The 235,869-nt window shown below is 33.9% G+C and overlaps 12 protein-coding genes across 20 annotated transcripts; 6 read left to right on the top strand and 6 right to left on the bottom strand.

The window, feature by feature from the left end:
- Positions 1 to 11,125: 11,125 nt before the first annotated feature.
- LOC126776083 (uncharacterized) lies at positions 11,126 to 21,940 on the bottom strand. The gene is made up of 8 exons (XM_050498357.1): positions 21,637 to 21,940; positions 21,030 to 21,314; positions 20,648 to 20,845; positions 15,865 to 20,560; positions 15,583 to 15,706; positions 13,109 to 13,287; positions 12,642 to 12,758; positions 11,126 to 11,878 (listed from the first exon to the last, which is right to left on the bottom strand). Exons 1-8 carry the CDS (start codon positions 21,814 to 21,816, stop codon positions 11,733 to 11,735), a joined length of 5,925 nt encoding a protein of 1,974 aa, XP_050354314.1. The 5' UTR covers positions 21,817 to 21,940; the 3' UTR covers positions 11,126 to 11,732.
- A 949-nt stretch (positions 21,941 to 22,889) lies between these two features.
- On the top strand, positions 22,890 to 31,721 carry LOC126776095 (protein O-mannosyl-transferase 2). 2 transcript variants are annotated; one of them, XM_050498380.1, is made up of 16 exons: positions 22,890 to 23,048; positions 23,142 to 23,222; positions 23,353 to 23,437; positions 23,693 to 23,797; positions 24,582 to 24,690; positions 25,463 to 25,551; positions 25,699 to 25,887; positions 26,186 to 26,292; positions 26,916 to 27,108; positions 27,286 to 27,486; positions 27,893 to 28,003; positions 28,500 to 28,629; positions 29,389 to 29,537; positions 30,524 to 30,680; positions 30,798 to 30,941; positions 31,383 to 31,721. In XM_050498380.1, exons 1-16 carry the CDS (start codon positions 22,999 to 23,001, stop codon positions 31,598 to 31,600), a joined length of 2,118 nt encoding a protein of 705 aa, XP_050354337.1. In that variant the 5' UTR covers positions 22,890 to 22,998; the 3' UTR covers positions 31,601 to 31,721. The 2 variants fall into 2 exon arrangements, with proteins under 2 accessions (XP_050354337.1, XP_050354338.1); XM_050498381.1 differs by lacking the exons at positions 22,890 to 23,048; positions 23,142 to 23,222; positions 23,353 to 23,437 and adding an exon at positions 23,516 to 23,612.
- Positions 31,722 to 38,672: 6,951 nt separating this feature from the next.
- On the top strand, positions 38,673 to 72,325 carry LOC126776082 (baculoviral IAP repeat-containing protein 6). Its single transcript, XM_050498356.1, has 59 exons — positions 38,673 to 38,875; positions 39,111 to 39,295; positions 40,995 to 41,123; positions 41,199 to 41,434; positions 41,658 to 41,859; positions 44,900 to 45,137; positions 45,279 to 48,003; positions 48,310 to 48,764; positions 49,139 to 49,323; positions 49,419 to 49,553; positions 49,802 to 49,951; positions 50,293 to 50,451; positions 51,033 to 51,181; positions 51,497 to 51,845; positions 52,103 to 52,299; positions 52,418 to 52,636; positions 52,761 to 52,938; positions 53,067 to 53,300; positions 53,494 to 53,622; positions 53,978 to 54,122; positions 54,510 to 54,596; positions 54,878 to 55,019; positions 55,104 to 55,368; positions 55,446 to 55,609; positions 55,681 to 55,756; positions 55,836 to 55,964; positions 56,078 to 56,342; positions 56,720 to 56,982; positions 57,689 to 57,836; positions 57,929 to 58,012; positions 58,270 to 58,395; positions 58,640 to 58,779; positions 59,097 to 59,259; positions 59,789 to 60,007; positions 60,088 to 60,340; positions 60,708 to 60,943; positions 61,289 to 61,497; positions 61,622 to 61,757; positions 61,844 to 61,928; positions 62,076 to 62,254; positions 62,375 to 62,476; positions 62,756 to 62,906; positions 63,262 to 63,404; positions 63,545 to 63,757; positions 63,870 to 64,133; positions 64,327 to 64,473; positions 64,681 to 64,895; positions 65,536 to 65,752; positions 66,660 to 66,877; positions 67,041 to 67,205; positions 67,482 to 67,662; positions 67,777 to 67,939; positions 68,027 to 68,144; positions 68,231 to 68,348; positions 68,670 to 68,887; positions 69,390 to 69,629; positions 69,990 to 70,178; positions 70,763 to 70,897; positions 70,987 to 72,325. Exons 1-59 carry the CDS (start codon positions 38,698 to 38,700, stop codon positions 71,224 to 71,226), a joined length of 13,383 nt encoding a protein of 4,460 aa, XP_050354313.1. The 5' UTR covers positions 38,673 to 38,697; the 3' UTR covers positions 71,227 to 72,325.
- Positions 72,326 to 72,940: 615 nt separating this feature from the next.
- On the bottom strand, positions 72,941 to 158,425 carry LOC126775924 (papilin). 6 transcript variants are annotated; one of them, XM_050498096.1, is made up of 55 exons: positions 158,197 to 158,425; positions 104,998 to 105,073; positions 100,269 to 100,447; positions 99,901 to 100,044; positions 99,409 to 99,559; positions 99,025 to 99,148; positions 98,602 to 98,682; positions 98,114 to 98,289; positions 97,578 to 97,710; positions 97,203 to 97,425; positions 96,639 to 96,759; positions 96,343 to 96,522; positions 95,967 to 96,143; positions 95,243 to 95,428; positions 94,918 to 95,053; positions 94,540 to 94,682; positions 94,065 to 94,083; positions 93,922 to 93,972; positions 93,663 to 93,848; positions 92,870 to 93,550; positions 92,018 to 92,371; positions 91,786 to 91,854; positions 91,568 to 91,711; positions 91,279 to 91,489; positions 91,129 to 91,196; positions 90,816 to 90,980; positions 90,490 to 90,663; positions 90,293 to 90,410; positions 89,664 to 89,950; positions 89,274 to 89,450; positions 88,973 to 89,149; positions 88,476 to 88,655; positions 87,584 to 87,754; positions 87,064 to 87,148; positions 86,451 to 86,611; positions 85,245 to 85,481; positions 84,917 to 85,040; positions 84,409 to 84,508; positions 84,109 to 84,307; positions 83,289 to 83,459; positions 82,652 to 82,775; positions 82,372 to 82,492; positions 82,001 to 82,184; positions 81,725 to 81,898; positions 81,376 to 81,558; positions 80,675 to 80,918; positions 80,458 to 80,579; positions 80,192 to 80,383; positions 79,811 to 79,950; positions 78,962 to 79,109; positions 75,943 to 76,368; positions 75,236 to 75,391; positions 74,886 to 74,996; positions 74,368 to 74,464; positions 72,941 to 73,858 (listed from the first exon to the last, which is right to left on the bottom strand). In XM_050498096.1, the coding sequence occupies exons 1-55, from the start codon at positions 158,214 to 158,216 to the stop codon at positions 73,771 to 73,773; spliced, it is 9,069 nt and encodes a 3,022-aa protein (XP_050354053.1). In that variant the 5' UTR covers positions 158,217 to 158,425; the 3' UTR covers positions 72,941 to 73,770. The 6 variants fall into 6 exon arrangements, with proteins under 6 accessions (XP_050354053.1, XP_050354054.1, XP_050354057.1 ...); XM_050498097.1 differs by having other exon boundaries at positions 90,816 to 90,974; XM_050498100.1 differs by lacking the exon at positions 75,943 to 76,368.
- A 5,052-nt stretch (positions 158,426 to 163,477) lies between these two features.
- Positions 163,478 to 169,655, top strand: LOC126776185 (uncharacterized). Its single transcript, XM_050498486.1, has 5 exons — positions 163,478 to 163,625; positions 164,355 to 164,482; positions 164,655 to 164,810; positions 168,346 to 168,421; positions 169,540 to 169,655. Exons 1-5 carry the CDS (start codon positions 163,478 to 163,480, stop codon positions 169,653 to 169,655), a joined length of 624 nt encoding a protein of 207 aa, XP_050354443.1.
- A 502-nt stretch (positions 169,656 to 170,157) lies between these two features.
- Positions 170,158 to 171,922, bottom strand: LOC126776023 (achaete-scute complex protein T3). Its single transcript, XM_050498276.1, has 4 exons — positions 171,646 to 171,922; positions 170,936 to 171,106; positions 170,610 to 170,742; positions 170,158 to 170,275 (listed from the first exon to the last, which is right to left on the bottom strand). Exons 1-4 carry the CDS (start codon positions 171,920 to 171,922, stop codon positions 170,158 to 170,160), a joined length of 699 nt encoding a protein of 232 aa, XP_050354233.1.
- A 613-nt stretch (positions 171,923 to 172,535) lies between these two features.
- LOC126775986 (tryptophan--tRNA ligase, cytoplasmic) lies at positions 172,536 to 177,273 on the bottom strand. Its single transcript, XM_050498233.1, has 9 exons — positions 177,149 to 177,273; positions 176,876 to 176,990; positions 176,540 to 176,608; positions 176,251 to 176,410; positions 175,812 to 175,994; positions 175,355 to 175,532; positions 174,832 to 175,038; positions 174,151 to 174,282; positions 172,536 to 173,926 (listed from the first exon to the last, which is right to left on the bottom strand). Exons 2-9 carry the CDS (start codon positions 176,982 to 176,984, stop codon positions 173,759 to 173,761), a joined length of 1,206 nt encoding a protein of 401 aa, XP_050354190.1. The 5' UTR covers positions 176,985 to 176,990; positions 177,149 to 177,273; the 3' UTR covers positions 172,536 to 173,758.
- Positions 177,274 to 177,922: 649 nt separating this feature from the next.
- On the top strand, positions 177,923 to 204,138 carry LOC126775958 (spastin). 3 transcript variants are annotated; one of them, XM_050498185.1, is made up of 11 exons: positions 177,923 to 178,489; positions 178,681 to 178,851; positions 179,081 to 179,248; positions 193,066 to 193,253; positions 194,969 to 195,160; positions 195,397 to 195,511; positions 195,868 to 196,010; positions 196,796 to 196,986; positions 197,787 to 197,986; positions 198,124 to 198,300; positions 198,734 to 204,138. In XM_050498185.1, exons 1-10 carry the CDS (start codon positions 178,027 to 178,029, stop codon positions 198,285 to 198,287), a joined length of 1,995 nt encoding a protein of 664 aa, XP_050354142.1. In that variant the 5' UTR covers positions 177,923 to 178,026; the 3' UTR covers positions 198,288 to 198,300; positions 198,734 to 204,138. The 3 variants fall into 3 exon arrangements, with proteins under 3 accessions (XP_050354142.1, XP_050354140.1, XP_050354143.1); XM_050498183.1 differs by having other exon boundaries at positions 194,957 to 195,160; XM_050498186.1 differs by lacking the exon at positions 179,081 to 179,248 and having other exon boundaries at positions 194,957 to 195,160.
- Positions 204,139 to 204,175: 37 nt separating this feature from the next.
- On the bottom strand, positions 204,176 to 215,087 carry LOC126776007 (odorant receptor Or1-like). Its single transcript, XM_050498258.1, has 9 exons — positions 215,016 to 215,087; positions 214,747 to 214,931; positions 214,286 to 214,423; positions 213,545 to 213,713; positions 213,165 to 213,277; positions 212,755 to 212,854; positions 212,121 to 212,225; positions 211,511 to 211,666; positions 204,176 to 204,396 (listed from the first exon to the last, which is right to left on the bottom strand). The coding sequence occupies exons 1-9, from the start codon at positions 215,085 to 215,087 to the stop codon at positions 204,340 to 204,342; spliced, it is 1,095 nt and encodes a 364-aa protein (XP_050354215.1). The 3' UTR covers positions 204,176 to 204,339.
- A 620-nt stretch (positions 215,088 to 215,707) lies between these two features.
- On the top strand, positions 215,708 to 218,533 carry LOC126775957 (conserved oligomeric Golgi complex subunit 2). The gene is made up of 6 exons (XM_050498182.1): positions 215,708 to 215,889; positions 215,976 to 216,203; positions 216,332 to 217,178; positions 217,303 to 217,508; positions 217,715 to 218,160; positions 218,244 to 218,533. The coding sequence occupies exons 1-6, from the start codon at positions 215,806 to 215,808 to the stop codon at positions 218,515 to 218,517; spliced, it is 2,085 nt and encodes a 694-aa protein (XP_050354139.1). The 5' UTR covers positions 215,708 to 215,805; the 3' UTR covers positions 218,518 to 218,533.
- Positions 218,534 to 218,565: 32 nt separating this feature from the next.
- LOC126775965 (DNA polymerase iota) lies at positions 218,566 to 220,764 on the bottom strand. Its single transcript, XM_050498200.1, has 2 exons — positions 220,609 to 220,764; positions 218,566 to 220,511 (listed from the first exon to the last, which is right to left on the bottom strand). Exons 1-2 carry the CDS (start codon positions 220,617 to 220,619, stop codon positions 218,696 to 218,698), a joined length of 1,827 nt encoding a protein of 608 aa, XP_050354157.1. The 5' UTR covers positions 220,620 to 220,764; the 3' UTR covers positions 218,566 to 218,695.
- Positions 220,765 to 221,303: 539 nt separating this feature from the next.
- On the top strand, positions 221,304 to 231,028 carry LOC126775981 (protein phosphatase 1 regulatory subunit 21). The gene is made up of 9 exons (XM_050498226.1): positions 221,304 to 221,466; positions 221,537 to 221,731; positions 222,365 to 222,502; positions 222,956 to 223,198; positions 224,065 to 224,148; positions 224,413 to 224,566; positions 225,839 to 226,011; positions 226,326 to 226,421; positions 226,948 to 231,028. The coding sequence occupies exons 1-9, from the start codon at positions 221,401 to 221,403 to the stop codon at positions 227,089 to 227,091; spliced, it is 1,293 nt and encodes a 430-aa protein (XP_050354183.1). The 5' UTR covers positions 221,304 to 221,400; the 3' UTR covers positions 227,092 to 231,028.
- The last annotated feature ends 4,841 nt before the right edge of the window (positions 231,029 to 235,869 follow it).

Below are 235,869 nucleotides of genomic sequence, written 5' to 3'. Positions count from 1 at the left end.
ATTGAAATTTTAAATAAAAATTACAACGCTATAACTTAATATTAAAGTAACGAGTTATTATAATGTCTTGTAATCTTTGTTTTAGTTATAATAGCAGTAGTAGTAGAAACAAATTAATTATTTAGATTACATTATTCTCAAACGTCTCACGATATGCAATGTTACTCGTATTTTTTGGACAATCAAACTTTTAAAGCTCAGAGCATCGAGTAATTTTTCAATTTACGTTTCGTAGCTTGAAATGTGTACTCCTTTCCACTCATTGACTTATTATTAAGAAATTGAACAAATTTGTCATGGTTTTATTCTGTTGGTTTCTGAAATGATTTGCTCACTTCCGTCGAATTATTTGGACATCTCTTCGTGTTTATTGCACGTGTATATTAAAACAAATATTATAAATGTAATAACAGGCTGTAAAGGACTCGCTGCTGGGTAAAAGTCTCCTCCTCTCTTAAAGAGAAGGAGATTTCACCATGCCGCTCCAGTGCAAGTTGATGGATTTTCTTTTCTTTCGATGTTTTCTAACACAACTGAACAGAGCTTGCGCAAGCAAGAGACACGAAACATTATTTAACATACTTATACGACTAGATATGAAGATAAATTAAATTTTTATATGATGATAGATGAAGTAAAATAAATTTTAATAATAAAATTAAAAAATATAATAATAATAATAATATAAATATCCTGGGACATTATTCACACACGGCCGTCTGATCCCAAATTAAGCAGAGCTTGTACTATGGAAACCAGACAACTGGTATACTACATATACTACTTTTCTTTTGTATATACATACTTATATAGATAATTACACCCAGACTCAGGACAAACAGATATGTTCATGCACACAAATGTCTGTCCTGTGTGGGAATCGAACCTACAACCTTCGGCGTGAAAGGCAACCACGCCAACCGGCTCTTAAATAAATGTAATAAGAACCAACTATAGTTTAAAATATAACTACAGTCTAAATAAGTTAACATTTCAAAACAAAATTCAATAGCAAATGTATACTTTTTTGAATACCAGGAATAAATATTTAACAACCTGTTAACTACAGGTATGAGCCGAGATGGCCCAGTGGTAAGAACGCGTGAATCTTAACCGATGATCGGTTCAAACCCGGGCAAGCACCACTGAATTTTCATGTGCTTAATTTGTGATTATAATTCATCTCGTGCTTTACGGTGAAGGAAAACATCGTGAGGAAACCTGCATGTGTCTAATTTCACTGAAATTCTGCCACATGTGTATTCCACCAACCCGCATTGGAGCAGCGTGGTGGAATAAGCTCCAAACCTTCTCCTCAAAAAGAGGAGAGGAGGCCTTTAGCCCAGCAGTGGGACATTCACAGGCTGTTACGGTAACTACAGGTAGTGGGTAGGTCTCACTGTTTTTTTCCACGTTGCAGTGCGCGTGAGTGTAATATCAAATTATAATATCAGGGGAGCAACTTTATAATACAATATATTAAAGTTAAACGATATAATTATCATTAAATTACTTTTTTCACAAATTGAAAGTGATATAATAATTTTAGTAGTAGAAAATACATTATTTTTAAAAGTATGCCGTTATTATAGACACATACTATAAAAATAATACCTAAACCTCACACACATGTAACTTATTTCTTTTATAATGCGTTCAAGAAATATTACTTACACTCTTGTGCGAAATATTTCTTAGCCTTGATAGACAGGAGCATGGTTACAACCGGGCGTGTCTCGCGTAAACGGGTGACCGGGGTGCAATGTGACCGCGTGACCCGGTCACCATATGACCCGGTTTGCAGCCGGGTATGCACCGCCCGGATTCGCACTCATTGATTTAAGATTTGGGGAATCGGACCAATCTGTCTCGGTGTTATCCTATTGATTTCTTATTCTGATACGATTATTCAGTACCATATAAAACATACTGATACTTTCTATCACAGTAATTTATTATAGCTTTGTAATGAAAATGTTTTAAATAAAATTAATTACAACATATACTCATAATACTTAGACTATATAAATTAGTTAGTAAATAACAACTGTTAAACATCAGGTAAGTTTCAATATTCAAAAAGAATTAACATTACTAAATTATATTAAAGTGTAATAATACATTCCCTATTTGTACTTCGCATGATTTTTGTACTGTTTAAATTTTGCTCGACATTGTAGTTTCATTAGTGACATTATCATCACCTGGAACATATTGCTTCGGCGACACCCTTAGACCATTTACAAATCCAGCATAATCTGATTCCGACTGTACACTTCCATTAAAATGGGGAACACATCGAATGCTTTTATTTACAAACTTAATAATTCGTCTCATACCGAGTAATTCCTTGCTCAATTTCACTAGTGAGTTTGTCTTCAACTCCAATATGCTGTTTAATTTTTCTTTCTCTAATTGCAGGAGCAGATTTCTTGTTTGTGTTTTCAGCTCTCTTTGATTTGCCGCTTCTAATTGCTTACCCATCTCAAACAGTACTAGTCTGAAACATTTTTTTACCTCTTCCAAGTTTTTGTTTACTTTATTTAATTCGTTTCTTGTATGTTCCATCTCCTGGTGAAGTTTTGTAACGTTTGTGTCTTGGAAGGTATTCGGGGCTTGTATTTTTTTATTTTTGACTCGTTTGACGATGATTTCAACAGCTGTTGTATCATTTCTAAATACTTCGTGAGACTGATAATGATCACCTATATTACTGCTTTGTTTTATATTTTTATTTGCGGGACAATATATTTCGGATATTGAAGTTTTTAATTTTAATTCTTGTGACATTTTGTGTTTAATATATTTTGCTCTATCAGGGTTAAAAATTTTGCTAAAAACACTTATATTCAACTAAAATATTTCAAAAGTAAGTAGACCAAAACAGATTATTTTTATTTTAATATAAAAATTTTAATATGTCAAACTATAAACGTTTTAAATATAATACATATGGCCGCCTAGTGAGCGTCTCATTGAATAATTGAAATTGTCGATGACAAATATCATAACGTCATAGGATATAATTTTGCCTTTATTCTCTGCATTATATCAATGGAAATATTTCTCATAATTTGAATTATTTCAATTCAGATAAAAAAAGGAAGGAAGAAAAACATTTTCATTTTCTCATTGAAAAATCAGTCTTCAGCGAGCTCTTTCAATTACGTGCCTCCTCGGTGTATTAAACATAAAATGTAGAACGTTCGCGCGAGCGAGTGCACCTCTTCCGGTCAGATGCGGCTACTGAGGCGCGGTATTGCTGGTAGCATAAAGAGCAGTGCTTAGTATAATGGGGAAATATTTTAAATTGGCAATAGTTACATTTTAAATTTTAAGATGCAATGTATAACTTACGTTCAATGTCTATATTCAATAAAAAAAATTAATTATCTAAAAGCTAAGATTAATAAGATAATGGGTTACAAAGCGACTTTAATATTATTTATAAATTACAGTTCCATCAGCAACAGTGCAAAGCGTGACTCAATCAGATGAATGATGCGTGAAGGCATAAATTTACATATTCCATATATACCATGTTCCATCTCATCAATAAATATCTTAATTTTTATACTTTATCCCACCCGTAGGTTTCCTAGTTGTTTAACTTCAATAAAAGCGGTTTAGTTTTTAAGTCGTGAGAAGGTAATAAACAAACAGTTAAAGTAACTTTAGCATTAATAAAACAAAATAGTTACATAATCATAATATTTAATATAAGTAATATTAGGAAATATTTTTTATTTAAAAGCGAACAAACATGCAGGAAGCTTATCTTATGGAAAATTACTACCACCGCTCATGGATATCGGCCACACCGAAAAGCTTGCAAGTATGTTGCCGGCCTTTAATATAAGTACACTCTTGAACCTTCTTTTAAGACCGTCCAATTGAATTAAGTTATCACTTAATTAAAGACTGGTTAACATAAACTTGTACTTGTACAAAAAGAAAATTTAGCAAGTTTTCAAAATCAAAACCAAAATATACTTTATTCAATAAGACTCATTTTAGAAGATTAAATTCAATACGACAAAGAAGTCAGTCGGTACTCTTTCTCATCATTCATATTCATAATATTAATCATTTGTGTAACAAAAGTTTCAGTAATTATATTAAGTTGTCGACAAAAGTTTACGCAATTGTATAATACTCGCTGAATAATTGCAAAAATACAGAAATTCATTGAACACGATGAAAATGGAAATATTAAGATACAAAAATATTGCACTTTTATCCCTATTATTCATTATAAACAAAGATTAACACTATTAATGTAAAACATATATTTTGTAATACGATATTCTAATTTTTCGATAACTGATCACTTTTCTAATAATCGAGATAAGAAAAGAGAAGACGAAATCAATATTACGACACAAACTTCGCCTTCCCAAATCGATTATATATTGAAACTTTGCTATCAATTCTATCAAATGGTACACAGTAATCCTTTTAAACATGCTTCAAATTATTGGAAACTGGAATGAAATCTGAATAGGTCCAGCTTGAACACTGGTCGGTAAGCGGTCTGTGGAATTTAAATGTAAATACGAATTTAAATTGGATGGATTGTGCGGTCATATAAATGGACTAAGATTCTTTTTGCATGCATTTTTACATAAAATTACAATGAAATCCAGGGTTCAATCATCAATGAAAAAATCATTCATATCCTAATTTTTACACTAATAGTAGTTTCCCTTCAAAACGTATAAAGCTTTCGTCTCTTACGCTACTAGCTACCCGTTCAAGCTTCGCATTAGTTGTATAGAGCTCTACATAAAACGTTTTGATTAAAAGAAAAATACGTATAGAAACATTCATTCTTATTTACTAAGAAAAAAAGTAATAATAAATCCCTTCGGCTGCATCAATAAAATTAAAAATGTATATCTTAAGATTAACAGTGTAAAACGCGGTTAGACGATTAACTTTATTTCTTTGTATCTATAACAATGACAATATTTTATAAAAAGAAGATATTTATTAAAAGAAAGATATCCAGATAAGCTATCTATCTAAATTATCAATCTATAAACTCATCCAGTGATACTGGTGGTAGGGCTTTGTGCAAGCTCGTCTGGGTAGGTACTCATCAGATATTCTACCGCAAAACAGCAATACTTGATATTGTTGTGTTCCGGTTTGTAGGGTGAGTGAGCCAGTGTAATTACAGGCACAAGGGACATAAAATCTTAGTTCCCAAGGTTGGTGGCGCATTGGCTATAAGCGATGGTTGACATTTCTTACAATGCCAATGTCTATGGGCGTTTGGTGACCACTTACCATCAGGTGGCCCACATGCTCGTCCACCTTCCTATTCTATAAAAAAAAAAAAAAGTAAAAGAGAATTATAAAAATATACAAAAACAAAAAATATATATTTATGAACAAATAAAATTACAACATTTGAACCATATCGTACGTAAGTAATTCGTATAACTAATTCGATTAGGATAACTGTTGGAGATCCGTTTTAACCTGTGTGCCAATCTTGAAACGACAGGCTGAGCATAAGGCGTAAACAGGACCATAAGGCGTAAATATAAACGTTTATGACTAATCTACATCAGACAGGTCAGTCAGTCAGTCTATATCAGTAAAACAGTCAGTCAGGCTTGGATTTTAATACTGAGAGGACGTGCAACTAAGTGAAAGGCTTCAAATATTTTTTTAAAGTAGACAAGTAAAAGTATGTTTGCTTCAAAATTGATAACGTCAAAAACATAATTGGCCGTTACGAAACACTCGACAGATGAGATACAATTAATTAGTAGATATTGAAAGAATTTATAATCAAAAAAAAGCGATGAATAAATATGGTGTAATACAAATAAAAATATACAACTTTCATTAATAAAATAAACATATCATTCCTTGCATTACAATAATATCCATGACTATCTCGTTGGTCTGGTGACTGGGGGTATAAGGCCACAGATACCGAGGTCCTGGGAAGCTCGTTCGCCCAGGAACTTATTATTAATCACAAACATCTGAGGAGATCCATCTCTGCTTTCGCCATCTCTAGATCCGACCCAGTCTATAATATATATACCATTTACTAATCAATTGAGTCGAACGGTGCACGGCTTGGTTGGCAGCTATTAATCAATTTTGCGATTTGAACGGTTAGCATCAGCACATATACACAAATGTAACATACATTGTGTATATGTGCTCTCAGAAATCCCCTCGTAATAAAGCCAGTGGAAAGCCCTTTATTCTAAATAATATATTCTACACAACATATCACATTTTTTTTGTTGATAATGACTACTAGTCCTTATCAAATTCCTATTTTCCTTAAATATCTATTAGTTTTCACACGCCCTATGCACACAATGTCGAGAATCTTATTAGTCGACTTTTAGACACAACATCTGAGAAACTTACTAAAAAAAATTACAAGAACTTACTTTACCTGATGAAATAATAATAATTTAAAAGAAGATTCTTTTAAAATGACTATTTCGGTTTTATTATTGTTAAATAACTCCAGGTTTCACATATCTTATTACTACGTTCTTAATGTTTAACTTCAAGTATAATAAAATTATTATAATCAACCCCTTAGTATGGACCTGATTTTATGCAGATGTATATTCTTCTTTATTTTCCCATACAGTACATGTATTACTTAGCTATTCATTTCCATTCTGACACTTGATTTATTTATTACGTATATAAAAAAAAAAAACATAAAAATGCCGACAGGCAATCAAACCTAATTTTAACTAGCTTAATTTTAAGTACTACCTAAAAATTCAGTTAAAAAGTTCTTTACAAATTTTATCTGCATATATATTTATGCAGCTAACCCCATTTCGCGAGTACATTCGACGTCCCACTTTCTCGGCCTCGGCTGCACAATACCTAGACATCTACTTGTATACTATACTAGATATTCAGTGCTTTCTCAGTCTAGGCGTTCTATTGAATTACAAGCTACACGAACTATTATTGAATTACGTCATAGATACTAACTTGATAAAATAGATCGATTTGTAACGATCTTGTTTTCGACTCCAGTGTAGGATGTTGACTATTCTCTATTCGGGTCATGTTAATATATATGTACAAAAAAATGTTTTCATATTACCATTAAAACTAAATACATATACAAATATAAATAGGCAAAGACCAGTACAGAACAAAATGGAAATAATAGTGGAAAAAATCAACCAATGCAAATTTTTCTATTTTTCTCAAATTTCAATGATGATGATTATGAACCACTGAAGGAACACTAGTTATAAAGACGAAAGGAATATGATTATATTGAAAACTTCTTTTGAACCATCTACCTCATTTGAGGTAGATGGTTGGAAAAGAAATGAAATGAATCAAAGACACTGATGCAAATTATGGCATTTCTAAGTTTGTAATGATTTAAAATTCATGCTTTGAGTTGCAGATTAAAAATCAACATAGTGTTTACGTGCTTAGAAGATAACCAACCTTGAGTAAAGTACATAAACATTTTTCACACATTATGGAACCTTAATAGTACCTATTATGTCTTCATTATAATAAGTGTGTCACACTTACCTACTATAATCTCAGATGGAATACAAATATAGCGATCCTATCGCTAAAAGTTTTCAAAATCAAGTTCTTTTTTTGTTTAAACTATTTTACAAATATTGAATTTTAACTAATTGGTGGTTTTGTTCAAGCCCGCCTGGGTAGTTTACCACCCATACATTACATATTCCACAGCCAAGCAACAATTTTTAGTAGGGACTCATAATTGTTGTAACCGGTTTAAAGAGCGAGTGAGCCAGTGTAACTACAGGCACAAAGGACCCAAAGTTAACGGCGTATTGACGATGTGAGAGTGGTTAATTTCTTACAGTGCCCGGATACTAATGTCAATAATACCAACTTCGATTAATTATTTATTATAAGTTTGACGTTTAAACGATTGCGGATTTGATGCATTGATTGATGTAATTAAATCTTGTATTAAATTACGTACAGGTATATCAGTTTGGAGACGTTTTTACCATTTGTAGTAGCGTAATACAGACAGTGACTAAAGCCTAAATACGAAGCGCTTTGAATCTACATTCATCATTCGCACTGCGAAACTGGAACCGTATTTCCTGATAGGTACAACGTTGGTGTCTTCAAATCCAGAGTAAGCAGGTTTCTCATAGGCAAGCGTGCTACATCCTAGACTGTGCCGATGCTTAACATCAGGCAAATCAACGGTCAAACGCTGGCCTATTAAGTGTAAAAAATAAATAAACCAGCTTGCATTAGCTACCATGTGCCTCGAATTCTTGCACAATTAGCGTTAGAAGTGTCATTTATTATATTCTTTTGTTAGTAATTAGTTATTTACATATTAAAATATATGGGAGAAAGTGAAAACTTACGTCTCAAAAAAGCTAAAACTATTTATAAACCAATGATACAATAATAATTAAACGTCATATTAGCTGAGGAAAGATTTAATTTGCCATAACGGTAGAGGAATGGAGAAATATTTGTCTACGTGCAAATTATAATAATCAAAGACATGTATAAAAAATATTACATATCATTTTTGAGAGATAGCGAGATAAAACCGAACAACTTAAAAAAATAGTTTTAGCTTTGAGCATTAAATATATTTAAATCAATATTTTACATTAATTAAATTCTGCTTATGTTCTGGACTACATTTTTTTATTTAATCTGTTAGAGTACTAAGTATGTGTATACTATATGCCGCCTCAGGGTTTCTTTAATAAGATAATAAACGCTAAAATACGCTAATGAACCTCTCACTTTAACAATAGACGAGATGTAAAGCCCCTTAACATTGAGTGGGAAAATGACACCGTGTAAGCGTCGCTAGCTAAGTGTAACACGATATACTATTTCACAGGTACCACGTCGTTTAATTCATTACTTAATATTTCCTATTATGTTAAGAACCTTGCACGGGGATTTTAAGATATACCTTATCGAATACGCAGAATGTATAATAATTTTAGTGTTTTATTCATTTTGTTATCAACTTTGAAAAACCGGTAAATGTCTCACTGCTTGGCTAAGCCCTCGTCTCCCTTTTGTGGAAGGATATAAGGAAGACTTTTGTCCGAAACATGTAGGTTTCATGTTATTTTCAATTACCACCAAGCGCAATGTAAATTATAAACACATATTGCGCATAATAATTTAGTGATGCTTGCCCGGTTTAGTTTAGAACTCGCATTCCTCGGGTTACTTCGGCTCATTAATATATCACAAAAACCTTAATCGGAACTTCCAAAATTTACATTCGCAAAAAATATGAGAGATTTAAACGCTTAAATACTCGAGTGATAGATGGTGTTTACCCAAAAATTCCCTTAGTCGTCTCTTATGGTGTTCACGGATAGAGATAGTGGTAGTTATAAATAAAATAGGGACATCGCACTCTTTTGCATTGAATCGGTGGGAACATAGAACTTTAGCGTAGTGGCGCGAGGATCGGTACCAGCGCAAACGTATCGTTGGACCGATCCTGCCGGCCCTCAAGTTCTGGATAAGACGACGTTCACAAGTAATGCCCGATCATGGTAGTTTTTGAAAATACCTGGGGAAGATTAAACACGAAGCGACGTACATATGTCACCAATGTAGTGCGAACCTGGACACTGCCCAGCATACGCTAGAGGCGTTGCCGTGGATGGTTAAGGTGGGGGTACCTCGCGTGTCTTATTTCAGACGACCATGAGGGATGTAGCCGGGGTGGGTCGCACTACCGTAGGTACTAGCGAGTGAAATTGCGCCCCCTGAGGAGAGCTCTGCCGAGGGAACGCAGATACGTTATATAGACTTGATCCCGTTATAGTTCTATCCTTCTATGGTGAAATCGTATCGGAGGGTGGCAGTTTCATTATTAAGCTCGCAGTAAGACTTAAAAAACATATCGACACTTCGGACTACAAAGGACGTGATATTTATATCACCTGATATTGGCGAAAATGACTTTTTAGTCCTTCACGGAGGCCATGGAGTCCTATTTGTATCTAACGGGTACGTTTCACAAATATTCAATAATTTTATAGATTTATAAATTTATTTAAGTCACTTGATAATTAAAAAACTAAACTATAGCCGTAGCTACCCCCCTCCCCATTTCGAAATACATACATATATATTATAAGACATTATTTGATAATTTATGTGTTATATTTGGGGTACAATGAAATTAAAACAAAAATTATCTTATGAAACTTTATTAACTTTTGATGAAGTATAAAAATCGTTGACTTAAATTCTAAGTTATTATACAATGTATACGTAGGATAAAAATCAACAGGTTGAAATAGTTTAAAGCCGGTAATCACACATAAATATTGCACCTAGAGATATTACTTGTTATTATTTAAACTTTGCTAAAAATATTTTATCTTTTTAGTAATTTTAAGTAACATTATAAAAATTTCAACATTAGAAAATTTGTTTTAAATTAATTAAACTTTTTTTTATCGCTAAAATCTAAATGACGCCTGTCATTATGACATTAAAGAAACGAAAAATTATTAATGAGTGAAAAAAGTCAAACATTACAATTTTAAGACTAGCAACATGAACACGAGTAATTTTTTTCTTCAATGACGCAAATAAAATAACGCAAACGTATTAAAATGTTATAAACAAATATATTCGATATATAAAAGAATGGCACGAAAATTATTACGTATAAAAAAGTATTATTTAAAAATGTAAAAGAAAAAAAATAAGGCATAAGAGAATTCATAAGAGTATTCGATATTTTTAATGTCATAATCAATTTTTTCTACATTATAAATAATTGAAAAACTTCCATCATCTAAAATTTAACTAAAATAGCCTCAAATTTCGAGATTCTTTTAAATTCGAATTCAATTAATATCATTGGACCAAACAAAGAGACAAAAATAACTTTATTTATTATATACAATAAAATTATTGCAAAAAATTGATTAAAAAATCTGTGTGAATATAAAAATTAACGTTTATTATAAGAGAAAATTAACTATTTATGCCCGGTTACTATATTTAACGAATGGTTATTGTAGATCAATAATAATCGATTATTTATAATGCCCGGTTATTATATTCAAAATACGATTTGTTTTGCTACCGGATACTAGAATTTATGTTATAGGCAAAGCAACTGGTACACCTGATGGTAAGTGGTCACCACCATAGACATTGGCGATGTAAGAAATAATAAAGATTCCTTCCATCGCCAATGCGCCACCAACCTTGGGAACTGAGATGTTATGTCCCTTGTGCTTGTAGTTACACTGGCTCACTCACTCTTCAAGCCGGAACGCAACAATACTAAGCATTGCTGCTTAGCGGCAGACTATCTGATGATTGGATGTTACCCACCGATCCGGGCCTTCACAAAGCCCTACCACAAGGTAACATTTACAATTTCTGAAACACTAGAACACCACATATTCATACCAGACCCTATTATCCCTATTATATTATACGTAGCAATCTGATCCATAGATAGCAAGCCGATGTTAGCTTTTATATATAATCAAATTCTATGAATCAACCAGTAACCAGGGATGTCAGTTTTATAAATGAATATATTGTCTATTTAGTTAACGTGTAATATTTTGCTTAGAAATAATTGATACTACGACACTTATGATAAAAAGATCAATAAAAAAATCGACATTGACACTTATTGTTAAAATAATAAAGAAAAAAAAATAGCTTGATATCAGATCATACATTGTTGTTTACACAACTGCGCTGCTGGCCATCTGGTTGACACCACACGTTCCGTCGCCACGATAAACGCGGTAGTAACCCTGCTCCCCCCACGACTTACCCCACGAATTCTTTACGATCCAGTAGGGAAGAGTTTTGTGGAACAGAGGATAATCTGAAGAGAGCAAAATACATAAAGTTTATAGAACACGAAAGAAAAATATTTTTGATATACAGTAACAGCCTGTAAATTTCCCACTGCTGGGCTAAGGCCTCCTCTCCCTTTTTTTTTTGAGGAGAAGGTTTGGAGCTTATTCCACCACGCTGCTCCAGTGCGGGTTGGTGGAATACACATGTGGCAGAATTTCGATGAAATTAGACACATGCAGGTTTCCTCACGATGTTTTCCTTCACCGAAAAGCACGAGATGAATTATAAACAGAAATTAAGCACATGTAAATTCAGAGGTGCTTGCCCGGGTTTGAACCCACGTTCACGCGTGAATCTTAACCGATGTTAAGATTCACGCGTTCTTACCACTGGGCCATCTCGGCTTTTTGATATGATTTATCCCATATATTATTATAAATATTTAATTACAAAAAGCTTTTCATTTCATTTCTTGTAACTCATCTTAAGGAATATATAAACGTGTATAAGGAATATACATACATAGGCTTGGAATGTTTTTAAAAATCATTGATATTATTATGCAGAAAAACGAAATTTTGTTAACCGGTCCGTTTATATTTTATTAAACTTGTAAATAATTCTAAAATGCTTCCTTCAATACATTGATATTGAAATTTTAGTAATTCGGTTACAAACTAGAATAATATTTAAAGCTCTCAAAAATTTTAAAGAAGAGTTATATGGAGGAAAAGTTTTGAATTTTTTAAATATATTTGGCGATATTAAAACAAATGGTTTTTTTTTACCTTTTACGCCGTATCCCACAATGAGGACACCGTGATCCAAATTCGACGGACTGCAAAGAACCTTCCATGGGTGAGAAACGCCGCCCACATAGAACTGCATCGCGTTCGCATTTATACCTGCAAATATTAATATTAATAATATTTTAGAGTACTATTTTTTTCGTTCTATTTAATGACCGAACACGAATTTGCTGTGCTGAAATTTGGTTCCAATGTTGGTGGGACATTGGCTGTCTGTTATATACTTTTATGAGGATATAAAATAAAAACTTATTCATTGAATAAACGTAAAAAAATGTCTATGCAATTTTAAATCGATTCATTCTTCGTCAAACATTTTTAGCATTACAGTTCGATAAACATTAATTTCACAATTATAACATTAACGAGATTACATAGATAAATAATATTTATTTATAGTAGATTATACTGCGATATACATATAGTAATGTTGGAAATGAACTCACCAATGGAAATAGGGCCGTTCTGAACAAGCCACTTGGCCATGTCAGTCTCGTTGGACGTTATGTTGACTGCGCTCGTGATCCTCACTTTTGATAGTGTTTTGTTGAAGGCACACTTGTCATTTTCACCTTCATATGGATAGTCGTTCTCTGTTTCTAAGCCGCCGAGTTGTTCTATTGCTCTATAAAAAGAATTTTGGTACTTTTCACACGGTCTATATTAGCTTCAATTATACCTCTTATACGCTTCACCTTACGAGAAAATAAACGTCTGTATCTAGTGTACAGTACTCAAGTTGTACCCTTAAATCGTTAACCAACTTCTAATAGCCGTTACGATTTGTAACATGAGATCAGTCCATTCGAAGGCAGGGACATTTTTTTTTATGTTACGAAAGCATAGCCGATCTGCTAAATAGTAAAGTTACTAAAATATATTTTAATACATGAACTAAATATATATATTTATTCATCAAAAGTAAAAAAAAGGTTACGGCAATAATTATATTAGTGTTTTCATTTCATTTCCTTTATAATTAACTAACCGTTGTTCTATAATAAAATCGAAGTGTCAATAACATGCAGGATGCATTTATATATAACTGCCACATTCAGTAACAATCCGCTGCGGATGCCAAGCGGATGTTATCATATTTTAAAACTTCATTCCGACGGACGTAATTGAATTCTTGCAATTAATCAAACAGAATCGTTTGCGAATCTGTAAATAATATTAATCACGTTGTTTTTCCACTCAGCACCGTTCATTGTTTAATAATAGCGTGCGAATTTACGACATTTTTATTGTATTGTTTAATTCAAAAGAGGAAAACAATTGAAAAACTAACTGAATTAACGCAAAAATATAAAAATCTAACGACTTATAAAATCATTTCATCTGTGTCATTAATCATTTTATAACTTATTGTGGGTATGGCTTAGCATGGGTAATGAAATGGTTACTGGAAATTTTAACTTTAAAAGGGGTAAATGGGAATGGAACTTTGTATGGATTATACTCGTACGAAGTCAAATCAGTAAATAGATATAGAGGTTTCCTGTACGGAGGTTCTTTGATTAGGACGGGGAATCCCATGCCTCAGAAAGCAGGTAAATCAATCGGTCCCTTACCTAGTCTCTCTCTCTCTCCGCTCGTATCGAATCATCTTTATCATCATCATCATAAATTTTACGTTTAAAATTGACTGACATGTGTTTAAACACGTCGCTTAAAATATGATAATAAGGATAAACATATTCATAGCAAATTATGCAACAAAAACAAATGAAAATTCATTAAATTAACCTCATAATACGAAAGATAAGCTACCAGTCCTAATAAATGTTACGTAAACATTATTATTTTCCTTGTTATGAATGATTAATTACAAAATTGAGAAGTTAAAAGAACAAGGTCATTTTCAAAATCAATCAAAAAGGGGAAGTCCAAAAATAATCTAGTTTATTAATTAATATTTAAATAACTTTATATACAAATAACTAATGCCGGGTATTTTTTGCAATACCTTCTTTTGTAAAAATTGAAGTGTCAAAAACAGCTGTACAAATATTTAACTCAATCGTATGAATAATATATACACAATGAATTCATTCTTTAATACATTATTGGTAACAAAAATATGGGATATATTTATTCCAAAGATAGGAATAATGATATTCAACTGGACACCTTGTTATTACAATTAAACAACAAAACAAAGGCCAAAAAAACGCCGTAATTGATTTTTAGATTTGACATGATGTGTGACCTTATTAGCAAAATCGTAAACTATGTGTAATTTTATTTATTACAATGTGTTATGTAACACATAGTATGTTATGTACATATTGTAGCTTCTGCGCTGCTTATGTATATAAACTTGTAACTACGCCAAATCTCTCCTCCGTGCTCACAATATCCTTAAAAACGTTTGCAAGACGTTTGCACACCTATACAAAGATTTTCTTTCACGTATTAATATATACATTTACTTGTCTGAGGGAGAGTATTTGATTATGTAAGCAGATGCCACGCTTGCCACGAAGTTATAAGATTAAAGCTTATGTATATTAAAAAAATCATTAATAGACGGCACGTTGTAAAACAGCATTACACGGCAGTATATTAGTGACAGAAAACCATCGAATTAAAAAAAGTGCAATCTAGTTAATACGAGATGTCTATAAATATATGAATGGTAATACTTTTAATAAGAAACTATCTTAGGAATAAAAATGATTTTAAATTTTAGGAAAAAAAAAACCTGCAATAAAAATAATAAGCAAAGCACTAAATGCAAATAGGTCTTATTCTAACAGTATATTAAGCTGATAATAAACTAAGTTGGTGAGAATTTGTAGACTTATAAACAATCACTGTATTGGTCCAAACTGGTATTCTAATCTATACCTCGGAATCTGCAACCGTATTATCTAGCCACTACACCTAGGCTGTGGCAGGTTAGAAATGTTCTTACCGATATGCGTTGTCTGGAAGACCGCCGTTGCACCCTTCGTCTAACTTGTCACAATCGACGAGCTCCTGTTCCGAAAGCGACACCAGCTCGCCCGTTTGAATTTTCCACTGACCTTCTATATTACCTGCAAGTAAAAGTATGACGTTGTCTTTATCTTATATGTCACAGAATAATCTTTAGATTCTGAAAGTTACTTTCAATTAGTATTAAGTTGTTATATTTGCCGCGTGCAACACAAGATGGATCGGTTAAAAACAATAGTAATGTTAAACAGTAATATACCTGTCACACTAAATGCCCAACAACTGCCACATGAACCTTGATCTTTAACTTCAGTGACTGCATTGTACTGCCTCCAATCAAACAAGGCCGGAAGATGCACCTGAGGAATCTCAGCCTTCCTCATCGGTATTTGATTATGGTCTCGAAGACTCGGTTTCAATCCCATATATTTTTGTCCGAACTCCTCGTAGGTTAAATCGGCAAATCTTGTAACGGCATATCTAGCGGTTCCTCTTTCATGAGTGTTGAAATCATGAATTTTCTTCACATTATCTTTAAATATGCTGAACCTTTTGAGCATTTCGTTGTGATCATTTATATAATCGGGCCTGTATGTAGCCAGAAAATCGGAAAACAAATGTTCCGCTTGTATGCTTCGGTATAGTTCAGTCGTAGCGCCATCTTGATAATCGCAAGTCACGCGATAAATAGGCGGCCGGTCAGTCCAAGTTCGCAACCAAACATTTACACGACAAAACTTATTTAAGCCCATATCATTGACCAATTTGCAGTCATCTTTAATGCTTAATGCCAAACAGTCCGTATACCCAACTTCGATCTTCATTCTATAATGAAGACCAGCAATTTCTTGTTTTTCTAATGAATATACTCTTACAACTTTTTGTCTTCTTGGACTTGGGTACTTCGCTTCGATATGCTTTAGAGCCTCGTTTGCCAATTGCATAGCATTCTCGGTACTCTCGAACTCAACATGCGATTCGAGAGGCGTTTCATCGTCCTCACAACTGACGTCAATCTGTCTGCCATTTTCCAACCAAAGTCGCTCCCAAACGTGCGAAATGCAATGTCGCCGGGGTAAGTGTTCTATGAATTCACATGTTGTGATATTATCGACCCATTCGTACTTTAGACAATTTGTGTAACCCACATCGAAATCTATAGTAGTAAGCTTTCCGGTAGTAATTTTGTTTGAAAAGCTATTAATTTGCATAACTCTTTGTTTATATTTATTTATTGAAGACATTTCTAGCTTTTCTAATGACTCTTTTACAAAATGTTGTATAGTTTTATCATCAGACGTTATATTCTTGAATTCTAAAGATCGCTTATCGCGATACTGTTTCTCTTGATTACAATGTGTAGTGATTTTTCCAATTTTTTTACTATTTGATTTCATCCACACATATGAGGTACATATCTTTGGCGTTTTAGATACATCTACATAACACTCGTTAGGGTTTTGCTCAAAATCAACATGTTTCGAACAATTTAATGAAGTAACTACGAAAGACACTTTCATAGGAGTGTTGGAATCTAAGCTAGGTATAACGTGCGGTTCGCCGCTGTGAATCAATTTGTTTTGAATCTTAGGTGACTTTTCCAACTCCTTTAAAGATCGCCTTATAATTTCTGGTATCGATATACCTGTGACTTTTTTGAAATCTGCTTCATCATCACACACTACACTAATGCTTTCCACGACTAATTCATCATCAGGCGATGGTCGCAAGTCAACAAAACATAGTCTATGATACATTCCCGATAACTCTTCACAACCAGCTAAGTGCATTTCATCTTGATGTCGTAAGCAGAAAGTATATGCAGTTTCTATATACATTTTTATCGTATTTACACCTCTATTCATATGGCTTCGAGTAGAATGAATAGTTATAAGCTTTTGTAAATTGTTTGTATCAGACTTATCATTAATTTGATTTATAGCGCGATCCACATAGTAATACATAGTGTCCTCGTCGATATCATTTTCACCTGAATCTATTTGTCTCTTTGTTCTTTTATTATCATATAAATCGTCTCTTTTAACATTTTTTGTATACACTTTTTTACAAGTTACATTTATCTCTTTGTCTGATTTTAACCATGGTCTATTCCATACTTCCGATTCACAGCGTAGTACGGTTTGAGGTTTTAGCAAACTGCAGTCGTCTATTAGATTTGGGCCATCAGTAAGTAAGCACTTTGTTGGTGATATTGAGAATTCTAGCTTTGTAAGAACACCTTCTACCATTTGTTCGGTTACATGATGTATTTTAACAATTTTATGTAAATATTTCGCGTTATTTAATTGCTGGTATTTTTCTAGAGACTGTTCAGCTAATTGTTTATACTCTTTATTATCTATATTTTTTTCTTCTGGAGCTCCCAAGCGGATGCTGCGTTTATTTCTATCATTTTCATATTTATCAGAAACTTGTTCATCACTGAAAATTTCATTACAATGTACATCAATTTCCTTGCTTCCTTTCCAAGGACGATCCCAAATTTTTGAATGACAGTAAAAGGTGTTATCTGTATTGCATTTGGATGTTTTTGTGGTACATGATACAGGTGTAGCCATAAAATCTATTTTATAAATTATTCCTGAAACCAGATGTTCAATTACCTGTTTTACGGTTATATTATGTTTTGCTTTTATTTTATGAACACTTTGATATTTCTTTAATGACTCTTCAGCCAATAATTTGTACTTTTCATTATTAGGATTCTTTTTTTTTGGAGCTCCCGTTAATGCTCGTTTACGTTTAATATGTGGCTTATTTACATCTTCTTTGTTTTGAGTACCAAAATTATCTGTGTCTTGTCTTGGATTCAAAACATCAACCTCAGAAGCTATATACCGTTTTTTTCTGGATTCACTACCTAAACCATCACAATTTACTTTATACTCAGTCTTCTTCAACCAAGGCCGTTGCCATATTTCTGAATGACAGATATGTTTTTGATTTTGGTTATTTTTATTGGTTATTTGAAAATACATTTTTATTAACTCTCCAGCTACCACTTGCTTTGTAACATTTTCAACTTTTACAACTATATACTCATTACCAATACTTTGTGCTTGTAAAAACTTTTCCAATGATTTATCAGCTAGCAATTTATATTGTGGTGCAGTAGGATCTGTTTCTTGAGGTGCCCCTACATACAATGATCTTTTTTTAACAAATTTATGACTGGTTTTTTCTATAGTGTCATCACACTCGACCTTTATTTGTTTACCGTCTTCTAACCAAGGACGATCCCATGTTTGCACTTGACACTTTCGTAATGGTTCATTATCTAATAATTCACAAGTATTCAAATCAACTTTATATACATTAGTACATTTTGTGTAACCCACAGCAAACTTTACTTCAGTCAACAATCCTCCTATAAGCTGAGTTGTCACAGAAATAATCTCTACAACCTTTTGCTTATTGTTCCTATTCGAATTGACATCTAAATATTGCAAGGCATCTTGCACCATGTCAAATACTTTTGGATCATTTAAGCCCTTTATTTCATTTGATTTTTTCTTTTTAGTAAATCTTTCATCAATAGGCCTTTGAGTACATAGATATGTCAATTTTGTCTCTTTTAACCAATGTCTTTCATGTACAGTTATTTCGCATATATTGGAATCCATACTTTGTATTACTGTGCAATTTTTTCTATTCTCATATGGAATTGTTTTATTGCAATCAGTATATACAAGATTTATGATTATTTTCGTTAGCCTACCTGAAGCTTGTTGTGTACTAGCTTCTAATATTTCTTCGATTTTCATTGCATTCGGATGCAATGACTCTTTTTCGATTTTTTTTACTGAGTCCTTAGTAAGTTTTAATAGAACGGGATCATTTAATGGAATACTTTCTGGATTGCTGAGCGGTATTTTTTTCTTTTTCTCATCATGACAAAATGCACTTAAAATTTGAGGTGTACTTTGATCAAAAACTTCAATTACACCATTGCATATTTTAGTTACCTCATTATTACTGTCACAATCTACTTTGTCACAAGGAATTGCAACACGTGCTTGGATATAAAAAAAATGTTGGAAATTTTCATATTCTTCTTCTGCAGTAATAATTTCTTTGAGGATTCTTGTTTTTACTTCTAAATCCATCTCATTAATGTAATCTACCAAATTCTGTGCTAATTTATATAAATATTGTGCATTGTTGACATTATCCTTAATCTTATGGATCTTTTCAGCGAGAGACATAATTTTTAAATCATGGTCGTAACTTCTTTTATTCCTTACAATATCATAGTGATTACCATCGAAACCAGCAGAGTTGAAAAAATTTATCAACTCATCTATTGCTTTTTTCTTATCTTCATTTAAAAGAGTAGTCTTTTCTTGATTCTCGGGTGGTTTCTGTGGAGCTGAATTGTCACTGTATTGCCTCACTGTCTCCATAGTAGAAACATGGTGTGTATTCTCATCACCTGTGTTTGGTGATTTTATTGTTTCACTGAGTTCACTTACAGTTGTGTCATGAAATTTAGAATGAGGAATTATTTGTTCTTCCAAATTTTTCATTTCATTATCAGTTAACGTTTTTTCTTGTTGCGGCTGCATTTGTACATCTGTGTTATGAATTGCTTTAAGAATTTCATCCACGGATCCTGTATTTGCAATATTGTCATTATTATTAGGTTTTGGGGTACCATCATCACTTTCATTTTTATTTACAGGTAGATTAATATCATTATTTCTATTATTGTCATCATTGTTTGGTATATATTCTCCCTCATCTCCAAACAGCCATTCCTCTGTACAGTTATTCGATAAAACAGTTCTATACTTAGAACCATCACGCATTCTTATCCAACTTTTTTCTTTTACTGTTACCTTACATGGTTTAATTTCGACACATTCATTTTTTGGTGGTGAGCATTTATTGAAACTAACTTGAAGTGTTAAGATATATCGGACACCATTGACAACCTGTAATAAAATATAATTATTAATAAATATAGTAAGTTGATTGCTGTAGAACATATATTATAAATATATATCTACTAACTAACTTACTTGCACTTGTCTTTCCACATCGAGCACAGAGTCAAGTGAGTGCTTGACACTAGGCTCATGTTTATCTAATTGCTTGATAGCGAGAGCAGCAAGGTCATTGACTCCAGGTGCTTCAATGTTCACATGACTTGAGCATCCTATACAGGAACCACCAAACTGTTTTCTAGGTATTGCTACAAACTGCTCACCAGATGTAATCTGATAGTAAAAAAAGATAATGGCAATGAGATTTTATTAATTTTTAAATTTATATAAATTTATATCAAGGTATTTCGAATTCAATAATATAAACATTTTATGGCAGCATTTGTAGCAATTTTGACTTGATAACAATACAAAAGGATATTTTTGTCAATTTAATAATTAATTTGAAATATTTTACCCCAATATTCGATTGGACTTCATTATCCAGATGCACAGGTTCATGGGCAGTGGGAAGTTCTATTTGTGTAGTTTGATCAATTTCCTGCTGATCATCTTCAGTGGACTTTTGCTCTGTTATCTGATCAAGGTTTTCACAGTGATATTCATTATTCTGTACACTTATACCAATTTCGTTCAAGTCTTGTATAGTTGCAGAACATTTTAAGTATCTTGAAGAATCAAAGTCATGATTATCTGTGGCTTTCAATTTGATTTCAATATAATAACTTTCACTATCATCATTCTAGAACAAAATAATTTTAATGTTTATAGATATATATATAGTATATAGTTTATTACATAGTTTGTTACAAGTTGTAACAATTTTTCTTGTCTTACAATTTTTTAAAATCAGTTTTAAGGTATTTTTTTTATATTAAGTGCTTCAAGGTTACAAGAAGTTATTTGCCTGATAATGTTGTAAAACATTAACATTTTGATATCATATAAAATAAAATTTTATATTCATAATTATAAGTAACCAATGACCATACGATAATAAAAACAGGGGTCTCCCTTACGATAACCTTAAGCAAAAAAACGTATTCTATTGTTGTTGCACTTACCGTTTTTTGCGCATTAATAATAGCACCATCTTCGTAAGTGTACGGCTGGTTTGGTAAGTTATTTAGGTAATCCACAAAACCATTTAAAAATTTATCCTTTCTTTCGAGGTCTAATTCGGCTAAACAAACAGATAATAGAAAATACACATTTATCGTAAACGCAAATTTTAACCACCGCATGACGTATTATTCAGGCGATATCATAGCTGAACACACAAAAACGGAATGAAGAAAAGACTATGTCACTACGACTTATTTAAAATAGTGAATGATTCAACAAAACCGCAGTGATCACTGATCATAACAATCACCTAACAAGACATTAACAAAATAATATGAATTTTGTATTGACATTGACATAAAACTTTGACTTATAATATCTTTATAATACTTTATTAATAAAAAATGCATGGGATATAATTCTTATTTTACTTTTTAACCTTTATTAATTAATGTTTAATTAATTTAAACATTAATTTAAAGGCTTATATCAATTACGTAAAAAAATTTATGTCATTAGATAAACCGCAAATGTATTCATTATTTAAAACAGTTTAAACAACATTATTATTTAATAAAAGACATATATGTAAGGGTTAAAGACATATATTTACTGGTGGTAGTGCTTTGTGCAAGCTCGTCTGGGTAGGTACCACCCACTCATCAGATATTCTACCGCAAAACAGCAATACTTGATATTGTTGTGTTCCGGTTTGAAGGGTGAGTGAGCCAGTGTAATTATAGGCACAAGGGACATAAAATCTTAGTTCCCAAGGTTGGTGGCGCATTGGATATGTAAGCGATGGTTAACATTTCTTACAATGCCAATGTCTAAGAGCGTTGGTGACCACTTACCATCAGGTGGCCCATATGCTCGTCCGCCTTCCTATTCTATAAAAAAAAGGGTGTAGTCTGGTTTAAAGGTTAGACCAGTATAACTGAAAAAAATATGAAATAAAATTCGAGACAACATTTTTAATGAAAATATTAACTGTGTCATTTTTTTAATATAATCTTAACAACAATCGGCTCCTTCAAATTTCAACACCAGTAGCGCCATCTAAATAGCATACAATTTGATGGACACTTTTGATATACAAAGATACTTCAAACCCCTACCTACACTCCATATTTCAGAACTTGACAAATTCTTGACAATTCACATTTTTGACGATTCACCATTAAAAGACACTGACAATACTGACATTTGACAAGCTGTTGGAATTGACATATAATAAATAAATACCGTTACCTATAGCTTCGTAGTACTGTAGCTTTCACCCCTGATTTTTAATTTATATTGATATGTATACAATATTTTTTATATCTATAGCATACGTTATACTAATGTAAATATACACTATGACTGAGTTAAATAAAAAACGGTCAGCACCTTCGTCGAATAATAAAATGTATGTCATTTGTACTGAAGTTTAAAGTACAAAAAACTTTAATTCATGAAAAAAATGTATAAATATTAAACTTTATTTCTATTGTTTTCTAAGATGGTGGATAACATTCGGCATTCTCTGCGGAGGAACATTCTTAACTCGATTTTACAAAGTTTTAGAACCTGATCATGTTTGGTGAGTTTTGCATTTAACAAATATATTTCTTATATTATTAATACAGAGTATTATTATGTAATTGCGTTTTTTAAATACTAATCTGTAAAAGATTAAATATTAGAAATGAGTCAAAATACTATTGTTACAGTTGGGATGAAACACATTTTGGCAAAATGGCAAGTTGGTATATAAATCGAACACTCTTCTTTGATGTCCATCCTCCGCTTGGAAAGGTACTATTATTCAGCTTATATATATTGTTTAAAATTTAATTATAAATATGCTTTCCAAGCCATGGGAGTGTACACACTTCTTACTTCCATATTCTGGGCGGCTACTGACAATTTTCGACAGAAAAATATTTTATATACTGTCAACAATGGCAATATTATAAATAGTCGATAATATGTAAATAGATTTTCCTTTCATTAAATTCCAGTATTTTGTTTAATTTGTGTGCAATTAACATTAGAGTGATTAAATTTTAGATGCTCATAGCTTTGTCTGGAAAGTTGACTGGATATGATGGAACATTTCCTTTTGAAAAACCCGGTGACAAATATGATGGGGCTAGATATGAAGGCATGAGAATTGTAAGTTAAAATAATAATCCAATTGTACATTAATTAGATCCAGATATAAATAAACTGATCAAGACTAACGAAAAAAAAATTATTGACCATTTCCTAAGTTTATTAGAAAAGAAAAAGTATATATATTATAATAACATATTTTCTTAACTTGTTTATGCAAAAATATATTTCATTAATTTCTAAGATTGTAAAATACCACTGACTTAGTTTAAATGATGTAGAAGATTTAATGAAATTTATTTATTGAAATAACTAAATGTTACACAGACATAGATATACAAGTATATTTTTATGGCAAGTTTGTATTATGTATATTGTAATTACTTTGGGATAATGTTGAAAAAAAATTTATAAGTTCATTCTATTGATTTTAAAAAAACAAAAATTTACTCCATGTAAATAATGTCCAAAACTTGAAACTATATAGTTCGTACAAAGCAAGAGATATAATTAAAGTAACAGCCTCCAGTGGCCCAGTTAAATTCGTCAATCCCATTGATAGTGGCGTCAGCACACCCAGGAACCGCCGTGTACATTGGAGTTCAAATTAACATACAAAATGGTTTTTTTTTTCATCAAAAATGAGCTCCTCATTTTTTTTTACCTCAGCAGTGGGATTTTACTTTTACTGTAAATAATGTGCTTAAATATAAAAGTATCTTAGCAACCAAGCGTCACTCAGTTTTAATAATGAGTTAAAATTTATACTTATAAAAGTATCTTCTTTAAGGTCATTTAACTAATTAAAATTTATTATAAGGTTTAATAAAAACTTTTATTACAGTTTTGCACTACATTAGGAGCTCTAATAATTCCACTCACATTTTTAACAATGTGGGAGATGACTAAATCAATTGACTCCACTTTCATTGGAACATTACTTTTACTATGTGGTAAGCATTATGCCCTTAAATATTTGAATGCTACATTATATATGAGTTGAGATGGCATAGTTTTCAGAACATTTGAATCTTAACCTAAGGTTGTGGGTTTAAACCCAGGCAAGCCCCACTTAATTTGTGATTACAATTTATGTTATACTTTGTGTTAAAGGGAACATGTTGTTGTTAATAGTTGTTGTAAATAGTAATAAATGTAATTTATTATTAAATATTTACTGCACATAATATAACATGGATAAGAAGTTGGGCCTAATTTTCTATGACTGAGGATGTAATTTTTTCTTAACATGAATTTTTTCTTAAATAAAAATAAATGTTCATGCACACTGCATGATCAAGCAAATATTTCAGCATCTATTAATATGAATGAAAATACAAGCATTATTTTATTTTAATTGATCACATATATTTGACCCATGATTGTTTTTAAGAATCGTGCATGAGCACAATGTGCCACTTATCTATAGAGATTCTGCATGAACTAAGAGCAAATTATTTATTTAAGCGTTCGAAATTATTACAACTACCATCTGTGATAATTACAGCACTAGATGTCTGGTTCCTGAATATATTTTAGATGTTTTTGGCTAACAGTCCTAGAGATCACACATTGCACACAAACACAAGAACACACACTCAGCATTTTAAATGATGCTAAATTACAATGTTTAATAAAGATATTTATTAAACATAATATTCTTTGAAATTGTTTTTTCTAGTTTGCTATTCTTTTTGAATTAATAAACTTTTACTATTTTTTTAGATGTCGGCTTTTTGACTCTTAACAGATACATTTTGCTTGACCCAATTCTTTTATTTTTTATGAGCTGTTCAATGTATGGTGTGTTTAAGGTAAGCTTATTAATTTAATTTTAAACATACTAAAAAAAAAACAATTTTTAAAATTAAGATAATGATTTTTAGATAATTTTGTTTCCATTTCTGATGTGTATTAATTTATTTTGGGTAAACTAATTAATTATACTGCCTTCTCTACAGGTTCGATCGCTCACTGATTCTGGTCTAGAGCCATTTTGCACAAGAATGTTATGTTGGCAGTTATACTTGGGCGCTTCACTTGCTTGTACAATGTCTGTTAAATTTGTCGGTCTGTTTGTTGTTCTCTTCGTTGGTCTTCGAACTATTGCTGATTTGTGGAATGTGCTGGGTGACTTAACGAAGCCTGTGGTGAGTTGATTCTACCTAAAATATTGTATATAATAGTTATTAGTGTACGAAAAGTAATTAAATAAATAATACTTGTAATTCACAAAACACAGTCTAAATGTCTGTTTATTAACATTGGTAGAATAAGTGATAAAGATAATCTTATATTGACGAGTTTCCGACTCCGCAGTCATTAAATCTTTCCTTGGACAATGTTTTATTTTCTATAAAAAAAAAAATTAACAGTTAATAAATTTAAATCTTGTTGAAATCAATATCCCAAAAAAACATATTTATTTTAGTTAATGTCCTGTTTCAGAGTTTGACGATAAAGCATCTCATTGGCAGAAGCATTACTCTTATATTATGGCCAATTATACTGTATGTTTTCTTTTTCTGGATTCATCTAACGGTACTCAGTAAAAGGTAAGTGTTACACGATATAAAAAAAATCCACTTACGTTTTTCCGGTTTACATTTGTTACTACATAGTGGTGTAATTGCAATAAAACAAAACGCTCCATAAATGCCAATTCTATATTTGAAGAGTTAGCGCGATTCAGAAACATGCTTTTTATTCATGGAGCTGTTAACAATCACATTCGTTAATGTTAACTTTTTATGTTCAAATAAATATCCGTGTCATCTTCCGTGACAGAAGTTTTTTAGATTTTTATTAAATTAAAATATAGTTAATGATTGTCTTTGTAACACAGACTTGAATTACGTCAACAATGCTGACGTTAAGGAAGGTGGTTTAAAATACACGATGTCCTTCCGAAAAGTGATAACCGAATTTCAAGCTGAAATTGGGTACAAAGCTTAGTTTTGAAAGATAAGTTTCCAAATGTTGTTTGACACGTTTGAATAGTTTTCGAGATATTTAATTTTGCAAGTCATTTTACCGCACGGCTGTACCTTTATATGTATAATATGTAGTATAAGAAAAAAATAATCCACCGAGGCATGGATACAATACAACCATAAAATATCGAGTATAATTTATATTAAAATGTCCGGTATATTATGTATCTTTTTTATTATTCTAGTGGGAACGGGGATGGTTTCTACTCATCTGGTTTCCAAGCGCGTTTGGAAGGTAATAGCCTTCACAACGCTAGCGCACCTCGAGTTCTCGCTTATGGGGCCATCATCACTTTAAAGAACCACCGAACAGGTGGGGGGTATCTACACTCCCACCATCATCTGTACCCAGCCGGCGTAGGCGCGAGACAGCAACAGGTAAAGTATCTCTACCGGGGGACATGTATGGGGATAGGATATCGTCCGAGCAACCGTTTAAACCTGCGAAATTGTAACCGGTAGTCGGTACCCTCACGACAGACTTTCAAAGTTAATCCTCTGTGTTAATTTTATTATTTTAATTTAAAAAAATAAACTGGACGTGTCCGCCCGCAGATAACGACGTACACGCACAAGGACGACAACAACCGCTGGCAGGTGCGGGCGTGGGACGGCGCGGCGCGGGCGGGCGCGGTGCGCGTGCGCAGCGGCGACCTGCTGCGCCTCACGCACGCGCCCAGCGCGCGCAACCTGCACTCGCACCGCGAGCGCGCGCCGCTGTCGCACAAGCTGCTGCAGGTCACCGGCTACGGGGAGGTGAGCGCCCCGGCCGTCGATACACTTATTTATATCACGTTTTTATTATTGTATGTTTTTAATAATAAAGCTTAAACCTTTCGTCTGGTACGGCTTCGCTGGAAGTCCGGCTGGTGCGAAAGTTTGCTATCAATATTATTTATTTATTATATTTTCTTCTGATTCTGATCGGTTACTTTGCCAACGTTCAGAGCAAATATTAGTATATCAACCCTAATGTGTTGTAAACGAATTTTACTGGTGGTAGGGCTTTGTGCAAGCTCGTCTGGGTAGATCCCACCCACTCATCAGATATTCTGCCGCAAAACAGCAGTACTTGGTATTGTTGTGTTCCGGTTTGAAGGAGGAGTAATTTTCAATCAAAGCCGAAGATCGATCGGCAAAACTAACAAAATAATTATTCCAGGACGGCGTCGGCGATGCCAACGATGTGTGGAAGGTCATCATATCCGGTGGCAAAGATGGGGACGAAATTCAAACCGTTCGCAGCAAGATTATGTTTGTGCACTACTTGCAGGTAAGTACCATTTTAATATAGACTTTAACCATTATCGATGTGTATTAATTATATTTAAACATTATCGAGCTTAAAGTGCACTCAAATATTAAATATGTAGGCGTATCAGGTGATCGATGTGAGCGGATGTCCTCACCATCAGACATTACGTGTGGGCGATATGAGGGTACGGGTAACAGATAACAAATTCAGCATTACTCAAACGATTTACTAATAACTTTTAACACAATTATAATAACGAGTCGTAAGACAGTTTCTAGACGTGTTGTCTGTACAGCGACTGGCACTGAAGTGTCGTGGCTGGCACTGAAGTGGACGGTGGACGAGCATATGGGCCAACTGATGGTAAGTGGTCACCAACGCTCTTTTAGACATTGGCATTGTAAGAAATGTCAACCATCGCTTAAATAGCCAATGCGCCACCAACCTTAAATAAATTTACGACACTTAAATAAATTTATTTATCGAATAACTTAAATTTCATTGAAATTTGCAGGCGTGCGCTTTAACGACGACCGGGAAACAACTACCGAAGTGGGGCTTCGAACAGCAAGAGGTCGCGTGTAATCCTAATTTACGAGATAAAAACGCTCTTTGGAACGTCGAGGACAATATATTCGATCAGTGTTAGTATTGTTTTATATACAGCATAAATTAATATGTGGTATTAAGATCAACTATAATATATACGAGCAGGTTGGCGTGGTTGGTAGATACTTGCCTTTCACTTCGATGGTTGTGGGTTCAATTCCCATCCAGGACAGATATTTGTGTGCATGAACATGTCTGTTTGTCCTTAATCTGGGTGTAATTATCTATATAAGTATGTATTTATATAAGAAAAATAGTATATGTATTAAATCAGTTGTCTGGTTTCCATAGCACAAGCTTTGTACAAGCTTAATTTGGGGTCAGATGGCCGTGTGTGAAAAATGTCCCAGGATATTATTATTATTAATTAAATTTTAATGAACATCCTTGCGTCTGTTAAAACCTTGAGGCAACTTACCCACAAGCCGCAGATATAGATAAAGAAAATATTCAAATAACAGTAAACAGGATATCCTTGTTTAAATTTATATCTATTTTTAAATTTAATATCACATTAATTAACAATATTCTAACTCTTGATGTTGCTGAAAAACAAATCCGACTTCAAATAAAATTCGAATACTTACTAATTATTTTTTCACCCTTAGGGGTCGTATTTTTTCAAATTGAAATGGAACACGGAAAAGGCCTTCTTTTTTTGGAATCTGTTAAAAATAATGTTCATGACGACGAAATGTCTTCCCCAATTTAAAATAATGTGCCATTTATGGTCTGGTTTTAATAATTCCATATATAATATATATATATATTATTTATAACTTAATTTATTACAGTGCCAAAAATGAGCTTCGAAGTTTATGCATCGGGTTTCTTGGAACGCTTGTTCGAGTCTCATGCAGTGATGTTGCAGGGAAATGCTGGCCTTAAACCTAAGGAAGGGGAAGTCACCTCTCAACCCTGGCAGTGGCCCATTAATTATAGAGTAAGGAATTATGCGTGACATATTCTATCAATAATGTGGCATATTATGTATTATTTTATTTATAGAATAGAGTAGATAAACTTTATTAACAATATAAACATAAACATACTAATATATTATAGAAAACAACTGTAAGCTACTTCAGTAACAGCCTGTTAATGTCCCACTGCTGGGCTAAGGCCTCCTCTCCCTTTTGAGAAGAAGGTTTGGAGCTTATTCCACCACGCTGCTCCAATGCGGGTTGGTAGAATACACATGTGGCAGAATTTCAATGAAATTAGACACATGCAGGTTTCCTCACGATGTTTTCCTTCACCGTTAAGCACGAGATGAATTATAAACACAAATTAAGCACATGAAAATTCAGTGGTGCTTGCCCGGGTTTGAACCCACGATCATCGGTTAAGATTCACGCGTTCTTACCACTAGGCCATCTCGGCGTAAGCTACTTGAATAAAGTATATTTTGGTATAGCAAAATGAATCTGCAAAGGCGGTCTTCTTGCTTCCGGCTTTCTCAGACAACCTTTGATGAGAGTATTATTGAGCAAAAATGGGACATGTGTAATAAAACTTCTAAATAAACTATAAATACATACACTTACGTAAGATTATATACTGATAATATATACATGGATACCTAACCAGAATATATATTTTAAATATACTATAATAAAATATATTTATATATAATATGTATTTACTTTACTCAAGTGGTTGGAAGAAGTTAGTTCAACCAGGAACTTTTTTACAAATTACAGTTATTATTATAAGTATTAAATAATGATGCCTCTGTACTTAACTGTAGAAAATTTATACGTTTTTATTGTAAACTAGTTTGCGCCCGTGGCTTCATCTGCTTGCTGTGTTTATGTAACCTATATCCTTTCTGTACCCTTAAACTATTGTTGTTTTTTAATAAAAATAGCGTGATTTTTGTATTTGGTTGTTTTAAAACATAATCGCTTATTAGAAAAATTGTTTCAGGGTCAGTTTTTTTCAGGCAGTGCACACAGGATATACTTACTCGGCAATCCAGTCGTATGGTGGACCAATCTAGCATTTCTCGTCATATTCTTTATTGTTTTCATCTACAATTCCGTGAGAGAAAAACGTGCAAAAGCATTTGGAAAAACTATACAAGGTAACCTCATTTATTATATAAAATATAATATTTTTATTATTACGAGTCCCGGTCGAGTAACAGCCTTCGTTTGAAATGGCTATTTAAAAGTAATATTAACATATATTTGGTACCCAGAGAGCGGTGACGGCGCCCTGCTGAACGCGGCGGGCTGGAGCTTCACGGGCTGGGCGCTGCACTACGTGCCGTTCTGGGCCATGGGCCGCGTGCTCTACTTTCACCACTACTTCCCCGCGCTCGTGTTCAGCTCCATGCTCACTGGTACGACTATTTTTTTTTCACGCAGTGGAAACCTTCAGAAAGGTACCCAGCTCCCAAGGGGGGGGGAACTGGGATGAACGGGAACTTATGTGAGATTCTTACCCACTAAAACCACTGCTATGGCCGCCCTCGGCACGGATCGGAGACACTGCGGGATCGTGTTGATATAACGCATCCGCGGCCTATCTTTCGAGCTCCGGGTGTCGAGGCTGATGAGTAACTGACCTGTCCTAACAGGACAGTTAAAGTAAAAATATAAGTATTTTACATAATTTTATTGTTAAGGAAGTGGCATAGGATTCAGATATTGTAGTCATTTCGTTAATTTCGTTAAATCTAAATTTTGTAAACTTAAAGTGTAAGACCAATAAAATGGAACCAGTGCTGTCCTTGGAAAAAGATCACATCACATTAACTTGTATATATTTATTCATTTTCCAGGTATTCTCACAGTGTATTTACTGCGAAGCATTAGAAGTTACTTGAGCCAGGAATTGGGGAGAACGGTATACCAGTGTGCCATGGGTCTGGTGATATCAACTACCATATATAGTTTCTACTTGTTTTCGCCTCTCGCTTACGGTATGAACGGACCTCTGTCTAACGAACCCAACTCGACGATGACTGGATTAAAATGGCTGGAATCGTGGGAATTTTAAATAAAAATAGTATTAAATGTTGCAAGATATAAAATATTACGCATATCTGTATTTAAAGTACATATAATAATATATTTCCGTCCTTAATTTTAAGCAAAACATTGAGTATATTTATAAGATAACAAAAATACGTTAAAAAATATGATTTATGTTTACACTTTTTATACTTTTTTTTAAATAAAATAATAATTATAAACAGACAAAAAGTTTTTATTTCAATAATAAATCGAACGAATTACAAACAGACGCGATACAATTTTTATTATTAACTATCCCATAAACAGTTGGAAGTCCCGATATCGTACGTTACATAATAATGAATTACGAACCGTATAACTTTAAAGAAACGGGATTATATAATAATAATAATAAAGTATTTGTATATTAAGGTTTTGGAGCGCAACGTACATTCATATCTTTTTCATTTAACCATGGTCGTTCCCAAATTTCTGAATAGCTGTTGATAATTTTAGGTGGTTTCGTTATTATACAAGGAGGATTTATTGGTTCCATGTCAGTCGTGAGGAGGCACGTGGTTGGTAAAGCATCAAAATATATTCTTGTCAACGTTCCTGCGACCACTTGGGTTGTGACGTGTAGCAATTGTATTTCATGATGTCGATTGGAACCGATTTCTTGAAGATATTTATTAAGGGATTCCTTAGCCATGTCTTTGAATAATGGGGTGTCTGGATCTGCTACAGTTTCGCCGCCAGTAATTAATTCTATATCAGAAATTACCTATATATTATAATTTTTGGTGACCACTTACCATCAGGTGGCCCATATGCTCGTCCACCTTCCTATTCTATTCTATAAAAAAAAGAAACTTGTGGTCCATTCCTTGTCTATGGAAATAAAATCAATAATAAATAAATGATAATGCAAACTCAATAGAATCCTAAAGGTAAAATATTCCAATTGGGTTGAAGATCTTTGAAATAGTTTTATAAAACAATAAGTTCGTTTCAATAAAATGTGGAAAGCCGAGATGGCCCAGTGGTAAGAACGCGTGAATCTTAACCGATGATCGTGGATTCAAACCTAGGCAAGCACCACTGAATTATCATGTGCTTAATTTGTGATTAAAATTCATCTCGTACTTAACGATGAAGGAAAACATCGTGAGGAAACCTGCATGTGTCTAATGTCACTGAAATTCTGCTACATATGTATTCCACCAACCCACATTGGAGCAGCGTGGTGGAATAAGCTCTAAACCTTGTTAAAGAAAGAGAGAGGAGGCCTTAGCTCAGCAGCGAGACATTCACAGACTGTTTCTGTACTGCTGTGGAAAAAATAGTTCATCCCTTTATGTAGTTTAATACCTTTATTTAATTGTAACTCACCTCGTTGCTGTTAGCGAAACTCAAAATCATTATCACAAAAAAGATATAAACAAAAAAATTGTAATGCCACATATTTTAAAATTAAATTTGATTACAGAACGGTTAAAGATTGAAAACTAAACAAAGCATTTACGAGTGGGTACTTTTTAAACATTAGATTGATTCATTTATATTGATATGCAAGTGATATATATTCTCTTAAAACACTTAATTTGATGAAGTGTCATGATAAGATATAGATATAATTATAATTGTTTATTAATATTTTAAAAAGTTGCATAAAAAACAAACGAATAGATATTGAGGTTCAATACGCCGATTTCCGGTTAGAAGAATTACAGAGACAGAGTCCATTTGCTTGTCTATCTTCCTATTATAAATTTAGAGAGAAAAACAAGAGGCTGTCCAGAAGTACTGTAGGTTAAGTTAATGAGTATTTGTGATAAGATAGGTACCTATTATCGTGACTACCTATCTACCGTGCGACACTTGAATGCCAGAAGTTCATAAAATATATGGCGTGACGTCATTAGAAATCCCCTGTTGACGCCTTCCGATATTTAACCGAAATCAATTACGATTAATTTGTTGGCCTATAAAGTGCAGACTTTTGTTTTTACTATATCATAGAATAACCAAAGCACGCGAATGCGTGTAAAAATAAATAAATGGAACTGAAAGTGACGCATTTATACGTCTGTATTATTGTTACCATTAGTTTTTATACTACATATATAAATCGTATAGCATTAATTGTCACCGAGTTAACTGACATACACATTGCTCACAAGCAGCCTTGAGGCGGACTGTCAATAGACAATTTTAAGTACTTTTTATAGTTTCGACATATTCCTAACGACGTCGATGTTCGAGACTCTGTAGCCGACCAACATATTGTTCTCAATTAGCCTCCTGGCGCGCCTCTCGATCAACTCTAGAGCCTGAAGTTGGTACTTAGCAGAGCCGTCCCAAAGGTGAGAGCGGTACACTCTCTATACATAATCAAACATATAATTAATATGTATAGATTCAATTAGCATTTAACAATAATAAAGAGATAATGGTAATAAGAATAGGTGATTGGCGTAGAATAATAATAACTGGTTTGTAGCTACCCAAGCGGGCTTGCACATAGCTCAACCGCCAAGTAAATCATTTAGGTATTTTATATGATGATGTAAATAATATATGTACATGGGTGTCTGAAAACTTACATACCTACATATTATAATTTTAATGAAGCGTTACAAAGAAACTGATATCCTACTATTTTTATAAATACGAAATCGATGATATATCGATATATTTTTGTTACTTTTTGTTAAATCGATTGATTATTTGTAACATTCTTATTCACACATACACAACCATTCACTATTCTTTTATTTTATAATAATGAAAAAAATAGTTACCAAAATATATAATATAATTTATATTTTCAAAAACTTATATTATATATTTTTGTAACTATTTTTTTTTTACAAATTTGCGAACATATCGCTTTGTCAAAAAGAGCTGGACAGGCATTTCCAATAATTACATCTCAAAAAATTTGAATAAATTTATTTAATTCACCAAGGATGAAATATAATCGAATAATACATACGTATTGTACGTAGAAATAGTAATTTGGTACTAAATTAGTATCGAAAATTCAAGGGGGTTTTCTTCGATGCTGGTAAACTATGTGTAGCAGTTGTTCCTACGTCAACCCATGCGCGTCAATGATTTACACGAGGGTTGTATTTTTCTGATATGCTCCCAAGGTACTACATATATTTCTGAATAGCAGGCTAAGATATCGGCTGGATTTGCTATTACACATGGGGGATTCGCTGGTTTCATGTTCTTGGTAAGAATACAGTTTGTTGATGCGGCAATGAAGTTTATTCTAGTCACTGTTCCAGCAACGATTTGGGTCGTTACCCTATTTACTTGCAACACCTTATAAAGTCGCTGAGTTCCATTATTTTTAAGATACTTCGTAAGCGATTCTTCAGCCATTGCTTTATAAACAGGCTTATTCGGATTCTGTTCCTCCATTCCGCCCACATTATGTGGCTGAAATGTTATGTTATAGGTTTTTTGGTATCATAAAACGGTAACATCTATATTATTAAATAAAACCGCTCTTTTCTTAAGTCATATGTTGTTTAAATAATATAATTCATAATGAATGATAATAACAATGAATAAGTTGACATTTAAAATCTTTATCAAGCTTTTATAAAATGTCTGTACTGAAACGGATAAACTTTATCAACTTTACCTATAAAATATGTTGTTAAAGGAATGTTTTTTTAAGCAATGCTGTCTTTCAAATGTCAAATCAACGATAATAAAAAGAGTAAAATCTGTTTTTAACTAACTATATTCCACAGGCCATAGTTCCTATAATCAACACTATATTTCTACTATAGGCACTAAGCCATAATAAATACCAGCCAGGACCATCAGTGCGTGCACTATATTTCAAAGACCTACGTGAACATCTCGTCATAGAAACAACTACGCTGGGGTGTTCCGCCTCGAAATGGACGCGGTTAGGAGTATATATCTTCTACCGAGACAAATACATAAATTTGAGGACGCGACTACTAAAAACAAGTCACCAAGTTTTGCCGCCTCCTGAAATTTGCCCCCTAGGCCCGGCCCTTATCGGCCAATATCGGAAATCTGTCCTTGGTACATAAGACATCACTACCACAGTAAAACTAAGAACTATTTAATTTTACATTACTTACCTTACTGTTTAAATTGTTATTGTTTCCCAAACAACAATGAATGATGAAAAAAAAATTAATCAATGCAATGAAACCCTTCATTTTAAAATGTATGGTGAATTAAATAGCGTTATTCGGTCAATGTACGTTCTAAGAATAGAAAAAAATTAAAACATCTTCGGTTTATATAGGCGCATAGTAATAAACTTTACAAATGTAGTATGTGTAGAACTAATCATAATATTAATATAAATTTGCGTAAGTGTATATATCATTATAGCAAATTGGTCAGGGTATGATTTGATCTGTTTAGGTACATCTACATTAACGTAATTATTACTTTTTACGGTTTTTACGTCAGCATAAAACATAAACTTAAAATTTAATTGTTTTTGTAAAAAAATATATTTTAATGTAAATTAAAATTTTGATAAATTACAATTTATATGATTACAATGCATAACAGTTAAAAATAAGTAATACTTACTTGATTTCGTAAGGATATGAAAACTTAATCATTACTACAGCCATAAAGCAATACTTATAATTGTTATTCTCGGGTTCGAAGGGTAAGTGAGCATTGTGACTACAAAGACATGAAATCTTTGCACTACAATCCATCAATACAATATTCATTTATAACCAAAACTTGTATAATTTTTAATTACATCGTTCTACAATAAATTATTTCTTTAGTTATACCTGATTAACATAAAATATAACAAACATAAAAAAGTAAATCAATTTTCTATACATAATTTAAGCCTTTATAATTATAAAGCATGACTAAAATAAGAATAATTTTCTCAATTGTTGCATTATATCATAAAAAGGCAATTAATATTATAAGTAGGTTTTTTTTTATAAAATAGGTAAACAGGTGAACGGACAAATCGGCCACCTTATGGTAAGTGCCACCGTCCATAGACAATGGCGACACTCACTCACCCTTCACATCGGAACATAATAATACTAAGGTAAAAAAAGTAAGTAAGTAACAGCCTGTAAATGTCCCACTGCTGGGCTAAGGCCTCCTCTCCCTTTTTGAGGAGAAAGTTTGGAGCTTATTCCACCACGCTGCTCCATTGCGGGTTGGTGGAATACACATGTGGCAGAATTTCGATGAAATTAGACACATGCAGGTTTCCTCACGATGTTTTCCTTCACCGAAAAGCACGAGATGAATTATAAACAGAAATTAAGCACATGAAAATTCAGTGGTGCTTGCCCGGGCTTGAACCCACGGTAAATTAATCATGATAAAAACCCAAAGAGTTTGAGTTTGAGTAAGAAATTACCGTGGAATTCTCAGTAGCACCTGTAGCGATTTATGTTTGCGCACACGTGCACTATAATATGTCCCATGCATTTGGCTACTCGCGTTAGAGAATAGCCGACTTGGTCGCAATGTGTGACAATTTATTTCCGTCAATGGTTAAAATGGCGAAATTTAGACCGGAAAATTTTATTATTCTTCTACTACTACTTCGACATCGATTACTCAAAGAATCGTAGCTGAGGTTGCCTTGGGCTAACCCTCAAGAAGGCACACTTTGAGACTTTTGGGCATAGGCACACTCAATCAAAATACTTTGCACTTAATTAAGATAGGTACCCTTTACGCTTACTATACGTTTACTAAATGAGTTAAAAATGAAAAACGAATTAAGCTGGTTTCACTTGTCTGATTATTAAAACACGAAAGCACGTCAATTTCAAAAATAATTATTTATTATTTAATAAAAAACAGGTACCTGTTATTACTATAGTATAAATGTCGTGAGCGAACTTTACTACGCGTAAACTATTGTTTACCTACTTATGTATTTTCTTTAAGCTAGAAACAATTGAATCTATAGGTTGTTACTTGGTATTTAAAATTTATTTTTTAAGTCGGGTAGAGCTTTTAAAATTATGTAAAATGTGAGGTATTGAACCCCTATCTTCTATATGTAGCAAGCTCTCCGTCTGTATAATCTTTGCTACTAGCATGGATGTGTTGTTTTGCTAATATACATACACAATATAATTATGCATACGAATAAGCTAATAAGGATGCAAAATGTAAAGTGTGCACCTGTAGGTGTTACAAGTTGTTATAAAAAAAACTATTTTTCACTTCACGGCAATTCGTTATATTATTCTAATGATTATAATGAAATCTAAATTGTTTAATTGATAATATAATGGCTCGTCAATAGCTATCAAACAAAAAAAAATTATAAGCTTATGGACTTCGTGGAACAAACATAGTGCGAATAAACGTAATTATTTTATACTCTTTGATTCACCTTTGATTTAGTTATCTCAGTCGGATATATTCATACGGCCGTACCGTACTATACGGATTTAGTCGTCAAAAATTTATTATAGTGTGCGTGATAGTGCGCGCAAGTACGCGCGCCAGTGTATATGTAGGACTACCGATATAATAAAAAATACTCAAATTTATATATATTTAAATGTATTTTTATAAAAAAACAGTAATTAAATGCAATAATGCTTTCATAATTATAAACGATGTTTATCGGTTGATTACAACATACAATGTTTGTCATAGAAATATTTCTATCAAAATAATTAACATCATTATGGATTTACACATGTGGCACAGTATATTTATAACAATATAATATTGTTGGAAATATACTGTGATGCCACCTCAAGTATGCCAATTTTGTTAAAATTAAAACATTTTATTTTATTACATACATTTTTTTCAATTAAATTAAAGTATTTTTTTCTTTTTAAATTATGAGATCTACGGAAATGTACAAAATATTTTAATATAACATGAAAATATTTCTTTTTCGAAACTACTGAATCCTATTTATTATCAAGAATAAATTTTTAATTACTTGAAAAAATTTATTTTTCAAGAATTATTCTTAAAATAGTTGTTTATGGTAGCATAATGTTTTATACAAAATTTTGAGTCTGGCCACTTTGTGTAAAATATCTGACATAAAAAAATATAATTACAAATGGCGTTTACGTAGAATAGACAGATGTGTTCACGGCCACGATGGGCGATGATTCTTTGATATTACGAGAAGATGGTTATATACGTATGATCTTTCCTGTTACTTCATTGACGTATCACAGTAATTTAAACATAATAATAGTGACGACTGATGAAGGCCGTGTACACGTTTTGGATGTTAACTCTGGTGTGATTCTTCAATCCTCTTGTCTATCAGCGGGTAAGCTTTTAATATTTTTTTCTGTAATATAATTTCTCAGTTGGCGTTTTTAAATAATAGTACTCTATAAGAAACATATATATGTAGGGTTTTATGCTTGGTCTACCTTAATTATCCGTGCCCTACATTGTCTTACTTTGACAGCTCTCAGTAAACAATTCTGATTATATTGGATTGTTGCTTATCGCAAAACACCGGCTATCGGTATAATAGTGTATTTCCGTTATGTTTTTAGACGATGGGGGAATTTTGGGTGTGGAATATGCATCAGGAGCCGACAGGGTTTTCGTCTGGGACAATAGTGGGGTCGGCGCTAGAACCGACTACAATGGTGTGTTACTCCTCCACACCGCCTTACAACGACCCTTGTTTTCTTCTCAGCCTGATAGCCATGTTAAAATTGAACTTGTCTTATCTGAGGTTTGTAATCCATTCATTTGAAAGATGCATAAAACACATTTAAAAAATCTTTTAATTATTAGTTAGTAAGTTCATTTCCTATAAATTACATTATATCTTGAATAGTGAATTGTTAAATAATTCTTCATTTTTAGATAATTTTATGTTGGGTCTTTACCCAACATAAAATTATCCTACACACCAAAGCCGCCGGCGGGTTTATGTCGGTGGGTTAGATGACAATTACAATTATCACAAACCACATTGGTGTGCAGAGGGCTTAAGATTTTGCTGCAATGCTTTGCTGTTATGTTACAAATATTAAAATGTAATTTTAATTTATAGAAATTATAAGCAATCGTCTTGGCAATGCGATCACTGCTGAACAAGATTACTTATTACACAAAGTTATTATTTGCATTTACATAAATGGTAAACAATAAGTGAGAATGATGTCATAAAATTAAATGTTGAATTAATTTAGATGTTTGTTTGAAATACGATGTAATAGATAATTTACATTTTAATTGTACATTAAATTTCAAATGCTGAATATGACTGTTACATATTTTATAGCCTACTAAAATATTATAGTATCTTGGTAATGTGAGTGTTTGTTAAATTAAATAAAATTTTATCAGCTCTAGATTAGTATACTGTAAACTGTGAATGGGGTGCATCTATACATGTATTTCTTTAAAAACACTCATCAAGGACAATATTATTAAAAGGAGTCTGTGAAGTTCTTTTGACTTCTAATGGAAGATATGTGATGAATGTCCAATTTTTTAAAATATATACGAAGGCAGAAAAACATGAATGTGTTGTACATTCATGTATTGATGTACTATGTTGAAGGTCTGGTATCTGTATGGTTACCAGACCTTATATTGTGAAAATTCCAAAGGTTATTCCAGTAGTATGTTTAACAGCTAGTCTTAGAGCAAATTCGGGTTTAATAAAAAAATAACTGATCGATTTCTATGTTTATTGTATTTATTGTTATTTCTAAACATGATAAATATTGATAGTATCTATCTACAATTTTAATATTGAAAATCTATCGTCTTTAAAATTAATTTATAATAATTATATATACCTTTTTTTGTATGGAAACTATTACTTATATTTACAATAAATGATGGAGAAATGTAACAATCAATAGTATATTTTATTATGTTTCTGTAACTGTGATGTGCAGTACATTAATCATTTTTTTTGTAAGCATGACATGACAAATTAAAATGACGATTCAAAAGTGCATGTATGTTGTTGTCTCAGAATTTCTCCAGGTAGATGTAGGTTCCCTGATTTTTCCATTGTTTTCATTCATTGTTTAATATGAAATTAATTGTAAACACAATTTAAAGAAGACAGAAACATGAAGTCATTGGTTTTGAATGGCCATTAATATGACAATATGTATTTTATACTAGTTTAATAATATGTGAACCTTTCCCGTACCTTTCAGAATGTCATAGTTGTATTCTTGAAATTTATAATGTTAATAAAACAACTTCATTATTTATTGGTCAAATGTATTGTATGTTAGGAATTATGTATTATGTTCCTATTATAATTTTTATTGTAACATGTGAAATTTAATCCAATTAGGACAATAGTCCTATTGAGATGAATGCCAACTTGAAATACACAGTATGATAATGTGATAATTTTTTAATAAGCAAAAACATAGTTTATGTTGTAATGTTCATTGCAGGCTGTACTCCTCTACCAGTGTGTTCAAAGCTTGGATGCACATTCTATCGAGGGATTAACAGATTTCATAAAGGAACTCAAGAATGCACTAGACTCAAAACCAGTTAGAAAAGGCGTCAAAGCTCAAAAAGTATATTTATATAATCTATACTTTTGAATTGTGAATGTGTCTATTACATATTACTAAATATTAATATTATTGCAGTGGAGCACAGTCACAATTTCTCTTTCACAATCAATACTACGCCTGGTAATGACTGGTGTGGTTCAAGAATTGAAAGGACAGAACCGGCGAGTTCCAGCACTCGCTATTGCATCTGCTGTGGGCCAACGGGCTAATGAGCTCATGCCCTGCACAAGAGATGAGGAGTCTAGAGCCTTGATGTACTCTGAGGCTGAAAGAAAGGAGACCTTTAAGAGGTGGCCACACATGGACTACAAGTTTGTATTATTTATTATTTGTTTGGATTTAACAGACACATAAATTGTGTTACCCCATTTATATTTTCTTAAGGCACATAATCCCTCATATCTAACCTCTTAAAACTGTTTATAATAAACTTTTAGATTATCATATTAATATTTATTTTGATATTAAAATCGACTTCATATTTTATTTTATCAGTTATTTAAGTAAAAATCATAAACAATCCTCTTGATAAAGATGGGCACTACCGGCTCGGATGGCGCAGGCTGGCTTCTACCACCAGCCGTCCCCCAGCGGCGACGACCGCGCCATGTGCTTTACGTGCATGGTGTGCCTCGTGTGCTGGGAGAAATCTGACGAGCCGTGGGTGGAGCACGAGAGGCATTCGCCCAACTGCCCCTTCGTCCGCGGCGAGTACACGCACAACGTGCCGATATCGGTGAGTCGGGATATTGTATAATTTTTTTTATGAATAATAATCATCCTAATTAATATAAATGTGAAAGAATTTGTCAACTAATCAACCGTTCATGAAATATTTCATACAACTAGTCAGGGGTACAGAAAAGGACAAAGAGTACCGAGCAAGGGTACTAGCGGAAGAAGCCGCGGCCGGAAAGTAATAATTCTTTATTTCTCCCCAAAACAAGACCATAAAATTAGACCAAGAAAATAAAATTTAAAACCTATACAGTCAATTTGTTTATGCGATGCTAGTATAGGCCTGTATTACAAATGACCAGATCCTCGCCGTTGGTCTAAAATTTTTAGTTTTAAAACACTCTTACGGGCTCACGAATGCTGACGCGATACTGGAGTTATGGAGTACCGGTTCGCCATTATCATACGGGTTGTTGAGCCGTTTAACGAAAATTCCTCGACGATTCTTACGACACTTACGAATTGGAATAGAAGGGCTCTATTTTATTTTGTAGGAACCACACGCTTTTATAAATAATTCTTTAAGTGTCTACCTATCGAGTATTACATGTGTAAAGTTTCATTGAATAATTTAGTTCCCATGTATACTAATATAGTTGGTTAAATAGTTTTCTGTGCTGTTTGTAATGATTTTAAATTAGTTATAGCAGTTGATCCATATCTCGTTCAAATAGATGCCATTTGATTTAATTACTTTATTTGAGATGATTTACTTTGTTAGTTATCCTAGGACTTGTCTTGTTTTCATGGCAGTTTACCATCAACTATAATGCGACTTAGTTTGCTCCAGTTGAACGCTGATTGATTGATTCGTCATTTATCGTAATTTCTAGTAATCTTTATTGTTTTACAGCGAATATCATAAAATAATGATACTTTCGAACAAATTATATTTTGAATTAATTTCCGTTAGTGTAATCAGGGGGGGGGGCAAGTGTTTATGTGTAGAATAGGTTAGGTTAGCGAGAAATGGACTTTAAAGATTCGATATCTTGTAAAATATTCAAACGCGTCAAAAACCCTTTGAGACGCCTTATTTCAAAACGACGCTCTGTGCCAAATTTCATCAATCAAATTCAGTTACCACATTTCGGAAAAATCTAACCCATAACCCCGAAGTGGAAGGCGGGGCCGGTCTATGGCAACTGCGTTAACGGGCCAGTCAAACAATAATAATTTACATAATAATTATTAATTATTCCTTTGTATTGAATCCTTACACATACAAATATTTTAACGTGTTAATAATTTTAGAGCCATAGTCGTTTTCCTGCTTAATTTTTTTTTTGTTACCGCCTACAATGTTATATTGCCTAATATGCTATAATCTTGAATTTTGTATGTTTTTTAACTGATCAATAGTACAATATACTAGCTTCCCCCTTCCTTCATAAGTCTACGCGTGCTGGCTCTCGATGTCACCGCCTAACTGTGATATAAATTCCATCGCGCACAAAGAAATTTGGCAACTCCTTTCTTTGTCGCACTTCCAAAAAATGAAATTCCTTACCAGATCACGTGTTCCCCTCCTCTTACAACCCGGGTTCCTTCAAGCGAGGTGTGAAGAGGAATCTTGCGGGCGGCTAGTGCAGAACATTCTTCCCGACTGTATTGGCCTGCGTTGCCTTTGGACTCTACTACCACTTACCATCAGGTGGAGTAGAGTCATTTGCACTCCCGGAAAATATATATATATATATATATATATATATATATATATATATATATATATATATATATAAATGATTTGTCGATGTAGAATAGGCATGTATCGTCTGCTTGTAATCTTAAGTAGCCAATATTATATATATAATAGTATCAATTTTATTAGTGCAGTGTATGTAGTAGCGGGCTGATTGAGCCTTGGGGCTCAAGCAGCCAATCAGTATGACATATTTTTTTCGATTTGTAAGTGTGACATGCTATTATTCTATTGAGCGCTGTTCATTTGACAAGTGTATTACTTAGCTTTTGGAAGACTTACTGGGTCAACATTTTTTTTTAATTAAAAATGAAGACCGCAAAAACAATATTTTATTTTTATTTATGATCCAATTGCATATTGTGTTATTTTCTGTGGTAAATCCCGAAGTCGACACAGTTACCTCTTACGTTAATTAGTGCCAAGTCTTTTATCACCTCCGACATTATTTTTTTTGGGTTTGTTGCACTGTTTTTACTTATATTATATTCAATAGCTGTTTTTAATAGTGTTGATGGTTTTTTTAAAGATATATTTTTAAATGGTATCTTTGTATTTAATAAAATGAAAAGCTACTTTTGTCAGTTTTTAAGTTAGTTAGTGTTTTCATTCGTTTAAATTAATCAACAATACTTTTACCGCTTCAAAAATAAAAAAAAATATTTAGATACGTCATATATCATTCTATACAAACATATATATATATGTATATGAAAAATGTAATTATAGGTAACAATTTTCATCCAGGGCATATAAGTTTAGTTAAAAGTACTTACCTGCTAAACTCCAAATTGTCGTAATGAAATTTTCATTCCGTACTAATGTTAGCTTTATGTTGCACCAGCATAATAAACTTGTAAAGTCAGTACAGTATAGTAACAGCCTGTGTATGTCCCACTGCTGGGCTAAGGCCTCCTCTTCCTTTTTGAGGAGAAGGTTTGGAGCTTATTCCACCACGCTGCTCCAATGCGGGTTGGTGGAATACACATGTGGCAGAATTTCAGTGAAATTAGACACATGCAGGTTTCCTCACGATGTTTTCCTTCACCGTCAAGCACGAGATGAATTATAATCACAAATTAAGCACATAAAAATTCAGTTTTGCGTGCCCTGGTTTGAACCCACGATCATGGGTTAAGATTCACGCGTTCTTACCACTGGGCCATCTCGGCTTGTAGAGTCATACTATTTCTAAAAGTACACAAGGCCTTGAATGTTCATTGAAGATTCTGACTAAGTACAAAGCTTTGTTTTTGTCTGGGTTTTATATCATAAAAATGTTGTTATTATTATTATTAATTAATAATTTATTTACCAATAGTGCTCTTTTGTTCAGGTCACAAATGCCACGGCCTGCGCTGTTCCATGCCCTAGAGTCCGCATCGTGTCAAAAGGGAACACAGGCGATTTAATAGCAACGGGAACAGTGGACGGCAAAGTTAGTGTTTGGAAATTCGACTGTGGTCTCAAACTTATTAAGTTCATTCAACTGTCGCCATACGACTCCATCTTCAGTGGCATCTTGACCACAGATTGCAATAAAGTATGGTCAGCGAGCTTAGAAAAGGACACTTGTGAGTAACTTTTATGTTATTATAAATATGATTCTTGTGGTCGATCTGGTGTTGTATTTTATGTGATTTTACTTTAAATCGATACTGATGTATATATTGTTTTTTTATGAATTAAATTTGACGTCTTAACATTTATTTTAGCTAACTACGGAATTGAACTTACGGCTATGGCGTTCGTCGGGATGACTTCACAACAAGAGGTTTACCCCCAAGCACAAAACACAGAAAGCACAGAGAAAGAGACAACTACGAATAAAGCTAATCCCTCTTTAATCTGTGCAGTCACGATCACACGAACAAACACCACACCCACGAACCAACCTATCAAGGAGGACTCGAGTAAAGCACTCTTCGATTCGGGAGCTCCGGATCGGTCCAAAGAAAGTGTTCAGGCTATGAATGATGAGAACGAAGCGAAGAGTAACCTGGCATCTACAAATAAAATGCTATTCTTGTTAACATACGACATGGACAGCTCCTTCGTCAACTCAATAACAACAGTAGTTCACACGTCGAACAGCAGCGGCAATTCGAAACCGGGGGGTAGTAAAAAAGTCTGCCTAGTAAGTAGATCGGATTATGACGATCTTTGCCTTCAGTATTCTGATGAGGACACAGAGCTTCCATCACAATTCACGAACAGCTTAAAATGTATCGATGAACAAATAAGTAATATAATTAATTTAAACGCTTCATCCAGTAAAGAAGATTGTAAGATATGGGATCCGAAGAAAATTCATTTTAGTAAACATTACAAAGTATTACCCCCACCTCCGCCTACAGCCCTTTTACCTGAGATACCAGAATCGGGACAAGCTAGTGTCAAGGACGTAGTGAGTAAAATTTCACAACTTAAAAGTTGGAAAAGTGGACATTTGGAATCTATGGGTACCAAAATCGTTGACCAGACAGATGCCGTTCATGGAGATCCTATAACTCAATACTTAAACATGACAGGAAATGGACCTTTGGAGATATCAGATTTAAAATGGTACGAGGGTGGAGAGGGAACGGAAAAAGTCAAAGTGATGAACTTCGGAGAAGTCAAGGTCGGCGCACAAACCGTCGTCAGTCATAGTAACAATGACGGGTTTGATAGTGATCCACCTCAAGAAGAGCCAGTCATGCATGGAGTAACTGTCCAGTGCTTAAGTCTTCCATCTAAATTGAATCTAAGAGAAGATTGCAAAGTAACTCATCTGTTACCAACAGAAGATAAAGAACATTTATTAGTAATCGTATCCAGTATCGATCCCGTCAAAGTAAAGGGCGAAAAGGAAACGGACTGCGATAGTGACTCTAAGATGGACGTTGACGAGGTTTCCGACCAACAAGATAAGACTGATAAATCAGATATAAAAGCTTATTTTATTCTTTATAAAATAAATAATAAAACCTCTACTTTAACATTAGAAGATAACCCCGTATCATTTAAAGAACTGCCTTTCAATGAGAGTCCAGTTGATCTTTGTCTTCTACCGGTTGACAAACATGATCAGTATTCCATCGCCGTAGTCGGCCTCGACGGCGATTTGAGACTTTACAGCTTACCTGACTTCAACATAGTTGCAGAGAAAAAAGTATCCAAGGGTCAGTTTACGTCGGTCGTATATTGTGCTTCCGTCGAACGTCTCAGTCTCTCGACAAAACATGGCGTTATTTATTTTTATGCATTAAACAATGGCGAGAAAGATTCCGGCAGTGACGGAAACGAAGATGAATTAGCAAATCTAGACTTTGACATGCTGTCGAAAGCGCCGCGAGACGACGTTTCCGGACCCACATCTCCGCCAGTGATTATAGCAAATAAACCTGAGCTAGATATGACCGATTTGGAAACACTTATGTCTCTCACAGGATTTTACGGAATGAATACTACTGTTCCATACAGTGCTGTAGTGCCAGGGTTCTGGTGTGAGCTGTCGCCTGCTCAAAGGTCGCGCTCCGAACACCAGAATAACAGGTCTTGGCGCCTTCAGAATACATCCTCGACGTGGGACGAACACGTCTTAGAATTGACATTACCTTACAGTGTGTCGTTAGCGCACATTGAGTTCAGTTTCACACTGCACTCGGCGAGCTCTATTAACTTGCCAATAATACAAGTGACGCTATTGAAACAAAACTTGCACGGTATAGGTTACAAAAAGGACGCGTCTTTTGGCCAAAGATCGGATTCGCCTGTATGGTTTCCACCTGTAGACGCAGATATGTCCAATCTCGAGAACCCTATTAACAGTGAGGAATATCTGCAGGCGCATAACGCTGAGATTCTTGCAGGGCCACTCTTTCTATCTTCAGGACTAGATACGACGCAACAATCTGGTACGTTGATATTAACCAGCCCTCGTTTGTATCGAGCGAGAGGAAGAACATTCTTGATCCACATAAAAACTTTATTCGATCCGGCTAAAGACATGGCCAAGGGTCCTATAAAATCAGGCGAAAGTACATCGAAGAAGTCTAGCTTTATTGGTTGCGATTGGCTGCATCAAATATCTATAACAGTTCGTTCCTGTCCCCATACTCAAGTACCCCTGGAGAGGCAGCAGAGGATAGCGATGCTCGAGTCGAACAGCTTTTTGAATTCACTCTGCGAAATAGCTGTGAGTAAAGCAGATATAGAAAAACGAAAAATTGCCTTAGATCTCATCAATTGGGTTATTTCAATACGTCTTCAACGTATGCGATTCGCAAAATCCGAAAAGGCTAAAGATAAGGAAGCCCAAAGTCCAATCGAGACTCAGCAGTTAGAATGTATAGCTGTCATCGAGAAGCATACAGATAATTTGATCAAGAACTGCATTTTGTGCGGAAATAGAAGCTTCGCGAAAAAGTGTGTCAAAATAATGCTGATCACGAGCGAGTAAGTGACAATATTGTTTTTACCTTGTTTTTTTTGACATTCCTCTATTATACTACTCTTCTTTACTACTACTACTACTTTATTTTACAAGACTTCTTTAGAGGAGCATAGAGATTTTTTTTAATTGAATATTCACACTAATTTCTAAATCTTAAATATTATATCGAATATAATGTATGATAAAATAGTATTTTTATAAAAACTCAATATGTAACATAATTTTAAGATAGTTAAAATCGCGAAAAGCTTAGCGAAGCAAACCGGTGTGATTCATATTAATATTTAATAATAATATCCTGCGAATAGGGGAGTGAAGGAACTACCGAAACCTTGGAAGTCGATATTCGAGCAGACGCTGATGAGCAGCGTCATAGCTTGCATCCCGCTCGTGGGCGCCTGCGAGTCGCCGGGCGCGCTCAAGTGGCTCATGGCGCTCGCGCAGCACTGCACGTCGCGCGCCTTCGCGCCCGGCCTCGTGGCCAACGCCGTGGCGCTGCTGGAGCGCGCCGCGCGCTGCCTGCGCGCCCGCGCCGACCCCTACCACCACCTGCTGCGCGCCAGGTTCGGCCTGTACGGCCTGCCGCTGGAGCTGCGGCGCTTCGGCGCCGACGTGCCGGAGCTGTGTCGCGGCGCGGGCGCGGCGCACGCGTCGCCCTGGGCGTCGGCCGCCGACGCGCCGCCCGGCGCCGGCCCGCCCGCGCACCAGGGGCCGCCGCACCACTACCACCTCAAGGATCTGCTCAATTTGCCTCCCGACTCGGGTACGTCGTCTGATTTTCGTTGGATGTTTTTTTCGAAGTTAAAACGATGACAATAATAATAAATCTCAATAGGTCAACGGACCCCTCTAGGTTTCGTGGAAACCAATCCTGACCAATCCGACACTTGTTAAACTTCGCCTACTGTTGTTCTGCCCACTTTCCCGTTCTTTATTCATTTCTCTGCGTCAGACAACTTTTTATCAGAAATTTGAAAAATATAACGTTAAAAAGATTGAAGCGAAAAAAGCAAACATGCAATAGTTTGTTAAACTATTATTTACATATGTATTGTAAATTATTATTGTAAGTTATTATGATTTATCAATAATAAAAAGCCCCCTTATTTTAATATATGATGGCTCGCGTCTCCGCAGAGAGCGGCAAGAACGGCGGGTCGTGGAGCGGCGCGGGCGGCGTGGAGGCGGCGGGCGCGGGGCTGGGCGAGGCCACGCCGCTGCACGTGTCGTGCCACCTGGCGTCCGACGGCACCAAGCTGGAGACGGCGACCGCGCGCCCGCCGCCCGCCGTCGTGGGCGCGCACTCGGCCGACCCGCACCAGGTCGGTCTCGTATTAGTGTGGCCTCTGTTTCGGAATATTTTAGAAGGAGTGAACGGCTCTGTCTGACTTTAATACCTTTTATATTATTATTTCAGCTCTGGACTGTGGTTAAGGAGGGTCAATTGAAACAATTCTCTCAGGACCCCGACTCTTTGGACGACGTCGAGAGTTCGTTGATGGAATGTGATCCACAAGATAAACAAGAATGTACAGATGAAAAATTGATGAAGGTAATGCAAATCGATGCAAATAATTTTAATTTCATTTTCAATTGTAATTTCGAAAAATATAAATATGTACATATTTACTATTAAGACAAATACACTAGTTTTATACTGTAATATTTATTTAATTTTCCAGTATGAGTAATGGTGTAAATAATTGATATTTTAATTATCTTTGAGTTATACTGCTAAAATGAATGAAGTGATGTTTGCAAAAAAAAAAGAAATGATTAGTTTTGCCGTCGATCGCGCAGGACGCGTCTTCGTGCGCGCAGTGCGGCGTGCCGTGGGCCACGCTGGTGACGCGCGCGCCGCAGCACACGCTGGTGGTGGAGCGCATGCACTCGGGCGCGCGCCGCTACATCGTGTTCGACTTCGGCCACCTCGTGCGCCTCACCGACCTGGTAACGACCCGCATTGAACCGCCCGACCACCCCTGGTGACACTCCGCCTGACTATCTCCAGTTACTTGTATTGCTCGTAATCACACGGTAGACCAATCCATGTGGGTTAGTATTTAAAATATTCAATCACGGAGCAATAGTACTCTTATACTCTGCTTCTGCTGGAAGTGTCAGAAACAGTATGTATAATTAATTATCATAAGTGCAAGGGAGATAGTGTCAATGTACATCAATCCTATGTATTCTTCGCCTGTTTCTCCATTCAAAGTCTATTATTATGTATCGCCTCGTAATGAACGATATCCTGTATAGAAGTTTCATTGACATGTAATGTTTAACAGATTATCCCAAGTTGTTCGGACCTGGTGACGTTGTGCATCGACATTTGGTCGGTGGGCGAAGAGACTGACTGCGTGAAACTCGCCTTTGCTACTGATATTGCCACCAAGCACCTCGTGCTCACCGACATACAGCCGCCGCCGCTTTGCCGATATATGAAGGTTACACTCTATTTATTCGTATTTATGTGTGTTATGTACTTTTTTATATTTATTTGATATTTTAGCATTTGTCAGACACAATTACATAAACTAATTATGATATATACATTTACATAAACATATACATTATACATAAACTAATTATCATTTATTTATTTAGAAGCCGAGATGGCCTAGTGGTTAGAACGCGTGCACCTTAACCGATGATCGTGGGTTCGGGCAAGCACCACTGAATTTTCATGTGCTTAATTTGTGTTTATAATTCATCTCGTGCTTGACGGTGAAGGAAAACATCGTGAGGAAACCTGCATGTGTCTAATTTGATTGAAATTATGCCACATGTGTATTCTACCAACCCGCATTGGAGCAGCGTGGTGGAATAAGCTCCAAACCTTCTCCTCAAAAGGGAGAGGAGGCCTTAGCCCAGCAGTGGGACATTAACAGGCTGTTACTATAATTATGATTTGTAATGTACCGTTAAGAATATTCATTCAATATAATAATAAATTATAGTAAATAGGTTTATGAGTATAAGGTATATTCAAATGAATAAATGCATTAACCAATAATGGCATCAACAGATAACAACAATAGGACGATATGGCATGTCGGCCATGAAATGCAAAATTCCCCTAGGCTGGTTTTACGGAGAGATTGCGGAATTTGCGAATGTGCAAGCATCGATCAACGCGCTTAAGGCGCTCTACGAAGATTTGTCTTGTAGATTTAGGTAAGAAATTTGCAACATTTCCTTTGTGGTCGTTCTTTAAGAATTATCAATTAGCAAGTGTGTTGCGATTGAAATTGAATAAAGATATTGACTGTGACTTTGGTTATTATGATGTTAGAGGATTTTTCATTTATGAGGTTGTTATAACTTTAGCGACTAATTTTAAAATTGCTTAATACAATGAAACTTAAATGATTACATATATATTATATGTATGTAAGCTACTGTAATAAGTAACTATATTGTTACAACGTTAAGTTTATTTGTAAATTTGAGTTCGGTTATCTGTTTGATTGTAAATTTTGCTTTTCTCAGATTGGCCACTGGTAAGCTGATGGACTTGCTCAACCCATACTTGGACCTTTATAATGGTAACGCAGCTCATATGATGGCTTATCTCAACCAACCTAACGAGTCAGATCCGAAAGTGATAGCAGCATATCAGGAATGTATGGAACTGCAGCAGCAGCTACATAACTGCACCAATATATTGAAACGGTTACAGAACACCCCAGAGTTCAACAATAAAGTGCTGGAGGCAATCAAAAAGGGGGTCGTTTCGTCAGAAATGCTTTTAGAAAGGGCCTCGACTGACAAACTTCGCGTAATCATAGAGAATATGATCGACTTACTACTGTACTTCCTTTTCCAAATGGGTGATGTGGTATGAAAAAAAATATAATATTTTTTTACATTGATAAAAGTATCCACGAAGTATCTATAATTCTTTTACTCTTTTTTAACATTCTTTATTATCTATTACACTACAAATTTTATTCAATATAAAATCATAAATTCCGAATTTAATTTAAATTTTAATAAGAAACTCGAGAACCATTAAAGTTTTAAAACTTTGTGTACCTAGTTGTAGTTACTCGAATTGTATTATATTTCTGTGTCTAAACGACGATGTTATCGCAGCAATACGGCGCAGTCAGCGGCGAGTGGTGCCGCGCCGTGGCGCCGCTGGCGTGGGAGAGCGGCGGCGCGTGCGCGGCGGGCACGGCGGCGCTGCTGGCGCGCGTGTGCGGCGGCTGGCGCTGGTGGGGCGCGCTGCTGGCCGACGCGCTGGCCACCGCCTTCGCGCACCGCGACTCGCCGCCACATCCGTTGGACAGGTGCGGGCTCGCGACTTTAGGCATTGAATTTTTGTTAGCAAGATGAGATCTTTTTCTTCTTGTTCATTTAATTACTAAGAAAAAGAAATATAGAAAGTATTTATTTTTAATTTTGCAGGTGTCTAGTGGCCGTAATGTACATGGCTCGAAAGAGTATGTATGCGCACGGCAATAACGGCGGAGGTGTGACACACGCGCTATGTTCGCGGACACTGGAGCTGCTTCGTGGGTCGCGGCCACAGCCGGCGCTGTTGGCGGCGCTGCTCACCGCTATCGCCTCCGTACTGGACGCCGCCGTAGCCGCTACCACGCCACCGCCCTCGCAAAGAAATAACCGGTAAAGTATCGGCAACTTAGATCTTGGTTACTATTTAAAAGAGAGTGATCTGTTAGGTTAAAACGATTTGAAGGTGTCATTGATTAAAAACATATTTTTTTATATTCTGTTTATGATTCAAAAGGTGGGACTGGGTGGCCGGTGGTAGAGCTCGTCCTACTCCAACAGATAGTACTACACCTTCGCCGCGCGCCGTGGAAGGCAAGCTACATAGGCGCAAGTTGCACAAGAAATTGCTTCATCAGATGCAGGAGCTGGAGGCCTCACGTCGAGGAATTCAAGTGGCGCTCGAGGAACAGCAGGTGAGTTCATTTACATAGGCCTATATGTACATTACGATACAAAGTATGCTTTGAAAGTATTCAAAATTGCGTATTGTTAATGTTGTGTCTTAAAGTACTGATCATACAATGAAGTCATAACACCACAGCGCGCTCGCCTCAGCTTGAAAGCGCGTATGGCGATGATGTGCAAACGCAGCAGCGGGCCGGACGGCGGCTCCGGCGCCGGGTCCGGCCTGGCCAGCGCCTGCAACAGCCGCGCGGACGAGGGCGCGCGCCTGCTGAGCCCGGCGCTGGGCGCCGCGCTGGCGCACGCGCTCGTCACGCACATGCTGGCCATGGACTCCACGCTGCTCGCTGACCATCTGTTGCTGTGCGCCAAGGTACGCCGTCATGTCGGATAGTCGCCCTGCGAATCCTTTTATTGCGTCGCTGGAGACTTGTTGCAAATTTAAAGATGAGAATAATCTTTTGATGTTTCTTTACTGTTAGCGATTTGAAAATGTTAAGTTTAAATATAAGATACATAATTATGTCATTTATTTGGATGTATATTTAAGTTTTTCTGGCTTCCAGGTTGTGGGTCGCCTTTGTGCATTGTGTGGCGGTGCAGCGCTGTTGGAGCCTTCGTGTATTTTGGGCCTCGCGCGTCTCGCCGTGACACTTCCACCATGGCCGCGTCATGCCGTCACCACTCTGCTACAGGTTAATACCGTAGATAGATACATTTTATCATGGATATATATTTTAAACATACAATACTTTGTATTCAATAAGTTTTCATAAATTAGCGTTAAAAGTGGGGTGGGGAATAGAGACCTCATCTCAACCTTCGGATGTTGTAAGATTTTACTAAAGGATATTGTTATTGTATACCTTGGTGTGGATATACCAGCCATCCAGTAAAGACGTATCCAAGGAGATTTGGTCTCAGGCAAGGGGCTATTTTTGAAAAACAACCAAGCATATTTTTTTTAGTATTAGGAGACACATTGTGCCGAGCCCTAAAATATCGTATAATAATAATGATGATAATCGATGGTAAAATGGTCGTGGACAGGATCTAGTGGAGCACGAGTGCGGCGAGCTGCCGCCCACGCCCAACGAGGAGTGGGGCGGCGCGGGCTCGTCGCGCGTCATCCGCGTTGCGCACGACGACGCCAGCTTCGCCAAGACTCCGCCCAAGCGGCTCAGCTCTGTAGCGGGTACCAAGCTCTTTTATAATAATGTACCAATGTATTTACTGCCTCATTGATCTAGTGACTACCTTATGATTATGATAGATTCGATAAGAAGGTATTGAGTTTCTCTGTGAAGATTTTTTCAATCGACTCGTCCATTGGTCTTGTAATTGTGACCTAGTAGGGGTTGGATAGTTATCTACAGTGTATTTTAATGAAGTCGGTACATGGTTTATATAATTTTCTTTTATAAGCTTTAAAGTGAAAAAGCGAGCGGGCTTGTGCATTTTGCTAGTATGCGTTACGAGTTCGACTGAATTCAACTTTACATTTTTGCAATAATTATAATGTTCTTTACTAATTACTATGTATTTTTGCTAATCTACAACATTACGTACATTTTTATTGCAGATGTGTTAGCAGATAGTTTCGGCCTAGCGAAGAGTGCAAACTTCACCAAACCTAAAATTAATACTCGAGCCACGCTCGTAGCCTCAAGTAAGAATAAATTTGTGAATAAAAATATTGTGATGATTAAAGTTAATCATGATTTATCTTAAGCGCGATATAGATTTATTGATGAATGATTTTTTTAACACTTCGTAATATATAATGTAATATATTATATAATGTAATATATAATTATACCTTCTCCTCAAAAATGGAGAGGAGGCCTTAGCCCAGCAGTGGGACATTCACAGGCTGTTACATTACATTACAATATATTAGTAGATATTATGTGGTGTATATATTTTACAAAAGCTTTTTTTGCTCATCAGGCTTCTTTGAGGATATGGAATGTCAATTGACTCAGGTAGTAGAGTCCGATGATTCTGAATCGGAAGAAAAACTCGCCCAATACTTCTTCGAAGCTGTCAAAAAGGAGACGAGATCGAAACCCGTCGCAGACGGTAGCAATTGGTATGTGCCATTTTTAAAACGATTGACACTTGATGTTTTTCCGAGATTCGTTTCTTGAAATGTACAAAACCGAATTCCGTGCAGTCTATCGACGTGCGTGGACGCGCGGCTCGAAAGCGGCGCGGCGGCCGGCGGCGAGGCGTTCGCGCAGCGCGTGCTCGTGGCCACGGCCGCCGCGCTGCCGCTGGCGCTGCGGGCGCCGCCCGTGCGCGGCGCGCCCGAGCCCGCCGGCGCGCTGCTCGACGCCGCGTCGCCGCCCGACGCACACGACGACGCCAGGCAAAACCCGCCTCTCGCGCACACGCTTTATGATGTTTTCAGGCATCTTGCATTGGAATTCCATTCTCAGGTACCGTGTCCTATCCGACTCGATTTTCAAACTAAACATTCATAGCGTCAAGTTTACAAATGTTGTATTTGCATCAGATCGACTGCACGCTCATGGAAAACGTGGTGTCGCTGTGGCTGACGCTGAACGGGTCGGCGTGGGGCGGCGCGTGGTCGCTGGGCTCGCTGATGGTGCCGGCCGACGCGCCGCGCGTGCGCCTCGCCTCCGACACCGTGACCGCGCTGTTGCGCGCTCTCACGCAGTGAGTACCGAGCCGGCCGCCGCTTTCAAAATATGATTGTTGTTGCTCTATTGTTGTATTGTCGTTTCCAGATTAGAAAACATATCGTTGAGGTGTTGGGTGCTCTCGATGCAAGCTTTGGCGTGGGTCGCAAGTTTACCATTACTGGTGAGAATCAATCAATCGTTCGGTTTTTTTTTTGCGTTTATGCTATTATTTTGTTTAATTTTATTATGATCATTTTCAGACGGAAGGCAGCACGCAAACGATGGGACGCGTGATTCTCGAATGCGATTACTTTGTTCCTGCCCTTGTAAAATTTATATCCATTGACGTCACCGCTGACGGTGCTGTTATCTCTTCCGAGCCCTATCTGGTAAGGAAAATAACATAATAAGTTTTATTTTTCTTTCTTTTATTTATTTCTATCTCTTTTTCTGTATATTGATTTTGTATCAGTGAAATAATTATATGAAATACTTCTACCAGGGTGGTGCAAGTATTGGTGCAGGTGCAGGTGCGGCAGCAGCTCTACAGTCGGTTCTCTCTCGAGTAGTAAAAGCACGAGGCGCTGCTGGAGCCCTCGTATCTCTCAAAGTCCTTGCAGCATTGTGGAAACGAGTGCCGAACACTCCGCCCGTATCACATTCAGCGCTGGACTTGCACGCTGCACTGCTGCGCGCCGCTCACTCCTTGCTGCCCGCTCTCGCACCGAAGCACGTCCACCAAGCGCTGCCTCTTATCGAAGCCGTCGGTACGGTTACTTTATAACATTTAATGATGATAAATTTTAATTTGCTTTATACTACTGCATTCGTCTTTTGAAAGGCATCGCTTGTTAAATAAAGTCACGTTAGTATTCTTAGACAGTAATTGATTCTTATATATGACCTTGAGAAAATAATGACTATAAAATATTTGAGAATGACGATAGACGAAAATTTAAATGGCGTCCCCATATAACATATACACATACACACCGTAATTTAATATACAACTTAATCATTGTATTAGTTTGCACTGACCGCTAAGGTCGTCCCAGTTTAGAGTGCCAGAGTAAGTATATTTGCTTGCATGAATAAAAACAATTTTAATGAAGATTTATTATTAAGATGATATTTTCTCGCACAGCGGACCAGTGCGGCTGGTGGGTGCGCGAGAGTAGCGGCTGGCGGGCGGAGAGCGGCGGCGGCGGCGGCGGCGCGGCGGGCGGCGAGGCGCGCCTGTCGGGGCTGCTGGCCGACGTGCTGGCCGGCAGCACGCGCCGCGCGCCGCTGCGCCGCGCGCTGCTGCAGCAGCTGCTGCACTACGCGCGCAAGCTGCTCGCTCTGCCGCTGCCGTCGCCCTCGGCCGCCACTCCTACGCCTGCTGCCACACCCTCCACCAGTCACGCAGTAAGTTTCATTCGATAATAACAAACTGACCACTCATGTGACCATTTTTTTAATAAATCTGTAGTTCATTTTTTAGGAACATTTCTATGACTATTACTAATATTTATAAAATAAAATAGAGTAGTTACTTTAATCCGAGTTTTTAAATGACACTTTAGGCCACTTGCGTAAATATAAACATATTAAAACTAGCTATGAGAAGCAGCGGTAGTCTGGTGTGTAGACCATTGGACTGCAGTGTAAAAGTTCGACCCCTCTGTACGCACTTCTGATTTTAGATGTATGTTTCTTCTTGTATGTCCGTATTCATTAGTAAAATTTACATTTAGTGAATATGAAATTTGGCAAAAATTGGCCAATGGCATGGATTAAGTAATTCAAAGGTTTGTTAATCCTTATTCCTCCTACATTCTGATGGCCTATGGTTATTTAAGCACTTACTAATTATGGAATATATGAATACTTTGATGCAAAAATACTTTAGAAATAAATTATACCTAAGTGCACTATCAAATCATTACCAATAAATTAATTGGACTTCCAAGTATCCATTTTGGATAACATAATTACTTATATATTTTTATTCGTTATCTATTTAGTTAACTTTAAAAAACAATTGAAAATATTAGGTATGCATATAATCCTCCGTTTTCTTTGATCTATTTGTAATTAAATTAAATGAGTTATAAACAATTTTGTCCTACAGCCTTCGACGAGCCCTGGCGGTTCGAACAGCGATATGTCTCAGACGGATGAGAGTAAAGCGCAGAACAGCGCAGCACAGGCGGACTGCACAAACCTTGAAGACGAAAGAAAGCAACAGGTGCCTAGGATGCCCTGTCTTGCGGATACAGGTAAAACTTAACATTGTGTTATATATATAGAATGCATGCAAATTTATACTTAAAAAGATTATCCTAAATGTTATGATTTATTTTGATTTCAGTATTACAACACCACGAAATCATGCAAAAGTTCTACAGGACGTTGTCAATGTGCGACGGAATGAATACGATAATTTTAAACACAGGTCGGTATTCATACTAAGAAAATATCTGTTTGGTATAAAAGATAGCCAAAAAGATACAGGGCGAAAACTTTGAACTTAAACACAGGACATATGTCTTTTATTCATGCAATAAATTATATATATATGATTGTTACAATAGCTTATAACTTTTTATAAAATCATTTGCCTTCAGTCATTTAAACATATTTTGGTATTTTTTGCAACCTTCATGTTTGAATTATCATCTACCATAGTGATATTTTCGTTTTCATATACAGGTGTGAACGGAGAGTGTAGTTCTGAACAGTGGTCGCTAAAAGAGGAAGTGTTTTGGTTGGTGGCGCAGCTGCCGGCGATTGCTGCTAATCCTGTGCTGATTCTACCAAGTCTTATGGACTTCCTTAGTGAGTTTCATGCCTAAACAATTTTTGCCTATATTAATATTAACCTATTGTATGATGAATCTTTGCTGGTAATGAAAAACTAATTCAAAGTCTTGATCATATTAAAAAAAAAATGAAAATTCCTTAAAATATTATTTAAACTTAAAGTCTTGGACAGCTATTAAAAACTTATATTTTTTTAAATTAATAATAATAGTCTCAATATTGCTGCCAGCTTACACAAAAATCTTTATATTCTGTGCAGGAAAAGAAGAGATGGTAAAGTTGTCCCAAGGCATGCAGCAGCTTGTTGTGCGCGTGTTGGACAAACCAGAGGTGCTGGCTGCTTTCGTGGACGCAGGAGGCCTGGAGCTGGCACTCGATAAGCTATCCGCCTGCCATCAGGTGATTCTCCTGACTTGTCATAACAATAAAAGTCAAGATATTTTGACCGACTCGCATGCAGTGAAGACAAACGGCGTGACGCAATCTTATGCCGTCATGTTTTCTTTCCATCGTCTCTATTTCCTCCCTCTCGTATAGGTACTATATATCCTTACCTCGTTGCTTCATCGTGTGTGTGTGCACACGGAACAAAACATAATTATTTAATAACTGAAAACACTTCAGATTTCATTATAAATTCTTTTAATAATATATATTAAATTTATGAATAAAAATATATATATTTAATTATATGTTATAAAAATATTTTTCAATAGGCGGGACCTAGCAGCAACCAAGGATTAGTGTCATCTCTCATGAATCATCTTAAGCTACCACCTCAACTTATCAACCTATCGACTCCAGCTTCGGCCGGTAACAAGAAGTCGCAACCGCCTGTTATAGAAACTACGGATGGATTGATTAATATTGCGCCTCTTTGTGAGTAATGTAGTAGTCGAAAAACGTTTGTATACTTAATTTTCTGATTATATACTTGGGTTCTACATTTAAATAAATGTATGATATTCATGAAGTCTTCTTTACCAACTTTCGGCTATAAAGGTCAATCTTTAGGAGTAGTCAACTGCGCAGATAGTATTATAGTGCACAAGTAATCCGATACGACCGGAGAAAGGACCGAGAAAATCGGTGCTCTTTTCATGCTTTTTGAGTGTCATATATCTGTGTTGCCTCAAAGAATTTCTTGAAAAATACTTTGTTCTGGTCAATTAATGATTTTAGTCCAGGATCACTGGATATGTAGCCTTGGCATACATACATATATCATACGATATCATACGATATTACTATTACATTCTTAATTAATCCGCTATCCCTAGGCCTCGTCGTTTAAACCATACAGTTATACTAAACATGGAATTGTGATCTAAACATGTCAAATATAATTGTAAACCCGAATTAAAATAAGCTAAAATGGATAATTGTTAATGATCGTATACGTCGGCAGGCACGGTGTCGTGCGGCAACCCCACGGCGCAGGCGGCGGACGTGCTGCTGGGCGGCGGCGGCGGCGCGGGCTCGTGCGCGGCGCGGCGCGTGCGCGCGGCGGCGTGGTCCTACCACTTCTTCAGCGCCGACGACGCCTCGCTGGCGCTCACGCTCACGCTGCCCTACGCCGCCACGCTGCACGAGGTGCACCTGCTGCCGCACCTCACTAGCCTCGCCAGTCAGTATCTCGACCCATCTGTCACCGACACCGCCGTCTGCTTATTGTTTCTGTCATTCAATTATTGCTCGGCACCACAGCTTGCCCGGGAGCGGTCGGTGTGGAAGCGGGATGTGGCGGGACGGTGGCTCCGCTCGGCGCGCCACAGAGTACGGCCGGCATGACCTTCATCCGACTGGCTCTGGCGCGGCCCTTGGTAGTGACCACGGTTACACTGCGCCTGTATAAGCCTCGCGACAGTTCGAACATGGGTCTTCTGCAGCTGCGATTACTTGCCGCACCCGCCTTCACCACACCCACTGATGCGCACCTCGCTGCGCAGGACAATCTCGAGTAACTATTTTATCATGTGCATCATTACAATTTTTCTATTTTACATTATTTATTATTGTTTTTCATATTTTGTGATAATATAAGTCTCGGCTTCGCTTCTCTTTGATAAAATTAAGATTTAAAACTGAGATTTTTTTTCTTAATTAATAATATACAAATAGAATAAAATCAGTACCGAGCTAAGTAATCTATTGTTTTTAGCAAATTATAAGAAAATCGAAATAATCGAAAGTAATATATGCTTAACGTTGTGGTGTATACATACCTACTAAGTACTGTATACTTTGATATTTTCTATAATGTATTTACGATTAAGCCGAAAGTAAAATATATGAAAAACATGATTCATGGTATTTATGATGCATAGAAACCGCTGGGCCCGCGTCGTGTGGGCGTGCACGCGCGCTCGCCTGGAGAGCTCCCGCTGGGCGGCGCTGGGCAGCGCGGGCGCCGTGAGCGCGCTGTGCGCCTGCGTGCTGGCGGGCGGCGCGCAGGCGCAGCACGCGCACCGCGCCCTGCTCGCCGCCGCGCGCGCCTCGCCCGCTCTGCGCGCGCCGCTCCTCACCACTCTGCTGCAAATGGACACGCACGCGCACGCGCACGGTATGTGTGTGAAAAGACAAATCCGTCCGTCAGTGTACGTACCAATCATCACATATTCTGCCGTCAAACGGCAATAATTATTGAGTTTCGGTTTGATAGTTACAGTGACTCACTCTCTGGCCCTGAGTGAGCCGATCTTAATCGAATTTTGCGGGCTCTAATCCATAACAAGTACTATTCGGTGTTTTATGTATTTAATTAGTATGTTTAAATGTTCTTTGGGTGTTGAAAGAAATGCTCTCATATGTATACTGCACACAGATCATTTTCCTTATTAGAAAAAGTTTGTCCAGCAATGGATTATTTAATTTTTTTTATATTATTTAATTTGCTCTCACATTGCAGCGTTCCAATCTTCGAGCGCAGCTGGGGGCGGCGTGGGCGGCGTGGGCGGCGGCAGCCTGGGCGGCGTGTGCGCGCTGGCCGTGGCGCTGTGCCGCTGGTGCGCGCCGGGCGGCGTGCACGCCTACGTGCAGTGGCTGAGCGAGGCCGCCGAGCGCGCGCTGCGGGACTGCAGCCCGCCCTCCGCCGCGCTCGTGCACACGCTCGCCACGGTAACGCGGGACACTTGCAAATATCACTTGCTTTGGAAACGTTATACTATAAGTTTGCGAAACTATCGAGTCTGAATCTCGTATATCTGAATGAAGACAAACATTATTCATTTCTGACTCTTAGGTTCTATGGACAGCGAAGGAGGAAAGACTTTTGGACGATCTGGAAGAACTTGTAACGGACGATTTGTTCGAACTCGTGTATACGTGGGTTAAGGACGTGCCAGAAATGAATTTACTTAAGAAATCATTAGACGCGGGTATGTAGTCGAATATAAAAATATTGTTTATAAAAAAAATATTTTTGATGGAAGTAAATAAATTAAATGGTAACTGTTTTTTCCAGTTTTATGCTCAATGTGCTATATAAGGCCGGAGCTGTTCCGGCTTCTGTTGGAACAAATGGAAATTCCAATGGATTCAGATGACTGGTAAAGAAAATATAGAAACGTGTATCGTTTCAAACAATCTTGTCATAAAAGTAATCTTATTTACGATGAAAAAATATACCGCTATCACTGATGTCCTATACTTGAATTATTCGCTGAGATATTCTAAAATAGTTAAAATGTCGATAGCATGGAGAGCCAGACCGACGACACGAAGGTCCAGCGGCCGGCGGCGCGCGCGGCGGCAGGCGCGGCGCGATTGCGCGGCTGGCAGCTGCGAACAGTGGCCGCCGCCGCCATGTCTCCCGCCGCCACGCTGGCGCTGCTCAACTGCCCGCTGCCGACAGCGCTCATGCGTGCCGTTACCGGTAAGTGCGCCCGCTGATTCCATTCGGACCCTTCCTTTCTTTGGGGATATGTGAAATTGGTGATAGTCATAATATAAATAATAATGTTCATATAACGCAACAAAACATTTTTGTTTGCAGAATTCAGTGAAGCTAAATTGGAATCGATAATGGCGCAGAGCGAGTCTCAGGAAGATGTTCACATGATAGATCCGAGTAGCAGTGAAGATAGTCGACTGAAAGGTATTATCATCTAATATATATGAATATACGAACTAAATTTGGTACACTAAAATTTTAATAATTGCAATTTTAAAAACCATTTAAAATATCTAACACTGAGAAACTGACCGAATGGTCATAAGAAGCGCTAAACAAACTTAAACTTTTCAAGATAGACAAATATTGTTTTTATTGTTTTTTTTTTATGAATACTTTATCAAGCCTTATTCAAAGGCGTCTTTGCGATATAAACCATAGCTTTGGAATAATTGTAATAATTACTAAAATTCATTTATACAGATCTGCCGTCGATGCAAAGTATCTGCGAGATGGTAGAGTGGGCGCGGCTGGTGTGTTCGGAACGGCGCGTCAAGGAGTGGCTTGGTGGTGCCGGCTCAGGGTTCTGGCGCCCGCTGCTGAGGCTGCTATGTCATCCGCGATCGTACAATGGGTATGTCATTGATATTAAGCCATATTAATAGATGATATTTGAAAAAATCCAAAGTAACCATTGCTCAAAGTTAATAAATTATTTACGAACAATAATGATTTCTTAAATTGTACAATTTAGTATGATTTGAAAATTATTCTTGTTACATTAAATTATAATTTATGGTGATTCGTATGTTCAATGTATGTTCAAAGTAAAACGATCAAGATGTTTCATTACAATTGGTTAGAGCTTTTAATTGTAAAAAAATACAAACGGCAAATGGAATAAACGGTCTTAAAAGATAGAATAATATACTTGATAAAAATAAAACTAAAAATGTATCCTGATTATCGTTTATTTACATATATTATAGAACTTGGCAAGAGAATGCACAATATGCATTGCTGGAAGAGAACACGATAAGGTTGTTCTCCGAGCTGACGGTGTGTCACACTGCCAATCAAAAGCTGTTCGCTTCTACCCTACACAGTATTCTGGAATCGATGCACTGCACAGGTACGAATAATAACGATAATAGATCGATTACAATGAAATAAAATGTTGATATCATATGTCTTTACAACAAGTTTTAGATAGCCTTATATGATGTTCTGTTAGCCGCCGCATCTAACGCCGCGCCTTTTCGATACCGGCAGGTCCAGAGGGGCTGTCGGGCTTCACGCGCGCCCTGATCCTGCGCCTGGTGCTGTCGGGCGAGCGCGCCACGGTGGCGCTGCGCTGGGCGGGCGGCGCGGGCGCGCCCACACACACGGGCGCGCCCGCGCACCCGGGCGCCGCCGCGCACGCCACGCTGCACCTGCCGCTGCACACCACCGTGCGCGCGCTGCTGCTCGACCACCGCCCGCCCGGTATGCGCATCCATCCCTTATATTTTGCAGCAACTTTGTAACTTAGTATGCTCCGAATTTAATAATCAGTATCGTGATTGATCCCTTACCAAAATGTCTTAATGTTGAATAGTGCCCCTGTTGGAGGAAGTACATCGGCTGGCCAGTAGCGGCTCAAACGCATCGAGCGCGAGTGGTGCTGGGGCAGTGTTACGCAGTGCGTCCGACACGGCCATCCTCACCGTAGCGGAGGCCTGGGAGCTTTCTCTCGCCGCCGCCAGCGCATCCAAAGACAAGCGCGTTAAAGATGTCAAGAACACTACGCTAAAACAACAAAATAACAAAAAAAAGCAGACAAAAGCGAATAATGAGAGCAACCCCGTATCTATCACCGGCGGTCAGTGATTTATTTATTAAGTTACAGCAAATCGAACATGATTTTTTTTATAGTATTTCATAAATATTACTCTAGACTTATCCACACATATTTTTATTTTATTAAATAGTCATACATTCACTTAAATAGTTAATTCACATACATATAAGCTATGTTATAAGAATTAAATAAAAAGGTAGGTTTATTATTTTAGATTTAATGGAGTCAACGGTCCGCGTGCACGTTGATGGGCTGGAAGGCTATATCCCCACGAACACGACACTGGCTCAGCTCACCGCTGCCGTGCCGCACGTCTTCGGGCCACATCTCACGCTCAACTTACACATAGCCAGTAATGGAGGTAAAAGAGTCGATTTAAAAATTATAAACCACCAAAGGCCTGTAAATATAAGTTAAATAATAATAAAAAAGTAATGATGAAGTCACTGGACATTTTGGAAGGTTCTGTATAGTCTACAAGAAATAAAGTATGAAAAGAAAAGCTGGCCCGAGATAAATCGTTACAGTTATAGTTATCGTTATAGTAATTATATCACTATTCGCTCAGATACTTGGACGGGCCCGATGTGGGAGGGCGGCGGCGGCAGCGAGGCGGGCGCGAGCGGCTGCGCGGGCGGCGTGGTGCTGCGCGAGTTCGGCGCGAGCGGCGGGCTGGCGCTGGTGGCGGCGCGCCTGCCGCGCCCGCACGTGGCGCCCGCGCCGCCGCCCGCGCCCGCGCACCACCACGACCTCGACTGGGTCAAGCTGGACGACCCCTACGAGGTTAGCACGACATTAGCTCGTAGTAGACACTACGTCGTGTATGAGACGTAACCTTTATTATTACTTTTCATTTGGATTTTGATCAAACGTCGCTCTTTTTTGCTATGACTTCATATTATAAATTAATAAAAAAAATATATAAGCCCCACGCTTTTAACGTTTTTTATAATTATTGAAGTTCATTCGTTCATTTTAGGAAAATCTTTGGTCGAGGTGCAAATACTCATTAATATTAACAGTTTGGAAAAAAATTCGTCTTGGTTCCGAAGTTTTTGATACTTTGGAAGTAAATTTAATAGATTTGTGTAATGATTGAAATTGTGTTGCATTGTAAATAAATTTAACTCGTTGCTTTATATAATTCCGCAGAACCCGAAGTCCTGGGTCAAATTCAAAGTTAACAGTGTGTAGATTCTCGTGCCTTTAGAATGCACGTGAAGTCGTAGATCCTGTGTCTGAACTCATTCTGGTCATGTCGGATTTATCATTTCATCGAATTATTTGAATCAGATCAGGGAATAGACAGTGCACCTGTGTTTGCGCACACACTTATGCAGTATAACATCTTAGTCTCTTAGCCGAATTTGATTAGGAGGATATCATTATCAAATGTAAGGTTTATTTTGAAATTATTCATCAGGAGATGGTAGAATTGGGTGTGACATCAGCCGGCAACGCTACCACAGGCAACGCTACAGAAGAGAACAGTGGGTGTGCAGGTGTCCCGGCACATGCGCTCGTGGCGCTGGCATTGTTACTGAAGCTGCCCGGGTACGCAGCAGCACTGCTGGACGAAGGCTCCCAGGCGGTGCATCTGTTGAGGCTGCTCCTCGGCGTCGCACACGATGAGGAGGGCCGTAAGTAGAAATACTATTTTCGATTTGTTCCAACTAAATTAAATGTTATTTTATGTATAACCCTAATATAATACGGGGCAATTGCATTGACTGGGTCCCTACACTACCCTGTACACTAGGGTTAGTCTCCGTTTCCAGGAAGTCAGTGTCAATCGATTAGGCCTTTTGCTATCATCACGACTTATATCAGATGCCTCAATAAGAGCAGAAATGTCGATTGTGACAAGAGGCTTGTTGTTTTATTTGTTTATATTAATAAGCTAAATTATATATAATGGGCTAGGTGGCCAGTGATCACCAACACCCATAGACATTGGCATTGTAAGAAATTTTAACCTTATTTACATCGCCAATGCGCCACCAATTAATATAATAATATCCTGGGACATTTTTCACACACGGCCATCTGATCCCAAATTAAGCTTGTACAGAGCTTGTACTGTGGAAACCAGACAACTGATATACTACATATACTACTTTTCTTTTGTAAATAAATACTTATATAGATAAAAACACCCAGACTCAGGACAAACAGACATGTTCATGCACACAAATGTCTGTCCTGGGTGGGAATCGAACCCACAACCTTCGGCGTGAAAGGCAAGTATCTACCAACCACGCCAACCGGCTCGTCAATTACACTTGCTTATTCACTTTTCAAATCGGAACACAACATTACCAAGTCCTGCTGTTTTGCGGTAGAATATCTGATGAATGGGTGGTACCCATCCAGACTAGCTTGCACAAAGCCCTACCACCAGTAATTTTTATTGTGTTAGGTGACTCTCTTACTTAATTATCAGAAATGATTCAATTCATACAAATCAAGCCCAGGAGACGGCGTGAAATTGCGAAGTGAAGTGATTTTATTCTACTCATACTTGTAATTTGAAATGTATCGCTGTAGGCAACATAGTTGTGACCGGCAACAGCAGCGGCAGCGGCGGCAACGGCGCGTCGCTGGGCACGCTGCCGTTCCGCGTGGTGGCGCAGCTGCTGGAGGCGGCGCCGCTGTCGTCGCCGGCGGGCCGCGCGCTGCGCCTGGCGCTGCTGCAGCTGGGCGCCGTGCGCCTCGTGCTGGCCTGCCTCGCCGTCTTCACGCACCACCGCCCCGCCAGCGCACAGGTGCACAACACTACTTTAGGTTCCACGTCACAGTTAGGCTGGACGATGTTTCAGTTGAAAAATGTTGACTACATTTTTCAATTGAAACGCTATTTAGGGAAGGGGACGAAACGGTAGAGATTAATTGTAATTTATTGTGATACAATATTTGTCGTGGAAGCAGAACAGTCAAAACTCAAACGGTTCTGGCGGCAAGGAGGAGAAGTCGCAGCTGTACTGGGCCAAGGGCACCGGCTTCGGTACGGGCTCCACGCAACAGTCGTGGAACGTGGAGCAGGCGCTGGTGCGGCAGCGCATCGAGGAAGAACACGTCACGGTGCTTTTGCAGGTAGCTCATGATGTTTTAATTGAATTGATTAAGACATTGTGCAACGATTTTATTCTTCCTTTTTGCATAATGCGGCAACACCTCTAAATGATTATCAAAAATACTTAAAAAATTAAAGGATTATTGATTAATTGATCATTATTTAAGAATTCATGAGAGTTAGGCGATATCTTTAGCGTTATTATAAGATAATAACGCTAAAGATTAATAAACGAAACAAGTAATAAGGTCTAAGGACCTTAATACTTGTTTCGTCTCATTTCTGTCTCCTTACAGGTACTAGTTTCATACATGAACCCTTGTGAGAAATGGCCCCCCGAAGAGGGTTCCCAAGAGGAGGAGGAACTCGAGGAGAGCGACGAAAGTGAGGCGCATGAACTGCCATCCGAGTTTATCGACATCGTGGCTGCGAGCTCGCTCGTACCAGCTATCTGCTCCTATCTTCGAAACGACTCGGGTAAAGAGCCACACTATAGTATATATACTCAGTTATTGTAAATTAATTAAAAAGTGATTTAATCGGTTTTTTTTAGTAGTTTAGTGTAAGTTTAGTACATTGACTTGATCGTAGTTTTGGACATGTCGCGTCACATCCCGCTGTACGTGTGCGTGCTGCGCGCCGTGCGGGCCCTGCGCGCGCTGCGCTGCCGCCGCCTGGCGCCCGCACTGCGCGCCCTGCCGCGCCTGCTGGCCAGCATGAGCCGCACCACTAACTCCTACGCGACCAAGCTGAGGTGCGCCTGCTGAAATCGCTCTCGGCTTATTCGTTACTATCTATTTCACTATTTTATTAAAATGGAAAAACGATTTTTTTTTTTCAGAATGAGTAAAAAGAATATATTCGGAAAGATGACCTACAGCCAAAGATTTAGCACGTCGAGTAATTCCGAACTATCGGAAGAGGACGAGGGTCTCGCACTACTCATCGCCGATATACAGGTATGCGGAGTTACATATTGGGAGCGCGACTCATCAGTGCTCGTGGGCTCGTGGGAGTGGGCGAGTAACGTGTGGGTGTGTGACAGGCGACGTCGGCGCTGATGTGCCGCGCGGAGGGCGAGGCGGAGAGCCTGGGCGCGCGGCCGCTGCGCGGCGCCACCCGCGAGGCGCGCTACATCGAGCTCATGCGCACCATGCAATTCGGTGAGCTCCGCGACCACCTATACTTTGTACGGCAATTCACTTCTAATCGAGTTGGAAAATATTTACGATTATCAAAAAAAAGCCGTTAAAATTTCCCTTTCGCTAAATCCCCCAATTTTACATTTGGTTATAGTGACTCTCTTCAAACCGGTTGCCGTTTCCCTTAGTAGAATATATTCTTAAATTATATATAATCTTATCGCATCGAATCCCGATCAAAAAATTATGTATCAAGCCTATTAAAAAATATTTCACTCGAATGAAGTATGTTTCGGTCGGTGTGTCGTCGAGTAGTATTGACGATTCCTTGGCTCGGCACAGAGACGTTCGAGATGATGGCGGAGTGCCCCGAGGGCGGGTTCCGGTTCACGGTGCCGTACCACTTCGAGGGCACGGTGCGGGCGGCGGGCGAGCGCGCCCACCCCGCGCGCATGAAGCGCCTGGCGCAGGAGGCCGCCACACTCGCCACCAGCCTGCCGCTCTCCTACTCCTCGTCCGTGTTCGTGCGCACCGACACCGACCGACTCGACGTCATGAAGGTCACTACACCAACTACTAAAGAACTAACTGTACTACCGACTTTGGAATTTACAAGGCCGCTCAACAACCGCTGTTGGTGTTGAGTGTCAACGACTTACTAACAAAAAAAACGTAATTGAGCGCATATCTCACCATTGAACAACTGACGTTAAGTTTATGTATCTATTTGAGGAATATAAGCTAGATGTACTAAGTCCCTACCACCTCGTGCAAATGTGTTTTGAGTGGGTAGATTCCACCAACTCAAAACATATTCGGGCGCCAAGCAGCAGTATTTAGTATTGCTGTGTTCTGGTTTGAAGGGTGAGTGAGCCATTATAACTTCAGGCACAATAACCTTTTAGTTATCAAGGTTGGTGATGCATTGACGATGTAAGGTGTGGTTATATTCTTATAGTGCACATGGTCTATGTGCGGTGGTGACCTTTTACCATTAGATAGCCTATATACCAATCCTACTATCTATTAGAAATTAAAAAAAAAAAACGAATCGTCTTGCAGGTGCTCATCACCGGTCCATCGGACACGCCGTACGCGAACGGCTGTTTCATCCTGGACGTGTACTTCCCAGCGGAGTACCCCGCGGTGCCGATGCTCATCAACCTGGAAACCACGGGCCGGCACTCCGTGCGCTTCAACCCCAACCTGTACAACGACGGCAAGGTGTGCCTCTCCGTACTCAACACGTGGCACGGTCGGCCAGAGGAGAAATGGAATGCGCACACATCTAGCTTCCTGCAGGTATTGTGAACTTAGTTTTCAAGGATATAAATTGATTCCAACCATTATCTTGTAAGGTTTTGTTCAAATAATTATTAAATTTTGTGAATTTTGAATTTATAAACGAGAAGAGGGCCGCAACCGATTTCCGATTGTTTTTGTATACAATATAATTACTTGATAATACATTTCGGAGATTCATGATATTAAGTTTTCTAACCCTTAAAAATTGTTATCTTTGACCTTTAATGGGCTCGAAATAACCTCCTTGACTTTACTATCGTCAACAAACATTATTAATGCCCAGAAACTGAGCTTGAAAATGTTATGTCATACAATATATTTAATTATTGGAAGACTTATAAATGTTTTAAACCCAAGGTACTGGTGTCGATTCAATCCCTGATCCTGGTACCGGAGCCATATTTCAACGAGCCGGGCTACGAGCGCAGTCGCGGCACGCGCGCGGGCAACAGCGCCAGTCTGGAGTACAACTCCAACATCTACCAGGCCTGTGTGCGCTGGGCCATGCTTGACCATCTGCGCTCGCCGGAACCTTGCTTTAAAGAAGTGGGTACAAACGATACCCTATACCAATCGAAGAAAGAAAGATAAAAGAACCTTAGATTAACATATTCCATGCGAAAATTGCTAATAGCTCTGCTGTTATTATACACTATAAAAACTTCTTGATTAATTTACCTTTATTTTTATAATACAACACTTGTCTTGAGACCACTTCAATTTTCGTTCTATAGTTACAATTACAACATCGCGGACATGCAAAGCGCCATATTATTGTCGCCTATCCGTTGTTAATATCATAGATTATTCAAAATCTCGACCAAAATTATCGCGTCGATTCGATGTCAAACGTTTTTATTTGTCTTTACCTTATGTGTGGTTAGAATAGACCTTATTAAATGTTATATATATATATATATTTCGTCAATATTCAAAATTTGTTAATTTATCCTCTTTAAAGGTACGAATACCATAATATATTATGAGAATACTGTCACTATATGAATTTTAGTCCTTATAACTTATATTTATAAATGTATTCTAATGGAACAACAATTTAAATTATTTCATTGCTTATATATAATTTAATGTATAAGTTTCCTTAAAAAAATAAAGTGAAACATTTCTAGGTAATCCAAACGCACTTTTGGATGAAACGAAACGAGATAATGCAGACCGTCGCTAACTGGATTACTGAACTAGAGGGTCAGACTGGTGACGAGCGCACTCAGCGCAGCATACAGCTCAATCTCATGGCACTTAAGGTACCGAGCTGATTGAGTTTATAAAAATATCATTCAATAAAATGTATACATAAAATATATTATAATCAACATGTGTTTGTTCTTTAAAGCGTCACTACATAAAGCTGCAAGAGGAGCTGTCAAGGCTGCCCGTCCCACCCGGTCTCGAGGAACTGGACGAGCCCTTCCAGCTGCCCGCCGCGCCGGCCTCCCCGCCACCAGCGGCCCCCGTGCCCTCTCCCCCCGCTCCTGCGCCCGTCGCACCCGCGCCCCCCTCCCCGCCCGCGCTGCCCTCCTCCGACGAGATAGACCACGACATGGAGAAGATAGTCTCGCAGGTCCTCGACTGAGCTGAAGGAGCGTCTCGGGCCTCTCCGTAGTTCATACGATTACTATGTGTGTAACCATGTACAAATAGCTCTGTGTAGTGTGGCCGTGGACCCGCGCGTGAGGACGCGGGATGCTACGTTGCGTGCGGACGACAACGCATTTAAGCTAGTTTAGACTGTCGGACGTCTCCGGACGTGTTGACTTGTTATTCCGCGCGCTGGACGTGTGTCGCGTCGTTTGATTTGTTTGTAATGGAATTTCAGTTTTCTATAAATATTTTTTTAGATGTATTACATAGAATTTAGTGGGACCTTTGTTTAGTTTAACATATTGTGATACTATAACGGGCTCACGACCCTGTAAGGTATATAAGGTGAATATTTCCGGCCTCGCGGCATTACACGCGCATTGTACAGTGGATGAGGTTGTCTACGGCACGCAGCGTGACGTCTCGCTGGAAGTTTCGAAAGCGAACATAGTTTGGTAGGAAACTTTCCTTGTCACGGGATGATGCTTACTGTGAGTGCACGTATATATATATATTAATATATATATAGTGTCGAGTTAATCGCGCTGCCTGCACACATCTGTGTTACCTCTTAAGTGTAAACCAGCATTGTATTCAGACATTACAACTCTGACCTCACGTCTGGACGTGTGTGGTTTCGCCTAAGTGGCGATGTCTATCTGTATGTATATTAAATTATAATTTGATGTATATAAAAACTTTTATTGCGTTTTAATTTTGTATTTAAGAATATATATACGTATCGCGATATACTCGAACGTGGGCGACGTAGCCTACATAACGATGCGATTGAGCGGAAGTTATTGTACAGGCCTAGCCGAATCGCTTACATCATTTTACTTGATTTTAATTTAGTTAATGAGTTCTGACAATAAAGTTTTATTTTATTGACGTGGTGCTGTGTGCACGCTTGCGACCAGTCAGACAGACGACGGATGAAATTGCGAGGTGTGATTGTATATATGAATCATCAGTTCACGATATTGTCTCACTATTTTCTAATCGTCAGGTAAGTTGAGTAGGAAGTTTACTTGTTATATAATATTTGACTGTGAAATTCGGGATGTAAATAAAAATTTATGTTATTGCAATTTTTTGTTTTCTTTTTTGTTAGTTATTTTTTTAAAGTAATTAAAATAGTAAATGTCTAAACATTAAAGGCTCATTTTAGTCAATAAATAGTATTCGGGTTACGGGTGGTTTCTAAAACACATACCCGCATTATATAAAAAATCCATTCATAAAAGGATTGTCCTGGGTGAGCGACGCGAGCGAGCCGTGCAACATGTTTCCTATTCTGTACTGTAGTCGTCGTGAGTGACGTAACGTCTCTTCGCAGATTAATTAAGGCGACAACGAAAGCCACAAACACGTCGCGTTTCGTTGCTCGCCTGGGACAACTGGTTATTCCAATAGTCTGTAATGATTCGGAGAGTAGAAATTCTCCAATTTGCATTCATATTTTTAGATATGGCGGGTAATATGCCGCTTGCGTATTGTCCTCGCCCACTTTAAATTGAACGGGGTTCCAACCAGCTAATTTCAATAGTGGTTATCCCTCATATCTACGGGGAGTTCCCCCAAAATATATTGGTTGTAGTCTAATAAATATAAGCCATTTTGATTACATAACATAATACTACTTAGGAGTAAGGTTCCAATCATAACCAACGATAAGTTAAGAAGGCTTAGCAAGAAAAATCAAATCACTTGTACACTTTTATTGTAAATATATTTACATTTGTTGATATAAAAATTCACGTACACAAATTATTATGACTCAAATTATACGTAAAAATTACGGTACTATTTAATATTATGTTTATTATTATATTCTGAAATAAATAATTATTTATTTTCCAAACTTGCTGTATCCGATAAATAACACAAAAACAATAATTACGTTATTAACGTTGGTAACGTAAGTTATTACATTTTTTTTTTCGGCAATTTTTTTTTTACTTATATGAAGGAAATAATTGCCGGTGTAAGACAAAAAAGGCATTTTTTATAACAATTACAGTATAAACTATGAGAGAAAACTAAGTAATTACGATGTTAAGCCTCTTAACGACTATGTAATCGTTAATCTTATAATATTTGTATTTCCATCACAGATGGAGTTAACTAATTGTGACATTACAATATTTATTTACACAGATATCATTCTATCTACAAACTATAGTACTTATTTAATCTATTGGTATTTTTTTTATTGATGTGCAAAAAATAAAGTTTTATTTAAAAACCTATGTTTGAAATTTCGATTTTTTTTAAATATGGCACCACCGTTTTTTTTTGTATCCCAACGATAAAATATTATTTTCGGTATAATTGAACAGGCAATATTATAAACTGAAACAAATTCATAAAAATAAATTTAAAAAAAGCAAGCATAAAGAGATTTTTACTTTGAAACTCAGATAAATTGTTCTCAGCTATATAATTTTACATGTTGTTCTATGTAGTAGAATGATTATTTCGACTATCTGTTCCTTTACGCTAAAGTAATCGTTCTAACGAGGCGAGTGGGTAACTACTTCTTCCAAGCCCAGGAGTCTGCTTGCATTATGAGTTCGCTCGGATCGAGTTGACCTGCCTCCACACACGACTTGCAGCAGAAACTACGCAGGAAAAAATATATTACAAAAATATACATATATTTAAAGTAGTACAACAATACCAGTAGTAGTAGCATTTAAATGGTAGATATTAAGTCTCGTTTTAGTGGCTAGCTGATAAGGCGGTAGGTCCTGAGGTCTTGGGTTCAAGCCCTTGGACCAAAAAAAAGTTATTTGGTTTTAACTTCTAGAAAAGGTAGAGGTGAGGAGGACTATATGTGCATGAAAAAGTCTGCCGAAATACGTTATATTAGGGTGGAGCTACAACAGAATCATGGTAAATTAAAAAAAAAAAAACATTTCTAAGATTATTAGAATAGGATACATAAATAAACATAGATAAATATAGACTTTCGCTCCTGTTTAATTTGATATTAATATATACATTATGTATCAGGCTTGTACATGTTCTATACATATAATGTCGATATCATGTTACAAGCATGGCTCGAAAAAAACTGGCTAAAGAAGTCAGAACGTTTTAGGACAAAAATAATGTGGACTTTGCTTACCCAGAGTAATATTTGTGGTGGCAGAAATTGCTCCGGACGATGAGATGGCATGTGGCGAAGTAAGGGTTATCCTTGCAGTTCGGCGGTATGTACAATCCTAGAATTATAAAAAAAACAATAGTTTTTTATATATGAAGACATACAATTTAATTACATTTGAATATTTGTTAATCACAATCTTAAATTTATCAAGAAATTTACATTAAATATATATTATACACATATGTATATAGTATTAAGGTAAGGTTTAATTAATTTGTAAATTATTTCTTATTATTAGTAGTTTTAAATAATATTTCGTATAATGCCATGTTACCAAGAAAAGCTTATCAAAAAGACAAATAATAATACTTAATTACTAGGTAAAAATGTTGCAATTAAACGTGTTATATAAAAGCTGGGTAAGAATACTTATTAAACGTAAATCGACTATTAAATTATAGTTTAAAGACTTGATTGACTCTATGTTATGTATATTGCTCTATTATTAACGATAACGATAAAAATGGAAAATTTACCTTCGACGGTAATAGAGACTGTAGAATAGTGCGAGCTATAATCGTTAGAAGCGTGACAGCCGTATACGCCGCTGTCGTTCGTGTTCGCGTGAAGAACAGTCAGTCGCGCATCTGGAGAATGGGTACATGGTAGGTATTAAACGTAGTTATTACTGTTTACCAGAATAAATCAAATACACATTATATAGCTGTAAATAAACATTTGTATAGATCATTGGAAAAAAATACAAAATATCAACAAAGTATAATTAAAAATAAAATAGTAAAATGTATCTAAATATAAAGCTTTTAGTATGTATACATGGTCAAAAATTATTGTTTAAATTTGGTCTTATGTATATTTGCCTTACCAGTTAGAGTGACGCGTTCGTCAGAGACGATCGTCAAGCCGTCCTTGGTCCAGCGCACGGCTGGCACGGGGTAGCCATCTACGTCACACGGTAGGTTGATCTCCGCACCCGCGGGCACACGTGAGCGCTCCGCAGTCAGTCGAGTGGTCACGGGCACTGTTTTCGTGTATGACAAGATATACAAATGAGTAACACGCCATTTATCCATTGCAAATCCAATCCAAATATTTTAATACCTACTTATTAAAATTTCAGCTATATATTTTATTTCTTTATATATATTTATGTTTGTTTTTGTCAAGAAACGATTTCCCAAATATTGGTCGTTAAACATCAAACAACATTGATAATTCACAATTATAAAAACAATAATCGAGGTTAAATATTTACATTTTTAAATTTACACGCAAAATTATTTTTACGACAATAGTAATTAAGTATTAACGCTATTATACATGTATTTTCAATGTAGATTTCTATATACATTGACAATAAATATATTGGAAATATGTTTAAAGTCATAACACAAATTGAAACACGTTTCTCTGATAAGTCAAAGTTCAAAATCGTTTCCAATCTACGTAAACGCTTAATCTGCTTAAAAGATCATGCAAACAAGCCACATGCGTACCAAACCATGCAATACAAAAATGAAAAAAATAAGTATAGAGGCCATTTGACTCCCTTAAAATAAGGGCCGATCTTACCGGTAAACACGGGTATTTCTATATCAGGTACTGTCGTCGTGGTCGTTGCCAGTTGCGGCTCACGAGGCGTCACCACCACCACGTCATCTTTCCGCGGTACAAAGTACGGATGATCTCCAGAACCTTCGGGCTGGTATGCACGAACCACGAAAGCCCAGTCCGCTGGTTTGCCAATTCCATTGTATGCCTGGCAGACGTACTCTCCGAGAGTCTCGATAGTTAATTTTCGGATTAGGAGCACATATCCTCGGGCCTCGTAGAGCGGACTGCTGTAGGGCACCATGGGACCGTTTCGACCTCGGTACCAATAGATGGCAGGCGCAGGATGTCCATAGGCGAGACAGCGGACGCTCAGCGGTCGGCCGAGCTCGCCCGTGACCGTGGCATCGGGCGTACCCGCTATTGCCGCTGGCCTTTCCACCGGATCTAACCACCCCCTTTGTTAGTAACTACTTCTACTGCGGTTTGTGGATGTTTCGTTTGTTTTAATATAACTTTAGAATATAATGTACGTGTCCTTGGCAATGGCAGTGTCGTTTCGAGTGAACAACTATATAAATAATGGATGTTGGCCGAGATTTTAATAATTTTTTAAATTAAAAATGACAATTTAATTTATTATATTTGCGACTGCCAATGAAATGCACCATAAACATTAGATTATGATAAAAGATTTCATGTAGGCTAGATACCACAAGCTGTCCATCCAAGTGAGTCCAAAGTAACAGCCACACTCAGCGTAATTTCAAGAGCTTTCTATAAAGATGATTCATTTTATCGATAAATAATTTTATAGCTGTATTTTTTATGTGGGTATTTCCTTGTAAGAACTAAGATGAAATCGTATTTGAGTATGATTAAGCAACTTTATTTTACATTGCTGATTCTGTTTCGAAAGACCACCATGAATTGTTGTCATAATGCAATTAGGTAAATTCAGACGAACGGAACAACATAAGCACATCGGTTTTATATTAAATAAAATTTTGTTGTCATTTAATGTCAGTAAAGATGTTACTTACTATAATAATTAAAATTATAAATATTACTAAAGAGATTTAAACTAGCAATTAAATTTGCTGGTGACGTTCGTCACTGCGTGTCGAAAAGATATCAAACTCTATTTTCATACTGTTTATTGAACATGCGGTATATCTAGCCTACGCCAAATATGTGTAGAATATTGTGTAGTTATATGACAAATATGAAATGTACTTTCCACAAACTACACCATTTAATGAATAAAGCCAAAACTAAATTAGATTATAGTAACTAATAATCAAATTATAGATTTCTTAATTAATTATTTTTATTTATTAATATTTTAATGAATCAATAAATATAACAATAAAATTACTTTAATTTCATAGACTAAATTAAGAAATCCATAATTATCAAATGATTAAAACCACTGTTAATAATTTTAAGAAAACCTGTGGTAAATGCGTGCGCGCAAAACACGGCGAAGCCGGCAACCACTGAGAGCTGTGACAGTATCATCTTTCACCGAACGCAAGGACACTTCCACTAACACTGAGCAGTGAAAACAGACCAAACCGACTGTAATTGACTATATAGATAGGGTTGCAAGCTCGGTTTTCTCAAGAATTTTTTTTTTTAATTAAAAAAAAGTATATGTAATAAAAACATTTTTGATAACTCTTCCTATTAATGATGCTTAAGCACTATCATACTTAAAATATTTTAAAAAAATGTAGCATAAATAAAATAAATTAATAATTGTTTACAATTTCTCACTGCCAAGTGGCAGCCCTAACGAGTACGAAGTTATTATACATAACATTTCAAATGTTCGAGGGGCGTTGATACCGATGTTGCTTCGATAAGATAAAAGACTGTTGACTGCGAATACAAGCGTAGGTACTTCCGACACCGCGATGATATAACCAGTACTTAAAAAGGAAATGTATTAACTATTTGGTAATGTCAAACTTATTTATAATTGAGTAGCTATCCGCTAAATATTTGCGTGTAACCTCACCCAATCAAAATCTAACATTTAAGATTCATAGATGAGAGAGATTAAAACAAATGCTGAGGTGTCTTTGATGGGAAATCCTATTGAGTATAAGGCTGAATAGATTTTTATATTTCATTTCAAAATGTTAAGCAGAATGTCAAGATTACTGGTTATAAATAATAGGAAACTTAAGTGTCAGAAGAAAGGTTATCATAATATTATTTGCTTATACAAGTGTATAAGAATATTTACTTATTATATAAAATAAATAGACTAATGAGATCATCAAGAAAAATAAGTACGTATGATAAACAGATTTCGTACATCAGCGGCCTCTAAGTGTTCATTAAAATATCAAAGTGTTTTATATTAAAATGCATCCCATGTTCTACTTTACGACATAATCAATTTCTTAACACCAAATGTCCTTATTGGTCCATCATCAAAGCTTGACTAAACAACAAATATCCAACGACATAAACTTTCATCGTTGTAATATTAATAAAATTTACTAATAATTAATAATATTAATAGATTTTTTAATAAGTTTGTTTACTTTGTTTAGCAGGCTTAAAACATTTAGAATCCAATTATAATTATCAAATTAAATTACATTCAGAAAACAAAACATGGAACATTTCCGTCCAATTTTGTTATCTCATATCAAATTGTGCCAGCAAAAGTGATTGGCACGCGCGTAAATGTCGAAATATTCATATGGTTTACAATCGAATAAAGTTATACCTATATCAATTTACATCGATAAACGTGTCATAGCTCTCATACCAGTGCAACAGTTTCGCCGTTGAAAAACCCAATCCAACAATGTTAAATTAAAACTTCGGAAAAAGTTAGACATTAAGAAAAAGAGAGTAAAGCAGTACAAAAAAAGTATCAACAAACCAACTACTTTTAACTACATTTGAAAATAACCCTTAAGCAACGAGAAAACGCTCGTTAGGAGAATAATGTTCGCAAGTTATTAACGTAAAAGTGTAATTGCGAAAAATTTGATATCCATAAGCAGTCGCTACTCACCGGCCACCTCGAGGCGTATTTCTTGCGTAGCACTTCCGATTCCGTTGTCCGCCACGCAAATGTACACGCCCGAGTCGTTGCGATACAACGACACTATCTCCAACGCTCCATCTGACAGTAGCCGGTACCGACCCATGTCACTCTCAATCTAAGATAATCCGTGTTAAATTTAAATTGTGAAGTTTATTTCACACATTTTACGTTGCTATGAATTAATAAATAATAATTTTAAAACCTAGTCAAAGAAACCATATACATTTTTGAAAATAATAAATTAACAGAATCAAAGTGATTATTACGTAAAGTCGTGATCGCCCAGAACACGTCAAACGAATCATACTTGAAGATTGCGGATGCCACTGAGTTTTTATGTGTTTAATGTGTGTATTTAATTTATCTCGTGCTCAGCTGTGAAATTTGCATGTGTCGAAAAAAAACTCGCATGAATAAAGCAGCATGGTGGGATAAGCCAGATATTCTTAAGGAGCTTTAGTCCAACAAAGGGTCATTTATAAGCTGGTACTTTTTGACTTCTATATATCACTATTGACATTGATCGCGTTTTTTTATGCTGATAGGACTTTGTGTGTCTAGGAAGGTACCAGTTATCATTTATACCGATGCCAAACAGCACTTTACTGCGCTTTTTTGTTTGAGACAAACACGGCACAGACAAGTCACGGAACATAATTTTATAATCTAGTTCCCATGGTTGGCATTTAGGTTTATTGAATATTTAAAACTTTTTTTTCATCCTTCCTATAGTTCCAATGTTTATGGTGACCACTTATCGTTATCAGGTAGTCCATTTGTTAGTCAAGCAAGCAATTGGTTTCGTGTAACACTAACCGTGACGGCTCCTCGTCGCCAGGTGATCTTGGGTGGAGGGTTACCGTGGAACACGCAGCGAAGCGTGGCCTTGTCACCCTCGCTTGCTACCAGCTCAGGTTGCGTTTCTTCAACGTTGGCACTAGGTGCCTGTGGTAGTTCTGTCATACAAACAAACATTTCAATTTCGCGAAGTGTTGTGAATATTCAATACACGTAATGAAGATATATATATATATAGACCGTTCTGTCCATTCTCTCATAAAATTAGAGCAATTTTCTAAATTATATCTACCAATGATATTATACATGTAATATGAGGCTTCTTATTTATAATGTTCTACCAGATAGAGGAAATCAACATGAACTAAATTTCTGTCGTGTTAATGCACTAGTTCTTACCGGGAGCACGCGTGGTATAGCGTGGCGCGGGGCTGGTGGCAGAAAGCGGTTCAAGGCACAGCTGGCTGCATCCACTCGAGCAGCACTTGCCTACGCCGAGACAATCCGCATCGTCGTTACATTCACGTCTGCACTGTCCATCCGCCACTGCAGGTATGACACTTTCCGGTGGACAGGATCCAGTTTTATTCGCTGTAAAAACATTAGAAATTTATTTGATAATATGTAAAATATTTGTATATAATTCGAATTATCAATAGACTTACCGATCCTGCAGTCGGCTGAGTAGCGGGCGTCCTGCGTGATTGGATCTCTGTAAGCTGTCGCTACGCAGCGCTCACCGTCAGGGCAGTCCTTGTTTGCACAAGGGTGGTCGATACATTTACATCTGTTGCAAAAATATATTGAGATTTAATTCAAAATTAAACCAAATTATCATATTTTTTTATTTGTATCTTTTTACCGTTATTAATATCATAATACCTCTCGCAACCCTCGGGACCGGTAGTTCGATGTACGCCGTAGGTGCAAAGTAAGCTTTCGCACTCGTGGCGTAATAGCTCGCAGTTAACATCTACAGGTACGCACGCACAACGCTCGCAACCTCCGGCCGTGCGCGTGCGCTGCACGCCGTACTCGCAACGCAGCGTCGAGCATTCCTCGTTAAAGCGGTCGCAATCTGGCAGCACCTCATTGCCACCCACCTCGGTCTCATGAGTGTCGACCTCTGCGGACAAGCCAAATATCAGTCAACTGATTCCTGAATATAAAACAGTAACCGGCGATTGAATAATTTAAAAAAAATCAATCGTTTTTATGTATCCAAGATGGCTTAGACAATAAAAAAAAAGCGACGCACATATATTATACAAAATTGTGCTAACGTACCTTTTGCTTACGATTTGAATAAACACTTTAATTTTATATTTTCTTTATGTTACATTTTATATAAAAAACAGAATGTGCAATTTCGTGATATAGAAGTAATGTAAGCGTGCAAGCAGTGGAAGATAGCAATAGACGAATACGGCGACGACTTCTCACGGCAGCTCACATGCATATTTTTTTGTATATTAAAACAAAGTTGACAACGAACGATATCACATAAAATTGTTTTTACAATAGCGACAAAATACACAATCGATATGAGGCGAGTGCAAAGCGACGATGAGCGAGCACCGTACCGGCGGGCGTCCTCATGCAGAGGAGTGCACACTCCTCGTACGAGAGGAAGTTGTTGTCGTTGCCACCGCAGCTCGCGTACACGAAGGCCAAGCAGTCCCCGCTGGCGGCGCTGTAGTACCAGCGGCGCGAGGACAGGCCGCAGCCCGCCTCGCCCGACGACACCGCCTGCAGGCACGCCGGCTCTGCGCCGCGCCGCGTACGTACAGATGATGTACTCGACTGACCACTACTTAGATATGCGTCGTGGAAGCCGATTCCGGAAGTCAGTTTGTATTGGTGGGGTCGATTCAGAAAGTGTGAAGAAATATAGACGTGAAAGAATCACAGTGGAGTTATGAATTTTTGTACCTGGACCTGTGCCTCCGCAGACTTCTTCGCACTCATCAACGGTCGAGAAGCGATTGGGTCCTCCGAGGCAGCCACCGTATGCATAGTTCAGGCACCGACCCGATACGGAGTTCCAGTAGACTTTGGTGATTGCGGATATACATGGCCCAGGGTCGAGAGGTGAGCCACATACGTCTAAGACAAATTATGTGATGAAATATTAAAAATAAAAATTGGTATAGAATTACTAAATACATATTATAACTATAAATTATTTCATCGAATAAATAGACTTACCGAGGCCTCTGAATGCACCGCACCTTCTTTCACATTCTTCCTCTGTTCGATAACTGTTCGGGTACCGACAAGCACCGAAGTCGCCAGCTAAGCATGCTTGAGTCTTCGTGTCGTAGTAATAAATTGTAATGTTTTCTCCGCAGGCCTCCAATGAGTGGGGAGTTGCGCATTCCAAGTCCGTTGACTACGAGGAAATAATAAATAGCGTTAAGTTTATTATAAAATTAATTTATTAAAAGCATTTTTTAATAAAGAGTAATTTTATCATTAGCGTATTTAAAACACTTAACTAAATGATAATTGTAAATTGTTTTAAGAATAATAGAACTGTTTTCAGAGCATGCTCAGATCTTAATACTGCTAAGATATACCAGGGGAGTGTTGGTAGGAACGACTTCTGGAATCGTCGGAATTGTAGTCTCCCGGACGGAAGCAACTGTCGTTGTTGAACTCTTTTTGCAACGGCCTTCGCATTCTTCTCGAGTTTCGAACCTTTTAGAAAAGAAAAACAATTACTAGTCAATATTATGTTATTACAAATAAATCATAATGTTTTATTTAGTTGTTCTAAGATTCAAAAATTATGATATATTTATGAATTCCAGCAATGTATTTCCAAAGATACAAAAAAGATCCAATTAAAATCCGTACCTGTTGTCGTTTCCGTTGCAGCCGCCATAAATGAACTGTCCACACTCATCGCGCGCTGCATCGTAGTACCACATGTATAGATTCGCCAGACAGTTACCAGGCTCTGGAGTCTGTCTACATGGATCTGTTGAAACACCATTCATAAAAATCGTAAACACAGAAACACTTGTTTTCATTAAGATGAGATAAATCAATACTTTTTTCTTTTCTTCGTGTTATCATATAAGCCGAGATGGCCCAGTGGTAAGAACGCGTGAATCTTAACCGATAATCGTGGGTTCAACCCGGGCAAGCATCACTGAATTTTCATGTGCTTAATTTGTGACTATAATTCATCTCGTGCTTTACGGTGAAGAAATTCGTCGTGAGGAAACCTGCATGTGTCTAATTTCACTGAAATTCTGCACATGTGTATTCCACCAATCCGCACTGACCAGGGTGGTGGAATAAGCTTCAAAACTTTTCCTCAAAAAGGGAGAGGAGGCCTTTAACCCAGCAGTGGGACATTCACAGGCTATTACGGTGTTATCATATAAAATGAGGTATTGAACGAACACGAATCGAATTTCGTATTGCGCTAGTAGACGTTATTCAAATACCTATTCGCTTGCTATAAAAATAAATATAAAAAAGTTACCAGTGTTGGGTCTGCAGATTTGTTCGCATTCTTCTATGGTGGAGAAGCGATTGGGACCACCGTGACAGCCACCGTACGTAAACTCCTCACAGCGACCTGCCGTGTTGTCGTAGTACACCTTGGTGATGGACGCGCGGCATGGTCCAGGGTCCAGTTCGTACCGACATACATCTGACAGACATAAAATTCGCTGTTATTTCAAATATAACATATATGTATATATTCACATGATTCACAGCTAATCGGTAAATAAAAACTATTGATATTATTTATTTGCCCCATTCAATCAAGCTATTGGTTTTATAAGAGTAATATTTTGTTTTTACCCAGAAATAATAATACGATACGTTCGTACGTTTTGTATTTCATAAATGTTGTACATTTTCTGGTTCAAAAATATTTTATAAAAGGTGGTATTGAAATGAATAAATGTCTACAGTAACAGCCTGTTAATGTCCCACTGCTGGGCTAAGGCCTCCTCTCCCTTTTGAGGAGGAGGTTGTGGAGCTTATTCCGGTGAAGGAAAACATCGTGAGGAAACCTGCATGTGTCTAATTTAATTGAAATTCTGCCACATGTGTATTCTACCAACCCGCATTGGAGCAGCGTGGTGGAATAAGCTCCACAACCTTCTCCTCAATAAATGTCTAACGTTATATAAAAGTAGCGATAATATAGTGATATAAAAAATGTAATATTACTTATATATAAAATAAAATATAATATATATAAGATAAGATTATTACATTTTTTTTAAATAAATTAATATCTGATGGTTTCATTTGGTACTATGTATTATGTACGTAGAAAATGTACCCACCGAGATCTCTAAAAGCTCCACAAGAACGTTCGCAGGCCTCCTCTGAACTGAAGACACCGGTGTGTCTGCACCCTGCACCCGAAGCTTGGTTGTCATGTGCCACACAAGCTCGCTGTCGTAGGTCCAGGAACCAAACCATTCCCTCACCTCTGCACTCCTCGAGCGTTGGGGACACTTGGCATTCGGTTGGAATGTACTCCTATAGGAATAATTTATTAATTATAGGTAAGTAACGTAAGACGTGAGTTGATTATTTTGCCGTAATGTTTGAATAACTATTGATAGTATATCGTATAATACCGCGGCTATGGTGGTGGTCGAAGAAGTGGTCGTCGAGAGAGCTTGTGATTTAGGTGCGCCCGATCTGCACCGTCGCTCGCATTCTTCTTGAGTGTTGAATCTATAAGTAACAGTTAATTTAACCAAATTATCTAACAACAGTTTTTATTTTTTTTTATTTTTTTATAGAATAGGAAGGTGGACGAGCATATGGGCAACCTGATGGTTAGTGGTCATTGGCATTCTAAGAAATGTCAACCATCGCTTATAGCCAATGCGCCACCAACCTTGGGAACTAAGATTTTATGTCCTTTGTGCCTGTAATTACACTGGCTCACTCACCCTTCAAACCGGAACACAACAATATCAAGTATTGCTGTTTTGCGGTAGAATATCTGATGAGTGGGTGGTACCTACCCAGACGAGCTTGCACAAAGCCCTACCACCAGTAAAGTTAAGTTTTAAGTTTTATTTAATTGTTTTTTTATTTATATCTTAGAATAAGGATCGTGTCGAGAGAAAGCCTTACCGATTAGCATTGCCTTCACATCCGCCGTAAGTAAACTGGCTACAAGCATCACTAGTCGCATCGTAGAACCATTGCATTAGTGACTGGTCGCACGGACCCGCCAGCATTGGTTGCTGACAGACATCTGGCAGATCAATGTAGTTATTGGTTAAGAAAAATATATTTAATTTAAATCGTGAATACACAACTTGAACATGCAGTGATTTCATTTAATGAAATAGTGATAGAGATCTGAAAGTGTTCTAAAACGTTGAAGAACAAAAGTTGAGCGATAACCCTAAGGTACCCTAAGGTATGATACCAATATAATATTCCAGATTATGTTTACCCCGCATGTTCTCCGGGCCGAAGCGGTTCTCAAGGGCGGATTGGCGCGTGGTGGTGGTGGCGGATGCGGGTGCGGGCGCACAGTAGGAGATGCAGTAGTTCTCGTTGGGGAAGTTGTTGCGGTTGCCTTCGCAGCCTCCGTACTGGAATTGCGTACACGCGCCCGTCGCCGTGTCGAATGCCCAGCGCGTCTGCCATTGCGTGCATGGTCCCGCATCGATCTCCAGGTAACAGAAGTCTATAAAGAAATAGCAAACGTATTTTTATATAATGTATAAATGAACTGTCTTTAGTATTCACTAAAAAAATATTCGACATTATTTTTGACTCATTTCGAGCCTCATTTCGATAACAGTTACAAATAAACACGTTATATAAAAATATCAATAGATATAAATTATCATTGAACTCGACATACATATGTATAAATGTACATAAAGTACGTCAAATTCTATGAAAATCAAACGTGCGACATTTATTACCTACTTAATCGTATGCAGTTATCAAATAGTAAGTTACTATTCAGAAAGAACAAATACGTAAAAGTCGATTTTTCTTTAAACCGGTTAAGTTTGCTTTGTGAAAGTGTTTCATGTTATATTTTGTTGGGAATCAATTCTTATAATAATAATGTCCTCCAGACCGATTTCGGCCACGGCGGCCAATCTCAAGAAATATTAGCCAACTACGCAGAAGATATTACATTGCAAGTGTGTGCGCAAACATAGGTGCACTCTCTATTCCCTTACTCTCATAATCTGATGGGACGGCAATCCGACACGACCGGAAAGAGTTCAGGCGCAGGACCAACGACTTTTACGTGCTTTCTGAGGCACGGGAGTGAACACAACTCCAACGTCCAGACTCCGGGCTGCTACTGAGAATTTTCTGACAGAAAAACCCAATAACTTTTATTGGCCCGACCTGGGAATTAAACCCAGGACCTACCGGTTTGCGGCCCTACATCAAGCCACTAGACCAACGAGACGTCAATTCTTATAATAATACTAAGTCAACTTTACTCAAAGTTCGTAACAATAAGTCACGTCGATCAATTTTAGTTAATCATCTTATTTATTAAATACAAGAATTTAACTAATATAAAATATCTTCATTTATTGATTACATAAATATAATTTAAATAATAATAAAATAATATACCCAAATTAAAACCAGTGGAAAGTTATCATTGTATTTGTTTTCATACCTGGTCTATCGTGTTCATACGGTGAAGGTTGCGATGTTGTTTGCCTAGGCGGAGAAAGGGTTGTAATGACCACTCGCTCCATACAGCTGTCCTCACATTCACGTTCCGAATCGAAGTTGTTTTCGTTACCACCGCATCCACCGTAATAGAACTGACGACATCTAAAATAATTTTGATACAGATGAGATGCCATCAAATGAGTTGTTGAAAACCTATTTACTTGGTGGTAGACCCTTGTGAAATCCCGTCTAGTTAGGTACCACTCGCTCATTATTTATTTTACCACCAAACAGCAATACTTAGTATGGTCGTATTTCGATTTGAAAAAGGAGAGCCAGTAACTACCACAAGGCACAAGGGATATCACATATTAGTTCCCAAGGTTGGCAGCGCATTATAGATGTAAGGAATGGTAAATATTTACAGCGCCAATGTCTATGGGCGATTGTCATCAGATAGTACATTTGCCGTCCGCTACCCTATTTTATAATTGACATCATATACCTTGAGCTAAAAACACACAACAAAAACATTGAAACATTGAAAAATTACTGATTGATTTTAAAACTGAAATATCTATAAAAATTTCGTTTTTGTACAGAAAGTATCTAACCTCTTGTTTTTGGTGTCGTAAAACCATCTCTGTGTGTAGTCGGCACAGTCGCCCGTCAAAGCAGGCAATGTACATATTTCTTTTTCTGTAACATTTGGGATTATTTTATTATGCAATACAATATTTGTCATTAAAAATTCTTGTTAAGCAACAACATGCAAACATAATTTTGTGACTAAATACGTTTGTTAGTGTTAGACAACCATCACCCATTACAAGATTAAGATGTTACTTGGCTACTTACTATTTATTTTAATTTCTAGAAAAAAAACTAGGTTTGAGGTAAATAAATACACACCTTACTGACGGTAGACCAGCAAAACATTTGGTATGATTGATTTATAAACTTACTTATAAATTATGAACTCATTCTAAAGTGACGGTATTTATAGACGATCATAGTTTCTGATGTATACAGTTTAATATAAAAGTTTGAAGTGTATCCGCGGTAATACTTAATTCAATACGACTTATCTTTATACATCATTATAAAATGTGCATTTTATCAAGACAAACTTACCGTAAGCACTTGGACAAGCGTTAGTACAAGTCCGTTCGTCGTTGAAACGATTATTGTTTCCACCACAGCCAGAATAATAGAAGGGCACGCAGCGATTCTCGGTGGCACTAAATGACCAGGCGGGATGCTTCTCAGTGCAGTTGCCTGCCTCTTGTGGTAGCGAACATGCCTCTGTACCGTGCAACCATGTTAGTTTTTTCCTCATTGACATGACAAAAGATCCTTTGTCTCTTTAAAAATGTCCTGAACTTCAGTCGTATTGAAAGTCATATGTAAATGAATATGGATCGTATGTTTGTCACGTTAATGAAGAATTATAATAAAATTGGTCAGTACTAACTACTTTAACTAAATGCAATACAACTATCACCAGATGTTTCTAAATGATTTATGTTTTAAAGTCTAAATGTTAACTAATTTTTAGCACTACAGGATCTGTCACCATTTTTAGTTTCACACTCCATTTGCAAGCAAATAAATGATACCGAATGGTTTTTCAAGCTTTAAAGTGTTTTCTATAAAATATAATTATTCTAAATCATAGCACTTCACTTGGCTTTGATTCAATATTTGGTGTATTTGCAATTATTACAAACACTCCATTCAAACATGGAATGAACCCCCAAAAAATACACCAAAATGTTTGCTTATTTACATTTCCTCGAATCAATTGCCCCAATGCTGCTGAGTGAACCAAAAATCGATGGATTAATGTAAATAAGAAAACACACTTCGCCAAACGCAGTACTACCGTAAATTATGTGCAAAAACTACAAAGCAGAATAAAAAAGTGTGGTTAATATTTTGATGATTTGTGAGAAATCCGCAAAACTAAATTAAAATAAATATTGTTAATAATATTATTAGCTCGTAAATAAGCGGATGTACTCACGCTGTGGCGCGCCGGGTGGATCGCAACGCAACAAGCAGGCGGCCTCGGAACTGAAGCGGTTGTCGTTGCCGCCACAACCACCCCATACGAACTGCTCGCAACGCCGTCGCTCGCTGTTGAAGCCCCAACGTTGGAAGTTGCCGGCACATGGTCCGCGTTCGATTTCAAGATTGCATTGGTCTTTTTGGAAAAAGACATATTCATAAATAGGTATTCATTTAATTTTTTTTTCAATTATTATCATATCTTATATTGTTATAATTTTACAAATCAAATTAATTAACAATTGTATAAGATTTTTCTGTCGCTTTTTTATTTTATCTATGTGTGTTAGCAACCATAGCACGTATATACCATATCAGCACATAGAGTTCTAAGAATTATAGCATTAGCAAGGATGGTGGTCAAAAAGTACCGAATTCTTTTTTTAGTGTCATAAAATACTACCTAGATATCTTTTGAAACAACTAAATATACCTATTATAAATAATAACTACCTGCGCTCCTCTGTGGTTCGCAGCGTTGTTGACAGAGTTCCCTGGAGTCGAAGTTGTTGGCATTGCCGAGGCATCCACCGTAAACAAACTGGGAGCATTGTTCGCGGGCAGAATCATAGTACCAGCGGACGTGGTAACCAGTACATGCACCTTTCACCTTCGGTAGGTTGCAGGTTTCTGTAGGTGGATCAGAAATTATATTACTGCTATGAGCAAACGTAAGAATAAAATAATGAAAATAATTTTTAAACCGAACCGAAATAGTTTTATCTTTATATTTTTTATTGAAGGAAAGACATACCCTTTGGCGTTGGTCGCACACAAACGTCTTCGCACTCATCTTTGCTAACGAATCTGTTTTCGTTGCCCTCACACCCGCCGTACCAAAACCGAGAACAGCCCCCGTACGTCATATCGTAGTACCAATACACGGAGAAGTTTCGACATGAACCTCGGTCGTTTGCAAATGCACAGGCGGCTATAATTAGAATTATTATTATGTGTTTATTAATATTTACATTTAATTAATACAATTAAATATTTCTATTTCTGTGAATTGTATATAGCTTTTTATTTCTAAAACATCTAAATATATTAACATACTATTTATAACCTTGGTCCGAGCTAAAACTATTGTGTCATATAATATAAATATTTCTCATTAATCGGAGAATATTTTTTATGTATGTACCTTGTCGGTTATCGGGAATGTCAGTGCAGTTTAGGAAGTTCTTGCCCTTCGCCTCAGTGATTCCATCAGGACAACAACCATATTTGCTGTTAGAGCAGTCACAACCGTCCTTATTGGGACCTCTAGCGGCTGTAATCTCGTCTCCGCAACATCCGTACTTGGACTGTTGACATAGACAACCTTGTTGGTTCGGGCCGCTGGCGACTGTGACACCGTCATCACAGCAGCCGAATTGGTATGTGTGACAGCCACAGCCGTCGAAGTCCGGACCCTTAGCTTCTGTGTGCCTGTGGAATTAAGAGCCTTTACAATAAATAATATGTAAGCGATTAATAATTAAAAATAAGGTGAATGCTGAGATTGTCTTAAAGAAAATTTACACTATAGCTAAGCTCGTGACGTGAAGTCGAAAATAATGTTCAGGAATCGTTTGGAATACTTAATATTATAAACATTTACGGTTAGTCGAGTAGTAAGTTCTAGTAGTTAGTAGTGTACAGTAGTATATATATAAATGTACATTTGTATATCAATACATACAGTAAACAGGACATTTACATGTCATCTACTCCTTAATATAGGTGAAATTCAAACAGTTTCTTATTGCTTATTGGTCTTTATAGGCTTACCTATCTGGACAACATCCATATTGAGTGTACTGACACCCACAGCCTTCACTTTTCGGTCCTCGCGCTACAGTGATATTATCCGGGCAGCATCCATAATGGGCATATTCGCAACCACATCCTTTTTGTAGAAACAATAGTTTATTTATCGATGCGTACACACATAACTAAACACTATCTTCGAAAATGATATAGCTCACCTTCCAAATGTGGACCTTCAGCTGGTTTGTAATTATCAGGACAACATCCGAACGCGTACTGTAAACAGCAACCCTCTAGTTCTAGTCCGTGTGCCGGGGTCTCTCCGTCAGGGCAGCAGCCGTAAGCAGACGTATTGCAAGACATTACGCAACCTTCCAAATTAGTACCTCGAGCTGAAAATCACAATGTTTTTTACATATAAATGTATAATATTTTTCGAATAATCATTGATACAAGTATGTAGTAGAGAGAAACAAATCGAAAAATGTTCAGCTCTTTTAGGGTTTACTAAAAGAGATCCTCTAGTTTCAGATATATAATTTACCTGTTGAAACACCATCAGGACAGCAACCGAACTCAGAAATACTGCACGGACATCCTTCTCCATTCGGTCCGGAAGCATCAGTCTCATTGTCATAACAACATCCAAATTCTGAGACGGAGCAATCCTTTTCTGCCGCCGTGATATCAGGTTTTTCAGTCTCTGCAACTTAATTAAATTACGTTTTAATAAAATCATTGGCACAATGTGCAGTTGGCACCTACTACTAGTAAACTTGTGCAAAAAACGATGAAAATGTATTTTTACTTTCGCTGTTACAAGGCTGTTATAAATGACTACGATTTTAGATGCTTACCTGTTTCTGGACAGCCTTCTTTGTGTGGACCCTTTGCCTCTGTTTTGTCATCTTTGCAACAGCCATGTCTGAAATATCACAATTGTATTTAAAAACATAAATATTATATTTTTAATATCTCAATTAATTTACGTAAGCATTATTCCTTACTTGGAATTACGACAGGGTGGTAGAGGTGCAGGACAACCTTGTTGATCGTTACCCTCAGCTGCTGTAATGTTGTCCGACTTACAACATCCATACAAAGTTTCATTACATGGAGTGACTGGACAGCCGGCTCCACGAAGACCACTTGCAGGCGACACACCGTCGGGACAGCAACCAAATTTAGAGTCTCTGCAGGTCTCCGGGTTCGGACAACCTTATCGCCATAAAAAGTAATATTATTAGTTATTATCTAAGAGATTTTACATTTCTCGAAATCAAATTTGCGGCGTACCTTCATCAAATGGCCCAGCAGCAGGCGTTCTTTTATCAGGGCAGCAACCGAATTTGCTGCGAATACACTTAGCTGTCTTCTTTTTGGCTTTGCAGCGTTGTTTTTTAGTTGAGCCAACAACTACCGTCGTCCAAGTCCATGATGCTGAGAAAATATAATGAAGTGACAAAAACACCTTTATGTAATTATTTTATTGCGCTAATTTATTTCACACGTACTCGATTGTTCAGTTGTCGAAAGGTCATCCAGGGACGTCGAACTGCTGACGGTAGTACTTCCCGTGCTCTCTGTAACAACATTACGATCGTAAAGATTTTGATATATTAGTAGATTATTTTTAAGGTTGGTATGGCTAAACTATTTAGTTATATGAAACGTTTTTCTATAAGTAAACAGTATTATATTATTATTATTTCTTTGTACAATTAAATAATTTACTCTAATAGTTACCTTCGATGGTGGAACTCTCGCTGGTACTAACAGATTCAGAAGTTTCTGCCGGTTCTGCAGTTGTACTTAAATCAGGTACTTGTGTAGTACTTTCGTCGGTAGACTCTGTTGCAGATGATTCTGTGGTTGCTGCATTTTCTGAACTCGATTCGGTAGCGTATGTAGTGCTAACTTCAGTTGTTTCCAATGTACTTATTGTTGAAACGGTATCTGAGCTACTTGTTGATTCAGTTGATTCCTCATCTGTAGAAGTACTACTTTCGGCTTCTGTAGTTATTGTCGATTCACCCTCAGTTGAACTTAAAGTAGTATCTTCAGGAGTTTCCTCAGTCGAAGTAGTTTCCGTATCAGAGGCTAAATATAATAGTTTATTTTAGAAAAGAAATTGGTTGATAGTATTTTTGTAGTGATAGTTTGTGGGTTGTGATAGTGATAGTTGGTTGGTTGTTTTGTAGTAATAGTGATAGTTTTTTTAATTTATTACTATAATTTTATATTTATGGTGTATATTGTTGGCTTTCTTTCTTAAATAAATAAACACCTATAAAGATGGAATGGTAAGTACTTGATATTTGAAGTATTGTTATTAAAAACAGAAAAAAACTATAAGAAAATAAAGGAAACATAACTTCTAACTAAAGGTTTTTTTTGTAAATATCAAATTCAGATTTATTTAGTTATACCATTATTTTCTTTTATTTTCCTGACATGTATACGCTACACTACGCTATACTACGCTATTTGAGCTCAAACTATTCTGCCAATGTATAAATACAATTTAAGGAACATCATATAAATTTATATGATCGTTTAATTAAAGCTATTATAAAAATATTTTAATTGTGAACTTACTTGACGTCTCAGTAATTATAGTGGTACTACTCTCTGTAGTGCTTATTTCTGTTTCGGTTACATCCGTAGATGCAGTATCGGAGGTTTCGGTCTCACTTTCTGTGGTTATTGTTGAATCAATAATTGATGTTGAACTAATTTCTGTCGTTTCTGTTAAATCTGTTAGTTCAGAAGCTGTTGTTTCGGTAGAAACGGTTTCCTTTTCTATTGTAGTATCTGTAACGGAAATATCTGTAGACCCAGATTCCGTTTCTGTTGTCAAGTCCGTAACTGTTGAATCTGTAACTGGTGATTCTGATTTCATAGTTTCAGATGTTTCAGTACTTTCAGTAGATGTTACTGTCAAGTCGGTGATTGTAGTTTCTGTAGAACCCGTTTCAGTCGTTTCAGTTACTTCAATATCTTTAGTTTCTGCAGTTGAAATTGAACTAATATCAGTAGTTTCTGTAGAAATAATTTCAGTTGTTGCCTTTGAATCAATATCTGTAGTTTTTATTGAATCAATGTCAGTAACTGCTGTTGATTCGGTATCTATATCTTCCGAAGATTCTGTTACGGTTATTGTCGTTGATTCATAATCAGAGGATGCTTTTGACCATAAACTATCTGTCGTTGAGTCTGAACCGCTCAACGTGGACGACTCCGTGGAGTCTGTTATTGCGTCTGTTGTTACAACAGTTTCTGTAAATTAGGAACACGTTAGTAATTAGTATATTACTAGCAAATATTTACATTTCTATGCAAATTATGTATTCGTATATTGAATGTTATTCATTAGATATACTTTTATTACCTTTAGTCTCACTTGTGTCTGTTTCATCTTCGATTGTTTCTTCTGTAGTTGGGGTAATTTCTGAGCTAACATCTGTTGTACTTGATACATCTATCGGAGTAGATTTAGATTCATCCGTGCTTAATATAATCGTAGTTTCGGTTGATGAATCCGTTACATCAGTACCATCTGTCAACTCAGTTTCTCCTAAAACAAACACAATTTTACAGACCACACGTTAGACGTGTGTATATCACAAGCAATAGCAATTAGTTGCTACCTGAACCTGATCCATAGTCTTCATCCAATTCACTTGGGGTCGTGAAACTTTCTGTAAAAATGTATGAACGGTTTGAGCAGTATAATTAATGTTATAGAATCAACTAACTAGTTAATCAACTATATCTGTAAATATATATTTACCATATTTGAAGTCAGGAACCTGTAATAGAATAAAAGAAAATCAGATTTATAAGATCTCATGCTCTATTGGTGTGTCCGTAGTTAAAAGAAATATTAAATAAATATCATCCTTTACATCGTCAATGCGACACCAATCTTGGAAACTAAAATGTTATATTTCTTGTGCTTGTAATTACCATGTGGTCCGGACCACAACAATACTAAGTTTTGCTTTTTGGCAGTAGATTTTAGTTAGATTTTTTAAGTAGCAGACCCCAGTTTGTATATTAATAGTGTGTATGGATATCCTATATATATACACAATTTGTCTTCCATCTGGACTATTTGCGATCGAGTCGGATTTGTCATCTCATCGGATTATGAGAGTGCCGGAATAGAGAGTGCACTTGTGTTTGTGCGCGATAATATATACATTGGCTAGGCTTTGTTAAAAATGGTGACTGTTATCGAAATCATCATCATGTCTACTACTCACCAATGTCATACCAAGATCCATAAGGCTAGTATCGAAAGCTTCTGCGTTTTCCTCGGGATATTCCTCCTCTTCGTCTATGCAGTCTTCATATTCATAATCATCCATTATTGGAGTTGATTTTGAATCAAGTGGGAGCATTTCATCTGAAAGTATTAACAAAAACTGTCAATTTAACTTTCGATAACTATTTAAATTTTCCAAAATACTATTTTATATAATAAAATGCATTGATGCATTTAGTAGACAAATAAAACAATTGAACTGTTTATTGTACTTTTTTTTCTGTCACGTTTATCTAATTTGAAAATAATAATTTTCTGCAAGCATTCTTAGTTTTGAGAAACTTTAAATGATCTAAAACTGACACTTATAGCTTACCTATGCCACAGGGGTTCGTGTTACAGGACTGACTAGAGTCTAGCACGTCGTGCTCGTCACACTCGAGCACTTCGCGCCCTCCACTCAGGCACATTACGCGACGGTATTGTTCACCTCCGTCGCATTTTTTGGTACACTGGTAGAAACAAAGTTTTTAGTTTTGAGCTCTTTTTTATAATTTTGGCCATCATTTCTATTTTTGTAAGTACTTCAGTTATTATAATTAATATTTATTGTTATTTGACGTTTAATTATTTATTTATTTGATATCCTCAACAAATCGTCTGTTAATATGGTCAGAATACAGAATAATTAAAGCTCCTACCTCCGACCAGGGCCCTGCAAACCATTTGGCAGGACATTTTTCCTTTGGCACTTCGCATTCTTTAGTATCTTTGTACTTTGAGCTTTTGTCACATCGGTCGTCGTCAACTTTCGTTACTGCAACTCCATCAAACAATCCACAGAAAACTCGACGAGTTTGGTTCCCTTTTCCACATTTTGCTGAACACTAAAAACATATTTTGTAATGCTTACCGATTGTTTTTGTTTCATTAACATTTAACTTTATTCTACATCTATTGTATCTAACAACACATATAAATTTGGCTACATTGGTTGAAAGCTGAGCTCAGTGACTAGCTTATAAGGCCGCAGATCTTAAGATAAATCAAAGGTCAATAAAAAATAGCTTAGAGTTTGAATGTTAGTAGCATTAACACCATGCTTAGGAAAGCACACAAAGCCACTAGTCCTGCGCGTGAGTTCTCTGGTCGTGTCAGATTGCCGTCCCAGATTATAAGGACATCATTATCATTATCCGACCAGATTTTCAAGGCTTTAATAAATACATTAGTATTACTATTTGGTATGCCTTTTCTACGAATAGTTATTTTATTATTAAATAAATCTTACTGTTTTTATATTTCAGATGCTAGATACATATTTAAGGGCTAGAGTTGAAACTTTGGTAAATTAAACTTATTGCTAGGAATACCTATTTGTTACGTAAATACAAATAAAAAATCAGAAACACGTATTTTTCTCACCTCGCTCCATTGTGTTGCATACCACAGTGTTTGGCAAGGCGGCAATTTGGTCCGGTCACATTTCTCTTCAAGATTTGGTGTCGGGTGGTATGCACAGAGCTTTGCGTCTACCACTTTGTGGTCCTTGGTAGCGCAGTGCGCTGAACGAGCGCGCATCGTTGACAAACATGAATCACACTAATGAAAACATACAGATTCAGTACTTTAATAGCTTCAAATTATTTTATAGTTTGAGTTTAAAAAGAATTTATGGTGATTAGGACTTCATTCCATCATACATTTTACGCTATACATTTTATTTATTTTCAAAAAGCTTTTGCTCATATTCAAACGACTATCGAAACTTCTAAGTTTACATAAAGTAAAGATAACTTACACCAGTCCACTCAGTGAGAACCCAGTCAACACCGTCGCAAGGATGCAATATACATGTCTGTTCTGCGATTGGTTTTTCTTCCGTGCACACGCTGTCATCATAAACTTCCACTCGCCCATTCATCTTTTGGTGGCAAACTACTTGACGGGTCTGTGTGCCTTCTCCGCAAAGTTTGTTACACTAGGTTAAGGACGACAAAAATAATTTAAATTGTTTTACTAAGCTTTTGATATAAATATCGTGCAACATTTGATAATAATATTGATTACTTGGCCAGCCTACTAATATATACTTACTGGCTTCCAGGGTCCAGTAAACCAAGTAGGACATGTAGCGTTTTTATTACATTCCTGGTAAAGTTCTGGTTTAGGTCCTAGAAGGTCGAAGCACTCTTTATCTGATACTATTGATGGGAATCTGAAAATTATTATAAAATTATAAATACATAATATTTAATATTTTGAAAACAAAATATTCAAAAATTTAATTGATTATCATTGCCGAGATGGCCTAGTGGTTAGAAGGCGTGAATCTTAACCGATGATCGTGGGTTCAAACCCGGACAAGTACCACTGAATTTTCATGTACTTTATTTGTGTTTATAATTCATCTCGTGCTTGATGGTGAAGGAAAACATCGTGAGTAAACCTGCAAGTGTCTTATTTTATTGAAATTATGCCACATGTGTATTTTTTGGAGCTTATTCTACCAACCCGCATTGGAGAAGCGTGGTGGAATGAGCTCCAAAACCTTCTCCTCAAAAAAGTGAGATGAAGCCTTAGCTCAGCAGTGGGACATTAACAGGCTGTTAGTGTAAATCGATTATTTTATCTAAAACGTATATGATAGCTTAGTAGTACCCATTTGTGATGATTTTCTCGCAGTGAACTTGTCGGGATCGAGTGCCTCCATCTCCGCAGGGCTTGGAGCAGGGGCTCCAAGGGCCCTCCACCCATCGTGCCGGGCAAGATTCGGTATTACAACTCTGGTTAGTTGGGGGTTTAAGGCCATCATCACAAAGAGTATCATTTACTACTTCTAGTTCTTCGCGTGATCGACATGTCACTTGGCGTGTTTGATAACCTGATGCAATAAAGTTTTGTTTTTAATAGAAATCGAATAAGACATGAAGACTAATGAATGAAAAAAGAAAATGTTCGGTATCAGTGGGTATATTGTAATTACAGACAATTAATCAATAACTGAAAGGAAGTATTGTAATAAAAAAAAGTTACCTCCACCACAAGATGCACTACATGCAGAAAACTCTTCATGAACCCAATTATATTGTTGGTTGGGAGGCGGTGCTAAAGCGGAAGGTACGCTGTATTCATAGCTAATGCCCACGTTTTGATCTTGCAGTAGGAGCTGAAATTATTTGCATATAACATAATCAATTAGATAACCGATTTTCTAAAATCAATATTACGAAATAGACAATTGAGTTATTTAAAAAAATTACAGTCTCTGAGTTGTTGGTGTGACAACCTTAAGTCTATGTTATTTACTAATTACGAAACACCAAAATAGATTTTGTATATACGGCTTATAAATAATATGATTTTCATATTCATTGCAACCCTGATGCACATCCCAGCATGGCAAATATTTGTATCACGTTGTCTGTTTTGTATGGGTTTCTATAATGATAATGATTTTGAAAGGCGGTTGAGAGGTGTTTACTTATTCTTGCAATATTTTATATACGCGACTTTTATATGTAATTGGTATTTGGTCTTCTTTTTAAAAATATAACATGCCTATGTCTCACCGAAAGATAAAGGGGTTCGTTGGTGGGTCCGAGACAACGCAGCTTGTCCGGTGCTGCGAAGCCTTGCTGACTGCGTTCGTAATGCCAAAGTGCGCCCGCGATCATTAAGCTTCGAGGAAAGTCGATGTGGTATTCGCCGTTCAGATAATATAAGTTGTCGAATTTCGCTCTTAGCGCTAAGAAAGTTACAGATAAATTAAATTAGAACCTTAAATCGCTTATCATACATACAAAAAAAAACAAAATAATTGAAAAATGTTGTTTTTTTGTTTTCGAAGTTAGCTAAATTTAGTTAATGTTTATTATATAAAGAATATCGTTACAATAATAATAAAAATTTGCAAAACTGTTATCGCGGTACATAAAAACGTAAGCTCCGTACTACTGTGTATAATTAAAACTTTTTTATCCTTTAATTAATGGAATTATACATGTATTTGATATGCAGCGTAATAACTATTTAACAATTATATTAATTAACAACTTACCTAAATAATTATTCGATGCCTTCATCTCCTCTATAAGTATATTCGTAGCTCCTTGCGGTATAAGGAGTATGTCGTTATAACCTAAACACCGAATAATAAATATAAATAAATGAGAACATTTTATTTTCACCATTTTCATTCGAGGTTTTAAAAACTATGAAATTAATAGATCCCAAATTACTACGTAAAGTAATTACGAAAGTCATAGCCGAAATGGTCCAGTCGGAAAAACACTTGAATCGTAACCGAGCATTACCCAGTCCAAGCTCGGGAAAGCGCTACCGAATTTATATATATTTATTTCATGTGAATTATTTACGTTTTTAATTAATCGTCTGTTCGGCCTTAAAGGAAAACGTCTTAAAGAAACGTCTTCACGTGTCTTTGGTAACCTGATTCAAGCATGTAGCGTCATTAGCTTACCTTTTCTAAGGTCTTGAGAGTCCAGTATGCCGCTGGTAGTGTGACAGTTTGTACCGTTTCCACGACAATGCCGGCATTTGTCCTCCCGCGCGTTTGAGCCTAACATCATATCACAACCGACGGGCTAAAAATAAAAAATGAGAAAATAATTTACATTTACATAATTTGATAAGATATCACACGAAGCGCTTAATAGTACCTAAATTATATATATACTCCGAATCAATCGACACCATATCTAAGGTCTAAGAATATATATAATTAATATTATATAAAAATAAGGTTTCAAATACTTTTATTTATCGTCGCTTTGCTTATGAGGTTGAAAATAATATATAAAAGAAGCTCCTCAACTTTGTACACTAAAGAAAAGGCAAATCTCACCTGACAAACACCATCTACACACACATCGAAGGACTCGTCGCTACATCGTGTACCGTCCACAACTTTAGTCTTTTGGCGGTAGTAAAAACGTTCCCCGCGCGGCATACAGTTAAGCTCGCACGGGTTCGGTCCTTTCGTGTACGGCACCCAACTGGAAATTTTATGTATAAAGCCTCTGTTTGTTAAATTAATTCAAACACTTCTTCTAAGTTTAACATACGAGAAGTAGCCACTACAAATCAGACTTGGGCAAAATGTAATCAGATTAGTGATTAACGATTACAATTACAATGTAATCTTCAATCACGATTACAGTTTAACTTTGATTCTGAAGAGGAGGCGTGGGGTGGGTTCCTTGATTTCAATGATTTCTTCCTTGTAAATAAATACCAGTCATTCAAAATGTAGGTTGGAATCAGTGGTAGCTTTTTATATAATTTACTTGATCAAAGAAAGTTTAGTTTTTTTATGTTATATAAGTTTTATACTTACTTATATTTCTGGTCTCTGAAGCTCTTGTCATCATACTCTGCGCACTGTTCCGCTCTGAAGTCATTAGAGCCTTCTGGGCAATCCTGTGTTTGACACGAAAAGTACTTCGTGTCGCCCCCCGTGCACAGAGGTCGACCATCTGACCTGGATGAAAATACATTCTTCATGAAGAAAAACTTAAAACTTACTTTAAAATTATTTTGCAATGGGTATTTTATTACTAGATTATCGACAACTCGAATATTTCAGCAGTTTTTTTACGTTTTTTTACCTTTACACCTGGTAAGTACAATTAATAAACAATAGAAAAATAAAATATAGTGATGATTATATTGCGGGAATATCATCTTATTCGATTTTTAACTTACGTTACTTCGAGACATATTCTTTTCTGGCTGGCAACACCTCCGCCGCACGTCCGAGAGCAGGGGGACACTTCACTCCACTCCCCCCATGCCCCGCGCCCCTCTCCTCCAGGTATTATGTACGAAGCTGATAAGAAGAGACCGGCGCCTTGCCTTCTATGCCTGCTTCGGTGTCCATTTACCTGTAAAAGTAATCGATCTACAGTCCAACGAACAAAACACGTATTTTACAATTACAATGTGAAATATAATATAATAATGATTTTGAACAATTTTAAACGATAACTAAAAGTTCGCTCGAAAGTTCTAGATTTCAATTACCTACCATATATGTCTATAACTTCCTCGCGACTTTTGATAATTAATTAATTCATTGTATAAGTTAAATTTTTATAGTTCTTATATGAAACTTATAGTATATCGTCTTCTAGCTTTTCAACAATAATTATTTTTTATTTTGAATCAAATTATATGTATGCGTGTAATATAATGTATGCGTAATAATCTCTTTCTCTCTCTATCTACCTATCTCAGTCACTCCTGTATAATATATCTATACTAGTGTGGAGATGAGTTTCATTTCTTCATTAAGTTAGTTGAATGCAGCTTTAATCCGATGGATGATTGCATTCAGCTTTCCAAATGCTATTAACTTATGCCTGTAGAAATATGGAGTGTCCCATTATGTTTTACTGAGTGTATTTTAGGGGGTTTTCTGACGATGCGTTTATATTTAATCGTAACAAAGAATATTTATTCTTACCCTAACTTATATTATAAATTCGTAATTGATTTGTTTATTTGCTTGTTATGCTTTCATATATATACTACTCAACTGGTCATTAAGCAATTTTGCATACACGTTATCAGGGGTATTAAAGAGCACAAAATAGGGTACATAAATCTGCCTCCTTCCGGACGAATCCGTGAGCGAAAGCAGCATTTTATAAATTACTTATATAAATGTTCTGTCTTATATACAACTGATAAATATTAAAAAATATTATGAATATAATTTAATATGAATCGCAATCTTTGTAATAGCCCTTATATTATTAATGCAGATCACCGCGGGAACCAGCCGTTCGTCGTGTTAAATGTTATGACGATAAACAACTTGTATGGGCACATTACGGACGCAGCGAGATTGCTGCGCGTAGGCACTTGAGCACGAGTGCTTGCGCATGCGCATCGAGGGCGACATTTTATTTGCTTAACGCACCTGTCCTGGATTAGACAAATTATTGACAGTAAAATATTTATGTTTAAAATTGAAAAGCGAGTCAATGTTTATATTGTAATTTTTAAGTTTTAAATTGTTAATTTTAATGTACAATTAACAATTATGACTATTTTTTATTTAAACATAAAATAATATATACATATAAAAAAATGAATTGCGTCTCTGTGATTTCAAAATGGTTTAAGTTTAATTTTGAAATCTTTAAGTTAAAATGATGACCATCTGATTGTCTACTGTCGGTTTGGTTAGAACAATCTTCAAAATCGTTGAAATACATAATTATTATAGTAAGTACTCCGAGTATAAAAGGTTTTAATAACTTAGTTTATGTACACATTTATTCCATGTAATACAGATTCTCAACTTTTCAGTAGTGCAACCCCTTTTGCCCATTTTTTTTTTGTTTTTGGGGTAAGAATTATCTCATGCGTATCAATTACTATTGTCAAATTTATTAAAATGGATGCATCAATAATATTTTTAAATTTATTTATTTTATTTGCCATTAAATAAATAAATAAGAAAACAAATAGCCTTTTAAAGCTTTAAAAGATAGGATAAAAAAGTATTTTTACAGAAGCCAGCTAAGATTATGAACTTATTTAATTTTTTATAACTTACTATTTTTTAATTATTAAAGAAACAAAGATTTTGAATACACGTTGAAAACAGACAGATAGCTAAAATTTCGATTTAAGTGCTTGTTTGTCTGGACTCTCAAGTTACTCACATTTTTCTTTGTTATTTGCGTTTTATTTGCATGACGCATGCTCAAATTATACCTCATGCAAACGAATGCGTGTCAACACCCATGAACCAATGGTAATCATAGACCAAAATAGTGTTCTAGATGACCTGATACTCGCGTCACGCGGAGCTAACAAACCCATCAATTGTGGCGCCTTCTCGTTAGATTTACGAGTTCTCATAGTTTCCTTAATGGACAGTTAGGGTTATCGAAAATAATTCACGAAAATAATACTAATATTTCGATAGAAATATCTTTCAATAAAAATGTATGCTGCGTGTGTTATAAAAGGTATTATTTTCACGTTGAATAAAGGACAAAATCTAATATTTTCTGTTCTAAGATTTCCTAGAAAACTTGGCTACTTTCATAACAATACACATTAGATCAATGTTTAACTCTATGCTAATATGATGGTAATGATGTCCTGACGCATTCCGATCACAAGTGCGCTCTCTGGTATCTACTGCCATACTCTTATAGTCCGATGGCACGGGACAACACGACTCCGACCCGACTCCGACACGACCGGAGAATGTCCAGCAACTGCTTACTTCAGAACTCCAGGTTTCGGAGGTTTTCTTGACAGAAAAACCCAATACTTAAATACCTAAATTAGAATCAAGCACCTCGGGATGCGTGGCCTTATAACTATGATACTATATTCCTTAAAATATTTAATACATCTTCCTTACTACACCTAACACTGAATGAATAAATGCGTTCATTAATAACATCTATAGATGCTGTTAGGCCAAAAGTTCACAAATAAAAAAAAAAAAATCCAAAGTCTGTATGTTACTGTTTATTTTTTTCTTTCTGAATTTAATAATCTAAAAATTACCTTGTAAATTAATTACCTCATGGGTTCCTCTTTTGTGTGCATGAAATAGAAATAAATTAAATATATTATAATATTCGTAATAGACAAAAAAAAACATTTTTTCTGAGCTGAGCTTTTGCTTTTTTTTTTTTTATATTCGCCGGGAAGGCAAATGACTCTACTCCACCTGATGGTAAGTGGTAGTAGAGTCCAAACGCGACGACGGCCAGTACAGACGGGAAAAATGTTCTGCACTAGCCGCCTTCGCCTTGCCGGCCCGCAACTGACTTTTTACTAAAGACTTTACTAAAGATCTTTATTATCTGTACATACATACTTGAATGAACAATGATAAAAGACAGCATCCACGCAGAATCTACTATAGCCTTTTCAAACACAACAGGAGTAAATAAACAACTTTCACATTCAATTGACGTGATTTAGCTTAAGATAGGATGGATTTGACATGCCGCAAGGATAAAAAACCTAATAAAAAATATTAAAAAAATTGATGGAAATCGTGAATTAACTATGATTTTTATTATGGCTTCGCAAAATAATGGCGCTTAAAAGGTCTATCTAATATAACTAGTTATGTTGAATGGTGTTGCATTATACATAAAGATATATTAACAAAGAACTGTTGGTAGTGAAAAGTAGAGTCATTCGCAAATCATAAGGAATATATATTTTTTTATAGAATAGGAAGGCGGACGAGCATATGGGCCACCTGATGGAAAGTGGTCACCAACGCCCATTGACATTGGCATTGTAAGAAATGTTAACCATCTTACATCACCAATGCGCCACCAACCTTGGGAACTAAGATGTTATATTCCTTGTGGCTATAATTACACTGGCTCACTCACCCTTCAAACCGAAACACAACAATACCAGGTACTGCTGTTTTGCGGTAGAATATCTGATGAGTGGGTGGTACCTACCCAGACGAGCTTGCACAAAGCTCTACCACCAGTAATCTGATGTAAATCTAAGGTTTATTTATCTTCACACCGTCTTCGATTTCGATTCAATCGATAATCAATAAGGTATATACATTTATTTGTATATATATGGTTATCATTAAAAAGTAAAACAAAATCTTATAAACAGTCACGGCAAGCAATCATTAACATTAAAAATGAAACAATTGTAGACAACTAATTATTATACATAAACCTTGTTTAAATAAGCCACATTTTATTGCGATATGATTAAATTCAATTGAAATGAATTACAACGAACTAACCGAATACGGCTAATAACCTATTGATATAATTTCAAATGGCTTACAAGAATCATAGACAATAGAACAGATGTGCAATTTTTCTAATGAGCAATTGTCGCATAGAATGAGAACTTTCAAGTCTTATGAGAATTTATTGCGTTCAATGTCAAGGCAGTATCGGTCAGACACAACGGTCAGTGAACCCTGTGTCGAAATTAGATATCAAAATTTAAATAAACTTTAATCAAGTAGGCTCTTAGAAGCTCTTTCGAATCCATCATCTGAATCAAATTAATATTAAGTTATCACAGGTTCGAAATGAATCTACTTTACCGAAAAAAACCGACACATAGATACTCTTCTTCATGCAACAAAACGTGTACGTGTCAGAATAAACAATTATATTTATGTAATATTATGAAAAGTAATTTTACTTGGTTTCTGGGTGGGTCTTGTGCAAGCACGTCTGGAAAAGCCAGGTTCGCTAAACGCACTGGGAACTGGTTACCACCGCCCATAGACATTAGCATTGTAAGAAATAATAAGGGATGGTCCCTTACATCGTCGATGCGCCACTATTTTATACATATAGTTATAAAGTGTTGGTTGATTCGTACTTCACGCTGTTAATACTATGGAAAGTGATGAAAAACTCATACTTAGTACATATATATTATATGGCGTACTTACATTATGCGTGTAGTGATGTCTGGAAGCGGTCCACGTGATACAATTACTTAAAACGATGGCTGCTAGAAGCAGCGATCTGTAACAGAAAAAAAAAATTAATTAACAGATGCAGTTTCGAAGGCAAGTTACTCCATTGGCTATCAATAAATTGGCAGGCATCGCTTGATAATTGTAATATTTTGTTTTGGTTTGAAGGATAAGTGAACTAGCTAAAGAAACCAGCAGCAGACTCCAGACACAAAGGACATAACATCTTAGGTCCCAAGGTTGGTGTCGCATTAGCGATATGAGGAATGGTTAATATTTTTTACAATGCCAATATCTGGTAGCGACCGATTAACATCAGGTGGCCCACTTGCCAGTCTACCTACCTAATACAATAAAACTTGTGATATAACTGTTTAACCGTTTAATTTGTAGGTATCGAATAGAAAGTTTCAATTTCTTCTAACTTGAGTTTGTCTAATCATTTTCAATGTTAAGAAATATATACAAAACTCTTTAAGGTAAAACCGTCTCTTGCATCGTTCGAAATTTTTTAGCATATTGACATAAATTAGTATTAAACAGACTCAATCTCAGTTTAATCAACAATGTATTATTAATTTTATTTGATACTTCCATTCGATATAAGTTACCCATTTTGTTAGCTTAACATCACCGAACAACGGTGCTTTAAACGAAACGAGAAATTGGAGATTATTTGAATGAGATAAACGTCAACATTATCTGTTCTCGAACGTACACTTTAGAAATCCAATTACATCGTAATAGTGGACATAACATTTTAAATCGATATATATCTATCTAAAGTCCTTATCGATTTTGAAATATCGATAGACTCATGATAAAGGATTCTCGATAGTTAACTGTAAACCCGTGGCTGCGTTGATGATATCTTTATTAGATGCGTCGAGTGATAGTCAATCAAAAATAAAAAGTACAGCAAATATTGCATCTAATAATAAAAAAAAACTGTATTCAAAGATAATGTCTGACGCAGAACATCAAGAAAGAGTATATATCTACTAATAACATAAATGTGTAATTGAATTTTAAGCCCTTAATAATACATAATTAAAATATATTATTATATTCTAGGGATGAGATGGTACTTTAAATTTAATTTTAAAATCAGGTCGGGACGTACTAACAATTGTTTTAATCATTGTTTGAATTATTTCTTTGCTGATTTCAGTTATGGGAGATGCTCGTGCTAGTGTGCACGAAAACAGAAGAAACTTTATGTTTCTTCTCTCAACGGAAAACAGGGTGGTAGGGCTTCGTGCTGCCCCGTCTGGGTAGGTACCAGCCAGTCTTCAGATATTCTGCCACTAAACAGCAATACTTAGTACTGTTGCGTTCCAGTTCGAAGGGTAAGTGAGTCAGTGACAGGCAGAAGGGACATAACATCTTTCTTCCCAAGATTGGTGGCGCATTGGCGATGAAAGGAATGGCCAATGTCTATGGGCAGTGGTGACCACTTAACATGAAGGGGCCCATCTGCCTACCTATAATATAAAAATCCAATCCGACGTGTTCGAAAAGAAGTCATCAGATGCACAAGCAACACAGCGTTACGTGCTTTTTGAGACTCACAATTATAACCCCGATAAAATAACTCCGAGTTGCTGATAAAAAAATCTTTACAAGTTATTTTAAATGTCTAATCTATATATAAATGAAACACAAATTATATGATATTTTAAAGAGCAATGCATCACAATCATTATTTGTTCGCCCTGATCCCATTCGATTTGCTTAAGCGCAATGTGTTTTAGGTTTTTTAGGCTTTACGGAGGCCTAGGCAGACGCCAAGTGTTTATGGGAATCATTTGGCTTTATTAACGGTTGCGAATAATTTATCCCGCCTTGTATGTCTTAGTCGTTTTTACGTCACCTCGCATTATATATTTTTTACTCTGCTGGATACATTTTAAATAGTCATGACTCACGTTCAATAATAAATGACACTTCATACCCTAATATTAAACATCCTGGCGATACATACGGTCCTAGGACTTAGTTAGCCTGTATAATTTACGTATAATGAATTTGATTGTTAATCGCATCAGCCTGCGACGAATTTTATATATTATAAATGATGATGCAATAAATATTACAATTCATGTTTATTCCTTGCTTCAAAACAATAGTTACTTGGCCTCCTTAATTATTTAAGTGCATACAATATTTTAATGATTCCAAAAGAGCCAAGACGAATACAATCGAAAAAATTTAATATATTTATATATAATATATTTAAAATATAGGCGATATTTTTTATAACAAAATTATAATTCGAAGTTTCTAACTCGGAAATAAAGACAACTTTAACTATATACGGGAAACATTAATAAAATGTTTTCCATTTTCATTGTTAAAATAGTTCAAAAGTCTATATTTTTTATAAGGTGGTAACTCGCTTAAATCCGTGATGGAACAATAAAGCCTGCAGTGAGCATCTCACTCGAGAAATGTTGAAGCGGACTAACGTTGAAACACTATTTTGATGCATGTATCCTTCAGATGTTATAATATATAGTCAACGTCTCATATCACTTTCTGACATTTTCCAATCATTTGCTACGTAGAATATACTCTTGTGTTTGCGCGCACACTTGTACACTTTTTGCCTGCGCAATTGGCTGCTCTCCCTTGAGATCGGTAGTTGTAGTCGAAATTGGTCAGGAGGATATCATCATTTGATAAGTATGTTATTAAAAATCAATAAACAAAAACGCAACTCTATTTGTAAAAAAAGATAAAGCAATGTAGTTTTACCAAATAGTCGGATACTAGACAGTGAAGTTAATAATTCTTAAAATAAACATTTTTCAGTTTTACCTTGAAGCGGTGTATTTTAACATAAAATATAAACAAAGACTTTATGTATATAATTTCAAAGGGAGCCCATCGTGATAGATGAGTAAAGTTGCCAATAAACATACGGAGGGAACTGACGTTAATAAATGTTTGCATAGCTAAAAATACAGTCTCACCTGTGTAGGTTTAACGGACCCGAGGTTTGTACAAAACATCGTACATACTTGTATAACCTTAATATTCCGACAAGAAATAGGATTAACTTTAATATTTTTCGTGAAAATCGTTGTTTGATTTTCTCGTTCATCTGTATCTCGACTTGTTATTTGCTTCTATCACAGTTCTCGGACCTATGTTCTATTTAATTTTGAAAAAAAGTTTGTTTAAAGAATATTAAAACATAATCGAGAGAAGAGGCTGAATGGCTTGACGCTGTCTGTCAGTGAGGAACACATTAATTGGTATAAAGATCAAAGAGTGGTTTGTTAATACAACACTTGCTGCAACAAGATACACCAAAACAACGCTTTAATTGAATGCCATTGACGCTGTAATGAACTTGGCATTACAAATGGAAGTTCCGCAGGATGGCAACTCGACACCCGACGTAACGGATCCTACCATCCGACTCGCCTGTCAATTAGCGGGCTCTGGACAAGGGCTGATTTATATACCGTGTATATATTATGATTCATTTTTTTATCTTTTTTGGTCAATTTACAAAGCACTTTGGAGACATTGGTTCAGTTTTTATACCGTAAGAATCTAACATGTTCAATTTAGAATATTTATCAAATGTGTATTGAATGTATAAAATAATAAACGAAACGCTCCTACGTATTGGACTCGTAAATCAGAATTGAACAGGCTGCTGAGTTTTCGTTTGTATTTGTAATTCACTTACATTACATTACAATTACTCGTGTTCGATATGAGGAAACCTGCTGCAAGATAAAATTTTGGCATCATCTTACTTATAACTTCACTTGTATTGGTGAAGAGGCTTTTGACTCGAATTGGAACATTTAGAAGCTGTGACTAAAATAAAGTATACCTAAGTGCGTTTATAGAGAAATGAAACGAAGTTCAAGTATCATTGGCCTTTTTTAAATCAAATTTTCATTAAAATGAATAATAATATATAAAATAAGCCATTTATTTGCTTTACTCGTACGGTCTTTGATAAAACAATACAATATTCTAACAAGGATCGTTCAAGAACGCGGTAACTATACAAATGGTTTAAACATCATATTCAAATCGAGCGATTCAGTTCAAACAAAACGTCTCGAAATGATATCACTATGTTATGACAGTAGGCGTAATAATAGAATATCATAAATTTCATCGAACGACTCACGACTCGCCCGTCGAATACTAATTGTGAATATTGAAAAGGCAACAACTTATAATATTTATTATAGCGCTGTAAACTGTTTCCCTCTTTTTACATAAGAATTATTTTTACTACGTGTTTTTTTTTCAAAATGCCAATATTAATACAATAATCAAGTGCTTAATAGATGAAGCGATCTAATTTCAAGGTTTTTAAATAGCCTAACTAATAAAAAAACAAGGAAAATGTAACCTTTAAAAAAGGCTTATTTTATGTTAAATTAAAATCTATAACAATAACTTAATGCATTTGCATGATAATATTTAAAGGCGTAAGATAAAAACAAATGTAATTCTATAATATATATAAAAACCTAATTATATTATATCTGTTTTCGTTTAAAATTATCGTATAAAGATTACCTTTAAATTAGTTATTTATTCGACTGTGTTTAATTTTTTTTTGTTGAAACAAAAAAACTTACTCAGTGAATAGGGCGTTTTGATAAAGAGAAATCGTCCAATCGGTTCTTATATCTTTAGAAACAGAAACTTAAGATTGCCCGTCAAGCGGATAATTACAATAATTTAAAAATCAAAGCGAGGTACGAGTTGGATTCGTGACCTGAAGCTAATTGATCCAGCTAACGAGAAAGGGTTTGAAATATATTAAAGGGTACACATAATAAAGAATCTTGAGATTTATTGCTAAGGTTTATATTAAATGTTGACATCAATCGTGCTCATTATCTGAATTAAATTACTTAAAAAAGCAAATCCAAGAACTGTGTGATGCGTCGCTTGTTAGCCATCATTTTTAATCAGTAGGGTAGTTGGTAGTGAGTCGTTATGGTCCTGTGTTTATAAGCTCGTGAGGAAAATAATAAGAAAATATATGTGTGCGAAGTTTGATACAGTAAACCGTACTGGAACAGTCAAATTAGCTCGAAACAGACAAGGTTTTAAGAAGGAAAGAGGCTTTTCAAAGCTGAGCGACTTTATATCTAGTCACTTAGAAACATATTAATTGAGTGAAATAAAATATGCACTTGCGGTATCTATTCAGCTCGCGAGCACCGCTTCCGACGGTGACGCCGATTCGTCTGCGCGCGCAGATTAGCAATCGTTGTTAACATATTGTTTGTTCTAAAAATACACAACACGCACTTCTGATTTATATTCTATAAAGCAAGTCTTGGTATTTATAAATATGATTCTGAATTTAATTTTCTATAACTGACGATTCTTTGACAATACATTGAGATTATTTCTGCGACTGATCGTGAGTTTGGTTTGACTACATTAGTAAATAAATGTCTGTACTTTCACAAGGTATTTCGTGGTAGCGTTTTGTACAAGCCCGTGTTAGGTACCACTAACTCTTGTGAGGAATGGTTTACAATAATTCTTATTATCTATATATTGTTGTGTAAAATAACAATATATTTTTTATAACTATCACAAATCCGTCATACAGTAGTTGTTAAAGTGAAATGTCAAACGGCTGATTTTTATATACTGACATAAAATAGCTCCTACATATAACAATAAATTTAATATCACTGTAGCCATTTTTGGGATTAAGGCATGACATTAAGTATTTATGATGCTTCTATCAGTTGACTAATTTATTGAAATAACGGTGAATGATTACGTAATAGAAAGTATTTTAAATGTTTGTTATGCTAATACTAAAACTTAATTGAACCTTAATTATATATATTTTAATATGAAAAATAAAAAATAAAATTTTTTAGTATCAGTTAGTTTTTTGTACGGTATATTTTACGTAAATCTAGGCGAAAAAAAACTTTATACGAAATCTAATCTCGGTCAGATTAGGTCTTTAAACATTTATTTATTAAATATAAAATAAAATTCACAACAAAAACTTTATAACTTCCAAAATGGTTTTATTTAAATCATCCGAGCTAGACTAACATATTTCACCAGGGCCACAGATTAATTAAGGAGATACATTTTCACCATATCTGACGCCGAATTAACAAGCGCTTATATTAGATGGTGACAGTATGTGATGTCTCGACAATGTAGGTCTTCTTAACAATTAGAACAGTCGCTTGCTCACATTAGTCTTAAGGATTTAGACCATATTTTGAACGCACCGAAAAATCGTGCGTATTTAGTACATAAATTTCAATATATATTCTTTCAAAACTTGTTTATTATCCCAAAAAGATTCTGTCTTAGTACAAAGTCGACCGACTTCTACCTATCAGGTTGCGTCGTGATATTTAATATCTTATTAACATTAAAAATGATCAATTAGTTTTGACAGTTCGGGTAATTTCACGACACTAACTATGCATAAAGAGATTTACTGCTGGTATATAAAAAATTGCATGCTTTAATAGTTGGAGCGTTATTAATTCGATATAACAGTTAATTATGATAATCTGATTAGCGTCAATTATCGATATAAGTCAAATAGATCATGTTCATTGAAATGTCAACAAGCTTAAAATTATAATAACAAAAGAAAATCATGAGGCTATTTTTCACCGTTGGGGTGAAATTTAGTTTTGGGTAAGTTTGTTACGATTTATATATTAACTTTATACAAAAATATATTTATATATAAAACTGGTGTGTTTCCTTATTCGTATCGTATGTGTTACTACACTACTCATCCTCGTGCGCACTGCGCTGGCTAGTTGTGGCCAAAATCACATAGTTATGTGCTCTAACCGATTTAATTTAATATTATTTTTCGCAGACAAATAACACAAGTTAATTCTACAGCGAAAATCAGATCGTATATCCCGAAAAATAAAACGGTATCAATGTTTAATCGTATTGGCTGTTGTTTGTTACTATTTGAAATTTACTTACACCTAGTACGATTGTAAGTAGCTAAAATTTAGATAAACGATTATTGATTTTAGAACCATAATTTTTAATAACTATTTAAAAAGGTTTATAGTATTCTCTTTCTTTTGTCCATGTTAAAAATATTGTATGTCTATTATATTATAACTATGGAATAGTTCTGATAATCAAACAATATGGTTCTACACGATAAGGATACTTTCAGACGGTAATATTTATTCCGTATAAGGCACACAAATATCTAAGTTGTTAAGTAAGTTAAGTGACAGCAGAAAATATATTAATTAGTTCAAACGCAGTCTATGCCGTATGTCGTTCAAAGTTGTTACCAAGGAGGTCGCGTCTCGAAACGATTTTATCAAAAAACTATAACTATAACTGGCTGATTTTTTGCGTAATTTAAGATCGAATAGAAATGGTCATCGTGTGAACGATTGTCTCGTATATGGTAAAACCTTATACGTGATAAAATCAAATTAAATATCCATCATGTAAACGTGCCAACAGCAAGTAATTAATGAAATTTTCATATAATCCAACTTGGGTTACATACACACACGTAAGTTTCAAAATCGTGTATACATACATGAGCACTTTAACGGCTCGTTTCTCGTAACTCGGTAACGATCGGTTACTCATGTACAATAACGATTCGATAAATTTAGGAACTGAGCCACTCCCCATGTCCTTAAGGCACTCGATCAGCCGCAGACACTTGTTGAAAGAAAATGTAAATAAATTCTGTCTTGAGTCACGTATCGATCTTTTGATTCAGTTCACTGCGTGTGAGTGTTTTTAGGCTTAGTCGTGATTGATGGTGTAATACTAGAATTTTAGTGTTCCTACGCGCTCGCCCACGAGGCCACTGACGAGGTTAACGGCTCCAATGAGTGGAAAGTAGTTCTATGAATTGCCTATTTTTTCACTTTTGATAATACAAAATAAATTCAATATTTCTTTTTTTTTATAGAATAGGAAGGCGGACGAGCATATGGGCCACCTGATGGTAAGTGGTCACCAAACGCCCTTATGATAACCATCGCTTACATCACCAATGCGCCACCAACCTTGGGAACTAAGATGTTGTGTCCCTTGTGCCTGTAATTACACTGGCTCACTCACCATTCAAACCGGAACACAACAGTACCAAGTACTGCTGTTTTGCGGTAGAATATCTGATGAGTGGGTGGTACCTACCCAGACGAGCTTGCACAAAGCTCTACCACCAGTACAATAAAATAAATTACGATTAAAAAGTAGCTTAACGATCCAATAATATATATTTTTTTGTGTATATAACTTGACGCTACGATTATAAGGAGCGGAGTGATATACTTAAATATCAACTAATCTGTCAAACTGTGTGCGTGCCTAGTGCGATTTTTTTTAATTATATAACGATCAAGTTAACTGAGGAATGAGTGAAAACAATCGGAATCAATCGGAACAATATGTACTCATTTAGTATGTACCTCGTGAAATTTTGAAAACCGTCTTACGGTGATAAGCTATTTTGATACGTGTGTCCTTTAAATGTTATAATTATTATTGTCAATATCGCATATCACTTTGTCACATTTAAGATCATGTTCCATCGAGAGTCTCAAGTTTATTCTTACAGAATAGCACAGTTGTGCTCATCATATTGTGTATGAAACAGGCATCTACAGAATGCGTGAAAAACCGGTAATCGCAACTAGATATTATATAAAAACCCTCAAGAATATGATAGCTATATATACGTATACATTAATAATATATATTATTAAAATATATAATATACAAATTGATTAAGCTATTATTAATTCTGATATCGCTTAACTAAGATAATTGAATATAAATAATATGTATACACGAATTGTCCATACTTTTAATGTTAAATGCTAATTATACTACGTTGCATAAGAAACTCCAGTCTATTAACAGATTCTGATAACTGAAGTGTAAATATAAAAGCACTGTTTAAAATTCGCGGAAAATGTTCAAAGCGAACCGCAGCATCTCGATCGTTACGCGGGATCTTTACTCGCATAAACGGTTTTAGCAACAATAAAGCGATGTCCGTTCGAGCCAACGATAATAAGGCGATGACTCGGTGCGTTTGACGCCAGCCGCGTAGTCCAGGAGCAACGAACTGTTTAGATTATACATATAATACTTGTGACGCCATCTGTCGTTCAGTAACGATGCAAAAGTATTGTTATCTAAATGATAAAGTGCATTGCGATATGAGCTCCATAGTAGATATGTCAAAGTTAGCGCATGTCCAAAGGTCTGCGTATCAAAATCCTTTGTTTAAAACTATCGAAATATCCTGAAAGAAAGGTTTAAAAAAATAGACAAGTAAATTATTTTCTTGTATATTTTTTTTTGGACTTTGTAGAATAAAGTATGTATCTGATGTAATTAACATTCAAATAGACTTGTAAATATTATAAAAATAAGTATAACACGGAAATAATTTATTAATCTAATAATTATTATAATTCGTAAAAAATAATATGAATTAAATTTTTCAAGTGAAATTATAACTTAATCTATGTAAAGGAACTGTACTAATTACTATAATGTGCCAACGTTAAAATAATCTATATTTGTATTTTTTTGTTACTATTTTATATTAACATATATAATTAAATATATTTACAAGAATGTTGAATATGTGCATGGTTCTTTATTTAATAAAAAGCGACATGTCTTTTATTTTCTGCTTTACATAAATTGAGCAAAAAAAAATTACTTGTAATCCTACGAGTATAAACGAATGTATGTCCTTTTACTTTGCCTATTTAAAAAAAAAGTTCGCTTATACTATAAAATATATTATACTCGTACAAATTGTTGATAATTTTTTTAGGTATCTTTGAAGTTCCTCGTCTTAATAAACGTTCCATTTGATATGAACTTCTTGTTTGGATTTTAATATAACACACCATTATCTTCAAAAGTCGTTATTATAATATTTTTTTATAGTATAGGTAGGCGGATGAGCATATGGGCCACGTCATGTAAATAGTCACCAACGCTCATAGAGCATTATAAAAAATGTTAACCATTGCTTACATCACCAATGTGCCAAAAACCTTGGGAACCAAGATGTTATGTCCCTTGTGCCTGTAATGACACTGGCTCACTCACCCTTCAAACCGGAACACAACAATACCAACTACTGCTGTACTGATACGCTGATTTTTCCTCTATGATAAATAATTAAACCTGGATGTAAAACAAATCAATTATATATAAGGGTGATTCTCTCGTATTCAAATGGCAACAGCTTAATGGGAACTTTTAAAGAAGTTCAACAATATGACCGATGCAAAACCGAAACAGATTTAGTTTCATTATCAAACATATTTTTACAAGCTTCAATGATTGTGAAACAAGATGCTCCATTTAGTTCCGCGAATTTATTTAGACTATTTCTAAATTAGAACTATGAGCATAGACGGGTTGACTTTAAACTAGTTAAGCCATTTGGGTTAACTAAATATCACTTTAGATTGTTAAACTAAGCTTTTAAAAGACCTAATTTTTTTAGTAATAAATTTATTATGAGTAACGTGAGAACATTCCTTCAATTAAAGTAAATAGGTATCGTCGCCTCTGAAAGTTTTGAACATATCTTATTAATAAAAAGATAAATTGACCGCAAATCAAAATATTCTTTATTCAAATATAAAATTTTTAACGGTTTTGCGTAATTAACTGAATTATATAGCATTGGTTTATCATATTAGCTTATAGTTATTTAACGGAAGTTAAATATTGCCCGGTTACAATATTCGATAGAAAAATTGTCTAATTGACCTTTAATTTTTTTTATGAAATTAATATGTCATCAAGGCCTGATCCGTAAGTAACCCAATGTGCCTCAGTGTGAAGTCATATACAGTAACAGCCTGTAAATGTCCCACTTTTTATGGAGAAGGTTTGGTGCTTATCCCACCAGGCTGCTCCAATGCGGGTTGGTGGAATACACATGTGGCCGAATTTCGATGAAATTAGACACACGCAGGCTTCCTCGCGATGTATTCCTTCGCCGAAAAGCACGAGATGAATTATAAGCAGAAATTAAGCACTTGAAAATTCAGAGGTGGTTGCCCGGGTTTAAACCCACGTTCATCGGTTAAGATTCACGCGTTCTTACCACGTGGTCATCTCGATTTTTATCGAAGTCATATACACCACGAAAATTAAAATGGTCTTTTAAATAATATTCGTCAAGTATTAAGAATAATATTATTTGATTAAACATTAACTTTTGGTTTCCTTTTTTAAAATAGATAAATAATGTATGTATTTTTACAATGAACTGGCCAAACGTTCATGTTCAACAAAAAAATGAAATGATTAACTTTCTTAGCTTGTTAAAATAGTCCCTGCTCGGGCGCCATTTTAAGAAAATATTTTTACTCTCAGGATTTATGTACTTGACACTACATAATATACAATATATTATCCTTGTGTATACATACATAAATATAATAAAACTACAATTTTGTTAATGTAATTATTTGTACAGTGTATACAGGTTCTCCGGATTCGATTATTACTTAAAATATCGTGCGAGAAATTATAGGCCGAAATTTATGATTTAGTGTTGTTTAAAAAACCATGTCTAATTGACACGATCTATGTGGATAGGTCATGGGTGGGGTCTAGATAAATTTGATCGCAGTAATCAATTAGTACCGCGCCGTTTTAGTTGACTGGCTCGGGCGTCGAACCCGGGCTTAAACGCCAATGTTTTAAGACATTATATTTAATAGTTCGTTGACTTTCAAAAAAGGTTTAGATCTAGTTGAAACTAGATTATGAATGATATCATAACTCATACTGTCTTTCAATATATGTGTATCGATTAGGTATCATTAGGGCCTAACTTTACTTTTTACTAAATGAAATGAAAATTCGTTTTACAAAATATAATTTTACTTTTTGCATTTCTATAATATGATTAAATGTATGTATATATTTATATATAGATATGTCCATTTTTAATCAATTAAACTTGGGCTCGAAGACCCGTGTGACCGCAAGCTTATATTATATAAATTAAATCGCTCGTGGAGCGTGTATCACAGTCCAAGGGACAGTGATAAAGGTGAAGGCCCAGATGAGGTATCTGGGTCTGATCCTGGACGGAAGATGGAGCTTCAGGCAGCACTTTGTCCAATTGAGCTCGAAACTCATTAATGCCGCAGCCGCCTTAGGCCGCCTCCTACCTAATGTGGGAGGGCCGGAATCACCATGCCGGCGATTATACGCCGGTGTACTGCGCTCCATGGCGCTATATGGTGACCCATATGGGTAGACGCTCTCACCACTCGTAATAGAGCTCTTCTGAGGAGACCGCAGAGAGTTATAGCGGTGAGAGCGGTACGAGGTTACCGTATGGTGTCGTGGACGGCGGCGACACTTCTTGCGAGTGATCCGCCCTGGGAACTCCAAGCCGAGGTACTCGCGGAAGTGCATCGATTTCGGGTGGAAGCCAGGGCGAATGGCGACCGTCTAGGATCAGCGGAGGTGGGGCGAATCAGGTCTGTAGCCCAACAAGCTCTCATTCGCAGATGGGAGGAGGATCTGGGATCCCCATCAGCAGGCCTGGCGACAGTGGAGGCGATCCGCCCTCACTTGAATCGCTGGGTAACAAGAAGGAGCGGCACACTTACGTTTAGACTGACGCAGGTGCTTACTGGGCACGGCTGCTTCGGTAAGTACCTGCACGGGATAGCGAGGCGGGAGATATCACCCTCCTGCCATGAGTGTGGTGCGCCACTGGACGCGGCACCTCACACTTTGACGGAGTGTGCTGCGTGGGGGCCCCAGAGGCATACCCTAGCGGCGATAGTTGGCGGAGACATCTCGCTGCCGAGCGTGATTAATGCTTTGCTTGGCAGCGAGAGGTGTTGGATGGAGATGGTCTCTTTTTGCGAGTGTGTTATGTTGCAGAAGGAGGGAGCGAGAGCGAGAGGCGAGGTCAGCCGCCGCTGATTCGCTCCGCCGAAGAAGACCAGGGAGGAGGCGCCGACGCTATGCTCACCTTCTTCCCCCACCGTAAGCGCCGCTGGGGTTAGGGGGGTACTCAGTACCCCGAGAACCCCCTAAGAATGGAGGCCGCTTGAGCGGGCTAACCGTCGGTGCGTCACGGTAGGGTGCGCAAGCGATCCCGTGACGCCCCTTCGACAAGACGGAGTGGGTACCGCTGGTTTTTTAGTGGGTATTCCGGCGCCTTCAGTGCCGGCGAGCCCCACATACCCCCCCACCTCATGTGGGGGAAACGCGTAAATGCGTTTTTCCAGCGAAAAAAAAAAAAAAAGTGTCATGACGCATAAGCATCTGTTCACACGGGCATATCTTTTTATACTCATTCGTACACATTCCTAAAATTTGTCTTCGTAATAACCCCAAGGCAATTAAGGCAAACGAGATAATTACTAAATATCTTCTTCTATCTTCGATAATTTTTTCTCGCCGTTGTTGTTATATAATTAAAGAGTTTTATTTACTTTATCAATATAGGTTTTCACTTATTACAAATAACACGCCAATTTTTTAAATATTATCGTGTACAAGAAAATCGACTTGACGGCATAGTATCATTGCTCTTAATATAATATTTAGAATGAATTACATAAACACAATGCATTATATATTATTTAAATAGTTTGTTAATTATAATTTAATCAATGTAAGTAGTTTTAATTAATTCCAGCGTGTCGACTTAATCCTTCACTAATTATGATGCGACAGCCGTTACGAATTATCCAATTCAGATAAAAAATGCTAATGAAATACACCATGTATAAATACTTAGGAATTAAAATTTTACAATCATGATATGAAATTACTCATTAATGACTCATTTACGTAATATTTTTCTACCTTATAATTTTATCGAATAGATATTCCCATACACGTTGAATACTACCTTATCTTCACGATAGAGTCCATTTCGGCTTGACACAAACTGATATGAGCTATAGGACTTAAAATCCTATTCAACTGTTAACATGTCAAGGTAGGGGTCAGTAAGGTCAACGTAAGAGAGCCCTTTCACCTGTTATTTGGGAGCGTACCTGTGGCAAGATGCCAGCCTAGTACTAGGCTACCAGGAACTATTAGGAGGCTTACGGCACTCACCTGACGCATGCGTCCTACCTGTTCTACCTGTTTATCGTGACCAGTTTATCGAGGTATCCACGGGGTGCAATATCACGCCTATTCTCGTTTTAAAATAATAAGTAGAACGAGACATGAGAGCTCGTAGTTAAGTGGTAAGGGTTTCCCTCACGCATGCGCTCTCTATACACCTGTTCACAAACCCATTTGTGTATTTTATGATTGGCACGTGACGGTGCGGTCGTCATCTAATAACCGAAAGGTTTTGCCCTATATTGTATGCCGTTCGTGTTTATATTACTTCTGAACTCCACAACTAATACTCACAGTGGTTAGAGAGATTGTATTCGTATTGAAAACTGTCTATTTATTTAAAATTAATATAAATATACATATATACATAAATACATAAAAAGTAGATCTCTTAACATGTGAAATTTATTAGGTGACAAATGTATACAGTACATTAGTCAATTCTTCGAGAATTTAAAATATCAAGTTCGCACAAACAGCTTATGTTATAAATATTTGCAAACAAACATAAAAAATTTTAAAAAAAAATCAGAATTACTAACACACACATACATATGTAGCTATGTACATATTTTTTTTTCTTATTTTAGTGACAAAGAAATCACGCTTGAACGCTCAAGTATAATTTAGCAATTAGACGGTGATTGACCCAAAAACATCGCTACGCAATTAGTCGCGGTATACATGACTGCAAGCTAATATTTACTACTGGCCTTTGTTTGATGTTAAGATATTTTGAAGAAGGTTTTGTATTTCAAAAGAAAATTGATATTTGAATTTTAATACTAAGCTTCCTTAAGGCTATGCTTGCCTGGTGTCTCAAATGCATTAACGTGCCTTACTTAAAATATATAAAGTTAAAGCGCAGCGCATCTATCAAATTTATGTCACATTTGTGTCTAACTTCTAAAATTTCCTAATATCAGATAAAAAGTATTTTACATAATATTTAAATTTATTTTTGTAAAAATAGACTTCGTTTTAATAAATATAACAAACATATTTCAAGACATTCTTAAAACATATGAATGAATGAATTATAAGTTTAAAACCAACATGACACATTTAATGTCACAGGATGAAAGAACATCGTGGTGGATCACTTCCTTTCCAGAAGCCCTTTAAGATCGGAAAGGATATTTAATGGGTTTTTTACTAATCTTTTGAAGTTAGAGTAACTCGAGACAGGTTTTATAGTCTACATAATTTTAATCCACGTTATGGACGTATGTCGTTATGTTCATATTATGTCAATATTTTACTTCTTTGACTGCACATTCAATTCGAGCTCATACTTGAAATTGTTTTAAAGAATATAGTTGTAGATAGCTCATAGCTAACAGCTTTTAATGAAATATAACTTGTAGGATCTAAATTATAAATAAAAAAAAATCTCTTATTAAGCAACTAAATACCTAATGATTGTTAACTGTTTTACATCTTAAGCTAGGGATTTACTTTAAACATTTTATCTTCTCCCTGTTTTTTTAATTCATTTATTTAAGTTAATTTATGTAAAAATTGCATGTTTTGTTTTCACGTTCAACAACAAAATAGCAATGTGTTTACATAAAATATATGTGTCAACCGATAAAAGTAATAGTGAAGTGAGACCCTGACTCTGCGGACAACGTGGGCGGCGGAAGGCCTATCGGTCGTCCGCTCCATATCGCGATGTATCATTGTTTGAAGCTACTTCTTCAGTTTTATGTCTTTCTGGTACATTTTTGGCGCAAGTGGGGTTTCAAGTCATTCTCGTTATTTATTTTTTTTGAATTGTTCTAAAAACAAAGCCGGGTTTGAGTTGAGGTCCTTTTGAGGACATTGTACAGAGTTAGAGTTACCCAGCCACTCATCAATAATTGTATGGGAAAAAATAAATATCGTATTCTGGTCTACTTTAAAAGTGTAAGTGTAGGACAGTGTAATTACAGACCGACACTACGTTGACATCTTAATCCGAGGTTGGTGGCACAAATACAGCGTAAGGAGTGGGTACATACCTCTTGTAGTGCCAGTTTCAGAATGTTAACCGATGTAGGTATGGCTCGCCTTGTGTATTTTAGTTACTTCCATTGGTTTGGTTTTATTTTAAGGGCCGATATGAATACGAACTCGGTCCACAGAAAAGGTGTATTAGGTGCAATCTATAATATTAGTTTATAAAATAAAATATTTGAATATATTAAAATATTGTTTGACTCTACTCAACATATAAATATAATGTAATTTATTTTGTGACGTTCATAAATACTCTTATTGCAAGGTTTATACTTAGTAATTGTTTCGTGCGACATGGTACCTACTTTTCTTATAACAGGATATTAAAAAAATTAAATATCAAACATTTTATAACATGCAAATAAATAACATATAATATCAATTAGTTAAATAAAAAAACAATAATGAACGTGTTCGTGCCAAGGGTTATAAGAATTTTTAGATGATATTATTAATAAAAATAAATAGTATGCACTTTTTTTTTATAGAATAGGAAGGTGAACGAGCATATGGGCCACCTGATGGTAAGTGGTAACCAAACGCCCTTAGACATTGGCATTGTAAGAAATGTCAACCATCGCTTATAGCCAATGCGCCACCAACCTTGAGAACTAAGATTTTATGTCCCTTGTGCCTGTAATTACACTGGCTCACTCACCCTTCAAACCGGAACACAGCAATATCAAGTATTGCTGTTTTGCGGTAGAATATCTGATGAGTGGGTGGTACCTACCCAGACGAGCTTGCACAAAGCCCTACCACCAGTACCACCACTTGCATGTAAGATATATTCAGTTGGAAATGTTTCAACATAAAACCTATATCTATCCTACTTATTATTAATAAGGATAAATAATCCAAAATATTTTAAATTACATTTAAACAATTAATTACAACTTTTTTATTACACTCTAAAAGCGTTATGACCTGCATTAGTAGTTTTTTAAATGATTGAAAACTAATTTAGCTGTGAATTAAAAAACCTAACAAAAGTTTAATCTCTTATTACATCATTAGGAATATATAAATAAATGTTATATAAAAATGTATATTTCCACACAAACGATGCATCAATGACTCATCTCATAAACATGCATATCGTTATAAACTGGATCTATTTAATTCGAAAGCACTAATAAAAACCCTTTAAAATTGCTGTCGGGAAAAGATAATATAAGAAAATAATAAGGTAAAAAATAATACATACAAGACCCCACAGACAGTCCGGGATTAAAATGATCTTAGCTTGAATTAAAATGATTTACATCTATAATAATCCCTGCATCCATGGCTAGGAATTACCTGAAAGAAAAAAAAAAGTTTTTATTAATCTGTTTAGAATTGACAGCTATCAAATATGATATTGAAAATTATTATTATATATTATATTATGTAATTTATGTGTCACGTTACAGATTAATTAAGAACATAAGAAAAGTAGATTACATTTCAATTAATTTTGATAAAAATCATTTTTTTAGATTTGAGGTTTTTTGAGAATTATTAAAATGTTATGTTATTGTGTTTTGGCAAAATAAATGGCTGGGGCAGAATATAAATATAATAACGATAAACCAATAAGATGAAGTCAGTCGTGAAATATCTGACCGGTATAACTGGAAAAAGTGACCTTGCGTGTTTTAAAATGTTTGGTCGTAAATAAATACGAGAGCATGTCACACATCATCGCCAATCAAGCGATAAAATAATAAAGGAAGGCTATACAAACTTTTTTTCGGTAAAAAGAAAACTTTCGTACCAAAGAATTTTATCAAATGTTTGCTTTGGTTGTTGGTCACTTATAATAAGTACAATCTCTAAAATACGCTTGCATATTAATTAATCTTAGGAATCATTACGCTAGACGAGTATAACACGACATTAATATAAACGCTTACACAATGGTATAGTATTTTTTTAAATAATTATTAACAGTTTGTTATTTATAACAATTCTACTAGAAATGTTATTACTCTGTAATAGTAATATATTATTTTAATTGCTATATTACGTATACGTATTAGGTTATATACATATACATATTTGTATGTAAGTCTATATATATTGCACCAGATATTCTACCGCAAAACAGCAGTACTTGGTATTGTTGTGTTCCGGTTTGAAGGGTGAGTGAGCCAGTGTAATTACAGGTACAAGGGACATAACATCTTAGTTCCCAAGGTTGGTGGCGCATTGGTGATGTAAGCGATGGTTAACATTTCTTACAGTGCCAATGTCTATGAGCGTTGGTGACCACTTACCATCAGGTGACCCATATGCTCGTCCGCCTTCTTATTTTATAGAAAAAAAAAAACACTTTCTTGGATTATATTTTAGTCACTTTTTCGATTGGGTTGTCCAAAGTGCTAAATTGCCCTACAGCCCCATGTAATTGATACACATCAATTGGAGTTCTAAGCATTTCTAATGCATTAGAAAATAGTACAGAAAATGCTAAATAAAATATTAAATAAATATAATTATTAATGTAATTACTGTTTGGCATGGTTTTGATTTAATTTAAATTTATGCTTAGCTTAAAGTTTTTATTAAACAATCAAGTAGGTAATGCAAAGAATAAGATTTTTTTTAAACGATCACTATGAAGTTTATTAAATTATTTATATATTAAGTCTTTATCATAAAAGTTGTAATAAGTAGCAATATATTTTATTCTAATTCTTGTCCAAGGACAGTACATTTAATAATTCTCAATTAAATGTGCACTTTTCTTTATAAAATACAAAATCTTATTACTGCTGTAGCTGTAATATGTAATGCCTATCTTTTTTATTTATAGCTTAAATATGAGGGTTATTTTTAAATCAATTATTTATGATGATAATATTAACGTTGTGCTAAATATAAATTACAAGAAGAAATAAAGCTAATGATTTAATTAATTTATTCAGCGTTATGTCTATTTTAATTTAACCAATTTGCTCATCAAAACTCACATTATACCATAAAGGACGGTATTATCTACGTGTGTGTTCCCGGGAACAGGATGCGTATATATACGAATACAGCCTTCTCGCTCTTACTAAAGTGCGCCATCGACAGTATACGTTCCTGAATGTTTAGAAATATCGCTGGAATTGTTGTCGATAAGGAGAAATAAAAAACGAATCAAATTTTATTAGAAGTCTAACAAACATTAGAGAGACTCATATGTGGGGTATGTGTTAGAAAAAAACAGCGTTTGCTTAGCAAATTCTAATCTCTACACATACTCGGGAACCAGGATAACATAAGGGAGTAGGCAGTCGTTTCACGTATGCCTCCGTGTGGAACATAACACACGCCATAGGCACACACGTAGCCCATATCCAAGGGGTTGTCGTAAATGCCCCCTAACCTACGACACTCACACATCCAAGGGGTTTCGTGACACTACCCTATCTAAGCAAGAGGGAAAGAGATAAAATTACAAGTCGCAGGACGAGCGTTAGAGGGAGTTAGATATGTCACTCTGTTTGCGGTGCTTACCAAGACAAGTTCGAGCCTGCGCATCTTAACGTTGTTCTAAGGGTCGCGCCAGTTAACTGTTCATAAGATCTGGGTGCCTGGTAGTTGTTTTCCATTTTAGGACAAAACTTGATAAAAAAGGGCGTTTGGCAGTGGGGAACCCATGGGTTTTTATTTCATTAATGACGACGCCTTAGCGCTAAGGGTGCGTAGGGTTTAGGCACAGCTGTGTGTAAGAGTGCGTAAACGTAAGATGTAAATGTGTGAGTAAGAAAGGACAAAAGGTTGTGTTTAAGTTTCTTACAATACGCACAATGATTATTTGTTTTGAATAAATCTGTACGAAGTGTAAGTAAAATTAAAAGTGTCCAAGAATAACAAAATAATATAAAATATAAGTTTTTTAACACAAATTACTAAATTAAAAAGTTTAGTTTCGTTTCAAAATAAGAATTAAATTGTGACATATGTACATATAAATGTACTCGTAAGTCAACGCTGATTAAATTGACCACCGTTACCTTGGTTTTCTCTGAATGTAATTCAAATTAGACAAAAGTATACAACTGAGTCAGATCGGGCACACGCCTCATCTAAAGCTATTGTGAAGCAATGGGGACGAACCAACCGACCGCGAAATACGGCCATTAGATGAACAATTCTACTCTGGCATTAGTACACTTCGAATGACTCTATTTATATGACTACTGTATGCAGATTGAAGTATCGTGTGACGCATATTAAATTTACATATATTTCACTTGAATAATGATAACGAAAAAAAATATTATCCACTCTTTAATATAAACTACATATATATATTAATGATATTAAAAATCAAAAACAAATCTATATTATTAATGTTTTATGTTTTGTAAATATTCTAAGTATAAACAAATATATATTTAATGTCTACCGTATATAAAACTTAGTCTCAATGAAAAAAAATGTCTATAGGATAACATTGATATAATAGTAAAGATGCTAATTTATGAGTCAATCAGGGCCGTGTAGAAAATATCAAATGGTAATAAATAATTCAATAAAAAAAAACAAAATGTTGAACTCAAATGCGACAAATAGAGTATTATGTGTATACACGCATACAAAAGATACTAACTATTTTTATAACTTCAAAACGTAATGAAAATTATCGTCTAACTGCACAGTGCTCTGTTTACGCTTCTGTCGGAGTATTTTCCGATTCTAATAAATTCCTCCGTGCCCTTGCAATGCCTGATAAAATGCAAAATTAACACTTCATTCTCTCACTTCCGCAGCGCATTACATTTGTGTATTCAAATACATTCCGTTACTGCTCACCGATAAAGCGGCCACTTTAAACTTATGCACATATTTTGTAAACAAAGCAAAATTACTTCAAATATATAAAAGCCATGTTTTTTTAAGCACATATTTGTATGTGCTATGGTTATTGTCTTTACTCAAAAAAGCATGCAGCATAGGTATATTATCAAAAGGACGAAGGAGGAGAATAAATAGCAAAAATTGTAACCTGTGTAGTATTAATGCCCTTATTTCGAGTTATTTCTACAATTTATATTTATCCTGTTTGTATATTAAAATTTAAGATTAATACTCAGACCATATATTCCATTATCTTTGATCCTCGGTCGCATGAAAAAAAGGTCGTTAAATATTAACGATAGCGTAATATATATATTTTTGTAATGCACAAAAAAAAACAGAAAACTAATAATGTAAATACGCGATGCGCTTGGCCTATTTTCATTCAAGTGTCACGTATTTGTAAATTTTACATTCAATAACTGAACGATTCAAATTTGGTCAAGTACAATTCTTAGAACCAGAACACCTTAACTTTATATGTGTATAGCGGTTCATTCAAACAATGTTTTTCCAAACAATAATAAGTCAAAATAAAAAAAATCAAAGTAAACAAACATAGCTGTAGAGCCATGAGTAAAAAAAGGTTTTATACAACCAACTTTTTTATTTTAATCGCAATGCTATTACCTAAAACTAAATAATATAAGTAATATGTATATATAAACGAGGTTCATTCTTGTATATTCTGGGTGTGTTTGACCTAATATGAACTTAGGAACGTCACCGCGCGGTCATATTTGCTTAACTGTCAATGCTCATACAACATTGACGTAACTGCAAAAGTATTAAAAAAGTATGTCGGGAATTTAAAAAAAAAACTTTTTTTTTAATTTAGTCACAATTTATCTTCCAGTACACAGTTCTGTTTTAAGTAAGTTTAATGTATAAATAAAATAGACTTAACTATATAAAGATGCTGCATATGTTAATAAGGTAAAAGAGAAACAAAATGATCTCTAACTTTATAAGCTGTTAGCAATTAATCACGGTCGAGAAATCTTATTATAACAATTAATACTATTCACTAAATCTTAATAAGAGGGTTAAAAAGTTTCCCTTTCATTGGAATGCCCGACGAACTAGTCCCGAAGGAATGCACCACTATCCCTTTCATATTATCCATCCTTTTCTGGCACGCAGAGAGCTGTCAAAACTGGTTAGCTTTGATTAATGGCTTATTTTTTATAAGAAATGTATTCCTCATCCGAGATTTTTGTGTTATGCAATTAACTTTAAATAACTACGTTACTTATGATTAAAATGTTGTAGAGAGACGTAGGGAGTTTACTAATATTCCCACGAGCATAGAACTCGCTTAGCCTTTTGAATTAACTTCGCGTTGCTTATGTTCTCCTGGTACTTGGGGTAAGAGAGGTATTACGTCATATCCAAGCGCTTAAAAAGATTAAGCGCGGATTTATTTACATTTTATTTATAAAATTAGGTACATTTTAAATCTAAACCTAGTTAACTAGTTTCATTATAAGTCATATGCTATAACTTTTGTAATCAAGGTTACCTAGGTAAACAGCCAGACTTATTTTATCCTTATTAATATTATAAATGCAAAAGTTTGTTTATTTATTTATTACACTTTCACCGTACAATATTCTCTTAACTATTCAACCGATCATTATGAAATTTTGCATACACGTTGTCACTGGTGCCGAAAGGGACATAAGGTACCTAAAACCTCATCTCTCACTCACACGCGGACGAAGTCACGGGCATAGTAATAACTTTGATTATGCAAGTTACAACCTAGTCAAGAAGTTAAGAGTTTCTTATTTATTTATACTACAAGATTATTTTACATAGCTTTCCTTTAAAATTAATAATTCTCGCTAAACAATAATTTAAAAACTAATTATTTGTTTCATTGAGATTAAAAAGTTATGCTTTGGCACACTTTAACGCGTTGAAAGTGTATTTAACATGCTGCATGAATTCTTAAGATAGATGATAAACAAATGTATGAGCAAGCTTCCGATCTAGTTAACAATTTAGCGCGCAAATGAGGTTTGTGTAAGCAACATCAAGTGGCGAAGATTCATTCGAACGTGGGCGAAGTAGTGTCTTGAGTGCTGCTAAACAGATATTGTGGAAAAAAACATTTTAAGGAATTTTCATAAACTTTTCTTTAAGTTGTATTGAAACTATTGGAGTTTTTTAATATAATTTGACGCTTCTTTCATAGTTTTATTAATAAATAATAATGTTTTCTTATTTATTTCAATTTTAATTTAGCGCAAAATTATACAATTATTGTAAGTTTATATAACGATATAGTTTTTAATAATCTTTTTCGGTACTAAGATTTTCGACAGCTGCTAGGAACACCAGGAACGCATTCTATCAACGCTTTTATAGATAAGCTTAATTATATTCGATAAACGTACTTTTCATATACAATGATAAATAATTAACTTTAGTTTAATCTTATCTTAATATATCCAATTTCAACATTCTAGATTTGAAGTAAAGCAGAATATCCCTTATGACCTAATTCCAGACACCATTTACGTAAGGCAGGTTATGTGTTTATTTATGTAAGAAAAAGCTTTGAGCGGCTTACGGAATTCTGCAAGAAAAACACGTGTTTCGTTCTTTTGTTCGGGGAATACACATAAAATATATTCTTTATTGGTTGTAACAGTGTTCTGGTTACAAAATTTAGGAATATAATGGAAAACGGTTAAACGGAACAGATATTACGAAAAATTTAGCTTGCTTCTTTAATAAACTAAATGTACATCATTGAACTTAACTTGAAAATTGAAAGCGTTAAAGGATAAAAAAATACCGGTTTCCTTTAAATTCCAGACAAGCTTAACAAAAACCAAAGCTGGTGGAAAGCAATGATGAAGTCTAAGCTTGTTCCTACGACGTAAAATAAACTACTTCGATATTGAATTGACGCGACATCTTTGGTCTTGAATATTTATAGTACTCATTATTGATTCGCGAAAAACTCGCTCAGATCGAAAATAGAAGTAAAATGAGATTGAATGTAAGTAGTTAAGAGTAGTGTTATATTATTAATAAAGGTATATTAATAAAGAACTGTTTGTGGTGTATAATACGGTTGAGCAATTAGCAAATCCCAAGGAATATTTAAAGGTTTGCTTATCTTTACTCCTTTCAATACATATAAGTATACATATAAGTATAGTATACGTATAAGCTTCACATCTAAAGTGTGTTTAAGCAATGAATATAAGTAAATTAAAAATATAATTATCGACTAATATATAGTTATCTTCAAAAATACTAATCATAGAATTGCGAGCTAAATGACGTGCCATTGGAAAGGTCTATATCCAGTAGTGGATGAGAACAGTATGATGATGAAAGTAAAGTAAAACATACCTCCACGCTACCCCATTGTTGACTGGTGTATATATGTATATATATATGTGGCAAGATTTCACACGTGCATATTTACTCAGGATGTTTTCACAAAGCGTCTTATAAACACAAATTAAGCAAATGTTAACTCAGTGGTGCTTGCCCGGATTTGAACCCACGACCTTCGTGTAAGCTCCACGTATTCTCTCCGTTGGAAATATGCTATTTTAATTAAAAATTATACAAACTTGCATTTAACATTATGAAACACATGTCTTTTATCTATCACTTTGAAGGTTCATTGCATCTGACCCGTGTAATACTTATACATTTGGAGTTGCGCAACAGGGCTATACCTAACTTTACCGATATTTCGTCTTATAACGATTATAGCCCATTAGACATTGAAACTCCGTTGGTCGATTAACGACCACGTGTCGATAAAAAATTTAATGCTCTCTTTTAAGAACATTTCTGAAACCACAAATTTGCCTTATTAGTTTTAGATATAAAACTACATATTAATACCTCACTTATCAAATAAATTTAGAGATTTAGAAATTATATTCAAATATCTTTTCTAAATGTCTAATAAAATACTATGATGAAAAAATCCTTATTTATGGTAATTTAGTTATATTAAAATCCCATTCACGACCCAAAAATCCCGTTTGATTTCAAGCTGTTTTAATAAATTTGGAAAAATAAATTCTAAGACAAAGCCCTAATGTTTTATTTTATACGCGTCCTGAATAGCGGGATCTTTCTTTTGATCAGACATGGCAAAAACGATCTTAACCGAAGAAGGACAAACAGGCATGCGTTTTTGGATATAAATCATATTAATTTTATATCACACACATATATTTCACACATTTAAAATAGTTATAACTTATTAACAAAGTTGATTAAAAATAAATACGTTATCAAAAAAAATTAAGAATAAATCTATTGAATATCTTATAAGAAAAATAGGTTTTTTTTCGTTTTAATAAACATATTTATTTATATTTAACTCAAAAATATAGTCATCTATATATATAAAGGCACAACTTTAAACTATTTATAAGCCTTAAAATTTGAAGAAGACGTTGTTTTCATAATGTAGAAGTGCACTAACTTATATTCGAATCTTCTAAGGAAGGCGCCAAAGCAATCTTCACGGTCACGGAAATAACCTACCTACTAAAATCTTCTCCTAAACGCGTTGTATCTTCTGGTTTAAGTTCTATAAATATTGGTTTAGTAGATTTCAAGTTACAAAAAAAAATTAAACGTTTTCTCATTTATTAGTATAGAGATATGACAGTCAATTTATATTTAAAATAAACTGGTCATAATTTTTTTTTAGTTGTCGACAAAGTAAAAAGTTCTCCGGTCTATTATAAAAACACAACCCGATCCGTCGTCCTTATCTTAAAGAGTATTTATCTTAGTAATTTAATTAGAAAGAATTTTCTAAGAATCCCTTCCGAGACGGCCAATTTAAGGGGGCGGTTTCTTATAGAGGTTAATGATAAGCTTTGTTGCCTCAACGCTCTATTATTGTTATGGAATGTTAAGTAATAATCTTAATGACAATAGAAATGATGTTTTATTTATTTTATTTGATTTGTTCCTTGTTAAAACCTGAGTAATATTACTGTCTCTCTATAGTGTATGTATGGATTTTATATACAAAGTACACTTAATTAAAACTAGCTGGTGGCTATATTATGCTGCAGATCCTGACGTTCTAGAGTCAAACTTAGTCAGCCCAACAAAATAAATATAGTTTCGAGTCTCAAAGCAGATTGGATTTTGGAAGTCAAAAGCGTTTACACTCTCTTGCGTCATAAAGCACGTAAAAGCCGTTGGTTCAGCGCCTGGACTCTTTCCGACTATGTCCAATTTACCGTCTACTTATGCACTGTGGTGATGGCTAGTCTCCCTTGACATTCTGAAGATCACCGTACTCATAATCCGTCAGAAGGACATCATCATGACAACCTCAAAATAAATAAGTATCATAATCACGAAGGCATAAATCTAAGATAAAAATAAAATCTAAACAAAATACGAATTATTTGTTTATTAAGGATCTCCAACAAAGGATACATATTACATCGTGGAATAATATTTTTAAATATGTGTGCTCCTTCAATTAAAGGAGACCACAGCAAGCACATAAATAATGACTAAACAGAAATTAAAAAATTTTAAAAAGAAATGTTACATAGTGGTACTCAATAAATAAACACAGGAACTATAAAAAAGGTAAATAATGGTTAAACTAAGACTAAGCTGTGCAAATGTGAATTAAGTACATATGAAATAACAAAATTGAAACTGTAAAAAATTCAAAAAATTAATTAAAATAACGAATAATAACAAAATTTCCAATGTCATATTTTTGAATCGTCGATGCCACAGTCACTTAAGAACAAGGTTTTAATCAGTGCGTCCTACTTGTAATGATTTACGGTGTCGAAACGTGGACACTCACAGTGGTAGGACTGGTCCACAAATTTAAGGTTGCCCAGCCGTCAGCAATGTAACGCACGATGCTCTGGCAGATAGAATCCGAAATAAGGACAATCGCCAAAGAACTAATGTCACCGACATCTCGCGTAGAATTACGTCGCTGAAGTGGAAGTGGGCTGATCATGTCTTCAGGCGCATTGATGGCCGATGGAGCCGACACGTATTAGAGTGGAGACCACGCTTATGCAAACGTAGTGTAGGATGCCCTGTGGCAAGATGGATCGACGATTTAAAAAAAGGTGACAGGTACGGGATGGATGCGGACTGCCCCAGATCAGGATGGTTGGCATTCTATGGGGGACGCTTTCATCCAGCAGTGGACGGCAAAAGGCTGATGTCGATAAAACTTAAAAATAAAAACTTTAAAAAAAATCAAAACTATGTAAGGCGCCAAAACGTTTATGATATGATAAAAAAAATTAGTGTAACAATAGTTATATGGAAAAGTTAGCAACGAAGGTCTAGGCTGTAAAGTCGATTGGTGCCGGCAATAAGCCCCCGGTGTATAACGGCTGTGTGGTGTAAGATGGGAGATAGAAGCGTTCGTTTTAATTGGCTTATCTTTATTATTTATGATCACAACTAATGAAAGTTTAAATAACAGTCCAGTGCGCGTCGGACTCGTGTAGGGAATGTTTCGTACACTTCCGATCCCGTGGGAATTTACAGACTTAGGATTTTCGTTTTTGCCACAAACCTGCAAACCAAGAATATGGTAACCTTATTCTTTACAGTTATTGTGTGATTTTATTATACTGTAAGCTTAGTTGTTTTTTAGAAACATGTTAATTTTATTTTAATAAATATCAAGTAATAATAAATGTCATTCATTAGTTACGCCAATGCAAAATATATATTTTTTAATACTATAATTTTAGCCTTGAAAACAGAAGTCGTTTATATTTACGCTGCACATTCGGAATTACGACATCTAATGTTTGTACCAAATATAAACTTTTTTGTCGAGTAGATTTAGAAAAAATGGCTTTAACAAACAAACATACAGATATGGGGAGTGGATCTGGAAGGGTTCTGTTGATCGCATATAACCCGAAAAACAAATGATTCCTAAAATATTACCACATTTATATGTATTTTAATCTAAGTATAGCATTCCTATGTATTTTTCATTTAACAAATTAATTTCGCATTACACATGCATCTAAGAATGTAATCTAACATCTAATTCAGATTACATAATACTGCACTTGAATTGCACAAGATGGATGCGAGATGTTAGTTATGGTCTTCAAAAAAGAATAATGATAAAATTATACTTCTTCCGCTCATGTTCACATGATTAATCTTACATTTACGTTAACTGTTAACCATAGCCTTAAGAGTTGATGGACTCAATTAATAATTTCATATCTATTTGTAATTTATTTCCGTCTTTTATAAGACTTGTATTAATAACGGACCGTGGGAGCTTGAGCTTAAAGCATGTGACTGAAAAGTAATGTTAAACTTTCATTGAACATTTTAAAACAGATAATGATAGTGCAGCTCATCAAAATGTTCAATGTACGATAAATAATATGATTATTTATTTATATTCGTTGATGTGTCGGCATATTTAAAAGTACATCAGGGCGTGCAGGCGTCTGTCGGGGTATGGCGCGTCACAGATCATTAAGATAGGAGAGACGTACAAAAAGTCAAAAATGTATTTGGTAGTTGGGGTCTTCGGATATTTTGTAACGCGATTGATCGACTGCGGGTTCCTTTGACGTTTATTTCCTCCATCTCGAGATATGCTCGTGCTTAGACAGTCCGACTTTCAATAAGATTTTATAACTTTTTTTATTTGAACTTTAATAAGCACACTGAATAATGGTAAAGATTTTATTAAATACGAATAATAGTTCTACATTTTTATTGAATTAAGTTTTCTAGAAACGTCATTTTGTGATAGTGTATGCCTAGCCCTTAAATTTGGATAGAATAATCAAAATCACGGATACGAAAGCCATTGATTGGCATCAATGGCATTTTCATTTTCTTAATTTGTTTATAATTAATACGAGATGTATCGCCGGCTTAAGACATATGGTGCTGGATGAAATTTATATAAAATAATATAGGATAAATAACTTTATATTAAATAAACAAACAAATATAGCCCAGTATTTAGAACACATAAATCCTAACGGATGATTGCGGGTTACAATCAAGGCAGTTCTAAATTTTCATATAGAAATTATAAGTATTCATCATTTATCTCGTGCTTGGCGGTGGAGTAAAACATCGTGAGGAAACCTGTCAAATTTAAATCTGCCATATGTGTACCACCAATATGCATTGGACCATCGTGGTGGTGGCTCCAAACTTCCTGCTCTTCTGCGATTACCTAGTATAATATATTAGAATATTCTTTATGTATTAAAGTATTTATTTTGTTTCACAAAAACATAATTACTAAAATTTAATTTAGGTTTATCGAAATGTATAATAAATAATGCAATATGTAAATATGTATTCTTATTTTTAACAAAATCACTAAAATAGTAGACCATATGCTTCATGCTAAGATTATTATCTCTCCCCGGATCTAAGATGTTCCAAATACTGAATAGGTTTAGTTCTCGTGAATTTGTCCACCACATGTTAAGTGATGCATTATCTTCCGGTCTCGCACGCTGTTCGAAGCATATTAAGACCAATTCAATTGTTAAGTTTTACTACATAGTCGCATGCTTTTCGTTATTATTTTATTCATAATTATCATTTCAACATGTACCAGACTCCCGTGAAGATCAAGGAAGTCCTAATTAATCCGAACGCCATGTTTGAGACCTAATCGCAAGTACTAAACGTGTTTTTTATGCGATCACAATTTAAATAAGTTATTGTTCTCGCAATATCGTTAGCGTATATTTTTAACTCACTGTTCCCGGTGACTCCGTCGCATATATATATATATATATATATATATATATATATATATATATATAAATATATAAATACACATATATATATACCAGAACAACCAGGAAACCAGACAACTGATATACTACATATACTACTTTTCTTTTTGTAAACACATACTTATATAGATAATTACACCCAGACTCAGGACAAACAGACATGTTCATGCACACAAATGTCTGTCCTTGGTGGGAATCGAACCCACAACCTTCGGCATGAAAGGCAAGTACGCCAACCGGCTCAATTAATCAAGCACAATTAATCAAGCACATTAAGTTACAAGCACTTCGGATATCCGTTAAATCAAATCGGAACGAACATTATCATTTCTTCTTTATGAAACCCAACAAATAAGCAGACACAAGATATCAGTTCACCTTTATATACATGCTATTCGGGGTAGGTCCACTCGCTCATCATATATTTAACTGCCAAATACATATATAGTGTTCTCGTTTTAAGGGTGAGTGAACCAATGTAACTACAGACACAAGGGACATAACCTAATATCCAAAATATTGTTATATACAATTTAAATTTAGAATGTTTTAAATTTAAAAAAAAATATCGTAATCAAATTTTTATTACAATATTTGAATGGTCATATAAATTGCGCCTAAAACTAATAAAGTGGATTGTACTCTAAAATTTTATTCTCTTCTCTCGGTCGTTCGCAAATGGGCAACCCATTTTAATAAAACTTTAAGGAAATAAACAAATCCATCACGTTCATACTGTTAACAGATGCATCCACATACCCAATAAATATAGACAGTAAAAATATTTTTTGTATAACATAAATAATTAGTTATATTTTAGTAATGTTTTACAAAATTCAAATACAAATAAATTATGTTTTAAGCCTTTTTGTAAATAAAATAGTCAAGCAGACCGTTACCAGTCGCCGTTTGATAAGCTGAAATTAACACATTTTTTTTTTAATATTGTCCGTAATTAAAACTGCATAAATGAAAATCAAAATGACAACAAAATATTTAAAATTAAAAATAAAACAGATCCAATCTATTGTTTTATTTGTCAATTCTAAAATCGAGTATTTTTCTTTTTTTTATCTACCCACAATTGACTTTTCTAACAGTGTTCCCATAAATCTTGAAATATCTAAAAAAATTTAATTATAAAGCCCAATAGTAAAATTTTGTGTTACTATCATATTATTCGTTATTATCATATTGTTATTAATAAGCTACTTTTACAAGTAGTTCTAAATTCTAGACAGACAAGGTCGCTAAAATACAGCGTTACATGTGCTTTGTTTTAGCGACTAATGATGTAATAGGATTGCGTCATGTTAGAAGCATCTTTTATACAGTTGACTATATTTGAAGTTCATAATACTAACTAGGAACATCTTGAAATCGAATTTACTTCTCCTTTCAGTGGAAATATTGCAATGCAATATAAGAACTTTCATGACACATGAACCCCAAAAAAAAATATAGGAAAATTCCACCGAAAGATCTTGCGTTTTTTTTTAATTCTTGTTTTATATAATAAAGTAAATAAAAATAACGCAATTCATACATTTAATGATTATCAATAAAAGTTTAGGATATGGAAATTTCATATTCCAAGAGTTCTGAGCCGCGATGGTATTTTAACCAAAGATCGCCGGTTTAAATACAAGCAAGCACTACTGGGTGTTTTGTGTGCTTAATTTGTGTTTATAATTCATTTCAGTTCTTGCCAAACATACATAAATTCTCATCAATTACTATTACTATTTACTATAATACATTTGCCAATGTAATATCTTGGAATAACCAATTATCTAGGTCAACCATACCTGTTTAGTATAATTTGTTTACAATAAATTATTAAATATTTCTTCACATTGCTCTTAGTACGCGTAGATATATAATAAAAGCGTAACAACTGCGAACGCGCCTTAAACAATGTTATATTCTCATTCCCGTCCATTTAAATGTACTTAACAGATTCCGTTTAGTACTTTATAATTCGTACAATTTGACATTATAATGAAACATGTGTGTAAGTTTATATAAAAGCAAGTTTGTGTATATAATGAATGGTCTTGAACCTTAATAGAATAATAAACATCCAATAAATAAACGCTCAAGTAGATATTTATTTATTTTACAAACGATTTAGTTCTGCATGTTGATGCCATGAACGAATTCGGAAACGACTGCCATTCTCAAGGTAGAAGAGAACAGCTCAGTACATGTATTATATTGATAAAGTAGGTGCAAACACTCTATTCCCTCACTCTCGTAATCGAATGGGGCGGCAATCTGAAACAGCCTAAGAGTGCAGGCGCAGGACAAACCGCTGTACGTGCTTTCTGAGGAGTGTACACCATTTCAAACTTCTAGACTCGAATTCGACTCGAATTTTTGGGGGCAAAAATCGTTAACCTTTTTTTTCAGTCCGACCTGGGTTTTGTACATTCCAAATTTTGAACTGCATATTAGAATTGATAGATGCAAAAACCAATTTTATCTATAATTTTTCTAGAAAATTGTGATGATAAAAATAAATTATGTTGCATTATATTTTAATACATTTTACAAGTATAGTATCGCTCGATAACCACTTTAATATCGTACCGCTAATACCCTCAATAAAAATTGAATTGCCTTTTAAAATATATTCTTCACATTGCAATATTGTTCACGTAAATTTTAAAACGAATATCGTAATAATGATTAAATTATAGTACATTAAATCACCGAAGACATGCTCCGTAACATGTTAAACGTTAAATTATTATAAATCGCTTTAAATATATTTTTTCGTTGAGTATATTAAGTCTTTGTTTTATTTGACACGAATTCATTGTTGTTTCCGACCAGTACTGACGTACTTAAAAAAGTGTTATAACAGTTTTTAAAATCTCACTTAAATAATTATGTATTGCTAGATTCATGGTAAAATAAGTGTTAAATGTATCGGAATTGGGGTCAAATTCGATATTTTTCATCACATAAGACTATTCCCAAATATAAGATAATTTGGTTCCTCTTTCTCTCTCGTCTCTTTGCGATAAAGCCTCTGGTATTATTTCTTTGGCTTTATTACAAGCACTATGCGTAACCGAGAAGAACCGGCAAAAAACGCAGTTGTTTATCATTAAAAAACAGATAATTGCTACAAATTAATTTCTACGCGTAATCCAGCAAACATTCATTCGTTGCATTTTCATTAAATCCATATGATATATTTATATATATAACACCTCTTAAAAAATATTTTATATGTTTACACACAATAATATAATAATATAATATAATAATAACAACAAATTATATCAGGTATATGTATATTGGGAAGCGATAATCATATTGTGATATAAAGTAAAAAAAGCACAGCTTGTGAGATATAAAAATATTTCTAATTTTATATGAACGAAATAAAAACTTAAGCCATCAACACAAATTCTTCAAGGTGATTCTTATAATATATATTTTTTTGTTATTTACTTCTAAACAATTTATGTTTGTAAAAAATATATTTTTACAACCTATTTATTTATTTATTCAACGATCGTTTTCATTTTAAAATGCTCAACGCATTACAATTATCCCACGATTATCAACTCGCGCACTTCATTTTACACTAAATATAAATATAAGACCTCGGATGCCAATGTAAGCACTCTTGCTGTGTATTGTGAAGAACCGAAGAACCAACTTATCAATCACAACGGGAAGATCTTTAATAAATCCAATAGAAACTATGTTAAGGAACATATACATACACTGTAGATAAATTTATAATCTTAATATACAAATACAATGTAAAATTTACATACTATATATTCCTCCGCCGACAATCGAAACGCCATTTTTTCGCGAATCCATAACGAATATCATAATTTATTCAAGATATCTCGTGAGATGTACCAAGGATATCGCGCGAATTTCCCGTTGGCGGGTATAGGCTATATGTAGTAACAGTCACTCTCAATAGCGAAACAATACGCTTTATTTACTGAAAATATAGAAACCTAAATAAAAGTAAAAGACCACTTAGGTTAATAGTACCTTCACTCACTAATGAAAAATCCTTGATTAAAATGAGGAAAAATGAAGAGGAACAAGAAGAAGCGGTCACCCGCTTGACCGCAGTTTGTTCCGCAATGCTTGGTCATCACCATGCTTTGAAAATTTTATTCGTAAATTATATTGTTTTCTTTTACTCTCCGTTTAACGAAAATATAAAACGCAATAAAGTGCCCGATCTCTTTAATCTTTATTTCAAATAAAGAGTTAGCACTGTGTATAATATTTTAATAAATCAGGTCGCTAACTTTTCTCTAGTTTTACCGTTATATTTAATAAATACACCTATACTTCATTAAATGTAAGGAAACTTCGCCCCACCAAACCAGATTATTTACTGTAATTACGATTTTATTCAATACCCTATAAATAGTATAAAATTACTTAAATATTTATTAATGATAAATGAATAGTTGCCTTAATATTACACTCGAAACATCTGTATTCCATTTAAAGTGACGGTAATATCAGAATGCATTTTGGAAGCTATGAAAGACGCCGTCTCAATGTTTAACCGTTTTTGGTTATAAATCTCTTCACAATTTTGTTATTTTTAGTAACAGTTAGTTAACTTTAAAAGGGTAGCTCCTTGTAATCTATTCAAGTTGTTTTTATACGACGTACTTAATTTATTTTTACCAATCCTGCATTTCACGACATAAATAAAGCACAACGAAGTACATCAATATGAATAAGCACGTTGGTACATCACTACGTGCACGGCAGTAATAAATTTTTAAGACCTTTAACGAGAATTATGATGCTTTTGATAATTCTGATATCCGTGTAGTGTATATCGATAACATAAACAATAAATTAATTAATCGAATGTTGTTATGGAAACCGGCTCGCATCGAACACTCGATAACATTAACGAAAGCTTCGCGTGTCTATGCAATCCTGGTACCGATGTTGATATTACCGATATTTGACATTCTCGGCATATCTTTTGTTTTTTTTCTGCTTTGTTTTAAAAAATAAACGAACTCAACAGTTTTTATTTTTATTGTTTTTTATGTACGTATTTATTTTATTAAAAATATTAGTCATAAAAAAAAGTTTTATCTCTATATGGGAATTAACAGCCAACAAAAAATATAATTTCAAAATGATTTTTTACATTACATTATATAAAACTATAATAATTCAAAAAAAATCTATCTACGTATTTATTTATTGCTTCCAAGTTAGTTTATTATTTTTGTAAGGATGAATATTCGATTTATATATACGGTCGAGGATCGGCCTTGCTCTTGCTAATGAACATGCATGCTTAGTTCGTGGTCACGAACGAATATATATTCACGCAATGATATTGCTAGAAATAGTAGAAATAAAATATTCTTACTTGACAGAAATTTTATTCAAAATCATACATTTTAAAAATTAAAACTAGCCTCCGTAATGAAATTTTGATTTGTTTATCTTAATTTACTTGTTCTCAAGTATTTTATAATTAAATTTATTTAGGTATTATTTTCAGCTCGCGGCTTCGTCCGGCTTTCCTGTAACTGACAATCTGTATCAGTTATAATACGAAGATTTCATTTAAATCAGAAAATTATATTAATAGCCATCACTAGTATCATTTTGTCCAAATAGCTTAAAGTAGCTTATGTATACTCTCTTGTAACAGTAACAAAACTTAATAAGGCAAAAAAATACAATTTATAATTAAATAATATATAAATACCGTTATATAGCGAGCGTGAGTACACAACGGAAGTTTGCATATAAAAAATTTAATGATCGAAATAAAAACGTTTTGATATCAAATAAATTTCGATTATTTCATTTACATTTAACAAGTTTTTACAGAGCTTCCCGTCGCCCCAGTTGCGTGCGCCCGCGCAGCCGAAGTGATCATTTGCGTATTATATTATATACGTGCACCCATACCGATAGCTAAAACGTTGCAGGGAATTAATTGCACCAAAAATAGTTTGGGTACACAAAGTCTTCCGTGTCCATTACCAATGCGCGAAGGAAGGAAGTGAAATGCTCCCAAAACGAACGATAAAAGACGAAACATGTCTGACATCAATATTATATCACCGTTTATATAGAAAACAAATTATTAATAAAAACTGCTATCTATTTACACATAAAAATTGCATTAAGGTCGAGATAAGGTATTTTCTAAAAATATATAGTGGTTTTGAAGAATTGCTAAATTGAAGTGGCAGTGGGCGGGGCACATTGCTCGCAGAACCGACGACCGCTGGGGCAGAAAGGTTCTCGAGTGGCGACCACGAACCAGAAGACGCAGCGTGGACAGGCCCCCTACAAGGTGGACCGACGACTTAGAACGAGTCGCGGGAAGCCGTTGGATGCGGGCAGCGCAAGATCGGCCAACGTGGAAATCCTTGGGGGAGGCCTTTGTCCAGCAGTGGACGTCTTTCGGCTGATATGATGATGATGATGATGGTGTGCTTGGTAGAAAATAATAAATAAATAATCGATTTTTTAAATGAATTAAGTAATGCAAGACAAAATAGCATAACGTCTAGTTATTTAATATATTATAGTAATAGTTTTTAATTATAATTGTTTAATACTGTTTGAAATGTTTTTGTTACATATATGCGATCAACACTTCACAATAGCTCATCAATCGGTCAATATCCTAAGCATAATATGTGTCACATTAATACATAATACAATGTATAGGCTTATTCATGTAATCGTGTTGGATTGTCTTCCTTATAATATAATACACGCGCTTACGTATACTGCCTACTAAAAAAAAACTTGTTAAAAACTTATTGCAGGGGATATTTCTAAAAATATTCATAATTCAAATACAAAATTGGTGTAAAAGATTAACTACCGAGTTTTTTGCCTGTTCTTCTCGGTTGAATGTACATTTAAAACCTGTAATAGCTTTACATTTCATTTAATCTCGTAAAATAACGATTCATATCTGCTTCAAGAGTCAACTTGAATAAAGTAAATATTGATTTCGTTAAAATAAATAAATAATATCCTGGTACATTCACACACGGCCATCTGATCCCAAACTAAGCAGAGCTTGTACTATGGAAACCAGACAACTGATATACCACATATACTACTATTCTTTTGTAAATACATACTTGTATGATATTTACAAACAGACTTAGGACAAACAGACATGTTCATGCACACAAATGTCTATCCTTGGTGGGAATCGAACCCACAACCTTCGGCGTGAAAGGCAAGTATCTACCAACCACGCCAACTGGCCCGTCAATTTATCACGTTACTATTTAATAAAAAAGAGAAAGCCGTTGTTTGTCAATCTGAATCTAATCCAATTGAAAAAAAAAACTTTTACGCCATAATATAAATTTTAATTTAACTAAAAAATCGCTTGTCTACCGCGTTTTTGGACATGTCCGGATAAGGAAAAAGTGGATAGTCTAACTCAGTATAAATAGAGCATTGGCATATTTGGCGGGCCGGCTGGTGTGGTTGGTAGATACACCAAAGGTTGTGGGTTCGATTCCCACTCAGGATAGACATTTGTGTGCATGAACATGTCTGTTTGTCCTGAGTCTTGATGCAATTATCTATATTAGTATGTATTTACAAAAGAAAAGTAGTATTTATAGTATATCAATTATCTCGTTTTCATAGTACAAGCTCTGCTTAGTTTGGGATCAGATGGCCGTGTGTGAATGTACCAGGATATTATTTATTATTATTATTATTATTTATACTGATTGTATTATAATCAATACCGTAACAGCCTGTGAATGTCCCACTGCTGGGCTAAAGGCCTCCTCTCCTCTTTTTGATGAGAAGGTTTGGAGCTTATTCCACCACGCTGCTCCAATGCGGGTTGGTAGAATTCACATGTGGCAGAATTTCAGTGAAATTAGACACATGCAGGTTTCCTCACGATGTTTTCCTTCACCGTAAAGCACGAGATGAATTATAATCACAAATTAAGCACATGAAAATTCAGTGGTGCTTGCCCGGGTTTGAACCCACGATCATCGGTTAAGATTCACGCGTTCTTACCACTGGGCCATCTCGGCTTTTCAATACATCTCGGATTATATATCACCGTATTATATAAATATATATCTTGATATACAAGTTTCAACTTGTTATGTCTTGGCAATAGAATATAAGAATGTTTATACGTGTATGTATGTTTTAAACAAAACATTTAGCAACAAACTGCGATGTGAAGGAACACACTAAAAAACTATGTAATATCTACTGGTGGTAGGGCTTTGTGCAAGCTCGTCTGGGTAGGTACCACCCACTCATCAGATATTCTACCGCAAAACAGCAATACTTGATATTGTTGTGTTCCGGTTTGAAGGGTGAGTGAGCCAGTGTAATTACAGGCCCAAGGGACATAAAATCTTAGTTCCCAAGGTTGGTGGCGCATTGGCTATAAGCGATGGTTGACATTTCTTACAATGCCAATGTCTAAGGGCGTTTGGTGACCACTTACCATCAGGTGGCCCATATGCTCGTCCACCTTCCTATTCTATAAAAAAAAAAAACTACTATATACTTAAACTCTATTGCTCTATAAAGTTAAACTTAAAAACTCCACAAATTAAAACCAACTGTGATGAATTTTACGAATTAAAATTTATTTTCTTTTTAATTATAACCCGTTTCGAGACAGAAACGCTAATTTGACAAACTGCTTCTAACGTCCTACAGTCGTGTTTTCCGAAACAATTACACCTCTTAGAGCAGTTTATGTACAAGAATGTAGGTGAAATGGTGAACCCTTTAGTTACGAAGTTTACGCAACATGGTCTGTTCGGGCATCAATGTTTTGACAGATGCAACATAAAGTTTGAAATATGTACGTTTGAGTTATAGCGAACTATAAATATAAAGGAAACGGTCAAAAAAAATTACGATTAACCCTTTTAGCGGTTCGCTTCGTTGCACAGTGTACGCAAAACTAGACGTAACGTTATTTTATCTTGCATTACTTTATTTATTTAAAAAATCGATTATTTTTCTGTACGAATAATGATTAAAATCGCTTACAAAGAATTTTATATATGCATAAGTTATTAAAAAAAATATGGTTTTTATCGAAGTGGGCGATTAATCGTATTATTTCCCATTGTGTTTGTATTTTTAAAAACAGCGGAAATACGTACAAGGCTAGAACAATGGGTGTTCTGTTTTGGTTGATCATTCGTCACAAAGTTTATAATATAATGGTTGGCCGTTGTCTGTCGAGGTGTCCGTCAGTCTGTTTCCCAGGATATGACTCAGAGGCGACGTGACCAATTATCGTAATATATTTACGTACACACAAATAAAAATCTCATAAATCTACGATAAATTTATCTTAAAAAAGTAATATAAGTAAAATGTTTAATGAAATTTAATATGTTTTCTTTTTGAACAAAGCGCTATTTATTAGGAGATGTAATTAATTAACTTCCTTTTTTCCAGGACATCATATACATATTAAACTACTTGCATAGGCGAAAAGCAGAAAAACGCTTGAAAACTAAGCTCGTGTGCAATTTATCGTTACTAACACGAATACCGTTATAACTTCTCAAATGTAACGCGTTTTGGCACGATCGGATAAATCTTGACTCTTCTATGAAAGAATCGTCGGTTAAATTCTTATCCCGTGTAATCCTGCGGTTTATAGATACTGTTACATAACATAATTTGTCACTAAGAAGCGGTTGACTTTGGCATGTTAAGTAAACCACAAAAACGGGATAATTTATAACGGGTCTCTTATTAAGTAGGTACTTTTAATTAATATTATCTTAATGCTAAAAAAAACTGCAATGAAATCTGCAATTAGCTATCGAATTAATCAATATTAATTAGGTATTCAATTTTTTACTTTAAATAAAAAACTAATTTCTAAATTTACACACATTTACACATATGTTGTAACAACGACATTGACTCGAAACCTAATAAAACTGTATAGTGGTATTAGAAATGCAAGTGTGTGTGTATCACAGCAATAGGATTGTTGTATGCATGGAACATGCACGCACTGCGCATGTGAGCGCGGTGCGGGCGTGCGGTGCTCCAACGCCCGGCAATCACCAGGCAAACAGAATTGCAGAGGAAGGAAGCGAAACGACTTGTTAGGGTGTGAAAGGGACAGACTATTAATCAATGTCGCGGTAAAGTTGAAGTGGGAAAGTTAACTACGGTGGGTGTAAAAGTTTGCAATCGATCGAAAAATAGCGATGCAAATTTATCTTTGAACTTTTAAAATATCAAAATTTTAAAAAGTTGCTTGATATTTTCTTCTTATACTTAAAGCTCAATTACGAAAGAAATACGAAACTGTTAGTGTATAGTTATAAAATTATGGGACTCATTATATTATGAATTACAAATGTACTTGTACATGAACAAACAAACGCTATTTGTGTAACCATTATGTTACCAACAAGTTAAACGCAAACAGACTTTCAAAGGAAAGTTGCATAAATTGTGTTCACTACATGATGTCACGTGTCGTAAAGAATTCAATGCGTTATTGGACTTCCTAGAGTTGTGTATCTTATGAGTCTAAAATTTACTTACTCGTTAAATTATTCTGCTGAATAGTTGTTGAATTAAGCAATGGATTACAAGTAAAATTATAAAACAAAAATTAAATAATAGCCAATAGTTGCTTTTTAAACTTAGTTGTTCTTTTTATAGTAGTTAGTAAACTTAAATTTGCTTACTTTTTTCATTATATTGGAATCACGATAACATTAAACAAAATTTTGTTTTGTCAAAATTTATATGAACCGAATGACTGTTAGCCCAACAATTACGTACAAACATTGGAACTTACTTTTACTACACAGTGCTCTCGAAAATTTTCTAAAGTTTTTTACAGTTTGCAATTCTTTTAGTAAGCTATTTTTGTTTGAATTTTGTTTACACAAAGTAGAAATAAGTCATCAGAAATTGTAAAAGCTCTTCAGTTGACTACTACGAGTAGTTAAATCTGCATCAAGAGAAACATACAAGAAACGATTGAGCGACTATATATTTCGAAAAGGGTTTCCAAAGTATTTTCCAAAGTCTGTATTGCTGTATGAATGATAATATATGAATGATAATAGCTATGTATATATATATATATATATATATATATATATATATATATATTTACTGGTGGTAGGGCTTTGTGCAAGCTCGTCTGGGTAGGTACCACCCACTCATCAGATATTCTACCGCAAAACAGCAATACTTAATATTGTTGTGTTCCGGTTTGAAGGGTGAGTGAGCCAGTGTAATTACAGGCACAAGGGACATAAAATCTTAGTTCCCAAGGTTGGTGGCGCATTGGCTATGTAAGCGATGGTTGACATTTCTTACAATGCCAATGTCTAAGGGCGTTTGGTGACCACTTACCATCAGGTGGCCCATATGCTCGTCCGTCTTCCTATTTTATAAAAAAAAAAAAAAAATGTAGAACCATGATCAAATTAAGGTATGTGTATTTTTTTATTTTGTCCTGCTGCTGTACTAGTGCAGCAGTATGCAGTTTAAATCCTGGTTTGGTCAGATTATAAAAGTAATGAAAAATACATTTTTTATAAATATATATTAATATTGTGTTAACTTAAAGTAAATTTATTTTTAGACAAATAGTTACTTAATTGCAATAGTATGTTTTTTTTTTAAATTATTACATAACCTTTAGCCTCGGATAAACCACTTGACACATTACGTGGTATTTTTTATTTTATATATTCTAATTTGGCGAAGATGACGATGCATATTGCGGCGTATGTGGTTCGTGTATTATTTCCAGGACTTTAAGCGGTGTGCTATGTGTATATGATGGGTATTGTGGTGATGAGATACGATCATATTTTCCAATGCTAGCTTCAAATAAAATATTTGATATTAAATGCTCTACTACATTTTGAGCATAGCTTGATTTCAAGGCTTCTATTTTTGTTGCAACGTGTTCTCCAAATATCGTAAATCTATTTCGATACGTCTTCGCTTGAGGTTCTTTTAATATATCACACGACTCTTCATGTCCTTTGTCGTAATTTAAAATCTTTCTCTTTGAAGCTTTTATATTTTTTCTTATATCTATTATTGATGAACATTCTGGTTGAGGTTCTGGATGTGATTGGAAAGTTATATCATTTGTATTCACTTCATTCGGTAACGGACTTTGGTTATGAGAGATGTCTGCCCCAGTTTCTGGTCCTGAATCCTAAAATAATCATTAAACTGTTATTCTAATATTTAAAACAATTACTTTTATTTTTATTCGCGTTACGTTGCTTTCCCTGGAATTATCTCACAAATGTTGAACTCGGAAATCAAAACACAACGAAAGTGGATTTTTTAATAATATTGATCAGTACTATTGATTTATTTTACTATTATGAAATTCTTTTTATTATGAATTTTGTCTGCCAGGGACGATAAAGACTTTACGCACAATTTCTTTTTATAACTTACTTAGAAAATATTAACGCATACGAAACTTAAACGTTGTGTGTCAATCAAAGGAATTATTAATTCTGTGAAGTCGAATAAATTATAATAATTCTGTTCCTTGTATCTACTTGACAATTTTTATTTTTATTAAAAAGTATCAACGAAACTGGGAGCCACAAGATAGAAAACAATACAACAATTTTCATATTTATATAAGAGTGCTTGAAAGTCAAGCAAAAGCGAAAAATATATAATATATAAAAAATTTATTCGATGTTCTTAGAAGGGAAAGTTCTATAGCAAAATAATTTGTATGCCACTTTATATAACGTAAAAACAATCTTCTACTACGCTTAAATACTCAGACCTCCTGTTCAGATGTCGGATAATAAAAAAGTTCTGACAATATTTATATAAATATTTTATACATATAGTATATTTTAATATGCGTGTACTTACATATTGTGTTTCATTTAATCCTTTTTCTACACGTAGCTTGGGGTCAAATTTGTCAGTTAAAAAAAGAAGCCGTTGGTATGCAAACCACCTTGGAATGTCGGAAGCCGTGGTGGACCCAGATTTATTTTCCTCTTTTAATTTCTTCTTCTCTCTATAAAACTGTGTTGTTAGATTTTTTATTTTTCTTTGAATTTCAAGTTCGTGTAGCCCCATTATATCACTAATAGTTTTCCATGCATCCCTTTTCTTGTTTTTATTTTTATAATCTACATCGCTCGAGTCCCATAGTACACTTTGGTTGCGGTATAAATCAATTAACGTTTCTGTTAATTCGTTCGTCCACGTGATAGACATGTTTCTGTTTTCAACTGATGTTCTCAACTGAGCGATCGTACTCACAAAAGTTGCCAATTTTGTTTTTGTGTAGCACTCCTCTCCAGCTTTAGAGAACAAAGGACCTTGTAATACATCTTGTAAATGTTACCAGGATATCATAATTATTGTAGAGATCGCCGAGGAGTCGCAAGGCGCAACATCGAAATCGTAAAAATAATATTATAGAAAACCTTTACGTGACCTTTTCTCAGACCGCAAGGAAATTATTTTTGTTTGTAACCCCATATAAAGGCCACAATAAAGTGATCCATAGCGACAAAGGACAGCCTTTGATGTTCAGAGTACGTTAACTTTATCGCGTGACTACTTAGTGATGTTAAAAATCAAGTTATTTTATTCATAAACGAATAAATAAGAAAAAAAATTGTCTCTCAAAATTACCAACTATACTATTTAAAAATAAAAATATATAATAAACTCTGTATTGTTTATAACTTATATGATTTAGGGCAAAAAGATCAACAATACATTTCAACCTTAAAAAACGATAACCAATCCACTAGCTTATTTTCCTTCTTATCTTGTAGGTCTTGTGGGTTAACCCTTAATTACGAACACGTCGTATAAGAATACAAGCCCGTTTGTTTTATGTGAACTCCAACGATAACCATTTTGGCAATATTTCATTTTCCTAGGGCTGTTATTATAGAATCTGCTGATCGTTGTGTAATAGCGTCGGTACTTATGTTTTGTAGTTTTTATAGGAAACAAAGCATTTTCAATATAAATCTTTTATTTTATCACTTCAAGTTGCAAAAATTAAAGCTTAACTTTTATTACAGATGAAACGCCATAATTTTTCTTACAAAGAGATACTTAATTGGATAGAAAAAGAAATTAAAAAAAAACCTACATAAAATAAATGTCCCCCCCTCCATCATCAATCCAGTTTTTCTTTCCCTCATTTTGTGAGAAATCTTAAACTTTTTCTGACAAAAGTACCAGGGCAACAGAATAGCTACGAAGGTAGTTCGAAGATTAAGCTTCATTGGTGGCATAGGAATGTCGAGAAATGGAAGACTCAGGAAGACATCAATGTTTTGTCGTAAAACCTAAAGCGGCTTGTCAAAGCGCACGCCTGCTCGTATGCACTCTGCGGGTGATTTAGCGCGCATTGTCGATAAACTTAGGTAGGGTTGCCCCATACATTACAGCTTTTATTAAACATTTATTTTCAAGCAATCATAACATCACACAGTCGTTTAATAGTTACGATCCAAATGTAAGAAAAATGAGCAATAAACAATTGTTATATATATACCAATAGCGGTATTAGTAAATACAACCTTTTAAAGAATTAAAAAATTATTTCCTCGTGTTATTATATATATAATTATGTATGAAAAACACATTACAACTTAATGTTAATATTGGAACATATTCTTAACATACTATTTATAATTTAGTTTATATACATATATATTTAAATTGAACTGAAATAATAAAAAAGGCATTTAAAATTTTGTCACTTTCTCCAAACATTCGTCCTACAGAGTGCATATGACTACGTGTGTCGTCTGGGGGAGACGACACACGTGGTGGCCGGCTGTGTCGAATACACTTTCCCATATCTAACTTTGACGCAACTCTTCGATTTTAATTATTTCTTAATTGGCTTATTAAGTTACATATTTATAGACTAAATAAATATTACACTCACTTCAATAAAATAATAATTAGTTGTAATGATTTTATCTTAATTCCAAGGAATTGTGTTTGCCTTGAAAATTAATTAATAATTTTGCATGTATTAGATTGATTTACGTTGATTAGTTATAATTGAGATTAACGCTCACGAAATAATTTAGACGGAGTTTTTGTTACTGGTAGTTTTATTTAGCGTTTAAAATATTTTACGCGAATTGATTTTTTTTTTTAGAATAGAAGGGCGGACGAGCATATGGGCCACCAGATGGTAAGTGTTCACCAACGCCCATAGGCAACATTGGCATTGTAAGAAATGTTAACCATCGCTTACATCGCCAATACGCCACCAACCTTGGGAACTAAGATGTTATTTCCCTTGTACCTGTAATTACACTGGCTCACTCACTCTTCAAATCGGTACACAACAATACCTACTTGGTATTGTTGTGTACCGGTGTGCTGTTTTGCGGTAGAATATCTGATGAGTGGATGGTACCTACCCAGACGAGCTTGCACAAAGCTCTACCACCAGTAAGATTCCGTACATTGGAACGCATAGCTCCATTAGCAAGTGACTATCACACATCATGCATATCATTTTAATTTTTACCGTAACCGTACCGTAACAGCCTGTGAATGTCCCACTGCTGGGCTAAACGCCTCCTCTCCTCTATTCGAGGAGAAGGTACTATATATAGATAGGTATATTTTTACATCGGATTAAATTCATGATCATATTTCTCTATTATAATAACTAAAGTGTTTTGTTGTTTATTTGACAAAATGAATATTTTATATGTCTCGTTAGAAAATTCCTACTTATCTGACTAATATATAAAACCTGTATGTGTATATAATCATATTATTAAATAGCTTTATAAATAAAATAAAAAACTGATACCTTTTATATATGCGGTCGAAAAAATGAATTTGTACAGCCAACGTCTATCAATCGTGGACTTATATAGCTATTCTTGTAGTAAAATACAGTAGACTTAAGATATACATATATGTATATGTATTCATATTATAATTTTATGAAATGTTTGTTTGTCCCATGAAATCAAATTTACATGACTAGTTAAATTTAAGGATTTACTATCGAAAAACATTTTTAAAACATGAAAAAATCTAATCGATATTTATGTCCATATGGATATCCGATCTATAATAAAATAGAAGCATTCATGTAGTTAAGTGTCATTCGTTATGCGTTTTATGTTCTTATAATATTTTGATGCAAAGGTGTTTCAGAACGAACTATGTTTTTTTTAAATTATATAGCGTCGAAGATCTGGGAATATAGCATCTTTGACGAATTATGGATTTTTTATTTAAACTTAATATTATATACTGAAACTAAAGTAGCAAATATATTTTTTATATTTCATCTTCCTTTTAAAATAAAAAAATAAAGAAAATCACACACTTGAATAAAAGTTTTTATTTCGACACAAGACATTTCAGATCGAAATACATAAAATAGAACTTCTTACACGTAATTTAATAATTTAACTCGAAGTTATCATATATTACTCAATTTTATCTTAATTTTAAATAAAATATTCAAAAAGTATAAAGTTTTATTAAATTACAGCTCGTATAAGAACTATAATCATTCGATAAAGCGAATTTAATACCTATAAGACAGTTTAATTATTGTATAATTGTATACATTAATGTGATGATAAAGCGAACTACGCAAGGGACTCTACTGGAGTCTGATTTTTTATCTGTATCTGTCTGTATATCTTTATAACACACGCAATTAAATGAAATGAGTTAACTTACTACCGAATTGTGATTGATTCTCGTTACGTAAGTTTTTTGAAATAATATTTTTAATCATTCAACTAGCAAATATTTTTTTTTAAATTAAATGACATATATGTTTCGTTATTCAATTAATTCTTATGCTATATCATCATTATACAAATTTGTTTACATTAGAAACGTTCACAATTTTTTCATCTTCAACTTAAATATTAATTATACCATCATAAATTCATAGAAACTGATGTTTAAAATACCGTGAACCCAAATAACCCATTATCCATGGTATTTAATCCATTAACTCCCACGTAATACCACACACCCTGCAATGCGCCCACACGCTCTCCCTAATAGTCCAATGTATGTATAAACATTACTAATAGCCTTGACCGAATTAACCTATATTTAACTGTTACCTGTGCGTTTAAATTAAATGTTTCATACATACATATACATAAAATAGTGTAGGTATGTGTGTTCGTATCCGCGTGTGAGGGGTGGGGCCCGAGCTGTTAGGTATCCGATGTCTTTTCCCCTTAAAACGCTTATGCAAAATTAAATGGTGATCGGTTGAATAAGACATAAAGCGTAACAAACGAACAAACAAACTCACTTTCGCATTTATAATATTAGTAATGATATATACTTACTCTAGAATATATTTTTTGAATATTATAATCTCAAAAAAGTTTTAATGTTCAGAGATTTTAATGATGCATACAAAATGTAGACACACAATATAAAGAAAAAAAAATATCGGTAATAATAAAACATGATTGATCTATTCAAAAATCTTACAAGCAACAGTCGCGGTCCCGTTAAATTTTTATTATTTTTGTACCTCACATCTAGTGAGTAATTGACGTTTTTTTGACGATATAGAAATGTAACGTGTTTAGAATTCTAATCTATCTTGTAAATCAAAATAAAAATTGACTTAAGCAACGTTTTATTAGTAAATATATATCCACGGGGCAAAGGGTTTTCTTAATTATGTAGTTTATGGGGCTTCGTACATGTGATAAAAAATACAAATCTTAACGCGCAAATTTAAAAATTCATATTAAATAACTAAAAACCCTTAAGTGCACTATCATTATTACTCACATGACTTGTACATAAAGATACTTTTCATATTATAATGCATAATTTCCATGTATAAAGAAAATATACAAAAATCTAGAAACTAAGGACATTTTTCTCCTTAGCTCGGAAGTTACCGGTGGTAGAGCTTTGTGCAAGCTCGTCTGGGTAGGTACCACCCACTCATCAGATATTCTACCGCAAAACAGCAGTACTTGGTATTGTTGTGTTTCGGTTTGAAGGGTGAGTGCGCCAGTGTAATTACAGGCACAAGGGACATAACATCTTAGTTCCCAAGATTAGTGGCACATTGGTGATGTAAGCGAAGGTTAACATTTGTTACAATGCCAATCTATGGGCGTGACCACTTACCACTTAAAAAAAAAGTTAGTGAACTTAAAAGATGATAAGTGAACCACCAGTATGGGTAACGATTTTTTACGTAAAATTTATTTACACGAGCCCGACTCGCACTTGCACGTATTTTTAATTAACAGTTCCTGGAAAACTAAACAGAAGTTAAGTAACAAGCAAAGAAAAAAATATTATAATTAAATTAATTAACTCTAAGGCAAAGAAATATAATTAATATACTTTTGACATTCATGATTAACCGGGATGACCCGGAACGACTGGATAACCGGGGACCGGTAGTTACTATTGAATATTTATTGTCATAAATATTGAATACTACCCTTCCCGGCTTTACACTCTTACAAAACGCATGTGTTGAAGGACAAAACTATAAAAAAGAAATATATCTTTTTTTGGCCAAGAATCTCACGGGCGTACGAAGAACAACTCACCAAAGTCGATCACCATTGTGATAACAATGGAATAAATAGCTTAGAAAGTCATAGAGGACAAACATTAATTTTTATTTATTAGAGAAGAAGATATGTATCAGAGAAAAAAATAATTTATTTAATCGTGTAAAGACGACTTATTATTTCATTTTCACAATTTTTAATTTACGTAGGTATATATTAGGTACTAAAAATAAATGTTTTATCCATCAGATGATAAAAACTTTTCCTTATAACTTTATCCAAGCTAACGGAGTTTTACCCGAAATTAACTTTAATCCTAATTCACGAGCTATACCGGGAAACGAACCGGAAAACCGTTAGACACATATTTTACTGTTTGCGAGAAACTTGATTCAGCGCATCCTGGGCTTAAAATAAAAATATAAACTGAAATAAAAAAACTTTGTGTGAATTTCTTAATTAATTTATAAATCAATTATTAACATAAAATAAAAACAAAAAATTTCAATTACCGTAAAGTTAAAAAAAAAATTTATAATAATTAGTTAAGTTAAAAATAAAAATTTTAAAACATCACTATCACATTAATTACAAACAAACGATAAAGGTAGGACAAGAACATTTTATTATTAAAACATACGTTGTGTATGACTCAACGTCTACGCCACGTCTAAAGTCTAGACCTAGGTCTTATTTTGTACCTACAAGTACCAGGGGTACATAAAACGCCGAGAGCTTCACAAGCACTAGATTCGCTTTCAGGCGCTCGATTATACATCTCAGTCTAGGTCTTATTCGTTAAATGAGCGTTTCTTTAAATGTTAGTGCAAGCTCATTATTCTAAGATCCCACGGTATTCATTTCTGAGCTAGCCAATTACTATTTGTATTTAGGCGTCTGTTTAGTTAATTTAGCTAAATGTTTGCTTCAGTTTTAAAAGCAATTTGGTCTAGGTTATACAACAGTCATAAACTATGGTTGAAAAGCATTGTTTGTCGTGAAGAATGACCTAATTCCGCTTAATGAGGGCTCTCGAAATGTTTGAAATACTGAGAATAGGGGCTCATAGCGAGTTATTGTTTTACATATTTTTATTAATAACGAAACATATTTTTTTAATATTATTTTTTGAATATACATAATTCAACACATTATAAATTATAATGACCTATTAAATACTTTGTATTTTTGTTACAAATACTTTGTATTGCAGTGTTCCGGTATGAAGGATAAGTGAGCCGGAATAATTGCAGACCCAAGGGACATTATATATTAATGACCATGGTTGGGTTTGAAGTGACAGTGTAAGGACTTAAATATTGGTTGATATTTTTTGCAGAGCACAACGCTTACTATTAGATGGCGTATACCCTCTTAAAAAAATTTCTTTAACAATTTGACGTACAACAATAATTGTATTATATTTATATTATAATTTTAGGTATATTAATGTTTTGATAAAATTATTTTTAAAATAATATTCTTTCTCTTGTTGTAAAAAAAATGTTTTATCACCATAGAAACATTACAATTATCAACTTGAGTATTCTATCTAACCATATCCAAAGCAATAGTAGATGTTTTACGTTAATATGTACGTAATATACCTACAACAATTAATACATATTTGTGGATTCGATAAAATATTTATTTATTTATTTATTGACACTTTATTGCACCCAAACTTAAAACTAAAAATTACAATTAAAAAAAAAAAATATTTTTTAAAATTTATTTATTTCGGTATTTGGGCTTAAAAGATTAAAACGATAAAATATTAAGTACACTTCAACTCCAAATAACAGCGGCTGAAATTACCAAACTGGACACGCAAAAAAGAAAACACGCCAAATCTTTAAGCGGAGTTTCAAAGAAATCGCGTGCGCAAAATCCTAACGCTACTCTCAAAAATATCCATTGACATTTTGTTTTCGTTCCATTAAATTCCCTATTCACATGGAGTAGTTGTTAGATTGCTTTAAAGAGTTTTTCATCCCTTATCTAAATCTGCTAACCGTTTAATTATACGAGACTGCAGAACAGAACCGGCAATGAATTTATGCATGAAGCGGTAGGGAATTTCACTCTGTCGGAAGGCGCAGGATAAAAGGAACAATAGGCTTAGTTTTAATCTCGCCTCGTTTTTTTAAGTGGACGGAGATCCAGTTCGCGTGCGGGCGGCCCCCTCCCCGCTCTTTCCACCGCAAACGCAGACGATTGACATGACAGGCGCTCCAATTTGCGAGCTTTTTGGACTCCCTTTAACTTAGTCATATCAAGTCAAGGAATCTATTATAATCACAGTTTCGCTTATCTATAACATAAAATATATATATATATATGAGATGAGAAAAAGATTTCAGTTCCGCAATCGAAATTTACTTAAGGTAGTCTAATATCACTTTTAAATAGTCATTTGATATGATTAATTAAACGTAAAACGAATTGATACCGAAACTGTACATAATATAATATATTACCGAAGAATTACCGACAAAAAAGCCAATAGGAAGTATTTATTTATATACTTCACAAAAAGCTATTAATTTTACTACGTATATTTTTTTTATCAATAATGTCATGGATGACTAAAAGAAAAATATCATACATTTTTTTTTTTTTTTTATAGAATAGGAAGGCGGACGAGCATATGGGCCACCTGATGGTAAGTGGTCACCAACGCTCTTAGACATTGGCATTGTAAGAAATGTCAACCATCGCTTACATATCCAACGCCCCACCAACCTTGGGAACTAAGATTTTATGTCCCTTGTGCCTGTAATTACACTGGCTCACTCACCCTTCAAACCGGAACACAACAATATCAAGTATTGCTGTTTTGCGGTAGAATATCTGATGAGTGGGTGGTACCTACCCAGACGAGCTTGCCAAAGCTCTACCACCAGTATAATTCAACATTTCCAATTCTCTTACAAATTCTCCTGCAATATAGTGTTAAGTGTCAGCATTTATTTGTAAATTTTTATCATAATTTATTTTTACATTAGCCGACCGTTGGCTATTTCCATAATGCGTTTAAATATGGTAATACAGTAAAATTACTCTCGACATGATTAAGGGCATGGTTAGTTCATTGACATCTCATTAAATTATTAATAATCTGGAATTAGTACGGGTTGGAAAAATACATTAAAAAATCATATAATAATAGTCATAAAGATACACGCCGGTCTTGTTTTAAACAGACTAAATATAAAACGTCTTCATTACTTTTATAAAGCGCACAGTAAGTCTACTCTGTAAGCACAAACTCGAAACTCATCGCAGAAATCGGTTGTAAAATGACAGAGACCGATATGTGACATTAACAATAATAATTATAAAACTTCAAGAATAGACGCATCAAAATATTACCTTAAGTTAGATGTCAATATTACACGGTTGAGTAATGAAATGAGTTTTTACAGAATAGCACTGCTGATCTATATTCTTTCAACGTTTATGTTTTATATAATGTGAATGAAGTATTCATAATTTAATTTGCAAGCGATTGCAGATGCATCTGCATATTTATTGATCTATTCAAAAACCACATTTTATTTAACGAAAACTTATTTTTTCTTTTTTAGTTATCGAAGTTTATTAAAATAATGAACTGCTAGTATTTTACCTTGTTTAGGTATATTGAATAACGTAGTTATATTGTAACGTAGGTATATTGAATAACGTTATATAATATTTAAATGAATATTTACTCCAAAAATAATAATAAATTTATTTAGAGTAACAACTCCCTTATCGCTGTTATATATTTACTTTGTATCAATAAACATAATTAAACCTGAAGTCTTTAAATAAGTATGTCCTTAATGGAATAAAAAAAATATCGACGTCCTTCCCATTAAGATGCTCGTTATAAACACTAATTAGTACAAGATGTCGTTGCCACTTTCAAGCGCTTAGCGATTATTAAGTAATAGAATTTATTTTTATTCGAAAATATAAACTATAAGAATAACCCATGCATTAAATTTTGATTTTAATACTTTTAAAATTAAAGCAAATAAATTAGTCCATCATGTTAGCCGGATGTTAGTTATCAAAAAATACTTTCAATATAACTCAACTCAGATATACAAAAGAAGAAGAAGAAGAAAAAATGATGATGTATAAAAATATAGGTACACATTAAATATAAAGGTAGTACACTAAGAAACTTCCTTAAAATAATGCGTTATTCTAAATAAACTTACAAACGCCTAACAATTATTCAATAGCAAAAACTGTATTTCTGGCTTGTAGTATCTTTAGAACAATTTTCTACAGGAGTTAAAATTTTTATTCAAGGCATGTAAGTAAGATAATTCAACTTTTTTAACTTTTATATATGTATATTTTATTTAATTCTTTTTTTTTTTGACTTAATAAATCTGAAATAGCCTTTGATGGAGTTATTTTAACTGTTAAATTTAATCATTTTAATAAAAATTAAAATTTGCTATATAAAAAAACTACTTTCTTCATAAACCTCTTCACTTTATAATTAATAATTTTAAAAGATAGTCTAATAATATTTTTATTTTAATGTTAATATTTATTATAAGTAGGAATTATATATATACCTCCCAATAAAATGCTTAAAATATATTTCTACATTACAAAATAAAAATAAAAAAAATATTATATTACAAAATTACCTCTGGTTATTATTGTAGTTAAATAATTTAAATTATAAAAAGATTTTTCTTAGGATTTGAAAGGAAAAGTAAGAAATTAAATCATATTTATACTGCGATGTTTTCTAGCGATCATTTGAAAAAATATCTATAAATATTTAAAGTTACCTTAAGCTGGATATCCCCATCTTACAGCATGCCCGAAATATCACCTAAAAATCCGCAACTCACAAAACTGACACTACAAGATGGTATACACAGTCTATATGTCCGGGAGAAGTAAGAAAAAAATTAAGAAATCATCAATGAATTGACAATATTGAATTTGAAAAAGGAACAATTTGAATTTCCCGCACTCACTCGCAGCGTTATGCGCGAGGTCCACCCAGACGCGGTTGCTTCCACTGGACTGTCAGACAGCCTCCGGCGCGGGCGCAGCGCACGTAGAGCTAGCGTCCCCACCACGACGCCATTCATGAAAACCGCCGCTCAATGAAGACTTAGAAGCTTCTACGGGAGCTTTTTGTTTTAAAAGACCCTTTAATGATGTTCGCATTGTTGTAGAAATTTAATTTTACTCATATTGCATTGTTGTGATGCAGCTAAATATTTATTTATTTATTTATTTATTTAGTGTACAGGAAACAAACAGTGAAATAATTACAATAAAATAAAAAAAAATATATAAAACAATTCATAAACCAAAACAGTTTTCATTTATAAATTAATCATAAGTAATTACAAAACAAGACATTTTTTATATTTAATAGGTGCATGAAATTACATAATTCATTTATATAATTTAATTTAATATAAATTTAATTTTTAAATCAAGAAAACATAATTTAATAATAAATAATCAATTTATAATTACATATTAAAAATGCATGAGTAAATTAAGGCTCTTGAGAGTATAATATTTCTTTTACTTGCAGTTTGAATTTTTTAAGGGAGAGATGAAATATATCACATTCAATAAATGTTTTATTGTACTGTTTAGATGATCTATTAATAAATGCATTTGCTGCATATTTAGTCTTTGTCAATGGAAAATCAAAAATAGATTTATTGCGACTACCAGGGCGAGGACACTTGATATTTATTTTAATTATTATTCAGATTCCCATAATAATTATAGTTAATAATAATAATTGTTTATAATTTTATCACGTCATATTGGAAGAATGATACCAAACCTCAATGTGAGGCACATTAAAAATTTACATTTTTTCGAGCATCGTAAGACAATTATTTGCTAAAATAATGCTCGAGGTATTTAATTCTACGGTTTTTTTAATAATTTGTTACATAGATATAGATATATATATATATATATATATATATATATATATATATATATATATAAATTATTTCATTAAATAAATAAATAAATAAATTTATTCATTGTATTAAGATTTATAGAATGGCGTAATACGCTTTATAAGAACTCAACTATATTCAATAAACAATAATTGATGAAAATCGAAAATATAATTGAATATAATATAGTATTCATTTTACGACTGTCAATGCGAATATATAAGAATGCTCTAAACATATTACTTAAACATTTTTGGATTAAACAAATTTGGATTTTTCATATATATATATATATATCAAAGTAACTTTTCTGTGTTTTGTAACGTTTCTGTTGTTATATTTTTCTTTATTTTCGTATTTTTTACGTTTTCTGATAAAATATTAATTTTATTAAATTTGAATGAAGTTTGTAAATTATTTTATAAGTTTGTATTGTACTTATAACTACTTTTTTTTCAAACAGCATTAAAATTAAGTTAAATCAGTTTAAATCGAAACCTATCATTGAAGAAATTTGTGTTAGAATTTGTGTAGGCAAAGTTACATTATTTGTTTAGCGATTAATGTCTAGAGAGATTATCATTCCAGTAATAAGAAATATGACAATATATCTAACGTTATAAAAAAAACCTTTTAAAGCTGCGAACTCATTTGTCTTTTCATATTAAGATCGTGTCCTGACGGACGAAAAAATTGTACTTTGGAAATACTTATTATATAAAACTTTATTAAAGTTTAATAATGATGTATTACTTTATATGTCATTTTTTACTCGACGTAATATAAAATAAAAAGCTTTTTAAGAAATAGAAATTCTTCATTGAGTAACTATTTCTAAATACGTCAAAAAATTAGCAAATAATCTTAGGTACAAAGTCTATCATTGATCGTCTTTTGGAACAATATATTTTAGTTGGTGATAGCGCTTTGTGCAAGCTGTTGTAGGTAGGTTCAACCCACTTTTCATATATTCTACCGCCAAACCCAATTCTTCGTATTGTTGTGATCCGATTTGAAGGCTGAGTGAGCCAATGTAACTGGCATAAGGGACATAACATATTAGCTCCAAGCTTCCACCAACCTTTGATAATGTAAGGAATGTTTTATATTTCTTACAATGCCTATAGACAGTGGTGCACATAATACCAGTTAGATATTATGTTATTATGTATGCTACTTTATTTATTTTATATATTAGACAATATTTAAAAATAATAAAGTAGCATTATAAAGTAGCAAATAGTAACCTAGGTGGGTCTGGAATAATTTTCCAAATTATTTAAGGTAAGCAAAAACTATAAAATTATGGCTTATTGTTATTACGAACTCTGTCAAATAAAAAATACTTTATTCAATTACGCCTTCACAAGCACTTTTGATTCGCCATTTACAGTTTTAATTTTAATATAAAGCTACCACCGGTTTAAAATTAAGTAGTTTAATAACTCTTCTTGACAATTAAAAAAATATAATTAATATATCAATATATATTAATATAATCATACCATTTCATCACACTATGATTTCAATATATTATTTAAAATGTCCGATATGTAGTAAGCACTACGTCAAGGGATGAGAACTATGAGATAAGTGCCTCACGCTTACGAGAGTGTCAAGTCAAAATTACCATTAATTATAAGATACGACTTAGAATAATAATTCTGCTTGAAACTGGTGATACTATGTAAGTATGCAATATATATTATTCAAGGGCTAATATTAAACTGAGATGAATCCAAATTAAATGTTTAAGTAATATGTTTAGAGCATTCTTATATATTCGCAACAATAGTTTTTTTTTTGGACTTATGTCAACTGTACCTATTCTAACTTTCTTCCTTATTTAATGAACACAAAATATTTGAGAATAACCTACATCTGTAGGTGTTGAAGAATAAAATGAGATGTAGAGTAGAGTGTATGGTGACTGTCTTGTTATTAAAACGAATTAGCCTGTATAATGTGTCTGTTAAAACTTAATAGTTATGCAATTAAAATCGATTTAATATTCAAATGATCTCATAAGGTACTAAAAATTTGGCAAAATTTCGCAATTTACAACGTTATCTAGGATAGCAAAGTACGGAAGCACTCGCTTTGCGCAACAAACGGACGCGGTGCGCGTGGGCATATCAAACTTACATCCGTCCACGAGTTGCTGCGTGCTTACGTTACTATTTGATTTTTTTATTAGTGACCTAATGATATTTATTCCTAAATATGGCGAAATATACCTAAAGGGAATATAACCTATACCTTCTTCATTTGATTAATAGGGACGGATTATTACGTACCACGTTGTGGCAGTTTAATACAAATTATGTTTATCGAACAAACATAGGTCATACTTGTCTACCGTATTTGTTAACTTAATGACCAATTTCGATCGATGTTGGTCATGAGTCATGGACATTGTTTTATAACTAACTCCGTTAGAGATACTATAGTGCAACTGCCTCTTATAATAATTAAACAGGACGGCAATCTAACAGGACCGGAGACAGTTGAGGCGCAGAATCGACAACTTCAGGTGCTTTTCCGCGCACGGGAGTGTAAGCATTGCCAACTATGAAACTGCAGTCTAGGAAAACCGAATAACTTTTTAGTAACCCAACCCAACGATTTCGTTCGTTTAAGATACGATTGAAAACGGGTGAGTAATAAAGCGAGTTCTTACAGAATAGCACTACAGCGCTTTTGTACTTTATGATGATTTCTTTTTATTTAGTACCGTAACAACCTGTGAATGTCCCACTGCTGGGCTAAAGGCCTCCTCTCCTCTTTTTGAGGAGAAGGTTTGGAGCTTATTCCACCACGCTGCTCCAATGCGGGTTGGTAGAATTCACATGTGGCAGAATTTCAGTGAAATTAGACACATGCAGGTTTCCTCACGATGTTTTCCTTCACCGTAAAGCACGAGATGAATTATAATCACAAATTAAGCACATGAAAATTCAGTGGTGCTTGCCCGGGTTTGAACCCACGATCATCGGTTAAGATTCACGCGTTCTTACCACAGGGCCATCTCGGCTTTTATTTAGTAACCACTGCCAGATTATTAATAGCAAGCTGCGTCAATTTCAAAAGTCTATAATCTCATATCGCATAATATTATAAGCTATTTTCACTTATATAAACTAGTTATAGTGTGATTGCAAACACTTTTATGAAGCAATTTAGAAGATACTATAAATATCAATTGTCACTAACAAATGTTTTGCTTAATTAAGTTAATATTTTATAGGTATAGTATAGTAGTATAGGTCTTAATAAAGAAAACCAAATTGAATTTTGTGTCTCAAGTACGTCTATTATTAGTTGTTTGAAGAATTAAAATATTCATTGATAGCAATTTAGTAAGAAAATTACCATATTATTGTCTTCGATCAGCAATAGATGGATCAAACAAATTATGATAATTTTGTGGTCCTGCATATAAATTATCTACTTGATGTTGATTGCAGATAATGTCATTCAATATATTCTTCAATAACAAGAACATGCATTTTGTAATTTGTACTTTTTTAAATCTACAAATAACTCATGGTAAACTAACTTAGAAAATGTCTCGCTTTATTATAGCCTTTAATAAAAATTATGCACATGAAGGATATATAATGACATGGCCTTTTCTGTAGTCATAAGATCTACATAAATGTCAGTTACAATGTCTTTTTGAATCTTAAACTTTATCATGCACCGATGATTCCTTTTGCTTTACTGTGTAAAGTTGAGACGGTCCAGACTGGAAACTGTATTTTCAAGTTCGCGAGGATCACCTACAGTCATTATCGGTTTCGTGTATTTAATTTATATTGTAAATTAATTTCATGCTCACTTAAAAAAAACCTACAAATATCACTATGGGTAACATAACTATAATTATTCTTTTGCGGGTAATCGGGGATGGTTAACAGCTAGTAAATTTATATGTTAATATTATAAATTAAATAAATAAAATAAAACCTTTATAGACGGAAACTTACACCATATAGCTATACAAACTTCTCTTCTAAATTAAGAAGAAAAATTATCTGTCAAATAATTACTTTATAATCAAAATTGTGCTGTCCTTTAAATTCTTCGTATATTTTTTTAATTTAATTTCGTAGAAAAATTGTTAGCAATGTGTGAAAATTTAAGCCCGGATCGCATAAGATGCGAGGCATGCCGAACCATTAACCTAGCAAAACATATAAACCATCCGAAACCAGACATGCAAATTTATGATAAATGCAGTCCAATACAGAAAATAGAATGTTCTCGTGTTACGGGTAATATTATTTCGCTTCTTGTTTTTCCTGCATTCCTAGTTACCAAATCTCATTATGCATTCGGGTTGATTTTTTTTTAATATTTCGTTTCAAGCTAAGTCTTTTAGCTAGGTACGCGTATTATAAGCAATTCATTTTTCGGTAGTAAATAAAACTGTAATAAAATTTAATACATTATTTTACCTATAGTAATTTCTCATTTAACGTGCGTTTATGTTAATTACTATTACTGTTTTTTTATATAATATATTTCTATATATATTATAATACAAAAGAAACATAGATGTCTAGAATTCACTTTGAAAGTAACTATAATTAAAAATATTTCATACAAAAATTAAATAACTAAACTCTCTTAAGACCCTGCAAGAGAATTTCGTTGCTAGAAGCACTCCATCTCTTTCTTTCGTCTTAACTTGTACGAAAACCCAGTTATATTGTAACTTACACGTACATTGTACAATCTCCTTCACGACGCTGTTATCCTAGTCATTATTACAAATTATGTAACAATTTGTGTTCCAAAAATTATTTGATTGACTGACAACAGACAGCAGACCTTTTTGCCAATATTTTTATCACACGTATTTAAAATGCGAATGAATATTTGGTAACTTGTAGAGATATTATTAATACAGAGTTGGGTAAATGATAATATTTAATTAAATTAACTAAGAAATCAATAAAAAAAAAAAACAAATAATTAAATTAAAAAAAATCTCAATCCAGAACTGCCTTTACATCCAACATGTATTAAAGTTTGCACCAAGGAAGAATACAACTTAAGAAAAAGTGGCAAGAAGCCAGTATTGCCAAAAATGCCGTATGCACATGGCAAACTAATGTACGCTGTCAAAGTAAGTAATATATTTAGTAATAGCAATAGTAATAATATTAAGGTAGATAGATCATATTGAAAAAAATGTTTTGTTGAGCTATTTTTCCTTTTGAATATTTTTAATACCTCCTAAGCATTTCGTAGCTATTAGTAACCATTTAAGTAATAGTGAACTGTATCTTGATACGCAGGCTGGTATCCTGGTAGGTGCTGTTTACTTTACGCATACACAAGGAATATGGGGCGACCAACAAGACGTAACAGAATGCATTCGACGTTGGCAGGAATACATACGCAGCATCAACACTAGGCGTCCGCCCACTTTTGATCAGTGCGGTAACGTCATAGTACGTTAAAAATTATATTTGAAAATATAGTCTACTTATCAAGAACATAAAATTCAATATTCAGCGTGCGCTCAGCTGTATAGTTCTTTGTAGAGTGACAAAGTTGATAAGTCTACCTGTTACGAACTCATGTAATCCTAGTATTCATGGTTACGTCACCAGTTGTTTCAGTTCAAAAACCGGCATAGCGTCATCATAGCTATCATCTCCGTTACAAGGTTAAAAAAATACTTGACGATTTTATCAATTTTGTCGTTTCAATATTATGAATTATTTCAATTGAAGTAGTATGAAGTTGCATACACAACAGTACAGTAACAGCCTGTTAATGTCCCACTTCTGGGCTACGGCCTCCTCTCCCTTTTGAGGAGAAGGTTTGAAGCTTAATCCTAAATAATTTTATTATTACGAAAGTGAGTTGTCTGTTTGTTAACGCTTCCACGTCTTAACTACTCAGTCGATTATCATGAAATTTTGCATACACGTAGTCAGAGGAACAGAAAATGTCATAGCACTTGCCCCCCTCCCTTCCCTCCACACGCTGGCAAGGGCGCATGCGGAAACTAGCATTGGTAGTAGTATAAGTAATCTCTTTGTAAATCATGGTTTTATTTTATTAGAATTGTTCGCGTATTTTATAAGCTACCACATAGGTAGTTTTAAAATATATTTTTTTTAAATGGAGTATTTTTTATTCAATGGACGAATAAAAACAAGAACGTTATCATAGTAAATTGCTTTATTGGCAATTCTTATGTTACGTTTCAATCATAAAATTAATTATTTTATAAATTAGTATTAATAATTGATTGAAAAGAGTAGTAGAGTCTACTTTCCGTGTTAATGAATTACATTTCAGTAAAATCGTGGGCGACCCATCTTGACCCTCGTAGAGCTTTAATATTTGTGCTGATTTTGATAAACCGTTTCCTGTGCTCAGTAAAAATAAGTACAAAATATTTGAACTTAATAAAATAATATAAATAAAAAAATATTTGAAGACAAACTTGCATGGAGAAAAGACCCTTATTATAAGGCATTTTTGTATTTCCCTATGGGCACGTGGCCAGAGCCGCAGGTTTGTAAGGGTGCCAGCAAAAGCGGCTATCATAATCGTTACCCATTTTTTGTTACATTTTAATTATTTTTTTAAAAAAAATTATGAGTCTATATAATCAACATCATACGAGTACTCTAAAATTCAATATTAGTTGCTTACATACTCTTAATAACAAAAACAAAAATTAAGCAAATAAAATGGTGGGTTTTTTGTACCCGGGGTGCCAATCTTTAAATACGCTACTGCTTACCCGTATATTTTTATTTATTTATTAGGTACATATAAATTAGGTCAGATACACTTTTAGAATATTTTAGGTACGAAATACCAATGACATACAACATACTTGATGAGAATAAAGATTCTTTAACCGGACATATAATTTTTAATTAAAATAAGTTAATAAAACAAGTACGACACTCATCGGTTATTTTAATGGACGGTTTTATGGCTTGGGAGAAGAAAATCCCTCTTATCGACGATGTTTAAGATTTAATTGTATGTTATATTATGACTTAAGTTTGTATATGACTTTAATTTGTAGCTCGTACCGTGTATGAAGATAGAGTCACGCTTACTTGCCGCACATTTATTTTCAGCTTACATTAAATGGCCCATATGAATAATGGTACTAATTATCTAACTTACATACAGATTATTGAATGTTATATACATATAAAGAGAACGTACAATTAGAGGCGTATGTTAAGCATTTAATTATTTGTGTTTTTATCGTTAATGAAAAGATAAGTTAAATTTATAACAAAACTATTATTTTATTGTAAAAGTATTATTAAATTTGTTAAGATTACAAATTTATTTAATTATATTATTCTGTTAACTATGAATTAATGTTAATTATGAACGGCCTAATTTATTTCAATTTAAATAGAGAATAAATGACTAAGTTGAGATAAACAAATGGACGCGATATTTGTTTGTATAGCGTTAAAATTATAAATTGCATTACAAACTACCTCGATACAATGTTTAAAAGTAACTAATCTACAAAAACGCAAAGCACCGCAAAGTATCTTTTCAAACGAGAATTATAAATAACCTCTGAGCAACCTATGTTTTCCTAGTACTTCGAATCCCATTCAGTCCAATGTCGAACTCGTCGTGTACAAGTGCTGCCTACCAGCGCAATACGTCCATCCCCGACTACAGGCCACGGCCCGAATGGCTGAACGATGATGTTACGACTACTCCCTAAGCTCTGAAATCCTGGTGTATAGTAACTCTGTATGACCAACGCTAATATTTCGTCTTGTATCGGAAACAACTCAGTAACGTCCTTCCTCAGTTAGAGCGCCTCGGCGAATGGCTTTATAACGTTGTTTGATACTTGTGATATTGTTTATATTCTACTTGAAACTGCATGTTCATTCTGAATTCCTAGTTAGTACATGCCGTACTGAATCGATGGATATTAAACGTCTCTTGTGATCAATCTCTCTACATTTTATATGATGCCCTAGTAACTTGGCGCAGGCTACATACGAGGGACGTCATTCTCTAATATTCATTCATTCCAATACTTACTTTACCAGTCCGCTCCTATTCTTTCTTTTCAAATAAAATGATTGCTTATATTTAGTTCAAACTTAAGCTCGACATTCAAAGCGATATTTTAAGAATATTGATTATTAATGTAGCTATGTTTAAAATAATATATATTTTACTTTGACATTTTACCTTGAACATCCAACTACAATCCATGAATCCAATGCGTGATAGCTATAAATACCCATAAACAGAAAACCCTTGAATACAGGAAGGGACTTCCTTGACGTTGATAACTCCCTAGTATAAATGGGTCATATCATTGACAATGTCGCGGACAAAAAAAAAAACATTGTTCACATTTGCGAAGACATAAAGTTTTTAAATAGATAACAGGTTAACTATTAAATTAATTTATGAATAACTTAATGACATTAAAAAATAGTTGTAATTAAAGTAAAATACAATGCTAGTTTAAACAAATTATTTAGTCAGAATGAGTAAAAGACAAGTTCATAAGATATTTTTTTGCAATTTAATTTCTGTTGCGGATTTCTAAATAAACAATGGAACTTAATTTACTCGAATAATTTTAAGTAGTTTCTATTACATTTTTGTCTATTCTAATAAACGTTTGCATAATTTTCGAACTCCTTATTTGTATTATGTTACATTTTTAGTTTTTTAATAACGACGAGTATAAAACAGCAATTCAGTAATATTTTTTTATTATAAACCAAATTCCCCGCTTACATATAAGATAAGCTTGACACTGCCACCAAACAGTATCCTGATTATTAACATCACATTTTTAATCTTTTAACTCTTTTTCCCGTGTAAAAACCCGTGTGCATAAAATTAAATTATATCCCTAATATATTTCAGTTCGTGTAATTTGTATGACGAGAAAGGTTATTAAAATTGTTCGCACTATTTTCCTTCGATGCAAAAAATATATATTGTTTCCAGAGAAAAGAATGTTCTGAGAGTCTACTGGCACCATTGTACGCCATGTACAAAAGTTTCGTTACGACATGTTTTTCAGGTAAAACGGGTCGTTGAATAGTTAATTTTTTTAACTTCCTTTGTTATTATCACCTTGATTACATTTTCATTAATTCGCTTTTATGTATTTTTATTAAGTAGATAAATAAAATATTGTTATAAAGTATATATATGGCTATTTATGAGTTACTAAAACATTTTATTTTTTATTTTTGTCTGTCTATTTGTTTGTTCGGGCTAATTTATGAAACGGCTGAAAATTACAAATTGAAATAATTGAATTATTATAAGAAATATTTTAAGGTTACTTTTGGTCTTTATTTCATCAAAACCGGCTGAGTCTATCAAAAGTTATAAAAAAGTACGTATTTTGTTATTGTATTAATATTGCGGTCATTAGCATTATTGTATTTCTGAATCGTGGAGTCCAGATTTTTCGGCAGTAGAGTGACCTGCCATACATATATCATAATATTGGCAATCGTTTCGTTTGATTGTTTTGAGTTTTTTCATTAATTTCTTATTACATTGATAATATTAAATACTTTGTATCTTTAGAAATGTTGTTATATTTTTCTATAACTTTTAAATACATCTTTTACTTTTATCATTAGTTTTAAGGTTATCCCTTAGAGTTTTCATTATTAGTTAACTTGCATTTATTATAGATTTTATTTCAGTTTGCATTCAACGATAATATGTATGTAACTTTTGAAGGGTTGTATTTTTTTCTATTACTGGCCGCTGCTTTAGCTTTGGTACATATGTATCATGTTCTAGAGTAAGTTATGCCAAATATATCGTTGTCCTAGCAAATTGAAATACTACTAAAATTGTATATAAAGAGGCTTTACAAAAATTCACTATGTCCATTTTTATTTAACTACTAAAATAATCGCACTAATATCATAAATACGTGCGTGTTATTAATTTTTGTTACTTCTTCATGCTTTATGCTTTATGCACAGCTAAAATATGACTTAATTAAAATATTTTGGTCTTTTTATCCCGTTTAACTCGATCTCGATTATAACGGGAGCGAAGCCATTTTGTAAAATAAAATATTTAAAATATATTTTTGTACATTAAAATTTGTACTTTTTTTCAAGTTTATACAAGATAAGAATTTTTATTATAATATTAATTGTTCTTTTATAGGTGTCGTTAAAGTACCTTTGATAATCAAATGTGCATACATCGATTATCTTAAAGCTCTCGAAAGAAGGCAGGCTGAACTGGATAAAGAACGAAAAATTAAGAAAAAATCGGGTTGAAAATATTATATATTAATAGTGGTTTGTAGGATAGAAATGGAAATAAAATATGTAATGTTTTGAAATATGTTATGCAACAAGTGTAACAATTTTTTAATGAAATTTTTATTATTTTTTAATATGATAATGTCTTAACTTGAAAATTGTGTAAGAATAAATTTGAATTGAGCTTTGACAGCATTATTAAGAATTTCGCTTTTGATATCCCTCTTACATTTTGTCGATAAGTGTTGAAAATGATAAACATTTCAGTTTATTTAAAGTAAGATATGTAATTTTTCGAAGAAATTGGATTTGGATCTTGGATACTTCGTTTATTTCTGTCATAAGTCATCTATCAATTAAGCCGGTACAAAAAAGTAAAAAGGCGTTGGCATAAGTTACTATTGAAATATATTTGTGGATCATTTCGTAATAATTATTTTTCATAGCTTAATCAAAATGCTTATTAAAAAAACAATTTCGGCACCATTATTTTATTCGAAAAGCATAATAATATATGTCAAAATCTTTGATGTCTTTGCCTTTCCTCAGTTACTTGGGGATCGAAAAAAGTTGAGTTTTCTGCAGATCCGTCTGCTAACATGTACTCTAAGTGCCGAATATAACATATTGCTATCCTGAAAACATATAATTTGATTACTATAAAAACTAATTAATTTGCAATGGTATGTAGAAACGGTATATCATAGGTATATAGGTATGTATTTAAATTAACGCGAAAGACAGCTCACAAAATATACTCTCTACTGTACGCTATAATCACGACTCTAAATTACTTGAATCATTATTATCAATTACTTTTGTTAAATTTTGTATTTCTAATGATGAATAAATCTTGTGAGAGATTTTTGGTCATGAGTGTAGAACTAGCGAAAGGAGTGACATATGCAATGTCTGAAGATCAATTTTATCATATTTATACCAGCTAAATAAAAAAATTAAAATACTCACCGGAGACATTCAATTTTAGAATACTTCTTTTTTGAAGGCTTAGTTATTGGCAACTTTGAACGAAGCAAATCGAATGCACGATTCATATCTCTCATTCGCGTCCTCTCTCTATCACAAGCTGTCTTCTTGTATTCTGCGAAATTGTTCAAAATCGAAATTAATATTAATGTTTTTAGTTTTAGTATTGGTAATGTATTCGTAAAAACAATTAAGTCAATAATAGAAATAAAGTAGCATTCAAGTTAATAATATACTTATATAAAAAAATAAAATACATGATGACGTCATTTAAAATGTATCGAAAGTAAACACAAGTTTTTACAGACCTTTCTCTAGTTGCATTGCCCGCTCTTTCCAGTTCAAAATGGCGTCTTGCTGATCATCAGAAAGTCTGCTATTATCGTGAGATTCGTGTGAGAAGTCAATAGAAGACTTAGAACTAGCTGCATCTATCATGTTTACGTCCCTGTAATCTTCGTGTTCCATATATCTAAGACCTAAAATTGTAACAAAGCTGTATTGCGTTCTTACACGTTAATGAAAAATAAATCTTTTGTTCTTTTGTTTTACAAGGACAAGTACTTTTAAATATTATTGTAAAAACTTTATTCAGAATTTTGAAATGACTTAGATTGGATAAATAAAACACAAATTATTTGATCATTTACAAATACCTATATTTTTTTTATAAAATCTTTCCTAATAATAACAAACTCGTATTTAATGTAACTCTAAAACGAATTCAATCAAGATACTGTTGTACTACCAAAACATGTTCAATTTTTCAGGTCTATCGATTGGTTAGAACAGCTTTTAAGCTTATTTGAACCGTACATACTATTAACCTGTGAGAAAACTAAACAATTACGAATACATTAATATAAATAAAATATATTAGAAGTATGTACAGTAGAAACAACAGAAAAGTTTAACTTTTCGACTTTGATGTTAAAATCGCCCAACTAAGCTGAGACATACAATGTACAATCATCCAACATGAATCTTAGTAGAACAATAAAATTTGGACTTTACTTACTTTCGTGGGAGGATTGTTCCAATTCATGAGGTCTAAAATACGTAATCCTTCTCGGTTCTGAGTAATCTTCCAAAATATAAGACCTGTGATGCGAAATCGTTTTATCATATTTCTTATGAGAAAAAGTGAGTTCTTCTCTGGGCTTATCATCTTGCCTTCCAATTTCTAGAATAACGCGATCATCTGTCTCTCTCTTATCTTCTATTACCCCCTCCTTTATAACTGTGTAATTCGCTATTAATGGCAACGGTGAGTCTTCGTATGCTTGACTGTACATTTCTTAAGCTGTCGTTAAAAATTTAAAATGATAGTCATTGATAAAAGTTTTGATTAAGCTGATTGTACACGATGCCTTTGGTAATGCATGAGGTAGTTAAAGTTTAATTTTAAATATACAAACTTGTTAGTCTTGATTTTAAATAATTTCACAAATTTCGTCCACCGGTTACCTGTTGTGAGGTGTAACTGTGTCATCCACTCTGGTGTTCTATTGTCATGTATATTCGATCAAAGTCGGTATTGTGTACACAAGTGTTGTGGTACGCTTCTTAGTGTTCAAAAAGGTTTTGTCTTTTCGTATTGTCGTGTTCGCTTCGTTCTCACTTTGATATAAAAATTTCTTAAATTTTATTTTTAAACGCAAAGGTGACTTTGTATTTGTAAAAAGCTTTATTTATGTTATCGTTAAATTTTAATTAATATTACGTTAATTATTGTTTCTTTTTTTTTAGCAATTCGAAAAGATATCAATAATTTAATTATTTTATGCAATATTAATTATTGGTATGTCTTTGTATAAGGTCTTTAAGTCACCATCCAATTTGCTTATTCATTAGTAATTGTAAACAACGTAAACAAAGAGTTTTTATTTAAATAAAACAAAATGTATATATGTTTGAAATAGTAGTTTATTTCTTTGCAAAAAATAAATTCTTTATGCATTTACCACAGCCAAATAAACAAGGCCTTACAGAACTTGACATTTATATTTACAAAGGAAATTTAACATTAAAAAAAGTAAGGTTCATATTGTGAACAGGTCATGATTGCATTATTGGATTATCGTTATTTTAACGTGTATTGGCTTAAATAAGCAAGTCTAAGCCAACATAATTAAAAAAAAAATCGCCACATCAAACACTTCTAGACATTATAGCCTAAACAACAGAAAACATTTTAAATATATAATACAATAAATTATTTTCGTTACCTGTAGTGTAAAATTTACAATTAAAACATTCATGTTAATTAACAAAACCAAATTATCAATTTCAGATTAAACATTTAAGTAAAGTACATATTCAGTTTTAAATAAAGACATAATATACTCTTATAGTAGCAGTATTAGGCCTACAAGGCACAGACGCAAAAATTTTAAACTAAAAAAATCCATAAATGATCAATGAACACAATGAAATACTGAGGAATTTAAATGCTTTCTTTACCTTATCAAATTAAAACATACCCACGATGTAAGTACGGATACTTAAATATATATTTAAAAAATCAAAAAAAAATATCTAAGAATAACTAAGTCTGTTTATTATACTAAAAAAATATGTCATATTGATGACATTTGTACTTATAATCTTTTTGAAAAATTTAATTAATAAAGCTGATTGTAATTTTGCACCCCATAATTACACAACACTATGTATATAATAATAAAAATGAGAATTTAAGAATCGCCATCGATATGAAAAACAAAAGTTCTACAAAATTCTTATTGTTAAAGGAACAATCACATCCATACAAGTTTTTAATATTTTATAATTATATGGAAGATTTAATGTTAAGAACAATAATGAACATAAGTATACCTTTTCATTATATTACCAGTACACAGAACTCTGTAGCTATGAAGTAATAACTCAATATAATAACTTTATACAATTATAAGATAAAAAACCGTGAAAAAACTTTCTCAAACTGTGAAAAAGCTAAACTTATTTGTGTCGTGTACCTTTTTTGATTGATTGATTATCGAATCCTGAAATGTAATCCATAAGCAATATAATAACTTTTTATGAATATTGATATAACATTTATTGAATATGCAGGCACAAAAGTATTTTTGTAATCTGTATTTCATAATATACAAACATAATTTGCTTCACAATTGGAAATTTAATTTCCGTATAGCAAAGAATTCTTTCATGACCTCGTCCGTGACCTTGGCCCTTCGAGCCTGATAATCTTGTATGATGGGGGTGATGGTGTCTATAGCTATTTTCTTCAATTCTCCAGTTAACATTTGACCCGATTCGTATAATTTTTTAATCTGTAAAATAGAAAGATTGTAACTTCAAAAACATGCATTTTTTATTTTCCTGAAAACACAAAGGGCCAAAATTTCTAGGTATAATAATGAGTTTATGCTTACACTCATGCATCGTGCAAGTTTCTTTTTAAAAAAGACCTTTATTGTCATAAAGGTGTAATTGTTACATAGCTTATTTAATTTGTTATGTATTCATATAAATCATATATATTAAAGATTCTTACCTCAGCTAATCTGTCATCATCTTCCAGGAAGAAAGTTAAGTATTTAAATGATATGTCTACATCTGAGTTACCACCTTTCTCTCTGTGCTCCTCAACAGTCGGTTGACCCCCCGAGAAAGCATATTTATTTATCTGTGGAATACCATTAAAAATTTATAATTAAATTAGGATTTCATATTTGTTTCACACTTTAATGAATATTTTCAAATCTTTCACTTTAAAATCTTATGTTGCAAGACCCTCGGGTTTATAAACATACGTAAAAGGAAGCTAAAATTATAAATTCAAAAAAATTCAAAGGAAAATCTTAAAATAAAATATCTTTTGTTTTATTCATTTAAGATGGCCCAGTGATTAGCACAAGTTAGCCGAAGGCCACGAATTCCAACCCAGTCTAGCACCACTGAATGTGCTTTATGTGCTTCTTTCATGTGCTTAATTTGTTTTTTTAGAGCATCTGTTGCTTGGTGGATAAGGAAAACATTTTGTTCCTCACACCTGCAAAAGTCGATAGTCAAAAAAACTAGATAAAACTGTCACATGTGTATCCACCATTATTGTATTAGAGCAGAATGATGAAATAAGCTCTACCTCAGAAGCCGAGGCCTTGAGCCGAGCAGAAAGAAGCTCGTTTTAATTTGCGAATGCCAATAAATATATAATATTCGTATGTTTACATACCTTGTTCTTGATCTGCTTGGGTGTGTCGTTGAGGAAGATGGAGGCATTGGGGTCGCTGGCGGACATCTTGTGCTGCGCGCCCTGCAGCGCCGGCAGGAACGTGGCGTGCAGTAGCGACGGCTTCGGCAGCTTCAGGCGAGCTGCCACATCGCGGGTCATGCGGAAGTAGGGGTCCTGGTCGATGGCGCACGGGACTAGACACGGGACCTAGAATTCATTCAGTAAAATTTATTTACAATAGAGAAATTTTATCCTTTGTATTAATGTCAAATGATATTGTTGTATATAAATATATATATGTCATAATGGTAAGGGATCCATCAAAATTAACATTACACTAAGCCAATGGCAAGTAGCACATAGTAAACGTTACTATTTTCAATAAAATAGGTTAAAATAAATGATAACCATAGTAATAATAATATACAATATACATATTATCAAAATATAAATTACATATATTAATTTTAAGAATTTTCTGTAACAGATCAGATCCCAACTAAAAAAAAATCATATTACTTACTACTTTATTGCCAAAAATAAAAGGAAATGTGGTTGAGAAAGCCGGAGCAGCCTCAATTGATGGAAAGGTAATTTTTCCAATGATATCCGAGTCTCCGAAACCAAATATACCTTTCACTTGGTTGAAGGTAACACATTTTTGTATTCTGAGCATATTCTGGTAAAATGCTGGACACTGTCTGCAAACAATAATGGCACAGTAGAAAAAAATAATTTATCAAGATAAAAAGATATATATTTACTATATTTTTATTTTAAATTAATTTAACATGCTTTCTATAAGATTATGTAATTGATTCTTTGTAAATAATTTCACCTTCATATATACTAATAATATGTTATATCTCAGGATTTTAATAGTAATTTCATAGTAGTTATTTAAATAATATAAAAGTGTAATTATTTGATTTCATTTTGGTACAGAAGTACCACATAGAATATAAAACAATCTTACGTACCCAATAAAATCTAGATCATTAAAGATGAAAGTGTTAGAAGGATTGAAGCCAACTGCTATAATATCCTTGGCATTTGAGTGAGCCATTTGTCGAGCATCTTCAACCTTAATATCCCTCCACAGGATTTTCTCATCATCAGTAAGTTGAATAATTAAAGGAACATCAAATACTTCTTGTAACCATCTGTTCAGAAATAATTAACAATGAATATGATTGTTTAAAAATAATAAATGCGTAAAAATGAACTAAGACTGCTATTTAAAACTGTAATATATAATTATTATTATTTTAAAACTATAATATATAAATTATATTTAAGCATAGTCAATGAACAAAATATATAACTGCAACAAATTTTATAAAAATAATAAAACTGGAGTTATTTTTAATGTGAATATTGTGATTGTTCTTTAGCATAATTCATTATATGAAAACTTACTTAGTAAACATAAATGGTATCATATGCCCAATATGCATACTATCAGATGAAGGTCCTCTACCTGTGTACAGGTAGAACTTCTTGCCAGATTCGAAGAGATTCAAAATACTGTGTATATCTCTGTGGGAGAAGAATATGCCTCGCCTTAAAAAGTGATGCGCTGAAAATTATTATTAAACTATTTATCAAACATGCACTCTGCCAAAGTGACCGTAACAAAGATTGCATAATTTTATCATCACATTGACCCTAGTTATCTACCATTGTTTTTAATTTGTATTTTATTTACCTCTCTTTCCCGTTACTTTCTCAAATCTCGCAATAACTTCATCGTCAATTTTCTGGCTGCCAAATCTTTCTGAAAATTAAGAAATTAATTTATTGCACTATGATCTCCATTTCCACAAATAAATAACTTGTTACTTGATTTTTGGTGATTGTTTTGCACTTTATACATAAAAAGGTAAATAGTCACTACGTCATTGCATTATTTATGTATAATTTTATATGCTATAAATATATGTAGTTACCATTTTAATCAATTTTATTTGTTTTTTTTTTCATTAAGTTGCACCACCATGTGCCTGAAATACACTATAGTACGAGTTATTTATTGAATGCTTACTGATCAATTTGTCATAATCAATTCCTGTCTGTGATTTCCCTGCTACATTCCATGGATCCACAACATCATCCTCATTAATAGATAGGTCATTTATCTGCTCCTCTGTCATGGTTTACTACAAATACAAAATTAGAGAGTAGCAAATTCAATTTTTTTAGTAATTGATTATTTGTAAATACTTCTTATATACATCATACAGGTTTTAATGGTAAGATAATTTATGCTTTATTTAAATTTTTATTTTCATATATATTAAATTATAATGCTACTGACCTTATTGATAAATTATACTTAATTTAATTCAGATACTTAGTAAAATAATATTAGAAACGATTTGATGTAATTATATTTCAACAATACTTTCACGAGGTTATTCGGCAATTTCTGACAAAGTTGAAATTGAAAGTGCCAAATAGCCAATTTGTCAAAATATATGTCAAAAAATTACATTAAAAATCGCTTCTCGTAACTACCTACCCGTTATAAAGCTTATTAAATTCTTTTTGAACGTTAAAAACACATAGCTGTACTTAAACATTTCCTACTATACTATCAAATTCATTTGCTTATATTAATCGCTAATATATTATTTTAATTTTTAATATATATCAATAATTGATGTTAATAATGTCTTAAATAAAATTTGTAAAGAAAGTAAAGTAATTACAGTTGTAAGTTTTTAATATTATAATATATGAAAACGTTTTATTGTTAGCATAATTGTTTAATTTAATCGTTATTAAATATACCTCATGAATGTTTTGATGCGATTAATATACGAGTTGTAAGGTTACGAGACCGAGATTTAATTATTGTCTCACTAAAATTATATTTTTCACGTGTGTTTCTAGTTGAGGTAAGTATTTAACGTAATATAACATTGATTTTATTTTATAGTTCTTTAACTAAATTATTATCGTAAATATTGTTGTAGTTCCTTATTTATATATATTAATCTAGTAACACTTTCTAGTTTTTTTTTCACTGCTTACCATTGACCAATGTAATTGTCAAAAATGTCAATAACCCTTCAGTCATCACCATGTACTCTTGCTGTTTTTAGATTAATAAGTAGAATAATAACCGTGCGTGTCTTTGTTATAAAGTATATGGCTATTTGGTGTTAAACCGACGGGACTTAAGTGTTCTTGATGGTTTCCGGTGACGATTTCAATGGTGGTCGTTTACCGCGAAAAACTACTAGGTCGCCGAACCGAAAATCTAAGAAGACTGATGCAGACATAGCAAAGGGATCAGCGTTGCGAAATGACTCGCAACCTTCTGTTCATAAAAGGAATCTTTATGTGGTTTCGTTCCCTATCATTATCCTATTTAATTTACTAAGGTCCATTTTGTATCAGTTATTTATTATTTTCAAATATTTGTATTCGGCGTCGCATCGTTTCATTCATAGGCCTCGTAAAAACGGTGAATGTAATTTAGAAGTGGTTGTAAAAGACGGTATAGTGTCGACTGAAATCGCGCACAGTGAAGAGATGTCGTATATAAACAATGTGGGACCGGGAGACCCTCTTCTCGCGAAACAAAAACATCATCATAGGAAAGCGTTCGAGTATATATCGAAAGCACTTAAAATTGATGAAGAAAATGAAGGTAAGATGCTTAGTATTTTAATATAGCTAACGCTTTAGATAATTTATTAGAATATTACTTCAATGTATTAGTTATTCTAGTTTTTGTTTGCCTTCGAATAACATACAGTCAGCATTAAAAGGAAGTTAATCATTAGTTAAATTATTAGCTATTAGGGTATTAGGTTCAGTATGATTTATTTTTTAATACAGGACAAAAAGAATTAGCTATAGAGCTGTACAAGAAGGGTATATATGAGCTTGAGAGAGGCATAGCAGTGGACTGCTGGGGGGGTCGAGGAGATGCTTGGCAGCGAGCACAGCGCCTCCATGATAAGATGAAAACCAACCTAGGGATGGCAAAGGACCGATTGCATTTCCTAGGTAATAATTATTTTTATATATATATCTAGTTATTATGTGTTATACACTGCTGCCTTTAATTTTATGCCATTATTAGTTATTGTATTTTTTAGTTAAATAAATGAACTTGGCTGTTTATTGCATGGTCAGCTTCTTATGTATTTTTTGTTGTGATATATATATTCATATATCCACACCATACACGTGAAATGTTAACATTTAATAAAGTAAATGTTGTCCCCCAATGTAGCCAACCTAGTCGCTCTCAGTAAGTTGGGCGTAGAGAGTGAGCCCGACCGGAGTGACAAAAAACCTACGGAGTCACCTCTTAAGGGGCGAAGGCAATTAGAGAAGTCCAAGACAACGCTACTAGCACATACAGAAAGTAACAGTGGTCAAACGAAGCCACCAAACGAAGGTAGAATACCACAAATTGTTTTGCTTCGTTTGACGTAACCTACTGCAAAGTTTTGAAAAACTCACACAAGTTTCACATAACCCCTCCATGACATGATATAACCAGAAACTATTAAATTGAAACAATTGGAATATTATATGTAAAGCAATGTTTGCATGTGGGTTCACTGTGCTTACAAATTTTTTTTTTCTGCTTTCCGTGTGACACAATTAATAATTTTATTATTATTAATAGATAAGTTAGTAATAAGTTCACAACTATAAGATTTTGTTTTTTTTTAAACAATGCATAAACCAAAGTCCATTGTTTAATGGAAACCGCATTAGAAAATTTGGTGTTAGAAGTTTAATTTCACTCGATTATTTAACGGATTTTGTCCGAAAATTTGTTGCGAATATTTCTTGTTTCTTATTATATATATTTGCGTAATAATTTAATCATAATTATAAAAAAAATGTGAGAAACATTTAAATACGACTAAAGAAATTATTTAATGATGAAAAACGTCTGCGAAATCCGAATAGCTAGCTTTTGTATCTAAAACAAAAGAGATACTCATTGAAATTACAGATGCGTCATTTTATAGTCGGTTTGGCATGCAGAGTTAGTTGTTTGCAGCCTTGTTTTATGAATGCTAGATGCGTATTGTACGACAATTAACATGGATGAGGAATTCCTACTATATTCGTAAAATACTACATTACGCTACACTATATAATTAACATTTCTAAAACGTTTGATATAGACCACATAGATATATACTACCTTGAATTATGCGTCATTGAATTGTCTAATAACATCGAGTGCTGATCGAAAAATTATCCCGATTTTCGATATACAAATGTGTCTCAGTTGCATTTACAAGTTGCTATTTTACTTCGACTGTGACGTCATAGAACTTTCGATAAATTCTAATTACGAACCGATATTATTATGATATGGTTTAGCAAAACCGATTAGATTATTCAAACGGGATAGAAAATCTTTATTAATTTACAGAACTTTAGTAATTAATCATCGATCCTTGATTCTGAATGGTAATTTTATTGCATAGCATCCACTTAAGAACTATTTATTTATTTAACACTTTTTGCACAACATATACATAAAATGAGAGAAGTAGGAAACAATCAAAGAAAAAGAAAATAAAAAATGGTGCGCAAAGGCGGTCTTATCGCTTATAGCGATCTCTAACAGACAACCTTTGGTGAAAGAATTTTGTAAGAGAACAGGTAAGTGCATTTACATATAAAAAGGGGATACTAAATATTTAATAGACTACACATATCTACATCCCACTAACCACATATACATAACTATCTAAGTTTATAATACATATTTTGATAAATATTATATCAAACAAATGTCTACGTCAAGAAACCAAGATATATTCAAATGTTAAAGCTGAGTGAATCGTGTTTTCTATAATACTTAATATCGATAAAAGAGCACAACCGTGTCGTTTCGGGTTGAATTTTGTGCATTAGAATTCTTTAAAGCGTTTATTAAAGTATTAATATGACATGTCAAGTTGATCGAATTTTAAATCGTATCTATATTTTAGTGATTAAAAATATACACAAAAATATTAATTACCAATAATATTCAAAAACGAAGACGTTACACTACAGCTCGATAAAGCTGATCCAAACAATAACATATGTCATCAGTTTACAGTTAAAATTAGCCATCTTTATAACAGTCTAGCTTACTCAAGTTTCAGTCATACGTATCAGTTTACGACTCATATTCTAAGTATAGCGACGTCCCATTTCTCTTTTGCAGAATAAAAAGACCTTTCGGCTATGAAAAGATTTTTAGAACATGATTCAACATGGTTTATTCTTGGGTTAAGCTTAAGAGGAATTAAAAAAAAATCTGTGCGAAACTCATAATATTTTCCCGAGCATTATACGTTTTAAGTTTTTAATTACGAGTTGAATTTTACGGGTCGAGTATAATAAACTTTATAGGGCTTTTGCTCTTTTATACGTCGTGTTTACTATAATTACATCATAATATTTTTCTTTTTAATAATACTAAGGATTTAAACAACTTTTGAGTAAAATAATGTACAATATATGTATAAAATAATATAGAAATTTACTTTATTTCGTCAATTTAAAGACGGCGCCATTAATATTGCGTAAATTATTTACACATAAAAACAAAATGTCTATAAATTAATTTACGGACATATACTCTTTAGAATTATTTTTGAGTCTATCTAACCCAAAAATAACTCCATTTTTAATGTATATTATAATATGTCTCTGTAAATCTGCTAGTTAAAATTTCGTTTACTTTGCTTATAAAGTCAATCAGCCAGCTAATACCATCATATAGAGTAACCTATACGAATATTCTGTTGTTTTATTTTCGTCACAACGAAAAAATATCCATATTAGATCATGGGCTTTCTAGTGCTTTGAAAAAAGTAACCTATGCCAATATAGGGTCCGGGGAAAGCGATGAAGCGGATACTCAGTCGGTCGCCCGTTTCCGTTTGACTTGTATTTCCACAATGGGATCACGTTACGGATGGTCAGGCGCCACCCAGCTAGCTCACTCGACGACAACGGTTGCCTGCACATGTACCGTCCCTTTCAATAGTGTTTGTACAACAGAGTCGAAACTACGAAATCGTCAATCCTCCAGTCAATGTGATTATATTTATAAGATTTCGAAGAATCTTTAACTATTGTTAAAACTAGTTTTTGTTGAACTGCAATTTTCAGAAATGTGAACTTTATGTTGCTTTCTTTGTATTTCGTTTTTGTTTTCCGTCGTATCTTCCTAGTAACGGTTGATGGGTTTGTTACTAATGAAAATTTAATTATATGACGTATCATTAAGCATCCAAGAATAATTACTGTCTAATAAGTTTTTAATATTTATAGTATATATGAAAAACAATACGTTCGAAAAGTTATATTTCCACTCCTGATAAGAATAATTAATAAAAAAGTTTCCTCGCGATGTTTTACTTCACCGCTGAACACGAGTTGAATTATAAACACAAGTTTACAAAAACTAAAATTCAATTAACTTCGTTTAACTTCACGCATATATCGTCGTGGTAAATGAATGTGTATCTGGAAACATTTTTAGCTTATGTAATGTTCCAGTTTCGCAATGTAATCGGCGCTACGTTTTTCTTATTTTTCTATATTACCCTTATTCTTACTAATATTGTAAATACGAATTGAGTTTGTTTATTTATATGGTTCTAATTCTTGCAAAAAGTTCTACCACCAAGAATAAGTAAATAATTTACTGGTAGTAGGTAGGTGGTATAACTTTTCGATGCTAATTTTTAAATTACTTGTCGTAGAGCTTAGTGCAAGCTCGTCTGGGTAGGTACCACCCATTCATCGGATATTCTACTGCAAAATAGCAGTACTTGCTATTGTTGTGTTCCGGTTTGAAAAGTTAGTGAGCCAGTGTAATTACAGGCACAAAGGACATAACATCTTAGTTACCAAAGTTGGTGGCGCAATGGCGATGTAAGCGATGATTAACATTTCTTCCAATGCCAATGTCTATGGGCGTTGGTGCCCACTTACCATCAGGTGAACCATATGCTCGTCCTTCTAACTATTCAATAAAAAAATTGAATCTTTTCATAGAATACATATATTTTTAAATCATCTATACAATTTGAATACTCTTTTTTGAAGTATAAAGTCTAATGCAGTTAGTATACGAGTAAAGATGAGATGAGTGTTATTCAACCGTGAATTACCAATACCTACTTTGTATTTCTGCGTCCCAGTTAAATGGTAAAGATTGAGTGAGCAGAGCGAATTATAAGCTTAATTATAAGCACAATTCATTGATAACATAAAAAGGATAAAGAGAAAAACTTCATATACCTAACACTAAATCTCAAGGCAAACGTGGACCCTTTGGTCGCCTCTACTATTGAAAGAACTGCAATTCACTATCTAATAAGTTATTAACATAAATCAGAACGAAACTAATAAACGCAGTAAATAGTTAAGCAAGTGACTTAAGCTTAAGGGAATCGTAATATTAACTTGACTTAAAAACCGCCATATTATATTTCACATAACTCCGTATTGCCTAACGTTTGGGTGGATTCTACGAATTCAACGATACCTCATTAAAATCGATTCAGGCGTCTAGACGTTTTGTAATGTGTTTGAAGTTTGAAATTTTCTTCTACATTTTAATATTGCAGAATGGAGTAGGCGTAATTTTAAATTTCGAATCAGTTACATCAGTAGTTCCATGGGTTATTTTTAAAATATTGGTTTAATCACAGTTCTGCAGATAGACAATAACTGTTTAGCTATCGTCGATAAGACTTACTTGCCTTGCCTTTTTTTAAACTATCCAAAATTTCTAAACCAAAAAAGTCTAAATTACCCAAGTAATTATCATTTCATTTTAAGACGAAGAAGCCTTAAATCTCTCCATTTCTCATCCGTGTTTTTCAAATGTATTTGCAATTCTTTACGTCATTTATGTTTATTGAAATGAAAACATTTGAAGTAACCTAAGAAAAAGCCTAAGAGTCGTTCCCGTTATGCAACAACGTGGAAAAATCGCAAAATACTTCTCGACAGGAGACCTTTGCCCTTTGTAGAATACCTGGTGATCGTAACTACCAGGCCTGCACATAATCGTTCCATCAATATATAATATTTTTCTTGTAAAACTCATATAAAATTTACGAAAATGTTCATCATCCTTAAGATTATTATTAACGATATAAAGATTGACATATACATCGTATCCCACGACTTAATTAATCTTACGCTATTACAAGGCATATAATAATTTATGATTTTAAATTATGTAAAATTGCGTATGAACCGTTTTGCATAATATTTTGTCCATTGCCATCGTCTTTAATTATAAAAGTGATCAAGTATTACGAGTTTATAGTTTAAAAATGATTGATTATTTTTGACATTTTAAAATACGTAATAAAGGTCAGTAAAGGAAACTATGAATCAGAAATATTGCTGGCCTTTCTTATATATGTTTTCTCTCTTTCTGTCACTGTTGAGCGAAAGATGAAGACACAATTGTTTAACTAATCACAACAACTATAAGTAAAGACGTATATGATTATATCTTTTGTGTTAAATAAAAAAAAAATCTGTTCTTATTTACAAAGAGCGTTGTACGGATAAAGGTTTAGAATAAAAATAATGCTGGCTGTCTGGATGAACAAAGGATAAAGTTTAAAGACTCGTCTATGGCTTTATTGTTTGATGTCGGGATAGTCTTTTCTATGAATTCACAATTCGTTATATTAAATCGTACGATTTATCACATGACATTACACATGTATAATAGTAATTTTACGTGATTTTGCTTCGCTTTTAATTTATTTCAAATAAAATTCACGTAATTAGTCTGTCCGTGCGAGCGATACTAGTGGGTTGATTTTTATGAATCACAGTAAGGTGAAAGTTGAGCGTCATTAAAAAGGTTACAGGGGGTATCACCATAAAAAATCCACACCTACAATGAACTAACAGAATGAATATTTATATATTATCTGTGCTTTTATATATTCGTCTACTCGAGATTTTTTTTTAATTGCAGTTATTATAATAGAAAATATTAATACAAGACAAAAAAATTTATTATGTTAATAATATAATAAATTAACATTAAAAAATACTTACAAATACTTACAATAAATAATATATATAATAATTATTATTATTTAGAAGATTTTATAACATATAAGATAAATCATAGAATTAAATCGTTTCAAAAATTGAGATTTATTAACCGTTGTTTGATTCTGTTATGATAATGAGTTCGATAAAAGATGTGAAGGTCGAAAAAACCACTACAAATAACTTTAATGCCACTGGTCTCGAATTTGATCCGAGCTCTTGAAAATATTAATTCCGAAGTTCTGTACTAACGAACCTCTGAATGTATCCAAATTTTTGGTATGACAATTATATGATGTTTTCATTTAATAAGTATTACTATCCGTAATGTTAGATAATGACTCTTGATATCGTATCGAGTATAGAGATATGCTTTTCTTTGTAATATTTTTCTATATTCAATTTTGCTATGATTATTTCTAATACATAATAAAATATTTGTTGTATGTTTAATAACTATGTACGTAAGTAATACGAGCTGAATGCATTAACATATAACATTGAAGGCAACGCTTGCCTTCGCGTCTATTCAATCTGCCATTTACTAATAAAGCGTGAATTCTCGGACGCGCTGAATTAAACAGATCTAGTTGAAAATTGCTCCCGCTTTGTCCGCTCTGCACAAAGAGTTGGAATTCAAGCGCAAATCGAATTTTCTAGTATTTTGATTAAACGACTCGTCCGAATATTGTAGTTTGACATTATTGAAGGCTGTTCAAATGTTTGCCTTTGACTATGTTAATGTGTAAATCACTAGTAAAAAACAATATAATTAATTCGATTTATTTTTTATTCTTTGTTTTCAACACATTAAAGCTATCGTCATCTGATGAACGGATCAATAATCAAGTCAACGTATGGACGGTATGACTTACATATGCATATATGTATATAAAAAATCTCATTTGAATATGGTATTCAAACAATCAATCGATTATCTCTACTAATATTGATCTCGCAATAATTTTTTTGTATTGGTATTATATTATTCACTTTCGTCGATCGTACGTTTGAATTTCTTTGTTTCGACTTTTTTTTTTATAATAATTTATGAAAAATAATCTTAAATGAGGTTTCATTGTAAATCGTGATTTAAATTATTTCTCAATAATTATGACTCGATATAATGTTGTACGAAAACATAAATCATCGTTGGTGGCTTTTATACTGGTAATTTAGGTCTCGGGCGATTTATTTTTTTAATCTTTTAAATTGAACCAAGGTGTGTCAATTTGCGTCCCAATTTCACAACACTCACGACCGGTCCGTTTTTGCATTATTTGATCGTGCTGTATAGATAACGCCTACGAGGTGACGGAAAATTTAATCATTAAAAATGCTTGTCTCTCTTTAAATTGATTCCACGTGGCAAATGTTTTTATGACAAAACATATAGAAAGCAAATAGACATACTCGTATCTATACTTTAAAAAGGAACCTTCTATTTACATTAATATTTATATAAGGCTACAGACCCCGGAGGTCCTGGGTTCAATTCCCTGGACGGGCCAATAAAAAGTTATTGGGTTTTTCTGTCAGAAAATTCTCAGTAGCAGCCCGGAGTCTGGAAGTTGGAAGTGTGTACACTCCCGTGCCTCGGAAACCACGTTGGTCCTGCGCCTGAACTTATTCCGGTCGTGTCGGATTGCCGTCCCATTGGATTAAGAGAGTTAGGGAATAAAGAGTGCACCTGTGTTTGCGCACACACTTGTGTACTATCATATCTCCTGCGTAGTTGGCTAATCTCTTGAGATTGGCCGCCGTGGCCGAAATCAGTCTGGAGGACATTATTATTATTATTTATAAAATTATATTTTTGTAAATTATTACATGTTATGTGATATAAAATAATGGGTAACTTAAAAACATGTATATTAGTTTATCTATTCATATAAATGTGTATAAATAATGCATAATACAGAACATAACCGTCATTATAAGAAAGCCTTTATATTCATACAATTATAGTGGTCATCTCGCCTCGTCTAAATCCACGACTAGACGAAGACTTGGAAACGATTTATATATTAAAAACTTTATGCTGTTAGCCGCTCGCTTCGCTGGGCGCAAATAAAAATGTAATTATCTTCATAGCCCACTTCTAAACGAATTTTATCAATTCGTTCTTATTTATAAGTCTATATGTAGTACGATAGCTTAGCCGATGCTGAACTGATTTTGATAATCTATTTTTTTCAACTGATTTGAATTCACGTTCCATATAAATTTATTTCAAAAATAAAAATATAAAAAAATATTTTTAAAGAAAGACTAAAAAGTGTTTTGAACGTGTGTATGTTTATTACGCAATACCTTCGACGATGCTGAATAATATTAATGAAACTATTTCTAATGAATACGTTATACCATTTTAATGAAAAAAAAAAAAAAATCCACCGCCCAGGGTGTAAAACTATGTTTTTCTAAACGACGCTCTTTTTGTTTTTTTTTTTTTTTTTAAATAATAATAGCAACGCCAATTTTTCAGAAATTTATAATATTCCTAATTACCCCTTCAATAACCCTATGCAATTAAGCAAACAACTTATGTTGATGACATACTATAATTCTTATTAATCAACGAAAAGTTGAAAAAAATTTTATTAAAAAAAAAAGTGTATTAAAATTATTCAAAAATTCACGCATATACTTAAACTAAAAACATATTTACAATACTTAATAGTTAAGTCTTGAACTCGTGTTCTTATCTAAACAGTTTTGTGTTGTAAATGTTCTTATAATTCTTTTCTTTATTAACTTTTTTTTATTCATGTACTAAAACGAATGAAATTTTGTATATTGATGAAGATGGCTTCGTTAACAGCGCAAAAATGTGCTTAAAATATCAGCTTAATCGGTTAAGATGAAATCGTTCAAAATTCATTTTTTATTTCACGATATCAATATTTAACAAGATAGTTTTGATTATAGCCGAATTAATTGAATTAAAGATAGATATATATAAAATACTCGAATAATATAATGCTAAGCGAATTATAATTAAAGTTTATGATTATCTAAGAATCGAATCTAAGTTCATTTTAGAAGCCAAACGAACCTAAATACAAATGAAAACAAAACAGTATATCAGAAGATTCATGTTAATGTAAATTAAAGTATAGTGTTGTAATATTTATTAAATATTGTTTGTTTTTTTTTAATATTTTCCTGATAATGACCGAAAGAGCACTGAATTGGACAGCCATGAGTACAATAACCAAATAAATTAATTGCGTAACATAACCGAATTCAAAATGAGAGAGAGACTATAATAATACGATATTTATCAATTTGAATAATGTCACGTTTATTATAAATTTCTTAAAATATTAACATATTATACTTGATTAAATATCACCCTCACCTTGTTCTCTGTCTCTTATTTGGCGCTGTGTGTTAAGGACCACTTCAAGAGATACTTTTGTTGGTAGGTTTTCGCTACGGATTGGAAAAGGCTCGATTGTAGACCAGCTGAAATCCCGCGATTTAATTAAGTCGTTTTACATAATGACCATGGTGACAAAAATGCTTAAAAATTATGATATTTAAGACATTTACCTTTACCTTGCTAAATAATATTAACTCGTAGGATACTTTAAAAATAAGACGTTCCTTATCTCGGAAAAAAACCTGCAGACGATGTCTCGAGTAAACTTAACAACGCTTCCAACTTGAAACGATGACACTTCAGCACCCTTACATACGTACTTAAACTCGATGCTTAAACCTCTTGGTTCACTAGTATCGAAGAATACTAAGCTGAACCAAGTATTTCAATATATAAATCCTAATTGGCTAATTACTGTTCATCTTTACGTTATGTCAGATTGAGGTCAGATTTTTATGTTTCAATAGGTCATCGCTGTGCATACATACAGGTCGTAATGGCTAACGTAATGGTTAATCCCCTAATGCTGCTACTCATGTCAAAACCCCTACGATGTCTCCAAGAAGGAACAGAGAGGCAGCAAGAACGTCTTCAAATAATGGGTCTGCTCCCCCGTACCGATGCCATGCTTCGAATGTAATGCTGCGGAGCTCGCCGAGGGAAGAAAGATGTATCTCTGACACAGGATGCGCGAGACTATATTTTATGCCCCGGGTTGCCCCGCCGAGTGGTATCGGAATATCCGCTTCTATTTCAAGTTTAAAACTTAGTTGAAGGAGGGGGAGGGGTTTGCTTAGGAATATTCATAATATCTTGAATGTCTTTCCAACATTTTTTAAACTATTTGTTTGATCTCCTGAAAATGATTTAATTCCAAATATGGTACTGGTATAATTCGTGATTCGAATAGAACAGTATAAATTAACTGTTTCGAAATATAATTAATACTTGTGAAATTAAAAAAAATGACTAACACTGTCGGCAAACAAAGACGCCAGTAGAAATCCGCCGGTTGGTAGAAATATTAAAAAATAAAGTCGTGACTTCGAAACATTCTTCGGCAATATCTAAGTCACTAAAACTTTTATTGTGAGGATCGCTCGCTTTTCTGAGTCGTGAAAAAAAAGTCTCAATAAGGCTTTCACCGTAATGCATGTTTGAGTGCATATTGAAACGTAGCCTACTCTCGATTGCGAGCCATTGAAAACTATTCGCTACAAAGTTAAAGCGCGTGAGAGAACCGCAAGGTCTCAATATACTTATGTAAACATATATACATGTGTTGAAATGATAGAAGGCTTATTATTATTATCTATCTTTTACACCTTATCCTTAAAAGAAGAGGATACCTTAGTCCAACTATGGGACAATTATTATTTAAAGTAAATTTACAACAATTATTATCAAAAGTAAATTAGACTTTACTTTATACAAAAATATGATTATTCAGAGGGTTTATTAAAACTTCAAACGATAAATTACGGTTTGCGCAATTCACTAAAAATAGGTTAAGTAGTAACTTAATTAATTAAATGCTTGTTTTTTTTAAATCATTAAACTATAAAGTCAAGATATGCAACCATTCTTTTCTTATTAGAATATCTGAATCTTATAACACAAACAATTTGTATATCATAAAAGTTTATGTTCGTATATTTGTTACTTAATCACGCTCAGTGAAATGTTTATAATAACTTTAAGAAATTCAGATCAAAATTGGCTAAAAGTTAATAAAAATATATATTTTTGTAAAGTTAATGCAGACTGTGTATTAACTTCACGAGGTGATTAAAATTAAGTTGCAACTTGTCAAAAATAATATCACTTCGAAATAATGTCAATTATATTATTTATTTAATTACAATTAATTTAACACATACCACTTTCACTCACACTCAATCACAATCTCTAGCAAAAAGGTAGCGAAAACTGAAGGTTTGTCACATTAAAAATATTCTATTTTATTTTACGTAGTAATATCAAATCCAAATATTAAGAAAACAAACGAACTATTTTAGGTAATACTTTTAAACAGTGAGTTTTCTTCGTAATGGTCATAATAACAATTTAATATTTCGACTCGCCCTATTTGTTTTGACCGAAATGTTTATCTCGAACGAATCATCTGAAACTAATTACGAAATTGGTAATAGCATGAATAAACAAAAAAGTAAAAGCAATTCGATAAGAATTTTTACAACTTTTAATGTAAATGTACTCGACATTGAATGTTCCTTTCATTTAAAACCCATCTGATGGATTATTGACTCTCATTTGACCATGGGACCGACCATGGGAGCTGTGCCTTTGCTAAGTTCTACTACTAGTACAGCTATTGCTACAGATTTGAGAAAATACATAGTATATATAATGTCATATAACTTGCCTGCCATCGTGTTGAGTGGTACCATGGCGGGCAGAAGCTTAGCAAAAGCTGAGTCACAGAATACTAATAAAAAATAGACTATATAAAAGAACTAATAAATATGTCAGAATTATATTTTTTTTTTTATTTTTTTATTAGGGAAACATACAGCATATCGTATATTACAACTTAATATAATAATCATATTTTAACACTTATGCCAGTTAAGTTTCCACTACTGTTTTAACAGGGAAGTGGACTAATTTTGATGTTACATAAAATATAACTATTTATGACAAAGTAAAATTTTAACGTAAATATGGTTATGGTTAATTACTAATAAGTATTTTTCACAAGATTATAAAATTTACTTAAACTATTTTTAAACAGATCAATGTGGTTGTATTTTCTATTATGACTATTACAAGATCTTAGAATAAAAGAATTTTTGAAATAATTAGTTTTATAAATGGGTATTGAAAAAGTATCCTGAGAGCGAGCGTTAAAACGAGGACACTTAAATAAAATCTCACTGAGCAGATATGGAGAATCAATTAAATTATTTTGAGGACATAACCTTTTGTCAATAGTGTACTTTATTACCACATAGAGGCAAACAATGTTGAAATAATTTATACAGAGTGTATGTGATAAATTAACAGCGAACCCTTGGCGTGAAAATTCCTGACATTAAAACGATTTAAATTTCATTATATTTCGTTTATTGTGATGCAAAGATTAACTTTTGTTTTACAGTTGATCTTTCTTATAGCCCGCGAGGCCCGTAAGCTACGATACTGGAACAACTGCAATAAATGTCGGAGTCGAAAATAGAAGTGATCTTGGCTCTGCTAATCTCGCATACATATATACTAAAATTATTTAAAGATGACATTTAGGCTTATTAAAATATATTATATATATTTTTATATATATATGCATATGGGCCACCTGATGGTAAATGGTCACCACCACCCACATTATACACTTTACACACTGGTTCACTCACCCTTCAAACCGGAACAACAATACCAAGTACTGTTGTTTTGCGGTAGAATATCTGATGAGTGGATGCTACCTACCCAGACGAGCTTGCACAAAGCCCATCACAGGAAATATATATCCTATTCCAACCATAGGAGGAGTCAATACAAATAATCAACTTTGACATTTGATTGACATGATATCATTGGTCGAGATCTTGAATAACATCTATGGTGTTCATAAATTCGTGTTAATGGAATTTTGCAAGTAAAACTTATACGTATAAGTAATTAAATGGAATAGTGTTGCGTTATAAATAACGATATATAAATCAAGATCTATTTGTAGGACACTTAAAGTACATAGTATACTGCATCTAATATAAAAAAGTTTAAGGTTTGTTTTAACTTTCTTTCCTTCATAGATGGTAAAGTGCTTTTTACATTACGGAAATATCACACTGCATATTCAACCTTTTTATTAAGAAACGTTATCGTTATATTACCTTAGCTTACTCGTAAGTGGCAACTCTCATCTATTATTTAATAGCTAAGATTATGTAATTGTCATATTGTATCAAATAAATTGCAATAGATCACATGATATTTATCAGATTCGATATTCAAATAAATTGCAAACCTCGATTGAGAGAAAGGAAACTTAAACATTTAATATATGTATTTAACTATAAGCTCCGCCCCCGTGGGTAGAGTGATGTTATATAATACATAATCGTACTCAATAAATAGGCTGTCTACTGCAATAATATTTTTTAAATCGGTCTGATATTGATTCTTTCTAATTTTGAAATAAGGATGATCAACGATTCAGCTTTATAATATTAATATATATATTTCGAATTATCGATATTATTATTTTTAAAGCTAGCGTACTATAAAGTATGTTAGTTTAATTGTCTGCAAAGCACACTTACTAGATACGCCATTGTTGTGTATTGTATTTAATCATATTAAAACAATACTTTGTTCATAACATTATATCTAACGCATGCTATGTAGAATATACATATAAAAACACTAATATAATACATAAAAATAACACAAATGTGGATCATGTTCTGCTTATAATATACTTTCTACTCCATTAATATAAGTAGATAGTATTCGTACAAAGACCGTTCGTCATTTTTAATACTTGTCTAATTATATTGATCGTAAAGTTAATAGGACGGGTGATAAAATAGAAATGGTATACAAGTTATGATGCAAAATATCCTCTATGAGAGCTTTTGTCAATTTTGGAATACAAAACTGTTTAAAGTTGTACAAAGTAATATAAATAGCTGGATAAAAGAACAAGATACTATATCTATTGAATCATCTGTTTTGTTATGTATGTTTTATATTTGAAGAATAACCTTAAATTAGTACACTGTTTTATAAATATCGTCCCACAGTCGCAGGCCGCAAGCTCACAACCGCCGGTCGACGAGTACCCAGCGGCGGTGGACCACTAATGAAGTCTCAAACACTCCCTCGGTCCATGGGGCGGTCCTCGTCCCAACCGAACAGCTCCAACGGAGGCTACAGCAGATACCCCGTGAAGCCGGCTTCAACACCACCGGCTGTCAAGCGACAGCTATCCGTAAGTGATTAAGTAATCAGTGAAATCGAATATTTATTCAGACAAATTCCTATGCAACGCATTAAATTTAATGTCGTCATAAATACTTTTTCGAATAAAAGTAGAGGCTGTTTGTGATATATGTTAATATAAGTTATACATACATATTCCAAGCGCTTGTTATCAGCATATTACGTATTTCGAATGTTATCCTTTATAGCAATTAAATTATTGACATAATTGTATACGTAAATGTGATTAAAAATAGCTTTATCATAATATGACATCCTTGCTTGGATGGAAAACATTATTTATATATATAAAAAAGAATATATCGTTGATTGTCCAATGACATTAAGGCTAGCTGCGCGCTTTAGGTTATTGGGCTATTATAGAACTAACCTAGCGTTCTAGAACAAGCCCAGCGAAAAGAACTGTACTTAATGTTCTACTTTTTTTATTTCTTATTATACAACTGACTGAGCGTTTTCGTTATAGTATGTGTTCTATAGAATTCTTACTCCACCTTCCTTCTAGACAGCTTACAAATGGCAATCATAAATAAATACGACTATCTTAATATAACGGTAAATTTCACTTTCTAGATATGAATTATCTTGGTCATTGCTTGCTTAGATTCACAAACAAAGCCTTAACAGTATTAGTGAAATAAAAGCCAGCTTACGTAATATATATAGCAAACATGCCGTGTATAAATTATATTTTAAATATTCAATGAAGAATTATGTACGCAAATATGAAAGTTAAAATAGAATCATAATAAATATCTTATCAGTGAGGCGCGGCTGGTAGCGTAGTTTCCTAAACAAATGACAAACGGCCGGAACAGGTTGAAGAATTTGTTTTAATGTTTATTATTTGGCACTCGAGTAAATTATTATACATACGACCAAAAAGTGATATTCACCATAATAATCATAGCATTTGAACAATACACGCATCAAGATTGTATATCACTAAAGTCAGTTGTCAACATTTCGCTAAAGTGAGTTCGTACAGAACAGCACTGCAAGAAGTTACGGTCTTGCTATGATGATTGTGCTTGTCAATACGATGCAATGTTTCCATATTATCAAATAACAATAGAACATGCATAATTGAAAAGAGCGTTTAGCTCAATTGTGCGCTGCTTTGATCACTCGGAACGTAATTACAATTAATTAATTATTTAATAAATGTCTTAATATTCGTATATATATGTATATATGTACATATGTGTACACTTCATTTTAATACATGAATGGGAAATGCAAAAAATTAACAAATATATTAAAAGCCAGAATAGGCTTGTAATAAAACTGTCATAAAAATATTGAAGCTGCATTCTTTTGATTTCTAACCGAATTGGCATGTCATTCACTCCATCCATAAATAACATAAAAAATATTAAAACAAATAAATGCTTACTAAATCATTAATCATTACAAAATTAATTGTAATAATCATTTATACTTAATGTATTTGTACTAAGTTGAAATAAAGCTTAACGGAAACTTACCAAAGCTTTAATAAGTTTGGTACTAAATAATTCTACTCAGCCTTGTACAAATAATGATCATTACAACAACAAAAAAACTAATTATATAAAGATAAAGTACGGTTATGACTATTAACAAAACTAGAGTGAATTTCAATTTTAATACCTAATCTATCTGCATCACTAACCACCTCATCCCATTAACAACTACTTCTCTCACGCATAGAGCGCATATCAGGTGCCAGTGAACGGTTCGCCAGTGAGACGAGCCGTAGGGGGAGGCTCTCAACGCGGGACACCCACTCGGAGCAGGACCCCTCAGTCAACGTTAGCGGTACGAGGGGTCGACCCAAAGTTAGTCCAACTTATACTGGACGAGATTGTTGAAGGTGGCCCGAAGGTTCATTGGGAAGACATCGCTGGTCAAGAGGTGGGTAATCACTTAGTTTTGAGGCTTGCATCCATAATTATAAGGAGATATTAAGGAGAATCTACAGCGTTGAACCTAATAAAAAAAATTTGAATAATATAATAATTCAACGACAAGATTTGACATGTCACAACTTGCATCGTTTCAAAACAATGCATTTTATCATAACAAAGTAAAAACGTTAAGTAATCCTGATTTAAATGTTTCGTTATTGATATGATTATGGATAATTTTAGGCAGCAAAACAAGCCCTGCAAGAAATGGTGGTGTTGCCATCCCTTAGGCCCGAACTCTTCACAGGACTCAGATCACCGGCTAAAGGGTTGCTACTATTCGGGCCACCTGGAAATGGTAATTATAAATGGCACATATTTATATAATAAAATATAATAATAATAAAGAACACTGTACAAAGACACATTCTGGTTTTCAATATAATTGTTTTGTCATATAATCTGAGTGACTAAATATAATAATAAAAATATGTTGTATGTCTTTAAAGGATTTTTGTTTTCGTATCGCTTTAAAAATAGAATTATTTCAGTAATACTATAGGGATTACTCGGGTTTTCAAAGAATTTTTCAAGTTATTTTAATGCGAAATTTAAACTTTAATATATTAAATTGTATAAACACTTTCTCAAATTAAATTATGCGTTTGGTATGACCAAAAGTTGGATTCCGATAACTCTTTTGTTTATCGACAGGTAAAACGTTGCTAGCTCGATGTGTGGCGGCAGAATGCTCTGCGACATTCTTCTCGATATCCGCGGCGACGCTCACCAGCAAGTACGTGGGGGACGGGGAGAAGATGGTCCGTGCATTGTTCCAAGTAGCCAGAGAACTACAGGTACAAGACATTTGAACACTATTAAAAAAAATCTTGATCTTGATGTTCAGGTTATATATAAATAACAACCAGCTGTGAGAATTAAAAAGGCTTACATTACTTAAGATCGTAAGATCGCTAATCAACTTCCGTACCGGCGGGAGTCTACAGCGCGATAAAATTTTAAAAGATAAACCTCAAATTTACTTGAATCTGATTAAAAGTATTAGTTTATCTATAATCTGTATCCTAAACAACCTTGTTATTATTTAGGCTACTTACAGTCTATTCATAAAAGTAAAGGATATAAACGAACCGCGAATGCCCTTTGGATAGAATACATGAATCTAAACGGAAGATTTAAAATCACTCAGTTGTCATCTCTTCAGAGGTCAACGAAAACATCCAGAGGAAATGTGCATGTGTCATAAATATTCTAGTAACGTCCTGTGAATGTCCCACTGCTGGGCTAAGGCCTCCTCTCCTTTTTGGGGAGAAGATTTGGAGCTTATTCCACCACGCTGCTCCAATGCGGTGAAATACACATGTGGCAGAATTTCAGTGAAATTAGACACATGCAGATTTCCTCACGATGTTTTCCTTCACCGCCAAGCGCGAGATGAATTATAAACACAAATTAAGCACATGAAAATCAGTGGTGCTTGCTCGGGTTTGAACCCACGATCATCGGTTAAGATTCCCGCGTTCTAACCACTGGGCCATCTCGGCTTTTTTTCATAAATATTTTCATGATATACACATTTTACGTCAAAACGTCAATACAAAATTGGTCTGTAATGCCTCAGCCGGCGATAATCTTCGTGGACGAGGTGGACTCGTTGCTGTGCGAGCGCTCGTCGGGCGAGCACGAGGCGTCTCGTCGCCTGAAGACGGAGTTCCTGGTGGAGTTCGACGGGCTGCCGGCCGCCGGCGCCGACCGCCTCATCGTGATGGCCGCCACCAACCGCCCGCAGGAGCTCGACGAGGCCGCGCTCAGGTACCCGCCCGCCGGATATCTACAGCTTACATTATTCAAATTTACACTGTCCAATTCTAAAGGAATATCGAAAAATATTTGTTTTTTTTTTATTACATAATAATACTGGATTCTGTAGTCCAAAAATATAATTATTAAAAAAAACTTCCATATTAGCTTAAATCTATAGTGTCGTCAATAAGGACTAAATTCTGTGAATTGTTCTTAACCGAAAAACAAAGTGTTAAGTTTTAACAAACTAATTCATATTTACCTTTTCTTTATTTAAATTTGTAACTTTATTTTATCCATTTTCACGAGTCCCGCCCATATTTTCGATCTCAATATACTTTCATTTTCTTTTCGTATTACAATGTCTGATGATTCAAAATTTGGGTTTTTATTATTTTATAAAAAAAAATCATGTCCTTTATCTCAATACTCATGACACGTACAATGTTATATTTTTATTATTATGTACGTATTTGAATGGAATATCGAAAGTTACATCAATAAAGTTTCGACTCGGGTGGTCGCCTCGATAAAAGTTTTATACATAATTGAAAGAATAAATTTGCAGGATGTGACAGTAATGCTACCATTATCATAATATTATACCTATACAACTTTTAAATCGGCATCGACCTCATAAATAAATCGATAATTTACTACATTGATTTTTAACGAAAGTTTTGTTACCGTTTATTACGCTCGGGTGCAAGAAAGAGCTTCGATTAATAATTAAAGTACTGCTTTACGTTTTATTCTCGTAAAACGCTTCGCGGCGAAACCCACGTTTGTAATAAAGAGTGCGTCGGCAGGCGGTTCCCGAAGCGCGTGTACGTGTCGCTGCCGGACGCGCGCACGCGCGGCGCGCTGCTGCGCGGGGTGCTGGCGCGCGGGGCGGCGGCGGCCGAGCTCAGCGCCGACGAGCTGGCGCGCCTCGCCGCGCTCACCGACGGGTACTCCGGCAGCGACCTCACCGCGCTCTGCCGGGACGCCGCGCTCGGGCCCATCCGAGGTCGGCTTGCGTGCTACCCCTTCGTGATTCCGATCCGCTGTCGCAGGGACTGCCTTATTAGATCTGACTTCCCTGCGATTGTGGATGGACCCAGGTGAAAGTTTTATGTCCGGTTGACGTTTTCCTCCTCGTTCCAGAGTTGGACCCCGAGGAGGTGAAGTGTCTGGATCTGTCCCTGGTTCGGAGTATCACGTTCCAGGACTTCATGGACTCGCTAAAGAGGATTCGGCCGTCCGTCTCGCCGCTCAGTCTCGTCGCCTACGAGAAGTGGTCGGTGCAGTACGGCGAGCAGGGAGTTTGAACTTTATACACAGGTAATTAGGTCTATTTTGTATAAAAAAATAAAGACAGAATGAAGGATATTTCTAACGTGCATTCTGTGCATTTAATTTTTTTTTATAATATAAGTAAGCGAAAGCGCGAAAAGTCGTGATGACCACGCCACCGCCGCCGCCGCTAATGCGCTCCCAAACTTGAGAACTAAGATGTTTTGTCCCTTGTGCCTGTAGTACACTACACTGTACACTGGCTCACACACCCTTCCAACCGAAACACAACACTACTAAGCTGTTTGGCGCTTGCACAAGTGAAGTGTTGTTTGTATGTATGTGTGAGTTAATTATTCTTGTTTTGCATTTTTCTCATTCAAATATTGTATCATTTCAAAATTATTTAGTCATGATTGCAACTTCATACGTGTAGCGTATTGGTTTTAGTTAGGAATTCATAATTTTTTTAACTTCCCAGGTACTGGATTACAATAATTCGTGGTGAGTCAGTAATATTAAGGCAATATTGTTATTGCGACGGACACGCGCCGGAACGATTGATTTTTTAATTGTAATGAATTTATTCCGGAATTTTATATATCGCTCAAATTTTAAGAATCTCCAAACTTTTCCCTCGTAAAATTCCAATGTATTAACTAACCGAATAACATTTTAAATTTATCAATATAATTTGTTTCGTTGTAAATTAATGTAGGAATGAAAATAATTTTAACTCCTCTAGTCAAACAACCAGGATTTGACTGTAGTTGCCAAGCATATGGCCATATTAAGTCATAGAAAAAAAAATAAAAAATTGATCTCTAAGTCCTGCCTTATTCATGGCATATGTAATCCGGATCAATGAAGAAGTTGCTTTCAATGTTTCTAGATGTAAAGAAGTCGCTTTCAATATCTACACTTCTTTATTGAGTCGTGTTACATTAAAATGTAAACCCGTCCAGTCAAAAGGAAATTATTCAAAAATGAACCGTATGTCAAATAAAATGCGACATTTATTCAGATCTCGCTTATCCTTTTGGCGCTATCGGACTGATTTAATTCAAACAGCAGGCTATTGATATGCACGCGATTCTAAGCCCTCTGGTGTATGCTTTTAGAATATAAAATTGTAGAATTTCATTTTAAATTTATATTGTTTTTATAAGAATGTATGTGAAACAATTAGCCGACAAGGCATAATATGTGTGAAAACAGTAAAGGTGTGTTCACATTAATCGTATGACTCTAACTATACAGGAACTGTTTTTGTAAACTTGAATAAATATACTTTTTACGATAGTGTAAACGCACCTTTATTTAGAGTTTTTAAGTATTTAGCGATACCAGTGAATAATCGAAGGGATTGTTGTACAAAATATGTTAACCGTTTATACGTAGTACCTCATCATTTTGTATATTTGGATGTAATGATGTATGAATATGTTGCAATGAATGTAGCTTAAAGTTTTTTTTTTTTTTATTAGTATTTATTTATATTAAGCACATGTCGACAATCCAATAATTATATAATATTTATACTATGATTTTGAACATTACACGAAAAAAAAAAATTAATAAATTAATTTTACGAGTTTTATATTGGAAACATTGAAGAAAAAGATACTTTCGATATTCTTGCAATCCACATTAATTTATAGTATATATTACATACCATTTCCAGCATTAAATTTAATTAGGAGAAAATGGTAACTTTAACCACAAAAACCAAATGGTTTTTGTCCCATATATAAAACACATTAAAAAAGTTATAAAAATATGTATTTGATTCTGTTTAACACAATCTCTGAATTAAACTAACTCGATCTGAGAACAGACTTGCTATCCTTTTCTAACCTTACAGATAAATAATATTTTATAATTAATTTTTTTTTGTCTTGTCAAAATAATTTAGTTTAAAGACTGTTTACAATTCAATTCTTCGCTTAATTGCTTTTACCTGTGCCACTATGCTACGTAAGAAAAAATGCTTACACTATGATCGCCATAACTGTCAAACGAAAGGGCACAATATTAACTGTCAATGTCAAAATAAATTGACATGTTCAAATTGTTTATATAAGTATTGGATCGTTGAATGTTATTTTGTTGGATGTAGTTAAATGAATTCTGCTTAGTGCAGACGATATCATGATTTTATAGGAAATTTGTTCATGAAATGTCGCGTCTTTATAAAGAAAAAAAGGAACGATTATTTTTGTGTTTTAACATTATCCATTTGAATATCTTCGCGCGACTTTCGTTCAATCAAAAAAAAAAAACACATAAATTTGTTGTTGTTATTGTACTTATTGTAATTCTGTTGATTATTAATTATTATTATTATTTTTTAATTTAAATAGAATTCTTGCCCTAATTATGTTAACGTTTTAAAATTATGTAAAATTATGCTGCAAATCTTATGAATAGATGAGTCATTTAATACGAAAGACATAAATAACGGGTATATAAGCGGTAAATAGCTTCCATTCAGATAAAAACGATAATGATTTGCTCAAAAACGGTAACATGTATGAAAATTGAGCGAAATTGTAAAGAAAATCATATATTTTCATAGTTTCTTATAAATATTGACTATATCTTCGTATTTTAATGTATTTATCGGGCTATTATCAAATACAGGACCATGCAATTATTATATCTCGATAAAGTGAAACATTTAACGAGCAGGTCGGACACTATTCCTCTTCCCATAGATTAAAGATGATCGATATACAAGTTAGTTCTGGCACGGTTCTACTTGTCTTTAATCTATGGTCCAGTTTGAGGCCTTGGAGAGGAATAATTGAACATTTGTTTTTATGACATAAAATTATTAAATTTTCACTCTTAGGTACTTTTCTATATACTTTTGAAACAATGGTCTTGTTTTCTTTATAAAATCATTCAATAAAAGCTACTAACGAATGACTCATTTCACCTCCCCAAGGGTTCACTCTCAACGTTGGACTAAATAGTATATGGCCGCTGCCCGCTTATAAAGTGACCTTGTGTAAATTAATTATATTTATCTATCTCTTTAATATTAATTTAATTATGTCTGATGTTACGTACATCAGACATAATTAATCTGTCATATAAAAATAATTCCATAGCTAATACTATTTTGTCTTACGTAGACTGTTCCGCACGCTAGCCAATAGTAATCTTCTATTCTCAATTAAAATTATTTATTATCTGTAGCCGTGTTACCTTTAAAGACAGCGACGTAGACATTAGCGCAGTTCTAAGTAGACGTAATATATTTTTACTGTAGATTTCTCAGTCGAACGGTGCTTTACATTCGCACAGGTATTTGTTGATAATAAAAAATATCGCGAGCGTTAAAAAAAAATATGACATGTCAAAGCTGATCTTTTTTGGACTTCATCGAATGTATAGCACCGGCATTATTAATAGGATAGTAATAAACCTATCATATCTGCATAAGCAATAGACATGTGCATTGTGCAGGCAAATGTTTAGCTTTACAGCATTCATTTAGATTCGATTTTTGAATATTCACTACAAACGTACAGACTTGATATATAGTTTAAAAAATAGCAGCATTCGTAGATATTTTAAGGTGTTTTTAATGAACAGCATTATGAAATACATTTCTTGATTATTTATTAAATATAGGATTCGATAAATCCTCAAATGACTGAAATAGTAACAAAATTATAATTTGATTTATATTCTGAGCAGTTCCGATAGAATTAAAAGCCTAAGATTATAATCCATTTACGAAATCGCCGCAGAACAAAGTTAGGCAATACCTGAACAATTTGATAATTAAGTTATTTATATTAATTCAACGTTCAGTTATAGATAATTGGACACTTATTCATGCAAATTGTTTAAAATGGCTTTTAAGACAATCGTGCAAGGTAACATTATTATTATAAAATGTAACGTTGTTAATTGTGATCTAAATCTTCTAAATAGTACTTACGTTGTGCCTCGATCTATTAGATGCCGCTTTCTAAGAGTTGGTTCACATTTTCTTTGGACCGACAATTTTGCTATTTTTCTCTAGCCGACTATCTAATCATGCCATTCATAACGTTCGCGCACGTTTGACTTATCTTTAATTTTATTGGTGACGCATAACAAAACTATAAGCCAACTAGTTTTCAACCGCAGCTTTGTCCATGTTTCATCCATTCATTTATCCATTTAAGGAGATATGGAAGCAGGTTTTGCGTATTTAACGTAGCCAATGTTCTTCCTTGGTGTTCAAGCTTGCTCCATACCAAATTTTATGAAACTCGGTTCAGTGGTTTAGCCGTTAAAGCGTAACATCGTAACAGATAGAGTTACTTTAGCATTTATAATATTGGTATGTATAATATTTGATCCCGAATCGTGGAGAAAAGTCCGGTAAACGTGTCGTGTCCGAGCATTATGTCGCCTCCCATTAATGTGAATAGTGTGAAATAAAAATTCCAATATACGTTCGACAATTGTCAAGAAGATAAATACATCGGTCCTATATAATGTGAACCAGTTCTTACGAATCGAATTTTAAAGATTTGCATAAAATTGTATGGTTGTTAATGGTTTTTGAATGAATTTTCACTTTTAATGAATTATATGTGAATTATTTTTACGAAATAGATTTTTTTTCTTATCGCTATTGTTCGCATTTAATACGTTTTATATACGTAAATGTCAATCGAAAATATCGTTTAGAAATTTTAATTGTATGTTAATAGGTTTATTTATTATGTTCGCCAAAACTTTTTACATATATTTTAAATCGTAAATGTGTGCATTTTAATCATAAAATAATTGGAAAAATTTGTTTCTATTATATTATCATTTCAAATTATTGGCTCTTTTTATCGTAAAAAATATACAATGAACTGTACTGAAATCTATATCTCAAAGGCATTATTGCATCGCTGTGATATAGATAATAATAAACCATGCCTTATTATTTACGCATTTTTGCATCAGACAACATTGTTTAATCGAATAAATGACCGCCGTAACACTGTAACAGTGCTTTAAAATTTTGATACCCTTGATAATACAATTACGCTTTTCGTTTTACTTCTTTCATAAAACGTTCGGTGTTATGGACGGCCAATATCATTTTATCAGAGCTTCTTAAAAAATAAGTGACGATATGTGACTGATTGTTACCATATTAAAATATTTCAATGAATGTTCAAAAAGATTATTTCTTTAAGGTAAATTTCGAATACATATGTGTAATGGTGTCGGATAAGGTATTTTAGGCGCATATAAGATTCTTTGATAATGTTATTGACCAATTTATCTCTTAAACTTAAGACATAGGGACTAAATTGGCGTAACGTTATTTCGAAGACGGGCTCGATTTATCGGTATTGTTAAGTGGTTGTATTCAAATTTTGATAAAACAATATCAGTGCGAATGTTACGATTGTTTTTAATGTAATCTTGTTTAAGTTCGCTTCGAGACCTTTTTATGCTACAATTAAAATAGTTTCAACAGTAGTTACATCAAGTGTGGCTGTGAGTAAAAATATCGGGCTGTGAATTAAATTTTGAATGCAAACTTTCCCTTTAGCTTCGTACTGCAGCTTTCAAAAAGTTTATTTCCCAAAACACCGTCAGTTGTAGCATAAAACTGGTGTCATTGTGAGATATGAATGTATATTTCGAAACGTGGTTGTTATTACTTTACACGCTCGCCTTTGTTTAATTTAAGCGCACGAATTTACTGACTTGACTAAAAAGTTTTTATTAGTTAAGCGTCGTTGAGTGTTACAAAAAAGGTGTATTTTTTCATAATTTTTCATAAAACTAAGCACATTTTTGCCTAAAATGTCGTGAATGTACACAACGCATATGTGATACACGGTTTACCTATTAATAAAACAATTAATTTGTGAATTTGGATGTTTTATTTATTTTATTTACCTTTACCTCATCACCCGTTACACTAAACTAGGGATTTCCAAATCCTTAAGTGCAAAGATAAAACTGATTCCTCCACATGGTACTAAGATGCAAACAACTACATTCTACAAAATTAAGGTACATTCTGATATGAACCATGCATTTTATGAATTCATTCATTTAATGTTCATTACGTTAATTATTATTAGCTTGATTCAAAACTGCGAAATACGAATAAGATGTTCGTAGAATCTGCAAAAAAGAAGTATCTTTGCCAATTACCAAATATTACATTATATATTTTTTTCTTATTAAACAAATCCGTTAAAGTAACGTTAAATATTGTGCGGTGTCTTTATACTTCGTAATTTTTTTTGGCAAGGTGAATGTGGGGTCGACTCCATTGGATCGGACTACAGGACAATTCAACGCTTTGGGGGAAGTGACGTTCTGATTTCAACTATACAGCAATAAGTATGTCACTTAGTAAAGTATTGATCACTCATGCAGGAAATTGTAGCTCATACAAGAGTCAGTCAAACCTAAACACAGCAACAACCTAAAACAACTAATACGTCGGAAATTTAACGTATTCCACGCTATTTACAGGACTTTTCTGTCCTGAGAGTACGCGTCCAACAATCTTATCAGCTAAATGGTTTTTATAGCGAAATTTTTGTTTTAAATTTTTTTTTTTTTATAGAATAGGAAGGCGGACGAGCATATGGGCCACCTGATGGTAAGTGGTCACCAACGCTCTTAGACATTGGCATTGTAAGAAATGTCAACCATCGCTTACATATCCAATGCGCCACCAACCTTGGGAACTAAGATTTTATGTCCCTTGTGCCTGTAAAATAAAGGAACACAACAATATCAAGTATTGCTGTTTTGCGGTAGAATATCTGATGAGTGGGTGGTACCTACCCAGACGAGCTTGGACAAAGCCCTACCACCAGTACAAAGCCCTACCACCAATGCTATGAACTATTTAAAGTCCGATGAAAATTTGAAAACTTTTAGTGTTCTGTGGACTTATTGAGCATGAACGTCTTTTTTTTTTAAATAGAATAGGAAGGCGGACGAGCATATGGGCCACCTGATGATAAGTCACCAACGCCCATAGACATTGGCATTGTAAGAAATGTTAACCATCGCTTACATCACCATTGCGCCACCAACCTTCGGAACTAAGATGTTATGTCCCTTATGCCTGTAATTACACTGGCTCACTCACCCTTCAAAACCGGAACACAACAATACCAAGTACTGCTGTTTTGTGGTAGAATATCTGATGAGTAGGTGGTACCTACCAAGACGAGCTTGCACAAAGCTCTACCACCAGTAAACAGTTAAACACACAAAATCAATCATATTTCCACCACATACGACATGGTCAGACTTATTGAAAAGGACTTAAGGATTATAAGAGACGACGAACAACTAAATGTGAAATACTGAAAAAACGTACCAGCTCTTTTCTAATCATGTAGAAATGAAGTGATTCATCCCGGTTGTTTTAAACATCATAATACCTTGTTATGCCATCTTTCTTTTCTCTAACAATATTTATACTACTATGATAATATTTAAATATAAAAAACAATACACAATTGTAATGTATACTTACAGATACAAATGTAGGCCGTGAAAGCGGAATGTAATGACCAGCTTTAAATATAATGGGTCTTTTCATAGTCTCCATCGCAATGAGAAGGGATCTCCTAAACTTTGCATCCTGTTCGTACCATGGGCATTGGTACAAACATTCGCGCAATTGTTCACTCTGAAAATCAATATAATATGAGTAATGATACAACATAATTAATTTGTTTTATGAAATTATTATTCACCATAAATAGGTACATGATAAACGAGGTGATGGAAGAGGAATAACATTCTAGTTGTGCTTCAATAGGCAAAGAGATATAAAACATTGAAGAACTTCTTAGGCTTGCCTTAGATAAAGAAAAAATCGATACTCCTTAATGTACATATGTGTACTCACGGAGAAGAAGAAATTAATATGCATAAATAGGCATAATTATAAGCAAATGCGAAATTGATATATATAAATGTAAATTTATAAACATGGTCATAAAGCCATTTGCAATAACTAACGCAACCCACACAATCCACCTACGTAGTTATGAAACAAAAGCATTAACAAAAAAAATGGATTTGTTCTTGTCAGCAGAAATTAATTCTCGACGATTTATTTTATCTAATGTACATATTGTCGCTTTAGTTGGATTGTTATAAATGAGAATAGTCCAATATATATTCTTTAATAAAAGATAATCTCATTTGCCTAATACTTGGTTTTGTCTTACCATTTATATTGGACACATTTTTCAGTTTGCTTTACTAAAAACTTACGAAGATTAAAATATTCGGTCACTTCTATCAATTATTATTATAAAAAAATACAAACGATAAAACAAAACCGCATCACACAAACAAAGGTTTAAGCTCTTGTATTTAATAAATAATGTATACGAATAAATACAGAAGTAATTTTACTGTAGTTGTGAGCTCGCTTCCGCACCAGCAGTAGAGCAATAACTGAGACAGCATTGTCACCATGTAGACCACCATCGAGTAAAACTGCAAGCTGCTTGTTTTTGCCTATTAATAAGTTGTAATAATATAATTATAAATAATAACAATATTATCCAAAAGTAAAAAAAAGTACGTAAAGAGATAAGATTTTTTATATGAAGTCAAATTTGAAAATTATTAAAAGCAGTAAGATTTGAACCAGCAATATTAACAATGTATCGTCATATTGCCGGCAATCATTGGATCTAAGATTCTGATTCTTATGTCTGTAATGACTGACTCACTCGCGCTAAAAATTGTTCGGACCGAAATACAAAGTACAGTCATTGATTTTTGGGTATAGAGTAGGTAACCCATGAGTACCTGACAGACACAGACAGGCTTGTACAAAACCTACTACCAGACCTAATTATCTCATAAGGTATATTTATATATATATATTATTATATTAATTATAAAATATAATTCTTACAATAGTGATGCACAGCCCTATGACACAAATAATAATAACTGTACCACTTAATTGGAAAAAAATGTTCGTATGATAAGTGTTTTCCAGTAATTCAATGAATCTGAAACAATTGATATTTAAAACAAAACAGATATGATGTACACAATAAATTATTGATATTCTAAATTATGTAAATCTCTATAATCAAGACAGTTTTCCAATCCTTTTTATAGTGATACGGTGTATTTAATAAAAATATAACTGTTTTGAAATTAATCCTTAATATTATAAAAATAAAATATATGACCTTATAACAGCTTGGTGCTGGCGAATACATTCAACAAATAACTTATTATTATCATCGATTATTTCACAATATTCCTCTTTCTTTAATAACGCCGACATGGGTGCATTTTGTATCTGTAATAACAGTTTGATAACAGTCATTGTAGAAACGAAAATCGCAAAGATTATTGAATTAAAAATAGTTTTGATCTATCAATAATTATAAACCCCTTGACCGTGTGTACCAAATCGACCAATCCTAATATCCAGTCAACTGTGTAGGAGATACAATAAGTTATGGGTATTCGGTCTATTAGTTGATGGGACGACAATCCGTCACGAACTGAAAGAGATCATGTGTTGGTAAAAGCTTTATTTTTCCGCGTTACGGTAGAGTACCACTAACAACTTTTCAAGCCTTCTGCCTTCCTTGACAGATGAAGTTAATAAATTTACCCGACCCAGTATTCAAATTCTGAACCTCTGCATTTGTTCGTTGCCTTTTAGCATAAGCGAACAACACACAAACTGACGAAATCGAATCCCATTTTTCTTGATACTGTATTATTTTAATAACCGACAACGTATAAAATGCATTAGCATTAATGAATCGAGTAATATATCACATACCTGTTTTATTTTATTTATAATGATTTCTATTTGTGCGCAACCGAACATGATCATGGAGAGGCTGATGCTGTCAACGGAGAAGAATAGCATGGCACTGGTGTAGATACTGATCACTTGATATAAATAGCCTATTACAAACTGTGGAAAAATCAATGGGTCCAGAGGCATCCTGGATATGCATTAAATATATATTACAAATGTATACTGACACGATTAAAACATTATACTTATATAAATACAATAAACTTTTTCTTTATAACTAATAAGGATAGGTAAGTACTATGGTATTTTTGTTTCAAATAGGTAGGCAAACTGGCAAATTTTGTGTGCTAAGTGGTAACCACCGCAGCCGAAATATTAATTAAATGAACCTTGGGAACTAAGAAGTTACGTCTCTTGTGTCTTTTTTTAGACTGGCTCAATCATTCTCTATCTGGGAATACAACAACTTTACTTTACTGGTGGTAGAGATTTGTGCAAGCTCGTCTGGGTAGGTACCACATAATTATAAGATATTCTACCGCAAAACAGCAGTACTTGATATTGTTGTGTTCCGGTTTGAAGGGTGAGTGAGCCAGTGTTATTACAGGCACAAGGGACATAACATCTTAGTTCCCAAGGTTGGTGGCACATTGGTGATGTAAGCGATGGTTAACATTTCTTACAATGCCAATGTCTTTGGACGTTGGTGACCACTTACCATCAGGTGGCCCATATGCTCGTCCGCCTTCCTATTCTATAAAAAAACAATACTAAGTATTGTTGTTTGGCGGTAGAATATGTCATGCCACTCATCACCTCCCTGTACTAGATAGAATTGATAGTGAATCATGAAACAAACTGTATGGTTTCGCTGTCTACATAATGTAAGAACTATTTTTAATTAATCTCAAAGCGATCACTAATTTTAACGTCTATGTTTTAACTTACACCTGGTAAAACAAATTATATCGACACACAAAAATGCTAAAAATACATTATTCATAAATCTTTACCAAATCTTAAAAGGGAAATTCCTCATATCCGGGTTGTCAAGCCAGGGCATGATGGTCCACAGAGTACAGGATATTAATGCATTCACTAAGAAAATATTGCATAATTTTTTCACTTTACCAGCTTTTGTTATTAACAACCTGTAAAATGAATTCATATAAATGCCCACATAAACTATTTTATATCCTGCTGGTCGAAATTTGAGTACGGTGATAATCTGTGTAACAATAAGCACCTAATTCTGAGCTGATAGGTACGGTAAATTATTTGCTAATTTTCAGGTACAAAATGGTTCATAACAAAAAAGTTATTGAATAATAACAAAAGTTAAAAACATTGTAATTGGAAAAAAAATAAGTGGAAACCTAAATCAATTATTTATTGTACTATGAAACTACGGACACAGCAGACAGAAGCTCCTGACACTATAATATCCGTTGCCAAAATCAGTCAGGGCCTCATCAAATATGTTTTTAAAGAAACTGCATCACCGAATGCAAGTGTTTGGTTAAATCGCCGTTATTAAAATAATTTTTTTTATAGTATAGGTAGGCGTTTGAGCTTATGGGCCACACGGTAAGTGGTCACCAACGGTCAGACATTGGCATTGTAAGAAAGAAGAATATGTCTTAAAAAGACATTTTTAGAAATAAACTATAAGAAATTACTTGTCATGAAGAGATGATTGGGATTGGAAGATATCAACCACCATAAAATCCAACAGCTTTCTTAAATTTTTCTTATTGTTAATAAATACTGCGACTTTATAGCAGACAGCGGCCTGAGTGAACAGCAAATTTGAAGCTTCGGAGACCTCATTCAGATCTCCCCAGACCAATAAAATATATACAATTTCGAGTAATAAAAAAGAATACTGCATTAACAATACAACGAATCTGACCAAGTAGAAAGAAAAAGTATTATTTGTAGGCGGCAACCAAATAGATAAAAACATAAGAATTTTTGTAGATCGTGATAAAAATATGTCTCTATTATTATTGGTCATCTTTCGGGATATCGAAATACGAAGGCAATAATAATAATTCGCCTTTGATAAAAGTGGTCTTATATTTATATGCTGCACATTTGTAGACCTACATACATTTATGTACATATGAAGTTATATCATCACTTACACTTGGGCTGTTCCTTTTTATTTTATAAATATTTATGTTTCCTATTATATTTATTATTACGTGATTAAGAAAAAAAAATAAGCAAACCAAAAACCTATGCCTTTAGTAAAAATGAGATAAGAGAACAGCTAGTTGAATTAAAAAGGCAAATTCTCACAAAGATCATTATGGACGATTGTTGTTTTTGTCACAGTGTATAATTTGCTAACACACAATCATCATGAACTTTTTTCTATAGAGTAAAAAATACTTTTTTCATGTTGTAAATATCGTAACATGCTGTATAACCGACATATAAACCATGGGCAACAATTAGCAGTAAACTGTAATGGTCTTTGTTTACAAACTTATACTACGGTGGAAATTAAAACGGGTGAAATAATTACTGAGTAAAACTTTTAAACTTAAATTATGTATATTACGTATGTTATAGTAATAAAGGTATCATGGTAAAATTTTATTTATTTATATCTTAAAAACTAGATACGTGCAGAATTGTTCGCAATTATTTCAAATTGTTTGATTTAAAACAGCGAAGTATGAGTAGGACATTCGTAGAATCTGAAACAAAAATCGAATGATTAAAATATACGTAGTGACATTTGAAAAAATTATATAGCAAATGCGTAACTTACACACAGTTAATAATACTAAATATTTTACTGGTGGTAGAGCTTTGTGCAAGCTCGTCTGGGTAGGTACCACCCACTCATCAGATATTCTACCGCAAAACAGCAGTATTTGGTATTGTTGTGTTCCGGTTTGAAGGGTGAGTGAGCCAGTGTAATTACAGGCACAAGGGACATAACATCTTAGTTCCCAAGATTAGTGGCGCATTGGTGATGTAAGCGATGGTTAACATTTCTTACAATGCCAATGTCTAAGGGCGTTTGGTGACCACCTACCATCAGGTGGCCCATATGCTCGTCCGCCTTCCTATTCTATAAAAAAAATATGTCTAGTTAGGTAAAATTTTGATTAGATACATTACGCCAGAAGGCTTGTATGTGTAAGGTCTATGCTGGATACATATATAGACATATATAATTACTATAATAGTATCAATATCAATTGGGTAATTTTTTAATTTCTGACCACCACCGCTAATTTACCGTTTGCCTGTAATTACACTGGCTCATAGAGCTTTCAATTCATAGCACAGGAATACAAATTAATAAGGTTGATGTCCACCCAGACATGCCTGCACAATGTCCTACCTAAAAATCCTTCAGTCGCATCTACCGAAATCCAATCTACCAAAATTACTCCGTGTCTTGAATTCAAATAACAACAATAAAATAAAACTTACAGCTACAAACGTCTGCCTCGACAAACTGATGTAATGACCAGCGCGCAAAACTAATGGGCGATTCATGCGCATCATGGCGAAAGAAAGCATTCGTTGGAACTTCATGTCCTGCTCGTACCAGGTGCAGTGGTAAAGCACTGCGTGAAGATTTTCACTCTACAAAAGAATTCATATACGAAATAATATTAATACATACAATACAATATATCTATATTGAAAATTTCGACAACTCGGGCTTACTGTTTGCCAAATGGTTTAAGTTTAGCTTAGCCTAAAGTTGTTACTAAATAAAGTGGGCTCATTAGACAGACGGACAAGCAGGGTTAGTAAGGACTAAGGGTTCGGACATAAGCTTTCCTTTCTTCTTTTACTTGATATTATAACTGAAACATTACCGTAGAGCTATTGTTTACATTGATAATTTCTATTAAAAATATTCTCTATGTATATATATCTAATAGATGCTTCAAAATAATATATTCAGTCTCCCCAAATTTTCAGTCAATTTTACTTACGCAAAACGAAAAGAAAAAACAACTAATATTTGAACAGGAAGGTTATCTACGATATATAGTGATAGGAACAATATTAATAATGTACAAATGCTTACTGAAGCAGTCAGTTCGTGTCCACACCAGCAGCAAACGAACAACTGGCTGATCATAACTGACAAATAAGTCAGTATTGAAAAGAATTGCATGCTCTGCCAGTCCTCCTTTTTAAGAAAATGAAATAAACAAAAATTGAATAAATATATAAAACAATTTATTTTACAAGTTGATTGAATAGCAATTGTTTCGTCCTACTTCCTATTACAGATTTCCGTCGTAGCTGCATTGCAAGGCTAACCGAAAATTAAGCATACCATAAGCTAAAATTTTACGTATAACAAATTCATTATTAATACATCAGTCAGACATTATTAACCAATCTACACTTATAAAAATACTCGAATTGATACTTATCACAAAGACTGATTTAGAAGCACCACTTTTTAGATAAAATATTTAAAAAATAGTTATTAGTTTATAGTTTTATAATTCACATGTATGACTATAATTGAAATGAAAAAAATATTTATAAAACAATTGTTCATAATTTTGTCATTGGTTATAAAATACGCGCCTAAGTTGAATTTAAAAAATTGTTCTAAGTTGTTCGACCTGAAGTTACGCTCTCCGACTTATTATATATATCAACTTAATATGTTTAACATTTTGATTTTCGAACTAAGTATAACGTACCACCAAAATCCTTAATGCAGACATACAAATAAGTCCAACACTTCCAACGAGTTGAAAAAATAAAAAAGTATGGTATGTATTTTCCAAAAGTTCTGTAAATCTGAAAAACGTAAGAATTTATACGGCTCTGGCTATAATGCAATTATATAATATATAAAATGATTATAAAATAAAAAAAAAACGTGCACCATTATTACCACTTTGAATAGTAGCAATAACGCTAATAGATTTTCCGTCATGTGGCCAAAACTCAGCCTTCAGGAAACAAAATATACGTATTATAACGAAAGAGGTAAATATATAAAGGTAAGATAAACTGAAAAAAGGCATGATTTTATTTTTAAATTACATTTTTAAAGATATATTATTAAGTAAAAGTAAAATGTAGTTAATGATAATTTTATCCTTACGAAGTTATTGCCTGATGGTGCTCTATACACTCAATTAGTTTTTTATTATTTTCTGCCATAATTGCGAGTCTTTCGCTATCATATTTTTTGCTGTTAAATTGTATGGGCTTAATCTGTGAAAATAAATAAATTGTTATCGTTTTTGTTAGTTGTTCTTCTTTGTTTTTACACAGGACGTTCTGAAGTAATATCTGAGCAATGGATACGACAATATTAACGTAATAAAAGAAAATGAGATTCTATATAGTGCCTTTGTCTTTTCCTTACGTCATATGTTTTAAAGAAAGCATACAGCTATCACATTTAAGCAAGAAGAAGCGATAATGTGCTATCATATAAAATATTTATGCTAACACGACATAGGATTGTTAATTTATTACACTCAAAATCTTGTCCTTGATGATATCCAACTGGGCACAGGAAAATATGACCATGGAGAGTGTGATACTGTCCACCCCGAAATACATATATGCGCTCATGCAAATTGTAAGCAGCTGAAAGGCGTAGCCGAGCTCGTATTGCGGCGAATATTCTGGTTTGAAAGGCATCCTGGTTGATAAAAATTTGGTTATTAAAAGTATGAAAAAGTGATTAAAAGATTACGGTAACTTGTCTAACTAGTTTTATTTCGATATGAGGATGTGAAGTTTTTTTGATCATCTTAGCCGCTATTATTTTAAAAACTATATTCTTGTTGCGAGTTATAATTTAAATTATTAATTTTACCCCTTAAAAAAATCGAAAGAATAAAGTTTTCCTAATTTACATTATAATTAAGTATATCAAATCAAGCAATCGTAATACTCTGCTGGACATAGATCTCTCCCAAGGTGCGCTAAAGCTCTCGTTCGTTCGTTTCGTTCGTTCTCCGCCTTTTATATCCAGTCGGGTTCGACCACCTTCTTCAGGTCATCGGTCTACATAGGTGAAAGCACCCTACGTTTCGTTTCAATAGTGGAGATTCCCAATTGTCCTAATCCCTTAGTCACCTCTTTCGAAACCCACAAAAACAGGAGGAGAAGTGCTATTCTAAGCCGGCACACTCGGCATTCTAATTAAGTACATATATTAATTAATCAATAAAATTATTATTCAAACATATTTTTTTCAACATGTCTTACCACATATCGAACGGGAACTTGCGACTACCAACATCATCAAAAAGTGGTTTTAAGGCCCAAAGACCGCAAGTTGTTTGCGAACTAACCATAAAGGCCAATAACAACCGCTTAATTCTTTTAGCTTGCGTCTTCAGGATTCTGTTGAAGACTTTACCGTTAAATAAAACAATTTTTTTAACGAGTTTTAAGTTTGTCATAACAAACCTTTAAAAAATATTACTATATATATATTTTTAAATAATATGAAATCTATATTAATGTAACAGTTAAACAGGATGAATTCATTCGGTTACCATAACAAAGGCGAACGAGCAAAAAGAAATGAATAGCCAACGATGAGAATACAAATTATGAGTTTTCAAAAAAAATTTACCAAAACCAGAATGACAAATATATTGAAGTTACTCTACAAGGCATCATTTGCAAGTTTATTTTATCTTTAGGTTCCTCGTATTATGTACCTCTCATGTTCGTTCGACTGCGGCAAGAATATTTCATCGTTCATTCTTTTCAATAAATCTTTGAGTGAATTAATATTTATTTGTAAAACCGTAATTTTAAAACATAAGCAGGCTTGCGTGAACAACAAATAGGAGGACTGCGATACAGCCTCTAAGTCTCCCCACACTTGTCCTATGAATATAATCTGGAAAATTAAAAAAATGTACTGTAAAGACATCATGAATATTCGATATGCTTTATGCATTGCAGTTTCGTCTGGTGGTGGAACCCAAACTCCCAAATATTTCATCACAAATTTTGCTTGGTGCAAATATAAATCTTCTGATTTGGTAACTTTCATTATTGAAGAATACTTTCAGTAAGAGTTTTCTGATTGATTATTTCTTGTACAATGAGTGAAAATATAATAAGCTATGGAAACAAAAGACTTATTATCGTATGATTATGTCATTAGGATAATTTTGTAAATAATACCCTAATTGATGTCGTTTATATGTTCTTGGTTGGTAATTTACACTATTGTTATCTATGTTAAAACGCGTATGATTGGCTACTATTTTGTATTTAAGTTTTGATTATTGTCAATTACGATTTTATTTATTCGTAATTGCATACAATTATTGTTTTAAACAATACTAGCTTAGAAATTGCAGTTTCTTTGGAATTTTTAGTCAAAGTAAATTTTATAACATGAGTTTAAAATATACTCCACGTTGAATATATTATTTAAGATGTCATTGAATAGCGATAATCATGATTTACTATAATTTATGTATTCTCATGATTTAATTTATGATATTTACTGGTTTTACTATAAATTGATACTTTAATAATAAAAATATTATTGTTTGTATATTTTTTTGTCCAATTGTGTTATGTTAATTTATGTCTTACTTAAAGTAATGATTACATCCGAATTCCGAACTATTCCTGACGTGTTAAATGTCAGGCTGACGTCAATATACGTCAAAATGATTCCCGAGTGCAGGGGCGATTTCAATAGATAAATAATTTGTTAACCCGTTCCTAATAATAATGGTGCCTTAAAAACAATATACATGGACATGGATAACGAAAGTAACGATTTTACATTACCACCGGCCCCGAGGGGCTTATGTTTTGATCGTAATGACTTCGTCAAGGTATCTCCCATTTATTACTTATTTAAACCTGTATAACAATTATGTACTTCATGTTATTATAATTTATGTGGTATGATAAATTTCAGACGAGCTTTTCGGTGGATAATTTCCTCTCAGACCATCAAGATGTTGCATCCTTGGAAACTATGCGCGATGACCTAGGTGTCTATTTAAAAGTACTTAGGTTAGCAATGATAGAACTTATTAATAAGGACTATGCAAATTTCGTAAACTTGTGTGCTACACTAATTGGTTTCGATAAAACAATCGTAAAAATACAAGTGCCATTGGGTCAATTGAATGATGAAGTTATAGTAAGTTATTTTCAAACCTTATATATTTTTAATAAAACCATATACAATCGTTTATAGTACAATTGTTATGATCAATAAATATGTATGTATACATATATATAACAGTAATAAAATTATTTTCATTGCAGAATGTAAAGCAATGTTTGGAAGATGCTATGAAAGAATTGTCATTGTGGCTTAGCCAACGGCATGCCTTGATTAAGAAAAAACAGCTACTTAAATATTACAGTCAGACTTTAAATTGCCTTACAGTACTAGAAAACATTTTGAAGGAAATATTTGATAAAAGAAAATATGAGCAAATTATCATTGCCGATAGGGCTGCAATGCAATACAACCAGCTCAAGTATTCAATATCAAAATGTGATAGTCTTGTAAAACCAGAGCAAAAAAAACAGTACAACGAAGTAGGAAGAAAACTAATTCAAATTCTAAATGATTTGCTCTTTCAGTTTTGGAATGATAATAATGAAGAATATTTACTTAGAACACTGTTGACTTTAACAACATTAGACAGAGTCACTGAAACAGAAATGTTAATAAGAAAACAAGCAGTGGCTCCACTTTTACAAGACATAATAAATGAACCTGCATTACAAAGAAATAAAGATGGCTTACAAGGAGTGTATAGAAATATATTGTCATTATTAGACAGCAAATTAAATTTATTTATTGTTGTCACTCAACATTCCAAATTAACATTTCTTGCAAAAAAATATAAATTTTTAGTAAATTGTTTTTGGTGTGAAGTAGAAAACCGTTTAGAGGTTAACTTAGCATCAATTTTTGCACCTGGTAACCCACAGCTGTTTTATAGGAGATATAGTGAAAGTATGCATTTCATTACCCAATTAGAAGAATACTGTTCAACAAAAGAAATGGTTCAACTGTTCCATGAAACTCATGAGTTTAAAAGTTTTCTTAGGAGGTGGAATTTGCCAGTATATTTCCAGATTCGATTTCAGGAAATAGCAGGTAGCTATTTAAATTGCAACAGATATTTAATTTTTTTACTACAACTAATATATCCAATTTAAAACGAATTTTGTCATACTGTTACCATAATTTAGAGTTTTTTACATAAAATATTTTCTAACAGGCAGTTTTGAAGCATCACTTAAATCAAGTCCAACATTACAAAAGAATGATGACTTCATTTTACTTGAAACACACAAGTGTTGGAAAGCTCTCCAAGACTGCTGGTCGGACGGTATCTTCATTGAGGCTTTAGCTCACAAGTTCTGGAAGCTATCACTTCAATTGTTGTGCAGATATGCTACATGGATAACTAGCATTTGTTCTGAAGTAAGTTAAACTTAATTAATAACTAGATGCTCTGCAGGTTACAAGTATGTTAAACACCACTATTCCACCCTCATGGGTTTTAAAGTGATATATATATAGTCTATAACCATTCTCATTCATAATATGGCTGTATAAAAAATATATTTTTAAATTAGTTCCTTTAATTTGCAATATGAGTGTAGATAAATGATGGTTAATCTTTTCAGCAAACTGTTTCCCCTAAACTGGAATCAACAGGTATTAACAAAAGTTTAATTGACAACTGTATATTCTTATATCTCGATACTTCCACATTGGCACAACAATTAGCTAAATTGCTAGTAATTGTTGAAAGCAAGATGCCAAATAGATGTGTAGAATTAGTAAGAGAAAGCTTAAAACCAACTGAAGAATTGTTACAAGGAACAAAAGTTAAAATAAGCGAATGTATAGTTAATGAATTATTTGAGTATTTCAATGTACAGTTAAAACAAGTTAGTGACATACCAAGATTATATAGAAAGACGAACCGTAGCATACCAACAAAGCCTTGTAATTATATAGATGTTATAGCGAGATCAATGCAAGAATTCAGTGAGGATGCTTCTAAGAGACTTGATAACTTATTTTTAGTTGAACTATATAATATGTTATTCAATGTTATGACTATTTCGTAAGTATCTTATAGTATATCTTTTTTAATTTTACTTTAATCAATTCATTATATTTAATTGATATATTAATATTTTTTTCTAGATATTATAAATATGTTGAAGATGTGTTAGTGTCTGTGCAAAGAACTGAAGAATCTTTAAGAAGACTAAAGCAAATTCGAGATATGGCCTCTTCTCAGACTAATGACAACTCGGGCATCACAGATGGGGATAAAATTCGATTACAACTTAACATGGATGTTGTTTCATATACTAAGTTGGCAGAGACCCTTCTGGTAGATGTAAATAGAGTGCACAAATTAGCAGATTTATCTTCTATGGTTACAGATGCTGTAAAAAATATAAATATTAAATGATATGCCCAGTTGTGTACTCATGCTTTTAACTTAAAACCCTATAAATAAGGTATAAATAAAAATATTTTTATAACATAAACATGTATTTGATCAGTGTAATAAAAATTGTATGATTTGAAAAAATAGAAACCATTCACTTATCACTTAAAATAATTAACAAGATAAAATCTTACTAATACTATTTGTGTGGAACAAAATATTTCAAGATTGTGTTAGGTTTCGCTTTGTTCAAGTTTCTGGGGCTACTTCTGGGCACCTCTGAGCTTGAGGGATTTTTCCACATGGCTTTTAGTTCCTGTTGCATCTCATCGGGAAGAGCACTAAATACTTCTTTATCAACATAACTTGGACAGTCATCACAATTAGTTCCTTCTGCCACATCCTTCATAGTGTCTGAGGTGTCTGAGAGATTATCTTTTGCAGGGCTTGCTCGAGGTGTGAGAGACCTGTCTCTTGAACTCAACCGGAGTTCTGATACTTTTTCCAGTTCCTTTGAATTAAGCCTGAGCTCACCAACTTTCAACTTACTTGGTGATGCAACCTCTTCTTTTGACAAACACCTTCTCTTTGCTATCCAATTGACTTTTTTGGGCTTTTTAGGTGATGGTTCCACTTCACCGTCTGAAAGATCAGTTGTTGTACTACTACTGGGAGATGCGGCTGAGTAGTCCATCGAGGAAGCTGATGTGTCACAGTCATTCTGTATATTGAGAACTGACTGGACAGATATATCATTCATTAAATAGTTGACAATTGAACTTCTACCAGTCATACGCTCTTGAAATTTTGTAAATGCCAGTCCTACTAAAGTTAAATGGAATGGTTTGGATAAATCAATGAGTTTATTGAACAGTCTCATTATTATGCTCATCAGTTTTTGTTGGCCGGCTTCAGTTACTGTCAGTGTACCACTGGTAATTGTAAAAATTGATGGTGATACTTGACTTTGTCTGGACTCTCTGTGACTACTCAACCTTTTTACATCTTTCTTTCTTAATGTTACTCTAAGTGAAACTGGAATGCGTCCATCTTCCCTTACTAATATTAGCAACCTCTGTAAGAGTGCCCCAAATTTCTCCTCAACTTCACTTTTTACACTGACAGTCTTAAAGCTATCTTCTAAACCTATGCTCTGTGGTCTTCCTGATTGCTTCACTGGAGTATTATCTTCACCTACACTTAAACTTTTCAATCTAACCGCCATGTCACCACTAAAATGCTTCTTTAGAACATCTAAAGAAACTTCTTGCAGGTCACTCACTGTAATTATCTTTTGAGAAATGAGAGCTTCAGTAGTCTTTGAGCCAATACTTGGTATTGAACGAACACTTTGTAATGTAGTCATAAAAGTAGCCCCATGTTCAGGAAATACAGTTGTTTGGTCATTTGGCTTTTTAAATGGACAAACTAGTTTAGCCAAAAGTTTATTATGAGCTATTCCAGCACAAGTTGTAAAACCTAACTCATCATAAATTTTGTGTCTCATCTCACTGGCTATTTGTGATGCTACTTTTAATCTCGTATGGCAGCCACAGATACACTCTGTGCTTGGTTCAGAGTATACATGACCAGATAGTGTGATGCTTGTTACATTTATACTTTTTAATTTTTCCTGTACTAAGTTTGTGACATCAATAAAATTTTCATCCATGCCTAGTTTTTCAACTGGACATTTCCAAGTTTGAAGTAAAGTGAATATTTTATTCGAGGCGGCCCTGTAGTCGTGCAAGTCTTCACCACTGACTAACTTTAAGTTTGGACATATTTTCAATGCGTCTGAAACGAGCATGCATTTTCGTATACCGAACTTCCTAGCTTCATAATTACTGGTCACAACGATGTTTTTCTGTTGAATTCCTAGTGGAAGGGATCGCAGTTCTGGTTTCCGCACCATCTCTACTTGAGCGTAAAAACAATCCACGTCTATGTGTATAATACTCTTGGAATGGTCGCTTGAGACTTCAGTAAAAGTGGAGCTGCTCGTTTCCATGTTCCTGTGGATTATTCACACAGTTTCATCATAATTTACTTTGTTCCGACTTAAGTTTTACCTGTTGCGATAGAATATTCTACTGTGAGTCAGAACCTTACCTGTCGTCCATGCTTTGACATAAATTTATAAAATAAGTTAAATAGTAAATAAGTACAGAATATAACTAGTTAATTATTATTTTTCTTTCATAAATTCCAAAATATTGATATTTTAGATCGGACAATCACGACACATCAACAGAGACAATGTTGCCAGGTAATTGTATTTAGTAGTGCTGCACTGCCAATGATAATGCTAAACAATCGCACTGCAGTTGACTTTACAAAATTCCCCGTTTAATATAGTAATTGCAGTCAACCTTTTCCTGATATTACCAAAGTATATTTTATCAAAATATACTACATATTAAAAATATATTTTTAATTCAAAAATCATGTCTTCCTTTTAAAAATGAATTCAAATTCGAAAATAATAAATTAATTAAACTTGTTTTTTTACATATGTAAATCAATCTTAATGTTTAGTTGATCACGAACTGTCTAGATTATAGTTATGACTTGATTAATTAAAAATATAGGTATTTTTACTTAGCAGTATTTTTAATAAACTTAAATTTATCATAAAAATATCACCATATATGTATATGTAAATGTCATAATATATTATTATCTGAAACCATGCAAAGTATTTTTTATTAAACGCGGTTTACGTACGGATTGCTAATATGTTACAAGTATCCAAGCCAGCATTGTTTTTTTTATAAACGTCAGTTATTTGTCAAATTGGACTGTCATTTTCACACGAAAGTGGGTGTTCGATACGGTACTGAATTTAACAAATAAACAATTAAAGTATAACCAGAAAGAGTTATGACCTCTTGAAACCTAGTCATGGAGGGGCTGCCTTCTGGTGATATTCAGGCCAAATATCAAAAATTAGCTGCAGAGTATTCTAAGGTATATACTTATCTTAACAGTAGAGTACTCGACTCGGCAATTGGTGTTAATTTACTGTTTCCGTTCACAGTTGAGAGTTCACGTGAAAGTATTAAAGAAGGGTGTCCTAGACGAACAAGCAAAGTCAAATGAATTACGGGAAGTCTTAAAAGATAAAGAGAAGTCGCTAAGGAAAGGAGAATTAGAGATAGATTCATTAACGTTTAGGAACCAGCAGTTGACGCGGCGCGTTTCCGTCCTTCAAGATGAACTTGATCTTCTTCAGGTATATTAAAAAGTTACGAATAATATAGTAATTAAAAATTATTAACAAGTTAAATCAATTTATGAAAACTATCTGATGGAATATCTAATCTGATTAATTAACAAATATTTGTATTTTAAAAAAGTCATACAAACTATTATTTGTGTGCTTTTCTTTTGTTCAATTTGTTTCTTTCAACATCTTCTTTCTTTTAGATTTATGAATCATTATAAGTTTATGTTTATTTTTTTTATTTAAATAAAGGGAACAAATTTGCATTCATAATGGGGTTCTAACGAAATTCTGTGAATTAAAATATGAAAATAATTTAAACTCTGTCTATTCACCTGATTGTGAAATCTCCCAAGTTCAATACACTATTTATTGTAAAATTTTTAAAGAACTCCTAACAACAGTATCATCATCATCTGAGGCGTTACAACCGCGGGTGGGCCTTAACCTGGTCTGGTAAAACTCTCCAATCCGAGCTATTTGTGGCTTTTCTTCTCTTACTTGTCACCCCTAAGATCTTACAACAGTAGCTTAGCTGAAAAAATTTATATACCTATTGAATATTATGGGTCCATACACATAAAGCAGTAGACCATACCTTTATTAAGTTCACATATTCTAATGAAACATATATTTTTATAGAATAAGTTAACAAAGAAATCTAAAAGTAAAGGAGACGAGAAGCAGGCAACAACAAGCCAAGCATCCCCACTCGACTCAGGCCTCCTGCAAGAAGAGCTTCAGAAAAAGATAATTGAAAATGCTCAGTATGCATCACAGGTACAGCGATTTTATATAAACCAGAACCAGAATTAAATAAAAACAATATCCATAGTAGATTTTCTCAAAGATAGTTAGTTCATATGTTTGAATAAATAATCTTTACAAAAATTATACTATAGGCTAAATTTGTGTACATTTTTCAGATTAAGTTTTTTACAATGCTTCTCTATACATATTTCTTACATACACAGTTTTTATAAATCATAATTGATTAAAATTACTATATATGTGTAAACATTAATATTAAAATAATTCAGATTAAATTTGGCTTAAAAGTTTCAAACAACTAAAGGTTTAACTGTGAATGTTGTGTTGTTGTTAGTATTGTGGATTGGTTAAACAATACTTTGTCTTTTTCTTTCAATGACAAATCAATAATGACAAAAAGAGAGAAATACATGTTTAACTACACACCCTCCAACAACATTTATAAACACAATATGTAAACAGCTTTCAGATAAGACTTTTGAAGTATCTCAACTCCAAGCTTCAATCGATGACTACCAGAAGCACATTAGTGAGAGTGAAAGCAAGTATAGATGTGAGATTGCTAAATTAAAGAATAAAAATCAGGAACTCCAGTTCGCATTGGAAGAGGCTCAAAAGGACCGGCTAGGTGTAACAACCAAGCCACAAACCAGCAGCCAAGCGGCAAGTTGTAATGGAGATTTTCTGTCGGAAGGTGGAAGCTTGGTTGGTTCCACAATTTATTTATTTATTTATTGTTAAGTCAAAATATACTATATTTGAGTAGACTCTTGTAAGAACTTTTGAAATGGTAAAAAGGTAAAATTGAACGAAGAGATTTCACATTTGGAATGTAGATTCTATTGAAAGAAACAGTACAAAGCACTGTAGTTACTATTTTTTTGACGAGCCAGTTGGCGTGGTTGGTAGATACTTGCCTTTCAAGCCAAAGCTTGTGGGTTCGATTCCCACCCAGGACAGACATTTGTGAGCATGAATATGTCTGTTTGTTCTGAGTCTGGGTGTAATTATCTATATAAGTATGTATTTACAAAAGAAAAGTAGTATATGTAGTATATCATATCAGTTGCCTGGTTTCCATAGCACGAGCTCTGCTTAATTTGGGATTAGATGGCCGTGTGTGAATAATGTCCCAGGATATTATTTAATTTATTTATTTTACATCATTCAAAAATATACTTATAATAGTTATTTTAATGTTTCCCGGCCCATCGTGAAAGTGAACGAATTATTCACTTAATCTCATAGTCGTGCACCAATGGTTACACACTTTTTACTATAATCCTTCTCTTGCGTAGCTACTAAATACCTAGTCACCTTCCGGCCTTTAGCAATACGACACCATAGCCATTTTGTTTAGGTTAAAGATATTATGATTAATTATATTTTCTTCTAACATAATGAGCTTAGTTACATATGCAAATAAAAATGTATCTAAAGTATGCAAAAGTTATTAGTTCCTGAGGTAACTTTGGTATGATAATTAAATTGATAAGTCACTTAACTTTGTTATGAAAACTAACTAACATTGTGAATATTGAATATTAAAATACAAAGTGTAATATTTTCAGGTGGGCAGTGAAGATGCCCTTAGTTCTGTAGATGATTTGAATATTAACGAGCAACTTAGTACAAAAGCTCATACTTTAGAACAGGTAATAAACATATTAAAGTGAATTTAAATATTGTATATAGAAATGTAAATTAAAATACCTTTTAAACCTTCCATGAGATATTGAAATGATAGCAAAATTTCATTTATATTCAATATGTAAATTGTTTTTGTCTTTTCTTATAATTTTAAATACTTTTTTATCTGTAGTTTTTTAATTTATAAAAGTATTTCTAATATTTTTATCAGAATTTAATAGAAATTTAGAATTGAATCTTAGTTATATATTTATTGGACATATTTGTAGGAAAATCAAAAACTTCGTATGGAATACGAGTTGCTCGAAATGGAGAATGAAAGCCTTAAACTAGAGATAAGTAAACACGTATCCGCCGCCCAGAAGAGGAGAGGGGAGACGCACGACTCGGGTGACTTTAATAGCTTCAGTGAGACCTCTGTCGGTGAGTTCCATAAACTGTTATAATCTCGCGCAATCGGAATGTGATCTGACCTTTTAGAACTGAGATACTAGTGGTCCGCCGCTAGCAATGCCTCGGCAAACTCGCGTCGATGCTCGCGAGACATTGTTACTTGTTTATTAATTAGTGTGGATTTTTGTACGTAACTTGCTTTTAGAAATTTATGGTTGTACAATTGTTATAATTATTAGCATATTATTAGATTAGAGGAATAAGTACAAAGATATATAAAATTTCGAAAGGTCACTCAAAATAATTCCGGGACTCCTGCTCAGGGGGTTAGGATCGAACTTGAGTTTTTACACCGCTAGTCGGCCCTGCTGGATAAACCATTGCGCTACAGGACAGTGATGCCAACTTCTACAGAATATTCCTCCTAGGACCAACTTCAAATTCCTCTAAATATTGATTAAGAACCCCTAAATTTTTTTGTTGCACATTCGGTTTGAGAGGTAATTTCAAATACAAATTAAAAATACATTCAAGTAGTATGTGTACTGGTGGTAGGGCTTTGTGCAAGCTCGTCTGGGTAGGTATCACCCACTTATCAGATATTCTACCGCAAAACAGCAGTACTTGGTGTTGTTGTGTTCTGGTTTGAAGGGTGAGTGAGCCAGTGTAATTACAGGCACAAGGGACATAAAATCTTAGTTTCCAAGGTTGGTGGCGCATTGGCTATGTAGGCGATGGTTGACATTTCTTACAATGTCAATGTCTAAGGGCGTTGGTGACCACTTACCATCAGGTGGCCCATATGCTCGTCCGTATTCCTATTCTATAAAAAAAAAATAGCTGTTGTATTTATGTGAGTGCATTTTACACATTTACATACATTAATTAATGACCTAATAATATTAATGATGATAACAATGAAATTAAACGATTTTTATTTTTCATTCAGTGACCAGAAATCGAAGCCCGGGCTTCCTACGTGTTGTACAAGCACGCTGACCGTTGAGCTATTATTTCAATCTCGATATATTATAGTTTTTTGATATTTCAGTTATAGCCACGCTTTTTCAGTTTTAGCCACGGAATTTATATTTGGTTTGTTACTTGCGTTGAAGGCTTAAAATAAATTGTATAGAGTCGTACGTTTTTTTAAGGAAAAAAAACTTGAATAATAGACCCCCTAAAAAAACCCTGGACACCTTGTTTCCCCCCAAATTTGGGGGGAAAACCCGCAAGTTGGCATCACTGCTTGAGGATTGTCAGTTTGGATGGAGTTAGACGCAGGTGTGTGCGTGCCGGCAGACGCGGGCGGCGTGGTGTCGGGGCTGCTGGGCGCGCTGGCGTGTCCGCTGCTGCTGGCGCGCGAGCTGCAGGCGCGCGAGGAGCGCGTGGCGACGCACTTCCGGCGCCGCCTCGCCGCCGCCGCCGCGCGCGCCGAGCTGCTGCAGGGGAAGACCGACCACTACCTGCAGGAGGTACTCGCCTGGGCTTTGCGTAACTGCAACCCTCGTTCGTTACGTCCCGTCGACGCTTCGTTTCCCTTGAGCCCCTTATGTGGCTCCCAATCTCAAAATGCACAATCCGAAAGAAAGGTGTATGCGTCGATATCAAGTTATACTATTAAAAAAATATTTTGTTGTTAATTACTATTTTTAAAATCATATTATGGGTATGTTATGCTAGCATTCATAAATTAATATATTCATATAACTTCGAAGAAGCTTTCACGAAATATCGGTAATTATCGCATGTATATAGGTGTATAATGTGCTTTTTATTTATTATATAGTGCGAAATGCTTCGATTACGGTTCGATGTAATGGAGCGTGAAAAGGAAGAAAATGCGCATACCTTACAAGAGAAACACAACACGATCAGCAGGCTGGTGAGTCGTTATCTATATACAAACTAGCACATCGGACACCATCGTACATTACCGAGTTATATACTTGTGGAATAGGGATAGACGAACTATTTAAATAAATTCAAATATATTTGTTTAACTACTATTTATATAATAATAAAGAATACAATTTCCATCTCGTTCATATGATTCACTATTGACTGAACTTACTATCGTTTGCATATACTAAGGGCCTGGGTACTGGGCCTGGGTTTGTACCTCTGAGATCGGCCATCAATTATTTTAGAGGTTTTTTGTCAAGAAATATTTAGTAGCAGTTTGGGGGATGATTGTTTCACTCATATGCGTCGCACAGCACGTAGAGCCGTCTGTCCTCCGCTCGGATATCCTGTGCCATCGGAATAGGCGAAGAGAGTATTTATTTTTGCACACACACACTTGTGCACTATAATACCTCTCGTGAATTTGGCCAGACTCCCAAATTATATCGGTCAGAAGAAAATCAAAATTTACTATATAATCAAAGTTCAATTTCATTTCCTCACAGGAAGAGGAGCTTCAGTCGACGTCTCGCAACTACGAGCAGCAGCTGGGCGTGCTCACCGAGCACGTGGCCGCGCTCAACGAGCACATCGCGCGCCAGCACGACCGCCTGCAGCAGCTGCAGCGCTCCAGGGAGCGACGCAAGTAGCGGCGCACGGCCCACTGCAGCGCTACAGCACTCGCGCGACTGCGCTTCCCGTCCCGCGGCGAACTGTCGCTCTTGCAGCGCTCGCGGACATAAAACACCTCCTGCATTGCGTTCACGTACGCCGTATGGTCATGATTCATCCAATCACACCTCAATCCTTATTTAAGCAAAGAATACGGCCAGTATGCGCGCACCGATAATATTCCCTGCTAGACGATTCTAGTTTGAAACTGTAACTGTAAACCACGACTGGTTTATTGGTAGTCACCATACTTCGATTGGAGTTTTTTGTCGGCAACTACACTTTGTAAATTTTAACCTCCACCGTTAATGCCTATCGGGTAAATAGTTTTTAAATTTATGAACGAATTATAATGTTGCTATCTCTAATACTATCCTATAGACAAAAATAATCCTTATTTTTCACACATACAATACGTGTGCACCTGTCTTTTCATTATATTAGTATGTCTTCATTATTAGCACTGACATTTTTAAATGTTTCATGATAAAACACACACAAAGACCACATGAATGAATTAAATATTGGTAAGAGGAAAAAAACTCATAATTCTTAAAAAAAAAAAAATATTTTTTTAAAATAGAAACATCTATGAAGGCAAAGGTGTTTTATATATAAAGAACAGATTTTACATAAATAAATTAAAACGAAAAATCAAAAAAAAAAAAAAATCTTATGTCCAGTCGTATATAAGAAATAATAATTCAATTGTTCGTGTATGTACATAAGGTGATACGACTATATTATTAATATAAAAGTATATAGGTTAAATGGCACTTTTATACTTGAAAATGTAATAGTTATATAAGATTATTATCAAAGAAATGAAACGATGAATTTTATCATAAAAAAATCGCTATTGAATTCGCCGAATATTTACTTTATTTTGTTTTACTTTTGATGCATTAAAAATGATTTAAACATACAGCGTTGTATTAAGAAATATATAAATGAATTGTTAATAAATGACGTGTAAACATAAAATATATGAAGTTTTAAATACATTTCTAATACAATACGATATGATATGAAATAAGAAAATTGTGAGACTTATTATTATTAAAATGTAATTAAATATGTGTATTTCTTAATAATATCGCAAGGTACACGTTTTAAATAATTATTTTATCTTAAATTTATTTAAAAAAATTAAGTCGTGAATGTTTATTTTATCATTACTTTTTAGCATTCCTATCGAATAAACGAGGCCTAATTATGTATTGTTTATTTCAATTGAATTTGTACAAAATAGAAGAGTAAAAAAACAATTAATTTTTTTTATTGGTGGACGTATTTGACATATTATATTTTTTAAGAATAGCTTATGAAATTATGATGACTAAATACTGAGCGCCCATTGGTCGCATATTGCGTCATCAGCGGCTATCGACCAATTACAATTCAGCTTAAAGTCAAATTAATTTGACTTTATTCAGCGCTTTGGAAATTGAAAGTATTTGATTCATGCAGAAGCTTCAAAAATACGTGCAAAATTTCTGCTAATCGATTGGGTGAAAGTGCTTGGTTTGACCCACACTAAAACCTAACAAGTGAAATTAAATATATTTTTTTAATACGAGAAAATGTAATTTCTCACAAGAGAAGTATTATTTTTAAAAAGAGATACGCATATTTCTTAAGAATTATATTGATATTCTTTTAAAATGTATTCTTAACGTTTTATACAAATTCAATTGAAGTACGTGTATATAGCTACTGTTAGTGCCAAGGGGTCGCAACATTGTATTTATAATTAAATCCTTACTGCATACAGTTATTATGCAACTATTGTTATATTGTAGTTTTTTTAAACGTCTTTATTTAGTTATGAGCGTTGTTACCTATCACTTAAAATAGCAGAGAGAAAATGATTACAAAGAAAATATTTTTAATTACGGTATTCATTCGCTATGAGGCCACCTAATTTGGTACTCAAATTTCAACTATGTTTTGGATATTCGGAGAACATAGGCTGTGACGACGGACAGACACGAAAGTGATCCTATAAGACCTGGTTTTTCCTCGAATGTAAACATAACAGCAAGCAAATATTTTCAGCGGATTGTGTCTGGTTTTTATATTCTCAATAACCTACGTAACAAAAGGTCGTATTAACATACGACTACTACTACTATACTAAACAATGTGTATTTATATATTTACATACGACCTTTTGTTATTGCAATAACAGTAGCTATGCCATTTTTATCGGCTAGTGATTGGTTCTTCTAGTTGTAAGGTATTAAATGCAATATAGGCTCCATAGATTACTTACGATGTATTTTTAGTTTTATATATAAAAAAAAAACTTACGTTACGTACATTAATACATGTTTCGTCTTGTGATCTGACAATTATTCACATTTATGCAGAGATTTTATCGAAAAATATTGTTAATTCTACATAATAATGTCATGTACCATTGGAACTACTTTAAATGATACGATGTGAGCGAACTCGAATACATACAAACTGATTTCTTATCAAATTATCATCAAAAATAACTTTATAAAATAAATTCCCGCGAACAATCAAATTTTTATTAATACTACAATGGATATACATCGCGAAAGTTTAAACCATACTTTTTACTCTGCGAAATGGACTCCGTTAATTGAAGAAATTTTAATATTTTTTATAACTGATGAAATTGGCTTGTATGTTATTCTATCATGTTTGTTTATTAATACACGTTAAAATTTAAATCATATTCTATATCTTTTGACAGCTGTTATCACAATTAGAAATATTTTAAAAGCTATGTACTAAGAGAAAAAATACTAGTCACATCTATGATCTCTGTCAAAAGTATACAGAAGACGTGGTTTGTAAAGAATAGGTATGAAACTCCTTTATAAACCATGTAAAAACTATATAATTGAATTATTGATACAATTATATACCTCATTCTAAAAAAAAAAATTAGAAATTTTTAAATTATTTATCATCAATTATTATTTTTGTAATTTTAATTATGGTGCTTATTAAATTATTAATTATTAAGATTTCACTTCTCGTTTTTATTTTAGTGAAAAATTTATTTTTAAAATTTTACCATTTAAAAATAGAATCTTTCTTATTAGAATGAGGTCAAATTTACATCGTTAAGATTTGTAACGATATTCATAATCATTTCCGAGGTGTGATCTTGAAATTGCTATCACTAAGAGCATTCGCGTGTAATTTAACAAATTTGATTAGAACATTACATTACACATAATGTGTTTGACACGTTGACGATAATTCGTGTGTGTATCACATTGATTTTTTTTTATTCTGGAAATATCACTATCACTCACTTGACAAGTTAAAAATCCATCGAGCGCAATATCTTGCTTTAGAAATATCTAAGTAAGCGAAAATGTATAATAACTTGTTAGTCTAGCTATACAGCTTGGGAATATCCTTAAGTGACTGTACTCTTATTGCGAATAAACATTATCAACATTAAAGTCAACAAAGTAACTTTGAACACGTCATGAATTAAACGTAAAGTTACCACGGATGGTCTCAGAATGTAACCAAGAAGGTCCGCCAAGAAACGATTATCCTTAGATAATCTTTTGCATCAATTAAAAAAACTGAATGTTGATTACTGAGTCATATGTTATTAGAAGCGATGTTCGGAGTTGTAACGTTACAAGGTGGCCAATGTTCGTGAAGTATTTACAGATGTAATGCTCGTTTCCGAACGTTACTTGCGAATGATCTCAGGAGTATTCTTCACAATTGTTGCACAGTACGTACATATATAATTATATTACGAAACTTTATTTTTCCATTGTCAACGTCTTTGAAGGATAACCAATCTCCCCTGGAGAACTCAATAGCAGACTATTCTGATCATGTAATAAATTATATGTATGAAATGTGGTATATACAATGTGTATTTATATATTAATAAATAGTTCTATCAAGCAAGTTTTTATTCTTATTTAAATGACGCCTAATAACATTTTTAGAGCTAACACTTTCGAAGATAATGATTAGTACATTATATAATTTTTAAAATTTTACAAATCTTAGGCAATTTAACTCCGTTCCGTTCCCCTTCAGTATATGAAGATCCTCATCATCCAGCTTTGTATATATCACTTAATGTATTAACGAGTGGTTCTTTAATTAATGCTCCTCGTACAATTCGCTTATGTCACCTAGCGCATTATAACGCAAATGATAATGCTTTGGCTGCTATTGACCGGTTAGATTTGCTAAATGACTGCGATATCACTAAGGCCGTAAATGTTTTTTACGAAACCGTTAATTCGATTCTCTGATTTGGTTCCTGTTAAAACAGTCAAATATGACAATCAACATCCTTTTGGTACTCTAAAGCTTTAATTAAAATTATTGCTGAAAAACTTAAATTCCATAAAAAATGGAAGATTTACAAAAGATTGTCATATTACGAAACATTCGGTTTGTTAAGGGAGCGTCAAAAACGGGCACAAGTCGAATGTTATGATAAATATATATCTGACTCTGAATTGAAAATTAGACGCAATAGCAAATTTTTCTGGGCTTTTGTCAAATCAAAGAAAACCATTAACAATATACCCTATAATACAATATAATACTATACAATATAAAGGAGTCTCCAACGGGTCAACTTCCTGAAACATCTCAAGTTGAGAATGAGGATCCCATAGAACTTCAATTCCTCAAAATTTTTGCAGAAGTAAAAGAAATACCTATCGAAGAGCGCACTCACTTGCCAAAAGCTAAAATCAATAAATAATTCTTACACAATCTTTCAATAATTAACAACTATTTACCCAATTTATTGGCAAGTAATTGTACTCTCTGAGACACAAATGATTAATTTATGCAGCAGCTAAAACACTAATAGTTAATAATAAGCAATCTCCTTACTTATTAAGAGAAGTAATAAAACCCTATACAGACTCTCCATGGAAGAAGAGGATAAAAATTAAAATTGAACATCTGAGGAAAGAATTAGGTCAAATGGTAGAGATCTCGAGAGGAGTTAACTCACGAAAAATGATAAAAATCAAAGGCAAACTTTACAAAAAATATAATATACAGAATGAAACAGAACATAAATGTACAGAAGAAACATTAAAACAAAAAATAAAAGCACTAGCAGGCAGGATAAAAAGATAACAACAGAATAAATTGTTCATTGAAAACGAGCATAAACTATACAAAAGTTTAGATAGTAAAAAAGAACGTGCAGATATTAAAACACCAAACAAAAGCTGTACCGAAGAATTTTGGAATAACATTTTATCGCAACCGGTCGCATACAACCATGACGCAAAATGGATATCTGAAATAGAACAAGTCAATAGTAACTTAAACATGAGCACTTTTAAAGAAATAACTGTAGAACATATTAAAAAATCTGTTAGTAAATTACTTAATTGGAAAGCACCAGGGCACGATAAAATTCAAAATTATTACCTAAAATATCTCACTAATATACATAACCACCTAGCACTGTTATTTACCAAGCTTTTGAAAAACGAAGAACCTCTAGAAGACTGGGTCACAACTGGAAAGGTCATTTTAATACCGAAAAATAATGACACCGAAGACCCAAAAAATTGGCGTCCTATCGCATGTCTACCTAGCATGTATAAGCTTTTCACATCGATACTATCCGATCAACTGTACACTCATTGTCAAGTAAACAATATTATGGCCCCAGAACAAAGGGGATGTCGACGCGGAGCCCGCGGATGCAAAGACCATTTGATGGTAAATAAAGCTATCCTAGAAAATGCGCATAAGGGACAAAATCATTTAAGCATGAGCTGGATCGACTATAGTAAAGCGTTCGATAGTATATCCCACGAGTGGCTGTTGCGTGTACTTGACATTTATAAATGCCTACATCTAATAAAATGTTTTCTTGAAAGAGCAATGCTTAAATGGAAAGTTATAATAACGGTTAAGGGCTCTAGAGAGTCTTATACTACTGAACCGATTTACATACGACGGGGCATCTTTCAGGGAGATTCCTTGTCTCCATTGTTGTTCTGCTTAGCTCTTAACCCAATTTCTACATTACTAAGTAAATATGAAATGAAAGGATATAAACTACAGGATAAAGTGTGGATTAATCACCTAATATACATGAACGATATTAAAGTTTATGCAAACAATAGAAATAATTAAAAAATTTTACTAAATAGTGTTGAAATATTTACATGACTTTCGGTTTAGATAAATGTAACACACTTCACTTAACAGCTGGACACAGAAACTACACTGATGGTAACGAGCATGTGCTACTGAACGGAGATACTTTTAAGCGGTTAAAATTAGATTAAAATTATAAGTATTTAGGTATTAATGAATCCGGAAAAAATGATTCATAGTGACGTTAGAGATCAATTAACTAAAGAGTATTTCAGGAGAATAAAAAAACTAACAAACTCTTTCTTAAATGGGCGCAACCTAATAAAGGGGATAAATACATACATCATTCCAGTTTTGTTGTATTCTTTTGGTGTAATCAACTACAACATAAGCCATCTTAAACGGATTGATATTAGAAAACGAAAACTGTTAGCAATTAAAAAGGCCCACCAACAAAAAGCAGACGTTGATAGATTGTACTTACCACTGACTAAAGGGGGTAGAGGACTAATTAATGTAGAATACTTGTATAAAGCCCATATTCTAAAACTTAAACAATATTTAGAACAAAAAAATGACTACATAATTGAAGCAATATTACAGCAAGACCAAAGAAGAGAAAAATATTCCATATTTACAGAAGCTAAAGAGATAGAGAAAGATTTGAAGTTACCAAACGGCAAATACACAATCACAGAAATAAAAAAGAACATAATTAAAAAGCAAAACGAATCCTGGAGAAACAAGAACCTACATGACCAATTCCCAAAAATGGTCCTTGACCTAGCCAATGTGGACACAGAACTGACGTTTAAGTGGCTGAAGAAACGACCTTTTTCAGCTTTATTGGAATCATCTTTATTTGCAATACAAGACCAAGCGGTACTTACACGTCAGCACGAACGCGACATATTGAAACGAAGCGTCGACGGAAAATGCCGCTTGTGCGTATCTAAAGATGAAACTGTTCAACACCTTCTCGCAGGATGCGAAAAACTAGCTAGTACAGTATATATTCTGGTGTTTAGCAAGAAAAGGCAAAATAGAAGTTAATAAATTATGGTGGAAAGAAGAAATTAAACAACCCACTGTAAAGGAAAATAATATAGCCAAATTAATGTGGGAAATTCCCATACAAACCGATGTCACAATCACTCACAATAAACCGGACCTTATATACATAGATAAAATCAACAATAAAACTTACCTTATTGATGTTTCGGTACCATCCGACTATAATATTGGAGCAAAGGAAATAGAAAAAATCAGCAAATACCATCCGCTGAAAGTCGAACTCTCTAGACTGTGGAAAAGCACAGTCATAACGATTCCGATAGTAGTGGGCGCCACAGGAGTAGTGACAAAGAATCTAAAGCGGTACTGCGACAAACTAGAGACACACGTTAATATCAATATCCTCCAAACACAAGCATCACTCCACTCAACCACAATAATCAGCAAAGTTCTTGGAGACACAATATTTGTAACAAGCACGCAGACTAGTAACAGTGAGAACAAAAGTCTAACAGCATTCAAGAACCTCACTGAAGCTGCTAATAGATTTTGTATAATTTACTCTAATACATACCTACAGACAATAATCATATCATACGTCTAAACTCTAGTTATTATACATCATTTTTACTCAGGCAGACCTGTTTAATTATACATTATTGAAAATATAAAAGAAAAAAAAAACAATAAAAAAAATAAAAAAATGCACGTTTAAAAATAATAATAATATAAATAGTTGGGTAAGTTTCATGTTAATGAATATATATTACTTTTGTTGTCATTATTAAATTAGTAAGTAGATAATAGGGAAAAAAGAATACTTTTTTTTTAAACATTAAAAAACAGATGGGGAGATAAATGCTTTTTCCCGGTGACTGGGGCGGAGTATTTAATAAAGCCGACTTAAAAAAAGTCGAGAAAGTACAAACGTGATGTATTAATACTATACAATATAATATAATACTGTGAACTTTAAAAATCAACCCGCGAGTGATGGGAAAGAGATTTGCAACCTCTTTAATGATTATTTTAAGTGTGTTTTTGAACCATCGAATTCATATAGCGCATGTACTAATATAACTTCTTATAACCATATCAGCATAGGGTCTGTTGATATCTCACTTAAAATAGTTATGGCTTATTTGAAACAGCTTGATGTACTTATTTACATCAAGCTGTTATATGGCTATGGACTAGACTATGGACCTGATGGTTTGCCTCGGATATTTTTTAAGTCGTGTCGTGAATCTCTTTTTTAACCAATATTTTTATTATATCAGAAGCCTTTGAAATCCGGCGATATGCTTTATTTATGGAAACGTTCTTATGTAGTTCTTATATTTAAATCTGGAGACAAACATAATCGTCAGAATTATAGACCCATTTCCAAATTGTGTGCAATCGCCAAATTATTCGAAAAAAATATATATGATACTCTTACCTGACGACCTGTTCTAATGAGTCAGCAGGCTTTATTAATAAAAAATCGACAGAAACAAATCTCTGTGAATTTGTTCATCGTTTGGTTACATTCATGGAGAGGGGGCACCAGGTGGATGTCATGTATACCGATTACTCTAAAGCCTTTGATGAAATCTCCCATACGCTATTAATAAACAAAATTAAATGTCTCGGTA

This window comes from Nymphalis io, chromosome 19 (assembly GCF_905147045.1).
Source record: "Nymphalis io chromosome 19, ilAglIoxx1.1, whole genome shotgun sequence".
Lineage (NCBI taxonomy): Eukaryota > Metazoa > Arthropoda > Insecta > Lepidoptera > Nymphalidae > Nymphalis > Nymphalis io.
The sequence above is the reverse complement of the archived record's forward strand: the minus strand, read 5'-3'. Positions and strand labels throughout refer to the sequence as shown.

Coding starts and splice junctions, on each gene's coding strand:
- LOC126775958 (XM_050498183.1), top strand. CDS start 178,027: ATGGTTTCCGGTGACGATTTCAATGGTGGTCGTTTACCGCGAAAAACT. Junction 178,852..179,080: donor GGACCGATTGCATTTCCTAG/GTAATAATTATT, acceptor CCCCCAATGTAG/CCAACCTAGTCGCTCTCAGT. Junction 179,249..193,065: donor AACGAAGCCACCAAACGAAG/GTAGAATACCAC, acceptor ATCGTCCCACAG/TCGCAGGCCGCAAGCTCACA.
- LOC126775986 (XM_050498233.1), bottom strand. CDS start 176,984: ATGACAGAGGAGCAGATAAATGACCTATCTATTAATGAGGATGATGTT. Junction 175,995..176,250: donor ATACCATTTATGTTTACTAA/GTAAGTTTTCAT, acceptor ATTTCTGAACAG/ATGGTTACAAGAAGTATTTG. Junction 175,533..175,811: donor AATGATCTAGATTTTATTGG/GTACGTAAGATT, acceptor TATTGTTTGCAG/ACAGTGTCCAGCATTTTACC.
- LOC126775957 (XM_050498182.1), top strand. CDS start 215,806: ATGGACATGGATAACGAAAGTAACGATTTTACATTACCACCGGCCCCG. Junction 215,890..215,975: donor ATCGTAATGACTTCGTCAAG/GTATCTCCCATT, acceptor GATAAATTTCAG/ACGAGCTTTTCGGTGGATAA. Junction 217,179..217,302: donor TCGATTTCAGGAAATAGCAG/GTAGCTATTTAA, acceptor ATTTTCTAACAG/GCAGTTTTGAAGCATCACTT.
- LOC126776082 (XM_050498356.1), top strand. CDS start 38,698: ATGGGCGATGATTCTTTGATATTACGAGAAGATGGTTATATACGTATG. Junction 49,554..49,801: donor CAGATGAAAAATTGATGAAG/GTAATGCAAATC, acceptor TCGATCGCGCAG/GACGCGTCTTCGTGCGCGCA. Junction 68,888..69,389: donor ACCGACTCGACGTCATGAAG/GTCACTACACCA, acceptor ATCGTCTTGCAG/GTGCTCATCACCGGTCCATC.
- LOC126776023 (XM_050498276.1), bottom strand. CDS start 171,922: ATGTACAGTCAAGCATACGAAGACTCACCGTTGCCATTAATAGCGAAT. Junction 170,743..170,935: donor GGCAATGCAACTAGAGAAAG/GTCTGTAAAAAC, acceptor ACAATTTCGCAG/AATACAAGAAGACAGCTTGT. Junction 170,276..170,609: donor TCTAAAATTGAATGTCTCCG/GTGAGTATTTTA, acceptor ATATGTTTTCAG/GATAGCAATATGTTATATTC.
- LOC126776185 (XM_050498486.1), top strand. CDS start 163,478: ATGTGTGAAAATTTAAGCCCGGATCGCATAAGATGCGAGGCATGCCGA. Junction 164,811..168,345: donor ATCAGTGCGGTAACGTCATA/GTACGTTAAAAA, acceptor TATTGTTTCCAG/AGAAAAGAATGTTCTGAGAG. Junction 168,422..169,539: donor CGTTACGACATGTTTTTCAG/GTAAAACGGGTC, acceptor GTTCTTTTATAG/GTGTCGTTAAAGTACCTTTG.
- LOC126776007 (XM_050498258.1), bottom strand. CDS start 215,087: ATGAAAGTTACCAAATCAGAAGATTTATATTTGCACCAAGCAAAATTT. Junction 212,226..212,754: donor CTGCATTAAGGATTTTGGTG/GTACGTTATACT, acceptor TTTCTTAAAAAG/GAGGACTGGCAGAGCATGCA. Junction 204,397..211,510: donor CGAGGCAGACGTTTGTAGCT/GTAAGTTTTATT, acceptor TCTTTTTTGCAG/ATTCTACGAACATCTTATTC.
- LOC126776083 (XM_050498357.1), bottom strand. CDS start 21,816: ATGCGGTGGTTAAAATTTGCGTTTACGATAAATGTGTATTTTCTATTA. Junction 21,315..21,636: donor TTATTAATGCGCAAAAAACG/GTAAGTGCAACA, acceptor ATTTTGTTCTAG/AATGATGATAGTGAAAGTTA. Junction 11,879..12,641: donor TGTGGGATACGGCGTAAAAG/GTAAAAAAAAAC, acceptor TGCTCTCTTCAG/ATTATCCTCTGTTCCACAAA.
- LOC126775981 (XM_050498226.1), top strand. CDS start 221,401: ATGGAGGGGCTGCCTTCTGGTGATATTCAGGCCAAATATCAAAAATTA. Junction 221,732..222,364: donor ATGAACTTGATCTTCTTCAG/GTATATTAAAAA, acceptor ATATTTTTATAG/AATAAGTTAACAAAGAAATC. Junction 224,567..225,838: donor CTTCAGTGAGACCTCTGTCG/GTGAGTTCCATA, acceptor GCGTGCCGGCAG/ACGCGGGCGGCGTGGTGTCG.
- LOC126776095 (XM_050498380.1), top strand. CDS start 22,999: ATGACTGAGTTAAATAAAAAACGGTCAGCACCTTCGTCGAATAATAAA. Junction 23,798..24,581: donor GATATGAAGGCATGAGAATT/GTAAGTTAAAAT, acceptor CTTTTATTACAG/TTTTGCACTACATTAGGAGC. Junction 28,630..29,388: donor GGACAATATATTCGATCAGT/GTTAGTATTGTT, acceptor AATTTATTACAG/TGCCAAAAATGAGCTTCGAA.
- LOC126775924 (XM_050498096.1), bottom strand. CDS start 158,216: ATGGGGATATCCAGCTTAAG. Junction 94,683..94,917: donor CACGAACCCCTGTGGCATAG/GTAAGCTATAAG, acceptor TAATACTTTCAG/ATGAAATGCTCCCACTTGAT. Junction 89,150..89,273: donor TGTGCGACCAACGCCAAAGG/GTATGTCTTTCC, acceptor ATCCACCTACAG/AAACCTGCAACCTACCGAAG.